At 39.7% G+C, this 208067-nt stretch overlaps 8 protein-coding genes across 24 annotated transcripts in view; 5 read left to right on the top strand and 3 right to left on the bottom strand.

Moving 5' to 3' along the window:
- specc1 (sperm antigen with calponin homology and coiled-coil domains 1) overlaps nt 1-60060 on the top strand; it is a 77684-nt gene extending 17624 nt beyond the window's left edge. For 3 of the 4 annotated variants that reach the window (XM_058627039.1, XM_058627040.1, XM_058627041.1), the window contains 12 exons: nt 17919-19477; nt 21314-21521; nt 22349-22422; nt 24309-24484; nt 28099-28262; nt 29769-29869; nt 29978-30053; nt 30712-30850; nt 33162-33264; nt 50018-50134; nt 52919-52978; nt 59750-60060. In XM_058627039.1, coding sequence (XP_058483022.1) covers nt 17919-19477; nt 21314-21521; nt 22349-22422; nt 24309-24484; nt 28099-28262; nt 29769-29869; nt 29978-30053; nt 30712-30850; nt 33162-33264; nt 50018-50134; nt 52919-52978; nt 59750-59839 — 2867 coding nt within the window. In that variant the 3' untranslated portion in view covers nt 59840-60060. Of the gene's footprint in view, nt 1-7909; nt 8394-17918; nt 19478-21313; nt 21522-22348; nt 22423-24308; nt 24485-28098; nt 28263-29768; nt 29870-29977; nt 30054-30711; nt 30851-33161; nt 33265-50017; nt 50135-52918; nt 52979-59749 lie in introns of those variants that run through there. The other variant, XM_058627042.1, reaches the window with a different exon arrangement.
- Nucleotides 60061-61614: 1554 nt separating this feature from the next.
- On the top strand, nt 61615-95825 carry adora2b (adenosine A2b receptor). Its single transcript, XM_058627557.1, has 3 exons — nt 61615-62092; nt 62203-62675; nt 93347-95825. Exons 2-3 carry the CDS (start codon nt 62353-62355, stop codon nt 94068-94070), a joined length of 1047 nt encoding a protein of 348 aa, XP_058483540.1. The 5' UTR covers nt 61615-62092; nt 62203-62352; the 3' UTR covers nt 94071-95825.
- A 35-nt stretch (nt 95826-95860) lies between these two features.
- On the bottom strand, nt 95861-112289 carry zswim7 (zinc finger, SWIM-type containing 7). Of its 3 annotated transcripts, none has more exons than XM_058627560.1 (5): nt 112147-112289; nt 109572-109593; nt 108551-108653; nt 101781-101885; nt 95861-98375 (listed from the first exon to the last, which is right to left on the bottom strand). In XM_058627560.1, exons 1-5 carry the CDS (start codon nt 112220-112222, stop codon nt 98265-98267), a joined length of 417 nt encoding a protein of 138 aa, XP_058483543.1. In that variant the 5' UTR covers nt 112223-112289; the 3' UTR covers nt 95861-98264. The 3 variants fall into 3 exon arrangements, with proteins under 3 accessions (XP_058483543.1, XP_058483541.1, XP_058483544.1); XM_058627558.1 differs by having other exon boundaries at nt 112117-112289; XM_058627561.1 differs by lacking the exon at nt 112147-112289 and adding an exon at nt 110084-111653.
- Nucleotides 112290-112921: 632 nt separating this feature from the next.
- ncor1 (nuclear receptor corepressor 1) lies at nt 112922-167467 on the bottom strand. Of its 9 annotated transcripts, none has more exons than XM_058628254.1 (46): nt 167325-167467; nt 162476-162671; nt 159173-159267; nt 158730-158928; nt 158251-158433; nt 156938-157051; nt 155002-155058; nt 154834-154886; nt 153259-153325; nt 150532-150704; nt 148883-148973; nt 148514-148692; nt 148294-148348; nt 147738-147839; nt 141951-142081; nt 139924-140210; nt 136741-136806; nt 134529-134665; nt 134346-134439; nt 132477-132924; nt 132256-132385; nt 131450-131627; nt 130593-130760; nt 128086-128252; nt 127571-127685; nt 127122-127207; nt 126163-126331; nt 125955-126080; nt 125780-125863; nt 125443-125693; nt 124333-124636; nt 123801-124028; nt 123295-123495; nt 122721-122870; nt 121403-121612; nt 121156-121291; nt 120202-120683; nt 119925-120041; nt 119170-119321; nt 118842-119056; nt 118607-118747; nt 117700-117845; nt 117452-117505; nt 117210-117374; nt 116934-117110; nt 112922-115277 (listed from the first exon to the last, which is right to left on the bottom strand). In XM_058628254.1, the coding sequence occupies exons 2-46, from the start codon at nt 162584-162586 to the stop codon at nt 115036-115038; spliced, it is 7236 nt and encodes a 2411-aa protein (XP_058484237.1). In that variant the 5' UTR covers nt 162587-162671; nt 167325-167467; the 3' UTR covers nt 112922-115035. The 9 variants fall into 9 exon arrangements, with proteins under 9 accessions (XP_058484237.1, XP_058484243.1, XP_058484236.1 ...); XM_058628260.1 differs by having other exon boundaries at nt 119170-119318; nt 132256-132382; nt 158721-158928; XM_058628253.1 differs by having other exon boundaries at nt 132256-132382; nt 158721-158928.
- A 111-nt stretch (nt 167468-167578) lies between these two features.
- pigl (phosphatidylinositol glycan anchor biosynthesis, class L) lies at nt 167579-181608 on the top strand. The gene is made up of 7 exons (XM_058628263.1): nt 167579-168367; nt 168746-168845; nt 175784-175874; nt 176952-177019; nt 178995-179026; nt 179934-180067; nt 180766-181608. The coding sequence occupies exons 1-7, from the start codon at nt 168091-168093 to the stop codon at nt 180892-180894; spliced, it is 831 nt and encodes a 276-aa protein (XP_058484246.1). The 5' UTR covers nt 167579-168090; the 3' UTR covers nt 180895-181608.
- Nucleotides 181349-183061, bottom strand: cenpv (centromere protein V). Of its 2 annotated transcripts, none has more exons than XM_058628269.1 (5): nt 182929-183061; nt 182479-182571; nt 182263-182332; nt 182063-182177; nt 181349-181756 (listed from the first exon to the last, which is right to left on the bottom strand). In XM_058628269.1, the coding sequence occupies exons 2-5, from the start codon at nt 182568-182570 to the stop codon at nt 181617-181619; spliced, it is 417 nt and encodes a 138-aa protein (XP_058484252.1). In that variant the 5' UTR covers nt 182571; nt 182929-183061; the 3' UTR covers nt 181349-181616. The 2 variants fall into 2 exon arrangements, with proteins under 2 accessions (XP_058484252.1, XP_058484251.1); XM_058628268.1 differs by having other exon boundaries at nt 182907-182985.
- Nucleotides 183062-184837: 1776 nt separating this feature from the next.
- LOC131458911 (polyubiquitin-C) lies at nt 184838-187827 on the top strand. Its single transcript, XM_058628261.1, has 2 exons — nt 184838-184994; nt 185622-187827. Exon 2 carries the CDS (start codon nt 185628-185630, stop codon nt 187683-187685), a length of 2058 nt encoding a protein of 685 aa, XP_058484244.1. The 5' UTR covers nt 184838-184994; nt 185622-185627; the 3' UTR covers nt 187686-187827.
- A 3302-nt stretch (nt 187828-191129) lies between these two features.
- Nucleotides 191130-207667, top strand: LOC131458914 (polyubiquitin-B). 3 transcript variants are annotated; one of them, XM_058628267.1, is made up of 2 exons: nt 191130-191154; nt 206903-207667. In XM_058628267.1, the coding sequence occupies exon 2, from the start codon at nt 206911-206913 to the stop codon at nt 207598-207600; it is 690 nt and encodes a 229-aa protein (XP_058484250.1). In that variant the 5' UTR covers nt 191130-191154; nt 206903-206910; the 3' UTR covers nt 207601-207667. The 3 variants fall into 3 exon arrangements, with proteins under 3 accessions (XP_058484250.1, XP_058484248.1, XP_058484249.1); XM_058628265.1 differs by lacking the exon at nt 191130-191154 and adding an exon at nt 206135-206210; XM_058628266.1 differs by lacking the exon at nt 191130-191154 and adding an exon at nt 206174-206238.
- Nucleotides 207668-208067: the final 400 nt, after the last annotated feature.

Below are 208067 nucleotides of genomic sequence, written 5' to 3' on the forward strand. Positions count from 1 at the left end.
TGCACAATACACCTGCTCAGTCATGTAAACAGCAAAATGTGTATGGATGACAGTATTAATATAAGTATAAAGTAATATACAAAGTACAGAAAATGAAAGAGGTAGTGTTATTGGCTGGTATTTTGACCTTATTTTGCTTCATTGCCTGTTTGCATGCTTGTTTATTATCAGTGAATGCACAGAGAATCTCCTCAAAGCTCTGAATAAAGGAGATTTTGCTGTGACTACAGCTTTGTTAAATCTTATACATGAGTATAAGAGTGTAAGTAAATGTAGTTTTCCTTTGAACAAACCAGTAAAAATCATTACAAATCTGTATTTAGTGTTTATAAAACAGACAAAACAGAACAGAACGTTTAGTTAATTTAGTTAATTTCAATGATAACTGAATGTGTTGCCTGTTTCACTGTGAACATAATGTAATATTTACATATAGCCGATCAATGAGGCATTATTGTGTGGAATTGCCTTCTTTATTGAGACATAATTCACTTTTTATTTCACTTAATCTCATTGTCTGTGTACATCACAATACATACATTTAGTTTTATGGTTGTTTTTTTAAATCCTCTATTACTGCAAAGTTAATTTCTCAATAGTGATGCAGCACGTAGTATGTTTTTTTTCAAAATCCATACAAAATTGATCATTGTCAACTACTTTTAACAGGCGTTTAGAAGACGTTTTTAGTTTCTTGGTAAAATGTCAAGCCACATGAAAAGCTGGGTGTTAAGATGGCTCAGCGTTCTTCCTAATGTTTTGCCATAACCTCTCCTACTTCTTCCTGCCATTACCTTACTTACTGGCGTTCCCAGCTGTGAGATGCCATTTACCTTTCTCTTTGTTTACCTAATTGCCATATCGATCACCCGTGTGAGGCCATCTGTAACTCGATATGACAAGAATTTAGAGAATGTGCCACACCAAGAAGAAAACAATACAAGCTGCATTGTAGAGGCGTATAGATCCTTCTTCTTTGTTTTAAAGCAGTTGGCATCCATAATGTCGCATGTCTCCTTTAGCTTTTATAAATCTGGTGTCAAAGATGTAGATGATGATGGTTAGACATGTATGATACAAGTATATTTTATTGTTATTTAACAACCCCTCTATAGATCTTGTGCTTTGCGGATAAACAGAGCAAATGTAAAAGTAAAGGTTCTTGCTGCTCTAGTTACATATTGAAGAATGGTGGTTGATAATGACAGGGATTTGGTTGCAGTAATTAATGTTGTTCGACGCACACCCTCAGAAAATCCTCTGAGAGCGAGGGCAGTGTTTGTTTGCGGTATCCCATCTCCACCGCGCGTTGATCCCGTGTTCTACTGAAACTCGTCTTCAAAGGTTTGTGGTGCTGAAGCAGAGATAATTGAATTCTATTTGACAAAAGACTCCAGCAGAGCTGAGAAACCCGGGCCAAATGAGGCCCTCGGCTCTTTAACACAATTAAACCATGATCAGCTTTCATTGGGCTGAGCTTTAATTAACCAAACCATTTTTTTTCCCTTTTTTTCACACCAGAGGACAAGAACAGACACCCACTTACTGCTGTTCATGATAAATACATGTCTCTAAACACACTGCATCTGGCCTAGTTTTACTTGTTAATTTCTGGTACCCACACATAGAGCATGCAAACTCCACACAAAACATTCTTGCACTAAGGCTACCATGTCATCTAGAAAATACCCTCTTTTTTACTTTCTATTAGAGGCATATCCTGTCCTTGAGCACACCTGTACACCACAAATGGACATGTTTTTGCACAAAATAATTCACCCTGGGCTGAAACTCAATTTTATACCTATAATATGACCAGATATCATTGTTTTTTGTTATCGTCGTGATGAGATAAGGTATTTGTGATGACTTTTTCTGGTTTTTAAATGCTATTGCATTGATAATCACATTTATTATATTGAGTGCATTTGTGAAATATTATAAATTAAATATTTTCTATACTGATGCACAGAATTGGCAAAGTTAAAAGTCACTTTATACTTTCATTTTAAGTCTAATGGTTTGTGGATATATCAGTTTCAATTTCATTGTTTCTAACTTATGTAAATAGCCCTCATTTAACATAAAAAAGCCAAATAAATACAAACCCTAACCACCAGGTATTATCTGAAATTAAAGGCAATAACTTTATTTTATCATAAACAGTAGACATTTTATTTTGGAGGATATTTGCAGTGTATTGTCACTCTCCTTTGAGAAGCACAAACATCTCAAAAGAAAACCTTTTGATTTAAATTGTGATATATATGGACGGACAGTCAAACAGGTTGCATAGCGCAAAATCAAATCAGACACCTGAGAGAGAGAGAGAGAGAGAGAGAGAGAGAGAGCAGTGATGGTTAACCAGTCCTAGAAGGCAGTAGGTGTCAATCATCATTTAGCCTCCTGCCCTCAATTCTAAGTCACTGTGTCCGCTCGGAAAGTCTATTGAATTATACACGCAGGGGAAATGTCATGATTTGAATTTAGATGAGGGTGATGATCTGTGGTATTTTGAAATGTTTGACATATAATACTGGAACGTGCTCAGTGTTTGTCGTTATCCATGTAGAGGGGAACGGAAATATGAGATGAATTAGTTTTTGTGTGAAGAGAAGGATCAAAAATTCGTGTTGGCATTTTGAGATAAAAATGTTGAGGACTTAGCAGGCTCTGAATTTCACTGAAGCCGAACTGTCATCATACCTGACAGAAAGTAATCAAGGTTTTTTTCCCTGAGTGTCAAGTATTATTTGTGACTAGACTGTGGAAGTATGAGAAGTGAAAACGAAAGGAGTACGAAAAAATTAATAAACTCTTTTCTACAGTGCCGTTTCTTTAGGAACTGCAACTGTAACCACATTCACATTCAGTGAGTCCTTGTTAATTAAATGTGAGGAAGGAGCTGGAGTGGTGAGAGCTGAGGCATCAGTTATTATATTAGAACTAGGTCACATGTTCCCAGGATACTATGCATGCATAAAAAATATCAATAGTCATATTGCAGCACTGTGAGGACATACAGTACGTGCCGTCACGTTTCACAGTTTCTCTTTAGTGTCCTCGTTTATTCTGCCTGAGCTTTGAAAAGGTTTTATGGGACCATCTCATCCTCAATTCCAAATACATGTTCATTATGCAGCTGTGGGCTTTGTACACTAAATGACAGTTTTCACTGTAGTCTCTGTTATTGTGTGATAAAAGAAAGGTTTTTGTCTTTGGAACTAACTACAGTATACTTGCATCATGCGCTTAAGAAAACAGACACTGTAGGGCTAAACAATAAATAGTTTTCAACGCAAGTAGCATATTGCAAAATCTGTAATTTAGTATATTATAGAGCACGTCTGACCCAGACTTTATACTTTGTAGTCAATGAAAGGTCGCATTACTTTCTCATGTACATACATACATACATGTTAGAAGCCATACATACCTTTTAAAAAACTGTATTTGTTGTACAGATATATCATATCATCAGAGATTAAGGAAACGTTCAATTGAAATACTGCAGCCAGTTTATTCACAATTTAACATCAATTTTCTGCTCACAAATTCAGTATGTTTATGTTGTGGGTATAAGTGTAGCTCCTCAGGATTAAATCCTAAAACTATTTGGCGACCTCATGTTTCTGTGGAGATTAGGATTTCAGCATTCGTTTTTAAACTCTAGCCCTCTTTAAGTTGTCTTACATTAGAACTAGGTTAGTACTTTCTCCGTCATGTTTTGAATCTAAAACACAATGAACTTGTCTTTAAAGGTATACCACAAATAAAACCACAATCCCATCATTTAACAAATAAATCTGTTGGTTTTTCCCCCAAATCATTCAGCCATTCAGTAGGTTTTAAGGTGTTAAAACATCAACACGCACACACATACACATATCTGACTAACAGTCTGACTCCACCCATGCCTGCCCACACAGCATGACGCCACACTATGATCCAAAAGTGTTATTTTTGCTAATGGAGTCTCGCCCCAACCCCAGTTGTCATTTTTACCAACTCGTCCGTGCAGTCAGGCAGCGGGTTAGTACCCAGCCTCATCCTGATGACTTATTTAAAACACCTTATCAATAATTCAGTAAAGATTTCTTTCAGAGAGGAGAGACAAAATGAGATGAGACTTGAGGCTTTATAAATAAAAAGCCCAGTCGGGGTGACGGCACATAAACAGCCACTTTATTTACAGGCACTTTTGTTCACCTGTGTTCCCTCGATGCTTTCACGCTGATCATTAATAGTAGAGTTAAGCCTGACATAAAAGTCTGTATTGGATTCACATAAATGACTCAAGACAGTTTAGTCTTCATGAGAGATGGTTCATATTCTATATGTGAATTCATCTCTATCTTTCTATCGATACTTATCCCTGTGTGGTTTTCTGTAACCATGTTTGAAGGTTGTGTCACAGATAGTGTTATTGTTCTAGTGGCTTTAACTCCGACAGTAGATTTGAGATCAGCAGCACTGCCATAACTTATAGGATATTCAAAATGTATATTTATTTTTAAAAATCCTATTGAACGTAGGTTAATGTAGCTCTGTTTCATGTTGTATTCTTATCACATTGTATTTATTTCCTTTTACCTTGATGGTGATGGTTTTGGACACATTTGTTGGCATTCTTGATCCGCATGAATGCAAGCTGGATTAGAGGCCACCTCCTCAGCTGTTGACGTCTGATCAGTGGTAGTTTTGCACTGTTTTAATTTATTTGCAGCCACCCTTAGATTATCACACGATTTGTTTTTTTGTTATGGTCAAAAAGAAATTCAGTGCAATTGATTCACTCAAGCTGCTCTTCTCGATTCTCTCGCTGTCTCACACACACACACACACACACACACACACACACACACACACACACACAGAAGACTGATCTCTACAGTCGGACTCGTTAAAACTCAATTTTGTTCTTGCAACCAGTCAGTTAGTGTGGGAAGAGTGGGATTACCAGATCTGATTATATGTGGTCACAGGGGACTCATTCAGGATGCATTTTAATGCTACATGCGATCAGTCGTCCTTAGTTTAATCTGGCCATGATCAGATCTCTGAGGACAGATGCTAATAACAAGTCTGAGGGGCCATAGTAAACACTGACTGCACTGTGTGTGCCTTCTATGCTGGGAACCAGCTTAGGACGTGGGCACTTACTGATGGTTGCCAACAGACCAGAAAAAAAACTAAGTTTAGCAACCTAATAAAATCTACACCTCTCAACTAATTCTACAATATCATTAGAATGTCTTTGCCACTTGCCATCTTGCTGTTCTTATGCCTTTTTTACTGGAAATTGAACTTTTGAAGCCCTGCACCAAAGCCCATACAGAAAATCTGCCTACATCAGTGACTTTGGTTTGGTTAGATGTTCTTAAGTGACACCAACTTACCAAAGGAGGCAACAGTAGACCAGCAGCTCCTATGTTATGGTAAAAACACTGATTTTCTCTATGGACTGTCTTTGTTAACTTTCTGTCTCTGCTGTACAAGGGGCTTGTTGTCAGAATGTGTTGGAGATAGAGATTCTTCTCTGCCTGTCTGCCATATACAAGGTTTGCTTACAACACTAGATTATTGTCACTTCCCAGTTCAACAGCTCATAAGCCTGCACCAGTTTACTGGAGGAAGAGAAGGGAGATTAATTTTTGATGCAACTGTCAGTGAATGATGAGCAAAAGTATGTCTCCATACTGTTGACTCCAGACACAACAGTATAGTCCCTGCAGGGTCCTGTCTGTGTGTGTCAGTGTTTGGGATGCAGGAGGAGGGAGAAGTATGGTGCGGGAGCTGCTCATATCTGTCAGATGAATTAATCAAACATGCCTCAGTCCAGAGGGACGTTTCAACCTGCATAAGCACTCAGCCATGACAGAAGCTGCACATGGAATATACAGTAAGAAGACACGTGCAGATGGACTCGCAGAAATATGCACGGTCCACAGTTGCCCACACATTTACCTTTCACATCCCACGTACCGCCTGTTCCTGTTCAGTATGATATTGTACTCTTGCGTTTATTATGTCTGCAGCATGAAAAGGATTATGGTAAACTCCTCAATCTGTGCATGGGAAAGGTTGGTTTCAATGGCCAGAACGAACACTGCATCTACAGAGCCTCCATAAAAACACCTGGAATCGATTCATCGACCAGATTTTTGGCATCAAGTCTGAAATTCCTCTCTTGAGAAAATGTGTGACCCTACTCAAGTCCCCATAAAGATGCAGGACAGAGAGAAATGGCCCAGCCTGATCTTTTTAAAGAGGTCTGTTGGACCCACAGAGATGCACGTCCTGTGGTGAGGAGAACATTCTTAGCTGGATTACTGGCGTGTTTGTTTACTAAAGTGAGCGTGCTGCTTCAAGATTAGGAGAGAGGAGAATACTAAAATAAAGGGTAAACAAGCTTTACCAACAATTTATGCAATATTTAAAAGATATCAATGCTTTGAATGTACAGTTCTGTATTAGATGGTTAATACCTCTTGTTAAGATAAACTGACATGAACAGAATCATTACATGTCATTTGGCAGACGGTTTTATATTATATATATATTATATATTTATAATCACACAGCAAGCTACACGTTTAGAGGAATATTTTAAAAGGCTTTATCAGGGCTTTGGAGTGTTTTATACATGATTCTTCTCAGTGAGCGAAAGAAAAATAAGCTGGTGGCTCTAAGCTTGCATAACAGTGTGGATGTGCAAACACCTAAAAATATCAGCGCTTATCTGTGTCAAGCATGGCTTTGAAAAATTGACAGTGCAGTTAAGATGAATTTTAATTTCTGATTTTAGTAATTCATGGTGGTGTTTTTGATCATCACTGCACTGTAACCAATCATGAATCCTCGATAAAATGGTGTAGCATACATTTATTACCTCTGCCTGAGGTAAGGTGGAACATAACATCACTTTAAAGGGATGTAAGTTAAGCCACTGCTATGTTAAACAGTTTAAATGTATAAACTGACATGATTGTAATCCCTGTTTTACCAGTACATACAGTGTGATTGAGGAAGGACATAATATTAAAAGTCAAATATTATCCATATTAGACTCATATACATGTAGGTAGGGCTGGGCAATATGTCGATATTTCATCTATATCTTTTCCTTTAGCTAGGATTGTCTGTTGCCAATCCTAGCTAAAGATATATCCTAAAATATTTATGTATTATTTATAAGCCATATTGCCCGGCTTGCAGAATTTTTTATTAGATTTATATTGCGATATATCAATGTCGAAGTATGTACAAAAGTACATCTTGATAAGATTTTTGCTGTATTGCCCAGCCCTACATGTAGGCACACATATATATATATATATATGTATATATATATATATATATATATATATATATATATATATGTGTATATATATATATATATATATATATATACATATATATAGCCACTATATATACACACACATATGCCGTTGTCCTTTGTTGGGTGTCCTGCAGAGAAGAAGGGACAGAAAGCCTAGCCCATGATCCCCAGCCCATTTATGTGGATATTTGTTTGTTAATGAAAGTTGTAGTTCTGTGTTCTGTGTGCAGTTCTGAGCTGGAGTGAGAGGTCCCAAGCTGCAAGTTTATTTGGGGGGGAGGTAAAAAAACAAGAGCTGTATTGTCATACTCGGCCAAAAATGCAAATAGTGCCTTTCCTTTCCCTGTGCTCATCTTTCCTTCCTTTTTCTCGCCACCCTCCTTTCACTCTCTCCTTCTTGTCCTTTCAGTGCCAGTGTGAGGGACGGTTCATCTCACCATTGTTTAACTGGTACTGGTGAGAGTAAGTTGGCTGACATCAGTGGGAGGAGGTGTGCTAATGTGCATGTGTGTGTGTGCGTTTGGCCTGGGAAGCCACTCCTCCTCTGAGCTGATTCCAGTCATCACAGCAATAATGAAATGAACACGACGCTGCCTGCTCGCCTGTCTGCCTGCCAGCGTGACATACTGTCACCATTTTAGAGGACACACACACACACACACACACACACACACACACACACACACACACACACACATTCACACGCACTCCCTCAGAGTCATTCACTGACAGGACACATAGCCCGCCCTCTCACAAATGCACGCACACACTTGCACAGCCCTGGAGAGGAGTAGAGGAAAGGAAAGAAGACCAGGAGAGGGAGGGGAGGATAAGAGGAATTTTACATCGCATGGTTTCCTTTCTGTGTGGCTGTCCGCTGTTGCTTGTGGGTGCTGAGCAGCGACAACAACCCCAGCACACTCTCCCACTCACGCAGACCTCCCCTGCAGCCACGGATTCTTGGATTAGTCCACACTGCTGCGGAGTGTGGGAGTCGTGGAGTGGACCAATATGGGGAACCAGCCGGGGAGACAGGAGGAAACCGAGTCAGGTCTGCTTCTCTTGTGCTGTGCTGGTCCTCAGCATCACTGACACCTCTTTGTGTCTGTCTTTCTCTGTTGATGTAAAAGGCAATAGATGGGAGCTTAATCTTGTGACATGTCATGTCTGAGTAGATACCTGAGAGGCAAGTCCAGACTAATGAGTATGGAGTGAACACAGCACTGACTGATCAGTCCTGTCAGATTAATATATCCTGGAGTTATAAAAGCTGTTTGAACAGGTTTTAAGTCAGCTGATCTGTTCTCTGCTTCTGCCGTCATTTTGCGTGAATACATCCACACTCTTGTAATGGATTTGGTGTGTTATGTTACATATACGGACTAACATTATGTTTGTCTGTTTGTGTATAGGTTTTACCTGTGTATGTGTATTCGTAGTCAGGTGGGGAAAATGCTGAGTGTGTCTGACAGTAAGTGTAAGGGAACCTGCTCGAGGAGATGGTATCATCCGCCTCAGGCTCACAGCCCTCTGCTGCCCTGGGCTCGCTGCGCCTCCGCAAGATTTCCATTTCAAAGTCCCTCAGAACTGCCCTCGGCAGCGAATTCACACTTATCGTAAATCAACCTTTCTCATCCTAGTAGCCTCTGAATTTCTTAAACAAAATGGGCACGAGTTGTGTATGTATTATTATTATTATATGGAATAAACACAGAGCCTGCACATATGTCTACAAATGATAATGTTTTCACACAGAGCATCATCTCGCTGCCTTTACCTGATTTTGTATGTAAAATCAAATGTCTTGAGCAGTACTCACGACACACACAGACACCAGCAGTGTAGCGCGTTGTTTTTTATGATCAGCAGTGAGTGTCGACCTCCTGAAGCTGCATCATTTCATTGCAGTGGCATGTGTTGCTTGAGTACAGCTGGCTCAGGTTGGATGGTGCTGCTAGCAAGCTGCTGCATGCTTTAAAAGATTAGCTCCCATTTTCTTCTCTACACTTAAAGCTTACAGTACACATACAGAACCAAAGATTGGTGATTGCTGAGTGTTAACACAGGACGTAATACGGCTAATAGTAACTTCTTTGATCTCACACCATATTATGTAATTACTTAATTATGACACTGCACTGATGAGATTAGCACACATACATTATGGGGTATGGGAAGAGTGAAGGGTTAGGGAGTAAACTGTTTGCTATATAGTAAAGAAATGTTCCTCAGGCTTTGGAATGAATTCCATCCATGCAATCACCCTCTCCACCGTATTTCTTCTGTTCTGAACCTTCGTTGTCAAGCCAGGAAATTGATTGGCTGTGAATTCACTCTACTTTCTTAAATGAGCATCTATGATAAATGAGAGTTTGGTAATTAAATGGCTTGACTTTGTATTCTACCCTCTCATCATTTGAATGTGTAGGTGTACGGTATGTGTGTATGAGGGAGGAGGAAGCAGATTCGTCCAGTATGCAATAGTTTAGTGCAGGAGTGTCAAACTCATTTTAGTTCAGGGGCCACATACAACACAATTTGATCTCAAGTGGGATGGACCAGTAAAGTAATAGCATAATAACATATTAACAACAAGAACTCCTTTGTTTTACATTTAATGAAATATCTTTTTACAAAACATATTATGTTATTAACCTGAAATTTCTTGAGAAAAATAAGTGCAATTTCAACAATATTATGCCTAGGTTTGTCATTTACACATGTGCATTACAACGTACACTTCACAGTGGATCTACAAAGGCACAAAACATTTATTCAAGGGTACCTGGAACAGAAAAACATCGTACTTCACATCATGATTAGATTCTAAACCCTAGTCTTATCTCTCTCCTTAGCTAATGAATGAGCTCTTTGGACGTCCATCTCTGTCTGCTTCCACTGAACTCTTTGAACTACCTTCTGTCACACACACATTGTATACAGTACAGGATGTCCTGAACTCGGAGCTGTCCGTAATATAACGCAACGCAATGTAATGTAGACATGTTAACTGGTCATGAATGTGATGAGGGAGTGTTCAAAAGGGTCCGTCTTGTAAACACAGATATTTATTTACAGGGTCTGGTCATTCGGACTAAGAACGACACTCACTCTGCACATCACTACTTAACAATAATATATAATATTTGTTTCCTGATATCATGTGAGGCAGACTTTGCATATTAGACCTTTACGCATACAGACTTTAAGATCCTGCAGCAAAGAAGGGGATCATTCATGCTTTGCATTAATGAACAGCAACATAATGATGGATAAAAGCGATGACTGAACTTCATTCTCCATAACGGCGAGATGGCGAAACAGAGCCAGCTGAGGTCCGTCAGACAGAATTGCTGTTCTATTGCTGGAAAGTAGGGAAGGAAACGTGGGAACAGGAGGAGCTCATTCAGATGTGATTGATGACGTTATCTCTGAAGTGGCAGGTTAAAGGAGTAAGCTGCCTGTTGCTGTGATAAGGAGGTCCTTATCAGCACCAAACTACACCAACGGCAACTACACAGAGCCTTCCTGTCTCCCCACTGGCTCACCAGGAGAGCTGCCAAGACCAGAGCCTGTGGTCAGCTCGTTGTCAGCTGTTGATGAATTGTCAGTAATATATACTGTAATAACAGTGGGTCTATTATTTTGGCTGGGGATAAAACCTGATCGAAAACATGTTTGTGTAGTGAGGTAAAATGGATTGTTGTGGCTTCCATGTAGTCAAAAAAAAGCAAAGTTTCACACACTCATGGTTTCCCCCAGAAGTTTGACGGGGATGCTTGAAGGTGGCTGTAATGGTTGAGGCCACTGCCAAAAACATGGAAAAGAGAAGTGTGTTTTCAAAGTAGGGGATACTATCAATATAGCAGTTGGCGTGTTGTCATTGGAATAACATTGTTCTTTCTCTTCACTCGCTGTTACCAGCAGCACCGCACTGTTATTATTTTTTAATGGGTACTGCCATGGGTGTAGAAACCAAGCTCAGTTAGATTCACGATAAAGAGAGATTTGACAGAAATACATTTTTTTTTCTCCAAGATTTCATGTAAGTGAATAACTAATAATTGCTGAATGAATTCTTCCACTACGGAATGTCATCAAGCTCTGCTTATGTTTTTAAACCCTCTGAACATTCACAGCCCACCAAGGCACCAACACAGGTTGTTTTCACTTTATCTATCAAACGTTATCTATCAAATTCTATTCTCAGGAGAGGTTTGGTGGGTGTGTACAGAGTACTCATTGTACATGATGTGCATAATTGACCTCTCTTCTGCATTGAATCTGTTCGGGTGAGACAACTATTGCCTTTTTAATTGATACATGGATTTTGGTGATCCCCATCCACTTTTTTTGCTGTTTTTCTGACAGATATTCCACTTTGATTTGCAAATCTTTTAAAGGTCTTGTGTGTAAGAATTAGTGACTTTTAATGGTGAGTTTATGCACTCACCCCTCCCTTTCCCACGCATGTCAGGAAACTGCTGTGGCATTTGCTTACCAGGAAGACTGTTGTAATTCTTAGTTTGCATATAAAACTGCCACGTCAAAGTGGCTCCTTGCTCTGATTGGTTGATCCATTCACGCTTGATGTTGCTTATTGTACAGGGATTATACTGTACAAACATCAATACAAACATACTTATGGGTAGTTTATTCAATTTCTGTCATTAAACTAATGTCTGACAAACTAGTGATTCATTTTGCACGGTGACTGCTGCTCCCCAGATCTTACCGTGACACCACAGTGAACAACAAGCCAAAGAATGTGGAAGTGCGTAGATTATTGTGCCATCTTGACACCTTATCAGAGGAAATTGATGATGGGCAGGGATTCAGCATGAGGAAACAAGCGTGTCCAACTTCTGACAGCCTGAACGTGATGAGGAAGTTACCTCAGTCAGACTTTCCATGGCAGTGAGCAGTTGGTACAGTAAACACACCAGCCACTGTTTGCAGAGAAAAGCATGTGCTGGTTAATTATCCTGTTTGTGTCACTGGAAACCATAACCTGAGCATCGAATGAATTTTGATGAACTCCCATGACAATGTCACAGTTCACCTAACAGAATTGCACTTCAACTGCAAGACTTTACTTTGCCTTATTTAGTATTTGAGACTGGATGTTGTATCTTAAGCTGTGCATCAATGGAAAAGAAGCTACAGGACCAATTTGCTGGAGGACAATTTGCTTTTGTCTTTTCTTTCTTTTTTAACATTGGTACAAAACCCTCTCCACTACGCAGCTTAATGTTCCCACAGAATGTGCTTTTATATTCTTTTTTATGGTCAGCACAGGGAAGTAAATCTTGCATTTTCGTTCCTGGACAAAGCAGACATATTTACTCTACAGTAATATTTATTTTAACGGTACACTGCCAGGACAGAAATCATCAGGAGTTTCAGGTTTCATTTCCTAATACTAGTTTCAACCTTTTAGCTATTTCACACAGTTATCTCATGTAAAGTCATGTAAAACTCAATTTACTATGTTAGCCTCATTATTGGATATCACTGAAACGGGCTGAAACAATTACTAAATTAATCATCGACTATTTTGATAATTGGTTTGAGGTTTTTTTTTATTATTAAAACAAGTCATATTAAATATATTTATATTCAATATATTTTATTTGAATATTTTCTGGTTTCTTTGTTCCATGCAACATCATCATTTGGAAAAACTTACATGTGTCAACATTTTCTGACGTTTTATGGACCAAACAGTTACTCATGTAATCGAGAAAACAATCAACAGATGAATTGATTTTGAAAAGAATTGTTAGTTCCTACCTTACTACTTCCTGCCCTACATTTGTTAAAAGTCCATGCCTGACGTGTTAAAAAAATCAATATGTGATTAAAGTAGCTAAGTGGCACTATGTTGCATGGCAGTAGTCATGCTGCTCTTTCCTGTTGGGCTGCAGAGGGGAAGCACTGAGCTGTTTTTACTTTTCAGGCAAAGACGAGCAGCTTAAACACACAGGGAGTCTTGCATACTGTACATCCTTTTTTTAAAGACATTGTGTAAGGTTTGCCAGCTGTCTGTTGACGTGCTGACAAGAGAGATACAGCAGTGTAAGATTGTCACGATACTAAAACTTCAAACAGTCCTCCCACTCTATTTTCATGATCTCCAGCCTTTTCCTAAATATAGCGCTCAGGCCTTGCTTTCAAGTTAACTGCACCAAAGCTCAGAATCTGAAGAAGTGAAGAAAGTGTCCATTAGGGCCACAACTACTATTTTCATCATCCATTAATGTGTCATTATTTTCCTGATTGATTAGTTGTGTTGTCCAAAAAATTCAGAAAGCAGTGTAAAATGTTCATACTGTAGCTGTTTCCCTATCCCTCCCAAAAAATGACACCCTCAAATGTTTAGTTTGTTCCACAAACCACAGATATTAAGCAAAGAAACCAGAACATATTCAATTAAAACAGCTGAATTCACTGACTAACTAATAACTACTACTAACTAATCAAGTAACAAAATAGTCTGTGATGAATGGGGGGTGGAGTGGCTCAGTAGTTAAGACTGTGTGCAAAGACTTCATGGTCGTAAGTTTAACTCCACCCCTGGCAGGTTGTACTCAATTCCCTTGTAAGTCGCTTTGGATAAAAGCGTCTGCTAAATGACATGTGATGTAATGAATTTAGTTATCAATGAACCATTTATTATACTTAACAACATCTTGTATATCACCAAAGAAAGTAATGCTCTCCTGACTTTAATTGTTGAACAACCTCAACACAAATACTGTGAGACTCTTTAGAAAGAGAGTCTTTTAGAAAGTCTTGCCTCAGGTTTGTCTTTTATTCATGAAAGTTTGAACTCGTCTTTTACAGAGAGGAAAATATTCCATGAGCTGCCTTTTAATCAATTCATATTAGTACTTTTGACACAAACCTGCTGGCATAGCAACAGACTAACACAGGTAACACAAGCATAACCTTCTATTCAGAGAGAACCAGTGTTGGTTTAGAGGTTTTCAATGTCACATCGGACTGTTGCGATGCAGTTTACAATGCATCGAGGCTAATCTCTGCTCAGCCACTGTAGCTGTCATGGAGACTCTGTTCTGTCTATCTTCCACTCCAGTAAGAGGAAAGGAATGCCTGTGAGTCAACGCAACAGGCCGATGGGCGCCTGTTGACCTATTTCATGCCCGGACAGTTGGACAACAGGAAGACCAGAGACTGGCTTTTCTGTCCCCTCTCTCCACTTCCACCTGAATGGAAAAAAAATGACCAAACTACATTTTGTGAAAGTAGAAGGAGGAGAAGCAGAGAACAGACCAGAGAAGCAGCGGTGAGAAATTCTGGTTTGTGGTGACAATGCTGTGTGTCGCTTCAGGTGCCAGCTCTCTGACACTTGACTACCTGCAGTCATTAAATCATTGTGACTCCTCAACCATAACCTTCTTGTTCTGTAAATTGAAGACTCGGCCCAGGCTGGCTGCAGTTAATTTGCTGGTGCTGGACAACTTCCAGCCACAAAGCTGCTGCTGCTGCTACTGCTGCTGGGGGTTTGAAAGTGATATCTTCATTAGAGAGAAAGAAGCCAACACTATCAGGACTTTTCATGATATAAATGAAGTCAGTCTGTGTTATACAATTGGTTCATTAGTTATAGACAACAAAACAATGTTCTCTCAGTCTTCCTAGACAGGATACATTAAAACATTATATTTTAAGATCCTTGTTATAACAATTTAGCAATGACTTTCTTTTAGTATGTAAGAAGATGGGGTGTAAAACAGCCCCGAAATAAAAAAAACTTGACAATGATTTTCTTCTAAGCTAGTGATTCACAGTGTTTGCACATTGCTATCAGTAATAGCATACTCATGCAGACTGTACGAGTATTTATTCCCTGCCAGAGGGTAAAAGCTCCTCAGTGAGCCATTTAACTGCCCATTCAACTCCTTTTCACAGATTTAGTGCTTCCTAGAGGTAACTATAAATGATTGTGAGCCTGAGCATGCCTAGCACCAATAAATTAAACTACCTCTTAACCATCTGGGTGTTGGTTATTTTCTATTTGATTAATAAAACCTAGATTTGTTGCCACACACAAATCTCAAAAATAACTTCTTCTCTGTTGAGAAAATGCATGATCAAATCTTCATTTCATTTTAACTGAAGTCATGTTCAATGTGTTTTATTTTGAATAATTTAACATTTGTGGCTGAAATTATTTATTCTTAAGACACAGTGGTGGTTGAGTGGATATGTAATACTTAATCGAAGAAAGATGGATATTTTCTGTGCCTGTGTTGGCCTGCAAAGGCTCTGCATTAAGGTGTTCGTGTCCAATGTGGATCTTCTTTAATTTTCTGACATACTAGTCCAGTGAGTCTCCAGAATCTTGCTGTTGTGCATGTGTTGGCTCCTGGCATCTAGAGTCATTTCACTGTGCACATGGTTCACTGATGTCATGGTTAAAGAGGTGGGCGATCTGAAGATGAGTGAGTTCATGTGCTCCATCTGGGTTATATTCATTAGAAGCTAAGGGGAAAACACAATATGAAAATGCTGCACTACAGTCCCAGTCCTGACATCACTGATCCTCATGGAAATAGACTGGTCTTCATCACATTTGACTTGTATTTCTCTCTCTTTCTTTGAAGGACCCATTGTTGCTCTCTTTGTTGCCACCTTTAATGATAATGACACTTGGAGTCCCTTAGAAATGCATGAGCTGTTCTGCATTTTCTCCCATTTTCTGCATGTGTTTCCTGTAGTAGCACATAGTGAATAATCATTTCACTACGCACTGCTGACTTAGGGTAAAAAATGTCCATATGACAGTGCAGGGTTTAGAAGTGCATGCTGTCCTCAATCTGTCAGTCATGGATTCATCCTCGGTGTAGTAAAGAGAATGAAGACTGAAGATTTTGAACAGGACCTTTGTGATGTACAGGCCTGTGCAGCAGTAAATGTATCTGATTGGAATGAAGTGCTTCCTTTGTTAATGTTAATTGAAATAACATCTCTTCAAATTATGACAGTGGGAATTCTCTTTAAACGTTGCTCTTAACCAGGAGTCTAATCTCAGTAACGTTCAGAGCTGTGGACTTGAGTCTCTGAGTCTTTGTTTTATTGCATCTAGTTTTTTTGGTTTTTTTTTCATTAAAAAGTCAATGTGAGTTTTGTTTTGACTCGGTACAGGTGTGATTTTCCATTTTCACCAGTAATGCTTTTTTTTTCAGCACCTAACTTTCTCGACCACAGCTGCACACTCTGGGAATGTTAAAGGGCTTTGTTCCCCAGAAATAGTGCCAGTGTTGGCAGCTTCTGACACAGTAGCCAGTTTATTCAATAGTGGGAGAGTCTTTGCAAATTGCCCATCAATGGCAGAGTACTTAAAGAAACCCCACACGGGTACAGGATTTCCATTCCAATCTAGGCCATTTGTGCGGGTGTTTGTACTACAAGTGTGTCCACACATTGCTCAGAGTGATATGCTGTCTATCTCCTCACACAGGTCGTCTGTCTAGCCTCTCCACTGTGGGCTTGATTATGATGAGAGAGACAGTGCTGTCTTTGTCTGTGCACCACTCGGGCTGCTCTGTGCATGAACGCGCCACATGCACTGGGACCTTTGTCATCCTTTGAAACAAACCATCCCCTGTGCCAGCATCGCAGTTTGCTGATGATTTGAAAACAAAACAGAAAAAAAAGAAAAGAAATACTCCATATTTTTGAAGCGTCTGGAAAAGGCTTGCACCACGGGCCCACACTGATGCCTTTTGAAATGCCACAATTAAGCTCTGCTGAGACAATGAATGACCACAGACAGTACCAGGCAGGCACTCTGTTGTCCAGAGAATATGTGAATAGGGTACAGTGACCAGCAACATGAAACTGCTGAGTAAGTGTCTGAATGTGACACATTGTCCATTCATTCAGTGTCTTTGTACGATGGGAACAAAATGTATGGTTACAGAACATCTGTACTGTAAACTGATTCTATTAACCTTCCCCTTTACGGTGTCAAGCCTGTTAATGTACTGAGTCGTGAATTTACTGACAGGAAACTGCAATCTGTGTTGAATCAATACTGGCAACACATTTCCAATCCCTGTGGATGGATTTGAATGGAAACAAAAAAAACAATTTTATTCATCCACCTAATTAAGTGCCTTTGTTTAGCTTCAGCTCAGTGTGAGTCTACTTTACTTAGTTGATTTATGGTTGTGTGTGGAGCAGAGAGAGGAGGGAATGGGGAATAGGGAATGTGAAATCATTATTGTATGTGCAATAATGATTCAATAATTCAATAATTAATCTTTCCAACATGCATTAGAAACATTTCTAAAAACAATCTTTACAGAACAGAAAAATAGAAATAAAGCAACCCCACAACCACCAATGTAAACAAACTGATATACATTTGGATTTCATTGAATTTCAAATAGACCTGTCCAGGATGTATCCTGCCTTTCTCCCTATGTCAGCTCGGTTTGGCACTAGCAACCCCATGAACCTCATGGGGAGGATAAAGTGGTAGAAATGGATGGATGGATCTCAAATACCTCCATATTGTTACAATATATTCTTCTGTTTTGCTCAGGTGTTCAAGCAGCCAAGAAGTCTGGTATTCCAGCCCCTAGAGAAATCCCTTCCACCATAACAAGAGACCGCATCTCTCTGAAGGACCAGCTGCGGAGCTCCTCCACAAAGAGAATGGTTTCTAGCACCAGTACTTCCAGCCTCTCTAACCTGTCAAAGACGCGTTCTTTAACTAAGTCCCGTGGAGATGCGGAGGGCCAGGAAAAGGGCCTTCTAGAGTGCCAGGTGAAGGAGCTGCTGGCTGAGGCTAAGGCTAAAGACTTGGAAATCAGCAATCTCAGGATGGAGTTACAGCGCTGCAAAGATAAAGCCTCCTCTGCTTCCTCTTCGCCCTCGTCTCACTCTGTCTCACGCCAAGAAACTGCTGTTGATCGAGAGCAGGAACAGGTGATGGAGGCACTTGTTCTAGTTGGGGAGCTGAGGGAGAAAAACGGGAAGTTTCAGAGAGAGTTGGCGGCACTCAGAGAGGAGAACCAGGTGCTGAAGGAAAAGCTGCTTTGCTTGGAGGCTTCTCCACTCTCTAGTACAAGCCCAAGCTCTCCCTCTAAACCCTTGGTGAATGGCCTGCCCTCAGACTCCAACTCCTCAGCTTCACAACAAGACAGCCCCCCTCCTACTGCCAGCCCACTCAAAACCTCTGTTTCCTCCAGCTCTGATATCACCAAGGACTCACCATCACCTGACTCCTCCGAGTTTGAGAAGATTCCGTCATGTTCAGAATCAGTGAGCAGTGGCGTAAGCGGTGAAATGGTTGCAGCAGCGCCCATTACCAATGCACAGGGACGGGAAGTGCAGAGCCTAACTGAACAGATTCACAAGATGGAGGAAAGCCACCACAGTACAGCAGAGGAGCTGCAGGCAACATTGCAGGAGCTGGCCGACCAGCAGCAGGTGGTACAGGAGCTGACGGCTGAAAACGAGCGTCTGGCTGAGGAAAAGCGTCTCTTGCAGACTTCACTCCAACAGCAAAGGGAACGCGTGGAGGTGCTTGCCCAGAAGAATGAGGCGCTGGCTGTGCGACTCCAGGAGCAAGCCCAATCTCAGGCCAAGAGGGAGGAGGAGCTGGGCGGCCAAGGGCCCAGGCTGGCTGAGCTGGAGCAGAGGTATTCTGAACTGGTGGAGAGCTCACACTTCGAACGGGAGAAACTGGTGGACATCCAGCAGCAACTGACCGGCAGCCTGCGAGTTCTGGAGGAGGAGCACCAGGAGGCCCAGGGCCAGGTGCGCTGCCTCAGAGAGGAGGTGGACAGATTGCAAGCCCAGTTGGACAGGGAGCTGGAAGTTGTAGGTCAGGCAGCACAGGTTGCAGAGGAGCAGAAGGTAACAGCAGAATGTCTCCGATTGGAAAACAGCAGACTGAAGGCACAGGTGGACATTGAGAGACAAAAGGTAGGTGAGCTGAAGGCCATGCAAAGTGCCAGTGACAGCACGGAGCTGCAGAGCCTGCTGAAGACAGCCCACACTGAGAGAGACAGGCTGGAAATGGAGCTGACAGAGCTGAGACAGGAGCTGCTAAAGGCCCAGGCTGATACTGAACATGTGCAAGCCTCAATGTCCAAGGTAGGTCAGATGCAAGGATACAATTCAAGTTTCCATGTTTTTGCTTTTTGAGAAACACAGAAGGCAATTCAGTCAGAATAGCACAGACAGCATCAGTTTGTGTCATGAAATGTAACATGTTTGGAGGCAAAGTGTTTTTAATAAGTATAATTCACATTTACATGGACAGTACTCTGGTTCAAAATGTCTGTGTGCAGTTAAAACATTTCCCCATGGTTGCTTCTATTGTGTTTACTAAGTGTTGTAAAGTAAAACTATGGCTTGAATTATGTGACTAGGTTCAAAAAACATTTTGTTTTCTTTGTGAATTTATTAGATGGACTGTGACAAAGCATTCGGGAATTTCCTGAAGGACGTCCTCAAAATGTAATGCAGACGTTTAAAGGAGAAGCATTGAAATTAAATTTTTGTTTGCTACTTTACCCAGGAATAGTTGATTTGCTATTGAAAGTCTGGCTCAGTCATTATCTATTGAATGTGAATATAAATGTGATATCTTCTTCCACGATGGTTTGGGCACAGCTCCTTCACAGCTGTCATTGGGTACATTTCTTCGTCACCACATTACATGAACTTGGATTCACTCAAATTGTTCTCATATGGTTCTTAGTAGTAACTTTGTTTTTCCCCCTTCAACGCCACACTCACCAGGGAGACTGAGGGAGGGTTGTCACCACCAGCTTTATGCTGTTGTCATTGTTGGAGTATGACTAAAGTGCCAGCAGTAGGGTTGTACACTAGTATGTGACCTTCTGAGTCATTCCTGTCCTCTGCCACGTGGGTGTGAGGGTGAGGCCTCTCCATAACTCCTCTCACAACCACATTATTGTATTAAAGCCACATGGTGTCATTTGGAGAGTGTCCTGCATCAGTTTATCAGAGTATATCATGTATTTATTTTTAATATATTCTGCTTAGAGATATCTGTTTTATGGTGTCATCTCTCAGAGTGACTGCAAACATCATGTCACATTAACATCAGCTCAGTAGTTGGTGCAAACACACAGTGACACATATTACCATGTGACTCCTTACATGGTACTTATTTACGTTTTGGCCTTCTTTTAATTTTATTGTTGGTGGATAATTCATTTTGAAAACAGAACTTTAAAATAATAGTTCAGGACTCTTTGAGGTGTGGTTGTATGAGGTAATGACATCTAGTGAGCACTGACTGTGCTGTGTAAGCCCAGCTTGAGCCACAAATGCTTGTTGTTACTGAAATCCTGGCTCAAGTTAAGGTTGCGTTGTGAACTGCACACTCCCAATACCAAAATCCGTAGAGAAAATCAGTGATTTAAGTTAAATTCAATTCAAATGTCTTATTTTGTCACTTCAGTGTTTAAAACATCTCTTTTGGATTTACCTAAATGACAAACACTTACCCAAAAAAAGAGCAGAAGTAGACCAGCAGCTCCCATTGTGCTGTGAGTTCAAAACACAGATTTTCTATATGGATTCCAGTCAGAAAAGGCTGTCTAATGGCAAGCTAAAGAAAACAACATATTCTTAATAGGTATCATAGACTTATGCAGGTGTACATTTTAATAGTTGAGCCCTTTGTTGGGTGGCTAAAAATATTTTTCTTGTGTTCCCAGCTGCAGCCATGTTTTCAGTGACAAGTGTCTGTGCCTCAAGCTGTTTCCCAGCCACAGTAAAATAACCTGAAGTGACAGTGGTGGAAGCTAAGACGAAAACATGATGGAGTATCAGCTATTCAATGTGCACAGATCCAAACAGTTCATGTTAGTTGACAAAGATCCCCAAATGAATCTTTGTCTAATCCCGCTCTGCTCTAAACCCACTGTAAACTTACAAATGTGCATACATGCACAGGTGGAGGCCAAATGCCAGCAAATTCAGGAGTGGGCTGAGAGGAGAGAGCAGGAGTTCAGCAGCCAGCTGACTTCCCTGGAAGATGCTGCGATCCAGGCTGAGAAGCACGTGAAGGAGCTGAAGGAGACCATCTTTGAACTGGAGGACCAGGTGGAGCAGCAGAGGGCCATTAACTGTCACACCAACCAAGCTGTCCTGGACATGGAGAGTAAGTTCATGTCACTGGAATCTCCAGTCTTAAATATAATGTAAACAAGTCAATCAGTGGTGGGCAAATTATTATAACTAGTTAATGAAGTTGAATCAGTAGCTCTTTAACCCATACAAACAAACTGACATTTATAACCTTCACGAAGGTACAAGGTTCCTATTAAGGTTTTAATAGGCTTCTTTCTTCCATGTTTGTCTTTTGCATTTTATGGCAGTTGTCATCAGTAATGTTACATTACTGCATTCATATTTATCATCCATTACAATCTCCTTCCTCCTCCAAAGTCCATTGGTATAGACCAGGGGTGTCAAACTCATTTTTGTTCAGGGGCTACATAAAGCGCAATTTGATCTCAAGTGGGCCGGACCAGTAAAATAGCATAATGAAACCAGCATAATAACCTATGAACAACAAGAACTCCTTTGTTTTTTCTCCTTTTGTCTTACATTTAATGAAGGATATTTTTACAAACCATAAAATTTCTTGAGAAATATTAGTGCAATTTCAACAATATCATGCCTAAATTTGCTATTTACACAGCACACTGGATCTATAAAGGCACAAACATTTAGTCACAGGTATCTAGAAGTGAAAAATATTGCATTTAGATTGTAATCGTAGTGTGAAATTTTAACAAATTCATCCTGTGGGCCGGATTGGACCCTCTGGCGGGCCGGTTCTGGCCCCTGGGCCGTATGTTTGACACCCCTGGTATAGACTATTATTTTGTGCAATGGAATAAGTCTTTGTGCAGTAGTCTGGATGCTTTGTTATAACCCATAAATGTCTGCCTGACGTCTAAACCATCCATTTTGTCATTGCAGATCTCGCTAAAAAGCTGGAGGAGCAGAAAACTGAAGCAGAGAGACAGCTGAAAGTCTTGAATAGACAGATGAAGGTAAGGAAGCTTCAACAAGCAAAACCCATGAAGCTCCATCATTTTTCAAATGTTACAGGCTGTGCACACAAGTCTGTGGCCATAGTCAGGACTTTTCTTTTTGTTTGAGATGAAAATAAATGTATAAAAGATCTTTTCAAAGGTTTAAATTGGAAATAAACTGCTCAGTCAATTTGGTATTTTGACCAGGCGACATGGGATCCAAGGTCCTTAAAAAAACAATAAGATATAATGATTATATACTGGAGATGATCAACAGCTATGTGGATAATGTTTCAGTAGTGTAGTGAGACAATGCTATGGAAGTTTTAAAGCCTTTTCCTGCCATAACAAATTTGAATCTACTGACTGTGTTCCAGTGAACATGTGATCGGTTTTAATGACCCTCATCCATTCATGGGTGAATTAGAAATACTCAAAGAATGTGTTTTTGGTGGAGTATTACTGTAAGTTAAGGGTGATGTTCTATTGCTTGGTTTTCCCCCATCTTTTTTGCCAAAATGTTCAGCCTGTTCAGAGGATTCTTTCCACCGTGTCTTGTTCCAGTATGACTGTGGAAAAGGCAGGTAGGCTGTCCAGTGTATATTTTTTGGCAACACTCATTTTCTTCATGATATTCTTCCATGAACACCACTTGAGTATGGTGGGGTTTTTTTATTTCACATTATCAAGTGCACCGGATATTTGGGGAGTCCTATAGGATGCTGGAAATGTTAAATTAAAGCTGTAAATTTGAGCTTTGAAACCGAATCTCACAAGAAGTTGGTGTGTCCCATTACAAACCTTAATCCAGCACAAACATTTAATGTCGTAGCGACACCGCCAAAAAACTGATTTACGAGGAACTGATTTTTCCTTTTCAACAGTAAATATAGACTTCCATATATTCCCTGAGTACCAAAAGATATCTCCAGTTCCTTTCAGTTTGTGCTGACTCCCACAAACCAAAGAAGACATGTTGTTCTCCCTCTCCTTTGTGATTCATACTGAATCCAAAGAGTGTTTTACTGCTTTTACCTGTGTTGAGTTGGTTCTTTTTTGCCCTGGGGGGGATTTGATCTCTCTTCTACAATTTTCTGAACATTGCTTTGAAAAACTGTTTTTACTCACACAGATTTCTATTAAAAAAAGGTGCTAACATCATGTGGATTCTGAGATTATTTCTCCAGCCAATATTGAATACTTTTATCCTCTGAGTTAAGTACACAGTTAGCACAATGGCAAGATAGGCTATGAAAATTGTATTATTTACAGATGTCATTCAATGTGCTGTACAGAAATAAAAGAAGCACAAACAAGCTCACTTAATAGTTAAAGAATAAGTGGAGGAAGAGAACATAAACATAATTAGGATGAATATTTAAACGTTTAAAAATGGTTTAAAGAGAAAAAAATGATATCAAGAAAATATTAATTTTGTGACAGACAGGTAATAGTTTAGTACAGGATTATGATAAAGTATAACGATAGAAAACAGAGTTTTTTTTTAACAGATTAGAGTTGGAGAAGATTTAATTTCCATCGGAGCTGGTTCCAGCAGTGGGCAGCATTGAGGCAGAATGTCATTTCAGGTGACTGTGAACTGTGGCACCACTAACTGGCCTCTAAGAGCTCTGTCAGGCTGATGAACTTCAAACTAGGGATGCACAATATTATTGACACAATATCCCTCCTTGACTCCCACCGTTATTTTTTGTTAAAATCTATTTTGCACATTCATATTTACATCTGCTGAGACTTGAGTATGCAAAATATGTACTCCTGATCTTTCAGCATATTGACAAAAGGTCCAGTATCATGCATCCCTACTTCTAACATGCAGTATTTAAGATAGTTGAGCGATACCTCTTTAGTTTACCTGTACATCCATATGCTTGTTTCTTTAGGACGAGAAAGAGGAGTGGCGCCGCTTCCAGGCAGACCTCCAGACGGCAGTAGTGGTGGCCAATGACATCAAGGTGGAGGCTCAGCAGGAGCTGCGCACCCTCCGCAGGCAGCTGCAGGAGGAGCAGGATCGCAGCTCAAAGCTTTCTGCCGACCTAGAAGCCCTGCAGGGAGTCAGGTACCTCCTCCACAATACGCCACCAGTCAGACAGTCAGACCAGGCACCTCTCTGGGCTCCTTTTGTTTAGCATCGGGCTGCAGTTTCTTTCTCTCTCAATCACAATGTGGAGATGAGATACCTGCCAGAGTCTAGCCATACCCTTCATTTAGTGCCCACTTTCCTACTAAAAATGACAATAAAACATCATTTTAACTCTCATGAATCCCTCATTCCAGAGAGTTTTCTCAAATTCCTTTTAAGTCGAATATCATTATTTAGTTCATATCTTGGATTTCACAAGATTAAATCTCTGTTGGTTTAGAGTTTAGCTTCCTGGGATTTGGCAGACTCTGTTGGTAAACGAGCAGTCTCCTGTGGTATTTCCCTCTGTTTACTCTACTCCTCTAAGCTGCTGCCCTCTCTGTCTCCCTCTTCCACACTGACCACTGCGTTCTAGTAACATTCAAACCTCGTACTTCACCTCCAACTTTAAACTTCAACGATACGGGATTGATTAGAGGATGTTTTTATTGTATGAGAAGGCAGATCTGCTCAATGCACAGATATCGCTGCGTTCCAATTATGCAACACTGAAGCCAGTGTAAACGTGTTGTCTCTGTACTCTTCAGTGAAAGCGTCTCAAGCCAATGTATCATGCTCTTAAGACTTTCATAGTGTTGTTGCACTGTGGCCTCTCAGTAGTGTGATTGTGTGTGACTATAATTGTATTTAAGTGTTTGAGCATGCAATGCCATGGTGTTTTTTTCAGTGTTATCCCCTTTTCGTTATCACAACAGGTTACACGTGTACCTGTGGTATAAGTTTGCTCAGATATATGACACTGTAACACTGTCCTTAAAACTGTGTGGCCGTTCATGGTGTATTTTCTTAATGCAAGCAAATTATTTCTGATTTATTTCTGCTTAAAACATTGCCAGTCAGTCTCTTTCTCCTCACAAGTCTGGTGAGAGCAGTTTTAGTGTGTAAAATAAAGTATGATTTGGTTTAAAGCCAAATATTTCTCTTTCAAATATCATATTTTAGTCCTTGCGAATATAGTTGCATTATATATTTACACATATATATATTACTGGTTTTAGTTACCTTGGCTCAGTCAGTAAACTCTCCCCAACATTAGCTGTTACGCTACAGCCGCTCCCCACCTCCAGCAGCTCCCTGTGATGACTCTGTCAAAGATGCCCCTCTGACACGCCTCCCTGTGTAACGTCCAGGTGAGTTCCCTGCCCTGTCAGCCCTCTCTCAGACAGCCTGCCTCTATCCCTGCCCTGTGTGCTGCTGCTGCTGCTGCTGCTGCTGACTGACCTTCCTACCTGTGTTTGGCTTCGTGTTGCTCTCTCAGCCTGTTTGACTCTGTCTGTTATCCCACATGCTGGCTGACTGCACCTTTAGGACCGTCTTTACCCCCTTTATTGATTTGCTTGGCCTGGTTCTTTAAGCCCTCCCTTCACGTGGATGTATCTGGTGCCACCTGCTGTTCTTTCAGTGAATAACCCTCGTATTCTTTTTGGTTTAATAGCAGGATGGTCTGCACGGCATGACTGGAATAAACTCATGCTATGCATCATCTGCTTCAGATAAATTTGCATAGCGTCATCACTGAGTGATGTAATCACACTTGACATAATGGTTGACCTTATTAATCCAATAAGGTATGCATGGAGCAGTTTAAAATAGTCCCAACAGTGTCCAGATGTCTGCATTTCATGACAGCACAGTATAGAAGAAAAGGCCCTTGTTTTGCTGCACAAGTAAAATGCACATGCAAATGTTTGCTATAACCATATACACTTAGTTCAGCTTCATTTTTCTTCTTCTTTTCAGAATAAGCACCGGAGCCACTTTTGAAACCAAGACTGCAGTAGAGGGTCACTAAAGAAGTGACCTCCACTTCAGCGCCGAGTGAAAACAGTGTTATCGCCGCACTTCTTAGCTTTTTATTCAACATGTAACGTTGTGAACAGTCTCGTTGTGAGCCACAGTGAGCAGCCAGATTGCTCCGTGTCTTTTTGGAACCCTTTTTTTCTCTGTTTTTCTTTCTTTATGAATGTACTCTTTATGTTTGTAATTTTCATATGTCGTATTGGAGAAGATGCCATATGCTTGGGATACTCTCCCTTTTTATACTGTGCAAAGTAGCTTTGTGCCTTTTTAAGAGAGTTAAGAAAACACGGTAGAAAGTGCATGAGCTGTGGACGGATATATATGAAAAGAGCACAGCAGCAGAATTAATAAATTGTATTTGATAATACCCAAGATGGCACTTTTATTATTTCTATCTGTCAAATTACTTTAAATTTGACCTTTATAGTTTACTGAAAATATTTATGATTTTAATATAAAAATTCACTTTATTCATAGTCCTGTAGTTAGAGTGAAATTGAATGCAATGCCATATTTAGCCATGAGATGGCACGATGGAACACACATGACTTCCATGTGGATACACTGTCTGGTCTGTTTGTCTATTTAAAGAAATTCTGCAGTAGTGTGTGTGTATAGTAGTATTTCTTGCTGCCAGATACAGTTATCAGAACAATGTTGTGGTAACCCATGCTGGTACTTTCAGAGAACTGTCAAAGTTAAACTTTACAACTGCCATAAACACTGCCAGCTGAACCTCAGTGTCCTCATAGCAAACATACTATGAGGTTGATGGTCCGTTTTCACTCAGAGACCAAGAGGACTGTGCTACAGGTTATTTTAACGTTATTTAAAGCAGATGTGAATTGACAATGACAAATAATAGAAGTACAGATGAAGTTCACTCATCTGAACATCAGAGGTCACTGAAGGCTTCTGACAATGGTAAATATACTTCTTTCCACTAATCACACGTTTGATATATTTCATAATTGAGCCAAATCATTTACAGAATGTTGTGGAATAATGGCATACGATTACAGGATCTCAGGTTTTACTTCAAGTCTTTGATCACAAATATTCAATTTGAGCATTTATTGGAAGCCACATTGTTCACAGTGGTGCTCCGCATCCTCGAGTGCAACATGGAGAAAAAAGACCGGGTGGTAACATCGTGACCTGTCATTCTTAAATGAACAATACAGTGAATGTGCTGTTAATTTATTCTTTGAGGATTTAGAAAGATGTGCAACTGGTGTACATGCCTGTAAAAAAAAAAAAAAAGTATATTGTACATCTGTTTGACTTGTTCATTACATCCATGAATAAATGAAATTACACCAGTCCAACTGGGATTGTGTCTCTGTTTCCATGCTCTATGGGGGAGAGTTGAGTTCAGTGTTAAACACGGACATTCCTCACTTGTGATTAATTTCTCATTCATCACTGATAAAGACAAATCCATCACCGTGAAGCCATAAGTCCAAAGTTCACTAGGGCGGGTCGGTTGGAGGTTTTCTCGATGATTGGATCGCTCAGATTTTGTGTTCAAACCCTTATCTGTCATCTACTGCTCATCACCTATTTACACTTCTTCTATTTAAGCCCTATGCAATATATTGATCAGGCGGTAATCTTGTTAGAAGACAAGCAAAAGGAGAGTTTTGTAAGTCCACTCGCTGGCTCGTAAGTACACATGTCTCTGTCTCGTATATGTGCTGTGCAGCAACCATGTGCATTTTGTCTATTAGGTCCCAAGGTGACGAGGTGAGGGCGTCCGACTCTGACACCAACCGCCACTGGTGTGGTATCTCCATGATCCCGACCACGCCCACCGATGCCATTGGAGATGCCGACTCAGAGCCCGGAGCTACTGTCAAATCCCTCATTAAGTCCTTTGATACAGTTGGACAGAGTGAGCACCTCACCACACACACACACACACACACTTACTAGGAATCCTGTTGCCGCAGTGTAACTATAGAGGAGAACAGCTGGTGAGATTTACAGTGTGGGTAACTGTCATTTATCTGGAGCAAAGTCCTGTACCACTGTGCTGGACTCTTTGACCTTACATGACCTCTAACAGGTCGGGCAGGTTATCCGGGCTTTGATACCGTCACTTGACAAACAGGTGTTGAACTTATCGGGATAATTACATTTTTATTTCAATACCCACACAGATGTTTTATCATATAAGTTGGGTACATATCTTATAATAAAGCATTATATTGTATGACACCACTGTATTATATGGTCCGGTTTGCTTTTGCTGACAATAAAAATGTGCAGTAGTGTATAAAATAAACAAGAGGTCATATAGGTGTATAAGCCCATGGCCAAGAGAAAGGGAATTGGGCTTGTGACTACAGGGTTGCCAGTTAAAATCCTATGTCACCCCTAAGGAAGATATATTAGAAACACCTGCAAACATAATGTCAAAAACAACACTGCTATTGATTATGAATTCATCGAGTAAAACAACTGAATTCAAATCAAGTCACAAGATCACAAACACAGTTTGCCTCGAAGGGCTGTATGTATGTATGACAAGTGACACCCTCTATCCTTAGAGCCTCACATTGAGTCACAAAAAAAACAACCTGGAACAAACCTGGAAACAACCTGGAACAAACCTTAGAAAGAGCCACACAAGAGCCATACAAGGTTTTTGTTTCTTCCAGAACTGTTGTACAGGACTGTATTAAATTGTAAAGCTGTGTTAAAATAGTAATTGATAGTAACTGATAACATTTGATTAGAGGTAGATATCGGCATGGGCTGCGTCACTAAAACTTGATTTTTTTTTCAGCCCAAACTTATTTTATTTGTTGTTTTTGATTCATCCAGTTAATATTTAATTATACATTATTATTTTTTTATTAAGAACAATGCATGTGCTTGCACTGGCAGTGCAGACCTAAAATATAGATTGGAGAGAGAGTGTTAGACATTAGTGTTGTTAAATAATTTAAACAGTCTGCATCAATTATTGGACATCGGTTGCCTTGGTTTCTAAAAATCGGCATCAGCCATAGAAAAACCTGCATTGGTCAACCGCTATGATTCATTGTGAATCTACAAATCTTCCCAGTATTAAAAAGGTTTGATAGCTCTTTCTTTTCTCTAGAGGCTTTTTAAGTACCTCATACTGAAGGCATGATGCAATCAATTTCTACATTTCATTTTCACTGTCAACACTAGAAACAGCAGTTTTACTTGTTTCATTTGTCTTTCTCACTCGAGGAACAGTGGCCTCCTTCTGTAATCTGAACAAAAAGGCTTTTTCACACACTGTTCATCTTCTTCTCATTATCAAGTCTCCGAATGTGTGTGTTGATTATTGACTCGAAAATGATACCTGCGGGCTCCTTAGACGGGGTAATCAATGAGTGCTTGCATATTGCTGTCTTTCTCACAGATGGACCCGGTCACACAGTTCAAATGCATTCCTCACCAAGAAGCCCGCTGAGTGGAATTCCAGTCCGCACCGCCCCTGCTGCTGCCGTCTCTCCTGTCCAGGTATCCACCCACTTATTGTCCTCGTGAATTAAAAAAAAAAAAAAAAAAGTCTGGTTTGTTTGTCTCTGATGTCATGAGCTGCCTTACTCTCTTGTCTGTCCCTTTTAGAGACACTCGTACATACGGCCACTGTCAAAGACTTTGGAAAAAAGAATCAATCAGGGGGAATTCTCTCGTCCTCACGGTATGTAGCACTGAACTCTGCTTCAAGGCCCCAGGTCAAGGCCTGGGGTATCCCTGAGCTAGGCACCCAATCCTCATTGCTCATTGTTAATTGGACACTCTAAATTGACCCCAGCCACAAATGTGGCCCAAATAATTGGGAGGGTTGCATCAGGAAGGGCATCTGCCGACCCCTAGAGAAGGAGCAGCCGGGGGTAAAATAGTACAGTTTTTATGGGGGAAATCATGACCCAGGTCCAAATTGAGCCCCGCTCACTGACCTTTAATGGACAGCCTGCCAAACTACCGCTGTGAGTCTTAGATAAGAGTAGACCTGACGTGTCTAAAGTAATTAGTCACTAGAGAAAGTGAAGTGAAGAGGAAGATGGCGTGGCGTTCATGTTTCGATGACTAGAGGTACATTCAGGACGTCTGGACCAAACAGTGGTATTTCCTTGACGATTTGAAAAAATCTGTAATTTCCCAAGTTAGAATTAGTGTGAATGTCATTTCCTTTTGGTCAAATGAGCTGTCTGTGAACTTTGGTTGCAGTCTGACTGGACTTTTACGCAAGCAGTGTGACCAATGTGCTTAAGAGAGTGCATTTTCAAACCCCTCTGTTTCTGACTCACATTCTCCATGGTGCCTCCCACCATGTTTTGTGTTCTTGGATTCCCCAGATAAGAGCTGTGGTGAAGACATAAAACCCAACAGCCTTATGAGGAAGAGTCCTTCCCTGGAATCTGTTATTAAAACTCCCATCTCCCTCGGCGGCCGCACGGCGTCCTTCAGCTTCAACCGTGGCAACAGCAAACTCAGGTGGGATTATCCTTTAAAATAGTTGAGAAAGGGTTCGTTTTCATCATGTCACGCGCAGAAAATATCCCAAGTGTAGAAAATAAATTACAAATAATATGAAACAAACCAATTTGTAGACATTAAACTTTAACAACCGCTCCATTCTGTAGCATAGATGTTCTTTATTTTATCATTATAAGGCAAATGCAGAAGGAAGTGTGGCCCATTCTCAGTTCAATCTCAATGCACATAATTCACACAACCTATTATTTTCTTGAACATTTATCATTTGTCAACCTCCAGGGAGAGAGGAAGGATTCTTTTTCTTAGTCGAGCAACTAAAGACCTCAGACTTCTCGATGAGTTTGCCAGAACATAAGATTCAGCACAGTAATAATGCTGGATTAAAACGTTATGTACTTAATTCTGAAATGCTTTTTGTCATTTTTTTTCTTCTTCGAATCGAGCCAGGAACTAATTTCAAATTGTGTTCATGCTGCATGAAGAATGACTGTAATCTCTTTAATCCATGGAGAATTGGTGGGATTTACTCATACCTAAAATCTTTCTGTTGCAGTGAGCAAATGATTCCACAGTCGAATTACAGTATTTCACATGTGATTTTTCCACAATAAAATACACAAAAATGACAGAGATAAAAACAAAGAAGGAAGATGGAAAAGCCCAGTGGAAATATTTGAAGCCTCTTCCTGTTTTGATGCTCTGAGTCGGCATCAAAACAAAAACTATAAAGCAGATGATTGCAAAACAGTCACATAAAATAATACCATATTATAGTACAACAATAACACATAAAGGAAAATATATGACATCTAACCCCTAAAATCCAGCATGCAGCTCTATTCTGTATTGAAGTCCGCTATAAGGTTTTGATGTAACTGCTATTTCTAAATAGAGATATACTATTTTTATTAAATTCAGATTTTAATGATGTTAGAAATGTACGATGTTATTATTATTTAACACAGACCAGAGGACTTGGCACTCAGGTGTGCGTTCATGTGTTGTCACAATGAGACACCAAAGTTGTTTCAGGCGATCAGGATATAAGTCCATCACCGAGGACAACACCCTCATCTTCAAGCAGCACACTGTTGATATTAATATAACTTAATAAGCTACTCAAAAACCTGTCTTTCCAGTCTCAACCTCTCATATATTATTGATAGTTGGTGTTTTTCCGTGTTATTCGCCGCTGTAAACTACTGCATTCAGCTGCAGACGTTTGCACTTTTGTGTGTGTATTTGTGAGTTATCAGTGTAAATGTGTGTCTCAAGATTAGCTACTGAAGCGTTTCTATTTCAGGGTTATAGTTTTGTTTTTTTGAAGCTAAACGATGGCGGCTACTCTGCCTCTGCCTCTGCCTGTGCAATAATCGTTAGGACGTGTCGAGCTGCCTCTGACCTCACAGGAACTGAAACAAAGGAGTAATGAATTGAACAGCTACAGACGTTACCTGCCATTCACAGAGCATTACCGTGTCATGTAGGAACTCCCACGCCGTGAGCACAAAGCCCAGAGAGACTATAAATAATTGTGCCTGTAGACGTCGAAACACATGTGTTGAACCGATCCTGTGTTTGCTTTTCTATTTATAACAGAGTGCAGTCAGGTTACTGTTTATGAAACATCTGAGCGTAAGCCAGCGAGGGTAGTGAAGAGAGCTGGGGAGTTAGACGGACACGAGTTAAGGAATTCTGGGAATTCCTCAGTTTCCCCCCTTGGGAATTCCTCCTTTCGTCCATTCAATACTTTACTACAAGGACACGTCTTGGTTTCATCCGTCATGGTACGTGTTAGCTGTCACACAGACTATATAGACATACATTTTCATGTATACTCAGCTCAGTTATAGAGCATCTGGCAGGTTGTGAGTTCCATTCCCGACTCTGCTAGTCTACATGTCTGCACATGTGCTGCACATAGATGCGCTGTATGAATGTGTGAGACGGTACCACAACAATTGTTTGAAGAGGGGCATTTACAGGTTTATTTCTTAATGTCCACGTAATGGAAATTATGAATTCAATTCCTTTATTCCAGTTTATTTATCGCAAGTCTCTCGTCAAAATATCCCACAACCTTCTCACATATTTTCCTAATTTCTCATAACGTACAGGACGTAATGCTGTTAAGAAAGAAATAGAGATTTAACAGGTTAACAGTGTTGTCAAATACTACATTTCTCACACTTTGAATGACTCTCAGAGACATTGCACTCTGCCTTAACTTATCCCGTCTCTCTCTTTTCCCGTCTCTCTCTCTCGCTGTCTCTCTGCATGACTGTGGTCTGTGCCTCCCTGGTGACAGTGTGGAAAGAAAGGACCCCTTGGCTGCTCTGGCGCGGGAGTATGGAGGATCTAAGCGGAACGCTCTACTGAAGTGGTGCCAGAAGAAAACAGAAGGCTATCCGGTAAGGGATCAAAGGCCAGAGACCTCTTTCAAATACTAGGCAGGCTTCATTCATTTACCAACACTAGGTTTCTCTCTTCATCTTTGTGTCCGACAGTTTTATTTCAGTCTCGTGCTTTTCAGGTTTCTCATTTAAAAGTGAGGTGATGGCCCCCGCCTTCCCTTTATGTCGCACACATGCAGCATTGGCCCGTGAATGCCCTCAGGTTCGCGGGTAATTCCATTTATTGTTTCCCCAGCCGTCACTGGGCTATTACACTGTGTTTGCAGACGCACCATTGACCTGGCTGTCGTCTCACTGGAGATATGAATACACTGTGGTGCAGAGGGAATGGAAACACAGACTATAGCAGGATTTATGCACATGTGTATTTATAAATGATAAAGCCCTGTCTTGTTTTAAACGAATGCCCCATTGTTCATGCCCGTGCTTTCATGTCGTTCCCTGTGTCTATGGAGCCAAATGCGGACAATCACCTGGTTTTAGCTCCTCCCCACCTAGTATAAGGAATACAGTGGGATTAGAGGATGGGGACCATCTCGTCCTTGCTCAGTGAACTTAAACTCACCCTCTCGCTGCTCAGTTCGGATGTTTGACGGGCACACGTTGTGTGTGCTGTTCAAACACAAACATCAGATTCTCTGTGATGGAAACATCCAAGCGGATGAGATAATATGGCCGCTGACCTGTAGACTGAGTCAGATTAGATGTTAGTCACGTCTCAGCTGTCATGACTCAAATCCCGACATTGGGCAGCTGGAGTTTGTCCAAAGACGTCGCCTTAGGATACAAGGTCACTGGTGCCGTATTTGTATTTGCCAATGTCCGCCCACAGCTGGGTGCTCATCGTGCTCAACAGTTAGAGACAAAGTGCTGAGGAATAAGCCTGAGGCAGCTGCTCGAGAAAATTACATTGACCGATGCAAGAATTACAACTTTGACACTTTGATTAAAAAATGGAACCAGATCAAAACAATATATACATACATATATATATATATATAATTTTGCTCTGCAGACTCAATTATGTATAATTAAAAAAAGCATTGGCCACTTTATTCGGTACATCTAATAAGGTTGCGGTGTCACAAAGTGGCACCTGTTGTGGTATTCTGCTTCAAAGTGTTGTGTTTTCAGAGAGGATCTTCTTCATACGTTGGCTGTAACGTTTATAGTTATTGGTGCCTCTCTATCATTTTAAACCTGTGATCCACAAAGCATTTTGCTCTCTCCTTTTACGACAAACCTGAGAGATGGTTGTGCATGAAAATCCCAATCGATCTGCAGTTTTTGAAATACTCAACCAATAACCATGACACATGCAGTGTCACTTAAATCACCTTTCTTCCACATTGTAATGCTCGATGCTCACTAAATACTGTACATTGGGCTGCTGCCACATAATGAACAAGTGAGTGGTGAATCCAATTTATTTCTATGGCACATTTGAAGAACAACAGGTTACCAAAGTGCTGCACACCCCAGAAATTATAAATGAATAATAAAAAACATAAAAAGTCATTTAGAAACATTATAAGACACAGTATAAAGCGTTATACTTGATTAAGTGTACCATACTAAGTCAGTCTTCATCACAGCTTAAACTTAAACCCATAAGGGAATTACAAATGGCGGTCTGGGTTTAACGATGGAACCTATGATCCCCTCACAAAGGGTTTAGTACCAGTGTGATTATTCGTGAGTATCAGGAATGCAGTAAGGTGATTTGGCTTCATGGAGAGTTCCAGTCCATGGTATAATCAGTCCCCTGCTGGAGGAACTGCTCCTGATTGGAGCACTCATCCTTGGTGAGTGCAATTGGCCAGTTAACTTTTAAAAAAAAAAAAGCAGATTTTTCAGAACAAATGCCTTCAACTAGACTGTCATAATGGTACATCATATTGATCTGTTTTGGTTAAGAATGAACAAAACAAAGCGAATGTTTTGTTCTTTGTGTCTGTCCACCTGACCCGGTTATCTAGTCATTTCCTCATGTGCACAATATTGAATATAGAATAAATAATAGTAATAATAATAATAATAATAATAATACATTATATTTACATGGCACTTTTCACAAACTCAAATTCACTTTACATTAAAAGCATTAGAATGAATGAGATACTAGTAATTCATGAGAAAAGAAAGAAGACAAACAAAAAAGTTAAAAGCACTTTTCAATACGAGTAGTTATTCTGCACTTGCAATCAGTCAGAGATTTCTTCTTTTTAAAAAACTGTCAGTCTGATATAAAGTACCTTAAAGGGATACTTGAGTAAAAGTACAAGTATCTTACCAGAAAATGACTTTGGTAGAAGTTGAAGTCACTTTTTATAATATTAAAAAGTAAGTAAAATTCTTAAAGTAAAAGACATTTACTGTTGAGGTTAAGCATTAAAAGTCATATGAAATGTACTTGAGTTTTAGAAGTAAAAGTATTTAAAAAGTGAGGAGTAATGATTGAGCCAAGGTGGCTCAGTGGTAGGGCGAGTTGTCTTTCAACTGGAAGGTTGTGGGTTTAATTCCTGGCTCTGCTAGTCTATATGTGTCCTTGAGCGAGACACTGTTGAATGACAGTGTGAATGGGTGAATGTCAAACTAGATTGTAAAGCAGCTCATCAAGACTAGAAAAGCTCGCTATAAATGCAGACCATTACCTACTCTTCTTCTGATGTTATTTGGTAGTAACGAGTAACTCACTGGAAGCTCACTTTCAGACACATCACATAGTGTCAGCGAGACCAACAATAAAGCTTTAGACTTTTACACGGTGCTGTACATCAAGCACAAAAGAAAAGTTAATGAGTTAGATTCTCTTATATATTTATCAAAGGCCCTGAAATCAAGAATCAGAGGGATATGCCAAATAATTTCTACATTTGGCATTGAACTCTCAGCAGATGTTTTTCAAGAATGGTTGTTATTGGCCTCATGAGCTTTCTCATTCTTCCCCTAATTTCCATAGGGATTTCTGTTTTCAAGAAAGCGGGGACATGTGTCCATTTAAACATCCATTTAAACTAAATTAAGCATCCTGCACCAGAAAATTTGTGCCCACAAGGGTCCTCTTAGGTCTTGTGGCAAACAAAAGGAAACGATTACTGTCAGAGGACGTGTTGAGCTTCATGCGTGTGGCGAAAAGGTCACCGTTTTGCGTTATGAAGTGTTATCAACCCTCTGTCCACCGAGTACACGTCTCGGCTGCAGAGACGCTGACAGGCACTGTCACACAGTTTGTAGCTCCGTGACGTCGATGGCACCGGGGGCGTCCGACGTACAACGACGTCCCATCGCTCACTTTTTCCACCCCGCCTCTTCTCTGTCGTGCTCATGTAATACTTTGATAAAGGTTAGTGAGGTTTGCTTTTATCAATACGTCCACATTTACCATGCGGTCCCTCTCTTCTCTGCTGTGAACTAAGGTCACAGAGGTAATGTCTCAACACTAATTGGCCCTTCAGTATAGACTCTCCCAGTTGTAATTTATGTTGGCGTCTTCAGCCTACATAATTAATGGTCACTTTGGAAGGGCAGCTTTGACCACTGCTGTTCACTTTCCATTTAATCTCTTGTTTCCAAACGGTAGAGTCGGGAAACGAGCTCATCTGCCAGCACCGAGCCCCCGAAAAGCTGCTGTGTTGGATGAGAACAAAGCCAACGGGAGGGTCAGCATCGTGCCAGTCGTTATTACAGTCCTATAACAGTACAGTAGGCTAATTAAAGAGGAAACGGTAGCACGTCGAGGGATTATTTGAAATTCAAGTGCAAATGGCTCCCAAGGGCACAGTAAATCTGTGGGATTATAGTCAGTTTACTGTAATCAATGGAATCACAACATGAACCTTTGGTTTATCTTGTCCATTGTTTTATATGAGGTAATGAGGCCCTGCAAATGCACACTTCTCTTTTTGGTGACATTCAAATAATTGACCATGGTCTACGTGCCTTACCTCATGCATCCAGCTGAGCCACTATTGTGTGTGTGTGTGTGTGTGTGTATTGGTGTGATTATGTGTGTGGATGACTCTCGACTGTGACAGCTACCACAGCACATGAGAGGAAAAGCAGGAAAGGGGGAAGAAGGCAAACGACATGCAAGTAAACACACACACACACACAAGAGCAGGACAGCCGTGCGGTCACCATGGAGAAGAGCCCTTGAACCTCAGGGGGAAATGGCAAATGTGCAAAGTGGTGTGTTTAACCAGTTCTTGGAGCAGCTGGATCTGACCTGCGTTAAACTCTCTGGAGGAGGAGACGTGAGCACAGACAGCCGATGCCACACCTCAAATGTCAGATTCTGGGAAGCACAGATCGATCAGTGAAGACCTTAAGCTGGCTACGATTGACTCTGCCCTGTGGGAGAGACTAAAAGGGCCTCTCACCGAAAATTAGCATTCACATGGGATCGTGATGCACGTCAGAGCCGGACTGCTGCCAGATTTGAAACTCAAAACCACACTTTTATCATAAATCCAACTGGACAATTTTGTCCTGTAATATGTCAGTTCCTTATTTGCCATTTTGATATTTAATTGAGACATTTTGAGGTGCTATAAACTCTTATTCTTGTTGTCTTGTGATCACAAGCAGCTGTTGTGTTCCCACTTTTTCAGAACTCACTGAGCAAAGGCTCTCTCAAGTCTCCAGTGTGTTAGTGAAAGACTCAGGCCTCCTCCTGTATATTTATCAGGCTTTTTGATGTCTTAATTTAGGACAGCTCTGGACACTTTTAAACCTTTTTTTTTTTTCCAACCCCTCTCAATTAACCAAAGAACCCAAACAAAAATAAATGCACTGTTTGTTCAAGATGGGAACAATGAGCAAAGGCTCTGAACATGAGGATCAACTGGGCCTGACAGAGCACAGCTTATCCGGCCTTGTCTGGGAAACTCTCTTACAGACATGCGCGTGTGCGCACACACACACACACACACATAAAAGCCATTGAAGAAACAGGAATGGACCTCCAGGCGAGCATGGAATAGGGGTCAGACATCGGGGGGGGGGGAAGAGAGATGAAATTCAAAGAGTAATCGTTACTGTAACTTCTAATGATGTTGCATTAACCATAACTGATCATCAGCTCTCACTGCAGTTGAAAATGACATGTAAACATACACGTTCCCATTTCCAGTAATTTGCCATTCTTAAATGCAGATTCTGACATCTTCATCAGACCTGCATTTAAATCTGCAGAGAACAGAAATTCTTTAAAAAAAACTAAACAAAAAAAAAACATTGAGTGACCTATGACTTTTGGTAAGTGGACGTGCTCAGCAGGACTGGATTATCTAGGCTTGACCGAGACGTGCAGCTAAATGAGTTCCATAGCAAGAAAAGGGAAGCGAAGCTGCACTGTCTAATTGAATGAGCATAGAAATATGTTCATTTGAAGCATGTTGAACAAGAAAGAAGTCTTAATTTCTTGTGGTATTTACAGAGAGGCCACTTTGATGTCACCATCAAACAGAAGACTCCTCCACTCAGCCCTCCTTTTATCTTTCTCTCTTTCTTTACTCCCTGTTTGGGAAGTACAGTGGCCTTCATTATACCAAAGAAGATGTCAGCTCATTCTTTCTTTCTTTCTTTGTGTTTTCTGCTTCTCTTTTCTTGGCCCTCTGTTCAAACACGGCGGTACAAGATGGTGGCCTCAGAAAGCAAGGCCTCTTGCCTTTAAGTACATAGTATAAAAGGTTTATTCTAAGCAATTGTACGCTTATACAAACGTACGCATGCTAGTGAATTCAAGCTCTGCCAATAAACCACCCACACAATTTCAAACTGGACCTGCACTGGTGTCATTAAGATCTGTGCTGATCGACCTGAATGACTCTTCCCTTAATCTTGTCCTGCGTGTGGACTGAATTCATTATATGTTGAGATGCAGTGAATCAATGGAAAACAGCTTTGCTCTGCTCCACTGACGCCGTGACCTTTCCTGCTGCTCCTTTCTTTATCTCCTGTCGGCCTTTTTAAAGAGTTGGTGTCCATCCACGCATTCCTTAGATGTTCCGACGTGTGTAAACATCTCATCCTTGTGATCACAGAACACCTTGAGGGAAAATTCCTCCAAAATTGACTAGAATCCATGGGTCAAAGGTCAAGGTCACAAAAGAGTGATCGCCTCTAGAGAGGACGGGCGGTGTTCAATGCTCAGGTTCGTCATACCAAAGATGACAAATGACTCTCGGATGTGAAAAAATATTTCTTGTGTTCTTTGTGCTCTTTCTCTCTCTAACAGCAGCACCTGCAGTCATACACACTCATAATTTCAATGGAGCTAGTGAATACAAGGCATGGAGCCAGGGCCGGCCAGAGGCATAAGCAACTAAGCAGCTACTTGGGGTCCCCTTGTGGGGTCCCCCAATCTAGTGGGGTTTTTTTTAAACATTAAATAACTTAAACAAGTGACATGATTGAATGAATGAATGAATGAATAATTCAATTCTGAATTAGAGGGGAGCCCCAAAACATTTTTGGCATGTGAGCAAGTCACTATCTCATTAAGTCAAAAAGCGAAAGGCTATGGATCTGAACAAATTTAGGTATTGCCCATCTCCAGCTGGCCATCTCAAAAATGCACCACAATATAGGAAATCACACCTACCAAATTCCGAATTTTCGATTGGTCGGACGGTTGTTTCCTCTTCCTTGTTTCCTCCGACAACAGTTTTCTCTGCTTCTTTAATGTCTAAAATAACGCTATTGCTGCCTTGATCTAATGTGTGTGTGAATGGTTGTTGAATGTCAGCTGAGATTGTCACCATACAAACAATTTCTGCCCAATGAACCCTCCTAAATATGACACCCTTATTAATGATATGATAAAAAGTGTGAAATGAAATGTTAAACATTCAGTGCCATAAGGCATAGGAATTCAAGGCAATGGTTCCAGTTGTTTGTTGTTTATTTCTTACATGTCCTTCCTGGTTCTTTGTCTCGCTGCTGCTGCTGCTTTATTCATTCAGTGGAGGTGTGATTCTCTTAGACTTCATCACTCACTTGTCTTCCTCTCCCAGGCCTGATCCCACCCTGTGTCACCCCTTTAGACTGATGACTTTTTAACAAACCTTGTGTGTGTGTGTGTGTGTGTGAATGTGTGTGTGTCCCTGTTATCCTGCGCACCAAGCAGCACGTCGCATCGTTGCTTGGTGTTTATTACCTTATTGATCTATAAGTAAGAGCTCAATATTGCAATAATGGCTGCTTCCGACCTGCCACTCATGCAGAGAACACACAATGGCTTCTCTTGATTCAGGTGTTAGGTTGCTGTCTGCGACGTGTACAGCAGGGACCGGCTCATTTCCAGCTCATGTGCAAATTCCATTCATAAATGGTTTACCGCGGAGAGGACATTGTCCAGGCAGGAAACAATGTGTCTTTGACCTAGAATGTCCTCTGCAGCTGCAGCCCCATGAACAGCCTGAACAATAGAGTGAATATGTTGGAGATGGTTTTTAGGACCAGACATTTTGATCACTAACTGCACAAGATAGTGTTGAATTATAGAGAGTAGTGCGATGTGGTGTGGGTGCTGCAGCAGTGCGGGTCCAGTTCACAGTTGTTGTCGTTGTGTGGAAGATGTGATGTGTTGGGGCTGGCGGGGGATGAGAGAGAGGGTAAAGTGTTCATTTAGCAAACTCATTGCCTGATGGTACAGGCCTGGATGGACCTGTATCTTCTTCCTGAGGGCGGCAGATCTTAGAATGAATACTTAAGCTGATTTCAGCGTCTCTACTGTACAGATATATCCTTTATGATTTTGGATTTGGGACTGTTAATCAGAAAACAATATTTGCACATCTATTCAGAGATGCTAATAAAAAAACAGAAAGATCCCATCCACTGCCCAACGTGCATGGACTTATCTATTGCTGCAATGTTTCAGTGCTTAGACCTGATCAGGCCAAAAGAAGGGTCTGAGCACCGAAACACTGCGGTGTGGGAACTTTTTTGTTTGTTGTTTTTAGGACAAGAAATTGCCATTGACATACTTTATACACCATATAACAAATCATTTGAAATTATTGTTAGTGGTGCACAGAGGTAGAAAGAGGACTGAAATATTCTACTTAACTCAAAATACCACTATTTTAAACAAAACAAGGTTGGGATTCTTTCTTATGTCGTGCAAAAAGGACAAGGGACACAAATCTCACCTTAATTGTTTTTAATTAAAGGCAAACCTTTACAAATTAAAATATGTAAACACATAATGTATCAGTCAAAATGGGTCAAAGGTCACAAATGCTTTAACTTTCAAATTCACCTGTCCTCATCATTCACCAGTCTTTATTCACCTGTCTTCATCATTCCCCTGTCCTCACCATTCACCTGTCCTCATCAGTCACCTGTCCTCACCATTCACCTGTCCTCATCAGTCACCTGTCCTCATCATTCACATCTCCTCGTCATTCACATGTCCTCATCATTCACATGTCCCCATCATTCACCTGTCCTCTTCAGTCACCTGTCGTCATCATTAACCTGTCCTCATCATTCACATGTCCTCATCAGTCACCTGTCCTCATCAGTCACATGTCCTCATCAGTCACATGTCCTCATCATTCACATGTCCCCATCATTTACCTGTCCTCATCAGTCACCTGTCCCTTAATAGTCACATGTCCTCATCAGTCACCTGTCCTCATCAGTCACATGTCCTCATCATTCACTGCCAAAGTTTCCATTGTGGGAATTCTTTTTTAATTTAAATTCAGGCAAACATTTGTTTCACTCAGTAACAGATGTGATTTAAAACATAGTGAAGTACAGTACTTCCAAAAAAACATACTTAAGTAAAAATAAAAATACACAATTTTAAAAACCTACTCAATTACAGAAACGTGAGTAAATATAATTCATTACTTTCCACCACTGGTGGTAGAGCGAGTCGTCTTTCCACTCGAAGGTTGTGGGTTTGATTCCCAGCTCTGCTAATCTACAGGCATATGTGCCCCTGGGCAAACACACTTAACCCCACGTTGCTCCTGACGGCTGTGTGTGAAGCCTGTGAACGGTTATGAAAGACGAGGGATAGGAAATGATAGATGCACATTGATACAGTACCCTGTATGATAGTCTAAAGCAGCTTTGACTAGAAAATCGCTATATACATTCAAACCATTTAGTTTTGTTTTGTTTACTTTGTAAAATGTGTGAAAAGAATGAAAAGGAAATACATCTACAAAAAAGGACCAACTCTCCACCACTTTTACCTTTTCGAGCAGTTTCTTTCTAAACTAGCTTGATGTTAGATAAATAAATAAGTATCCTTGGTATTTTCTTTTTTTTACATTAAAGGTTCATTGATTCTCATCACTCTTGGTCTAATGCTTCTATCTCATACTCTCTCTCTCCCTCCAAGCCCCAAAAAAAGTGACGGCTCTGCCTTTTGTTGCTGAGCGAGACACTTCCTGTTGCTTGATGCTGTGTTTGCTTTTCTGAGCCGGCTCCCAGAGAGCTGTTGTTGTCCACTGCTGTTTTAGCATTCATGCTTCTCCCCGCTCAAACTTCACCACCTGACCCTCATCCTCTCCCTCCCTGAACTTACCCACAGCTCAAACATACAGTGGTGCTTACATACAGTACATGTACAGAATGTACAATTTTGGTCATATTTGGAAAATCATGCAGAAAATGGCTCTTTTTTTCACAGTGTAGTGGTCAGATTATGTCATTTAATGTCACATAAAAATTTAAATGATAACTGAAATTGCCCAAATCAGCCTAGAATGTTTGGGTTGATGTAGTTTACAAGTTTAAATGGCTGTAAGCTGTTTGATTATGTCTCTCTGTAGCTGTCCCTAAACTTTGGAACCTGCCCCCACCACTGAACATTTTAAATCACTTTTAAACACCCACCTCTTCACTTCAGGATAAAAACAGTCAACCCGGACACTTCTATGTAGTTTTTACCATTTCACTTATTTATTTTATTATATTTATATTATATTTTTATTGATTTTATACCTTTTATGTTGCTGTGCCTTTTACCCTTTAACAGCAAGCGCACTTTGCATTACCATAATTACATGATGGTTTGTGCTATCAAAAAAAGTCCAACAGTTTCTGAAAGTTGCAAATCAAAGCCAACGTGTGTTTATTATGGTAAACATATGTTGGTGCTGTTGCAGGAAGCTGGAGAATCAAGCGTCTTTGTCACCAGAGGAGGGAGTTGGAAAAAATGCATAGTTTCCCTTTTATTGGCCTGGTATTGGACACTGAGTCAAAAACTCAAACAAATCTTATTTTAAATACTGTTATACGGTTCATATTTCAAATTTAACATGCAAAATCTGGTGTTCGTGTACAACTACAGTGTTCTTTCTCCATAAACAATATATTTAAATTGTTAATATACTATTTTAACACGCAGTAAATTGTAAATGACTGCCAGATATTAAAAAGTTATTCTGGAAAAATGGGCAAAAGCATTTTCTGGCACTTTTATGGTTAAAATAAGCAAAAAAAAAAATCCAGATGGACATTTTAAGGCTTAGGTCTATAAAGCACTTTGGTCAACTTTGGTTGTTTTTTTATATGTGCTTAAGAAATAAAGTTGACTTGACTTGACTAAATAGTCTATGAACTACTATACTATAGAAGAGGTAGTTTTAAACTTTATGAATGAAACATTTTTAAACTTTTCCAAAAAATCCAATCAGTTAACATTGGATACAAAACAGTGGAAAATGTGTGGTCCTTTTGATGGCAAGTTATTGCTTTGTGAGTCAAGAAAATCTGGACACAAACTCTCCCACACACACATACATACAAAAACTGCCCTTCATAACCTCAATTATCAGCTTATTTGTCATTGTCTATCTTTGTCCGAGTCTCTGGGGTCAAACTAACCCGCTGTCACTCCCTCTGTGTGCCTGAGTGTTTGTCCATGCGTGCTAATGTGCACATACACCACACAGACACACATCACAGACACGTAGCGGGCGGCGGCGGTGGTGTGTGCGGTGCTGCTGAGCCAGCTAAGAGAGGAAAGGCGGCAGTTATGAGAGGAATGTGAGCTGACATGACCGCACACGTCTGCCCTACAGACATAATAGACAGGAAAGGACTTCTGTCAGATGCATCTGTGTAAATGGAAGGGAAATTGTCCGTCTTTTTCTTCTTCTTTTTTTTTTTTACAGAAGAGCAGTCATTCTTATGCAGATGATTTTGACCAAAATGTAATGTATACTTTATGTAATGAGGGATTATTTTGAAACCTTTGTAAATACACAGCAGTAACAGGTCCTTGAAATCCTTGAAAGTTGGTGAATATGAAAAACGTTACATTGTAATTACTAGCGGTGTTGTGGGCACTCTACACTGTCTCTCTCTCCGCCGCTGACATGAGATTCCATGCAGAACAATGAGCGAGTAACGTCGAGCAAGAGAGAGCAGATTATGTGCTGCCTCGGAAATGCAGATTCCAAGATCTCTGGCTCATTAAAGAAAATGACCAAGATCTCAAGGCCAATCACTCTGCCAGATGCAGAGAGTGCCGCAGATCAATAAAAGAGGTCGTCATGGGCAAAGTGACTTTTACAAGCTGCCTTTAGTCTGAACAAGAGCCTTTTTGTTTGTATGTTCTCCATGTGTGTGCGTGGGTTTTCTCAGGGTTCTCCGGTTTCCTCCCACAGTCCAAAAACATGCAATATGGGGATTAGGTAAATTGGACACTCTAAATTGACCATAAGTGTGATTGTGAGAGTGGGTGTTTGTTTGTCTCTATGTGGCCCTGTGATGGACTAGTGACCTGTTCAGGGTGCATACCGCCTATCGCCCTATGTCAGGTGAGATTAGCACAAACCCCCCCCCCCCCTTGACCCTCAAGTGGAGGATAAAGCAGTAGAATATGGATGGATGCATGGTGTGTGCCTCTCTCACACTAAAATGAGCAGATACCAGGGATTTCTTTTCTTTTTTTACCCCTCTGAGCCTACTAAAAATTGCCAGCGGTTGGTCTGCCAATGCACAAACATTCATGGCTAACGGCTAGGCTAGCATGTGCAAAATGAATGCGCATGGTAGTGTTGCACTGGAATTTGCATCACTTCCCAAAATGAAGGAGACTTAGAGGGAACTATAGCACGTCCTGAGTTCCCACTGATAGCAGTCGGAGCCAAAGTCGATAAAACCCATGTGGACTGCGGAGTCATTCGACCGGAGCGAACAGATACTGATTGAACAAAGTCTAAATGGTCAAAAACCTGTTTAAACCTGGGTTTACTGGGGTAATAGGAGTTCAACATAACCATAGATGGTGTTGTTATTCTATCACCTTTACTCAGTGCAATCAGTTTAAACATTAGTATGGCCAGTTTATTATCTTTTCCAGCGTTCCTCATCCCAGGATTAAAATTTGGCTTCTTTCACATGAGACTGCTGAGATCCCACTGTGACTGTGTGACTTTTGCCTCTTGCTTCAAGTTAGACATTAACAGTTGGTTTAACGTAAACCTTTAAAATGCACGTTATCAGCCACTGAACATATCAGGTTTAGATACATCAAAGTGACAGTGGATAAGTTTGTGGCCAGAGGTCAGAAAAGGTGACGGATCGAGCTCTTGCTGCACATGCATTCAACTCTTTGAAGGAGGTCGATGAGGACATGGTATAGAGGACACTGAGCGAGGATGCCACTTCTGTAAATGGTGGTGGGCTGTCCCAGGAGATAAAAACACTTCTATAAAGAAGAAAAGAGAAGCAAAATGTAATAAAAGACAAAAACAAAAGAAAAACCCAGCAAAATATAGGATACATAAGATTTAATTTAGAATTCAGTCATTTTTTAATACAGTATGTGCAAACGTATTTTTTACTGTGCATATTTCTTCTTTATCTTGTTTTTTTTTTTAACCTACCTATTTATTCGGCACAAATTCCGAGCCACTGAAAAGTAACCTCATTCTTTTGCACACTGTTTGGTTTACAATTTGAACGACGATAATAAAGTCGAAGTCTAAGCTGTGTTTGTGTTGTGCAGTCCGATGGCTAATGGAACAAAGGAGGCGAAGTGCTTAGAGGCCTGTGGTTGGATGAGTCTGTGGCTGAATGTGCGACGGGACGAGGGATGGCTTTCAGCTACTCTCATCCTCTTCTCTGTAGAGATGGGAGGAGATCTGCGGGTCTCAGGACCACTAGACTAAAAAGTAAAGTTTGGCGTGGAACATGTAGGAAAAGATATATTTGCTAGGTTTTTACATCAGCCTAAGGAGGTCACGGTTTTGGTCGCTTTTGTCTTCTTCTTTCTGTCTGTTTGTGAGCATTCTGGAGATGTAGGTTATGGCCCAAGGAAGAAATTATTACATTTTGGTGGTGATTTATACGGAAGCGTAATGCTTTCACCTGAAATAACTTTTAAAAGGCTCTGTTTCTGAATACAAACATTTTTTTTTTTATTCTAAAAGAAATTGACATACAATAATATAATAGACTAGTGTGTCCCTTCTGCCTGAATGCCTGTTAAGGCAAATATTATGTGTCATCACTGGTGTAAATCACATGTCTGTCATGAAAAGAGAGTGTTGTATTTTCTATTAAGTAAAGAAGAAACAAGGCAGCGTCAGTAGGATTTGGGAATTTCTTGCAGTGATGACAAAGCATCATTACAGCTGACAACATGATAAACCGGGGAAAGTCATAATGATAAAATTTCTTGGATGAGCTGTACACACTCAAGCAGATACTTGGGCGTCACAGCAAAAGTATTCTGTCAATGACGGACTATGATATAAGCAGGTTTTGCAATTTTGCAAGCTTAAGCTAAAAGCCGAGAAGCTGAACCATCATTCAGAGGGAGAATTTGTGGAGGAGCTCTGACGCCACTGTGGAGCGGTTTAAACTGGACAAAGGAAGTAGAGTACTGTGGTGACATGTGAATATGTCTCTGAGTGTTAAAAGCTTTTAGGGCAGGACTATTCAATTACAAACTCAGTTGGGCCACTTTGTGTGCAAAAAAAGTGCATTTAAATAATAATAATAAAATAACTAGTCATAAAAATGTTTTGGTCATACCTGTCCTTTGCACCACCACAATATTAGCTGTAACTACTTTTACATTAAAAATAAACATGTTTGTCATCTCAGAGGCAACTCAAAGTGCATAAAATCCCAAAGCTGCACGATGTTAGCATTTGTTGCTCTTTGAAATGAGATAAACGTGTCGTATACGACCCACAAACATCTCAAAGTGCCTTCAACAGAATACAAAAGAACTAACATTGCTACCTCAAACCTCTGCGTGTTGTAAAAATTCTTAAAATTCTTTTCAGAATTTGTTCTTGTTGATGTTATTGTTTTACATCCCTTTGGTATTTGGGAAGAGAAATGGTGTAACGTTATTTTTATGCTGAAAACAGGCTCTGTCAAGCAATACTATCAGACCTGAGGGGACAAGAGGCATTTATTCGGTCAAAATGCTCAACAACTGGGGCTTCTTTGTGTTTTCAGTCGTCTCACTTTACTAGCGCAATGTCACTGTTCCCGCTGTATGAAACAAATCACCTCCTGTGTGCAGAGTGGGAATGTCTGCACGCAGGAAGCTCTAAACACTGAGAACCAGCATTGTGTGTAGTCATCTGATGATGGTTTGAATGTAACAGACATTTGTTTATAGTGAAATCTGAACTTTCATATCAGTGATGTCATGTTAAGATGAGAGAACGGAGGTCCTTAAAAAACTTGAAGTCAATCAGAAATACCATATTTTCGTATTTTCAGTGACGTTTTGCCTTTTTTTTGAATTCCTGCTCTTAGGACCCACAGTCGTGTTGTTTTTCCTTTTCTCTCGGTGACTTAATTACATTCACCTTTTGTCACGTGTGTCGATCTGTCACTGATTAGATTTATGGCTTTAGAGAAACAGTAAACAAACACATGGCATCCAAAGACTTTTTAGTAAATGGCTGGAGCTTATCTTGTGTGTACAAACACACATTCCTGCATTCACTCTACGGCTTTATCCTCCATATGAGGGTCGCTGGAGACAAACCCAAGTGACATAGGGTGAAAGGCAGAGTACGTCATGGACAGGTCGCCAGTCTAACGCAGGGCAACAAACAGAGACGAGCAACCATCCACTCACATATTCACACTTAGGGTCAATTTTGGTTGTGACTGCTGAACCAGGGTTTGGACATCTCTTCTTCATCCTTGAAACTCTCAAAAGGCCAATCGCAGTGTCGTATAATACTTCCTGGGAGAGTGTCTGAACATGTGTGTCATTACCATTACCTTAATGAGACATGGCTTTTCACTCCACCTTCAACTATGATTTGGATCAGATGTAAACACCTCTGATTTGTTACAGCACGTGTAACTTACTAATTCTGTTTGAACATAACCAAACATTAACCTTTCCACTGGTGCCAATGTTAATTATCAGTTATTTAATGAGTGTAATCTTTAAAACCGTTGGATAGATGGACTTGATGGTTTGTGCATGACCCACAGAGGATAGCCTAGCACCTTTGTGGTCCTTGACTTCTTAATATTTGGTGTTATAGTTTAATATAGGAGCTTTAAATTCATTACACTGTGGCAACATAGCCATGCACTTAGCAGACTAACTCCACATGATTAACTTCTGTACCGAATCTATCAAATTTCAAGGTCAACAGGATGATAAAAAATAAAAAAATCATACTGTATATCATAGATACAGGAAAAAAAGGTGTGATATATGAAATTATGTAATCATGACACCGCTGTGATATGACGGGCTGGGTGATATCTTATCACAGTATACTTTTTTATATGATTCTATATCTATATATGTCACGATATAAATCAAATCCATATTTCTGTGACAACAGTTTATGGTCTGTATTACACAAGAATATTTACGTGTTAGAAACAATGGAATTGTCTATACATATGGTCAAATTCTGCTACAATACAAATAATTAGACTTAAGATGACAGAAATGGTATTTATGATGCCTTTATGACTTATTATTATGACATTTTTTAAATATAATTTGGTCAATTCCATGTTTTTTAATCAACATACAGTATCTACATTATATTAGAGACTCAACCCACCTTTTCTTGGCAATAACTATGTAAAATAATAATAATAAATCTTCAGTGGGTGAATGAAATCAATTTATCTGTCAATGATTTTCTGGATTATTTGGTCCATAAAATGTTAGAAAATGTTGTATTCCTAAAGTTCACGAGAGGGCTAACGGGAGGAAGACACTGGAAATAACTTATCTGTCCAGCCAGGAGCCTGCAGCTCCAAACAATGGCCTGGAGGAAGTTGTTCCTCCTGAGCTTTCTTATCATCACCGTAAATATACTGAGTACAGTGTAAGAGGTGACGATTCTCTGTGAGACACATTCACACACAATAACACAGCCGACTGGACGTGCGGCAGTGCATGTTTGTCACTCAGAGGGAAGATAATTGGCGGCTGAGGGGGAATCTAAGAAGAAGATGCAACCAAAGGCAACGCAACCAGGCGTTAATGGACTCTGAAAGGCTCAGAGCTGCATGTCATGACATTACAGTTTAATGGTCACGTTGTCTCTTGTGGTTCTCGGACCTAATTGCTTTTCTCATGACCCGCTCGTGTTGTCAAGAGGATATTAGCTCTCCCACACAACTTCTGAGTACTTTCAACTCATTATCATTATGTGATATTGACTTTGGTCAGTTTGTGATGTGTGTGTGTGTGTTTTTTTTCTTTCATTTTTCTCCATTTGCCCTCGGCCGTCACTGCTTTTTTCCCCTCTGTCCACAGAATATCGACGTGACCAACTTCAGCAGCAGCTGGAGCGACGGCTTGGCTTTCTGTGCCCTCCTGCACACGTATCTTCCTGCCCACATCCCATACCAGGAACTCATCAGTCAAGACAAGGTATAAAGCCACAGGAATTACTGCACACGCACAGACACATTTATACCCTGATGACTATACATGTCTGCATTCAGCGTCAACTGCTGGCTGTGTGTCAACAACATTTCATCAGCAAACTGATCAGAAATCCTCCTCACACTTTAATTTATTATCTGCTCATAACCTCTGACCCCCTGCGTCCAAACGCAGGCCCTCTTACATAGGCACTAGGTCATGTCACATGTAAGCACATCCATATGGGGGAATTCTGTGGTTTCCTGTGGGCTTGTGCCTGTACAGAGGGGCTCACGTGCGCTGCAGAGTGTAGCTGACACAGCTATTGTACGTTCTTGTGCATTAGGGGGAGTTAACACAAAAACTTCATGAGTTCACGAGGATATTTAGCTGCATGTGGGTCCACAAGGGCCTTTCTGCATGGAGTTTGTCCGTGCAAGGGTTTTCTCCAGGTTCTCCGGCTTCCTCCCACAGTCCAAAAACATGCAGAGGTTAAGTGGACACTCCGAATTGCCCGTGGGTGTGTGAGTGAATGGTTGCCTCTATGTGTTTGCCCTGCAATGGACTGGCGACCTGTCCACCGTGGACTCCGCCTTTCACCCTAAGTCAACTGGCACCAGTAGCCCTGTGAACCTCATGTGGAGGATTTTATTTTATTTTATTTTATTTTATTTTATTTTATTTTATTTTATTTTATGAAGTCATAAACATTAATAATGTATGTCATATCTGCAAAATATGAGAGCAAAGGGAAACTATGAATTATGAAAGAAACTTCTATCATGTTTATAGAACATTCCGATCTGTTTACACTTGAAAAGGGACCTTTTTTGAAGCAAATTGTCAATGCCCCATCGTGTCATATAGACCACAAGTTAGATGTTTTAATTATGACGTGGAGACTTATACAAAAAAAAGTTTTATTTTCACGATTACATTTGTGTTCATCAGGTTTAATTGTGTGTATTCATCCATTGTCTACTGCTTTATACTCCACTACAGATTGATAACAAACAGATGGATCTTACTTCCTAATATGATGTGCGAAATCCTAAGAATCCCAAACTTTAGAGTGCTGGGGCCTAATTCTCTTTCGGCCCACCCAAACCTTAATTCACGACTCCGATCCACACATGAGACTAGGATCAATAATTCTCATATATATTATTATTTTCATGTGAAACAATTTGGTGCAGAATCCCCACATGTGTTTCTTATTCTCATATCTCTCTCATATTTATTTATTGATTTGACCTTTCATGAGCCCCTGTAGTATCACACTCTGGGAATCACAGGTCTATATGCTCACCTCTCTTTTTCCTTCACATACCAGAAAGGATCTTATTCTACTTAATTTGCGTAGTAACTTTCAGGCTGCTATAGAAACATGGTGGCAGCTTCTTCAATGCAAGAGTTTTGCCTAAAGTATATATTTTAAGTGATTATACACTTACAGAAACATGCTTATAGGTAGTATATTCAGTTTCTGCCATTATATCCTTAAATCTTACAGACTGGAGCTTTCAGGGAGTATGTTTTTGAAACTGAATCGGTTCAACAGTTGATAATGTTTTTTTTTGTGGCTTCAGAAACGTTGTTTGTGGAAACCTGCAAACAGAGGAAATGTTTGCTTATGCTTATGTACTGCAGGTCTGATGGATGCATGCTTTCCATGAGGAAGAAGAAAGGAAAAAAAAGCCTGTAATGCTTTCAGACCATTTCACCAGGAGTCATTTTTCCACCTTGTTTATGAAGGCCCATACGTTTTACAGGTCTGCTGCATGACCCGTGCAGTCATAAAAGAGAAAAAGGACAAGATGACTTAGGAGCAGAGCATTTGTGTATTCACACTGTAAGTGAACAGGGCGGCAGTAGCTATAGCTCTCTGATGACAGCCCTGTAATATGGACTTGTAGGCGGAATATACAGTAACTTAAGTAACATTAAGGTTTCCCTTTTGGGATTTGAGGCGTTGAACTCTCCTGCAACACCTCTGAACAGGCCTCACACATCTTACAGTGGTCGTGCGGACGTGCACTCGTGGCCGTGTTGGTCGAGAATGAATATAGCGTTAGGATGATGACAGGGACAATGTGCGTCCCATCTGTGAATAATTCAATAGTGTGTTTGCTTTCATAACCAGCTGACTGTGACTTTCCCCTGAGGCACAAACACCCAACTGTTCCCAGTCTAATCTGCCCTTCCTTCCAATAATCCCGTCCGTGGCCGTCTTATTTATCACAGGTGCTTTGAAGAAGAACAACAATGTTGTAGGTTAAAAATCGAATCGGCTCATCCCTCGTTTCACAGAGCAGCCTTCACAGCTAATAATTAAGAATGTATTATTCAGACAGACAGACGGATACGTGATAATCATGTTCACAGTCTGGTAAAACGATGGAGTGGTTGTTCGAGTGGTTAGTTCCTTGTGATTGGTGATTGTGATTGGTTTAATAAAAAAGGACATTAGGCAAACTCTGCAGGGATTTGATTCGTGTGTGGTAAGGTTGAAAGACACGTCCGCTACTACAGAGGGATTTGGTCTTGTGTAGTGTTCCACATATACCAAATAAACACGGGGGCATATTATAACATACAGAAACGCTCGCACAAACAAGCAGCGACTCGAGGAGACGCTTCCCTCGGTCCCCTGGAAGTTTATAAGCCTTTATAGATGTGTTTGTTGGGTTTGTTGTTGTTGTTTGAATCTCCATGTGGTGCTGCAGGATGACGTGGTGCAGGGATTTGAACCGTGTTTCAACACCCGGTGGGTTGTTTGTTTTTTTTCAGGTCCGGAATCTGACCCTGGCTTTCCAGGCCGCCGAGAGCATTGGCATCAAACCCTCCCTGGTGAGCTGAACTGTCACAGACCACACACACACACACACACACACACACACACTAATCAGTGAGCATGTGAGGGTTCAGAACAGAGATGCCCTGCAACCATCCATTTCACTGGGCCATCTTTCCTCCTGACAGTCTTGAGCTTAACGCTATCATATCTCTTACTCTGTGCTTCTAATTTTCCTCGAGTCTATTTTACAACACCGCACGCTGAACATCTTGCAACACTCAAAGAGGGAAAAAACGAACCTCATTCATAATTCAGAGACAATTGGACTTTGATTCACTAGGTTAGTTTGTGAAGACATCGGCCGCTGTCAAGCACACAGACAGAAGACACTCAAGAATAAAGAGAAGACATAAAAGCATAATTGTTTTTTACAACAGCACTAGGTCATAAAAGCATATTAGTGCATTGGAAAGCTGCAAGTAAATGCAAAGTATATCTCTGTGGTTGAAGGACCTAATGCAACAGACACAGTTGGAAAAACTCTGGACACGTTCTTCTCTGTCTGGAATAAACTTAAAACTGTGCCCGATACTTAAACGTTTCTTTTTATTCACTTTTATTCAGATTTTGTAAAGGGAAACCCATGTTTTACCAGCAGCATATATAAAATAGTTTGCTCATTGATTTCCTGTCAAGCAGCGTATTAAGCCTGTGGCGGTAAATCACGAGTAACTCGTCAATGACATCATTTGTCTGATGAGAAATAGATGCCGCTTTCAGGTCCATCCATTAATTATCACGGTAGAGCTGAGATAAGCAATGAGAATCCCACAGCAAATGGTCCTCTCATAACCCCAGATTCACAAAATAGATAGAAGTATTGTATAATGACACTTAAACACTTAAACACACTCAGCGATGAGACTCTAATTTCCCCTCTTAAAGCTTGAGTCTGTAATTTGTATTTTTTATGTTATTTGTTGAAATTTCCATGAAGACAGACAGAAAAAATATAGATATTAAATATCACAGAGACAGAAATGTTAGATACAATTCAACACAAAATGATAAACCCTTAACACTCATAATTACGCGGCAGAAACATTTCTGAAAGCGGAGAAGTTGCAAGTCAAAGGCAACATGTTATTCACTCCAGCCAGTGAATTTGCATCTTTGTCACCTGAGGAGAGAGAGTTGGAAAATATTTACATGGTTTCCATATTTTTGGCTTGTTTTTGCACACGGACAAAAACTCAAACATTTGTTTTATTTTAAATATGTTATTCAAATTTAAAATGTAACACACAAAATCTGGTGTTTGTGTGCAACCTGTTTTCCTTCATTTTAAAATTGTTAATACACTATTTTAACATGCAGTTCATTGTAAATAACTGCCAGATGTTGAAAGTTATTCTGGAAAAAATGGGCAAAAGCACTTTCGGCATTTTCTGGCCCTTTTCTGGTTAAAATAAGCACACACAAAAAGGTCCAAACAGACATGTTGAGGCTTAGGTGTTAAAGGCTTAAAAGAGCATAAAACAAGTATCAAAAGGATAAAAAGAAATAAAAATCATTCATTATTTAAAGGAAAATAGGATTAGGATTAAAAGTAAGTAAAGAAAAGTAAAGAAAATAGAAAAAAAAGTCAAATTAAAAAAGTTGTTGTTGTAAGAGTCTGGAAAAGGTTGCAGTAGCAGGCAACAACTGCAACTGGTTTTCCACCGTCCACCCCCTCCTGTCTGCTCTCTCATCAAATATCTGCACTGAAAACATACTTGGACAAATATTAGAAGTTGTGACAGGAGACAGTGGCGCGATGACAGCTCTGTTGACACTAACTACATATATACAGTAAGTGAGTACTACTATAACCGACAGACACGCACATCAGCGAGGACATCTAACGTTCAGTCACTCACATGTTTCCTGTTTTGCTATTTCATACAAATTCAGGGAAGTAACAAGACCGAGATATAGTCGATTAAATTGCTGCTGATAACACGGCTCGTGGAGCGTTTAGCGGGTCGTCACGTGATAACACGTGGTAACCTGATAATGGCACGAGACAAAAAGGGCAGCTGACGGGATAACAGGTCATCATAAGGGACCGACAAACCCAAAACACTTCAGACTGGTTTGACGATACTGCTTCATCCCACAGCTCATTAATTATATGAAGCTGATTTAGAGTGACGTGACAAACCAAATGAGTCAAGGTTCCTTTTATAACTTTTATGCTCCACATGAAGAATAAATGTGTGTTTCACACTAACCACGCATTAATTCATTTTAAGGCTGAGGACTACTAATAAATAAACTCAAATCATGGTAAAATGAAGTGGAAATAATTAGGGCTGTCAATAGATTAAAAGATTTTTATTCATTAATCTCACATTCCCAATTAATCTATATTAATTAAAGGGTTGCTTTTCCTCTAATGACTAAATAAATGAGTAATCAGACAGTGCGTGCATTTCAGACACCATTGTTTAATTGTGTCAGAACTACACATAGAACTATGTGGTTAGAAAGAGACTCAGGCTTATAAACTCAGGTGCCAACCAGGTCATCTTAAACCTGGATGACTGCCATCCTGTATGCAACAAGAACACATGTTAACATCACAACGACAAAAAAATGTCCTTAGAAACTCTGACGTTTGTTTTATTGATGGTTCCCGTCACTCAGCTTTTTAAAATGAAACCTTCTGCCCAACAATCCCTCACTCAATCGCAATGATGAACGTGTTAACTTTGACAGCCCTAGAAATAATTAAAAGAAACATTTAGAATATTATTAAAGGTTACAAGTCCAATTCCTTTCCTCTTGGCCGTGGGCTGCCACAGGCCATCTGCAATTCACACTCTCTGACTTATGGGAAAGATGATCGGATACAGTAGTGGGTATTTTGGGGGATAGATTCCTAATCATTTGTCCCTAATACAGTCACTGTCTTTCAGTCATAGTTTCTTTCATTCCCATAAAAACACACACATACATAAATGTGTCACTGCCAGTTAAATTCTGACCAAGTCAAGTTAATCACGCAACTTCCAGGAAAAATGTATTTTTAAAAAGGAGTGGATTGAGTGGAATAATCTGCTGGTGGATTACACATCTGTGGGTTCAAGTCTTGTCCATGTTAAACATCTGCGCTTGGCAGATTAAGTGATGTGACGTGAGTCCCCCCCTTCCTTCGTCTTACTAATTCTCCATTATGTGCTGGTACTGACATCATTGGATGCATTCCTGGACCCAAAGTCTCTCCGGCTCTCTGTCAGCCCTCAGTGTTATAGTTTGTATTTAAGTGGGGCCACAAATAATGATTAGGGGGGAGGGGTCAGTTGGTTACTAGAGGACTGGGGGAGACATGGGGAAAGTTGGATGAGTCATTATGGAGTCAGCGTGTTTGTATTGTAAGGTGACCTTAAGTGTCGAGAATAGCGTCAACAAATAAAATGTACTATTATTATTATTGTCAAAAGGACCAGTGAAGCAAGGAGCCAACACACGAGGCACGACAGCCGCAGACCTGGTTGGTATTGGGGAGCTGGGGTACATTGATGGTCAGTGAAAGTTGATTCCTGGCAGCCAAAGTGAGAATGAAGGCCCTGGCTTCTTTCCAAAGCCAATGACAATAAGCACGGGGGGGGGGGGGGGGGGGGGGGGGCGGCATTTAACAGAGAGCTGTCCCTACGTGGAAATATAACAGTAGCCCTCGGTTTAAAACAATGTTCACAGGGATACTCCGAAGTCGTAAAACATGATTCTGATTCATGAAGGTCTGCAGTCTCTGTTGTTAGTAGATGTGTCTCATGAGGGTGATTTATTATAGTTTATAATTTAATTTATGTTCATGTGTGTCTTTATTCTGTTGGCTATTTTAATGTTTACCTTTGACACTAACCATATCATGCACATGTTGCACTTCAGGCTACTTTCTTGTTGACTGTTATATTTGATTCAGGGAGGGTTATTCATTTGTCCTAATACATTTTTAAAATGCCACCTTTTTGCATCTTGCACCTTATTACAAAAAACTAAAACTAATAAAAAACGAAACTTAAACGAAGCATTTACAAAAAACATTTAAAACTAACTAATTTTCACAACTAAACAAAAACTAATGAAAAATCCCAAACTATTATGGCCTTGGTAGTGTTTAAGGAAAACACATAAATGTGATTTAATTAGCCGGTGCCTGTGTTGGAATATTTCCATGACGTGATTCGATCGGCCGACGCTACCACTGCCACACAGTGCAGCCACAACTGAAACTCATGAAACAAAGAAGATCACCATAGGTGGTGGTGAAGGCGAGGAAATGTTAGAACCTTGATTAGTTAGGCCTTCATCTACTCTTGCTCAATAATTCATTCTAAGGAGGACATGAAACACACATTTCTCAGCTTCAAGTTAGAGAGTTAGTTTCCTTTAGTTACTCACAGAATAATCAAAATGTCCAGAAACACAAAATTAAAGCCTCTGCTGCCTGTTCCATGTCAGGAAATAAATGGGTCTAAGTGGCGTCTAAGGACAACAGATGTTGGAGATGTGGTCCTGCCTCTCATTCCACTGCTGATTGTTGATCGGGAACAAACATTCTCCAGACTGTAGTGAGCTCCATTTTCAGGTCCTACATTTGGTAGCCAAGGAAGAACCACGTCGTGAGCCTTTACGATCGCACAGTAATGTGTGATTTGAATAAACAACACACGTGTGACTAATTCAGAGCTGAATTTCAATGCAGCCTCTGTTGTAATAATAAAAATAATGATTTTATTTATATAGCGCCTTTCTTAGCAAATGTCACAACGTGCTTAACAGACCAATCGAGCCTCATCACACACGACGAGCAAGCTCTAGGCGTCGGTGCACAGGGAAAAAAACTCAATTTTAACAGGAAGCTCTGACAGAAACAGAGACCGTATGCCCATCAAGTGTGATGCGATTATGTGGATAAATGATCAGGACCAAAAAAATAATAATTTGTATCACAGGAAGAAACAGTTGAGTTCAGGGACTAACAATAATGAGCTGGTACTCAAACGTTTTACTCACTCAATACAGCCAAACACAAAGGGGGGAGATATGTATAAATATTTGAGCATTTATTTGCACATCATTTGCATGTTTTTTCACATGCTTATTTGCATGTTAATAATAGTTGTTGACACCTGTGCGTCGTTGATGCATTTCTGAGTCTGGGCAGGTATTCCAGAGGTGTGCAAATGTGTTACAGGGACACCACTTAGAGAAGCCTGTGGCCGTGAGACGGTGCTCAAAGGCTTAAAGGGAGAGGACATTTGTCTTTAACGCGTCTGCAATCAATACAGGGAGTGATTTGTCTTTTTTCTTAACAAAGGGAAATAAACTATTCCCAGGGGAGAAGAGGAGGGGACTGAAAACTACACAAGACTCATCTTTATCATGGGTGTTAGATTGAAATGCACACTGGCTGCACTGGAAAAGGAAATGATCATAGGCCTCACTGGAATTGCGTTTTTAGAGTGAGGGGGTGTGAGGTTCCTGGGAGAGTGGAGCCGGTGAACAGCTGCATCAGGCTGCAGGGAGACATGATCTGTCCCCCGGAGCTTGGCGACGCCAGAGCTGACACGAGAGTGGGCACAACGTTAACCCACCTGAATGCTCTGGGATGCTGCGGCTTAGTGGAATGAATGTGAATCTTCCGGGGTTGCTCTGTTCTAGTTGGTGTTTACCTCTTAGCAGGAAGGCGGTTGGGTGAGGAGGAAATATAGAAAGCGAGCAGGTGACTGGATAAACAAGGAAGTCCTTGTCCAAGGAAATCATGTCATGCAAGGAGAGTCAACAAGAGACACAGAAGTTTATCATAAGCTCGAGGAAATTCACTGGAGAATCCAGAACTTAAACGATCCTCAGCCGCTGTGAGGTCACTTTACTACTGAGTGGATGAAGAGCTTGAGTAGTTACACTGCAGGAGAGTGGCTGACGAGGGTCAGGTGCATCTGATCAGCCGACACCACCCACTGAGTGCAGGGGAAGGGAAGTCAAGAAAGACAAGGGAAGAACGAGGCACGAGGAGTAAACTGATTGGGGGGCTCGTTCTGGATGAGGATGGAGGACACGGCGGACAAATACTGTAATGTGTCCTCGCCCCAGACAAAAATGACACAAACAACAACAGAATTCATCAAACATTATACTGCAGCCTGAGCCTAACCACCATCCATAACCAGGAAATGGTAATATCTTCCTCATTTCAGACAAAAGTTCAGCCGGCAATCAAATCCCAACCACATATATATGCAAATCTGTAGACATGGAAATAAGTAAGCTCATAAACATGTGTGGTTAGAGAGAGAGAGAGAGAGAGAGAGACATTTAGAGTGAAAATAACAGGCTTGAAATGATTACAAACTTATTTGTAAAATAGTACAATTCATTTAGAAATTCATGACTCATACACAGAGGCAGACTCCACCCGAGAACGGTCACCAGCGTATCACAGAGCAAACATACACAGACAAACATTCACTCTTATTTAGAAATGAAAAACAATCCCATTTACCTGCCAAGGACATCATTTTTTTTTTTTTATTTGCATTTCCAAAGCACAGAGATCTTCACTTCTCTCACATGACATTTCTGTGGGTGATGCAACTTCAGTGGGTGATGTGTAAAGAATATTACTCATCACTCACCGTGTGATCACACATTGTAAAAACTGAAAAGTGTAAGAGGTTTTAATGAATCAGTTGGTGCCGTGAGTGACGTGAAGGGCTGGCTTTAATGGATCTGATCTGTGAAATGCCATCACTCACCACAAACTTTGTTCCAAACAGGACATCGAGGAGCTGATGAAGACCGACAGGCCGGACTGGCAGAGTGTCATGCAGTACGTCTCTCAGATCTACAAGTACTTTGAAACATGAGCGGTGAGGAGGAGGAGGAGGAGGAGGAGGAGGAGGACCTGTGCCCGCCGACGACTGGAGGCACTGCAGCACTTTTCCACTCAGTCTGTCAAACCCGCGTTCACCTTTCCAGACAAAGCAAGACAAGCAAAACGCTGCCACTTGAATCCTCATGTCGGACACCAGAGACGGGACTGTCTTACTGTCGTGAAGTTGCTGTGTTGTGTGTTAATGCGTCAGCAGATTGTTCAAGTGTTGCTTGAGCATCTGATTTAAAAACAAAGGGAATGGTGATGCCAAATACTATCCAATCCTTCTTTAGCTGTGTGCAGCACAACTGAGAAATGATCAATACTGGTACGGTCTCATTCAAATTCATCCCTTTAGGCTTTTTTTTAAGGTTATTAAAAAAGTGCATAAAAATGAAAAGATGTTTTTTGGCCTCTGGTGTCCTTTAGTCACCTCATGCTGCCAAGACTTATTATTATTATTATTATTATAGCTGTTTATGAATCAGATGCTCGGTGAATTAGGACCGACCTTGGTGCCAAATCTTCTGCCAAAACACAACCTATACAGGAAAGACTGTCTATGCATGGTTTAAGCGTGGTGTTTTCCGTTTCGGTGTGTCTTCCCTTTTCCTTTAACACCACACAGTGGTAAAGAAACGGGTGTGAATCTAACTTTTAGTTTCTGTTTGATGAAAATCACCACACTTCTCATTAGGTTTTAGTTTCCGGGGGAGGAGAGAGTATTTGGCTTTGAGTTGATCTGAAGATTTGCTTTTCCTTTTCTTGTTGTGTCTCGCTTTGGCCAGCTGATATCTCGATCTAATACCAGTAAAGCTGCTGAATAGTTTTGTAGAAACAATTTTAAGGAAACACTTAACACTTGTTTGTGTTGCAATGTGTTACAACATTAAGGATGGACTAAATCTGTTTTTTCTTCTTCTTCTTCTTCACATTTTCCATGAAAAGTCACTACAGTGGTACTGCAGCTGCTCATATTTTTGCATGACAGGTTAAATTATAAAAGGAGATGTGAACTTTTACATATGCGTCTGTCAGTGTGCTGCGGTTCAGGCGAGCCTCCATTTACAGATGCTTTGAAAGATGAAAGTGTTATTTATTTATTTACCAGACATGCAGCCTTGACGAGTGAAACATGTCAACAGAGCTGCACAGTTTTTATATTCACAGATGTCAGATTGGGAGGCTCGTTCTGGATGAATACGACTCAATAAAAAGGATTGTCAAGTTTTATTTTTCAATCACTCCTTCCTTACTTGCGCACATAATGTTTCATCTCTTTTATTCTGCGACTCTATTGTGTGGGTAACACTGTGTGTTTTCCAACGTGCCCATTTCACACTCTGTCAGAGCTGTTGAACATTTGGAATGATGTTGGCTGGCACCTTTTATTCTCAAACACTTTGCAGGGGGCAGTAAGTGCCCATGATGTAATACTCAGACACAACTGTGAATACACTGAAATAAGAAAAGGCTCAAACAAAGGTTTGAATATAAGCTATAACTTATAAAAGTAAATTCTCTTAAGATGGTCTGTTTGATCAGCTTAGTGATCATCTTATAAGCCATGAGATAACCATCCATCTAGACGTGTCCTCCTGGGGGATTTCCCAGATGCAAACATCAATTTCTTCTATGACTTGGTCCCCTGCATTTGCGTCAGTCAGGAGCGGAAGTTCATGCGCAACACAGTCGAGATTTGCACATGCGGTTGCCCAGAAGTTCCTGCTGTAGGGGGTGACAAAAAAAGGGGGGTGGAAAAAAAAAACAATCAGCCTGACTAAAACCAGATGCATGTGTAGTGGGAGTTCTGTGTCTGCTGCTGCTGCTGCTCCTGTTGTTGTCGTGCGTGTTTTTACACACGACACAGCGTTTACATTACACAGAAAACACGTGGTGGCGTCGTTCGATGCTGTTTAATCGGCGCGTAATTACGCACGGTGGACCAGTGACACTCGCCCGGGATTCCACCATTTATCCGCCACTGTCTGTGTGTGTGTGTGTGTGTGTGTGTGTGTGTCTTTGGGGAGTGGCTTATCTGTGAAATCCAGACACCCCCCACCCTTCTGGGGTTTTTTTTCTCTTGTGATTCTCCGTTCACTTGAAAACTGCTGTCGCGTGGAAGTTGTGTGACAGTGTGCCTGTGCTGCAGATCCACACACATACACGCGCGCCCCTGGAACTCTCCACAGATCCGTCTATATCGCTGTGAAAACCTCCAGAAACAATGTGCACGTCTATTAAGGTGAGCGAGAACATTTAGTATCTGCTACTTTTTTTTTACGACAACTCTGTGGTGCAAGAATAATCCGAGTCTGCTTTTGTGCCAAACGTGACTCCGCTTCTCTCCTGCAGATGGCTGGCTGTGCAGCTCACACTTGTGGAATACTGCTGGATTACTGCAGAAAGATTTCTTTACTCCTCTGGGATTAGAGACAGTGTTGCTGCTGAGCGTCTTCTCTGTGAACAGCTGCAGGTTTTAGTCCTTCACCACACTTTGCTGAGATGTTTCCACAGTTCTATATCGTGATTGAAGTGCTGATTGCGATTCTCTCCATATCCGGCAACATACTGGTTTGCTGGGCTGTGGCCATCAACTCCACTTTGAAGAACGCCACCAACTATTTTCTGGTGTCTCTGGCTGTGGCGGATATTCTGGTCGGTTGCCTCGCCATCCCCTTTGCCATTACCATCAGCGTCGGCATAGTTCTGGACTTCTATGGATGTCTCTTCCTGGCCTGTTTTGTCCTGGTTCTGACCCAGAGCTCCATCTTCAGTCTGCTGGCCATTGCCATCGACAGATATTTGGCAGTCAAAATTCCTCTGAGGTGAGTGTGCAGACCAAGACTGTCAAAGTCAATTCGACTGTTATTAAAGTGTAATTATACAATCTGCAAGACTCTTGTTTTGGAACATTTCATCACAGTTCAGAAAACAGTGACCTGACTTTTTAAACCACGTGTTTTCTTTTTCTTTTTTTTTTTTGCATATTATGCAAAAGAAGTTGATTCAAATTTCCTTTCTCCATGTGCATCAACGTGCTCACCAAAATAATTAAATCCTGTCATGTTTTCCATAAGAAATGTTCAAAAATCTTTAGCTGCAACATCAACACCAGCTCTGAATGATTTATTGTTAAGATATTAACCTGTGTAATCTAATGCAAGGATGAGAACTTAAAGATATAAATTGTTTCTAACATTTGTCACATATAGAGAGTATAGAGAGTATCGTATTTTCCCTTTGGCAGGAAACGGAACATTTAAAAACAAATTGTGATGGCAATTTTAAAACAGCGAGTTGTTCGTCTTCTGTTTTCTGAGGACATCAAATGTTTATCAAAAGTCCTAACTTGGTAATCACATGAAACCTGTGGAGTCAGGGGACAGACTTAAACACTTAAGTGTTTGTTATCTAATCATGATTTCATCATCTGAGGGGTTTTGGTAATCTTGGTCATCTTGGTCATCTTATGAGTCAGAATCTCATTTTTGAGGAACTGGTTAAGTTTAGGCCTAACATTTGAATTGTGGTTCGTTTAAGATCGGGGTTAAACTTACTGGTCGTGGCTTGGGTGTCCAAATAATTGGAAATCAATGCAGTTTCCTTAAGAAGAATAGCAGTACAAACTTGTGTGTGTGTGTGTGTGTGTGTGGTGACAATGAAAAAAAATCCTCAACCCACTCCAAAACACAGTAGCCAATCAGCAGACAGCTTCCTAATGGTCCGAATCACAAACAAAAAAACACACAAGAGTCAGAGCAAACAAAATTCCGATCTTTGCAAATAAAAAGTGTATTTTGAAACAAATAAAATTCATTATTTTTTAATGATTCAATTTCCGTATTTTGATCTTGTGGTTCATTTTTGTTTGCTCAATTCATAAGGTGTTGCTTGCTTCGTGACAAGTATTATAAAATATTGACATATATCTAATTCCGTAGTAAATCAAGTGAAAAACAGGTGATTTTTTTCCATTATTTTTGCAAACAGTGGAATAGCCCCCTGGTGTCTGTTCAATATATTATTCTCGTGTTGGATTCAGTGTAAACACCAAGTTTTTGTTCATTTTTTGTTCCTTTTACTACATTAATTACAGCAGCAGATCCCTAAACAAAGTGTGTCTGAGTACTTGAAAGTAAGTAGCTAACTGTAACAGTAACAGCAGGCAGCCTTTAATATGACATCTCCTACAGCTCATTAACCGGTGTGTGTGTGTGTGTGTAATCAATACCTGTGTCACTTCCATTGAGCCTGATGGCAAAGGTCACAGAGCTCCAGCGTGCAGCTGCTGAGCGCGTCCGCCTCAGGAAACAGAGACAGGCGGGCACAGCACGGCGCTGCTTGATGTTTCCGTGAATTGAAGAATTTCAGCTTTATTATCAGATGGGACTCCTGTGTCTCCGGGTCTCCTGTGTTGTTTTTGGCTTTTCATATGATCGGGGAGTTGGCAGTTGGATTTTTTTTTTATTATTATTATTATTGTTTGAAAAGGCAAAATTCAGAGCAGGGAATGTTGTGGGCACTGGATGTGTTTCTGGGGGGGGCTGTTCATGCTTAAGGGCTGTTTGGCTCTGATGTGCTGTCATTTCAATTACGCTCAAACTCGGGCAAAAAAAGTTGGCAAAGACAGTTTTGACACCAGTCAGGGAGCAGGGCTGTCTGCCACCAGCCAAGTGGCTTGTAAAATCCACATTTCCACATGCTTGTTCTTGACTGAGGAATGAACGCCAAATCATAACACCACCTCTTATGCTGTACGTACAAACTTTGTAGAGGAGTTTAAACATCGATGCAACTACTGTTTTCTCTGTAAAAAAAAAAAAAGTATAGTGGCGTCACAGCATCCTGAGCAGATAATGAGGTCACACTCCAGCTGTGTGTGTTGAGATCCAAGCTCCTCTGTTCTTTGTTTTGGTAGATGGTGCAAGAATGCATGCATGTCGGCGCATGTGCACGCTGGTGAACACGCAGGTCCCTCCCTGTGCGGCAGTTGGCCCCTTCTCACGTTAATAACGGTGGTGACAGAGTCCAGTGAAGGTGAAAGTGACCTTTCAGATATTTCGTCCACCTTCTGACGGCAAAGAAGGTCTCAGATGAAAGCGTCTTTCACACACGGGATAAATCGCAAGAACCAACAATTAAAGATAGACTAGGTAGGATTTTTTTTTTTTTAAATGTATTATATTTTCTCCGGGTTCTCTGGTTTCCTCCCACATGTCCACTGGCAACCTGTCCAGGGTGTGACCCCGCCTTTCACCCTATGTCAGCTGGGATTGGCACCAGCAGGCCTGCGACCCTTATGTGCAGGATAAAGCAGTAGATGATGGATAGATGAATGGATGGATGGATGATAGCCTGTCAGCATTAGGTAAATCAAGTGATCTGAGAGAGGACCACACTGGTGCACCTCCTCTGGACTCAGATTACAGCCTGACAACTTAATGTGTAGCTTCACGGGAGGCAATTCAGAGAGAGAGAGAGAGAGAGAGAGTGAGTGCACACTCCTATTCCATTGTTCTACTACACCTACACAGGTCCCTTGGGTGGAATGATGGAATGAAAAAAAAACTGCTTTAAAGAAACTTAAAATGGAAAGAGTCGAAAAGAGTTTTGTACAATAAACACAATAAATGTGTGAGTTTTAAGAGATGGAAAGATCACCTCAGGTCATCTGCTGTGTATTAAATGAAAGTTTGACCGTCTGACATAGATATATGTTTGTGTGTGTGTGTGTGTGTGTGTGTGTGTGCGTGTATGGGAGGTCTCTTGAGTCTCCTCCCGTCTCAGAGAAGCGTGGGAGTTTGATGGTTCTGCCGAGGGTTTCAAGGACTGCACCCAAGATCTCGGATGTTGTTCCTGGAATCTGTTGAAGCCCCATTTTTGGGGGGGGAGGGACAGCCCCTGGTGCTCCTATCACGCTGGGACCACAGTTGTGTTTACTCCCCACATCTTCTCTAGCTCCTCTTTCAGACCTTCGGTATTCCTCTGGCTTGTTGGTGTTTAGGGTCTGAAATATTAACAAGCTGTAAGTGCGTTTACCTCATCCAACGTGTGTATGTGATGCTCAAACCCATCTTGGATAAACCCGACGGTGATGTTCTCGTAACATTCCACGTCCAGTGTTTTCAACAAGTCATTTTCTAGAATCCGTTGAAAGCCCGGCTCCCTAGTGCGTGATTAGTGTGTGTATGTTCAGCTCATATAACAAGTAATAATGTTTGGTGTGTGTTTCTGAGTGTGCGTGGTAGTTGTGGTGGAAAGAGGGGAGGGCTGGTTGGTTGGTGTTTATGCACTAATGTTTTCTGTGGGGACAAAAAAAAAAGTAAGCCATCGCGATATACGTCATCGAGTTTCAAAATGAAGATGCGTTCTAAGGTCCGTGTATATTTAACAGGTGTAGGTCACAGAGGTGGAGAATTAACACATGAGGAGAGATAAGAGACACGGATGGACTGTGAAAACGTCATATATGTTAATTATTAACCCAGAATGTGTATGAGAAAGAGTTTTTGAGCTTTGCTGAAGCCCAATTACTTCCCTATCCAGGGGAGAAGTAGCCACACCAGCAGCACCTCCTCCTCCTCCTCCTCCTCCTCTTTCGGTCATCTTCATTTTTCAAACACACCCTCATCATTCCCCTAATCTTGGTGGAGCTGTGTTTGACAGACTCTTCTGTCAAAGACAGAGACGGTGTGTAGGTCAAAGACCTACACACCGCATCATTTGGTGAAACAGACCAAAACACAAGCATAAACAGAGCTTGTGGGTCGTAACTGTTCCAGCCGTTCTGTGTGGAGTTTGCATGTGTGTGTGTGTGTGCACAGTCCAAAAAAAGGGTTAATTGGACACTCTAAATTACCCGTAGGTGTCAATGTGACAATTGTTCTCCATGTGATGCACTGGCGACCTGTCCAGGGTGTAACCCGGATTGGCACGGCGGAGGATAAAGCAGTAGACAATGGATGGGATGGATGTTTTCTTAATCTCTGATAGCATATAAATGATGTCTCAACAAAATACATTCTTATATAATGCGTCTTCAAACGCTGTCTCCAGGAAATGAGTTTTAGCCAAGATAAGATCCTCCAAAGTCATGGAGTCATGACTGTGTGTGTGAGTGTGGCCCGTCCGCAGCCCTTTGGGGCTCCAAATCTCTCCATGATAAAAGTGTTTTCACAGATGTTTGTGAAAAGGGGAAAGGGCAGAAGCACATGTTTTAAAGCCCATGAGAGGACAGACCAAAACACCCACTCAACACTCTCCTCCAGTGCTTGTACGCCCCGGCTGTTGTTTTCTTTAGGAGCTTTAGGATTTACTGGATCCACATCAGCAGCACTGCCTCGCCGTGTGGCCAGGGCAGTGAGCCTCCTCCTGCCTCAGGCTGCAGATTCAGCACATTAGATCTTATTCATTTAAATGGGCTGGTGTAAGAGTCTTCTTGTCTCTGGTTCAGCACATGCAGGGGCGTGGTTAAGTGCCATGCTTGATGTATATATCTGACATACAGAGAGTGAGATGCATCATCGTGAACAGCAGCCTGAAATTACCCTGCAAGTTGCTGTGGAGACTAAATCACTGTCAGTGCCGTGTGATGTTCATTCAACATGTTTAATATTAACGTCGACATTTCCATCGCAATGTGTTTTGGAGGAAATTTGAAGCTGATTCCGATGAAGAGTCCTTCATCGGAAAACAGGCTCTGGCAAAACTATCAGACCTGCCTGAGGGAGCATTTGTGTGTCGACAGCATAACATGGTGTTGCCAGGTGACACGAGATCCAAACACCACTACAACACAAAAAGAGAAGTGTGCGACTGACAGACTTAATTATCACTGTGTGAACTCGTTGGATCAAGGTTTGAATGTAAAGGCCTTTTATTTGTATTTAAAAGTGGAGCTTATCATAAAGACAGGAAACAAGGGGAGAGCAGGTGAGCCTAGATCTGTTTGAAGATAAATGATAATTAATCTTGTTTGATGCAAACTCGTTGCAGGGATATGATGTTTTCAGTAAGAACAAGTGCCCATGTCTGGTTCCTGGTGCAGGGGGCGCTCACATTACAGTGAACTATCCCTTTAAAGCTGTGGTTTTTAGGATCACTGGAAAATAGTCTGTTGCTTATGGAATTAGATTTGTGTCAACACTTGTCACGATGCAAGCAACACTTTTAAGAAGCAAACAAGACTTTATGAATTTATGAGCAAACAAAAATGAACCACACTATCAAAATACACAAATTGCAAACAAAATACCGATTTAATCATTCAAAAATTGTATTTTATTTGTTTGAAAATAGACTTTTTGTTTGTAAAGATCGGAATTTTGTTTCATCTGACTCTTTTGCGTTTGTGCTCCCTCACTTGTTCTTTGCGCTCCCTGATTTGTTTTTTGTGCCGTGGTATTGTGTTTGCGATTCTAACCATTTGTTTGCGATTTACAAAGTTTCCCCCGTCGACAGCTAACGTTTATAATCTGACAACCGTACAACTGTTTTGTCGGAGGTAGTTCCAGATGGACAGCGACTCCAAGCCTGTGACTACTTGTGGTCCATTGAGCTGTCGCTCCAAAACTCAGTAGCCAATCAGCAGGCAGCTTCCTAAGCCCCACCCATTGTCAGAATCGCAAAACACTACCAAACCCACGTTGATAAAAGTGAATGGAGGAATGAACAACTGTTAAAGGAAACATGATAATTATGTACTTTACAGTGTATAATAACAAACAGAAATGGGTTATATTGCCAAGCAAATAACACACAAAGATTTGTTATTTGTGTCTGGATTTCAGTCGCAAAATCCGTATGGGACTGAAGAAGACGCTGTCGATCAAAAAGTGGTTGTGCCTTTTAGACAGTCCCTCCAATCCTGCATCCACGCCTGGTCACTGGTCTATTTACTCCCTAGAGACACTGAGCTTCCCTGGAAGTGAGGATGTTACCGTGTTTATCCAATCGCAGAGACACTGAGCTTCCCTGGAAGTGACGCAGCACAGTGAAAAAAAGCCATTCTGTGCTCTCTCGTAGAGATTCCACTGGTTTTAATGCTCCGTGCTGCTGCAGGAATGTAGAAACAATCGTGCGCCTTAAGTAATGAAATGTAAACACAGCAGTACATTGTGCATTTATTTTATGACATTTCAGAGGAAATGTCTTAGAGCAATCGCCTCCTGCAAATAGCATTTGAAGTGGATTTAAGGCCAAGCTGCTCTCACACGACGCTCCGCTGGACTATGCAGTAATTGCTTCACAGTGTCAGATGCACTTCTAGGCTGTATATTGTGAACTAAGGTTGGAATTTGAACTTTACCCCAAATTTTAACAGATATCCAAATTTTGGACAAAAAAATATAACCTTTGTCCATGCCCTCATATGCAGCTTGGAATGTGTGGCAGTCTGACGAGCACGACGGCACAGAGAAGTGAATGGGATGTGTGGAGAATGGAAGCATGCAAAACAAATACAGACGCAGTCACACTGCTGTCATACGTGTAATTGGGACGAGCACAGGATGGAGAGAGTCAGGTGGAAGGTGTGGGGACACGACATGGACATGATGAGCTTTGAAGCCTCTGCACACTCACCCATCTCCCATCTTGTGGGCAGCGTGCTGTATTATTTAAGGCCCCCTGGGGCGAGCAGCCACAGGACCAAAGCTGGATTCACACACACACACGGATGAATAATTGACCACTGGGATTTTTATAATTATCAGATCCTATGACTGTGTTTGGTCTCAGAGGCTGACTGATATAATAATGATTAAGCAACCTCGTTGTTCCAGGTTATGTGACTTTCATTCTATTGGCAAATTAATTGCATCTAAAACTACACATGAAAGCTACTTCCTCATAGCCTGCCGTTCGCTGTCATCACCCACCGCCTTTAATAAGTTCATAAATAATGATGGTGTGGATAAGAACTGTTCCTTATTTACTCGATTGCTCGTCACCAAAAACACAGACAAACAGGATCAACAAGGGGGATTTCATGTTTTCACATGTCTGAACAATGAGCCACAGTTCTTTCAGATTTTTTTTTTTAACACATAACAGGAAAAAAACACACTGATGATAAGTGTAGAACTAAAACAATCGTGTGTACATAACAAATGTGATGCTAAATATGATTATTAATTATTCAATTGTAGACGAGTGATGTTGGTTACTTCTCACTAATCACCTACACATCATAATCAGCACAAGGTGAATGTGTCTTCCTGAAGTAGTGTGACCGGTTCCTCTTTTTTTTTTTTTTAATCTTCCTCCTCGGCTATTTGTGGCTCACTGAGAGTCTGTGTTTGTGTCTGCAGTGACCTGCTCTCCTTCTCTATGCACTGCTCGCATTATGTCTGAAAATAGTGCCCTTTATGCAGTGACAAGTGCTTCATCCACACTACTGTGTTTTCTGCTGTGGATACACCTGCCGTCCACTGTACACAGGCATTTCAGAGTGATTTTGTAAAACGCTGCTGGCTCAGTTTTTGGAAACTCTGGGGCAGCAAATTAACCCTTAAACACACCTAGACACATTTTTGTGTTTTTTGGCTTTTAATTTCTAGAATATTTTAACCTTTTTTTCGTGCATATTGTTATTTTTTTTTTACATTTTTACAACGTTAACTAAAATCCTCACACTAACTCACCTACGCACCAACATGTGCACATTGAAATCCATTCAAATCACTATTTTTGATGCATCATGACAAAAACAATTTAATAAATTTTTTATGAGCACATTTTGGTGCTCTAGGTGTGTTAACGTGAACGAATTCTGACATTGCAAAAAAAATAATAGTGCATATAAATAAATGTTTCTTTCACATATACCAGGCTGCAATAATCCAGTTTGCATGAAGTACATTGAAAATAATTCATTTGTTGTGTTTTTTTTAGACCATAACATGAAGGTACAATTTAACAAAAACTTGGGAATTTAAGGGTTAAAAGTTTATAAATTCATTAATATTTGATATGCATGGAAAGGGCTGATGGATTAAAACATTTAAAAAAAATGTATACAATTTTAATAGTGTAATTTTTTATGAATGCATTTTGGTGCTCTGGGTGTGTTCATGTAACGTTTTTGTCTAAGGGTTAATCTGGATGGCTACAAAAGAGACCTTTAAAAATAGTATGTAAACCTGCCACGAGAGTTAGTTTGTAATAATTGAATAACGTCTGCCTTTCCATTTGTATGCTGCCCAATTTACACCAAAATGATACAATTTACTGCTTTTTATGATGAGATAAATTGAATATGAGCAGAATGTTGTTAAGTCCATAGGTCTGGCACACAATATGTTATATTTCTCATGTGGCCAATTTAGAGTGTCCAATTAACAATGAGGGGATTGGGTACCTTGCTTACCTTACCAAGTTCCCTTCCACTGAGCCATGGGCTGCCCCAATCAGTGTGTTTACATAACATTACAAGAAAATGACCCGAGTCACTGCAATACAGTCACTTGACATGGTAATTTCAAGTTAATTTATTGAAAAATAGATAATTTTTTTAGACGACTTTATTGAAAATACAGCGTAGACATTTAATAAACAGATGTATATTATAATATAACAAGTAAAAATGAGTGAATATAAGTAGAAGCTAATAAGTGAGAAACCCTGGTGTTTGTGTTAAGAAGCGAGGTTTACTATACTATAGTATACAATTCAACAAGAAGAAAAAAGAAGAACTGAATGTAGAATGAAGAACTGAATGTTGTTAATGGTGTGTCTGATAAGGTGTGTGTGTGACTCTGTGTGCGCGCGTGTATTCATGAGGCTAGTAGTCGCTTCCTTCTGGACGTAATGATATCTTTTGGTGTTTGCTGTAACCATAAATAAAGGCTAACGAGCCACTTAATGAGAGACTGCAGAGACAGCACGGACGCTCAACCGCTAATTAGACCCAAATGGCACCGGCTTGTGATGGTTTAGTTGACTGAAATGTCCCTGGACGGTTACGCAGAGTTTGTCAGGAGGAGTTGTGTTTGTAAATGCCCGTGTTTTAACCAGCGTGGGTGAACCCAATTTTACGACTAGTTTATAAAGACACGGATGATATTGTAATCTGTAATCTGTAGAGAGGGGAGAGGGCAGGTGGAAGAGAGCCTGGAGATGACGTTTGGTGACGTGCAAGAGGAGGGATAGTGATTATATTGGACAAAGGATGTCAAGGATGGAGCTGCTGCGCTGGAGGTAATGAGGAAGACGACAGAGAAGGTTCATGGATGTTGTGAGGGAGGACATGAGGACAGTTGGTGTAACAGAAGAGGACACAAAGATGGAGGCAAACAATCGCTGAAAAGCCGAAAGACGAATACATTTTACACACATTTTTCTTGCAGGTTGGACTTTTCAAAAGTGAGGGCTATTATGCATCTCCACTGGTCTCATGATTCTTAGATTGGGATTATCATTTCACCAATTCAGTTTAATTGGATTCCACGATCCATGGCATCCCCAATTTTCTATATTAACTACGTTTTCTTCAGTTAGTATAAGCAGCGATGTAGATATGAACGTAAATACGACTTTGAACAACTCTTTATTTATTTTAAGTTCATCGACAAGGATTTGGCAGATGGCTTTGTCGATGACACATGAGCTCAAGCTCTGCTCGTCATTCACTCACACTTTACCGATGACTAAGCAACACTGCAAATTGTTGCTGCATAAGTTGAGCTGCAAAAGCGCGCGTTGTCAGATGAATTATTTGTGGCATCTCCAGCTAAGACTGTCACATGTGCGTGCGCAAGAGCATCAGCCTGTATGTGTGTGTGTGTGTGTGTGTGAGTCATTACCATGCGGTCGCTCGCCTGAGTGACTTTGAGCAAACAGCTTCACTGGCTTCCAGTGCATTTCATGTGATGTGGACAGTCAGGACACTTGTGTGAATCAGCTCAGAATTTCACATTATATTTCTATCAAGCCGTGGCTCTACGGGGATCATCCAGAATCTGTAAAATCCGATACAGCACTAAGTCAAGAGAGAGATTAAAATGAAGAACCCCAGCAGTTTCTGTGTGTTTTCTCCTGAGCTGTGTTTCTTTTGAAAGATTTCTTTATTGGGGGATGCTTGGAATACAGTGCAACATACAAAACATGTACATAGTACAAAGGATCTTCTCAGGTTTACAGTGAGACACAAGCTCAGTAATCCAATCCATTACATAATTACAATGATGGCACATTTGTTTTTTTTTGTGTTGCCTGCTTTCTTTATCACACTGTGTGCATGTGGTCACTGAAACACCACACTAAGCATACATACATGTATATTCACTCACAGGCGATGCAGGATGTGCGTCGTTACAGCGCACACATGAGTTTGCTCAGTGTGTGTTTAATCAGGATTAGTGGCAAAGTAACACCAGCTGATTGTTTAGGTTTTACGGGTCATGTTTCAGAATTATTGAGGCTTATAATTGTACCTTCCGCATCACAAGGTGAGTTGCTGTGCTGAGATCATCAACGGCAACACCATTTCCCCGGAAGTTTATTTATTTTGATTTTTGACTACAAGTCATTCTACAGAGGTGAAAGTGTGCTTATTCAAGAGTTCATGTACTTTTTCACGCCACTATAAGTCACTGCATTAGCTCTTATTGTACAGTATATACAATAACCATGACAACAGCTTATGTAGAATGTCATCACATATAGATTGAGTGAAAAGCTGTTTTTAGAATAGTTAAAATTAACTTTGCTGCAGCTTGCTGCTTACATGTGTATAATCATACCATCAAACCAGTATTCAAAAATAATTTAAAAACTCATTTGTAACTGATTCTTTTTTACAGTGACTTGTTACCAAATGTTGTGGAGTGTTCAAATGTGCTTGTCTTGTAAACACATTTTAAACGCTGCATATTATGTGCAGGGTCTGGCGTTTCCCGCAGAACTCGAATAAAACTGCACGACCAATTTCCAAAACAGAGGACTCAACTCAAATGTATTTATAGAGCACATTTTAAAAAAAAAAACTCACAGAATGACGTCAAAAAAGTCAGTACAAATAGAAAGCATTAAAACATTTCAAAACGATACAGAGCCCCTGGAGTCCAGGGGCCCGTTTCAGAAAGCAGGTTCAACAAACTCTGAGTTAAAACCTTAACTCTAGGTTGACCAACTACGAGTTTTCGGTTTCAGAACAGCTGATCAGCATTAGTACAATCAACTCTGGGTATGTTCACTCTGAGTTAAGCGTAAGCTCTGATACTACGATTCACCATGGCAACGGGTAAACAAAGAGCACAGCCTTCATTTTAATCCGGTTGAGCAGAAATATTAACGCAAGCCAATGACCATGACATTTAGTCAATAAATGAACACTTACATTTTATACAGTGTAATCCATTCATTCATCATTTAACAGACTTTAATTTCATTAATGGATGATAAAAGGCTGCAGTCCTACCATATGTTACATTTGATTTGATATTCATTCATTTATTTATGAGACAGAAACTGAAGATGAGAATATGGATCAAACTGATAAAACGTAGTTTACTTATGGACCTATAATTATAAAGTCCAACTTAAGTGTCGATGTTCAAACTGACTCACTTTTTTTACTATTTTACATTAAAACATCTTAAAACATCTAGTAGCTCAATGCTATTTCATGACTATATTTCGACGTGTAAATATAAACGCAGTCACTGAAATGCTGTCAAAGCACATTAAGATTTCGTCTGCAGCGAGATTCTAAAAGTCACTTCTAAACTACATTGAAGAATTGACTACACAGAATCACAGTGTTGGTGCCAATTACGAGGGAGACATGAGCTCCCCTGCAAACATGATTTGTGAGATTTTGGGGGGAGTCTCTAAAATATTGGCAAAATATTGTTTTTTGATTCATTTGATTCAGATGTGACGTGTGTGTGGAGGTTGAATTCGATATGTAGCTGACTTACGTGCCTATATGTGCTGACTTGCCCTGAAAAGTATTTTTTTTATTATTATTATTTATTTTTTTAATAATCAAATTAATGTGTGTCTGAATTCAATTACTTTTTCAGTATGTTATGATTATATTTCCAGAAAGAATATGGTTATTTTTTGTGAAGCTGAGCTGGATTTTCCATATGTCATTAAACGCATCATAGCTCCGTGGACCTGCTCCAGTAGAATTGCTGGCCTTTCGTTGAAGCTGCCATTTCCTATTTTGTTATAACTTTGACTGACGTGTGTCGTCAGCCAATCAAAAGACCTACATCATTTCCGGTAGTTCGAGTGTTAATGATAAATTTATAAAAAAATTTAGAAGTGGTGAGGACAAAACTGTTGATCATAAATAGCTGACGCCTATGCTTTTGTGGAAGCTTGTTTTTGTGTCATATAATGGCTTGTGAAATTGCCGTTGCTGAGTGAAATAACGGAAGATGTGGTGGTAACGATGCAGTAGCCTATAGATGCGCAGTGGTGTGCGTGTGCGCTGTGATTGTTGCAGATCAACTGTCTCGTGAATATAGTGCATAATAGTGTGTTTTGTATGTGGTTGTGTTTGTGCGTGTTTTTTTTTTTTTTACTAAAAGGCCCTGACTGAAACCCCACGTTATGCTACTGCTTATTTATGACATACTATACTATGACGTTTTTGACATCTTTTGGACGACATACTATACTATGACGTTTTTGACATCTTTTGGACGACATACTATACTATGACGTTTTTGACCGATTTTGGACGACATACTATACTATGACGTTTTTGACCGATTTTGGACGACATACTATACTATGACGTTTTTGACATATTTTGGACGACATACTATACAATGACGTTTTTTGACTGATTTTGGACGACATACTATACTATGACTTTTTTGACTGATTTTGGACGACATACTATACTATGACTTTTTTGACCGATTTTGGACGACATACTATACTATGACTTTTTTGACTGATTTTGGACGACATACTATACTATGATGTTTTTGACTGATTTTGGACGACATACTATACTATAAGTTTTTTTGACTGATTTTGGACGACATACTATACTATGATGTTTTTGACTGATTTTGGACGACATACTATACTATAAGTTTTTTTTACTGATTTTGGACGACATACTATGCTATGATGTTTTTGGGTCATTTTGGACGACATACTATAGTATGACTTTTTTGACTGATTTTGGACGACATACTATACTGTGACTTTTATGGTTGATTTTGGACGACATACTATACTATGACTTTTTTGACCGATTTTGGACGACATACTCTACTGTGACTTTTATGGTTGATTTTGGACGACATACTATACTATGACTTTTTTGACCGATTTTGGACGACATACTATACTATGACGTTTTTGACTGATTTTGGACGACATACTATACTATGACGTTTTTTGACTGATTTTGGATGACATACTATACTATGACTTTTTTGACCGATTTTGGACGACATACTTTTCTATGACGTTTTTGGCACATTTTGGACGACAAACTATACTATGAAGTTTTTGGGTCATCTGGACAACATACTATAGTATGACTTTTTTGACTGATTTTGGACGACATACTATTGGACGACATACTATACTATGACTTTTTTGACCGATTTTGGACGACATACTATAGTATGACTTTTTTGACTGATTTTGGACGACATACTATACTATGACGTTTTTGACCGATTTTGGAAGACATACTATACTATGACATTTTTGACTGATTTTGGACGACATACTATACTATGACGTTTTTGGCTCATTTTGGACGACATACTATAGTATGACTTTTTTGACTGATTTTGGACGACATACTATACTATGACGTTTTTGGGTCATTTTGGACGACATACTATAGTATGACTTTTTTGACTGATTTTGGACTACATACTATACTATGATGTTTTTTGGTGATTTTGGACGACATACTATACTATGACGTTTTTGACTGATTTTGGACGACATACTATACTATGACGTTTTTGGGTCATTTTGGACGACATACTATAGTATGACTTTTTTGACTGATTTTGGACTACATACTATACTATGATGTTTTTTGGTGATTTTGGACGACATACTATACTATGACGTTTTTGGGTCATTTTGGACGACATACTATACTATGACGTTTTTGACTGATTTCGGACATCATACTATACTATGACTTTTTTGACCGATTTTGGACGACATACTATACTATGACTTTTTTGACCGATTTTGGACGACATACTTAACTATGACGTTTTTGACCGATTTTGGACGACATACTATACTATGACGTTTTTGACCGATTTTGGACGACATACTATACTATGACTTTTTTGACGACATACTATACTATGACGTTTTTGACCGATTTTGGACGACTTACTTTACTATGACGTTTTTGGGTCATTTTGGAAGACATATTATACTATGACTTTTTTGACTGATTTTGGACGACATACTATACTATGACGTTTTTGACCGATTTTGGACGACATACTATACTATGACTTTTTTGACCGATTTTGGACGACATACTATACTATGACATTTTTTGGTGATTTTGGACGACATACTATACTATGACTTTTTTGACCGATTTTGGACAACATACTATACTATGACGTTTTTGACCGATTTTGGACGACATACTATACTATAACTTTTTTGACCGATTTTGGACGACATACTATACTGTGACGTTTTTGACCGATTTTGGAAGACATACTATACTATGACTTTTTTGACCGATTTTGGACTACATACTATACTATGACGTTTTTTGGTGATTTTGGACGACATACTATACTATGACGTTTTTGGGTCATTTTGGACGACATACTATACTATGACTTTTTTGACTGATTTTGGACGACATACTATACTATGACGTTTTTGACTGATTTCGGACATCATACTATACTATGAGTTTTTTGACCGATTTTGGACAACATACTGTACTATGACTTTTTTGACCGATTTTGGACGACATATTTAACTATGACGTTTTTGACCGATTTTGGACGACATACTATACTATGACGTTTTTGACTGATTTTGGACGACATACTATACTATGATGTTTTTGACCGATTTTGGACGACATACTATTCTATGACCTTTTTGACCGATTTTGGACGACATACTATACTATGACGTTTTTGGGTGATTTTGGACAACATACTATACTATGACTTTTTGTCGTCATGTTGGACAACATACTGTATAGAGGTACTGCATGTTTGGTGTAGAGGTTAGTGCTTTTGGTTTGCAGCGAAAAGACCCGGGTTCAATCCCTGGTTGTAGCAAGGTCTTTCTGCAATGGTGTGACTTATAGGTATCACTTTGGACAACATACATTTTTGGGTGATATTGGACGACATACTATACTATGACGTTTTTGACCGATTTTGGACGACATACTATACTATGACGTTTTTGACCGATTTTGGACGACATACTATACTATGACTTTTTTGACCGATTTTGGACGACATACTATACTATAACTTTTTTGACCGATTTTGGACGACATACTATACTGTGACGTTTTTGACCGATTTTGGAAGACATACTATACAATGACTTTTTTGACCGATTTTGGACTACATACTATACTATGACGTTTTTGGGTCATTTTGGACGACATACTATACTATGACGTTTTTGGGTCATTTTGGACGACATACTATACTATGACTTTTTTGACTGATTTTTGACGACATACTATACTATGACGTTTTTGACTGATTTCGGACATCATACTATACTATGACTTTTTTGACCAATTTTGGACGACATACTGTACTATGACTTTTTTGACCGATTTTGGACGACATACTTAACTATGACGTTTTTGACCGATTTTGGACGACATACTATACTATGACGTTTTTGACTGATTTTGGACGACATACTTTACTATGACGTTTTTGACCGATTTTGGACAACATACTAAACTATGACTTTTTGTTGTCATGCTGGACAACATACTGCGTAGAGGTACTGCATGTTTGGTGTAGAGGTTAGTGCTTTTGGTTTGCAGCGAAAAGACCCGGGTTCAATCCCTGGTTGGAGCAAGTTCTTTCTGCAATGGTGTGACTTATAGGTATCACTTTGGACAACATACATTTTTGGGTGATATTGGATGACATACTATACTATGACGTTTTTGACCGATTTTGGACGACATACTATACTATGACTTTTTTGACTGATTTTGGAAGACATACTATACTATGACGTTTTTTTGACTGATTTTGGACGACATACTATATGTACTATGACGTTTTTTGGTGATTTGGGACGACATACTATACTATGACGTTTTTGACCGATTTTGGACGACATACTATACTATGACGTTTTTTACCGATTTTGGACGACTTACTATACTATGACGTTTTTGGGTCATTTTGGACGGCATACTATACTATGACTTTTTTGACCGATTTCGGACGACATACTTTTCTATGACGTTTTTGGCTAATTTTGGACAACATACTATACTATGACTTTTTTGGGTGATTTTGGACGACATACTTTACTATGAAGTTTTTGGGTCATCTGGACAACATACTATAGTATGACTTTTTTGACTGATTTTGGACGACATACTATACTATGATGTTTTTGACCGATTTTGTACGACATACTATACTATGACTTTTTTGGGTGATTTTGTACGACATACTATACTATGACTTTTTTGACAGATTTTGGACGACATACTATAGTATGACTTTTTTGACTGATTTTGGACGACATACTATACTATGACGTTTTTGACCGATTTTGGAATACATACTATACTATGACGTTTTTGACTGATTTTGGACGACATACTATACTATGACGTTTTTGGCTCATTTTGGACAACATACTATAGTATGACTTTTTTGACTGATTTTGGACGACATACTATACTATAATGTTTTTGACCGATTTTTGACGACATACTATACTATGACGTTTTTGGGTCATTTTGGACGACATACTATAGTATGACTTTTTTTGACTGATTTTGGACGACATACTATACTATGACGTTTTTGGGTCATTTTGGACGACATACTATAGTATGACTTTTTTGACTGATTTTGGACTACATACTATACTATGATGTTTTTTGGTGATTTTGGACGACATACTATACTATGACGTTTTTGGGTCATTTTGGACGACATACTATACTATGACGTTTTTGACTGATTTCGGACATCATACTATACTATGACTTTTTTGACCGATTTTGGACGACATACTATACTATGACTTTTTTGACCGATTTTGGACGACATACTATACTATGACGTTTTTGGGTCATTTTGGACGACATACTATAGTATGACTTTTTTAACTGATTTTGGACTACATACTATACTATGATGTTTTTTGGTGATTTTGGACGACATACTAAACAATGACTTTTATGGTTGATTTTGGACGACATACTATACTATGACGTTTTTTGACTGATTTTGGATGACATACTATACTATGACTTTTTTGACCGATTTTGGACGACATACTTTACTATGATGTTTTTGACCGATTTTGTACGACATACTATACTATGACTTTTTTGGGTGATTTTGGACGACATACTATACTATGACTTTTTTGACAGATTTTGGACGACATACTATACTATGACTTTTTTGACCGATTTTGGACGACATACTATAGTATGACTTTTTTGACTGATTTTGGACGACATACTATACTATGACGTTTTTGACCGATTTTGGAAGACATACTATACTATGACGTTTTTGACTGATTTTGGACGACATACTATACTATGACGTTTTTGACTCATTTTGGACGACATACTATAGTATGACTTTTTTGACTCATTTTGGACGACATACTATACTATGACGTTTTTGGGTCATTTTGGACGACATACTATAGTATGACTTTTTTGACTGATTTTGGACTACATACTATACTATGATGTTTTTTGGTGATTTTGGACGACATACTATACTATGACGTTTTTGGGTCATTTTGGACGACATACTATACTATGACGTTTTTGACTGATTTCGGACATCATACTATACTATGACTTTTTTGACCGATTTTGGACGACATACTATACTATGACTTTTTTGACCGATTTTGGACGACATACTTAACTATGACGTTTTTGACCGATTTTGGACGACATACTATACTATGACGTTTTTGACCGATTTTGGACGACATACTATACTATGACTTTTTTGACGACATACTATACTATGACGTTTTTGACCGATTTTGGACGACATACTATATTATGACGTTTTTGGGTCATTTTGGACGACGTACTATAGTATGACTTTTTTAACTGATTTTGGACTACATACTATACTATGATGTTTTTTGGTGATTTTGGACGACATACTAAACAATGACTTTTATGGTTGATTTTGGACGACATACTATACTATGACGTTTTTTGACTGATTTTGGATGACATACTATACTATGACTTTTTTGACCGATTTTGGACGACATACTTTACTATGATGTTTTTGACCGATTTTGTACGACATACTATACTATGACTTTTTTGGGTGATTTTGGACGACATACTATACTATGACTTTTATGGGTGATTTTGGACGACATACTATACTATGACTTTTTTGACCGATTTTGGACGACATACTATAGTATGACTTTTTTGACTGATTTTGGACGACATACTATAGTATGACTTTTTTGACTGATTTTGGACGACATACTATACTATAATGTTTTTTACCGATTTTGGACGACATACTATACTATGATGTTTTTGACCGATTTTGGACGACATACTATACTATGACGTTTTTGGGTCATTTTGGACGACATACTATAGTATGACTTTTTTGACTGATTTTGGACGACATACTATACTATGACGTTTTTGACCGATTTTGGAAGACATACTATACTATGACTTTTTTGACCGATTTTGGACTACATACTATACTATGACGTTTTTTGGTGATTTTGGACGACATACTATACTATGACGTTTTTGGGTCATTTTGGACGACATACTATACTATGACTTTTTTGACTGATTTTGGACGACATACTATACTATGACGTTTTTGACTGATTTCGGACATCATACTATACTATGAGTTTTTTGACCGATTTTGGACAACATACTGTACTATGACTTTTTTGACCGATTTTGGACGACATATTTAACTATGACGTTTTTGACCGATTTTGGACGACATACTATACTATGACGTTTTTGACTGATTTTGGACGACATACTATAGTATGACTTTTTTGACTGATTTTGGACGACATACTATACTATGATGTTTTTGAACGATTTTGGACGACATACTATTCTATGACCTTTTTGACCGATTTTGGACGACATACTATACTATGACTTTTTTGACTGATTTTGGACTACATACTATACTATGATGTTTTTTGGTGATTTTGGACGACATACTATACTATGACGTTTTTGGGTCATTTTGGACGACATACTATACTATGACGTTTTTGACTGATTTCGGACATCATACTATACTATGACTTTTTTGACCGATTTTGGACGACATACTATACTATGACTTTTTTGACCGATTTTGGACGACATACTTAACTATGACGTTTTTGACCGATTTTGGACGACATACTATACTATGACGTTTTTGACCGATTTTGGACGACATACTATACTATGACTTTTTTGACGACATACTATACTATGACGTTTTTGACCGATTTTGGACGACATACTATATTATGACGTTTTTGGGTCATTTTGGACGACGTACTATAGTATGACTTTTTTAACTGATTTTGGACTACATACTATACTATGATGTTTTTTGGTGATTTTGGACGACATACTAAACAATGACTTTTATGGTTGATTTTGGACGACATACTATACTATGACGTTTTTTGACTGATTTTGGATGACATACTATACTATGACTTTTTTGACCGATTTTGGACGACATACTTTACTATGATGTTTTTGACCGATTTTGTACGACATACTATACTATGACTTTTTTGGGTGATTTTGGACGACATACTATACTATGACTTTTATGGGTGATTTTGGACGACATACTATACTATGACTTTTTTGACCGATTTTGGACGACATACTATAGTATGACTTTTTTGACTGATTTTGGACGACATACTATAGTATGACTTTTTTGACTGATTTTGGACGACATACTATACTATAATGTTTTTTACCGATTTTGGACGACATACTATACTATGATGTTTTTGACCGATTTTGGACGACATACTATACTATGACGTTTTTGGGTCATTTTGGACGACATACTATAGTATGACGTTTTTGGGTCATTTTGGACGACATACTATACTATGACTTTTTTGACTGATTTTGGACGACATACTATACTATGACGTTTTTGACTGATTTCGGACATCATACTATACTATGAGTTTTTTGACCGATTTTGGACAACATACTGTACTATGACTTTTTTGACCGATTTTGGACGACATATTTAACTATGACGTTTTTGACCGATTTTGGACGACATACTATACTATGACGTTTTTGACTGATTTTGGACGACATACTATAGTATGACTTTTTTGACTGATTTTGGACGACATACTATACTATGATGTTTTTGAACGATTTTGGACGACATACTATTCTATGACCTTTTTGACCGATTTTGGACGACATACTATACTATGACGTTTTTGGGTGATTTTGGACAACATACTATACTATGACTTTTTGTCGTCATGTTGGACAACATACTGTATAGAGGTACTGCATGTTTGGTGTAGAGGTTAGTGCTTTTGGTTTGCAGCGAAAAGACCCGGGTTCAATCCCTGGTTGGAGCAAGGTCTTTCTGCAATGGTGTGACTTATAGGTATAACTTTGGACAACATACATTTTTGGGTGATATTGGACGACATACTATACTATGACGTTTTTGACCGATTTTGGAGGACATACTATACTATGACGTTTTTGACCGATTTTGGACGACATACTATACTATGACTTTTTTGACCGATTTTGGACGACATACTATACTATAACTTTTTTGACCGATTTTGGACGACATACTATACTGTGACGTTTTTGACCGATTTTGGAAGACATACTATACTATGACTTTTTTGACCGATTTTGGACTACATACTATACTATGACGTTTTTGGGTCATTTTGGACGACATACTATACTATGACGTTTTTGGGTCATTTTGGACGACATACTATACTATGACTTTTTTGACTGATTTTTGACGACATACTGTACTATGACTTTTTTGACCGATTTTGGACGACATACTTAACTATGACGTTTTTGACCGATTTTGGACGACATACTATACTATGACGTTTTTGACTGATTTTGGACGACATACTATACTATGACGTTTTTGACCGATTTTGGACAACATACTATACTATGACTTTTTGTTGTCATGTTGGACAACATACTGCGTAGAGGTACTGCATGTTTGGTGTAGAGGTTAGTGCTTTTGGTTTGCAGCGAAAAGACCCGGGTTCAATCCCTGGTTGGAGCAAGTTCTTTCTGCAATGGTGTGACTTATAGGTATCACTTTGGACAACATACATTTTTCGGTGATATTGGATGACATACTATACTATGACGTTTTTGACCGATTTTGGACGACATACTATACTATGACTTTTTTGACTGATTTTGGAAGACATACTATACTATGACGTTTTTGGGTCATTTTGGACGACATACTATACTATGACGTTTTTTGGTGATTTTGGACGACATACTATACTATAACGTTTTTTGACTGATTTTTGACGACATACTATACTATGACGTTTTTGGGTCATTTTGGACGACATACTATACTATGACTTTTTTGACTGATTTTGGACGACATACTATACTATGACGTTTTTGACTGATTTCGGACATCATACTATACTATGGGTTTTTTGACCGATTTTGGACAACATACTGTACTATGACTTTTTTGACCGATTTTGGACGACATACTATACTATGACGTTTTTGACTGATTTTGGACGACATACTATACTATACTATGACGTTTTTGGGTCATTTTGGACGACATACTATAGTATGACTTTTTTGACTGATTTTGGACGACATACTATACTATGACTTTTTTGACCGATTTTGGACGACATACTATACTATGACTTTTTTGACTGATTTTGGACGACATACTATACTATGATGTTTTTGATCGATTTTGGACGACATACTATACTATAACTTTTTTGACTGATTTTGGACGACATACTATACTATGACGTTTTTGGGTCATTTTGGACCTCATACTATACTATGACTTTTTTGGGTGATTTTGGACGACATACTTTACTATGAAGTTTTTGGGTCATCTGGACAACATACTATAGTATGACTTTTTTGACTGATTTTGGACGACATACTATACTATGATGTTTTTGACCGATTTTGTACGACATACTATACTATGACTTTTTTGGGTGATTTTGTACGACATACTATACTATGACTTTTTTGACCGATTTTGGACGACATACTATACTATGACTTTTTTGACCGATTTTGGACGACATACTATAGTATGACTTTTTTGACTGATTTTGGACGACATACTATACTATGACGTTTTTGACCGATTTTGGAAGACATACTATACTATGACGTTTTTGACTGATTTTGGACGACATACTATACTATGACGTTTTTGGCTCATTTTGGACGACATACTATAGTATGACGTTTTTGGCTCATTTTGGACGACATACTATAGTATGACTTTTTTGACTGATTTTGGACGACATACTATACTATAATGTTTTTTACCGATTTTGGACGACATACTATACTATGATGTTTTTGTCCGATTTTGGACGACATACTATACTATGACGTTTTTGGGTCATTTTGGACGACATACTATAGTATGACTTTTTTGACTGATTTTGGACGACATACTATACTATGACGTTTTTGGGTCATTTTGGACGACATACTATACTATGACGTTTTTGACTGATTTCGGACATCATACTATACTATGACTTTTTTGACCGATTTTGGACGACATACTATACTATGACTTTTTTGACCGATTTTGGACGACATACTTAACTATGACGTTTTTGACCGATTTTGGACGACATACTATACTATGACGTTTTTGACCGATTTTGGACGACATACTATACTATGACTTTTTTGACGACATACTATACTATGACGTTTTTGACCGATTTTGGACGACTTACTTTACTATGACGTTTTTGGGTCATTTTGGAAGACATATTATACTATGACTTTTTTGACTGATTTTGGACGACATACTATACTATGACATTTTTGACCGATTTTGGACAACATACTATAGTATGACTTTTTTGACCGATTTTGGACGACATACTATACTATGACATTTTTTGGTGATTTTGGACGACATACTATACTATGACTTTTTTGACCGATTTTGGACAACATACTATACTATGACGTTTTTGACCGATTTTGGACGACATACTATACTATAACTTTTTTGACCGATTTTGGACGACATACTATACTGTGACGTTTTTGACCGATTTTGGAAGACATACTATACTATGACTTTTTTGACCGATTTTGGACTACATACTATACTATGACGTTTTTTGGTGATTTTGGACGACATACTATACTATGACGTTTTTGGGTCATTTTGGACGACATACTATACTATGACTTTTTTGACTGATTTTGGACGACATACTATACTTTGACGTTTTTGACTGATTTCGGACATCATACTATACTATGAGTTTTTTGACCGATTTTGGACAACATACTGTACTATGACTTTTTTGACCGATTTTGGACGACATATTTAACTATGACGTTTTTGACCGATTTTGGACGACATACTATACTAGGACGTTTTTGACTGATTTTGGACGACATACTATAGTATGACTTTTTTGACTGATTTTGGACGACATACTATACTATGATGTTTTTGAATGATTTTGGACGACATACTATTCTATGACCTTTTTGACCGATTTTGGACAACATACTATACTATGACGTTTTTGGGTGATTTTGGACAACATACTATACTATGACTTTTTGTCGTCATGTTGGACAACATACTGCGTAGAGGTACTGCATGTTTGGTGTAGAGGTTAGTGCTTTTGGTTTGCAGCGAAAAGACCCGGGTTCAATCCCTGGTTGTAGCAAGGTCTTTCTGCAATGGTGTGACTTATAGGTATCACTTTGGACAACATACATTTTTGGGTGATATTGGACGACATACTATACTATGACGTTTTTGACCGATTTTGGACGACATACTATACTATGACTTTTTTGACCGATTTTGGACTACATACTATACTATGACGTTTTTGGGTCATTTTGGACGACATACTATACTATGACGTTTTTGGGTCATTTTGGACGACATACTATACTATAACTTTTTTGACCGATTTTGGACGACATACTATACTGTGACGTTTTTGACCGATTTTGGAAGACATACTATACTATGACTTTTTTGACCGATTTTGGACTACATACTATACTATGACGTTTTTGGGTCATTTTGGACGACATACTATACTATGACTTTTTTGACCGTTTTTGGACAACATACTATACTATGACGTTTTTTGACCGATTTTGGACGACATGCTATACTATGACTTTTTTGACCGATTTTGGACAACATACTATACTATGACGTTTTTTGACCGATTTTGGACGACATGCTATACTATGACGTTTTTGGGTCATTATGGACGACATACTATAGTATGACTTTTTTGACTGATTTTGGACGACATACTATACTATGACGTTTTTGACCGATTTTGGACGACATACTATACTATGACGTTTTTGACCGATTTTGGACGACATACTACACTATGACTTTTTTGGGTGATTTAGGACGACATACTATACTATGACGTTTTTGGGGCATTTTGGACAACATACTATACGATGACTTTTTTGACCGATTTTGGACGACATACTATACTATGACTTTTATGGGTGATTTTGGACGACATACTACACTATGACTTTTTTGACCGATTTTGGACGACATACTATAGTATGACTTTTTTGACCGATTTTGGACGACATACTATACTATGACTTTTATGGGTGATTTTGGACGACATACTATATACTATGACGTTTTTGACCGATTTTGGATGACATACTATACTATGACGTTTTTGACCGATTTTGGACGACATACTACACTATGACTTTTTTGGGTGATTTAGGACGACATACTATATACTATGACGTTTTTGGGGCATTTTGGACGACATACTATACTATGACTTTTTTGACCGATTTTGGACGACATACTGTACTATGACGTTTTTGACTGATTTTGGACGACATACTATACTATGACTTTTTTGGGTCATTTTGGACGACATACTATAGTATTACTTTTTTGACCGATTTTGGACAACATACTATACTATGACTTTTTTGGCTCATTTTGGACGACATACTATAGTATGACTTTTTTGACTGATTTTGGACGACATACTATACTATGACGTTTTTGACCGATTTTGAAAGACATACTATACTATGACGTTTTTGACTGATTTTGGACGACATACTATACTATGACGTTTTTGACTGATTTTGGACGACATACTATAGTATGACTTTTTTGACTGATTTTGGACGACATACTATACTATGACGTTTTTGACCGATTTTGAAAGACATACTATACTATGACGTTTTTGACTGATTTTGGACGACATACTATACTATGACGTTTTTGGGTCATTTTGGACGACATACTATACTATGACTTTTTTGACCGATTTTGGACGACATACTATACTATGACGTTTTTGGGTCATTTTGGACGACATACTATACTATGACTTTTTTGACCAGTTTTGGACAACATACTATACTATGACGTTTTTTGACCGATTTTGGACGACATGCTATACTATGACTTTTTTGACCGATTTTGGACAACATACTATACTATGACGTTTTTTGACCGATTTTGGACGACATGCTATACTATGACGTTTTTGACGGATTTTGGACGACATACTATAGTATGACTTTTTTGACTGATTTTGGACGACATACTATACTATGACGTTTTTGACCGATTTTGGACGACATACTATACTATGACGTTTTTGACCGATTTTGGACGACATACTATACTATGACTTTTATGGGTGATTTTGGACGACATACTACACTATGACTTTTTTGACCGATTTTGGACGACATACTATAGTATGACTTTTTTGACCGATTTTGGACGACATACTATACTATGACTTTTATGGGTGATTTTGGACGACATACTATATACTATGACGTTTTTGACCGATTTTGGATGACATACTATACTATGACGTTTTTGACCGATTTTGGACGACATACTACACTATGACTTTTTTGGGTGATTTAGGACGACATACTATATACTATGACGTTTTTGGGGCATTTTGGACGACATACTATACTATGACTTTTTTGACCGATTTTGGACGACATACTGTACTATGACGTTTTTGACTGATTTTGGACGACATACTATACTATGACTTTTTTGGGTCATTTTGGACGACATACTATAGTATTACTTTTTTGACCGATTTTGGACAACATACTATACTATGACTTTTTTGGCTCATTTTGGACGACATACTATAGTATGACTTTTTTGACTGATTTTGGACGACATACTATACTATGACGTTTTTGACCGATTTTGAAAGACATACTATACTATGACGTTTTTGACTGATTTTGGACGACATACTATACTATGACGTTTTTGACTGATTTTGGACGACATACTATAGTATGACTTTTTTGACTGATTTTGGACGACATACTATACTATGACGTTTTTGACCGATTTTGAAAGACATACTATACTATGACGTTTTTGACTGATTTTGGACGACATACTATACTATGACGTTTTTGGGTCATTTTGGACGACATACTATACTATGACTTTTTTGACCGATTTTGGACGACATACTATACTATGACGTTTTTGGGTCATTTTGGACGACATACTATACTATGACTTTTTTGACCAGTTTTGGACAACATACTATACTATGACGTTTTTTGACCGATTTTGGACGACATGCTATACTATGACTTTTTTGACCGATTTTGGACAACATACTATACTATGACGTTTTTTGACCGATTTTGGACGACATGCTATACTATGACGTTTTTGACGGATTTTGGACGACATACTATAGTATGACTTTTTTGACTGATTTTGGACGACATACTATACTATGACGTTTTTGACCGATTTTGGACGACATACTATACTATGACGTTTTTGACCGATTTTGGACGACATACTACACTATGACTTTTTTGGGTGATTTAGGACGACATACTATACTATGACGTTTTTGGGGCATTTTGGACAACATACTATACTATGACTTTTTTGACCGATTTTGGACGACATACTATACTATGACTTTTATGGGTGATTTTGGACGACATACTACACTATGACTTTTTTGACCGATTTTGGACGACATACTATAGTATGACTTTTTTGACCGATTTTGGACGACATACTATACTATGACTTTTATGGGTGATTTTGGACGACATACTATATAATATGACGTTTTTGACCGATTTTGGATGACATACTATACTATGACGTTTTTGACCGATTTTGGACGACATACTACACTATGACTTTTTTGGGTGATTTAGGACGACATACTATATACTATGACGTTTTTGGGGCATTTTGGACGACATACTATACTATGACTTTTTTGACCGATTTTGGACGACATACTATACTATGACGTTTTTGACTGATTTTGGACGACATACTATACTATGACTTTTTTGGGTCATTTTGGACGACATACTATAGTATGACTTTTTTGACCGATTTTGGACAACATACTATACTATGACTTTTTTGGCTCATTTTGGACGACATACTATACTATGACTTTTTTGGCTCATTTTGGACGACATACTATAGTATGACTTTTTTGACTGATTTTGGACGACATACTATACTATGACGTTTTTGACCGATTTTGAAAGACATACTATACTATGACGTTTTTGACTGATTTTGGACGACATACTATACTATGACGTTTTTGACTGATTTTGGACGACATACTATACTATGATGTTTTTGAATGATTTTGGACGACATACTATTCTATGACCTTTTTGACCGATTTTGGACGACATACTATACTATGACTTTTTTGGGTGATTTTGGACGACATACTATACTATGACGTTTTTGGGGCATTTTGGACGACATGCTATACTATGACGTTTTTGGGTCATTTTGGACGACATACTATACTATGACTTTTTTGGCTCATTTTGGACGACATACTATAGTATGACTTTTTTTACTGATTTTGGACAACATACTACACTATGACGTTTTTGACCGATTTTGAAAGACATACTAAACTATGACGTTTTTGACCGATTTTGGACGACATACTATACTATGACTTTTATGGGTGATTTTGGACGACATACTATATACTATGACGTTTTTGACCGATTTTGGATGACATACTATACTATGACGTTTTTTACCGATTTTGGACGACATACTACACTATGACTTTTTTGGGTGATTTAGGACGACATACTATACTATGACGTTTTTGGGGCATTTTGGACGACATACTATACTATGACTTTTTTGACCGATTTTGGACGGCATACTATACTATGACGTTTTTGACTGATTTTGGACGACTTACTATACTATGACTTTTTTGACCGATTTTGGACGACATACTACACTATGACTTTTTTGGGTGATTTAGGACGACATACTATAGTATGACTTTTTTTACTGATTTTGGACGACATACTATACTATGACGTTTTTGACCGATTTTGAAAGACATACTATACTATGACGTTTTTGACTGATTTTGGACGACATACTATACTATGACGTTTTTGGGTCATTTTGGACGACATACTATACTATGACTTTTTTGACCGATTTTGGACGACATACTATACTATGACGTTTTTGACTGATTTTGGACGACATACTATACTATGACTTTTTTGGGTCATTTTGGACGACATACTATATTATGACTTTTTTGACCGATTTTGGGCAACATACTATACTATGAAGTTTTTGGGGCATTTTGGACAACATACTATACTATGACGTTTTTGACCGATTTTGGACGACATACTATACTATGACGTTTTTGACCGATTTTGGACGACATACTATAGTATGACTTTTTTGACCGATTTTGGACGACATACTATACTATGACTTTTATGGGTGATTTTGGACGACATACTATATACTATGACGTTTTTGACCGATTTTGGATGACATACTATACTATGACGTTTTTTACCGATTTTGGACGACATACTACACTATGACTTTTTTGGGTGATTTAGGACGACATACTATACTATGACGTTTTTGGGGCATTTTGGACGACATACTATACTATGACTTTTTTGACCGATTTTGGACGACATACTATACTATGACGTTTTTGACTGATTTTGGACGACATACTATACTATTACTTTTTTGACCGATTTTGGACGACATACTACACTATGACTTTTTTGGGTGATTTAGGACGACATACTATACTATGACGTTTTTGGGGCATTTTGGACGACATACTATACTATGACTTTTTTGACCGATTTTGGACGACATACTATACTATGACGTTTTTGACTGATTTTGGACAACATACTATACTATGACTTTTTTGGGTCATTTTGGACGACATACTATAGTATGACTTTTTTGACCGAGTTTGGACAACATACTATACTATGACTTTTTTGGCTCATTTTGGACGACATACTTTACTATGACGTTTTTGACCGATTTTGGACGACATACTATACTTTGACGTTTTTGACCGATTTTGGACGACATACTATACTATGACGTTTTTGACCGATTTTGGACGACATACTATACTATTACTTTTTTGACCGATTTTGGACGACATACTATACTATGACGTTTTTTGGCTGTTTTTGGAAGACATGATTTTGGAAGACATACTATACTTTGACTTTTTTGACCGATTTGGACGTCATACTATACTATGACTTTTTTGACCGATTTTGGACGACATTATACTATGACTTTTTTGACTGATTTTAAAATGTCATAGTACCTCTAAATAAATAACAATTCTGTGAGATCTCTTTAACAATTTTCTCTAAAACAAAATGTCAGTTTCGCGCAAAAAAAATAGCATTATAGTAATAGGGTGGAGTGCTTTCTCAAGTTTATTCATTTCTTTCTCAGCTATAACAATAAGGAGAACTTACGAAACAAGTCTGACATGATCACATTAATGATGGTTCAGATACAGATATACACTGATGAGCCACAAAATGAGTGCCTGCTGCTCATCCAACATTAAAAACCTCCTTACTGTTTGCACAAAGACAATGACCTCTGCTATGTTTTCTACATAGGTACAAGGAGTTGATGACAGGAAAGACTGCCAGAGAGATCATCACTATTTTATGGATCCTCTCCTTTGTCATTGGCCTCATCCCCTTCTTTGGCTGGAACCTGAAGCAGTCCTTTTGTGCGAAAATCAGGAGAGACAACACGTCAAACACTAGCCTCACGCAGGAACTGAGCGCTGGAGACAACACAATAAGTTGTGAACGCCCGTGTTTTTTCGAGAGTGTTGTGGACATGCACTACATGGTCTACTTTAACTTCTTTGTCTGTGTGCTGGTGCCACTGCTTATCATGCTGGGCATCTACATGAAGATCTTCACTGTGGCCAGGAATCAGCTGAGGCAGATCGAGCTCAAGTGTGTGGGGAACGGGGACAGCCAGAACCACGGGCTGCTGCAGAGGGAGATCCGTGCTGCCAAATCCCTCTCCATTATTGTGGGACTGTTCGCCGTCTGCTGGCTGCCGGTCCACATCCTCAACTGCCTCACACTGTTTTACAAGCAGCTGCATAAGCCGACGGTGGTCATGTACGTGGCCATTTTAATGTCTCATGCCAACTCCGCAGTCAACCCCATCATCTATGCGTACCGCATCCGGGACTTTAGGAACACCTTCCGCAAGATCCTGGCCCAACACTTCCTTTGCCGCAGGGAGGAGCTGTACCTAAGCTCCAACGGCAGCAGACACAACAGAGACCAAATCAACATGACCATCGACCCTCTGCTTTAGTTGTTCCGAGGAAGAACATCAACATCTGTGTCAACTCTGTTGTTTCACTCTTGAATTTTATTATTACTGAGGTTTACAATGTTTACAGAACAAGCGTGTGATGGGCAAAGATGGACTGATGTCAAACGCGACTTGAACGTGGACATTTATTTATGAATTGTGCCAAGTATTCAGGGGTCAAGCGGTGAACTGTTGAATGGTGAGTCTTATATCACTTTGGTATTGTGAAGGATTTGTGTGTTTGTTTTTTTAAATGAAGTAACTGGATTTGTTGGACTGTGAAACAAAACAACCCTCCCTTAAAATGCTACTTATCATTCTGAGTCCACCCTCTTGCAACTTCAAACACTTTACTTTTTCCCCCTGCTATTTTATATTGTCAGCATTCAGAAATGATGTTCAATAGCTTATTTATTACAAGAGCTTGTCTTTAAGAATGTAGAGATTAAAAGACGTTGTGTGGCTAAATCTGTACTCGCGGACCCAGAAAGGTACAACAGTAGTAGTCTACTTATTCCTGACCTTCACAGGCTCTTAATACAGAGAATCTTTTATATGATTATGAAAGGTCATTTGTTGTATTTTCATATGTCTATTCAAAAACTTTGCATGGCAAAGATGCCAGTGATTGCAGTTTTCCCCCCACTGCTGCCTCCTTAAAACTACATGTGCTGTATGTGCAGAGAGACACGGTGCTCCAGAGGGATCAAACATGGCCTTTATCTGAACTAGGGAAAAATTAGATTAATACAAGAATAAGCAAATCCCATGAATCATCTCTCAAAGTCTCAGGGGTCACAAAATGTTCTTGTGACCTCTGTCGCCAAGACGAAACAGTTTTCTGTGACTCCAAGACAAACAGCCATGGTTTTCTCCTTTGTTTTGCACCAACTCACGATTGAAGACTGAAATTTGAGAGCCCAAAACCTCCAGGCTTCTGGTACAAACGTTTATATTTGCTTACATAACTCAAAACAATCATTCAGTTCACTGTTCAACTGTACATGAATGTCATTGCCCCGAGGAGTCCCCTCCCCTCAGAGAGTCTCAGCTGGGATCCCAAGGCTCTTCTCTGGCCTGTTTGTGCAGTCAGTTCTCCCTAAGCTGCTGACATGACTGACTCAACTGAGGCAAGAGAGTTCTGTTGGGAAAACAAGTTTAATTAAGGGCGAAACCTCAAAGACAAACTGCACTGAGGACTCATATGAATCAAACCACTAAAAATGGGATACTCTTCACCCCTCATGTCGAATTGGCTCCAGAAAAGTAGACATTACTTTTAAAGGTCCAGTGTTTAATATTTAGGTGAAACAATCATATAATACTTATATATATATAATGGCTTGGTGCTTGTTGTCGAATAAGTCTTTTACAGTATGTAAAGGCCTTGCTTTATGGAACCACCAAGTTTCTACCAATCAATCTATCTATCAATACTTCTTACAGCACTATGCTCCTCCTCTCCTGCTCCGCTGAGTGCTGCAGCCGTGCTGTCACATGACTCGGCGGCACCGAGCAGGCAGCTACAGTGACAGAGAGAAAGAGGCGAGACGTGTGAAGCCATTGCTCATCTGTGAATGGATAAAATGGCGTGCGAAAAAGCCACTCACTACTGTTGTGACGCAGTCATTTTCGCAGCTCTTCTGAACAGAACATTGTTCTCCGGGAATAATTTTGCGAATAATATTGTGCAAATTTGGGCGATAGGTGATTCACTGCGGCACCGAGAGAGGGACAAGCAGAGAGAGAGAGAGAGAGAGAAAAAAAGTACAAATTCAATTCAATTTAAGTAAATTCAATTCAATTTTATTTGTATAGCGCTGAATCACAACACACATTATCTCAAGAGAGAGCAGAGCAAGAGAGGAAACAAAAAAAATCCTACAGTAGTTGCAAAAATCTGTTTATCATAGTTATGTTGTGATCAAAAGCTTCTTCTTTTAGAAGTAAAAAATATTGATATCAGTATTTGTTATGGGATTGCTTCCACATTCTGCACATCACTCATTTCTTTTACAACAGCCCCGAACAGACAAACCAGCCAGAGCATGGGATTAGCATTTTGAAGTGGAGGCTTACTATGCAAATGGAGAAGGCCACTGTAGGTCCCTGACGCAGAGGAGATATCCGTTTGTTACAGTCTGTAGTCTCACCTTTAGATATCACACTGGACCTTTTAGAGAGAGACGGGTAAAAACATCAGTGTTCTTCATAAGCTGCGAAACGACAGTGTAGGGAGGGAAACACAGCTGCTGCACTGCACTGCTTCCCCTTTTTTGAGGCAGATCTTAAAAGCACCTGATAGTGTCATTCTTCTGTGTGTGTGTGTGTGTGTGTGGGGGGGGGGGTGTTGTGGTGTTGTGGTGTCCACATTGTTCTCATGTTGCTGTCGAGCGTTTGGAAACAAATACAGGGCGAGAGTCGACAGTGATAAAATGGAATCGGAGCAAGGCTGGACTCTTGTTCATCGCGACACTACAGTAATGAGAACACATTGCACTGACATTTTACATTTCTCGTTCCATGTTGATATCATGTCGTGTTGGTGTTGAAACCAGTGTTCTCACATCGGGCTACCTGCTTCATTATCTTCCCTCATGTTGATGTTGTGTCCAGTGCACCACATCTGTGCATCACCACAAGGGCTAAAAACACAGGAGTGTGCCATCATTTCAGTACATTCCAATGGAGACATCTATACTGTAACTGCACTGTAACATTGTATTATATTGTCTGTGTTGAGTAATGTGTCAAAAAAAAAAAGTACTGTAGGTGTCCGGCATTCTATGAGCTATTAATTGATGTCAAAATATTGCCTTCTTTTGTGATTTCCAAAAGGTCAGACGAACAATTACAAGTTGATCAAGTTCAACATTCCTGCCTTTCATTCCCGAAGTACATTTCCTATTATTTGTCAGTGTGCCACTGTATAGTGACGTTACTAATCAGGAAAAAACACCCACTGTGGTCATGTTTTTGTTTTTTTCCATTCAACAAAACTACAACTGCAAACTGATACTGCTATTTAATATGATGCAATCTGTATGTATGGTGAATTATTTTGTTAATAAAGGTAATGTTTATATTGTTGAAGGTCAGCCTTTATTCCAAGAAAAAAAACATTTGAAACCCTATGATAATGTTTATATTTTCAAATGGTTTAGAGAATGCTTCAATCACAAGTACAGAGTTCACACCTGGCATTAAAATGTGCGATCACGTGATCAGATCTCCTATAAGATGCTGACTGTAAGGATGTGTCTTATGTAAATATGCTAATTGCGTGTATTGCTGTGTCTGAGTGAGTGACGAGCAAATCTCTACTCACACTGTTGTAACATGAAAGATTTAAGCTTAAAATTAAATTAAGATTTTAAAGCTGCAGGGTGTAACTTTAGGTGATTTTCAGTTTGGTCTTCATGAACAAAAAACGACGTGTCCTTCAACTGAAAACGGGCTCTGTCGTGAAGCAAAACTATCAGACCCCACTGAGGGAGCGTTTGTGTGTATACAGCAGCAGCTCGGGTGGAAGTGAAGAAGTGTTTATTCCGTCAAACTGCTGAAAGATAGGGTTTTTTTAAGCAGCAGAATTCACTTCTGAAACTTTTCGTGGACACTTCTTTGTGTCGGCAACCCGTTTTGCAGTCGGCTCACTTTACTAGCGCGATGTTGCCGTTGCCTCCGTCTGACTTCACATAAAACAAATCACTTCCTGTGTGCAGGAGTGTGTGAATGTTGCCGGGTGACATGAGACATAGACTTAATCAGCATCACGTGAACTCATTTGACAATGGTTTGAATCTAACTGACAAACTTGATACGAACTATATTTTTTTTTAGCAATTACATAGATAAATAATGCGTTGATCAGTCTAAGGTTCCTAATAAATGAATGTATGGGTGGGTGGGTCAGAGGACTGAGGAATCCGAATGTGGATTTTTGTAACTGGATCTGAGGACATATTCAAGATGCTTTAGGTGCATTCAGGCCTGAATTTAGCGTTGTCCACATGTGGTCAGATTACTCAGGACAAAATGTGAATAACAGGCCTGAATGGGGTCAGAGAGAGACATCTGAGATAGCAGGGACGATGGTCGTGTGCCCGGAAACATGGACTCTCATCCAGGAGTGGGTCCATCCATGCTGTCCCTCCTGGGCCCGGTGTGCTGATGACAGTGAATATACCTGGGTAATCAGGTTGTTGATGTCCCACTTAGCAGCATGGACACCTGCTGGTCTGTCACACTGTCCTGCTGAGTCACACCCATGGCCTGACAGAGGTAGACAGCCAGGATGTGTTTGCACTGGGGAAGAAGAGCACAGACACAGATTTGATGAACGGCCACGGGCAGCAGCGTGATTAATGACTTGGATATGACGCCGCGACAACACAATCACTTAAATGAAAAGATCTGAAAACGTTTTTCCACTGAGTAATCCTCAGTCTGACGTTGTTAACGACAAAGTAAAGGCCAGAACAGTTTCCAGTGTTTATATCAAATTATAAACATTTGTACAAGTGAAAAGTACACGTGATTAAGAGGATTAGAGTGAGTGCCCTTTCTAAATGGAGTCTTTGTGTGATGAATAAGGAGCAAGTTCCAGTGGCCGGTGTGCAGAATGAGAAGTGGCTGTTGTGCATGTGTCACTGAGCACACGCTAAAGCCTCTCTCATCATTATCAACATTAACATGTTAATCATTGACTTCTCACGCCGAGCCTCAGCCTGCATCGCAATTGAGCTCCGCCACAAGCGCCTGTGGATTAGTGTTCTGCATAAACAACAAGCCAGAGTCAATGGTTGTTGACAACATGCTCCCGTCAGCTGTTGTCAAGCTGCTGTTGGTGGTCGAGCGTCTTTATCTGACCTCTCACCTACAAGTCAGTGGCATGGACCTGGTCCGATTTGATCCTGTCATGTTGGAATCTGCACTGAATATAGCAGGGGAGGTTTAGGTCTAGTTTACGACTCCTCAGTATTTAGCCCGGGCAGATGACTTAAAAAAAATCATGTTTTTTAAATGATTTGTTTATCTTCACAAAAATGACAATTTCATCCAGAATTGAACTGGATCAAATAGATTCTGTTGCTTGAATTCGTTTGGTTTGAAAAATAAAAGTGAAACACTGCTGTTGCCTTGAGTAAATGTCCATGAAATAACTATTAACATAGGCTCAAAGAGGAAGTAGTCATTCTCAAAATTGAAATGATGCACAATAATGATTAACAGTATGAAAAGAGAAGTCTCTTTCGAGCATTTTATTCTCACATCTCGCACACGTTTGTGTCTTCGTAACAAGTTGGCGATTAAAGACGAACGATGCCGACATTATCACCAGATGTGGGTTTTTGAAAACACCAATACATTTTGTACAAGATCAGGTAGTTAAGATTGGAAGAAGAAAAAAAACACAGGTTTCGCCTGATGAAGATTTTATGTTTTAGCCCGATAATCGTTTGGTTAGAAAAGAACTGTCCCTACGCCAAACTTACTGCTGACCCCTGCTCTACAGGAATGACACCAGCTGTCAATCACTCCGGTGTCCACTCATGTGCGCCGTGCTTTATCGTTTGTTTTCCTCTAAATCATGTGCTATACTGTATAGCCCCCGTAGTTGGTCATGCAACAGTCAGAATGAAAACAAAAAAGCCAAGCTGGGAAAATCCATACAGATACATTCCATACAACATACTGTATATGCCAGGCAATATGTCAGCGAACGCGTCCCTTCGCCGGCAGTATTCATATACCGTGAAGATGGTGGATAGATGTTGTGATAGCAAAACAGTCAGGGACGAGCAAACGGAGAGAATTTTACTGGATCCACAGAAGTTCCAGAGAGACTGCAGAGTTGGATCACGGCCAAAAAACACACTCTAATGCGAGCATAGAACGCAGAGTGATGGGAATCTGTGGGCAACAGATCCCACTTGTGTTGGGATCACTTCATAGCAGGTACAGAATCCAACAGCTTTAATTTAATTTTTTTTTATTTTACGTAGTTCAATTGCGATGCCTAAGCGTTCTCTGGAGCCAGATGATGGGAAGTTTGTCAGAAAGTTGAAGATGTCGGAATGGTGCAGGTCTGGAATGACGTCCATTCCGGCTGTTTTCGTACTCATGAAAAGCACCACAGGGGTATTTTAAGGGTCAGATATACTTAGTCTGTCAGGTTCTGTGATATATTGCTCGATCTCTGAGGATTTAAACTCAAACCGTCGCTGTTCATTTTGGCGGAAACTTTTCCTGCCGACATGGTGGTGTAAACAAGGAGTCATGCGACGTTGGGAGCTACTCAGAAAAATGTTAACAACACTGTGAATAAGGAGGGAAATGGGATCAACGGGCTTTTGTTCTTCTGCCCCTAGTGGCTAGTCAAATTCTTATTTCCTTGTTGGCTTCAGGAGGAAACTGGAAAACTATATCTATGGTCTAAATGAGCTCTGGGACATAATCTTAAGTCTGACTCATTCCTCTTCAAAACTTCCCTCTGGTCCCACTGGTCCAGTGTGACTCAGAGGGCAATTTCTCTTGATTAAGACCAACCACTCTCTCTATCACGCTTCCCAGTTTTGCTCTGGGCTTCATCCTTTTTGGGGTTTCTCAGACATTTTTAGTACGGATGTTTATCCCAATACTTTGAGCATAATTCCCCTAAAAAACACTAAACAAATGAACGCCTCTACACACCCAGACTTTGTTTGCACTATTCTTCAACCTAAACAACTTATCTTGCTGAATTTGCCGCTCTGCATTCTTACCTTCAAAAGGATGAGGGATGTTTTACATAAACAACTTAAATATTTCCACAACACTACCTTATCATAACTGGTATGCACCTGGGATATATCGTTGTATACTTGTTTGGTTTGACTTTTTTTGAACCATATGAATTGGGGTAAATGTCTATGCCCCTTTCCTTGAGATCAGAAAATGAATATGAATAAAAAAAAAAGAAGAAGAAAGGTTGACATTAAATTTTATCCACCACAAGTCTATTAGTGGTTGGGTTGATAAGCAAATAGATTTATTTCCCTTCATGTTTTCTTCATGGGGAAAGACAGCAGACCAGTGGCGCTGATCGGCTTATTCGGTCTGTTGCAGCTCTCAATTTCTCACACTGATTTTAGCAGCAATCTCCAGGGACACAAATCCCTCTGATACTCGGAGCAGGAGCTGAGGTCGTGTGCTTGTAGATATTTAGGGCAGAAAACAGCCAGTCAGGGCAGAGACGCCCCTCGGTGACCAGACAAAAACACGACAGGACCACAACACATCTGTTACACACATTTCAACACGTGCTTTGTCTCTTTTTTTTTTTTTTTGACTGGGAACAGTTTTTCTTCAGGATACATGCCCGACTGACGAGACACAATGGCTCTGAGACAGACCTCACCTCTGTGTGTGTAAATATGCTTTTGTATACACTGTGTACCACATTTGTGTGTGTGTGTGCTCTTTTTTTCTCAACTTTTCGCTTTCATCTCCAGTGTTTGCACATCTTTTTTGTTCTAGTGCAGAAATGAGTTTCTCCTGATACTATTTTTGACACGGGAGGAATTCAAATGTTTCTTTTTTTAACAAAAACATTACAATCTAAAACTGTCAGATGAAAGAATAAAAAAAAAATCGGACCAAACATTGTGTGTTTGGTTGGTCCAATAAACAGACTGTGGTTCCACTTGCAGCCCACACTACGAGACTCACCAGAAGTCCTTCATTTTTGCGGAGCACGGTGTGGGCGAAGGCCGGACATGGGCAGTAGTGACAGGACACAAAGCAAGTGTACAGACGTCCTGAGCCTCCAGTGACCTGCAACACATTCATCAGAGGACTTTGAATCGCATGGTTATTATTCACACACAACTGCGTGTGTGATAAAGGTCACGCACAGACAAGTGACAGCGGAAAGGGAGCAGGTTCATCATCGATTCAACGTGATTACAAGCCTGGTTATGTTTGGTGCAGCTGAGGGGCAGTGGAAAGAGTAAAAGCATGGAAAAGCAGGGGAGAAAATAAAAAGTCCAGACATGACTAACTTCCCCAGACATTTTCCCATTTATACATAAATCACAAGCTTCTACTTCTTACCACATCCTTCAGCATTCACCCTCTCATCCACCTTTTACATGTTTTATTTATAAATTTGAACTTTTAGCATACACATACACGCTAAAACTACTTGAATTTTGATCCAATCTTGAGTGATGCCATCATCGAGACATGAGGCCAGCAGGCTGCTGCATGTGTGAAACCAAACCACCACCGTTTGTAAGATGGACTGGCGACATGACAGGGGTGTAGCCCACCTTTAGCCCTATGTCAGCTGGGATTGGCTCCAGCCCTCATGGAGGATAAAGCGGTAGACAATGAGTGAATGAATGAATGAACTGATGAGTTGGTCTGTCAGTGGAAAATGTCAACAAAATCATGTCTTCAAATGTCTTGTTTTGTTCACAAACCAAAGATATTCAGTATAATATCATCGAGGAGCAAATCATTTATTTAATGGTTAATTATTTATCGATCAAATCAAATCTGTCATTGTTTCAGTAACACTATAGTAAAATATCAACGAATGTCACCTGACATTTACGTGAATACGTCCTGTTGCTGTGACTGCAGATTCAAACGTGTATCTTTTGAACGTTGACTCAACCATACAGTGTTTATCTTCGTGTGTTTTTTGGGTGGGATGATTCTTCTCAATATTTCACTAAAATGACAGAGCAGTGGTTGAGTTAAAGGTGAAGCTGCCATTTCCCATTAGTTATTTGCAAGTAACGTGGTGGAAGCTATGCATTTTTAAACAACCTATGTGTAATGGCCTCGGCTGGAAGCACCTCCTGCCCATGATGCTGGTGCACGCACACACACACACGCACGCACTGAACTACAGACAGTGATACAAGTCTCGTCCTCAAGCACTTGACACATGAGGACATTAAGTTAGTGAATAAGCTTGACACTTCACAATAACTAATGATTCTTAAGATGGCAGAGCAGGCTTTATTACTTTCCAGAGCTTCCATAAATTACCTTCCCCTGTGGCCCCATTTGTTCAACGTGACACTTCATTATAAATAAGGCACAAGAGACAATTACATAGACTTAAAACTAGAGGTCGACCCATATGGGTTTTTCTGTGGCATAAGCCGATCTTAAGAAACCAAGGCAGCCTATATAGTATATGAGGCCAATTTTTTTCAACTGACATTTAAAGTTGAATAATAACGGATACATAAAATAGCTTGAACACTTCTGATTTGTCTCTCCAATCTGCATTGCATAAATTAAGTACATTTGCAGGATTCAAAAAACAAAACAAGTGTGAATTACATAATAAGTAATAATTGGATGATTCATTTAAGAAACGGCACTGCAGATTAATCAGTCTAACTCTACTTAAAGCACCAGTAACATGCTTAGTAGGATGGGGACAAAATCAGTGAAACAGTGAGGACCAAGCCAAGTGCTGCCACATTTTCTAAAGAGCTCAGTTTATTGAAACCCCACTCACACTCTGGTACCGTTTGTTCTCTGCTGGCATCACAGATCATGAGGCTCTGCAGCCACTCGAACTGCAGAGCTGGCACCACCAACTGTGGGGCTTCCACGGCCTTGCAGATTCATGTTGCCTTTAACAGATACTGGACTTCAAAAATTGCAATTCACAATTTGCTGCAAATGAAAAAGATGAGAGTTAAAGTCTGAGCAACGCTCTGGCTCTATCTCTGTCTGAAATGCTGACTCTCGTGGGAAAACTTCTCTGGCCATCATGAGCCAGTGGGCCAGGAATTGGGACAGCCCCTCCGTCCATGGTTTCACACTATAAACAGGGTTTGCCAGACATTTAAAGCTCCAGGAAGTCATCGACACAACACAGTCCTTGTATCTGAGCTGGGCTGTCACCAGTGACCACATGGTTTTTATTTTCACCTGTGTGTCTTTACTTTTTGGCTGTTTATTTATTAAAAAGCTGCCTCTGCCTTAAAACATGATCCTATGAATGTTTTTTTTAACCGTTTTTACAGAAAAAAAACAACTAAATAAATTAAATAAATTCTCTGTGATCAGGTAAGTCAGAGATGTCAAACAGTAGAATTAAAAAAGTCATACATGTAGCTGCCACACTTTTCAACTGGACTGTTGATGACTGTGAAGAAAGTATTTTAACCAACCATCCGACCAACTGAGCGCAAACCATTTAGGAAAAATATAATTATATTATATAATTTACAGGGTCAGTATTTAGAATGTTTTATTGTCGAGTATTAACATTCAAGTAAATGGCTCCGGATGTGAAGCAATACCACACATGCAATACCATCTAAATGTGTACTTCTGATGCTAAAATGTTCAACATGTATCAAATTTTCGTTTTTTTATTGGCAACAAACCAAAAGTAAAACAATAAATTATAAAAGTTTTGATCAATATACTGTATACAATTAAAATTAATTTCAGTAAGAAGATAATAATAATAATAATAATAATAATAATTTAAATAAATATAAATTGCAGCCTTTGCAATTTAGCCTTTGCTAATCATACTGTTTTATATTATTCAAATTGCCTTTATGTCATTTAAATTACAGTCTAAGACCTTTTTAAATGCAGAATAAAAGAAGTAGTTATTGCGAGTCATCGTGGTTGTCCGCGTATGATACCGATAACTGACCCTCACTTGCAAAAGAGAGTTCAATCGACTTTATGTTCAAATAAAGGTTAAATAATCAACAATGCAGAAAAAAAAGCAACCAAACAGAATATCAAGCATTAAACAGTCAATTAATATGAGTTAACATCAGCAACCCTTACTGGGTTGAGTTTTCAAGTTTATAGGGTTGGAGATTCATTACTACTGAGCATTTGGTAATTACTTCTTTTTCCCAGCAGGCTTTGGTGTACCATTTCCTATGAAAAGGTCACAGAATGTTTAGACTGATAAGATGAAAAGCAGTGAAATGCCAAGATCTCATGAGTTATTCATTCTTCCAGAGGGAAGAGGAAACCAAATATCTACATCAACATGAGACACTCACTTGTGTCCCAAGGAAATATTATTTGACTGGAAATGCCAGAAATTGGGTCAGTCACTGTACCTCCAGTTAACTCAGGACTACATTTAGTCTAAGAATAGAGTTTATTTAATTATTATTTAGAAAACAATTGTGTATGATGCATTGAGGCAGGGAAAAAAAAATTGTATCTTCTCTCTGCCGTACAGAAAACTTGTGATGAAGCTATGAATAACAGCTGAGTGGCTTTATTTTCACAACTAAACACTGTCATCACTCTCTTCTAGGGTTTTATAATCATTGCAAATTAAAGAAATGTACGCCATTCATGTTAGAAACAGTTATTTTCCTTATATTGTCACAGCCTTACATTACAGTATAACAGTAGATCATATTTTGACGTCATCATGTAGTAATGCTCAATCACATTTCAAACCTATGATAGTAAGTATTAAAGTGAAGCTGTACTTTAAAAGTTGTTATCAACCTTTTACTGGTCTCAGCGCCATAACAGCCTCAAGTTCTCTTGAGGCTGTTATGGCGCAGAGGAAGCTGAGGTGTGTCCTGTCAAGTGAAGACCACCCCTTGTACAGCCTTTTTGTACAAAGTGGTGGGAGTCAGGGGCTCCTATTACCCAGTTGCACCACAGAAAGATTCAGGAGGTCCTTTGTTCCTGTTGCAATGAGCTATTTTAACAAGCACTACTCACCCCTGCTGTTAATTTATGATGTTTTTACCTATGGTTATACACTGTGTTATTTAGCTAATTTTATTGCATGTATATTTTTTTGCGTATCTCCTTCATGACCTTTTGATGTTGCACGTTTATGCATGGTGCCATTATTTATTTATTTATTATTGCTGTATGCCGCACACTGTACTGCACTTGCCATGGTCATCGTGTTGCTTCCCTGTTCCTACAATGTTGTGCAACGTTGTCTTGTTGCTGTATGATGTCCACAGCAAACAGGTTTCCTCTTTGGGGAGTAATAACGTTAATTCTATCCTGTCCTGCCTCTGGTATAATTGAAACTGTCAGAAAAATCACAATTACATATTTTCCACATGTTGTTCAGCCCTTTTGTCTTCGATCATGTACATCATATTTATCCGAGAAGAGTTAAAGTGAGTAGAAATGTTAAAAATGTAATCTTTTCTTTCAAGAAGCTTCTTCACTTCAGACGGAAGTGACGGTGAGGAATCCCAGATATTTAACCTCTGTGGAGTCACTATCATTAAACCATTGGTATCTCTGGAAATCATTAGAGCGACTTAAGTCATGTGAGGATGTGTTAACTGCTCTGGTAACACTAAGTACACATGTTCAGAAGAGTGACAACATTACAGAGAGACATCGTCTACACTCTAACTTGTATTTACTGCTGTGATAATATTTAGCTGAAAACTAAATTACAAACTAATATGTCACCTAGTTCTGATTTCAGATAACAAGGTAGAAAGAGCTCGATTTGTCATTTAACAACCCATTTGTCATTTGAAGCACACATTGTGAAACTTCAACGCGGGGAGTCAAAAACCAAGGGCAACCTAAATATTTGTGCCGTGTCTTCAAGACAACTATTTGAACAGACGCTGTGCAAACAGAAGTCTCACTTATGTATCCAAAAGTGTCCAAACATTAAACAGAACCTCCCAGGATCACAGGGGCGGCGTTCGCTACTGTTTATGATGTGACAAAATAAACACAACCGTCAACATAAGTGACAAAAAGGAAGAAGAATATGTAAACGTGTAAATGTAAATGTAAAAAGCGTGGTTGTATGAAGTGCTGACGCATGGTCAGCATTGCTTTATCTCACCACCACTAGACAGCCTTTTATGACTGGGGAACTTAGGTTTGTAAAACTCTCACTCACCCCAAACCAAAGTCCAGAGAAAATCTGCATTTTTACCTCCAAACAAAAGATATCAAACACTAAAGTCATAAAATATGACATTTGAACTTACTAACAACTCCTGGGAGTTGTGATATAAATCGCTGGTTTTAAGCATGGACTAGCAGTTTCCTTACACTTTATGTGAGGACCAATACAACCGTACATTAAGTAACCTGACCCATGACCTATCACTTAAATGTCATCACCTGAGGGTTCACCATCTCACCCAAATTGCACTGTGAATGCCTGAATAATTAATTCAATGTGAACAAGAACAATATTACGATTTGCATATTGCTATTTAAAATGAGTTGTGTTTGTTCCTTTTTGCAGCACAGATAAAGACAAAATCTGACTACATTTTAAGTCAAATGTATCCATAAATGCAGGTCATTTCAAAAGATGCAGTTCCTTCTTTTGCCACTATACAACTGGTAAACAGGATGAACAACCACTTACTACTAAGAGGATCCTATTCATCTTTATCTTTATACCAATTATGAAGCTATAGCCAGTATTTAAGCATGGCATAAAGACCTTTTTTTTTCCAATATATTGAACCACCACAGCTGTGTGTGAGTCAAAATTGAAGGGTTTCAGACCAATAAGTAAATAGAGCAGAGAAAAGGACATCTGTGACCTTCCCACAAGTTCAGACTCAGGCAAAATGGCATGACAAGTAAGACGTTGCATTTCTGATAGAACTGACAATAGAGATCACTGTGGAGGTCTTATACGGGAATTTCTTTTCAAAAGCATGTTTGTGAAGAGAAAATAAAAATGGGGCGAAAAGGTTTTCATTTCCGATACATTTTACTGGACCACAAACTTCAAACAGCTTTAAGAAAAATGGAGTGAAACAATAACGACACCAACAATTGAGCTGAACGTGACCCAAAAGAACCCATGTCTTTGTTTAGCTTACATTGTATTTTGCAGTTCCTTTCATAAAAGTGTTTTTGCAGGACCCTGAAGGAGTTTACAGGAAATTTGGGTCACAATGACCACAACCTCAGTTGACTTGCCTTGTTCTACTACCACAAATTATTATGTATCCCACTGAGATTCACTGCAAACCTTGAGAACAGCATGACTCAGGTCAGTGTTGAAACAAAGCAAATAATGTTTAAATGCACCAGCAGGGTTTTTTTCTAAACCAGGTAACAGGGACACTCTGCCCTCTTACCAAAATGCCACTACATGCAGTCTTGTTAAAATTATGATTTTCCATAAAAAACTGATGCCAGTAAACTATTCACATTTAGTAGAAAATGCATAATGATATACATTAGATATATATATGTTTATACATATATATATGTATATTTATACACATATATACAGTATATATATATATATATATACACACATACAGTATATACATATATGTACTGTATATATGTATATGTACTATATATGTATATTTATACACATATATACATATATATATACATATACATATATATATGTACTGTATATATGTATATGTACTAAAGGATATATACTAAAGGTCACTGTGACGCTAAGTTTTACATGTGGTATGAGATTCACGACTGACCTGGAAGACCTTGCGTCCACTGGGAGATGACAGACAGGTGACTGAACGTTGGTCCACCAGGTCCAAAGCCGGTAACGCACAAGGCCCAAAGATAAACTTCAGCCTGAAAGACACAAGGAAGAAAGTGTAAGGGGTGCATGTAAGACATAAAGACATCTGTAATATTGCATCATTTTGAAATATAAACACATGTCTGTTACTTTTAAACAATTGTCAAATCAGCTCAACATTACTTTCTCTGTTTCCCAGTATAGTTGTGCATCATCATATGCTGCACACAGGAAGTGCTTTAAAAAATGTTGAGTAGGGCTGAACAATTTAACATTTTCAAACCAAAATCGCCATCAGAAAGTATGCAATTAGCAAATAGCACAGCTGATATTTTATCGTTTTATTTTTGATTGTTCTATGTTCTTTGCCAATTTAAAACAATGTAGTGCATACGTAGATATTAAAATCAATTCATACAGAATATTTAAGTTTGTATCCATGCATTAGAATACAGTAGTTAATATTTAGATTCAAAAATCATATTGTCTTAAATCTATGACACAGCAAATATTGAACCTTAACTTGACCTAAAAACGTTCCGGTATTATGTGTAAAAACAAGATCTGCTTATAAATGACCACAGATTATGATGAAGAATGTCTAATTCAGAGTCTATCTTCACAAGACTTATAGAAAGGAAGTGGCCATGTTGACCCAGACCCAGAGCACCGCATCATTCTCAGTAACTCAGGCCATTATGCCAGGAAATGTTTCAGAAAAGACACACAGTAGCATCAGGACCCTGCGTCTAAGAGCAGCTACGTCACTTTGGCAAATACTTCCCACGTTCTCCTTGGTGTAGTTTCTGCACTTTGAACTCACTTACGTTCTGCCATGTGCAATCCTTTTCACTTGGGCCACACAAGACGAGGACAACTTCATGGATGGATCAAGTAAAAAAATAAATGTACTAATAATGAACATCGGTGAATTGATGGAGGTTAATGGAAGTGAGATGATTTACACTTACGCTATGAGCAGGTCATCAGGAACTGCAAAAAAGAAAAAAGAAAGTAATTTCTCAATTTTTGCATTCATGTATTTTTGGAAATCAAGTCATTATCGATTGAGAAATTGCAGAGAAATTATATATAATTCCAAGCTTTTCCGGATTTTTATGAGCCACTGGAGAATATGAGCATGATGTTTTCAATCTATGACATATTTGCCAGATGTTGTACTGTATTTTAAAGGAGAGCACTGAGAGCTGTACGTGTAACTTCATTTTAAAGCTCCAAAATGGTGTTGTTTTAATTATACATACACATACATATATATATACATATATATATAAATATATATATATATATATATATGTGTGTATACATAATGGTTTTCACAGTGTTCTTTTGTTTTACAGAATAAATAACAGATAAAATTGCAAAAAAATACATTATTTGATGGGCATAATTACTAATTGTGGCAGGTTCTTTCTTAACTCACTGGTCATTGCATTATTAGACAATCGAAAAAAACAATTACTGTTCTTGATAAAGAAGTTCTCCTTTTGGTTTCCTGTTTGCTTCATTCTGGATGTTTGGTGGAGAAACCCTTTGCAGTGTTGTTGTTGGGTTGTGTATGTATGATACACACTGATGCTTTTTCACAAATTGAGTTCCTAAGAGATAAATACAATTATGGGAACTGAATTCAAGCTAGTGACACACCAACAGACTGACAGATCAAGAGGAAAGCTGGGTATGATTAATGAATACTCAAACAAATACAGACAATAAAAGCAATGGAAATAACCTTAGTCAAAGCACTGGCACGAGTAGCTCTATATCCACATTTGAAGCTTGCACTACAGTTAAGTTCCTAAGAAAATTACTGCAGTATAAAAAAAATAATGCAGCTCCTTCCTCCTCCTCCCTGAAGACAATGCTAAAAATAGTGAAAGTATTCTTCAGTTTGTTTTTTTAATGTAAATTTATCAAGTAAATATAAACACAACCACTGATTAATGGTAATAAAAGTCCACTGAGGCATAAAGTCCAAGCAGAACTTGGGGTTTAGGGCAAAAACTGTAATGGTATCTGATCCGGGAAGTGATGAAGAGTTAATTATTAAAATAAATGATGATTCATTTCCACTTGAACTACCCAATAAACACATTAGCCCTACTTACAGCACCAGTGTAAATAATCCAAGCAAAGTAGTGAAAATAATTTGAGTTTCCTTACGGTTATGGCTCACTGGGGTATTTGTGTAATTGCTGAGGTCAGTAAAATATCTGAGCATTTCCAGCTATTACAAGTCAAAATGTCTGCTGTAAAAATGGCCCTGGAAGTGGACGACTTGAATTGCTGTAAAATTGATTAAAGTATTACACGAAACATTTAGTGACGCAGCACGCGAGCCAAGTCAAGAGATTGGTCCTTCAGGCGTGTCTTCATGGAAAACACTTTTTCTTAAAAGCACTAAAGTCATTTTGTTTGCAACTGCAATTACACTGTACGCCACAACACTGGCGTGGTGGTTACGCCCAGTTCTAGCAATAGGCACAACATAACAAATGACAGTGTAAGCTTAGGAGGTTTAAGCTTGGACATGGAGGAAGATGTTTTTACAGGTCCATCTAATGGTGAGAATGCAGACTGCATCAAACACAAGACTTGTCCATTCTCCCTTCCTTTTCCTCAGCAAGTCAGAGGCGTATGGTGGCCTGTGCATAACAGAAAGGATATAAACACACTTTCACGTCACCCTATACCATACCATCCACTCTGACTTTTGCCCCCTTCTTTTGTTTATGTGTCCTTCAAAATGCAAAACACATGTCCATTATGACTGCTGCTAAAGGAAGGTACTTGCCTGATGTACATAGGAAAGGCTTATTGCAGAAGTCTCATACTTTTTTCTCACTTAACCGGCCCCCTCCTGACCAGAGTAATTTGTCTGAAACTAAGGTGAATTGCAGCTCTTTAACTTGAATTCTGGTTTGTCATCATTTATTTACATAGTATGTGTTTCTATTATATAAAAATATGTTTGAAAAGTGATTTGAAAAGAGAATTGCCAAAACAATTAGTATTTGCAATAATAACTAATGTCCTATTTGCTTAGACCCAAGGCAAATCAACCTAGTTGGCCAAGAAGCAAAGAAAAGGAGCGAGCATGTCAAGATCTTAACATTATTGTGTCTACTGTGAGTTTATCCTTTGCCTCGCGTGCTTGTCAAAATAAAATGAGGTTAACCGTCTTGTACGGACCAATGCATTATTGTCTACATGCAGAAGTGGTGTGACAGCGCCCTCTACAGCATACTCATTAACCCGCATCGTCATAAAACGCTGGAACGACATGAAGTCAAGCATAATATGCCAGATGCTATATTACCTTTACTTTAAGACTTGTAGTCAAGACAGTTGAAAAAATATATATATATTGTCTTTTTACTCACGAAAGTTTTAAGTTACAATAAGAGTTTCTCGTGGGCACAACTCCCTTTACCAGGCATTGTGATGCTAACCCAACTTAGCATACGAAGCTGCGCAGGGGCTAACGTGGCTCACTTTTAGCTCTGTTTATGACTGTCGCCTTACTCTGAGACGTTTCCTGGTATGTTTTCTGGATATCCCGAAAAAGCTGATCAGCCACGGTTGGTAAGAGTGAATGCATTTCTCAGCACGTTTAACTTTAGAACGTCCACGACAGTGTTCAACCAAAACATTACAACTTCCGTTAGTAAGTCCTTCCTCTTCACCTTTCGTTTTACCGCCACCTTGCGGATTGGAGTGTCGGTTGGGATATATTTTGCTGTTAGAACCAAATACTAATTACTTGGTTTTTTTTATTTTTATAATTTAATTAATTATTCTATTCTGTTTATATTATGTCCTACATCAACTTATGTCAATTATTAATTTGGGGAAGCCATGCTCAACTAAACAGTATGGTCGTTAATATTATTGATGGCATCACATGATAATACTCCATCAAATCAGAATTGCAATATCCATCAGAAATAAATGCAATTAAATAAATATGCTTAATAGATACATGGAAAAATAAAAGTCACAGTTAAACTAGCAAAGCATTGTTAAATTATCACTGACAAGGCAATGACACTTTAAATGAAGCACCTCCAAGACATATAATTCCTTGTCATGTATCTGATACAGCGTTGGTGTCGCAACAGACAGGCCTGTAATATGCAGGGCATTTTAGGTCAGGTCTACATAATAATTAAATAAACAATGCCATGATGCATTTCAACAATTGTTTTTTTCATACTGCGTGTTTAACCTGGCAGCAACAGAAATAGGGATACAGTGCAACATCCCACTCGTCAAAAAGATAAAGACACCTGCCTACACATTTTCAGTGGTGGAGAACTGATCCACTTTATTTGATTGGTCTGAACTCTTGTAATAGCCTACTAAGAGACATTGTGCGATACAAACATTGCATTTCAACATCATAGGATACACGGGTTTTCAAGTCTCAATTTCAAAAAAAGACAAAAAGTCACCACTGTGTGTTTGATAGAGAGCTGAAAAGATGCTCTAATTCTTTTTCGGCTTCATGTCGGATTTCTTTAAGATTCAAGTTTGTAAACGTTTTTGTCATTTCCTTTGTAAACACATAACATCCCACCCAAGCGGGACGAGTAACAAAGATGTTGAAAATTACAGGAAAATAAAAATTATAACATGTGCTATGACAATGATTCAAACAAAATGTCAAGTTTAGAGCAGAACTGATTAGTTTACTTAGCAAAGTTAAGCAAAGTCAAAATATGGTATTTAACATATTAAAAAAATATGACTTGCAAAGGAACATTACTGCCATTTATGATGTTGACCAAGTATAATTCATATTTAAGATCTATGCCTGTTGAATGACACACTGAAAGCAGAGATTAAGTGAGATTAAGCAAATAGTTAACTGTACCATACACTTAAAACTGTAACTGCGATGCAAGTGTCACACTACAAACTCATGTACCAGCTATAAGAAAAGACAGGAAATCAAAACATACAGGTTTTTGTGAGTAGTGGGAGAAACTTAAAGCACATCTGAGTATACGGAGTATACCGGGTACTCCTGTGCTAGGGGATGAATAAGTTACACAGCAGGTAGTATGCTTTTTGTTGTCAAAAGCTACAAAGCAAAAAAGTGCAACAATGGTGCAGACCATTCTTTATGTTTGGTTAGTTTTGTCTTTTTGTGTAATGGAAAGACAATTTACAGAGTTCAGATTTTCAGGATAGTATCAAAAAAAAAGGGGACTAAAGAAATACAAACATCAAACAACATATATCTCTGAGAAAATTACTTAAAGCTGCCTTCTTTCTCAAGTCACATGGCATGGCAAAACTGTCACAAAAAGAAAAGAAATAAAGAAGAGTCTGTGACAGTTGTTTTTTTTTGTTTGTTTTGTTTTTTAACCAGGACAATATTGCAGATTGTTCTGGACAAGCTGGAAGCTGCAGAGAGAAACAGCAACATGTGTCACACTATGGTCAGCTCTAGTGGGAAAAAAAAAACAAAAAAAAAACTCATTGGCTCACTTTTGTTATTCAGACTGGGTCCAGGAGTAGTCATCAGGATATCTTTTCAGGTAAAATTAAGCTTATATCAGACATTTCACCTTCCCACTATGACACCAGTGTTCTCAACTTTTGAAGACATTTCACTGTCTAGAACTGGGTGAGACGTTACACCTACCAATCCTTACACCATCTTCACTGTGTGGTGAAGACAGACATCAGATACCAAAGCTATTTGAAACGTTAGTCTGTGTTTTGCATTTGTCCACGAATGTCCCATGATTTTCAGGCTCTGGTGGTGCTTGATAGGTGGTGCACAGGGGTGCACAGTCTGGTCTCTCTTACTGTCGCTATTGTAAGAATATTAAAACAGGGCTTGGGTGACATGGGGTGGAGATGAACTGGGAGAGACCAACTGTGATAACAAAGTGTATACCCCAACTCTTCCCATTTAAAGTGGATCAATTTAAAAGCGACATTAAAATAGGAAATAATCAAGGTAAGAAAAACACTGCAAAAGGTTACTCTATTTACATACAATGATTTTCTTAAAGACAAAGTATATCTTTACAGAAATCAAACAAAATTCAGAAATAATCTCTTATGTTGTTTCTTTTTACATATTAAGTTCTTCATCTTTACTGTAGCTCATGTCAACCCCTCAGTCGACTTCTGTTGGATTTTTCCAACACGCTGGGTGAGTGCATCCGGACCAAAGCAAGTCTAGTTCTGGAGAGCCCCGCCTGTCACAGGCTGCTGCTTGTACCCTTAGCTAACAGCCAGGGGGCGCCATAGCACCAAAATAAAAATAAAAAGACACCACTCCATCAACATGTCACCCTTGCCAATCAGCAAGGTTAGTTCTGGGAGAGGGGAGGTGAACAGACAAGCCTCAGTGCAGGTGTCTATTGTGGTTAATGGAGCTGTAGCCAGCAGGACTCAGTCATCACTGTCAGACAAGGTCTCATATTGCTCTGACAGCAGAGACTGCCACACACGCTGCTGTGCCATCGGCGCTCCACCTGGAGGCTGTTGCTGCTGCTGCTGCTGCTGCTGCTGCTGCTGCTGCTGCTGCTGCTGCTGCTGCTGCTGGCTCTGAATGGAGGGTGAGGCTATGGAGGTTGGTGGCGTGCTGCTTAGAATGCGCATGGTCAGTGGGTTGTAAGGGAACTGCATGGATCCTGAAGAAAGAAGAAGTGGAGAAATTTATGAACAGTACTACACTTGACAGTATTCGACTGAGAACAGTACGTTTATTTGGTAGGCGGGGTGTGGGCTGTGCCAGCTGACCTCATCAGCGCGATACATAGCGTGACATTGTACCAGTGCGACAACAACTAAACAAATGACGACATCGAACACGACTGTTGAGAGCCGGTCTAGCTCCACCCTTACTGTACGGTAACATTTTACTCTGGTATCCCAAGGGAAAGGTGCCAAAAAAATTGCACGGTTGGGGTTGGTTATTTTTATACTATTCTTAATAAAAATGCAAAAAAAATGTGCGGTACTGTACCAAACTGAACCACTAGGTGGAAACATGGCTCTAGGACAGGGGTATTCAATTCAATTGCTGTGATGATTCGGGTAGATCTGTCATAATGTACTCTCAGCTCGAGTGTTTCGCATGCTCTCAATTCCAACTACTGTGTGGATACGTTTCCTCAAAGGATCCGTGTTTGGTCTCGTAGTGACACTCAACATTCCCGCTTTTGTGCCACGGTTTCACAATATATGAAACCAAGGTTTGGTATTTGCTGTCAGAAGAATAAACATATATTGGTCCATCCATTCACTTTTAAACACCACATCTTCTCATTCCCACGTCTCTCTTGCAGTAAACAATCGATTTGGATGGCTCATTTGAGTGATGCTAGGATCATGGTGAACGATTGCCGTATTTTCTCATTCATTTGTCAGAAGTTGGTCACAGGTCCAGATAGAACTGTAACTTGGTCCATGTCTGGACCGAGGTCTGCCATTTGGTGGTGCCCGCTTTAGGAGATCCAATCACATGTGGACAGCTCTATGTAAATCTGATTAACCTGGTACCAGTGTATGCAAGTGGAGGGGATGAGAATGTAGAAATAGGACAAACCAATTATTCAGACCACCTGAAGAGTGAGAATTATTTTTTAATTACATTTGAGATAAATCAGTGAGAACTCTGTGTATTTCATAATTCTGTATTTGCATTGTTATAAAACAATGAAAGCGCACAGCATCTTCCTAAGTCTCTGGAGGAACACTTGTTCCTGCAGGCTTTTGCCACCTGATTTTTCTACTTACTGATCCTGTACAGTGACCTTGGGTTTTGTGAAAGGCGCTTTAGAGATTGAAGTTATAATTATTATTATTATTATTATTGTATTGTTGTTGATACATTTTAGAATAATTCTTTCTTTATTTCTTTCTACAATCTGCATTGTATTTCAGTTTTAGCTTAAGCTGTAGCCTGGCATCAAAATAGCCAAGCAGCAGAATGTGTCTGTGTATTATTAGGCTATTATTAGTGTGGACTCAGACTAGGCCAGACATGCCAGAGATTAGAGCCCAAGTGACACCCCAGATTTCTTCTTATAAATGCCATTTCACTCTCCAATTAGATTTTTTAAAAGCTGGAATCAATGTTAAGGCAACTGAGGAGTGAAATTGTACTTTGGATTTATCATGAATCTGAAGTAGGCCAGGGTGTGCCAGTTGAGTGAGTGAATTTTAATCACAGGTGATTAAAATTGTGACACATTTGCATTCACACATGCAAAAGAATTTGGCCACATTTGAACGCCCTAACCACTTTTGGAGGTGGTTTGGGTGTGTTCACTGGGGCAGCTCACCTGTAGATGAGGGTCGGTCATCCCAACTCCACTGGGGTTGGGCCTGGGCTTGTCTGTGATAATCTCCCTCAGAGTGGACGGAGGACACTGAAGAGGGACGTTCCCCTCCAGCGTAGGCCTGACCCGGGTTAGGAGATTTGGCTTTACGGCTGTTGGCCTTGCCCTGCTTTTGCTTCCCTGTAGATTTGAACAAATACAATGCATCAGTCTGACGGAAACATAAATATGGTATCATGTCTGCACATGTGTAATGTTGGCAATTCGATTAGTGCATACCCATACTAGGTGATGGATTTGCCTCCTGGCGGCCATCCCCAACACCTCCCTGGTGTTCCTCTGGTCTCTCCTCTAAGTTTCCCATCAAAGCCTTGCGGATGATGTCCTCCAGTCCCAGGTTACTGGCTGGATCACTAAAGGAAGGATTCCTGTGGTTGATGCTGCCTATAAACCAAAACACAACATATCGGTGAGTTTTGATAGATCAATAAAAGTAAAGTGTTATCTTCGCTGCTACTTACTGGAGCTGGTCACAGCGGGCAAGTTAAATATCTCTGTGCCTGGTTGGGCATTCCCTGCAAGAAAAACATTAGCAGCTGAGAAACTGAATGGCTGACAAATGGTGATGCAAAGTGTAAAGTGAGCTTTAAAAAATGGGAGTTAATGTCTTGAACACATGCGTCTCGGAGGCACACATTAACAAGTGCGTTTCATCATCTGATGCATGCATGTTAGTTTGAAGAAGAACGATAAGACATGACCCACTTACCAACATCAGAATCACCAACACCAGAGGTGGAGTTCAACTTACGAAAGATCTCCTGCTTCTTAGATTTCACCATTGGTGAGGTGTTCTCCAGCTTCGTGAAGAAGGATGGCAAATACCCGACACTCCCTGGGGATCTTGAGTCATTCCTTGAACAAGTGTGTAAAGAGTCAAAATAAGCACTCAGAAAGATTGGGAAATTTAAACCCTGCTGCGATGTCAAATAGCTGTTGACAAGGGGGAGCATTCTGCCTACTGGCATCCTTACAGGAAACTGATTCAGCCAGTACAGTCATGCCGTCAAAGGCCACGGTGCTAATAACCTTGTTTATCAATGTGTAGAACAAGTGTGGAAAAACTAGTTATTTGATATAGAACACCTACATTACAGATGGCACAATACACACAAGTTGCACAAAGCCGTTCTCCCTTTGTCTACATTTTATTGTAATTCTATTACTGTAACTAACGTTTATGGCGTCAGTTCCTATAAAAATGTAAATATTAGGGATGTAAGGCTATAATCAATTCTAGAACTGTTGTGGACCTGATGTTGTATTAGTCAATGGGTCTTAATGAAAATATGTGTAACACTTATTTTAAGGACTCACCAGCTTTGTTGTTGGCTGTGGGTTAGCTCTGACATTAGCCCCAGGTGAGTAGTTGCTGGTTGCATTTACTTGCATTTCTCAAATTAATTAATAAAAAAGCAAATCGCACAAGTAACGCAATGCTGTAACTGCTATAATTGCTATTGCCAGCACTCTACAAAAAGCCTCTCAAACAACAGATTGGTGACAAGACAACAAGTCCACAGTATAACAATTATTGCGATATAGTGATAGTGTTACATCCCTATAAATGTAAAAAAAAAAACTGAGAATCCAATCAAACTGGGCAGGACCTGTACCTGATTTCAGATTCAGCCTCTCGCCTCTGAGGAGGAGGCCCAACAGGTTCCGGTTTGTCCATGCCCTGGTAGCTTTGTGGAGGAGAAATGGGTTCATAGTTCTCCATCGGCCTGCCTCCTCGCTCTGGAGACTTACCAGGCCTGGAAAAGAAGGAAACAGATGGACGTTAAGACACATAATGCATAGTAAGTCTTAATGCCATTATGCCAGAGTTAGCAGTCTGGTCCACAACACCTTGCTCTGGGTTTGTCAGAAGCATTTTCTGGTGAAACTCTACTGGAGGGTCTCTGGTGGTGCAGGGCTTGGAGCTGGTTCTCAGGACTGTAGCGGCTGGGCACCTTGGCCCGACCTGAAGAAGACACAGGTGGCACAATGCTCTGGAATGTTGCAGATGAGGAAGAGACTGGGACAGGGTCCTGATTCCGGGCAAAGTCTTGTGTTATGATATGCTGCATGAAAAGAACCACAAAATCAGGTGATGATTAGTTGTGAGAAAAAAAGAAAAGAGTGTAAATTTGTTTCATGGCACAATACTTTTTATATAGTTTTTCACATAACTTACCGAAATGTGGTCTGCTAAGGTCATGGTTTTGTGATGAGTCTTGGACATCTGAGAGTAGCTTTCTGCCTGGGAGGGAGGAGGCTGTTGGGAACTGGTCTGTGGCTCTGCTGATGGCCGATAACGACTCATATCGTAGGCCCGCATGCCAGCTGCTGAAAAAAGACAGTGTCTTTGTTTAGAAAAAAATTTGTTTGAGCTTGGGGGTTTTGAGATTGGAAGGAACATATGGAATATGCTGTGCGCTAACACTAACTGATCTGCATCTTCTTGCAAGTGTCCAGAATAACCTCAAGCGTGTCTGGTGACTACACTTGTGCAGAGGAATCCACCAGTCTCAAATGAAAAGGTCAGTTGGGGCTAAGTCATTCACATTATGCTTATGTTTACGCTACAGCTAAATATAGCCAAATTCTAAGTGTCAAATCAACCTCATGGTTGTTAAGCTGTCATCTTTGAAACAAACTGAAACATTCAATACTCCACTTCCAAGAATTGACACACTTAACACAAAACTTAATTTATTTTCAGACATGAACTCTGAATAGTGTCCAAGGATCTGGTGCAGACATTCTTCAGAGTTTGTTGTTCACATGTTGAACACAGTGAAACACTGTCTGGGTGAGAAAAGTTCACAACATCAGGAAAGTCTGGCACATGAGTTCACTTGGTAATTAATGAAGAAAAAGAGAAAAATGGCAGCTGGCAAGAGAATCTACTAAGTTGAGTGCATGTGTGAAAGCAGCATGTGTTTATACCTGCTGCCTGTTGTTGCACATCTTCTGGTTTGTCCTGCTGGAGTTGGACTGGGGAAGTAGCCGGACTGATCACCTCAATGGCTCCTCCAGCTGTATTGTCATATCGACTAGATGACACTGCAAGGAAAGTATGAACAATGAGTTATTTCCATGAAGCATAGTATTTGTTGTTTAAAAAATATTATTATTATAATAATAATAATAATAATGATGATAATAATATACTTTCATGGTTGAACTAATTTATGTTCTAGTCACAGGTATCTGTCATACTTACAGCTGCTAGAGGAGTCAGAGCTCTGAGAGCCTCGCTCTCGTGAGTCTTTGTCAGAGGCTATCTGCCGTGTGATAATGACGTCGATGAAGCTGGCAGCTGTGATCGTTGTCTTTCCACGGGTTCGAAGCTCCTCTTCAATGCGGGACTTTGAAGTTTGAGGTCCCTTATCTTTAGTCCCAGCGCCAGGGCCTTCGGAGTAAGCTGAATGGGGCTTACCTCCTGGCAGAGACATGGCACCATATGGTGACTGCACAGATCGCCTTTCTGCCTCCTGTTGTTGCTGTTCGGGGATGCTGGAACCTCGCCGCATTGCAGCCGCTGAATGCATGTCGTCATCCCGTTCATGTTTGTTCTCCTTCACCTTGGACACATCCATCTGTGGGGCAGAGGCTGCAGCATCCACCAGCGCAGCCAGAGCATCCGCAGCAGTGCTGTAGCGAGAGCTACTCTGTGCTGTTGATGTTGCTGCTGCAGAATGGGGCCTAAGGAAATGTAGAATGAGAAATATTCACTGAGAGTTGGGTTCAGTTGAAAGATGTCTTTAGGCCATTTCCACTGCAACTGTTCTATCTGTGTGCAAAGGTTAAAAAATTCATACAGAAGCTAACAGCGGAGCTAACAGACACTCCTGCTAAATTGAAACTGATGAGATTATTATGAAAATGTGCCATCACAGTTGGGATTATTTACAGCAAACATGGTTTGTTTAGCTTTGCAAGTTCCACCTCGATGCCGACTGAACTTCCAGAAAGTTCTACCTTCCGAGGGGACTTTTTTGAGGTTAAAAGAAAAAAATAGAGGAAATGTATATACATACTGGTAACAGATCCTGCGCTACACATGTATCTCATGTAATGTTGTGATGTAAATTGCCCAATGATATCCCTATACACACATTTAGACACACAGTGTGTATGCGAGAGGATGGGAAGACAAAGTTAAGAAAATGCTTACATTAGGGAAGTGATGACACTCTTGCCCTGGAAAATACTCGGTCGCTGTTGAACCACCACGTCCTGTGTCCTGAGCGAGGGAGAAGTAGAGTGCAGATAACCTCGACTCCCTGGTCGCCCTGGCTGCTCTACTACACCTGATACAAACACATAAAACATTGTAACAGTGCTTCAAGTGCCTGACACCCTTTATTAAAAAGTATTATTTTAAGAACATGTACTACAGTTACAGCATCAAAATAACTCACCTGCACGTATATATTCATTGCTTCGCTCTCGGTCCCGCTCCCGTTCTCGCTCTCGCATTTCCCGTTCCCTTTCCCGCGCTTCCCTTTCCCTCTCTTTTTCTTGTTGCTCCCGGTCACGCTCTCGGTCACGCTCTCGGTCACGCTCTCGGTCACGCTCCCGGTCACGCTCCCTCTCTGCATTGGCAGCAGCTGCAATGTGGACTGGATGGCCTGAGAACAGACACAGACATGAGCTTTAAACACGTGAAGTTATGTGGTCTCATCGGGATGGATCATGACCGTGCTGACAAGCTCTGAATCGAACAAAGCGTGGTAATATTCTATCCCAGGAATATTGCCATATTTAATTTTATAAAATGAAACCTTGAGTGCATCAGACCAAACAGGACTGTTGCTTTGGTTGCAGATATATTAAAAAAACATTTAATACAATATGGCATTTAATCATTGCAATGTTGGGTTGAAACATAAAAGAGGTTTGGACCAATCACTCATGATTGTATTTTAAGGTTTACATGAAATTTGAGTCAACATGTAAAAGGCCGCTGAGGTAACATGGCCATGAATTACCATGATATTTCGAGGTTAAAACTGCTAACTAATTTCACATTTCATCCCTACATTCACAATGATCTGTTAAGGGGCACACACTCTCTTCTTTCTGTACGAATAACAAAACAAATTATATTACCGTGCAGCAGCCAGTTTGGTGAGAAACCCTTCCCAGTATGACTTTAGTACGGCTACATCCATGCCACCATGTTTTCATTTGAAAAAGACATTTTCAGACTAAACAAATCTGCATCCACATGAACGTTTAAGCTCTGATTCAGCAGCAATTTCTTTGTGGTCTAATGAGGTCAAACTGAAACTAAAATGAAGTGTTAACAGAGCTTTTTCAGAACGGATAGTCGTGGACAAAAACAATCAATCAGGAAGTGAATGTGGGTAAAAGCGCCATCATTTCTGAAGGTCTTTGCTTTTGCCCTGTCAAGACTACTCAGCCAGAGCTAGAAACAAACTAAAACAGAGCTAAAACAGAGCTAGCTGGGTTTTTAACCTTCACAAATTTTGATGCTCTAAAACATCGGGGTAACGGCAGTCATGTCAGAATTCATGCATTTTTAAAATGAAAATGAAGTAGTATGGATGTACCAAAGACTTCAATTTTATGTGTGACTGGAAAGGAAGAACTGACCTTTGACACCTCAGGACAATGCAGGGCTGCCGTCTTATAGAGGTGCGAGGAACATGAAGATCATAGCTAGGTAGATAAGGGTACACGGGGTGTAGGGATAGGGAGGGGAGGGGTCCTCACCTGGCGATATGGAGGTTGGGTTGAAAGCCCTAGGAGGGAAAGGGGACTGAGCTCCAGGGAGGTAGGCGATGTGTTCCAAAGTGGGAGTACCTGTTCCCCCAGGGTGAGGCAACAGGATAGTTGGAGGCATCTGGGCTAGATCAATAATCCCTTTTACAGACAGAAGCAAAGGGCCAGCGGTGAACAACAACAACCAATCCATCAATTTCTGAATGTACGAACACCGTATACATTTAGCTGTAACCCATCACCTTCCCGTTAGTGCTCCCACAAACAGATTGATCAGACTCACAAGAGAGTGGAACAGTGGTTAACCTGTAAGAGGTAACCACTCAGCACAGGGAGAATGGATAACAATAACTACTTGTTAAATTGAACAGTAGTAGTAGTAGCCAAATCAGTTGCAGCCCCCAATATAAAGAGCAAATCAGCAAATTTGATTCCAGGTCATTTGCTTCTGGGCGTCTGGAAAAGGTAGCCACTACTTCACAAGCACACAATCGGCACACAACAGCCCCTACCACCCCTGCCTGATGTGGCAGGTGAGGGAGGATCAGCTAGTGGAGGGCCGTACCTCGTCCTCCAGCAGCGTAAGGCATAGTGACGGTTTGTTCCCGTGGTGATAATCCCCGGGTCATGTCGGGCCGGGGAATGACTTGCATCTGCTGGGAAGTGATATAATCGTTGAGGATGGTCTGCCGTGTGTTCTCCATGGTGTACAGCTGGTAGGTGTTGTGGTAGTTTGATGGGGACGGCTGCCTGGAGAACATAAATGCTGTAGCAGAAGACAAGAGGAACAAAAACAAAACACATGAACAGAAGGCTTACAGATACTGATCGCAATTGTTTGACGTCAATAGATGAAAAAAGATCCTGGACATGTAATGCCTATGAATCAGAGGGCCTCTGTTGCTGTCAGTTTACTCACAACCAAGGCTGTTATTATGATATGATTTGCACATTCATATCTATATGTAACACTTTTTTTTTTTTCCAAGGTCCAAAGACGACCCAATCTACCACGAAGCAGCCCTGTTCTGTTTGGAGTAAGACAGAGTGGAGAGGGTTTACGGACAGTACCTGGGTCCAGCACTCTGTGGAAGGCCAGGGTGGGGTCAAGATGTGGAGGCAGGTGGGCTCGGTATACTTCCCCTGGAACAACAGGCCTGTGGTGGGGGTCGAAGGGACTGTGAGAGGGGACAGGGTCACCACTTGACACTGGGGACTTTGCAGGAACACTTTCCCTCTGCGTTGGGGTCATGTTAGTCTTTCTTTCATGTGCCGCAGATTTCGCTGAGCTCATGCCACCTTTGTAGGAGAGAGAAAACCAAGAGTCATTTAATTTGTTAGAAGTTATTATGTCTTGACGGAACAGCAGTGAAGTGAAAATCAAATCAGGAATTATTTGAGTTCACTCAATTTCCTTGGCAGTGGCTGCATATAGTGGATTTCTCTTAATGTAATGTAAGCAAATAAGACCAAGCAAAGCAAGATTTAGAAGTCAACTTCAATTTCAGCTAACCCTATAATTGGAGGAATAAATATATTAGACTAATAAAGAATTGCTGGCAAACTTCAGGCAAAGGCTTATGAACAAAATGATAATAGATACCCTCTGAAGCACGTCCCAGCATAGGTGAACCTCTGGATGCTGGATTTGTGCTGTAGTTGACGGGTGTCCTGCGAGCATTGGCATCCTCGTACATGCCCGGGCTAAGCTGGGATTTGCTAGCCTCCTGGTGTGTGGAGCGCAGGACAGAGGTAGAGTTGACCACACTGTGGCGCACTGGCTTGCTGTCCTCGTACTTAGCCCGCTCCATAGCCTCGAGCTGGGGCATGTTGTGGGGAAGCTTGGATGGGCTGGTGATGAGGGACTTGACATTGTGCTTGATAGTCGACTGGTTGAGAGGGTGGATCTGGTAGATGGGGGTAAATATAAGGTCAGATACCGGGTGTCATTGGTTACAATGAATGTGTTTGTAGATTTTGCGTGTTTCATTGTAAAATGTTAACAATAAACCAGACCCAGATATCAACAAATGTAATATGTTGACCGAACAGGTCTTGAGCTGCCGAACACATAGCCAATTATGTGAAGCAGCCTGGGGCTCGTAAAAACTTGCTCTTAATGATAATGTCGCTACCAGCAGGGACAGATCTAAAAACAGCCACTTAAAAAGGCACACTTAATAAATTTAATGCCTGCTTAAATCCACGATATATTATGAATATGTTCACCACTTCATCTCACTGTTAGACGACCTTTTCTGGCTAGAAAAACAGTGGGCACAGGAAGTGCTGGCCTACTGCTGCCTTGTTTGATCATTTTGTGTCACAAAGAGGTTTTCAAACATCTAAGTTACAAGATAACACATTTGAATGTACTGATGTAGGCAGTAGATTAAAAACTCCCATTATGTTATTAAATAAAATTGCTGTTTCTCTATGGACTTTGGTGCAGAAAGAGAGCAGTTTACATACATTTTCCAGCCAGAAAAGGCTGTCTTACGGCAAGATAAAGGGGCAAACTTTCTGAAGATATTGACTTAAAAATGTTTTCTCTTCTGTATGGTCAGTAAGAGCGAGTGTCCGGATCCCAGGCTGGTTCAGAGAAATGGCAGCACCCATATTGAAGTCAGTCTTGATAATGAGTTAATATCTCATACAACCCAAACCCTTACAGTAAAACAGTATGGCAAACTCCAAACTCAAGCTGTCCTACCTGAGACATGGCGCCCTCCAAAACTCTCCTGTCTGACATGTCTGGGGTCTTGCAGATGTCTTGGCCAGACTGGTCTTGCCGGGGAATTTCGTGAATCGAGCGTCCCATCTCTTTGATAGTATTCACTCCCTCATAGGGCTTGCCTTTGCTAATACCACCTTCAAACGACCGGATGGGTGGGCTCTCTTGCTTTATCTGCTTCCCATATTTCATGGCATCTTCGTAAGTCTCAGCAGCAGTTCTTGGTGTTCCTGGAAATGTTTTGAAAGCATTTCAGCTTTTCTTCTTGAACAATTTAATAGTGCTATTGAGTGACATGAAATTTGACTAGCCTTACCGTGTATGATGGATCCAGTGATCAGCGGTCTTTCCTTAGGATCTCCATGGATACCATCTCTGGGCAAAGCTCTGCTAAATAACCCTAAGATAAAAACATAGAGACCATTAGCTTCCTAGTATAGGACAAACAAACCAGAAGACATATTGTAGTCCTTATTATACACAAGCAGTACCTTCGAATGCAGCACCTTCCCTGCCAGTGTGTGCCCTGCTCATGGGTCCTTCCATCATGTCGTAAGTGCGTTTCATCTCATGGCCTGTTCTGGGGCTGCGGGTGTTTTCCCTGGGGTTCTTGATAGCTTTTGGAAATAAAATGATTGATCATGTTTGTGTTTGAGGTGAATAAATACATTATGGTTATCTGACATAGCAATAACTTACCGTCAAAAGAGAGGATGTGACCACTCTTTCCTTCATAGATGACATGACCTTTAGCCAGCTGTTCACCTCTTGCCTTGTCTGGTATGTTCATGTCCTCTGTGGCCAGCTTTGTGATTGTGCTCTTCAGAAGGTCAGCAGCAATGCTGGACTGAGGCAGGGCTGGCGTGCTCTATTTTAGAAAAGAGCAAACACAGATAAAACACAGAGTTCTAGCCAAAATGTTTGCATATGACTATTTTGAGCGTGAACATTAAAATGTCACATGGTTGCATGACAATCATTAGGCTGTTTTAGTCCCTGTCCAATAGAGCGACTGTGTCAGCCACTGTGGTCAAAACAGCTATTATTATTCTTCTCTGGCTCAGTTGATGCCTCCCTGTTTTTAGTTTCATCACATAATGCACTGATGTTTAACGGTGTAAAGCAACCCATGCAGCTTATAATTTTTTTTGCCATATTCCACAGATTAAGCAGTCTATATGAATTTTTGTTTAAGGAAAATGAGGAGAGCAAGATGATGATGAGAGCCAAAGATCCAAAAAAAAAAAAAAGGTACTATCAACTGACAAGAGTTTGGAAAATGTTATATGTATTTAAATGTAAGCACTATGTGCATTCTCAGCAATCAGTAGATGCCGTCTCATTGACTTCCTGTTTATCCAGACTAATTTTTTTTTATACGTCGCCTTGTGGTTAGAAGCATTGATGCGCGTCAACCATAAGCGCCTCTATGGCTGCTTGTTGGGCACTCGCAGTCTAAGTGTGATCAAATCATGCATTTTGTCAACTGGTGGCACCAGTGCTACAAAGGTAGAGGAAGAGCTCTGCAGCAAAAAGAGTGACACACATACCTCTAAATAACTAGTAGTAGAAAACGGATTATAAAAACTGTCATTGTTCATGGTTTCTAACATAAAACGACTTTCAAAAAAAAGACAAAGAGAAAAAACTGTCATTACATGAGTATTTGATCCTCTAAAAGCCAGACCCTCGCTCGCTTTTGTGGGGTTGCCTCTACCATCGTGTATAGATGGAATTGCAGCTCCTGGTAGAAAGAGAAAACAAATTAGAAGAGAGTTATTGTTGTGTGACATATCATCTACTGTCGTAGATGTAAAGGCACTGCACTTTTCTTATAAGGTGCTTTTCTACATTAAAGTGCAAAACTCTTATTCATTTGCCTTTCATTCAGCCATTTATGCGACATATGTTCCTCATATTGTGTCAGCTATTGGGTACTTTTGGCCTGAACATTTGACATAATTCAATAGTCAATGCTTAGACAATTATGCAGCTGTTCTCAGCAACACTGGGAATTGGACTGAATCTTACCCATACGGGCTTATGTGGAAATATCAATAGTGTATGTGTCAGTATTTGTGTAGTAATGTGACATCTCCAGTCCTACCAGATTTGCTGGGATCCTGCTGCCGAGGAAGACCCAGAGAGATGGAGCCCACAGTGCTCTTAGTCCCCTCTGGCCCATAGACAGTGTGGGGTGGGAGGTACGTGCCAGGAGTTCCCTGGATTGCAAGAAGAAAGAACAAATTTCAAGGTCAGGTCAGTGCATTCATGAAAATGAGAAAGTGAGTAAAGGAAATGCCCTTTTATAAAAGTTATACTATTCATTCATAAAGTAAATATCCATACAGGGCACAAGATACCTGTACAACATCTATTGAGCTGAGTGACCAAGAAATCTAAGCTCAAGGAATTTCTTATGCACCCAATGCCCAGTTGCATTCATTTACTCTATATGTGCATAGTCTTTTGTAATGTATTGATATTGTGGCCAAAAATGTTATGTTTTTGACGTTCGTTTGGTCTGTTTTTGTTTTGTTGTTGGTGGTGCAGATTCAGAGATGCTGATTTCCACTGGGGCAACCAGTCAATCAATGCCTTCGTGCCCCTCCAGTGTCTTACCTGCAAGATGGAGCCTCCATGGATGAAGGAGGGCTTGTCCGTGGGCTTGGTGGTTGGAATGAGTGGAGGAGGAGAGGGAATGTTGGGAGGTCGGCTGGGTCGACTGAATGTCACACGGCCTCCATCTGGCAAAGTCTGGACCAGCTGGTTGGGGGAAGGGTGGAGGACTGGAGAGAATATTAAAAAAGAAAAAAAGAACAAAAAAAAAACATTAATCAGACACAACTGATCCCCAGCCAACATTTGGCCATTAAATATGTCCGTACACAAGGAAATCGCAAAACAGCTTCTGAATGCCCTGACTTCGCGGCACCAATCTACCCAACATACAGTAAGTGTTCCATTAAGTTTAATTTCATATCAAAGACTGCATGATAAAATATTCAGATTCATTCAAAATGAATCCAGTGAGTAATGAAATAAGTACTAAAGATGTCAGTTAATGGCCTGTTCCTCAGCCTGAAGTAACCTTTGTACAAGCCCGCTGTCTGCTTTCGCTTCTCCTGGGAAAGCAGAGTGGACCAAATGGATCATAACACACAAACACATACTGTAGATAAGACACAGCCCAGGAGTCACCTCCCTGCAGGGACTACGCCTCAGGATTTGCACTCTACTAAATCAAAAATCCCCCAGCAGTTATGGACGTCATCGTTCCTGTTGGCTCATATGAGGGACAAATAAGAAAACAAGCCACTCAGTGACGGATTTATAAATCCCTATTGCAGGGAGTGTGACAAACATGAACATTCATGCTACAGTTCACAAACAGGGACAACAACCTAATTTGCTGGGCATGAGCATTATGTTTGCCCCAAATGTCACATAAGAGAAACTATTGCAGTCCAGCTGTAGTAGAAGTCCAACTGCGAGTCCTACATAGTGAAAGTTTGCACATCAATGTGTTAGAGGTCACCCAATTCTTTACCCTAAACAGTGGCAGGACTTTCCTGCTGTCCCAATTCTGTAAAAATATAGGATATAAATGCAGGCCTGTAAAGAAACAACTTGCCTACAGCTTTGGTCTAATGTCTGTTTAACCAGTACATCAGTTAATTGAAATAAATGAAACTGTCCATCATATGTAGCTTTAATACAGTCTAACCACAACAATAAAGGGTTGTATTTTGAAAGTGAACTGATGTATATTTAAAAACAATAATAATAATAATAATAATGATAAAAATAAATAAATAAATAACACAAAGAAGCAGCGGTGAACAACGGTGAAATAAGAGATAATCCCTAATGTTTATTTGATTTTTTGTTTAAAAAATAGATAATGAATTAGAATCAATTACTGAAGATGTCTGCACTTGAAATATAAAACACTTAGATTATAAAGGTCTCATTATATATCAGAGTGCAATAAGTTCATTCAGCATGTGCTCAATGTTAAGTAATAAACTATAAAATTACAGAAATAAGATTATATATATCACGCCTCTCGGGTATGTGTACAAGAGTCATCTGTTCAATATAATGTTAGTGCGTCACAGTCAGTACTTGGTATATGTACAGTACATGAACCTGGTCTAACACCAAGATACTGGATTTTACAAGTGAAGTAACGTTTAAAATGAGGAAACATTATGTTTTGTTTCAAGCTTATTATCTTGAAACAAAATGGTAGCACAAGGTGCCTTGAAGGCTCAAAGTTACATGCTGGTGTTTTTGTGAACTGGTGGACAGACAAAAAATACTTGCATCATGGGCTGATGTAGTCACTGCAGTTATAAAATCTCCAACCTACTATTGTGCGTGAACCAGAAAGAGCTGGCTCATGCTTGTTTCAGTTCTGCTATATTGGTACACATTTACAAGCACAATGTGGTATTTTACCACATTCAAGTATCCAGGTTCTGCATGGCTTCAAAAACTTGAATCCATAACACACCACTCTGACAAGTGTTGTGTATCAACCAACCAAAACAGAAAAGCCACAACACATACAAAGAAATTGTCTCTTGAGCTCAACCAAAGCTTTACCCTTAATTTTGAGGACGGCACAGAAAAGGACACATGATAAAGCATTGGAGAATATATATTTTTTATGTAAATCTATAATAATTCTGGCTCTGTATTCCTTGAGAGAAAGAAACTCCAGCAAAGGATACAAATGCATTCCACATGTCAGCTAAACATTGATTAAATACAAGCTGTACATGATATTACCTCAATGTTGGCACTGGATACATACACCTTTGGACAAGAGGAAATTCAGACTGATTTTGCTAATGCTCTGGAACACTGCCAAACCCCAACATATGATTAAAATCTCCACAACATACCAGCCTGTAAGAGTGTAAATCGTAGGGACACACAAAACATGTCAAACTGAAATGTAAAAGCGGATAAATCCCGCTGCCAACGGTCAACAAAGTGCCTCCACTGTCAAACACAAAGGACTCGATGGAAGCCGGACAAGGCTAAATTATATCGGCATAGAAAGGCAGGTGGCAAGAAGGGAGAGGAGGGGGGGAAGAGATACAGATGTGTGCTTTTACCTGGTGGCACACTGTAGCGGGAGACATTGGGGGCGTTGGGGTCTGTCTGGAGTGAGGCCTTGCTCAGCTCCCTGGGAGAGAGTCTGTAGGGAGAGCCTGGCCGACCAGAGAGGGCCTCCTGGTCCAGAGCCAGCTTCATGTCATAAGGCATGTAGGATAAGAGCTTACCTGCAGTACACAGGCATAAGGACAAAGGGAAAACAACCACTATTAAAAGAAGAACTCAATGCCAGCAAGCACGGAGCTAACCGAGAGTGGACAGGCCTCTAACAACTAACACCACCACCTGGACACACACCTGCTCAAACCCATGTAACATATATCTTGTTGACAAAGCCCAGCCTTTTACACAGAGATGCTCTGCTCTTCGCAGCACTCCAGCAAAAAGGTGCTGAAGACTTTGCAAAAAAAAACAAGGGCAAAAAAATACAAACCATAATGCAGTTAGCACCCTCCCTTCTGAATCGGATTGGCTAAAACATGTCTGACTACATAGAAGCGTCATATGCTGAAACACTCAAGTCAATAACCTCAGAAAGCACCACAGTCCATTCTGCCACAGGCAACCGAGAAGATGCAGCATTGCCCGCTTTAGATTTAAGTTTGCATCATATGTAAAACAGGGTCAGCAAACGTTCTTGTCCTGGTTGAACCCACTCTACAACAGTCCAGAGCACCTTCAAACGTTTCCTTTTTAGAGAGGACACAAAAATGATGGGGGGCCTGAAAAATGCATTAGCTATGAATAGCTCACTACTAGCAGCAACAGGGAATGAAGCTAACAGAGCAACGAATGGAGAAGAGGCGGGACAAGGACAAAGTAGTAAAATAAAAGCAGAAGTTTTTCAGTTGCTTACCATCTCTGTCGATAACAGTGGGGCTGCGGGTGTTGAAGGCAGATCTACGCTCCAGATCTCCCTGATCCTGCCTCTGCTTCTCTTCCTGGTGAGCAGACTCATGCACCGCTTTGATCTGGTGCTGAAACATTGCAAGTCCACTGATAGGTATGCCACCAGGACTAAAATGACCGGGCAACTAGAAAAGTTAAGGACAGATAAGGCCAGAGTTCAATATAATTCAGAATAAAAAAAAGGTTGAATAAAACCCAGCATATTATAGAAAATGCAGCTTTGAAAAGATGATTGATGAATTTAATAGCTATTAAAACAGACAATTTATATAACGTATAACATTTCACTGAAGACATGGTTGATTATCCAGATTAAATGATTACAACAGCAGCACAGCACAAAGCAGAACCATTGGGTCTGATCTGACAGAATACACAAATATTACAGATGCCAAATGACTGGCCAGGGAGCAGAATTGGCCATTTTTTTTCTTAAGCATGCTGAGCCAGACGATCAGTAGCTCACATTTCTGAGCCAGTCCGTTTAGCTCTTTAACTAGTAAGAAAGGTATATATGTTTGCATTGAAGAAAAGTTGCTGTCAATTCTAGTTCTTAGATGGAAGATCAGAATCAGTTAGTCATTAAAAAAAAAGCCATGAATCGAATAACGGAATCGGGAAAGGAAATTACAATTGGTGCAAGAATAGTTTATCATTTATTCACGCTGCTTTTAATTACAGATGTGTGTATGTTTTCAGACTGCTGCTACCTCCCTGCCAGTCTAAGTGGATCAGTATGAAACTGTGACTCACCATGGGTGGGATGGCAGCTGCCCTCTGCTGCAGCTGCTGGATGGTGAGCTGGTGGGCTGGTTTGGGTGGGGACACCAGCACTGTGCCTGCAGGGCCAATCATTGAAGACTTTTCCATAGAGAATATTCTGCTGTAATAAATAAAAAAAATGTTCAAGTCATGCTTTATGTTCTCTTAAACTGCAATTGTCACGTGATCAAACACATACGACAAAAACACACCTTTGTCTTTCAGGCTCTGCGTCAACATCCTCATCTGCACTGCAGGTGGCACTGGAGTCATTATCTGAATGAAGATCCCTCTGCATCTCACCATGATCTCCCTTTTCTCCTTTCTCCTTCATCTCAGGCTCTACCTTAACCTGAACTTCTCCAGTCTTCATGTCAACATCCTGCGGTTCAGTTTTGGGATGCACCGAGGCTGCATAGGGAGCCATTTTGGCCTTTTCCTCATGTGATCCAGTCTCACTCTCTGGGCTCTTCTCTTCCTTGACACAGAGTTCGCCAAATGAGTGCTCCGGGGCCTTGCCATTACTGGCTTGTCCTTTGTCCTGGTCAGAGCAATGAGCTTCTCCTGCAGCACTGTCTGCCCTCTTGGCGTCAGCAGTCTTTGAGGAGTCAGCCTGAGAGGGGGACGGGGCGCTCTCCGTATCAGAGCTGTTGTCACCACCTGAGGGCATGACATGATAAAATACCACAATGTCAAAGAATGCATGAGACCCATTGCAACTAGACTTTTAAGCAAATTGTATTGTCATTTATGTATAAAAGGAACATTAAAATAAATGTAGACCTGATGCAAAATAACTCCAAGCTGCAGTGATGTAAAGAAAATGTATGTATGCAGTTTACATAATTAGGTTATGAGCTGTTAAGCAGATTGTACTGTTGTAGTACTTATCAAGAGAATGTACTACAAAGTTTAGTGTGTCACTTATGTTATCCGTCAATACCTGCTCTTGGAAAAAGGTGTTTTTGAGACCAGTTTCTGCTTGTGTTATCAGAAATATACACCTTAAACAGATTATGAAACACTTTTTGTTATATCACACAAATATTTGACAGGTCCTACAACAATGTGTATTCGAACAACTTTTGTGAAGTTAATGATCTTGCTTCATGCCTGTGCCAAAATCAAGGCATCTCAAAAGACGCATAATGTCAAACTACACAATAAACTGACAGCAAATTTAACAGGCACATAGTGATCAGTTCATCTGAAATACAAAGCTCCTTATTATGATTTTTACTCCTTAGAAACAGAGTAAAATCTGCCTGCCAGTGCTGGTTTGCGGTTGTTGCCATGGTGATGGAAGTTCAGATGCTATGTCTATGAAAATGAATTTAAAGATGAATTAAATGAATGAATCCTGAAATCAAAGATGCAACATTACTAAACATCTAAACAACAATCATCACAATGTTTCTCAGCACACTTTAATGGAGTTATGGACCTGTATGCCTCAAATTACCCTGGCCTGTACAGAGCAGTTTGTGTTTCCATGAGTCCAGGATCAAAGACGCAGGACCAAATTCATTGTACGACAAAAAAAAAAAAACAGCACTATTCTCTGCCAATCTAAACAGCTACTTCTACGTCTGCTACCTCTGGTGAGGAATGAGACATGTAGACGAGCAGTCTTGCGGGATCAAACAAGAAATCCACTTCTTTGTGTTCAAAGAGAACTGTTATGCAACAAGCGCCCATGTAGTCAGAATTAGTTCATATCTTTTATCTTTACTGCTCCCCCTTTGCTTTTTCTCATTTGATCCTTCCCCCATCTCATTAAAACTGTGCAATGGCAGTGACAGTTCAGAGGGCATTTTGGATCAGGCTTCTAAGCTTTACACTGTCTTAGCTCTAAATATTTTTTCTTATTATTTTCTCCATTGAATACATTGTACAATTCACAATCAAGGACAAAAAAAAAACTGATTAAAAAGGTACATCAGCCTACTGTGTGTCCTTCACCCATGTTGCCGTAACACTTCAGTCAGTTGAATAGGACGAAAAGTGTTCAAGTGAGAGTGTATGTGCTTGTGTGTGTGTTGAATAACTAGCAAATGCTTTCTTTTATCAATCTCTCTGACCTTCACTGTCATCTGCGTTGTCCTCATCATCATCGGGTGATGCTGTGGCTAGACCTTCACCTTGAGACCTATCAGCCCGGGTTCGCCTTGAATCCTGGGAACCGCATAGAGTCGTGCATTCATACATAAGTTACGAGAGTTCAATGACCAACCACAACACAGGGCGTAAGATAAATAGCTTACCTGCTTATGCTGCTGGAGCAGGTTGTCCAGGTTGTGACGTCTCTTGTAATTAAAATAGAAGTTCTTGCACTGTGCCTCACTTTTTGTGCCCACCATTTCGGCAATGGCCGTCCAGTTTCGCCCGTGCTCAACAAGCCCTGGGCCAAGACAAGGATATGAATATTAAAGTACTGAAAATGTGTGTCCAACAATATGATAATTAGGGTTGAATACACTGCCATGTACACAAGCTAATGCTACATTAAGTGTCTGATTTTTGAGTGTCAGATGACAGATAATGTTATGCACCATATTCTACTGTAGGTATTTAAGCCTACATTCAGACTGCAGGCTCAGGTGTTTTTCCCGTGTATAACTCAGTTTTTGTTTTCACTGCGCATTTCCGCTAATGAGTACATGGTCAAGGTTGCATTCATACCAAAATAAAGTTCTGTGCAAGTTCTCCTACTCTATTTCATTAGTGGCAATTTCTTGTCAGGAGTTTGCCCCCATTTCTATGTCCATGTATTGTCTGAGTGTTGGGTTGTACAGGTGTGGGTGCCGGCAGAGCTCCTTGCATAACCTCTCAGGTTAATGTCTTCTTCCTCTTCAACCAAACCAAGCGCACACCAGCAACTGGACTAGAGAGTGCTATACTGTATTACATGGAGTATGCACAGCTGGCATATGCTTTCCATGTTGTGCTCACTTCAATATCAACGTCAATATTCTGGTTTTCTCTCATTTTCAATCACAGGCTGTCATGATTTTGTGTTATCGTTGAGGTTCACCTTTGGCATACCTACAAAAGTATACTGCACTCCTGGGGCCCTGCAGTAGTGCCTGCTTATTGGACTTCCTCATCAAGATTAACACTGCACTTAACACAAAATCAGCTTTTATGGTCTCACTAAACAAGCTGCACTCAACTGGCAGACTGCCATTTACCTTTGACATGAGGGCATCGCCTCTCTAAATCCTGTCACCTCTGTGACACCCCCTTCCTCCCAGCCCCACTGAGATGATGAATACTGGCAGACAAGTGATGAATCACCACAGAGCTAAACAAAATGCTCTGTTACTCCTCCACTTAAATGAGAGAATGAGGACAGTAGGACTAAACAGAGTATCCACATATTTAAACTTTTTAAGACACTGGGTATATCTAATGTTTTTTTCCATTCCTAGATCTGCATAAACACTTTAGAGAAACAACAGTAGTGTAGTATCACCATGGCAACAATCTACCCACATATTTTGTGCAAATTCTCTTGACGAAAGGTTTTCGACAATGCTAAGAAATTAAACTTTCATTGCAAATTCTTGCTATTTTATATTTATTGTAACTATTGTGACTGTCCGTATATTGTGAGATAATGTAACAAAACTCAATAAAAGGCCCTCTTCATTCAACTTGTACCGTTAGATTTGAGAAGATCTGATTAGTATGCTTATGGAGATCAATAGGTTGGCACTTCTATGCGATGCAGCCTGTGAATCTACATAGCATAAAACTGATTTCTGAACCTGCTGTGTCATATAACTACATGAGGTCGAGCAGGTCTCATTCATGCACACTAATCCGGACAAAGCTAGAATACAGGTCTGAATGCCTGAGGAGATCACAGGAGCAACGTATTTTGTCAAGGGGGCGCTAATCTCAAAGCTCCACAAAACAGTCTTAATTAATCCACATTAAATCCCCAGTGTGTGGTTCTTAGAATCCTAAACCAACAAAGCCAGCAAAAAGAGTGACAGAGGATGAGAGAGGGCATACTCTCTGGCATAACGGCTTTACTGCAGCACTCTGTATTCTGAGACCAGTATGCAACATTTTAAAGAATTTCACAACGCCATAGTGATTTTTTTTAGAGGATCGGTCACAACGTTTTAAAGTGAATAAAGATTTATGGATTGCTTTAATAGATCAATTCTGAGAATCGAGCAGAGCAGCAAAGCTAAAAGACAAGAAAGAAATCCTTAAAACCCTTCATGGGTTTCTGACAGCTTCCAGTAAAGCAGCAGCACAAATGTCTGTGTATGTGCACATTCATTCCTGCGTGCATGCAAGGAACGGGCAGGGCGAGGCAACATCAGATAATCACAAAAGAAAAAGAGAAAGACAGGAGAGGAGGGAAACATGAAACGGTCATAAAAAAGTAGAGGCAGCAACAGAGAAACAGAGGAAGAACAGGGAGAAATAAAGCGAAGGAGAAATGAATTGAAATGCTACCTTTTTTGGCAACCTCCATCTCCTCCTCGGTCCAGCGAGAAGTTTCTCCGGTTTCACCAGCACTAGCTAAATCACAAAGAAAAGAAAAAAAGCCCCATAAGCACTAACAGAGAGAGGGAGAGAGAGGGAGAGCAACAGAAAAGGAGGAGGGAGGGAGGAAGACTGAAGGAGAGAGAGGGGGAGAGAGAGAGAGACAGAGCAAGAGAGAGAGCGTGTGACAGCCCTCTCTTCAGCCGCCTTCTTCTCATGGCCAGTAATCTAATAATCTGTTTACATTCAGGGGCTGACGAGACCTGCTCCCTCACTTACACTCTTGTTCTATCTTTCTTTAACTCTTTCGCTCCCTCTCTCTCTTTCCCTACCCCACAGCCTAGTGCAAGCCCTCCTCCTCTGTATAATCTACAAGGGGAGGGCCTTGGTCAGCTGATGTAGCACCAGACAGTGGAGGAGTTGAGAGCCGTGCCTCCCTCTTTGGGAAAGGGCCTTGGATGGAGACAAATAGTCAGATAGGAGAGCCAAACCAAACCACCCACCCCCTCAACTGTAACACTGGGCATCTCATACACACTCCTCCTCCTTGCCTTGGTTTTGACTACACCCCCCCCCCCCCCACACACACACACACACACACGCACAAAATTCACAGAACTGCATGGTTGGTGTGGAGGCAGAGTGAACTCTAGCCCACTCTCCTCCATGGCACCCACTGTGACTGTGTAAACATTTGGACTAATATAGCAGCAGATGTACCCTTGACATTATCAGAAGTCTTGCCCACCACCCAACTCCAAGATGAGGAGATCAATTCCCACTGTTTAGGACCTGATCATACTTTCCACGTTGTACAATTTGCTGCTTTGATGTACGTGGCTAAAGTTCGCTTCATACTAAAAATGCCTCAGTTCAGTGTACCACACATGCAAACTTGATCCCATGTCACATTTCAGTGGCGGCAGTTCATTGCCAGGTGTTTCCCCCTATTTTTATGTTCTTGTATTATCTGAGCAAAGGGCTGTGTGGGTACTGGTGGACTAGTTATAACTGGCAGTTATCGACTCTTTTGCTGTACTTTTCTGACCTAAAGTCTCTGCACGTATGATCTGGGTAGTCACAAAACGTAAGGGCGCTCACGTACATCCACATAGAGTCCGTGCACACCACACAGCTATAAGCGGGACCATAGTGGATCTCTCCGAGTATGATTCTAGCCTTAAGCAGCTCGTACCTCTAGTCTGCTTTCTGTCTCCATGTCGGCAAAACTAACAACTTACTATGAGAGGTTAGGCAGCTTTATGGTGATTAAGGTGAAATGTGTGATCGTGAATCTCCAGTAAATGAAAACAGGCTAGGTCTCTGTCTAAAGAGTCTCACCTAATGACAAATTCACACATTATTCAGCAATTTCCTTTGCACCATTTCAACAGGACAGACCGTCAGATGGCTACTGTTCAGCACGTAACCCACTGATTACTAAGAATATTACAGCGGCAGGGGTTACAAGAGTGCAAACAAACAGTTGATACAGGCCTACGTAAACCATGATATGGTCAGAAAGGAGCCAGAAAGGTCAGAGGGTTGACAGTATAGAAAAGACACACTGCACATTGCAGAGCAGAACTTGCAGAACTTCAGACTGCTGATTAAAATAGAGCCCAAAAGACAGTAGTGGGAGCAGGTGATGTAGAAAAACTCTTACTAAACAGATAATGATGCTTAACACTTAACACTGGGCGCTGGATACCTGCAAACCAAAGCAGGCACTGTCAGAGAGACAGACCTCAAAGTGAGGAAGAAAACCATGACAACAGCTAAACCAGAGCTGTGGATTGTAATGGTGATGGACAGACTACAGAAAGAATCCTGAGTGACGTGGATTGCAGGACAGAGAACAATCTGAGCTTTAGCTTGACATGTCTCTAAAATTGTAGATGTAAATCTAACATGTGCTCTTGCATTCCTCGGGCTCATAACACAAGAAGTGAGCAGACTGACAAATGTGGCCCCATTCAGATCTGGTATCAACACCCATCCTTCAAGATATGACTGCAAGTGGACAGCACAGAGTAAGACTGTTCACAGCTGGGATTAACACATGTTCTGGATCTCACTTCCCAAAAGCTGTATGCTAATACCCACAAAGTAGTTTCTGTTCACAAGGAAAAAAAATTGACTGAGAATGTCTGCTGTCAGTGGGTCTGTCCCGTGTATGACAGGTAGAGAGGGAAAAGTTTTGTGTTGAGCTGTGTTAATATTGTAACGGTGGGTATAATCAATGTATGGTCCATGAGAAGTGTAAAAATACTGTGAAACTGCAGCGATCAGAGGACGCTAACATCCGTCAGGATGATGTGACGAATGTGTAGGTTGCTGTGTGCATTGTGGTACGTAATGACTGTGTTAAAGTGACCACATGAAAATGTGACATCCAAAATGAATGGAGTAAAAGGCACAGACATCTAGAAAGGGTACATAGCCAAAAACTGTAATACTAGATTGGCTGTTGTTGTAACTTGATAGTAAGTTTTGCATAGTTCTCTATAACACATTCTCCTTTTCTTCACATATTATGTGAGGAATTTTTTCAGTATCAGATTTGTTATTTCATGAGTAACAATGTTAGCTGAAAGGAAAATTTGACATCGGAGTACTTATTTGAAGGGTAACATCTAATTTGTGAAGAGGTTGTTAAGCCTTGGACTAAAAGGCAACATAAATTACATCAGTTCAAACCTGGCTAAAGTATTTGTTACTGGGGAAAAAAAAAGTTTGTTTGTGGTATCGCTGGTGTCTAAGAACCTCTGAAAAAATATATTCAAATTGTGCAAATACGATCTAGCTTGTTTATGATTTCTTATCATGTTAGTGTGATAAAATAATTATCAAGCTAAAAAATAAGCAACATGTCAAGTATGACAAATGTGTACGTCCTATCTGGTCACCTGTGGCCAGATGGGTTCTTTACTATTCACATTGATAGTATCTATTCATGATACAATCAACTGTAATATTATGTACATGTATGTATTGTATATGATTGAGTTATCATTCTTTCACTGTAGTCATTTTTGCTGTTTGTCATTTCTGTTACGTTTTCAAAAAACATATCAAAGAATAAAGTAAAAGAGTATTTAACATACAGAAAACCACATTTAATGTACAGAGAACAAGCCCAAGACAAATCACCTTTGTTGGCATCCATGGCAGACAGTGGGGTTTTTGAAGGGTCCTTCATGGCCTTCTGTGCTGGATCAGCTTTAGGGAGATGCGTTGGATCTGGCAAGGTAGACTCAGGGGCAGGGGGAGGTGCTTCCTCAGCCGCCACAGTTGCAGCCTCATTGGCCATAGAGCGTGTGGTGATCCTTCCCTTGCGGCGGCCCTGGCTGTTGGCAGTTTTCCTGCGTGGTGTGTTTTGCTGCTTTCCGTCCTCGTCCTCCCCACCGTCACACTTTTCTTTGTCCTTGCCAATTTCCCTGTGGTTTTGGAGAGCGAACGCACAGCTTTAGAGACCGTTAGTAAGGCAAATATCACCTCCCTTCTTACTCAGCAATAACAGAGCCTTTTTGTAATCTACTCGCTTTATCCATTACTGAACGCAGGAGAAAAGTATTTGAGAATTTGTCTAAACACAAGCTGAGCAGTCTTTTAACGAGTTAGCAAGTTTAGTCTAAAAAGAGCAAAACAGATACTGCTTTGCCATTTCAGTCTTGTCTAGACCACAAAAACACACATCACTCTGCCAAGCGCCTGACTCTGTAAAATCGTATCATAATGTGCGACACTATGAAACAAACTAAATTTAAGCAGCAAAATAAAATAATTTTATGTGAAGCCAACACTGTGAACCTTAACTCTTGTTCTCAGATCCATTCAAGGTCAACAAGTTACAGCCAGAGTAAGGTTGCTGTGGTAGTCTGTGTTACTGCTGATACACGTGGGACACGGTGTTCATGCCCGAAGTACTTACATAACTTGCCCAGTGGTCGCAACATCTGCTTCATTTTTTTATGGATGCAAAACGATTTAGCTAATTTCACTTTCTGAGTAAACTTGGTATACAGAGGTTTATAATGAAACAATGGCCCAAAACATTAAAGCTGCCAGCTGTAACTTTTGGTGATGTTATTCTGCTAGGGCTGTTGTGATAAAGACATTTTCACCATGGCAATTTATCGCATACCACAATAGTCACACACTACAGTGGAGCTGCACAATGTATCATAAATCTATCGTCATCGCGAAATATGCACAATATAGGTATTGCAAACAACCACTTGAACTGTGATAAATGTTTCCCCCACATTCAATAAACAGGGGCGCACTCCTGCTCCGAGTGCCAGGCTGTGCGCCCCCAAAGCGGACAGCATGCAACGTGGGCTCAGTATTTCCTCCATTATTCAATTGGAGCAATGTTCATTTTATTTCACATAAGTTTGTTCCTCATTCATATCAGTTATCTCCTTTCTTCCTGCCCAGTTCTGTATCTCGTACGTGAGCATGGACACGTGATGAATTCTCAAAATGTAAAAAACAGGCTGAAATACCGGCAAATGTAAACACCCTGGCCTTCTAAAAAAACAACTTCCTGCTTTCATCTTCATCTCATCATTTACTGTACATCAACACACAACAAAACAAATGCTTTTACTTGTATAAATTAATGTATCTATTTAATCTATTAGCGATATCGTCATTGCAATGTTCAGCAATCTTATCGCATGATTTCCTGATATCGTGCAGCCCTACACACTACAGCTTTAAGTCAGAGATCAGTTACAATATGAGAAGTGTGAAAAATTTGGATCATTGTGAAACTGTGGTGAGACAAATTAAAATGTCATTAAATGCAGAAGAGCAAGGCTTCTCACAGAAAAGTAAAAGATCTGCAGATACTAAGGGGAAATGACCAAAATGTCCAGTAATAGCTGTGCAGTCACAAGTTAACTGCCTGGTAGAAAATAAACCAGAATACATGCTCCAGTCCCCACTCTTCTTTATAGTTTGAAAGCATATTGTCAATATACACTGGGTCACTGAAACAACCAGCTTTTAAACTCAATCAGCTACAATTAACTGATATGTTAGAATATAAACAAACAGAATCCCTTCTAGTAATTGTTGCATACGGACCAAATGCTGAAACTGAGCGGCTTTACCTGCGGGGCCTACAGGGAGTAGAATATCACCAGGACAAACAACTATTCATAACTCACCTAGAATCCTCCTTTTCATCTTTCTCTTCCTCGTCCTTCTTTTCCTCGTCCTCTTTTTTCTCAGCCTTCTCAGATTTGTCCTCCTCGTTTTTGTCGTCTGACTTCTCTTCTTGTGAGGGACGTGTAATGTGCTGGAGACACAACACAAAAGGGAAAATAGTGAGCCGTTTCTCCTTGAAACATTAAGAAAAAGGTCAATGTGTACACACTTCTGTATACCTTAAAAAAGTAATTCAACAAGCATTTGAGAATTATATGACATGGTGTTATGCGCTAATGAACAGTGATGCAGAATATACCACATATCTGCTAAAAACTTTCTGCAATACCCTGATTTTTAATTCCTCCTGGCTGAGGTTTGTATATGCTAACAAGCAATAGCCATCTTTTAGCAGCAGTGCCTGCAATGGCCCTGTGAGCCCAGAGGACCAAGCTTAAACTGTACAGCACAATAAAAGTCTCAGTAACCTGTTTAAATATTAATAAAGAAAAACATACTAAAACTAAGTAATCGGACTGAGTGAAGTAAACAGCAGATATGTATTCTGCCACCTTACGAACAGCCTTTCAAATGGTTTTCAGGTTTACCAAATGATACAAATGCTGAAATTACAGCAACTAGACCAAAGGTAAAGCATCTAGTTGTAAATACCCTATGCTGATAGTTTACGGCTATGCAAACACCACACTAAATACAGTAGTGCCTTAATAAGAAAATGATGTGATTTGGATTGTTATTTCATAAGCTGGGGTTCTAAGACATTTACTTTAAATCCCTGAGAAAATGAGAAGAGGGTTTTTTTGGTATTTCTCTATGAATTTCATAACCCAATGCAACAAATTAAAAAAGGGACTCTTAAAAAGAAGTGAAGATGAGTTTGCAATTTCAAAATGAGTGGAGGTTGAGTTCAGATCAATATCACTGCCAACGAGAGCAGAGTTACACCATTCAAAACTGGATTTTATAAAAGCAGGTCCAACAGACTGATTGAGGGCAGAGCAACATTTTTTTATCATCACCGCTGACGCGGTACACCACAGAATGCTTCCTCCTGCCTGCTCCATGAAAGTGCTGTGCTGGAACAAGTCTGGCTATGCCAAGCCAAACATCCCATGCTGGTACCAGATGGGGTCAAGGAATGTGCTTCACTCAAAGCAAAGGCAAATGAAATGGACTGAGGCAAAGAGATGGAAGAGAGGGCTACAACATTTCTTCTCTCTCTTTTTTTTTTTTTGTTAAAGTAGAATTGTGGCCCGTCTATTTACAACAACATAGATCTGCACATGAAAAGACGGTCTGCCAGATCAAACTCTTTCTACAAACAGACAGTCTCAGCAGTTAATTATTTGATCAGAGTCAGACTCAATTGCTCGGACTGTAGCCATTTTCAAGAGTGTGTCTCCTGACTCTCACCAGCTCTAATCAGGGACAGCCTTTTAGAGGTGGAGTGATTAACAAAATCAAATCTAATACATTTAAAAGAAAACTGCATGCCATGTAATATTAAGTTTGCCCCACATTTTATCAGGCTGGTCAGTTCACAGCATTCCCTTCATGTCCTTTAATCAATTGTAGGCAAAACTGGAAAATCTGATTTGTAGTTGATGTCCTTGCTGTTGACTGTTTATTTGTCAAGACTGTTGCTTTCAGGCTACCTTTGCTTGAATCCTTGGATCGTGCATGCTGCTGGTATTCAGTATTCATAAGCATTCTGTAGGTGGTATGATGTTCCTCTTTCTCAGATACTTCAAGTTAAAATGGACGAGATACTCATTTGAAAGAGTATCGATACAAAAATGCTGTGGTCTGTAACATTTAGAGAGTGTTGCCGAACAGGTAAATAATGCAATTATTTGTGTCCGACAGTGTCTATTTTCTCAAAATCTCAGACTGAATTTAAGACACCGACCAGCAACAAAACAAACAGTAGCAGCGTACCACATTAAAGGTAAGTGCCAGGTCACGAGAAACACAGAAAATAAACAGATACAGGCAATGAGACTGTATTTTTTTTGAGTTGTCACTGATGTATCTATGTATGTAGGTATTGAGTATTTTTTGGTGGATGAAAACCCTACACTTCAGGAAAGCATGATGATGTAAGATGAACGGTGTAGCTCTATAAGGAAAGTCCTACAGATCCAGGGTTCAGATTGCACATTAATGTACACAGACAAGACCACGTGAAAGGGAATTGGGACTTAAATTTTTGAATCATTCCCTGTCTGCAACAGTCAGCAAAGAATGTCTTGGCACTCAACTCAATTCAGAGGCAGTTTTGCGGAGGAGAGTAGTCTGATTTAGGGTGATTATTCTCCCTATCCATGTCCTTCACTGAGCTGCTGTTCTGGTTGGGTATGGCAGTGCTCGTGTTTGCTTTGGAGGTGGTCAGGGAGCCATGGAATTCCTGCCTCTTCTCCCACACTGCGTAAAGAGCCTCCACACAGATGTTCTCCAAAAGTCAATGAGGCCCTGTGGTTCTGTGGCTTTTTAGAGTTTTAAATGAAGCTCTTTCCTGACCTGGCTCAAATATTTGGAGAGTTTTAATTTCTTTTGCTGATTCACAAGTCCTGTTTGATTTAGGAAATAGCAGAGCCACAAGTCAATCTTCCCTTTCCTACCACAGAATGCCAGCCACCAGAGGAATCTCTTACTCTTGCTCCATGCAGTTTCACAGCAGGAGAAATAAATGAAAAAATATACATTATTAACATTAGAAATAATAATAAATATGTGCCACTTTCATATGCACCATTCAGTGCAATAATCAATCCAATGATAATAAGTCAGAAATAATAAAATAAATAAAACGTGAAAAATCGTTTGAATCAAGCACAAACAGGGAAAGTTTAAAATACTGACATATAACAGGAGGGTTTTAATCTATGTGCAAGTTCATCCCTGTTCTGTTCCTCTGACCAAACTGACTGCTTTTTTGATATATTAGATGAGATCCAACTTGAGGGATTGCTGCGGTAGAACATTTTCAGGATTTTTATGCAAGTTAAATGTTGTGTCATACCCATAGTTTGCGGGGCTTAGTTTCAAATTTATCTTTGTTTCTCCTGAGGAGCTGAATAATACGGACATATTTATCAGGATATGCAGTTTAACACTGCATAATACTGTAAATGCAATATTCCAAAAACTGATAATAACCACAGGTCTAAAATATACTGCACATGTTCCAGACAACAACCAAATAATGCTGTGTGAACTGTCCATTAGTGGAAGGCCATTAAATTATTGTGAAGGAAAAGGCATCAAGGTAAAGCACAATCTCATTAGGCTAAAGATAAATGTTACAGTGATTAAAAAAAGTATTTTCAAGACCATAAAAGGTCAAACTGTATTACAGCCGGTCTTAATTCAATTAGCCAGAGGTTCATCGAGTCTGTTTAAATTAACTAGAATGAGCATGGAGACCCTCAGATGCGAGAAGCATGCATTTCATTTGAAATGGTTGCAGCAATAGAGGGAAATGTAGCTTGTTCAGGCTTCTGCGAGAGTGTGTAGGGTAAATACTGAACTGATGTTTGTTTTCGTGTGCGTGAACACGCTCACATGCATGTTTGTGTGTGTGTGTACATGTGTTCACACAAGCAGGTCAAAACATTCATGTACATGAGACATATCCAGCTGACATGGGGCACATACAATTACTCAATGAATGTTTAATGCGACACCAAAGTGGCTAATTCCTAACATCTAACAAATGCTTTATTTTAAAATTCAATATTAAAAACTACATTCTACCTTGACATTCTTGTCAAAACAATTCACAGCTCAGAGTATAAACAAATATGCACAGCAATAACCACAGAGCCTTCGCTTGACCGTTAAATCAAAAACCGTGTCTGCACACGTCCTAGAGAAAAACAACCCTAAAATAGCCGAGGGTGACTGACTACAACAACCTGCCCAAGCACAAGAGCAACAGAACAAAAAAAAAAGATAGCACAAAAAAAGCATGTGTCAAGTAAAAAAAAAATATTCTGTGGTTTTAAAACTACAGACATACCTGCAAGCTTTTGCTGCTCATAAAAACCCCTCGCTCTGCTGTGAGCCACAGCTTACTGGTGTTGCAAATATGAGTTTAGCCTCCAGTAGTTCCATAGCGGTGGTAACGATAGCAGTGGAGGGGCAGGACAGCACCATAGCAGAGCTCCTTAGAAGGGCTGCCGGGCCACGGCACTGCCGCACATATTCCAGGAAAGCGTGTCATCAGGCCGCTTAAGCCGCCCAAAGAATTGTCCATCTCACATGCACACACTAATCTATGCAGGGTCACTCAAGGTAATCCCTGCCGTGCACTCCTCTTTGATTGGCACTCACAGCAGCACAGTGAGTTTTTTGGGCCTGTCAGATGGCTGGGCTGTACCAATTTTGATGTTTCAGAGAGGGGTGACTTTTTCCTCTCTCTCTTTCTCTCTGTGTCTGTCTGTCTCTCCCTCAGATGAAGAGAAAAGGAAATGGAAAATGAAAAAAAAAAAAAACAACAGCACACACTAAATCAGATAAGCTGCCAGCACTGACTCTGTCTCACTGAGGTTTTTTTTTCAGTGTTTCTCTCACTCACCCTACATTCCATCGCTCTTGCTTTTCCTCACTCTGTACTCTGCCTTCCCTCTCTAATGACTCACATTATATTCTCTAAAACTGCAGTTGTGAAGTCACACCAGTAGTTTAGAGATTCACTAAACCCAGATTTGAACATTTCCAAACAGCAGAGAAAAAAATATATAATGTAGTTGTGGGAAGAGAAACATTTTCCAAGAGAAACATTTAGTTTTTATGATTCAATCATAAAAAATTCAAAAAATGCACTAACAGTATTACATGAACAATGTCTTGACATTTGGAAAAATGACAAAAGCATTGCACGTAATGATGATGCAGCATATGAAAAAAAACATGAACTCCATAAACAGACAAAACAGACTTCACAGTTACCACTTCACAAAACTAGTGCTCATGAATTCCTGGGCTCTCTGCCTCCTCCAGTGGAAAGAAACACCATTCCATCTTTTATAGTCATTTTTGTAATTTGTCCAAAAAACACTTAAAGTCCAATATGACATTCTCTAATTGTTGTCTGCCTTTTTTCTTTAATCTAAAACAACTAAAATACGTTTAAAACATTTGCCAATTATGTTTCTGTGTATTTACAAATCTATTGATTCCTCTTTCATTAAGATAAAAACTGAGGGGTGGCATCGCTTTTTCTAATCCTGACCAGGTTTTTACATAAATAAAAGAATTAAGTTTAAAAAAAAACAAAAAAACAATGTGACGTCTTTGTGTGGATAAATGAAACAAGTGGCAAAAGAATCAGATACATTGAAAGTTGCCAGCTAAGCTTGAGAGCAATGGCATCTTAGCCACCTTAGAGTTATTCCCACAACAAACTTTGTGGGCTGTGTCTGATGGCCAGTAGCATGATGTCATAGTGCTGTGACGACATCAAACGCGACACAACAAACAACAACGGCGGAGGACATCCAGCAGCTCTTTTTTCCCTGCCCGGTTTGTGGCTCAACAAGACGTCAAGCTTTGTATGACATATTTACACCGATCACAAGGGACTGACATTTTTCTGTCGCGCAATCAGGTGACTGTTGTGGGTGGAGCCACCCTGACTGTACCATTTTACTCTGGTACCCCAAGGGAAGGGTACCAAAAAATGGAACGGTTGGGGGCGGTTATTTTGGTACTATTCCTTTTGGAAACATACTGTATCGAACTGAACCGTTCCACTTGGTGGAAACACAGCGATATACTCTTACCTGGTTCCTTCCTCTCCGTCTTCCATAATTCCGCCTCACCAGTGTCTTATAGTTGTGGTTCTTCTTGGTTAAATAGTAGTATAAGACGCAGTCCTCAACACACTGAAAGAAAAGGTGGCCACGCATTCATGCATCAGTTTGTTTGTTATTTATATGCGTTCAGAAATTTCAGAGGGATCCACTACTTTTTCCCAGAGATTTAACTGAATTAATGGAATAAATAAACTATGCCCTGGAGAGAGGGGTATCTTAGAAGTCTGAAAAGTAGATTAATATTTACATGTGTTTTCTGAAAATTCAGTTTTAAAATGTAGGTTCTCTTACATTTCAGGATGGATGCAACTCATTAGAACAGATAGAACAGATATTCCAGCATAATAGGGAGTTGCATGGTGGGCTTTTTCAAGCATTTCTATTTTATAGTTCCAATATATTTTCTTTTCGTACAGTGTAAAATAATGTCAGAACACAGAGTTCACTTATTTGTTGTCATTTTTTTCCACTTTAATCTTACTAATGTGATACGACAGATGAGAAAATACAAGCAGAAGTTTACCTTTCTCTCTAGGTAGGAGGCAATCAGGCCAAAATTCTTGGGGTGTTGGAAATACCTGCAAAGAGTTGCCGTCTGTTACTCATGTGCCACAGCCAAAAATATATTAGTGCAAGTGCGAGACGGGCTGAAGGTCCATATACCATTGCAGCACTACAGATTTACGAGGACAAACTGTGACCCGGGAATACTGTGCCACCTACAAAACTAAAAAAAGACTCACTTGTCCTTGAATATTTCCTTTTCATGTTCGGTCCAGACATTCAGTAACTGCCGGGATTTGTACACTTTCATTGGGTCTTCCATCAGGCCGTTCATGTTGATAAACTTGACTCGCCTCTGCTCCGTGTCATACATCATAGGAGGGATGACTGAGAGCTGTCTCATTTGTTTCTCATTGTTCTGTGGAAAAGAGGAGGAAAACTGTTACACAGAGACATCTGCCCTCACCTTTCACACCTTCATTTCAAATAAACAAAATTGCGTCACTGCCCAATGACTCAGACTACATTCTCAGAAAGATCATCATAAAAACCTCCACAGAGATCCTCACCTAAATAAGTTTTGTACATGGAAAACATTTAGGACTCACCTCCTGCTCAGAAAGGCCATCAATGATTTCAGAAATTTCATGCTCGCTTCTTGCGATTGTTGCAGAAAGGCCTGTTCCACGCTGTCCAACCCTGTGGAAAAAGGAAATATTGGGTTACAAATGTTAAATATATATTAACTGTTGCATTTTATTTGCATGCTGTGCAAAGACATCACCCGTTATGTTTAATTATTTTGAGAGGAAATGAGGTTTACAGGCTTTCATTTTTAGTTAGGCTTATAATTTACTTTCCCAGTCAAACCCTGGTTGAATTGTACTTGGAAGCTCCATTAACAAATAGAATCACTGCAGTCATTACTAATGAGCAAAACAATAATGCATGTTTCATTCTAACAGTCTGAATGAACAGCGCTGTCGTGCTAACTCTAACTTTGACATTACAATGAAAGCACAAAGCATCAGCTCCAGCAGGAACTAGACACAGGATGCTGACCCCCGCCCGCCTTCCCAGACAGCCCCCTGACCAAAGTAGGCCACCAAACACCACCTAATGCCCTCTGTTTACCTGATAGCTGAACAGATAGCCTAACAATGGAAGATACTAGTTTATGTCTGGGTACATGCAATTATTTTCAGTAGTTTTAATGCATCAAAGGAGTGAACATTAATATTATTGTGATGTGACTGCAGTCACATTTTGCACAGTTACTCCAGTTACTTGACTTATAAAGCTATAAGAAACTATAAGAACAAATAATACTTTTTCTCCATAAGTAAAACAGACATATAAACTTAAAACCTTTACACTACAGAACACACATTGCAGAAGATTCACAGAGAAACAGTTTTGATCTGTGATTTTGGTGTGTACAGGAAATTGCACTGGGCATTCTTTACAATTTTAAAACCAAATAAATTATACTGTAAAGGTTATTAGAAAACAGTTAAACCCAGGCCAGGTAAAAAATATAGTAGTTAGTTACAGACTTTGTCTGGACAGCCACTTTCAAGGTGCCCCTTCACACAAGCCATCGAGCAGAGTCAATAGCAGAAAATGTTTATCTGGGACCTTTTGGAGGATAGGATGTTACCTAACTTCAAGTTTAATAAAAAAAAAAGAAAAAAAAAAAGAAACCTTTTCAGTCAACAAAGTTCAACCAATACACATGAGTGAGCTGAATTGTATCACTGTGTTCCGAGTAAAGATTCAGTAATGTCCAATCAATAATTGTTGTGACAGTACACAAAAGCCATGTTTCCACGTGGTGGGACGGCTCGGTTTGGTACAGTATGTTACACATTTTTTTGCGAAAAGTACCAAAATAACAAGCCCCAACTGCTACATTCTGTGGCACCCTTCACGCTAGACCGGCTCCACCCACGACAGTCAGCTGATTCTTCAACGCCTGCGGTTTATTCTCACACAAAGCTTGATGTCTTGTTGAGACTAACAACCACAAACCAAGCAGGGAAATAATTTGATTCATTGTTGTTGTCTGTTGTGTTGTGTGCAATGACGTACAAATTTATGTGGCCGTCAGGCGAAGCCCACACCCCACCTACCAAGTAAAGGTACTGTTCTCAGTCTAACTGCAAGCCTGACCCAGGGTTTTACCATTCCAAACCGTACCATTATGGAACCACAGCATAAGAAGCTGTGAAGCGCAGTCTTAAGTAAACACTGTTACCTGTGGAAGCGCTCCTGCTGCTCTCTCTGCTTGCGGATCTCAGGGAATTGTCTTTCATAGTACTCCCGTGTCCGGCTCTCCTTGGCTTTGCGTCTAGGATTGTTCTCCATTCGTTCTACCTTCTTCTCCCAAGCTTCCATCAGCTGGTCGTAGCGCTGGCAGATCTTTTGTTCCTGTGAAAAATGCACAACTGTATCAATATTCATGCAAATACAGGGATAGTGTTTTCAAAGTCAGTGCTGATATTCCAAACAAAATCTGTCAACAACTACACTGATTATATTTAACTACTAACTGAAGTGTAGACTAAATGTTAATGCTGTCATTTTACCCCCATGACTTATATCAGCAAGTTTTTTTTCTCTGCATTTCAACCAAAAAAAGTACAACAGATCAGCACAGTTTATAGATTATCTGGTTGCAAAATTCTGAATTAAGAATGAAATGAACAGAGTTCAGTTTGCTTGATTCAGTTATTCTAACATGCTCCTGGCTCTTGCTGTGTCAGCAATATAGATGCAAAAAATGGCAGCACCGTATGTAAAACCCAACCATTGAGTTAATTATCAACTATGTCTGTTATATTTCTCTTTCCTACAGGCTGAATAGGTGAAAACATGCTTTTATGTATGTCACACATGTTAAGGGAACATGAAAACAAGAGAAAATAACTACAGCCTGCAGAGACTTGATGAAAGAGTACAGGGGTGACGAGCGAGGATGTTGAACAGGAACTGGCTGTGTTTGTTGCGAGTTTGTGTGCGTCTTCGAAACTGCCTGATTCAATGTCCTGACCGTGGCACAGTTTGTTCTGATGCACCTATTGTTTATAAATAGCTTTCATTAACGCAATGTCACATTGTTCCAGATGCTATTTTTTTTTGCATTATGCAGCTCTGAATAAAATAACAATACCACTGCAAAGAGAACAGAGAACACTGTTGTTTTAGTATGTAAACTACAGCTAAAACTAATTGCAGAATAAAATAAATCAACGTGAATGGTCAGTCAACTTCTTTCAGTGGCAAGTCAGTTATTCACCCTCTGCCTGTAGCTTTTGGCGCATTTCCACTGGCTCTACTCGTCACGCCACGCCACGCCACGGTTTAAGTAGCGTTTCCACTAGCATAGTACCTGGTGAGGCGAGGTTCCTAAAGCATGCTGAGTAGGTACTATGCGATGATTGGTCAGACTGCCGGCCACTGAATGGCCAGAGTGCCGTCACAGGAAGAGACGTCCCACACACAAATCAAGCCGAACAGTGCCGAACTGTAGATCACTTAAAACTACTTAACAATCCTAAAAACGTGGGTTAATGTCCAACAACTACCAGGGAAATCTCTATATTTAACAGAGGAGTCTGGTGTATTTAGGGACAGCGCCGGCGATCGCGAGCCCTGCCGATTTAGTCTGTGGTGTAGGAGGCTGTGCTCCGGAGACGTGTGGACAGAAATCAAGCCAAACAGTGCCGAATTGTAGATAAGTTAAAACTACTTAACAATTCTAAAAAGGTGGGTTAATCTCCAACAACTACAGGAGTCTGGTGTAAAGTCACTAGTCACTCGTGTGTGTGTGTGTATTTCGCAGGTAAACGAAGTCACCGCAGTTTCACTCAGCCAATGACTCCGCCCAAATTAAGTAGGTACTTTTTTGTAGCGGATATGCAACCTAATCGTGCCGTGTCGCGTCGTGCCGTGGCGAATAGAGCCGGTGGAAATACGCCATTAATGTATTTTCTTTGAAAGCTCATGTTTGATGGACTGCATGTGAATAGTATTCATCTTGTCTTACGCACTCAAAGAAGGATACACTACGATACTTGATACTTCACCTAATTCATTCATTAAGAAGCTGTGACTTTCATTATATATTTGTCAGCTTTTCATCACACAAGTTGTTCATGTAATCATCTCAATCAATTTAAATGAAATTATATGCGCCTATGCTAGAATTCAACAGACTTTTTTGGTTGTGAGAGTGTTTTGAACAATAATTTAAGTCATCTTCCTAATACTTTATTCTTTCCTGTGCTGAGCAAAAAAAACACATATTTCCAGTGGTGGAAGAGTTCAAATGTTCAGTGAAAATATAAAAAGACGCCAGCATTAGGAAGACAATACACCCTTGTTTCCACTCTGCAACAGCAGACAAACAATTCACCTTCCTCTTGGCACGGGGCCACATGCACTCTGCCACTGTTCAAAGTTCAAAAATGTCAATTTCACTCTGGCAAGGAACAGCCAGACAAAGGTGGGACCATCCGAGCCATTGCATTACAAACAACAGTGGGGTGACTCTGGACTATTTCCCACTTACAGATAAGAGGAACAGAAAGACAATCGTTGGCCAGTGCAATGGTCAATTCTGCTCTTTGATGTGACAATATTTGTTATTCTAACGCATACATGTATGAGAGCATTTATTGGCTCACAAAACACTTAAATAAACAAGGGAAATCTATGTGTTTCACACTTGGTAGAAAACTTTAACATACCCTCGATGTACCCAATTTAACTTTTTAGCAGTTGTTGCACAAGGGAGATTTTATGTATTAAAAATGTTATTGTCCTAGTAACTTCCTCTGTTTAGCTGACATCACCTAAGTGCACAAGGGTCAGGTCTGAATGCAACAGTGACCATGTAAAACTGAAGAGCCACTAATGTGTCCCGGGTGAGTACAGTCAGGTGTACCTAGGAATTTGTTTTCTTAACAGAAGGAAAACTTACCCTTTGTTTACGAGCATGATTCCTCCTCTTAAAAAACAAAATCAGCTTCTTCCTCATGACTTGGTTGCTGGAACACAACAGAAATACAATTTATTGTGGCATCTACCAGAAAATAAAGAAAACTGCATGTTGCATTAAAAATACCATTGTAGAAGTCTCATATTTCACCAGGGAATGCAAAGCTTAACCAAAAGTACCTATACACTTTTAAAACCCTATGTGTGGTAGTTATTATTACCAGAGCATCTCAGTGATTTTAGTCTTGTCAAAATTACCAGACAATGTCATTAAAGATTACAATGACTTTTACCTAGAGTAATAACGTCAAGAAAAATTACCCAAGGTAATACTAAGACCAGCATTGAATATGTGTGCAAATATTCCATCATATTCTGTTTACACATAGTTTTTCCAAACATTAAGGCACTTGAAGAAGCATTCAGTTTCGCACTAGGTGGTCGAACAAACCTTGGGTGTTTTAGCATACAACACACACCATTCCAATCCTATAGTTACGCAAGCACCTCACTATGGTCTAGGCTGTGTGGCTAATAAAATTGACCAGTAGGCTAGTCATTTAATATGAATTCGACAGTACCTAACTGTTGTGTGGGCAATTTCAGCCTTATGGATGTGACAGAACATGACCAAGCATAGTATTTTTGTGTACACTTTTCTCTACACCTTCTTTCCAGGTAGCCTCTCTCTTTTAGTTTTTCCCAGTCCCGAAAATACTGAATAATTTATCTACAACTATTTGATACATCTCTTCCAAAATGGTGTGGTTAGGTACCATGGTCTCAAACTGCCTCTGAAACCGACATTCTCCCCAAACTGAAATTAAACACAGTGTTTCCTCATGCAGTTTTGTGTTTTAGGCATTTTAGCTTTTCTCTGCACCATGTTGATGTGCGAGTTTTACTGAGATTTCTTATCCTGTGCAAATTGGCCAATAATATTACAGATGTCCTATGGTAAAATGACATTACTCCATCTACCCATGTAAAACTAATCACATCCAAATAGTGCTTGAGAGGAATATGCTCATTTTGGTTCCCATGACCAGTGCATAAAATATATTGTTTATTTGTAATGAGGCAGTTACAAAATACTGGTGGCACTTCTGTTTACTCATGATTGGGAATGTGAGAGAGCTGACCCTGCAAGTGTGGACTATACAGCAGATTCACACAGACGGGTCGACCGTCTTGATAAAAGACTGAGCCAGATGGGTCGCTCCCACAGTACACACTGATAAGGTTTTTATCCTAGCTGACATGACCTTCAACCCCCAAGACAACCCAACTTTACACACCTAGTACAGACCCATGTACAATCTTTCATTTCCATTTTCAGTCTCTCTCCAATGGCGTCAGTGGGGCAACTCAATCAGGTGACTCAACAATGAGATTAGAATTATAGGCTGGGTTTATCTTGTTGAGGTCAGCATTGCCTTCAACACTTTGCTCACATCAGATGTGGTGTGCGTCGTGTCTGCTGCAATGTTCTTGCACATTACAAACCAACAGACCAGCAAATAAAAAAAGAACCTGCAGAACAAATGAAGATACTCACGTTTTGATGTTGTCATGGTACACCTTTGTGTCTGAGGGCTGATTGTACAGAGGCTAAAAAAAAAAAAAAAAAAAAACATGGATGTGGATCATTTCTCAACAATTATTGAACAAGGAGGCTAAGAAAAGAATATAATGACGGAAAAAAAACAACATTAAAATCACCTACCAGCTCAACTTTGGGACCAAGACCTTCCAGTATTTTATGGGCCTCTTCTGCTTTTTTCTAGAAAAGAAAAGTAACAAGGTTTACAAAAAGGAAAAACTGCACTCTGCACTGTCAATGAAAAAACATTTTCACCTAAAACATACAAACAAAAATATCTGAGAATCAAGCTTAAAAATTATATATTGAGTTTCGGATATGCTTTATACTTCAGACCATTTTATTATCTTGCTAATTTAAAACCACTACAATACAGTGTGGCTCTTTATTTTCAAATCTCAGAAGCGACATAATAACACAAGCAACCCTGGCTGCCAGACTAACTGCCTGTGTACAGAGCATTTCAGAGTCTAAATGGCTAACTGAGAGGTGGTGTCTCATACCACAATCATTTCTGACATAAATGAACAACAGTGGCCTCCACAAACACTCTCTTTCTCATTCTTCATTTGAATAAAGATAATAACTCAACAGTTTGACGTACTGTAGACCGGGGCTGCAACTAGGACTGAGTGTTAATTTTAAAACAATATTTATAGCAATGTCATTTTCTTCAAAAACAATATAACAACACTTTAATATGTATCAATACAATGTTAATGCATTGCACAAATACACTTTAATATAAGGTACATAATTGCTTTGAATTATTTTTTAATGTGTGAAAATTTTCTTTGTGTTGTTCATAAAGCTCATAAAGACTTATAAACCCACAATTAACTGGCTGACATATTTAGCATGCTAATGCCTTTGGCAGTTGATGCATCAATTTGTTATTTTCTTGATTAACTGATAGATTACTAGGTTTATAAAACAGAATTATCTGACAACCCAAAAAACTTTGCTCTATTCATTGCAGCTCTGTGGTTTATTCTTGACCGATTAAAAAAAGGAAAACAAATATATATTTAATAATTTTATAAAATAAAAAAAGAATGTTCTCTTTTCAACAGCAGTGGGGATATACTGCACACATGGAGCCGAGTCATGAACAACAAAGACAAATCTTGTCCATTTTTACAGGTGAATAGCACCACTTAACTACACTAACTCACAATTTTTTTTCTCTCATTTATCGCAGATGGGTCTGCCATTTTTAGACTTTTTTTCCATCTAGGATCATTGGTTGTATGTCATGATAGCTCATTTCATTTTTTAATTCCCATTTTGATTGTCTACATGGTGTCATGAGTGATATAAAGTCCACCATTTGTTTGCAATGTACCACACTAAAGCCTTATTGTCAAATGTACATCATTTATTAACAATATGAATGTAACAATAACTCGTCAATTGGAAACTAACTGTAAAAAAATGAGAAGTCATATTGAGTCATGTCACTCTGTGTTGCTCTGAAGGTCCAGCAATCTGTTGTTAAGGCGTCTAAATACGTACTGCTCAGACCTCCCAATAACTTTTTCTATTGGACACCATCATACATGGAAGGCAACATCTTTGTTATAAGATGCGACCTGCTTGGGGTTACATAGTGTGGTTCCAGGGTTTTCCACCACTGAATAAGGTTGCATGTCTGATGCTGCAAATACGTCGATATCGCTAATTATCACTTTAGCGCGAGTTCAATTTTGAGAAAGTTTTGCTCTAAATGAGGATGGAAAAGTTGCCGGTGTTAATGGGGTTGTTTTTCGTTTTCTGTGTTTTTGATGATTTGCTGTGAAAGAGGCGACTGCCACGGGTTGACCATGGTCACGGTGGTTATCCCCTGATATGATATACACAGCAGAAACACGTCATCTTGCTTGACAGTGCAATTTAAGGATTAATGAGGCCAAAGGAAAAACAAAACAATGTGGGTGGAGAGATAATAGCTTGAGTAATAACTGTGACTCTTAAGAGGGTCAACAAAATGAAGAAAGACACTGAAGAGAACAAAAGCTTGTTGATGTAGTGACATGTTTGCAGAAGACAGACGACTAACCCTGTTCTCATCGTAAATGATCTGGACTATGCTGCGGTGCTTGTGCTCCACTGGCGGAGGGGTCACTGGCTTTTCTGGCTCCATCGGCTTTGCTGCTTCCTCCTCCAGTTGTTGCTAAGAGGCATTACAAATATACAACATTTGAACATATAGCACACAATTAAAAACAGAAAAACACATAAAAAGGGAAATACGGGAAGCAACTTGGGACAGCAACAAACGGTGGAAAACAAACATGTATCTACAGTTTTAAACTGATCTTAGCTTGTAATGTTTGAGGCCTGTGTAGGCATGATTGGATTATGAGATTTTTTTAAGAAAACTACTGTAGGTTTCTACCATTGAAGCCCTGCAGATACTGTCAGACAAGCTGATCGAACGTCTGGTAGGTCAATGTTTGCCAGTTAAAGGTTATGTAAACTACCAGGTTACCGGTGCAAGATTGGGAGTCCCTGAAATACTTCAAATAAACAAATAAAACTCTAAAAAACACAAAACTGTGAGCTAGCACAGGTCAGTTTATTTTCCTATCCAAAAAGAAAAAGAAAAGTAATATGGCCACAAACTAGTTTAAAAACAAACAGTGATGTTTTCTAAAACAACAACCTTGAAGCTTTGAATATACGTTTTCTTCAGAACACTTAAATGGTGAAAAAGGCAGGCACAAGCACTAATGATGGAGAGAAAAGCATAACTTGTGTGTCACTGAGAAAACAAGCTGGTTAGTAGGAAACTCCTCATAAACACTGGGTAAAGCCTATTAACATTATCTGCTTTTACACGGCCGGTTAAAATAGGGAATGTGGCACCTTTATTCTGCCTCATCCTTCTGTTAACACACAAATGAGGAGGGAGGGTGGTTTTACACCAATGGTAATTACAGAGCCTGTGTAAATGAGCAAAAGCTAAATAATTAAGGTAATTTTTAACAGATGATTAGCAGCAGCTTTGTGTGAAAGGAAATACTAACACTATATTTTATTGAGAAAGGAAAAAAGTACCAAAACTACCACAATGAATTGTTTAATTTGTAAGCACCATCTCTATCCAACTAAAGGCTGAAATGTACATCTGGTATGTACCGTAACACTGAACATAAATCAAATTTAAAACCCTTACAACTTCCTTCATGCGTCTTACTGTATAACTGCACATTACTAAAGCAGAAATTCATACATATTTTTCCACATCAGCTCTGTGTTCAACGGGCTATTGTTTAATTTAAAGGCTGTTATTTGTGCCAAGTTTTCTTACACAATACCTATTGTGTTCGAAGAATGTTCATAGGCAAAAGATCTCACTGGGTAACCGACCTGTTTTTTCTTCAGCTTGAATATCTGCTGCTCCACTTTAGCAATCTCTCTGTCCACACGGTCCATACTCTGGATCAGCTCCTCTTTGGAAAGTTTGGAAGGAGACGCGTCCTGATCTTCCCCCATGTGGAGTGTGGGTCCTCCTGAGGACTGTGACTCCCCTTTGACACCAAACTGAGACTCCTAGCAAAAAACAGAACTGGTCAGAGAGTAAAGCACAGAATCTGTACAAGCCGAAATAGTCATATTATACAAACATCAAAAATCAAAAAGCAGTCACTGGTGTGGTGTTAGAGAAAAAGGTCCTGTCTGGCTACATCTCACTAATATAAACACATGCAGACACTGAAAATCAGAAATACTTCATATTTGTAAAGCACATGTGTTGATACATGTGTATCAACACACATTCATTTTCAGTTTCACCTTGTCTAAAGATTCTCTATAAGAGCACACCAACTGAGACCAACCTTTTTTACCTCCACAGTGGCCCTTAGGCCGTCCTGTACTGTATGGGACATGGGCAAAATAATACCCCCAGCAGAGGAAGATGTGCGGGTGATGTGGCCCTCAGATATAGTCTCCATGCGAGGTCGCTTGGCCTCCAGCGCCTCATGCTCAGGCTGGGCTGAGATGGAGTGATACTGCTGTTCGTAACCATGGCGTCTCTCTGGGGGCCTGAATAACAGAATAAACAGGAAGTTTACAGAAGGATCAGTGGCTCAATTTGTCTGTCTACATGTGCAACTCCCTCACTGTAAAATAGGGATATCTGTGGCATCCTTTTGAAGAGCAAGGGGTGACATTTTTTTAATAAAAACAGATATCAGATATCAAAATAAGAAAATATTTTAAGAAAAACAAAACAAAAATTTCTGTCATATAATTAGGAAACAGGCAATATTTGAAATGAAGCACTTACCTTTCAGTTCCAGGGTGGAATTCAGACAATAACGAGGGTCTTCTCCGACCCTGTGGATCCTGCATATGAGTCCGATAGTCTGGCATGGCGAAATCCTAAAAGTGAAACAATGTATAAAGAAATCTGAATCCCGTCATGAGTTCCTGCACATTGTTCTACTATCAGAAATTACTTCACAGATGGAGGGATTATCTCTTCTGCATAGTTGGCAGTGCATTTGTTCAAAATACACGTTTTAATTGACTGCCATGGACTATAGTATGTGGTTTAACAGAATTGCATCAGTTTTGATAGGAACATCTGTCTGCGCCTGAATGCCATGTAGTGGCGACAATGAAAGACATCAAACGCGACACAGTGGACAACAATGGAGGACATCCATCAGTTCTTTTTTTCCTCATGTGGCTGTTTGTCTCAACTTTGTATGAGAATAGACAGCGGGCATTTGCCTCAGCGACCATGGGATATCTACACCGATCGCAAGGGAGTGGTGTCGTCGCCCAATCAGTGGATTGTCGTGGATGGTCTAAATGTACCATACCATTTTACTTTGGTAACCAAAAGGGGAAGGGTGCCAAAAAATGGAACGGTTGGGGCTGGTAAATTTGGTACTATTCTTAATGAAAACGCAACCAAATAAGTACTGTACTGTGCCAAACCGAACCGTTCCACTCAGTGGAAACACGGCTTTACACCCACAGAGTGGATGATCCAATCTAAGCAACATACTAAAATAAATCAAAAGCAAGACCCATGCATCCAATGTGACTAAAGGTTATGAACATGTGCTTAAAATATCAAGGATTATTTCTCAACAAGCACAGGAGGAAGGAAGTTCCCATGTAGTTCAGAACAGAATAATACTGCTATATCAAGCGTTCTAAAAAGAGGAGAGACCAACTCCCCATCCCATCAAAGATCTCTTCAGTGATTTACACACTGCAATGACTAAGAAAAAGTCACATCTGGCAAAATAGGTTGAATTGAGGTTGATGTCAAGTAAATTAATATAATCTTAAATAGACAAAAGCCTTAAATCAATAACCTGCTGGTTAAATCTAATATGAATGTTATCAGCACACTGTGACCTCCAAACAAACCTGGGCAAGCTAAATCACTAACAGGAAATATTTACAAACTCCAGTTTTGCCCCAGATTTAAGCAAACAATCCAAATGCTCAGAAGTGTACCACAGACAGTTTTCAGTGAAAATAGAATTCTAAGAAATTTGGCAACTAAAAACAGGAAACAAATATCACCCAATATTCGTACATTAGTTAAATGAACATGCACCTGGAAAATGTCCTGGAAATAAATATTCTACTAACCTTTAAGAGCTACAAAAGACTGTTAATATCGTAATAATCATTCATCTTAATTACAATTTAGCTTGACAAACAAAATAGGAAACAAGCCTCAATTGGACAAATATTAAGATGAACATCTTCACAGTAACTGGGTCTCATATAATAACTGAAACACTAGTAAAAACCCTGTTTCCACAAATAAAGATACCATCACAAGAAGCAAGTAAATCATAACAAGTTAGTCATATTTTACTTGCAGGCTACGTACGATGTAAACATTCTGTTGGTGCTGCAGCTTTTAAGTAACCAAGATTTTTAACATTACTTTCTGTGTGAAGCTGCAAATTCTTTGCACAACTGACAAGAGACACACACACATCGCCTACTCAGATGAATGGTCAGCATAGGTTTTGAGTTTACCCTGAAGACCTTATTTTAACAAATATCTCGACTGAGACTCACAGCCCTGCAACAACTTCATGGAAATATAAAACTCCAACCTTCTATTTCAACATGTCAGGCTCATAGCCAAGTCCGCAGCTAACCTTGCTGATCTTTTTGTTCCATCTCACTGAAGCCCAAATCATAGCTTAAAACCAAATAAACTGGACTAAATAATCCATTTATCATTGCAGCACAAGTGTGCATTGTTGAAGAGTCGACCAATTTATTTCTTGTTTCTTTTTTCTCATATAGACTAAGTTTGCATGTTTCCCATTGTTTAGACATGAAAGACTGTCTCTCCTGCTGTGTTTCACACAGTGTTATGAGCCAGTGTTAACTCAGCTCAGCACTTGTAGTTTCCTCTTTACTAGGGCCGGATATTGCTGCTGAAATCCTGAATGGATTTTGAATCCGATTCACAAGGTCCCGGTTCGATTCAATATTGATTCATTTAGAGATATTTCACTTTCCATACCAATCGTGCTTCATTACAAAAGAGATTTTCACTGAACTACAAATTGTATAAAATGTGGATCTCTGTAACCTGGTGTATCATTAAACATATTAATATTTATATTAAAAATGACCTACTACTTACTTAAAGTATTTACATTAATGCACCTTTTATGTAATATGACCACTGAATATCCAACCTACAATCGACAACAGGCATATTAAAGTAATTAATAAGAGGGTGCTGTGAGCACAGCTTGGCCTGTATCTATACCCTCTTTACCAATCAGAAGAAGGCAACAGTAAATTAAACACATTTGTTGATTGTGATGATGGTAAGAAATACAATCATACATTATGAATGCATATAAATGTAATAACAATGGAGGACATCCATTGTTGTCGTCAAGCAACGTCAGACATCAAGCTTTGTATGAGAATAGACAGTGCACGATTAACTAGACTTTCATGAGATACAAACACCAATCGTAAGAGAGTTATGTTTTTCTGTCGCCAAATCACGGACTGTCGTGGATGGAGGCGGTCTAACCGTACCGTAACATTTTACTCTGGTTGCCCAAGGGAAGGGTACCAAAAAAAGGAGTGGTTGCTGCCGGTTATTTTGGTACTATTCCCAACGGAAAAGCAAACAAAATATGTACCATACTGTACCAAACCCTTCCACTCGGTGGAAACGGGCTATAGCTCACTTTTTACCCCACCCTCAATGTCACTCAGGTTACATACAGACAGCAACTGTCACAATGAAAGGTTCTCGACAACAATGATTGGCTTCTGCAATCTCACCCCACGTTTTATTTTTTTTTTACTTAATTTAACATTTAAACTGGAGCAACTGAAGTAAAAAAAATGTGGGTTTCATATCTTTGTGGGATTTGCGTTGCATGGGCAACTGCCGAAATGTCTTTGCAATGACTTATGGCAACGTAATTGACTTGTATGTTTCATTGCCTGAAAAATGTGTATGTCGAATTAGAACTACTTGCATTGAGAGCACTAGCCAAATTTAGAAAAACACATATGTTGGCTGAAACACAACGATTATGTAAAAAACAACAAAGCAGCGGGAAGTTTTTACCTGTTGGTGCCGTGTGCCAGAAAAAGTGTACTGGACAGAATGCGATGGATATCTGCTCTGCTCACTGCTGAAGCTCCCCTGGCTGGGGGGGTAGCCCGAGCTACTCGACATCCTGGCTCAGTGCGACTGAGCTGCTGCTGCTGCGGCTTCACAAATCAGAGACTTTAGCTAGACCATGTTTGGAGACACAAACCACCTGCCCCAAGACAGAGACATGAATATGTTTAGTTAGATTTTGATCATCACAATGCATATGTCAATATGTGAAATAAAAAAAAAAATAAAAAAAAAAATATATATATATATACATACACACACACACACACACACACACACATACATATATATACATATATACACACACACACACATACATACATATGTATGTATATATACACACATACATATACATACACACATAAATAAATAATAAATAAAAACACGAGTTGGACTGACACTATTGAGCAGTTGTTACTGTAACTGTAGCATCAGTAGTAAAAATTGCAGAGGAGCATCACTATGGTATTTAAATATACAGGTATGGACTAACAGTACAATCAATGGCATTCCAGAAACCACATTACAGCATATTTACTAAAATCACGTCACCATTTTTTACGGGTTACGGGTCTTTGCAGGTGAGTATAAGCTCTCATGTGGGTAAATGCTTCTGCATACCAAGTGTGATGTGCAGTCAATGTGATCTTTCTCATCAGCAATGGCATTACGATATTGTGGCTTCAACTTTTTCAGTCAATTTTTATTCAAATATTTGCTTCCGATGGATACACATTCAGAATGAGTAATGTCAATGAAATCACTCCTCTCTTCTTCAGGGCTGGCAAGTGATCATCGTCTATATCCGTTTATCAAGTCAAATGATTGAGCTCATCATCACAAGACGTGAACTCCACCATTCCTGTGACCCAAATTTACTGCAGTTTATGTGGTTACAATTGATGACATAGGTCTTCACGAGGTTTGAATTAAATTCAATATATACTCCCCTATGCTCCAAGTTTAACATGAAGGGATGTAAATTTAACTGATTGCCTACAAAACTAAAGCATAGGAACAATCTCTGAACAACTAATGTAGGGCTGCAACAATTATATCGATTACCAAATTAATCGTCAAATATTTTGATAATCAAGTGTTATTTCAATAATTATTAGAACACGTTTCACGATTTTTCAGCTTCTTAAATGTGAATACTCTCTGGTTCATTTGCTCCATATAACAAAGAAGCCATTAAAACTGAATCATTTTGGTTTGTGGACAAAAGAAGACATTTGAGAACATCATCATTTCCAGGTTTGGTAAACACTGATCAACATTTTTCAACATTTTTTGACATTTTCTGACAGTAGACAAGTACTCAACTAATCTAGAAAGTAATCGATAGATTAATCAATTATGAAAATAATTGTTAGTTAGAGTCCGAAACTGATTATTAAAAATATTGGGCCATGTTGTAAGTTCAGCTCTAACAAATATCCAATCAGCATGTGTTAACTTAAGTTTACTGTTGATGGGTTTGTTATTACAGAGGGTGAGCAGTGTAGGTCAAAATATTGGCAGCATTTCTTTCAGAAAATTGTTTACGATTAACATAGATAGACATTTTCAATATAAACATCAGCGAATAAGTTGCTGGTAAGTATGCAGATGCATTCAATTACTTTAATTAAATGGAGAAACAGCAGTGCTTTGAGCTTATTCGAATGTAAATAAAGTCATAGGATAGGAGGCAAGATGATGCTTCTCAAAGGGAAAATGTACTGCAGGCTGTTGAGCAATTACTTATTAGCAGCAATTATTTCAGAGACAGACACAGGTTTAGTTGGACAAGTAAAATCTATATTTATACAAAATAGTTAAATGCCTGTACATAACTGCATTAACTGCTCAAATTCTATGATTGTGTTATTAAGCCCAAAGAATTATTAAGGTATTTATACTCATATTGTTTATTTATTGTAAATGTTATCATATTTAGTACATTAAACATTAAAGCTAATTATTCAAATTCAAATTCAAATCAAATCAGATGGTCTGTATTAATTTAAAGGAATGGGCATGGTGCATTATTTCATGGGTATAAGTATCTGCGGGTTTAATGAATTGTTGTGCAGCATTAATCATGGTTTCAGCTTCTCTCTCATACTGGCACTACTTCAGGACATCAATGCTAAAGATTAACAAATCAATCCCTCTTGATTGGCTCAGTTAAGTAATGTACGAAGAATGGGACACAAGAGAAAGCCGGAAAGCAGCAACTCAGGCAACAAAATCATACTGCCAAAGACACACAGGAAACTTTTACATTAACCGGATTTATCTTGTTCTTTCTGTCATTCTTCAAAGGAATCTATCTTAAGAATTTTGTGTTCTGCTGGATGTGTCATTCTTATTCTGGGCCTACAAGATTTATAGCATGACCACCATGCCAAGACATTACGATGCTTACTTCAGGATTGGAAAAGCTACAACCACTGCCACCATAGCCAGGGAGGGAAGATGTTGGGGTTTTTTTTTCTCCTTTCAGTCCGCAGACCACAGCATTTGGTGGGTCCCACAATTAAAATCACTTTCACTATTTTAAAAAAAATCTAAAAATATCAACATCTTGACAATGTGGCAAGTAACTAACCAGCAGGTAGCCATGTTTTCAGCACGAGCAAGCATTTGTGTCTCAACCTGGTTCCCGGTGCAGGGAAAACATAAAGTGCAGTCAGCACTGACTATCTGGCAGGTACCTCATACAAACACACATGAAAAAAAGTATTTTCATTATTTTATTGCCGATGATAAATGGCAAAAAGAAATTACTATAGAAGTTTAACAAATAATTATCATGACACATGTCAAATAATTAAAGATTGACTTTGAGTGAAAGTTGACAAACGAGTTCAGGAGAATCTGCCAAAGTTTTTTTAGTTGAATTGGCTTTTTATCCACATGAAATGTTTGTGTGTCTTTCAACCAATACACGATTTGGGAAAACAATGATGTCATAATCTCACATCTCTCTTGTACAAAAGAGGATTGGGACCACACGTGAAGCCAGAATTCTTAGATTAAAGTCAGAATTGTGACTATAAACTCGAGATGAAAGAATTCTGAACTGTCACGTGTTCATAATGCTCTTCCGTACTTTTGATCTTGCATTGGCTAGTGCTCTTTCTGTAGCCATCTTCCTCTTCTTGTGTTTTTCAGACAATGTTCGGTTTATTGACTTTATGATAACTTTTCTTTCCTTAGTCGCCCTGGCTTGGTTCGTTCTGTCTCCGTCTGTCAGCATTTCTTCTCGTTCTGATTGTATAAACTGTAATGTATAGTTATTATAAGTTACGTTTGTTGATTTGATTTGAGGTGACATGTAATGTAATGAGGTTTAACACATATATGCAAACCACTAATTTTTTTAATAAAACTTGGTGGAAGGGTTCGCTTCGGTCAAAGAGTAAACAACACAGTTTGAAAATATTACTTAATTACTGGTGGTGATCAACTGAGGTTTGCAAGTGCTTCATCAAGTTTGTATGTCTGTTTGTGAGTATCAAAAGGAACAAGTGGATTTTTTTGGTTAAATTATGTGGAGATGTAGGTGATGGGCCAAAGCAGAAAATATTAGATTGTGTTAGAGATCAGGACACAGCTCTAGATTCAGGATATTTTTTAAACAGCTGTTAACCTTGTGAGATAAGGGTGTGTACTGACACTGTGGGAAACTGAGCGTCCTTGGTAGAGGTTGCTTTCTCTAGTTTTCACACGTGGTTGATAATCATTGATTCTGGAAAAAAAAAACAGTCGACTAGAAGGATATAGTCGTCTTTAAAGTGGTGTTGCTTAAATTTCAAATCTACAGTTTTTCCCAAATATTAAAAGCACTTTTAATTGCAAGAGAAGCAAGACAAGACCTGCTGGGCTAAAGCCTGTCACAGTACCCTTCATGTTTAACAAGAGTTAACACTCATCATCATCATTGTTAATAATAATAATAATAATAAAGTAACTGAAGAGGTGGAATTAAGATATTTGAATACTTATCATCTACATAAGCAGCTGCTGTGCCTGATAGTGATCTAAATGTGTGTTGTTTAGTGTTAGCTTACATAGACATCCAACATTTAATTGCACACATTCAACACCAGTTTGTGAAAAAACTCATCCCATCCATTCAATCTCATTCCCTTTATAAGAACATACTGAACGTAGATAATATAAATTATGAGCAATAAATCAGCTCCTTTGTGTTTTCCTTAATCCATCATTCCCATTTCGATACCTTACATTATATGTGCCGATGTGATTACGGTATTATGAGCTACACGCATGCAGTGCACACTGCTCCGGTCAGTTTTTGTTGTTCCCACAAAAGCTCTTATTTAAGTTATTTTTAAGGCATTTAAAGTGTTTCTAGTAATTTGAGAGAAATCCCAGCCGTCGTGGTGAACCTCGTTTCGCCATGCACTCTCTGAACGAGAGAAATACTGTCGCTGAGCCTTATTATTGTTATCTTTACCAGTTCTGTAAACGCATTTGGTTTTATATCCTATCTTGGGGGATGGGTCCACAACAGAGAGCTGTCCCGGAAATGCACCAAAACACGCTCAAATAAATACACCACCTTAAAAGTGCATGCTACTTTTCCACTTTGGTATTAAATCGTGACGTTCCAATTGTTGTTGTTGTTGTTGTCCCTTGCTAGCTAACTTAGCCTGTAATTCACCTTAGAATTCTCCACCACGTCGCCATCTTGCAAGGCAGATTTTAGCGTAGACCGGGGCGCTTAAAATGACACTAGGACATGTTGCTTTGGTTCACATTAATGATTTGTACTCACCTCATGTTTAGAAAATATACCGATAGGAGAGGAAGTTACCCCTGGATAGAGATATGTGTCAATAGTTGATTGTAAATCCGCGGGTTGTGGTCTGTGGACGACTGTGCAGACTGAAGGCTGCGCCGCATTTGTCGGTCGACGTCCTGATAGGGTAAAATAAATTATCTATACTCGCCCGACTCATATGATGCTGACATCACTTAACAGATAAATATACACGGTGCAATTTATAATATTACAATTTCTTAAGTTGGTGGCCTATTGTATCACTTGTCTTTGATCAATACTTAAAATAATATTTTAGAGTTTTATATACCTGTAAGGATATTGTGGTGTTACAACCAAATCGCCCCGTCAACTATGCTATCGTCTGTGGTGTTTGTAGTTTTCACTTTTCAAAAATACAAAGCGTATTATGTGCATACAACTCCTTTCTGTAGTTGATGGGTCGCATTTCCTTAAATACGCTAGACAATTATTTTTAAACAAAGTCAATACTTTGTTTCCCCTCATGCGTTTATTTAATCTCAAATTAACAGAGGACGCCTCAGTGACTTCGTGCGAACAAAACACTTATCGCCTGGCTGTAATTGCGCAATTGTGCGTTGTTTAATTCGGTTCTGATAACTTGTGCGTACTGTAAATAACAGGTGACCTAAAATGTACTCTGCAAACTTCCAGAGGAGATGATGATGAAGTAAACCGCGTACTTGTATTACAGCACGCGGAACTACCAGTGAGTGTGTTGTCTCTACACGGACTGTTTATGGTTGCGGTCAAAATAATGAGCGTTTACTTGGTTTTCGTCATTGTTTTCTTGTATCTAGTTTGGATAAAATGCATTTATTATCAACATCGGCGAACTTTGGCGAAGTCGTTGAAACGTATAATGGACGTTGTGTCAGGCAGAGAAACAGACGGCGCTGACGTCAGAGCCCTGATTGTCACTGCACACCCGGATGATGAATGCATGTTCTTCGCGCCAACGATTATACGACTTGTTGAGTTAAATGCCAGCGTGCATCTGCTGTGTTTGTCTGAAGGTATGGTGACAGCACAGTCATGTTTGTTTGTATGATATTGTCATGGGTTTTTGTTATCTAGCTTTAGCCTGTCATGGTTACGTGTTGCTCACGTGATTAATTAGGAAACTGTAAAACAAAAGTAAACTTGCATTCCAGTGAAAGTAGAATTGTACCTCTTCCACATCACTGGGTGTAAACCTCACACACATCTGTGTTGTGGGAATTGTTTTGTCCATCGTCAAAACAATAACAGCAAATAGAATAGTTATATAGTGATTATTGACATTTTTCACACAACATACAGGTAGTAGACAGAATGTATATACATTATTCAGACTTGTGATATTTTTCTTTTACCTTAAGTTTAGTCTGATGTGTCCTTCAAATGTCAAACAGGCAACTACTACAGTCAAGGAGCTCAGCGTAAGCAAGAACTTCTCAACAGCTGTGCCGTGTTGGGGATACCAGCATCCAGAATCACCATAGTTGACCACAAGTGAGCAGCCTTCAACATACAAATGATGAATATTTCCTGATTTGGCGTTGGAAGAATCTGAGATTGCTTTGATGTATATCATTGATTCTTTTGACGTGTGAGTGTTTGTACATGTCCACTGGTGTGACAGTAGCTCGGTGGGAGAGCAAGTGGTCTTTCAACTGGAAGGTTGTGGGTTCCCAGCTCCACAAGTCTACATGCCAATGTGTCCTTAGGCAAGACACTTAACCCCAAATTGATCCAGATGGCTGCTGTGCCAGCATTGTTTGAATGGATATGAAAGATTTTTGGTAGAAAATGCACGGCACATGGAATGCACTGTGTGAAAGTGTGAGTGAATTGTTATGAATGGAAAAACTGTAGTGTAAAGCAGCTTTGAGTGGTCATCAAGATGATAAATGTGCTGTATAAATACAGTCCATTTGCTGAATCTGAATATAGTTCACAAATGTAATTATCTGATGAACGAACCATGTTGTTGCAGATTTTAAGCAATTAGCAGCCCTGAAACAGGAATGAAGAAATGTAGTTTGGGTTTTATGTGGTAAATATCTCTTTGAACTATTAATTTGAGAAAATTATGGAAAATATTTACCAGAATGTATATTTTATTTCCAGTTATTATTGCTGAGTATCCACATGTTTCTCTGAGCTGTTGGTCCTACAGAGCCTCCTAAAAAGCTTTAAAATGTGATGAACAAATCTGTTCTCACTTACTTAACTAGTACATATTGGTACTACCCAAATGTCATCCCCCATTCCTTAATGTCTAACAGACAAATTTGTCATGTTAATTTTTGTCTTAGTGTCAGTGCAAGGTTTTCTGGACATTAACTCTTGTGGAAAAATCTTTGACCTGAGCACCTGTTGTGAATTAGTGATTAAGACGTTCATGAAGTACCATCAATCATATATAGAAACATATTGAGATTGTCAATGTGACGGTTAAGGCCTCTAAGTTATAAATTGCCATAATTCATAACCATTGACATGTCATGTTAACAGTGGTGAGCAGAACTTGGAGACAGAACTTCAAACTGTGTTGTTGTCCAAATTCTTGTGGATCGCTTGTGTTTCCTTCTATATTATGTTTTGTTGTTGATCCAGCTGTAGGACTTTCAGTCCCCCTGGCTCTTGCTGTTGGCAAGGTTGAGTTTCAGAGAAAATAGTTTCTGAAGGTGAAGTTGAAATGGGGATTTTTTTTGTTTTTTGGCTGTGAATCAACCCTGCAGCTTCCCTTGAAAATGTTTGCAGCTTCTAGGAACCTCTAGGCAAGCCTACATGTAAGAGTCTATGTTGTATCAGGAGCACTGTATGAACTTTCCACCAACCTGGAACGCACAGTAATAAGCTGGCAGTGTGCCGAGGTTCTCTGCCCCAACGAACATTGTTGCTGTGTGTGTGTGTGTGTGTCTGTGACTTCACAGCTTTATCGGCTTGTGCACACAGAATATAGTTGAACTTTGATCTCAGTGCTGTCTGCACTTCTGTTGAACTGGAGTGTTGCCCGTTTTCCCTTTCTGTGTATTCTGTTGTTTGCCTGAAGCACACACCTGATCAGAACTTTGAGAGTCCCAGCCCCTCTCACTCACAACCAAGCTCTCTCTCTGTTACTCTCTCTCTCTCCCTCGCGCTCTCTCTCTCTCTCTCTCTCTCTCTCTCTCTCTCTCTCTCTCTCTCTCTCTCTCTCTCTCTCTCTCTCTCTCTCTCTCTCACTCTCTCTCTCTCTCGCTCTCTCTCAGTGCCCTCCCTCTGTCCCACCCTCCCCTCCTCCTGTCCCATGTCTGCTGAAGCCAACTGCCAAGGTCTGTGGGATACATTTTGGCAGCACTTTGAACCCGGCTAATGTAGGTCATTGCAGACTGTTTTTCTCTTTGTGTGTCTTTTACATGGTTAGCGAGGCTCTGGCTTTGCTCTTTAACTCCCCTCTGTCCAAATATGCGCACATGTACATACTTAACATGACCTTTTCCTGTTTTTTCTTTCTGATAATTTTATTGAGCAGAAATGGGAGGGGGGGGTGGTAGAAGTGCAATCACTGTTGGCCAGTTAAACACCGTACAAAATAATTACAATGGCACATGGTATTATTACCATATAATAACCAAGTATTTAAGAGGCTGTCATTGAAGTCATCCAAGGTAATGTCGAGTGTAAAACAAAAAAAATGAAAGTCTTAGCACGTAGCAAGTAGGAATCTTTTTTTTTCTTGCAAAGAAAGGTTTAATTTTTTACATAAATGCAAACACTGAACAAAACACATGCTGTATATTGGAAAGGCTGCCATGTTTGTTTCACTGTAGTCTGGTGAAGCATCCATCTTAATAAGGCCGTGTCACCTGAGATCTGGTCTTGGTTTGAGTTCATTTAACTTTAATTTACTAATGAATGGTTTAAACTGCTTTAAACAAACTCCTAAACTTTACCATAGTCTTTGGTTTCTAAAAAAGTTTTTTTTATTTAGTTTTGAAAATGAGGTTTTTTGAGTTTTCTAGTAGTTGAGTCTTCGTTTGTTTTGTGTCCATAAGCTTTCAGATGTGCATACATACAGACAAATTAACTAATGTTCCAAAAAACATTTCCTACGAGTGCTAAAATGTTACTTATGTCATGAAAAACACATTTTAAATGTTACTAATGTTGCAAGAACATGTTACTAGTTACCCAAAAACATGTTTTTGCATTAAAGATAGGATACATATTTTTTTAAAAGCTCTCACTTGTTGCACTTCAAAATAAACCACTATGTCTGTATGTTGGCAAAATAAACTGCATTTACAAGCAACTTAAGTGAAATATTAAAGATATTTTCATGTCTGATCGTCACAATAATGAAAATTCTCCACAATTAACTTACTGTGGATGTTTTTTTTGTCACATTGTACAATAAAATCATATATCATTCCATCTTCAGCGAAAATATTGTCCATCATGGAGAAGCTGTTTTAAAACACTGTAGTCGTCAACACCAAGCTACATTATGGCTGTGTCTTTGTACTGTCGTCTCATTCATCACAGTAATGTGATGCACTGACTCCACTAGTCTTTTGTTTTCAAGTTGAGATCTCAGCTTCACAGCTGAAGTGTAGGGTGCAGTGTGGGTCATATCTCTTCCCGACAGATCTGGGTGAAACAGCCCAGTTTCCCAAGATGATGCAAACAACACATGGATTCCGCTTTAAAATGGGATATTTTCCTCTAATGCTCACTGAATAGGACAGCTTTGTTGACAGTATCTGGGGCTCCAGTGCATGTTGGGGCTTTTGTGATCAAGCTTGATGTAAGCACGCTCTGCTGACTCTCCACTTGCACTAGCTTGACCTCCGTCTGCTCCCAGGACTCCATTATTATAGCTACTCTCGACACAAATCCAACCAATCCACTTCTTCATCGGTCTCTATCTCACCCACACCACATCTCCTTCTAACTCTGTCACTGACGATAACATTCCTCACCATTACTTTGCTTGAACTAAATCCCAATCTGAAAGCTATTGTTTTTGATTGGATTATTATAAATCCCTGTGTGAATGTAAACACAGAGCTCAGCACAAGTTTCTGAAAAGGGAAAGCCACTTTCACCGCAGTTACACTCTACTCTCACACATGGTTTAAATATGCATTGAACGGTGAGTAAAAATAGACTTGGCTGAGATACACGCACATGGTAGAGTGAGGTAAATTGTGAAGAGAGATGTTCCAGCCCTGCCATTAACCTCTTGCTGTGCTTTTATACTAGAAACATTTGTCACCCTCACACGTCGGCCTCTGCCTTGTACTACAGTTGTCATTTTATCACATCAGATTTGTTTCTGTAAAGTTTACCTTTTAAAATAAACCTAACAGCGTTAATTCAATGGTTGCTTGTATGAGAGCTTATTTCCTTTTACCCACAGTCCTCAAAGTCCCTAGGAACACCCCTGGTAAAACCTCCTTCAGCCACTGTAAATCATTGTGAAAAGCTTTTTACATGCTTCATTATTACGCTTAGAAATGGTGGGTGTGCTGTAAGCATTTAGTGGCATCGCAGCCATTTCCAGCAGGACATTTAATCTGACTGTGTGGACAGAAGTCTGGCAGTTTTACAGGACTGTGGTCCATGTGACCAGTCTAAACAAGCGCTCTCTCTCTCTCCTCTCTCTCACACACACACACACACACACTCACACAGACACAGAATCCCCTTACTGGGCTAAAGTTCAACAGCTGCACATAGATGCCTGCAAGCAATAAGACATCCATATGCAAAGTTACAAAAGTGAGCTGGGGAGGTTACTTTAGGACGTTTGTACTGTTGCCATGGCAAAGCTGACAATCAGCCCGCATCCTGCTTGAGAAAGGTCAGGTTTCTTGTATCTTTTGTTCATTTTTCTTACCCCCCCCCCCCCCCCCCCCCCCCCCCGCAGACTTGTGCTTGGTTACGGTTGTCAAGCTGTAAGACATAATAATAAATAATTAAATTTGAAAAAATACACCAGTGCAAACAAATGGAACGTCAAGACCCGGGCCTACAGTGACACCACGGTTTTTTAACTTAGTTGTATGTCTGTATAATTAAGTGTATTACTTCATTAGATGAGATAATCCACAGGGGTGTCCAAATTAAAAATAAAAATATTATATTTATAATATGTAGGTCACTGGTATCAAAGTGTCACAGCAGCACATTCACACAATGACGGACAGTTTTGAACTATCACTGAACCCCTGACTCTCCGCCCCCTAATCCCTTGGACATTGCCATAGGTGCCCAACACCCCCACTCCGCTGCCCCTGACCCTCACATCACTGCCAGCCAATAGATTTGTCTCCTAATCCATCACTTCCCTCTGCAAGCTCAACTGTCCTGGCTCATTGTTTGTGACACAGGGGAGGGGAACAACTGTTGACACACACACACACATTCCATGGTATAACCCCCCCCCCCCCCCGACTTTATACATGTATTTGTGTGTATAGATGCACACCGTCACCCATGTGCCACCCTGAGGTGTGACATGTCACAACATTGATCTTTCTCTATACTTTGTCAAACCAGTTCCTGCACAACTTAATGCTGCCATGCAGTCATGTCAGGTTCCTCTGTATTTCAGCAACCTAATGCAGAGACTTATTCCATCTACTTATTTTTTCCTTTTCTTTTACTCAGTATATTTGTTGTTCAACATAATAAAATCAAACAATTCTTGACACAGGGCTACACATTCATCCACATTCATAAGATAAAGACAATTCAAATAAACAATCAGAATGGTATGTACTCCCATATGCAGTCAATTAATTAAACTAATTGCCAGTACATCAGGGTTTTTTCTAGAATAAAAGACTATGAGGGTAACGCTAATGGCAAAAGTGGGCATTTGAAGGCCTCTAAAGGGGGAAATTATTGTTCCTCCTTGTATTTTGTATTCTTAAATAGCAAAGAACACAACATCGGGACAACAGAGTTCCCGTGAATTCAAAGCATCATCTGACTGCTTATTTACCACGATGCTGGTATTTTCGATTGTTTTAAGCAAGACTGCATGTAGTGTAAAGTAGCATAATGAATAGCATCCAACATGCACACAACAATAAAGCATTATGTTAATTTCAAAACCGATGATGTCATAAAAAGATGTCTGTCCTCAACGTTTTTTGGAAAAAAGGCTGAGAGTTTGGCTCAGACAGGTGTGACGTGTCCCCGTCTTGACCTGATCCCATGCAAACAGTACGGCTGTCCACACCTACCATTAAAATGTGTTCTGGATGAGTCTCCTGTGATCACATGGAATCAGACCTGCCATCCACACCCTTCATTCAAATATACACCGACGTAATACGATATCTCTTTGCAAGAACAAAGTGATGTACAAATGAGTCTGCTGTCGGTGTGTTTGAGTGTGTGTGCGCAGGGTTAGAATTGGGTTTAGGTTAGGGCTAGGTATTTAGTTGTGATGGTTAAAGTTAGGGTAAGGTGCTCAGAGGCCAGTGAACTTCTAGTCTGGTCAGGATCGGGCCCAGCAGCTGGTCCAGTGAAAAAAGTTTGGGGGAAAATGAAGTGTTTAGTGAATCATATTTTGATAATCCATTATAATGTTACAATTAAAAAATATTAAGAATGATATTGCACACCATTTCAAAGTAAAAGTCTTTTGGTGTAAAGGTCACAACAAAAAACATGTATGATGCAAAATGAATATGTAAATAACAAAAACAAATAGAATCAAAACATTAGATCGAAAATAAAATAGATAAAAACACTAGATAAACTTATATATAATTAAATGTTTAATTTAATAATGTGATAAATACAAACCCCTGGGCTAGGGAATACATTATGTCTCTCATTATGAGTGAGTGAGCAAAGCTGCCCTGCTGTAACATGAAATAAATATAGGTATGACCCATTAGAAAAGAAATGATGTGACAATTAGTGTTAATATTATGGTGTAGGCTGCAACGTAATATATATTAGCACTGGTTAGTGCAAAAAAATAAAAGCGAAACTGCTGTGGATCCGACAAAGGCAGGTGAGGAGGCAGTCTCTAATGTAAACTGAGGATGGCTTGCATTCATGCATGCACAGGAATGTGCTCACATGCATCCACAAACCTCCGATTGCTTGGTGTGATCTGGATGTGATTAGATCACTCAGGAGGGATGTTAAAGCCAGGTCTTAACAGATGAGGAGGATACTAGGGTCATCTGACATTTAACCCCGGGACTCCCCTTCCACCCTCCTTCCTGTTTTCGTTCAAACAAGCAGCATATCTTCAATCGCCAAGTTCAAGTTTCTCTGTACAAAAATCTGGTGTTTGTTTTATGCCGGAATGAGACTGTTTAGGCTGAGGAACAGTTTACACTGAGTTGATTTCCTCTGACTTCAGTTTTAGTGAAGTTAGAAACACGGACACGTTGCTTCTCCGTATAACAAGAGTCCTTTTCTTTGCTTTCCAGGAAACTTCCAGACGATCCTAAAGCGGAATGGAGCGTCTCTTTGATCTCCTCGGTGATTGTGAAGCATGTAAGAGGCCACTCCTTCAACGTGGTATGTTCAGCTTTGTGTTACATTTTTTTGCCTTTCAAAGCTCGTCATTTCCTGTTTGACTTCAACTCCGTTTCCCGGCCGTTTCTTTCAGAAACCCCATGTATTGTTTTGTTTGTAACCACGTTTAGGCACCACAGCTTCCGAACCCATTATCCCAGTTCCACTGTGGTCTGGGTAACAATCCTGTCAGCCACCGTCTCATTTTGTCCCAGTGCACACTGTATTTTGAGCCTCCCTCACGACAAGGGGAAGTTGCCCCTGCTGTAATAGAAAGTTCAGACTTGATCTGTGTTTGCACAGAGATCGTTATCGGCCCCGCTGCAGTTCTGCACTATTTGCTAATGGGAATTTGGCACTTTTAGAATCAAAATATTTCATCTCAGCAGGGGCAAAAATAGTCACACTCCCGAAGAGACAGAAAGTACTGCAGGAAAAAAAACAAGTTATTTACGGGTAGATGATGAAGCACAGCTGTGGTCTTCTTACCTTCATTTGCTGATCTCTTTTTAGTCATCAAAGACAACAACAAACAAATTCAGTCTCGTCCCATCCTGTCAAGCTCAGAGAAAATAGTGCCTGGGGACATTCTTAGATTTGGAGAATCATGTCAATCACTCAAATATCTTCTCTTATGCATATTGACAGGGGAAACATCCAACAAGATCTGAAAAGTAGTTTGTTTCCCTCTATTAAATTCAATCATTTGAGTACCACAACATTCTCTTGCGTTTCCATTGGAACTTATCAAGAACTTGCACTCGGTTGCTAAGACAGCGTCATGGCAGAATATGCCTAAGCATAGCAAATGCCAAGTCTTTAGTCAAGCACTTTATTTTTCCCTTTGACTTGATTTTTCTTCTCTTGCTTCCTTAAGTGTGTAAGCATGCGCACAGGAACAGGCTTTTTAAATATCAGTTGTCAGCTGCCAAGCAGCTCCACAGTCAGACACATAAAGCCTTCCACTAACCCAACCAAAATCTGCTCTCACTGTTTTTGCCATAGTTTATGTATATTCACCGGAATAGATACCCGGAATCTGGTTTTTCACCCACACAATGAGATATTTTGTTGTTTCAGGTGCTGACCTTCGATGGAAGAGGAGTGAGTGGCCATGCCAATCACACTGCCATCCATAAAGCTGTCAGGTACAGCCCCCGAAACATTGGATTGTTCGGGTTTCTTTGAGGTGTTGTTGTATTAGGCATTGATGCAAAGTCAGGTCTGTGTGTTCCTCTTGTGCTAAGAACCAGCTTGAGACACTTGCTCTCATGGAAAACATGTTTGCCTGCAGGGACACCGATTTTGGCTACTTGACAAAAGGCTCACCCAATAAAATCGAGTTGTTTTCAGTATGTTTCGCCACTTTATCTCACCATTAGACAGCCTTTTCCAATTCAAACCTACGTTTGTGCCACTTTCTGAACCGCTCTCTCTCCCACAACAAAGACACACAACAGCTGTGATGTAAAATCTGCGATTTAAGCATAGCAATGGCCGTGATGTAAAATCGCAGATTTTACATCAGAGCTTGCAGTGATGAGTTGTTGATCGTCTGCTGCCACTATCACTAAGTTCATAAGGGTTATTTTGAGACTTTGGTGTTTGAAATCCTGTGTTTGGGTTCATCGTGGTGACACAAACTTACCAAATGAGGCAGCAGTAGACCAGCAGTTACTGTGTCGCCACAAGCTACAAACACCGAGTGTCTCTATATTTGGTGTGGGAGAGTGAGCAGTTTACAAATGTAGGTTTTCAGTCAGAAAAGGCTGTCTAATGGTGAGATGAACTGGTGAACTTTTGGTATAAAATACCATGGATTTATGCAGATGTAGATGAATATATCAGTGACTAAAATCTGTAAAAATCGGTCAATCTCTCCCCGCTGACAGCTATATTTTCAGTGACAGCAAGCGTTCACGTCTCAAGCTGCTTCCCAGCACTAACTCTACATCTGTACCTCATACAAACTAAGCTTAAGAAAGAAAGAAAGAAAGAAACTATCAATTTAAAGGTGTTACTATGAGAAAATACAAATTTTCTTTTCTTAAAATGCCGTCTTCGGGGACATTTTGTGGCTTACACACGCACACAGAAACCGACCCACCCCACTGTCATAAAACACTGTCCAGGAAAAGGCAGAACATTTAGACTCGGATCAACATCCATCTCTCCCCACAAAGACGTGTGCACACACACATACACACACACGCGCACGCACACACACACACACACACCATGTTTTTCAGAATTGGTCTCTTACATAGCTGAGAGGTCATCCAAACAGTCCTCCGAGCCACTTGGCTGTGCTCCCAGAGAGCAGCAGTAAATCCAGTCCCTGAAGTGGTGAGGTGGTAGAGCAGCTCTGGTTTGGTGGGGCCAACCAAGCAAGTTGCATCAGACTGCTGGCTTAAAAAAAAAGTGTTTAGCTCTGTGAAGTGTACACTGCTGTCCCCATATTGTGCTGATTTTCCCTCAGTGAGCTTATACATGGCTTTACTGGTCTGTGGACCTCATCTGCTCGTAATATGGGAGCTCTTAACATTATACATCATTACTGGCACTAGGCTGGAACTCAGGGAGCCGTGCGCTCATTTCACAGTACTCTAAATGTCAAACAAACATGTCTGTATTTTAAGAAACAATTACATATACATTATAGATGTGTGAGTGTATATATTGACTTGGGAAAAGGATTTTTCACTGAAGAGAAACCACTACTAAGGCCACACAGTGGAATAGTGGTTAGCAGTTTTGCCTTGCAGCAGGTCTGCAACCCTGGTCCAAGCATTATCCCTACGATGGACTGGCGACCTGACCAGGGTGCACCCTGCCTTTTGCCCAATGTCAGCTGGGATTGGCTCCAGCTCCCCGTGACACTCATGAGGAGGATAAAGTGGTAGACAATGAATGAATGAATAAAGAAACCCCCACCAATCAAAACAGCATGACCACATACACAGAGCATTAGGTTCACTGCAGTGGCTCGTCTACACCGCAGTGACGGCAGGGTCCTTGCACTTGAAAAAAGACAGTTGCTGTTTTATGCACCAGTTGCCATGAAGACATAATTATCTATCTTTGACAGCAATATGTAATTTTTTTTTTTCTTTCCACCTACAGCCATCTTGCTTCCACTGGACAAGTGCCTCATGGTAGGTTTCACACATAACTGTGAGCTCAGTGACAGCAACACAGTGTCTATAAACAACAAAGTTGTTGTCTATAAAAGTAAACAACTAAATATGTGAAGTGCAATGACTGTGTTTGTGTGTGTGCCCATAACTGTACAGCTTCAGCATTTGAAATTAAATCTGCTTCACAATCGCATGATCTACCCTGTGCTGTAAACGGACTGTTTTGTTAATGTACGGCGCCCTCTTCTGTTCAAAAATATTTGCACGCGTCTTAACATTTTGGTCTGCTGGTGGCAGTCGGAGGCCGAATGGATTTTGGGGAACACTGTCCTACTGAAATTTGCAAGTCAGTAGGACAGTGAAGGGGACACATGTTACAACAGGATGAGTTGTTTCTGTGGTAAATATTCAGGCCCGCAGAGCACACCCACAGTTTGAGTAGGTGTGGGCCAGGGTACAGCAGTTAATCATATTTGCGATCTAAACTGTTGCACCAGCTTGTCGAATGACATTATCCTCCAAGTCCTGCGGCCACAGCAAACACACATGTATGTAGGATAAGATGACTTTTGTCTGCCTTGACCTCTGTACTGGCAGTGAGCAATCTTAAAAACATGCACACTGGTTACATATTACCAGATGTTTCCACCTCACTTGTTGAACTGATCTTACTGTGACCTGTAAGCGAGAGGCAAGTGGGAGTGAATTAGGCCCAAGGTGAAAGTAATAAGCTTCTTCATCTGGCCGTACAGCAAGACCACTTTCTCATTCCTCGGAAATTCAGTATCATGTGATATTCTTCTGCTGGTTTATACGATTTTTGATTTTAAAAATGTCTACACACAAAGAAATGATTGATGAACTGGCAATGAAGTAATTGTTTAACTACATTAACAGCTAACTGGGTCTCTGTCTGTTGTCCCAGACTGCTGTTTGCTTTCCCTGGTGACTGTTGGCCTCTTCAGGAAGTATGTGTCCTTATTGGATCTTCCCCTCAGCTGGTTGCTGACCTCCAGTCTCTGCTGCGCTGTCACCTCACAGGGCTACAGACAAGCCAAAGTAAGACGGTCTGCTGACAAGACATGTCTAAGACTAGTGTGAGAGGGTACGCGGGTTTTAAGCAGATATGTACAATATTAGTGGTGAAAAGGCAAGGATAGAAGTACAGTTTGTGTAAAGTAAGGAATTGTAGGTTTAAATTGTGTCTCATTAATAGAAAAACAAAGTGTGACCCCATTTTGTCCTCCCTCCACTGGCTTCCTTTCCAGTTCAGGATTGATTTAAAAATGTTATTGCTTGTTTTTAAGGTTTTAAATGGGCTGGCCCCAGACTCCTGTCAGTGTAACGAGATCATCCAACCAGTTGCTCCTGGATGTTCCTAGAACAAGCTGCTATGGAATAGTTTACCTTCTCATCTAAGAGCAGCCCACACTCTAAGAACTTTTAAGCCCCTACTGAAAACACACCTCTTCTCTTTGGCATTCAGTTCAGGAAGAGACAAGTTTGCCTTTATTATTGCACTGCTTCTTTCTTATTTTATTATATTATATATTTCTATATTTATTTTGTTGTTTGCTTTTTTTGATTAGTTTTACCTGTTTCTTCCGTGTATTTGTTGTGCCTGTGCAGCACTTTGGTCAACTTCAGTTATTTTAAATGTGCTATATAAATAAAGTTGACATTAATAACATAAAAATAATGTAGTTTTACACTGTCACCTCCTCTGAAAGGTTACATTTTGTCTCTCTTCTCATCAGGCAGCAATGCTTTGCCATCGCTCCCAGCTCCTGTGGTTTCGATATCTGTACATCACCTTCTCACGGTACATGTTCATAAACACATTCCGGATGATTCCACAAGGACCAAAGAACCTGAAGATCTATTAAAAGATTGTTTTACTTCCAAGGATCTGATTGTGACACTGTTGCACATCCCGCTGCCCGACTACCCATGTTGGGGGTGAGTCCATTACTTGTTTACAGATCTGATGAGCTGTTTTGCTCACAGTGAATACAGATGTGTTTCACAGTTTGTTTCAGGGGGTGTCAATCTCAAGTGACATGGGGGCCAATGAGCTTCTAGTCTGGTCAATAAAGTGGGGGGAAAAAAACAACTGATCAGTAGTGGGGTGAGCCATATGAGTTTAAAATTATGACAATATCGCAATAAAGATATATAGCAAAAGTGCTTGTTTTGATATGGAATGACGCATACTTACAAATCACAATAATAACATTTACGATTATGAAATCGAGTAATATCAAAAACGGAGACATAAATCTAAAACTAAGTAAATAATAATGTGGACAAACTGTAATTAAAGCACCAAACAAGCAAATATATGTTATTTAATGTTTAATGTAATACATTTAATAATGTGATCATTTCAGCCAACTCACTGGTGGTTTCCATAAATAAAGCTGACCTTTATTAGTAGCAACAGTATAAACAACCTCTGAAGAGAGATTGACAAAGAAATGTCTTTCTATGTTTTTTTTTAGTCATTACACTGTGTAAATAAAAAAAAACATTTTTGTGGGTAAAGTACTTTACAGGAATTCTGGTGTAGCACTGATTAAAACTGTTTGATTGTTGTATCACAGCTGTGTCATTTTGTGTCTGATGCAGATTTAGACATGTCTCTGATGCTCCCGTGAGCTAGTATGCTTTCCTCCCACTTTTCCCCACAACAATTCTTCACTGTGACACTGTGCACAGAACCTGGATCCAGACAGTGCGGAGCGATGCCTGGGGAGAAAAGGATAAACAAAGGGGTCTTTCATTTGTTTGTGTAAAGGTAACACACAGTCCATCATCTCTGGCTTGTTTCGGTGACATCTTCCTAAACCCTTTGTTGCTGTTTCACCTTTAAACTCAAACAGAAATGTGAAAATAACATTTGTGTTTGATGCACAACTAACATAAAAGTGGAGTTCTGAAGAGTTGACAGGACAGTTTGGAGTAAACACAACAGAACTAGTTTGGAGTGAACACAGCATGATGAGGAAGTAAGTTTCCAACACACAAGGGTGGTGTGAGAGTCAAGTGTCATACCATATCCATCAGGGTTGGAGCGTGGCGTGTAGAAACTCTGAACTCCACAGGTTTTACAGAAGGTGTGTTGAGCAACATGATTGTTAAACGTGTACGTGGTAAGATTATCCAACCCCTGAGAAGAAAACATAGACATTCACGATTTATGTGATTGATAGTGTATGATTTTAGAATTACACTGAGAGGAGATAATCTCTTACCTTTAAGAGTGTGAAGTGACTCTTTGGAACCATGAAATGGTGGTTTTGTTTCTTCATGCAGATGCTACAGCTTGAAAACAAACACACGTCACTAAACGCTGATTTGCTGTGATTGCTTTGAAGCAACAACACGTTTTGTTTTGGTTTTCATTTTCATTTAAGATTTCAAATGAATTTGTCTTGATTCTCTCTTGTGATTATAAAACATATCCTTACTTGCAATGGAAAACATGGAGGTCTGGGGAAGTCAGGACCTCAAATCTAACAGCCCCACAGTGGCAGCCACCTGTATGTTTGACAAGGTCCATTCTGTACAATTAAAAAAAACAAACCATCATGTAAAAAACGTATATACATGCAGTATTTCAGTATAATGGGATAGTGAGCCTTACTTCGGTCACTTTGCTGTTACTAAGTAAACAAACGGGAACATAAAGTATTTTCCCGTCAACAACTTCGGATAAGTGTTCAAACCGGTTTAACATGTTTGTTATGAAACTTGCTGACGTGGAACTGGGTGTTCCAACAAAATCAACCACCCAGGTGAAGAAAACACAATTGCCCTAATCAAGATCAATCATTCATAAGAGTCACATTTGCATTTCAGGATCTAATTAAATTTAATGAAATCTAAAAGTGGGTACCTCTGAGAAGAGCTAGCCTTACCCCACATGCTGAAAGTTTCAGGTTCCACAGTGCTCAGTTATACTTCTACTTCCTTTAAGGTTGTTTTTCCAGCAACACGTAGCCCATAATCATTCCAAATGGGGCAGGGCAGACAATGGGCCAAACACGTGAGTCAGACTGAAACAAGATCAGGCAGACACTCGGCTCTGTGAAAGGGCCCAGGGCGGTGCCTCATGTGATGGGTGTCATATGACGGGGCAAGGGAATGTCGTGACCCAAATACATACATTAGGACTCTTATAACTGTTTGTTTTTATGACCCAAAAGCTAGGATCTTAGCTGTTGCTCTTTTGGTTGCATTTAGTTTACAGTGTGAGCTAAAAATGATAAATCAGTTCTTGAAGCTGCCTGTGAATTAGGATTCTTTGTTGGTTCCAACAACTCACTGACCTAAGACACTGACCTAAATATCAGACTCTCAGTATGTTTCATCAGTTGGGTCACATCCCTAGGGGACCATATCACATTAAAAAAATCTCAGCACACTGAATGGAGACACCTTGAAGTTCCTGTCTTCTATTTCCCAGAATCACCTGGACTCTGACATCAGGCCTTCGAGAATTTCCCGGTAACTTCAGCAATACAACTACCACTCCTTCTTCTGTGAAATGCTTACCAGGGAAGGTAAAAGGAAAACTGGACTCGTGGTCTTAGATTATCCAACCCCTGAGATAATCTCAAACCATAAAGATAATAAAACGCCAACAAGGCTCCAGATAATCTTATCACATTCTGTGAGCCATGAGGAAACAGTGTGCTGAGAGGCTTTAAGTGAGTGTGAGAGCTGCATTCATCATTGGTTAACACGTCACAGGACTCGTGACTTGACAGCCTGCTCTCTGTACTGTACATGCATCAGAGGCAGAATGAACCCTTCCCCAGAGCCGCTCACGGCCTTTACTCTGCAGTAACTTGACACTCATTCCACCATATGTGCATGTTATCAGTAGAGATGCTCACATTTAAACATAATAGGTTACCGTACTGCTTTGACAAATAAATATTGTCTAGCACATTATAGATCTCAGATATCCCTTGTTCCAAATATTAAGGTCATGTCCGTGCAGTTTATAGTTATGACTAATCGTCACTTGCGAGATATCCATATCAGAAATGTGTTCTTACTAAATTACATATTGGGCAGTGCTGGTCTGGTTGGCTGTAAGTCATGGATGAATTATTAATGTTGATAGTCAGTGCAATGTAAAACCTGATATGAATTGCAACAGTAAATTAAATATTATGGACAAAGGAGGTCATTTAGCTTTATAATCTTTCTTTGCCCCAAATATTTGCTGTCCACAACAGCTGGTTAGCACATGTTTCCATCTGTTGCCAACCATGGAGAGCAGGGGAATTTGTCTGTGCACATGTCCCTCTTGTGTAAAAGTCGTGAACAGGCAAACGTTTTTATTTGTTCAAAGTTTTTAAAGCAATTATGGGTACAGCTTTTTTATTCTAGAAGGAAGAAGAAAGATTTAGTCCTAATCAATACAATAGGTCATAGGTCACACTGTAATGGACTTATCTGTGTCAATTTAGGTCTTGCATGATTATAAAAAAGGCTCTGTGTTATAATAATCATACAGTCATGGTCTTAAGAATGACATTCATCAAACATTACGTACTGTAACACAGCAACCAATCGCCAGTCAAACAAACAACTGTGCCATCCAATCAGACGTACGGGCAAAGTCCCTGTTGCTGTGTTTCTAGCAAATTCTGGAGCCAGAACCGGAGTGCTGTAGAGAATTATTCCGCCGCAACGATTTGAAAACGCCATTTTAAAACGTAATATGTTTGAATAATTATTGTTTTTTGTCATTTAGTGTGTTGGTGTATACAAATTATACTATTAAAACCTTTATTTGTGTTACAGTCGCAATTGAAGACAGGGGGAACTACTTTTGACTGCGGACGGATATTGACAGATGACGTGCGCAGACTCGTGTATATATACAAGTGCTTGAGTTGACTGCAGTAGAATCTTAACCAAGCGCGGAAGAAACCACGTTTTGACGAGTGAATTGCTTCGTCCTTTCAACGTAAGTAAGAATTTAAAGTGTGATATGTTTTGTATTATGGTGATAGTTATTAGAATATCACAATGTGGATGATTTATCAAGCGTTAAGATTAAATGTCATGTTATTACAGCTTCGCTCAAGTGAAACGGTTTCAGATGACGTCGTTTAATTTCGTTGTCTTTAAACGTCATATTTTTCAACCACGATCATCACTATGGACATGTTGCGAATTAGTAGTTTTACATCTATACATCAAGTCTGAGTTAGCGAATTGTCTGGGCAATCCTTAGGTACTGCAGTGACTCGACAGTTTCAGTATCGTCCATTAGCCCGTGTCGTGTACTGAACAAAAGGAGCGTCAGCGTAATCTCAAAATGGCGCTCGGTCTCGAATGGCCGCTGAACTGCCTTTTCGTCTGGGATTGTTGAACAATATTTTTTTTCTAATGTTTAACTGTAGATTTTGTTTCAATCTGGCCTACAACCATAGTAACATACATAACAACATTTTGTCGATAATGTTACATTATGGTGTTATGTAAATTATAACTGTAACACTTGTAATTTGTTCTTCATAGTAATGCACATTTTTATTATTTTTACTGCTTATTTTGTATTATTGATTTTTTTTTTTTTTTTTTTTTACAGTTAAAAATGCAGATCTTTGTGAAGACGCTCACTGGCAAGACTATCACCCTAGAGGTTGAGCCAAGTGACACCATTGAAAATGTCAAGGCCAAGATCCAGGACAAGGAAGGCATTCCCCCAGATCAGCAGAGGCTGATCTTTGCTGGCAAGCAGCTAGAAGATGGCCGCACCCTCTCTGACTACAACATCCAGAAAGAATCCACCCTCCATCTTGTCCTGCGTCTGAGGGGAGGCATGCAGATCTTCGTCAAGACCCTCACTGGTAAAACCATCACCCTCGAGGTTGAGCCAAGTGACACCATTGAGAACGTCAAGGCTAAAATCCAGGACAAGGAAGGCATTCCCCCAGATCAGCAGAGGCTCATCTTTGCAGGCAAACAGCTGGAAGATGGCCGCACCCTCTCAGACTACAATATCCAGAAAGAATCCACCCTCCATCTTGTCCTGCGTCTGAGGGGAGGCATGCAGATCTTCGTCAAGACCCTCACCGGCAAAACAATCACCCTTGAGGTTGAGCCAAGTGACACCATTGAGAATGTCAAAGCCAAAATCCAGGACAAGGAAGGCATTCCCCCAGATCAGCAGAGGCTCATCTTTGCTGGCAAACAGCTGGAAGATGGCCGCACCCTCTCTGACTACAACATCCAGAAAGAATCCACCCTCCATCTTGTCCTGCGTCTGAGGGGAGGCATGCAGATCTTCGTCAAGACCCTCACAGGTAAAACCATCACCCTCGAGGTTGAGCCAAGTGACACCATTGAGAATGTCAAGGCCAAAATCCAGGACAAGGAAGGCATTCCCCCAGATCAGCAGAGGCTCATCTTTGCCGGCAAACAGCTGGAAGATGGCCGCACCCTCTCTGACTACAATATCCAGAAAGAATCCACCCTCCATCTTGTCCTGCGTCTGAGGGGAGGCATGCAGATCTTCGTCAAGACCCTCACAGGTAAAACCATCACCCTCGAGGTTGAGCCTAGTGACACCATTGAGAACGTCAAGGCCAAAATCCAGGACAAGGAAGGCATTCCCCCAGATCAGCAGAGGCTCATCTTTGCCGGCAAACAGCTGGAAGATGGCCGCACCCTCTCAGACTACAATATCCAGAAAGAATCCACCCTCCATCTTGTCCTGCGTCTGAGGGGAGGCATGCAGATCTTCGTCAAGACCCTCACCGGCAAAACAATCACCCTTGAGGTTGAGCCAAGTGACACCATTGAGAATGTCAAAGCCAAAATCCAGGACAAGGAAGGCATTCCCCCAGATCAGCAGAGGCTCATCTTTGCTGGCAAACAGCTGGAAGATGGCCGCACCCTCTCTGACTACAACATCCAGAAAGAATCCACCCTCCATCTTGTCCTGCGTCTGAGGGGAGGCATGCAGATCTTCGTCAAGACCCTCACAGGTAAAACCATCACCCTCGAGGTTGAGCCAAGTGACACCATTGAGAATGTCAAGGCCAAAATCCAGGACAAGGAAGGCATTCCCCCAGATCAGCAGAGGCTCATCTTTGCCGGCAAACAGCTGGAAGATGGCCGCACCCTCTCTGACTACAACATCCAGAAAGAATCCACCCTCCATCTTGTCCTGCGTCTGAGGGGAGGCATGCAGATCTTCGTCAAGACCCTCACTGGTAAAACCATCACCCTCGAGGTTGAGCCTAGTGACACCATTGAGAATGTGAAGGCCAAAATCCAGGACAAGGAAGGCATTCCCCCAGATCAGCAGAGGCTCATCTTTGCCGGCAAACAGCTGGAAGATGGCCGCACCCTCTCTGACTACAACATCCAGAAAGAATCCACCCTCCATCTTGTCCTGCGTCTGAGGGGAGGCATGCAGATCTTCGTCAAGACCCTCACTGGTAAAACCATCACCCTCGAGGTTGAGCCTAGTGACACCATTGAGAACGTCAAGGCCAAAATCCAGGACAAGGAAGGCATTCCCCCAGATCAGCAGAGGCTCATCTTTGCCGGCAAACAGCTGGAAGATGGCCGCACCCTCTCTGACTACAACATCCAGAAAGAATCAACCCTCCATCTTGTCCTGCGTCTCAGGGGTGGGCAGTAAACTGCTTATCAATTCAATGTCATTTAACAATGTTACCTGAATTTCATGTGCTATAAGGCATACTATATTTCAAATTACACATGGTGAAGTTTTACCTGATGACCAAATGTTTGCACATTACTGAAATAAAGAGTTAAACTTACTTTCCTGGTGTTCCTTCTTGATGAAAATTCTCTTAATCTATGTAAAAAAAAACCTTCTACATACAATACTGAAATACCTCTGGTATTGAGATTATAGTATAACAGCAATATATTTTCTAGATGTCTTGGTACAAATGTGAACTTGGAATTTGAGTACTGCACTACATACACAAAGAAAATATACTGCTGACTCAAACTATTACATTGCAATAAATTTTAAACGATAATTTAAACTTTAACATATTTACTGCTTATGAGCCTACATTTGCAGATACATGCTATTATGAGGAAACCTGTACTGTCTAGTCTTAAAACAAATGTAACATTGAAAAGCCTCCAATCCTTAAGATCAAACTTTCTACAGTTTGCCATTAAATTATGTTAATAAAGCAACTTAAAATGTCACTAGCCTTTATTCTACATTGCATTAAATGCCATTCTGTTTTTAATGCTGATTCATCTAGGAGACGGCTGACCAGTAAACCCAGTTATCTTTCTGAGTAGGTGCATGAAAACCCCACTTAATCCTTGGTGAGGGACTATAGTGCTTGTGAGTGAACAGAACTGAGATGGTAGAAGTCAATTTTATTTCTGGGGTTGTGGCGCCATCTAATGTTGAGAATGGTAATGGAAGGGATGTAGACCGAACATGAGTGAAGATGGAGGAAAGAGCTCAAAAGCACTGGCATGTTTGAAACGAAATGCAATTTCCACTGCCTGGAGGCTGAATGTCATAATACAGGCTAGAGTTTGCTCTCGGCTCAGTCAAATTGTGTGCAACAAAGTGAATCTTTAAGAGATTAACCTTTTTAAGATGAGTCAACAGGTATGTTATTAATTAAGCCGTAAAAATGCATACAAGAGTTTGTTAAGTTCAAATGTACAAACGTACTGTCCTGTAGATTTTCGGGTAGCAGAAAAGTTCAATTTATGTCCTGAAGACAGCAGTCAGAATCAGCAGCACAAATAGTAATGACTTCAGAGCCGGCCCTGGGCATAGGCAGTATAGGCAAATGCTAGGGGCGCCGTCATCCGCAGGGGGCGCCGAAAACGGAGGGAAAAAAATAAAATAAAAAAAATATTATTTTTTTTTAATTATAAATACTTTTTTTTTTTTTTTTTTTTTTTACCAGTGCCATTATTACTATTATTTCGAAATATTATATAAGCCCACAGCGACATAAAGTCATAGCAAAGATTATTAAATAATGCATCGTAGTTACCGTCGTTGGATGTTGGAGCAGAGTGTTAGCTTGCTAGCTTACTTCAGACGATAGCAACATTGTTTAATAATCAATAAATAGCTGAGTCGACGTGTGTTAATGTTACTCCACCTTAAATTCATCAGGGACGTTTGGAAACTTAACATTAGGCCTGTTCAGGTGTTATTTTACAGGTGTCTTTCCTGCTTGTATGTCAGTTAAAATGCTTTAAGTTTGGTGTGATATTTTTTACTCAAAGAAATAAAATCTTGAATACACACATGCAGTTTCTGTGTGATTGTATGAAAGTTGATTGTGAAATTGACTGCTGCGATGCAAGGGGGCGCCAACTAAAATCTTGCCTAGGGCACCAAATTACTCAGGGCCGGCACTGGGTGGAGCTGCTCCTGCACAAACACACACTGATTTAAAAGCCTTTATGTAGTTTCCGTGACTTGGTACATTCCACTCCCCCCCTCTGTGTCGATCTATTTGGAATGTTCCACTTCCTTTGTCGGAGGCGGAGCTTCTTCTGCGCAGAGACAGAAACGAGAAGCAGCGGGAACTAACATGTGGACAATCATGTGAACAAACGTGGTAACTGCTGTTTAAAATGATCCACACATTTCTTTGATTCTCTGTTGACGCTCTGTTCACATCCGACCACAGGTGTTCAGGTTACAGCTGCTAATGCTAACGTGACGTCACTGCTCCGCAGCAAACACACGTGTGTTGTCAATGTGACAGTATGTCGTCAGAGCTGTCCAAATATGTCGTTTCCGAGTGTAGTATGTCCTCAAAAACGTTTAAATTTAAGTTTAAATTGTCCACATATGTCAAAGAATGTCCTCAACACAAACTGTCAATAGACAATTAAAACTGAATGAGTATCTAGTCTGGCCAGTAGCAGGTTAGCTGCTGCTAATGTGACGTCCTGCTCCGCAGTAAACACACGTACATGTTTTCAAAAAAGTGACTCAGTGTCAGATATGTCATTATGTAGTATGACGTCATACTGTCAACAACTGTCCAAAATGTCCTTATATAATATGCAGAGGTGGGTAGAGAAGCCAAATAAATGACTCAAGTAAAAGTACTGTTACTGTAAGATAATAATTACTCAAGTAGAAGTAAAAATAAAATAAAAATACTCTAAGAGTAAAAAGACGACTCAAGTACTGAGTTTCTCCGGATTTATTTTTGAAATATTCAGCGCAACACAAATAGTACAAAATAGACACAACATAATATAAAACAACAATGTTCAAATGTTAAATAATAATATTCTAAATAAAACAATAAATACAGCCTTTAAAATAGGAAGAGAAATAGATCGCGCATGTAATAAAAAAAGATTTTTAAAAAATTACGTAACGACCGTCACTTTGCCAAATGGAACGGCGTAAAAGTAACGTTCTTTCTTCAAATATATACTCAAGAAAAAGTAAAAGTACGTTAAAAAAAAAATACAAAAAGATCCAAAAAGTTACTCATGTATTTATAGTGGTGTAAAGGTTAAACTATGAACTGTCTAAAAGTGTCCTAGTATAGTATGTCCTAAAAAAATATCTTCATTATTAGTAAACTGTCAAAAATGTCCAAATATAGTACATCAACAAAAAAAATTCACTATACCATTAAAACTGTTTAGAATGAGTATCTAGTCTGGCCAGTAGGGGGCAGATTAAGTAAAAAAAACTGTTGACGAGCAGTGGTTTAGCAGAATTTCAAAATAAAAGTGTCCTTGTTGATATGGATCAATATATAGTTGACAATAAAAAGGTTTTTCTGTGTTTTCCTCACATTTCTTCACTCATTTACTGCAGTGAGCACATTTGAACACTTTAAAGTGGACACTGCTTTGTCTCATCATGTCCTTTGACTGAAGACCTGCAAACAGCTGCCGTTAAAGGCACAGTTCATGTGTTTTCAAGTGATTCCATTCACAGCCGTCACTAAATACGTCAGAATCCTCTGTTAAATATTGAGATTTTACAAATGTTTTCATGATTTTTAAAGTCTTTGTAACTGATCTACAACTTTGTTTGGAACAGGACCAGGACCAGGAGCCGGAGCCAGGATCAGGACCAGGACCAGGAGGAGGACGAGGAGCAGCGGGGACAGGTGTGTGGTAACTGCTGCTTAAAAATGATCCGCACATTTCTTAGATGTTCTGTTGACGCTCTGTTCACACCTGCTGTTAACATCTGACCTGAGGGATCCGATCACAGGTGTTCAGATTACACCTGCTAATGCTAATGTGACGTCACTGCTCCACATGTAAACACACACACCTTTCATTTCACTTTCTTTATTAAAAGGAACAAAGAAACCGGAAAATGTTCAACATTTGTAATAAAACAAAAAACAATTCATCGATTATTAAAGGTATTTGACAATTAATTTAGTAATGGTTTAATTATGCAGTAATCGTTGCATCTCTACTTGTTTTATATTTTTTTAAATAATCATCACAGACACCATGAGATATACTTAGACAACAGCGCTCGTGAAAGTGAGCACTTGGCAGCACCTAGTGGACTGAAATGTTCATTTATTTAATTAAAATAATTTTTAATGACGTTTATTTGTAACATCATTAAAAAAAAACTATACACTAAAAAAAAGAATACGCCATATTTCACTGTATTAGTTTTTCTACTAATAATTCTCTCAAACAGCGTCACATCCTGTGTGTAACCGTAGCAACCACAACAACATTAGCTGGAAAAGTCGCACTATTGTATCGACGCAGTTTCACATCAGACACTGGAGACGCATCAGAGACTCGTCGCATTTAAACTTGTGTTTAGCACACTTTCTGGAGCAAACCATCACTCTTTCACCTGTGATTTCATCCCCCCACACGGACGTTAACAGCACTTGTCAACAGAGCCTCTGTTTAATGCATGGGTGTCAAACTCTGGCCCGCGGGCCAAATTTGGCCCGCCGTGTAATTTCATTTGGCCCTTGAGGCAATATCAAATTAACATTAGAGCTGGCCCGCCGGTATTATACAGCGGCACCGCATTCACCGCTAATACTACAAATCCCATAATGCTCTGCTGTTGTTTTGGCGCGCCAGCCATGCTCTCTCCTCTGTGTCAGGCCTGAATGGTTGATTTATTCATTGGTATTTTATTTTCAAATTTATTAGCATGTGGAAAAAGTGAATGTTGATATTTACCTCAGAAGGCTGCAAATAGAAAAGAGGCATTCAATTTTTTATCTAAATTTTATTTAATATGCCATTGATGTTTTTTCGTTTGTTTTTTGAAAGTTGATTTTGCACTGTTAAGTGATATAAGCGTTGCTTGTTCCATATTCAGTGTTAAAACAAATCAGTGTAGCAAACTGAGCAATAATTAACGTTTTATTCATGCACTTTCTCTTGCTACTTCAAGGCTTGAATGTTTGATTCATTCATTATTGTTATTTTATTTTCAAATGTATTATTAGCCTGTGGAAAAAGTTTATTTTGATATTTACCTCAGAAGGCTGCAAATAGAAAAGAGGCATTCAATTTTTATCCATCCATTATCTACCGCTTATCCTGTATTTAGGGTGCATTAAATTTTTATTTAAATTTTATTTGATATGCCATTGATATTTTTTAATTATTATTATTATTTGAAACTCAATTTTGCATGTCACTATAAAGTTATATAAGCCTTGCTTGTTCAATATTCAATGCAAAACTTGTTTGGGTCCCTATTAAAAGGTTAATTTGTTCAACCTTGGCCCGCGGCTTTGTTCAGTTTTAAATTTTGGCCCACTCTGTATTTGAGTTTGACACCCCTGGTTTAATGTGTTCACATTATTTTTTACATTGTTAACCAGTGAATACTGTGGACGAGTCAAAGTGGCAACATTCAATCAATAAATACACTATTAAATAATGATGTGTGTCATTCTATATGTTGTTTTTACATCAAATGAATTTGGTATTTGAATGAATGAATGAATGACACATTTAATAATGAGACATTTATGTATTTAATTCCAATGTGAATGAATGAACGTGAGACACATTTTATTGATTTATTGATTTAATGTTGCCACTTTGACTCGTCCAGTTTTCACTTGTTAACAATGTAAAAATGATGTGAACACGTTAATCACACAGAAGTCTCATTCATGTGCTCATCATTTTTAAGCACCAGTTACTGGACACCTGGACCCAACTGTGTGGTCAACAGTCAAGGGAGTGAACCCCTATCATTATTATAATTTTTTTGTCATTTTTTTGGCCAAAAATGTGAAATAAAATGGTATAACCCCCTGCTGTCATCTGTGCGGGGGGCCAGGGGAGCACAGCCCAGCCCCGGCCCCAGTCAGACCCCGGCGCCGGGGCCAAGTGTTCGCAGCGTGCTGGATTTGAACCAGCCACAGCCGGACTGGCACAACCTTGCGGTTGCGAACCAATCCACCACGCCACGAACCCTTTTGAGATTTGGGAAGGAGCTCCGGGCGTTTTTGAGTTTTAACTTTGGCTGTGGAACCTTAAACCTTGACCTATAAAGGAATTGAACCGTCAACATCAGGACTGAAAGGCTACTCTCTAACCAGCTGAGCTAACTGTCCACGTTTCCTCTGGTTTTCTCACACCTATTCACTCTCTGTGTAGAATATTGGACTTAAAAAGTTGCTTCATCTAAGATTTGAACCTCTGACCTCAGGAACTCCAGTCTTTGTCTGAACCACGTGAGCTATTTGTACTCACACACTTCTTCTTCAACGTTGGACGACTTTCAATAACAGATGAGCACAAACATGACTTCAGAAAGACCTCAGACTAATGAGGTATTTAACGATACATGTCCTCCTTAATAGCCCAAACAGTTGGTGCAGTGGTTAGTGCTCTTGCCTTTGAAACAAGAAGACCTGGGTTCCAGACCCAGTTGGAACAACGATCTTTGTGGAGTTTTTCATGTTCTCCCCGTGTGAGAATGTGGCTTTTCTACACATTGTCGGGCTTCCTCCCACAGTCCATCAATCATCTACCACTGTGTCGTGGGGGCTGCTGTGCCAAGCTCAACTGTCATAGGGTGATAGGCTGTGTTCACCCTGGACTGTTGGCCAGTCCATTCAAAACATGCAATACACTGATGAGGTAAATTTCCACTTCAGGTAAGATTCGAACCCCTGACCATAGGAACGACATGTGAACATGAACATGACATGTCCAAACCATGTGAGCTAGTTGTCCTTGTATGCTTTTTTTGTCCAATTTGGAAGTCTTTCAATAATAGAACTCATGACTTCACAGACCTCAGCCTTATGAAATATTTAACAACATCTGTCCCTCATCATGGACAGCGTGGTTGGTGTAGTGGTTAGTGCTCTTGCCTTTGAAACAAGAAGACCTCGGTTCGAGACCCATATGGAACAAGCATCTTTCTGGAGTTTTTCATGTTCTCCTTGTGTGTGCGCAGCTTTTCTCCGGGTTCTCTGGCCTCCTCCCACAGTCCATCAATCATCTACCACTTTGTCCTCCACTGGAGGGTCGTGGGGGCTGCTGTGCCAAGCTCAGCTGTCATAGGGTCATAGGCGGGGTTCACCCTGGACTGTTCGCCAGTCCATTCAAAACACGCATTACAGTGATGAGGTAAATTTCCGCTTAAACAATGACTTCATGTAAGATTCGAACCCCTGACCACAGGAGCGCCAGCCCAAGTCTGAAACGTGTGAGCTATTGGTCTTTGCAAGCTTTTCGCACAATTTGGAAGTCTTTCAATAATAAAGTCCATGACTTCAAAAAATGTCAGACTGATGAAATATTTCAGAACGTTTGTCAACTTTATTGTCATTGCAATGCAATTCAGTCTAACCAGAGTGCAAAAACCAGTAAAGTGCAGTGAAATGAATATATATGTATATATAGCCTATGAATGATATGGGAAAGCTAAGGTATGTAATATTAACAGTAATACACTTTAACTGCACTTTAACACTGATGTAAACTTTAACAAACATAAACTGTGACACATAAAACCAAAGGCTTACAACCACCCTATTACAAAGGGGATGGACAACTTAAAGCATTTTAACTGACATACAAGCAGGAAAGACACCTGTAAAATAACACCTGAACAGGCCTAATGTTAAGTTTCCAAACGTCCCTGATGAATTTAAGGTGGAGTAACATTAACACACGTCGACTCAGCTATTTATTGATTATTAAACAATGTTGCTATCGTCTGAAGTAAGCTAGCAAGCTAACACTCTGCTCCAACATCCAACAACGGTAACTACGATGCATTATTTAATAATCTTTGCTATGACTTTATGTCGCTGTGGGCTTATATAATATTTCGAAATAATAGTAATAATGGCACTGGTAAAATAAAAATAAAAAAGTATTTATAATTAAAAAATAATAATATTTTTTTTTTTTCATCCGTTTTCGGCGCCCCCTGCGGATGACGGCGCCCCTAGCATTTGCCTATACTGCCTATGCCCAGGGCCGGCTCTGAGCGAGGACATGAACGTTGATTAATCACAGGTGGAGCTGCTCCTGCGCAAAGACACACTGATTTAAAAGCCTTTGTGTACTTTCCGTGACTTGGTACATTCCACTCCTCCCCTCTGTGTCGAGCTATGTGGAATGTTCCACTTCCCTTGTCGGAGCTTCTTCCAAGCCGAGACAGAAACAGGAAGAGGACGAGGAGCAGCGGGAATAAACACATGGTAACTGCTGCTTAAATGTGAGCCACACATGTCTTAGATTCTCTGTTGACGCTCTGTTCAAACCTGCTGTTAACATCCGACCTGAGCGATCCGATCACACGTGTTCAGATTACACCTGCTACTGCTGCTAATGTGACGTCACTGCTCCTCAGTAAACACACGATCACCGTCTAACCATGTACGTGTGTGTTTTCAAAAAACTGACTTTGTGTCAAATATGTCATGATACAGTATGATGTCAACAACTGCCTCTTCATACTGTCCATAATGTCCAATAATATGTCAACAAAAAGTTAAAATATGAACTGTTTATGTAAATATAACTGAGTATATCGATTATTTAGTAAACTGTCCAAAATGTCAAACAATGTCCTCAACAAAAAATGTCAACATACCATTTAAACTGTTGAGTATCTAGTATCTAGAATATCTTAAAAAAAAAACCCTGTTCAGGAGCAGTGGTTTCGTAGAATAAATAAAAGTGCCCGTGTTGATATGGACCAATATATAGTTGACAATAAAAACCTTTTAATGTATTTTACTCACATTTCTTCACTCATTTACTGCAATGAACACATTTGGACACTCTAAACTGGATACTACTTTGTCTCATCATGTCCCATGACTGAACACCTACAAACAGCTGCAGTTAAAGACACAGTTCATGTGTTTTCAAGCATCGTTGAATGAGGTCATTATCATCAGAATTTAGGGCAATAAGAGAAAAAAAACCCAAGCCATGACTTTACAGTGAAGAGTAAGAAGAGGCTTTCACCAGTGCTGTCACTAAATACATCAGAATCCTTAAATGTTGAGATTTTAGAAATGTTTTTAGGATTTTTAAAGTCCTTTACAGTGTAACTCATCTACAGCATTGTTTGCAGCAGGTGCAGGAGGACCTGGCTGACCTGGAGGAGGACGAGGACGAGGACGAGGAGCAGCACGGACAAATGTGTGGTAACTGATGCTTAAAAATGATCCACACATTTATTAGATGTTCTGTTGATGCTCTGTTCACACCTGCTGTTAACATCTGATCCGAGTCATCCGATCATAGTTGTTCAGATTACACCTGCTACTGCTATTGCTAATATCACGTCAAATGATGATTCTCAAATGTCTTTTTTTATCCACCAACCAAAAATTATTCAGTTTTAATTCCTTCTTTGTTACAAGGAACAATGAAACCGGAAAATGTTCAACATTTATAATAAAAAACAAACAATTAATCCATTATTAAAGTATTTGACAATTCATTTAGTGATCGTTTAATAATGCTGTAATCGTTGCATCCCTACTTTATATATTTTTTTTTTTTAAATCATCAGAGACATCATATGATTTATTGCGATACTTGCAAAATCATACATTGTGATACACTGACACAACAGTGCCAGTGAAAGTGACCACTTGGCACCATCTAGTGGACTGAAAGGTTCATTTATTTTGTTTATTTGTAATGCTAATCCACAAAAAAGTTTGACGTTTATTCATAACATCAGTTCAAAACATTGTTATGGAACAAACCATGACTCTTTCACCTGTCATTTCATCACCTCACACGGACGACGTTAACAGCACTTGTCAACAGAGAGTTTAATGTGTGCACATCATTTTTACATTGTTAACAGGTGAAAACTAGGGACCACTCAAAGTCACAAAATTCTATCAATAAATACACCATTCAATAATGACTACAATGTGCCATTCATTCATTGATTCAAATTGGAATGAAATACATACACGTCTTATTAAATGTGACATTCATTCATTCATTCAAATACCAATTAATTTGATGTAAAAAACAACATATAGAATGACTTGACTGTTGAATGAATGATTTCATGGTCCTGTGTTGCAGTGCATCATCAGTTGATTTGATGCTGATGGGTGACTTTGACACGTTAAATCAATTCATGATGCACTGCAACACAGGACCATGACATCATTCATGTCAAAGTCAAGTCATTAGATATGTTTTGTGGTATTTGAATGAATGAATGCCACATTTAATAAGACGTGTGTGTATTTCATTCCAATTTGAATCAATGAATAAATGTCACATTGTAGTCCTTTTTGAACGGTGTAATTATTTATTGAGTGAATTTTGTAACTTTGAGCGCTCCCTAGTTTTCACCTGTTAACAATGTAAAAATGATGTGCACACATTAATCCCACAGAAGTCTAATTGATGTGCTGATCATTTTTAAGCATCAGTTGCTGGACACCGGTACCCCGACTGTGTGGTCAACAGTCCAGAGAGTGGACCCCTGTCATTTTGTTTTTGTGATTTTATGGGATTTCTTGGGAATTTTCTGGGGAAAAAATGTGAAATAAAATGGCATAACCCCCTGTTGTTACCAGTGTGGGGAGCCGGGGGAGCACAGCCCAGCCCCGGCCCCAGTTTGGCCCCGGCGCCGGGGGCAAGTGTTCGGAGCATGCTGGATTTGAACCAGCCACAGCCGGACTGGCACAACCTCCTCGCGGTTGCGAACCAACCCACCACGCCACAAACCCTTTGGAGGTTTGGGATGGAGCTCCGGGCGTTTTTCACTCTTCACTTTGGCTGTGGAACCTTAAACGTTGAAGTATAAAGGAACTGAACTCTCCACGTCAGGACTGAAAGGCAGCTCTCTAACCAGTTGAGCTAACTGTCCACACTCTTCCTTAGGTTTTCTCAGACTTATTTACACTCTGCGTTGAATTGAATAGCATGCCTAAAAATTCACTTCATCCAAGTTTCGAACCCCTGACCTGAGGAACTCCAGTCTTTCTCTTAACCTTGTGAGCTATTTGTCCTCACATGGTGTGTGCCAACCTTTGGAAGTCTTTCAATAATACAACCCATGGCTTCAAAAAAATGTCAGACTGATGAAATATTGAAGAACGTTTGTCCCCGTATATGGACATCGTGGTTGGTATAGTGGTTAGTGCTCTTACCTTTGAAGCGAGAGCGTCCTAGTTCAAGCCCAGCTTGCAACAAGAGTCTTTGTGCATGGAGTTTTAGAGACTAACAACCTTTCAACACATTTACAAGTGTTTCAATAGCAGATTCACAGAACTCAATTGGTCAATTTAGAGTGACCAATTAACCTCATCGCCATGTTGTTGGGAGGAAGCCAGAGAACCCGGCGAAAAGCCACGCACACATGGGGAGAACATGAAAAACTCCACGCATTAGGACACTTGTTCAAACTGGGTCTCGAACCCTGTAAGTCTTGTTTCAAAGGCAAGAGCACTAACCACTACACCAACCACGCTGTCTAATTTTGGGGACAAACGTTCTTCAATATTTCATCAGTCTGACATTTTTTTGAAGCCATGGGTTGTATTATTGAAAGACTTCCAAATTGACTGAAAAAGCATGCAAAGACAAATAGCTCACACGGTTCAGATGTGGACTGGCGTTCCTATGGTCAGGGGTTCGAATCTTACATGAAGTCAATGTTTAAGCAGAAATTTACCTCATCACCGTACTGCATGTTTTGAATGGACTGTCGAACAGTGCAGGGTGAATCACGCCTATCACCCTATGACAGCTGAGCTTGGCACAGCACTCCCCGCAACCCTCCAGTGTAGGACAAAGCGGTAGATGATTGATGGACTGTAGGAGGAAGCCAGAGAAACGGGAGAAAAGCCACGCACACACAAGGAGAACATGAAAAACTCCAGAAAGACACTTGTTCCAAATGGGTCTTGAATCCTGAAAGTCTTGTTTCAAAGGCAAGAGCACTAACCACTACACCAACAACGTTGTCCATTTTTGGGGACAAACGTTCTAAAATATTTCATCAGTCTGATTTTTTTCTGAAGTCATGGGTTCTATTATTGAAAGACTTCCAAAGGTTGGCACACACCATGTGAGGACAAATAGCTCACAAGGTTAAGAGAAAGACTGGAGTTCCTCAGGTCAGGGGTTCGAAACTTGGATGAAGTGAATTTTCAGGCATGCTATTCAACGCAGAGTGTAAATAAGTCTGAGAAAACCTAAGGAAGAGTGTGGACAGTTAGCTCAACTGGTTAGAAAGCTGCCTTTCAGTCCTGACGTGGAGAGTTCAGTTCCTTTATACTTCAACGTTTAAGGTTCCACAGCCAAAGTGAAGAGTGAAAAACGCCCGGAGCTCCATCCCAAACCTCCAAAGGGTTTGTGGCGTGGTGGGTTGGTTCGCAACCGCGAGGAGGTTGTGCCAGTCCGGCTGTGGCTGGTTCAAATCCAGCATGCTCCGAACACTTGGCCCCGGCGCCGGGGCCAAACTGGGGCCGGGGCTGGGCTGTGCTCCCCCGGCTCCCCACAGTGGTAACAACAGGGGGTTATGCCATTTTATTTCACATTTTTTCCCCCAGAAAATTCCCAAGAAATCCCATAAAATCACAAAAACAAAATGACAGGGGTCCACTCTCTGGACTGTTGACCACACAGTCGGGGTACCGGTGTCCAGCAACTGATGCTTAAAAATGATCAGCACATCAATTAGACTTCTGTGGGATTAATGTGTGCACATCATTTTTACATTGTTAACAGGTGAAAACTAGGGAGCGCTCAAAGTTACAAAATTCACTCAAAAAATAAAATAATTACACCGTTCAATAAGGACTACAATGTGACATTTATTCATTGATTCAAATTGGAATGAAATACATACACGTCTTATTAAATGTGACATTCATTCATTCAAATACCACAAAACATATCTAATGACTTGACTTTGACATGAATGATGTCATGGTCCTGTGTTGCAGTGCATCATGAATTGATTTAACGTGTCAAAGTCACCCATCAGCATCAAATCAACTGATGATGCACTGCAACACAGGACCATGAAATCATTCATTCAACAGTCAAGTCATTCTATATGTTGTTTTTTACATCAAATGAATTGGTATTTGAATGAATGAATGAATGTCACATTTAATAAGACGTGTATGTATTTCATTCCAATTTGAATCAATGAATGAATGGCACATTGTAGTCATTATTGAATGGTGTATTTATTGATAGAATTTTGTGACTTTGAGTGGTCCCTAGTTTTCACCTGTTAACAATGTAAAAATGATGTGCACACATTAAACTCTCTGTTGACAAGTGCTGTTAACGTCGTCCGTGTGACGTGATGAAATGACAGGTGAAAGAGTCATGGTTTGTTCCATAACAATGTTTTGAACTGATGTTATGAATAAACGTCAAACTTTTTTGTGGATTAGCATTACAAATAAACAAAATAAATGAACCTTTCAGTCCACTAGATGGTGCCAAGTGGTCACTTTCACTGGCACTGTTGTGTCAGTGTATCACAATGTATGATTTTGCAAGTATCGCAATAAATCATATGATGTCTCTGATGATTTTAAAAGAAAATATATATAAAGTAGGGATGCAACGATTACAGCATTATTAAACGATCACTAAATGAATTGTCAAATACTTTAATAATGGATTAATTGTTTGTTTTTTATTATAAATGTTGAACATTTTCCGGTTTCATTGTTCCTTGTAACAAAGAAGGAATTAAAACTGAATAATTTTTGGTTGGTGGATAAAAAAAGACATTTGAGAATCATCATTTGACGTGATATTAGCAATAGCAGTAGCAGGTGTAATCTGAACAACTATGATCGGATGACTCGGATCAGATGTTAACAGCAGGTGTGAACAGAGCATCAACAGAACATCTAATAAATGTGTGGATCATTTTTAAGCATCAGTTACCACACATTTGTCCGTGCTGCTCCTCGTCCTCGTCCTCGTCCTCCTCCAGGTCAGCCAGGTCCTCCTGCACCTGCTGCAAACAATGCTGTAGATGAGTTACACTGTAAAGGACTTTAAAAATCCTAAAAACATTTCTAAAATCTCAACATTTAAGGATTCTGATGTATTTAGTGACAGCACTGGTGAAAGCCTCTTCTTACTCTTCACTGTAAAGTCATGGCTTGGGTTTTTTTTCTCTTATTGCCCTAAATTCTGATGATAATGACCTCATTCAACGATGCTTGAAAACACATGAACTGTGTCTTTAACTGCAGCTGTTTGTAGGTGTTCAGTCATGGGACATGATGAGACAAAGTAGTATCCAGTTTAGAGTGTCCAAATGTGTTCATTGCAGTAAATGAGTGAAGAAATGTGAGTAAAATACATTAAAAGGTTTTTATTGTCAACTATATATTGGTCCATATCAACACGGGCACTTTTATTTATTCTACGAAACCACTGCTCCTGAACAGGGTTTTTTTTTAAAGATATTCTAGATACTAGATACTCAACAGTTTAAATGGTATGTTGACATTTTTTGTTGAGGACATTGTTTGACATTTTGGACAGTTTACTAAATAATCGATATACTCAGTTATATTTACATAAACAGTTCATATTTTAACTTTTTGTTGACATATTATTGGACATTATGGACAGTATGAAGAGGCAGTTGTTGACATCATACTGTATCATGACATATTTGACACAAAGTCAGTTTTTTGAAAACACACACGTACATGGTTAGACGGTGATCGTGTGTTTACTGAGGAGCAGTGACGTCACATTAGCAGCAGTAGCAGGTGTAATCTGAACACGTGTGATCGGATCGCTCAGGTCGGATGTTAACAGCAGGTTTGAACAGAGCGTCAACAGAGAATCTAAGACATGTGTGGCTCACATTTAAGCAGCAGTTACCATGTGTTTAATCCCGCTGCTCCTCGTCCTCTTCCTGTTTCTGTCTCGGCTTGGAAGAAGCTCCGACAAGGGAAGTGGAACATTCCACATAGCTCGACACAGAGGGGAGGAGTGGAATGTACCAAGTCACGGAAAGTACACAAAGGCTTTTAAATCAGTGTGTCTTTGCGCAGGAGCAGCTCCACCTGTGATTAATCAACGTTCATGTCCTCGCTCAGAGCCGGCCCTGGGCATAGGCAGTATAGGCAAATGCTAGGGGCGCCGTCATCCGCAGGGGGCGCCGAAAACGGATGAAAAAAAAAATATATTATTTCTTTTTAATTATAAATACTTTTTTTTTTTTTTTTTTTTACCAGTGCCATTATTACTATTATTTCGAAATATTATATAAACCCACAGCGACATAAAGTCATAGCAAAGATTATTAAATAATGCATCGTAGTTACCGTTGTTGGATGTTGGAGCAGAGTGTTAGCTTGCTAGCTTACCCAGTGGTCACCAACGTGGTGCCCGCGGGCACTTGGTAGCCCGCGAGCAGCCAACGAGGTGCCCGTGGGCTCATTTCACTTCACCTCATGTATCCATATGATCACTGAGTAAAATGTCCTGATATTGTTTATAAAAACTGTGATAATCATTAGGAGTAAGCACTGGATTTAATGTGTATGCAATTAAATGCAGAATATTAATCATTTAAATGGTAAATTGCATAAAATGTTAATATGGTAGCCCTCCATATTATTCTCTACCCTTCAGGTAGCTCTCGGTCTCAAAAAGGTTGGTGACCCCTGCTTCAGACGATAGCAACATTGTTTAATAATCAATAAATAGCTGAGTCGACGTGTGTTAATGTTACTCCACCTTAAATTCATCAGGGACGTTTGGAAACTTAACATTAGGCCTGTTCAGGTGTTATTTTACAGGTGTCTTTCCTGCTTGTATGTCAGTTAAAATGCTTTAAGTTGTCCATCCCCTTTGTAATAGGGTGGTTGTAAGCCTTTGGTTTTATGTGTCACAGTTTATGTTTGTTAAAGTTTACATCAGTGTTAAAGTGTAGTTAAAGTGTATTACTGTTAATATTTCATACCTTAGCTTTCCCATATCATTCATAGGCTATATATACATATATATTCATTTCACTGCACTTTACTGGTTTTTGCACTCTGGTTAGACTGAATTGCATTGCAATGACAATAAAGTTGAATGAATCTCATCACATTTTCATTATTAGTCTATATTAGTCTCATGTATAGCACACCAAGCATCTGTTTTTTTATTAATGTAACATGCAGTCGTCACATATACTTCTCTTCTCTCTTCAGATGCACTTTTAAAATATTTCAGTACCACCCCCAGTGACACAGCATCAGGTGCTGCTGTCCCATCTACCTCTGCACAGCCCAGTGACACTTTTTAATTTTATCACTTGTTTCTTTCTTTAGTTTTTATTTGGTGTGATATTTTTTACTCAAAGAAATAAAATCTTGAATACACACATGCAGTTTCTGTGTGATTGTATGAAAGTTGATTGTGAAATTGACTGCTGCGATGCAAGGGGGCGCCAACTAAAATCTTGCCTAGGGCACCAAATTACTCAGGGCCGGCACTGAATGACTTGATAAGATTTAGGAATCATACCTACATTTAAATCACTGGTGGATAAACTTCTGTACTTTCTCGACTTAGATACATCATTTTTATTTAGCTGAATTAAGGCTAGAATATCTTGTTTTGATCCCCATGGGAGGGGTTATTTGTGTTATACAGCAACAAGAGAATAATAAAGAGACAAAAATAGATGTTAAATACAAGATGAAATGTAATGACAGTTACAGAGAGCTACTGTTACTTCACAAATAGAGGTTTTACATAACCCTTGATAACTGTATAATACTGCACATTGTTAAAGATTTAACTATTTGTCACCACCGTTTTTGGCTTGTGACCACTCAGTGAAAAATAAGTTAAATATCGGGGTGTCCCTTGTCATGTTTTTGATGTCTGAATTGCAGTTTTACATTTGAAGTAAAGTTTTTACCACATTGATTTATCTCATGACTTCTTGTGTGACCCTTTAGAGGGGGCCCTATTTCTAGATTGGTACCTGGTTAAACACAGTGAGCCACATTTGACTGTTCTGTGTTATGGGTTCTATTATCAGGTGCTGCATTATGCATGTATTCTTACATTTTTTTCAATGTGTTTTAGAGCAAGTGCAGTATTAACTTTGTGTTATATATATTCTGGGATTTACATAATCTTGTAGGATGTTTGTTGTCTGCTGTGGATGTCACAGTTCTTTTGGCCAAGACAAATTTCTGCGTCGGAACAACAAAGTATAATTGATTTGATTTGACAACAGTTAAAACTAGTCCCTCCTTAACTGGTAAACTGTTACTTAATGCACTGATGCATAAATATTAAAAATCTTGTAATATCACACATAGCAGTCACAAAGACGGTTGTTTTTCTGCAAAAGTGGTTAGTTATACTGTTTTATGATTTGTGGTTTGCTTTTGAAAAGCGATGCTTTTAAATGTCATAGTCCAAAGGTTCAAAGATCTTTATTGTCAATGTTAAAAAAGGTATATTCGCCCATTTTTCTTTGTGTATTCATTGTGTCACAGGGGTAAATTGCAGTGAGGGAGCGTTGAGAGGTAATTGAGGAGTATTATGGCTTGTGGTTTTCCATCCCATCACTGATCTGAAACCATAATAAAAGCACTGGTTATGGCTGGTACTATATGCAGTGCGGATTATAGGTAGCACAGGGATCGTGCTGTGGTATTTACCATCTAATCCACAGATCACCTAGCTCACCACTATTATATGGAAAATCTAGTGTCATCCGTTTGTACTGCAGAATGCATTTATCTCATAGTAATGATTTGACAATCTGGTTTTAGTTTGGGCATCAAGATCAGGATCATATTTGAGAAGCACACTACTTATCAAACAAAACCTGGGTTGATTTATATTTTTAAGGGTGGGCACTACCATATAAGGCTCAAACTTGTGGCCTGCGGGCCACAGGCAGCCCTCCCAAAAAAAATTTGAAACGTCTGTGAATTACCGTCACTAATGTCATTAATGCCATATAATTATGGAACATGGTGATATTTATCGTATTGTCCACCCTTATTGAACAGCTGTTTGTCCAAAACGTTGGCTGGCCCCCGGGTCATGTGGTTTTGAGACCCCTGCTCTACACTGTCAACCAAACTAAATATCAGGTACTTCACCTGTTAAGCCAGTCACTCCCAAACACGTAATAAAACAGTCATAGCTTTATTAAACTCGTATCGGTATGAGGTATTGTTTGGCATTTCTACACACTACCTATTTAGAATGGGAATAATGTGGCCATGCTGTTGCTACAAACAAACAAAGGTTACTTGGTGACAGACACATTTCACTCTCCTGACTGACTCATGTGTCATGACTGAATAATGGCTGCATGTCAGTGACACAGTTAAAAATACACCCACGTTGAGCTCCTTATTACCTCAACTAATTTTCGGATTATACATCTGTGATTAAATATATTCACCTTATTCCACATGTTCCTTTCATTTAAGTCGTATAACAAATAATGTGGTTGTTAATTTCCATGGCAATTGACGTTAATATTATTAATTAATGTGTATACTACGACGAAAGTGTGTTGTATTTTTACATTTTAAAGCGATAAGCTCAAATTGTTAACTAGGTCATAATAGAAACGGGAACTATTTTCAGTCGCGGATGAATACCAGTCGATGACGTATGTCCAGTATAAATCATGCTGTACCCTTGGCAACCGCAGTTCGAGGCAGCAGAGTATCCGGTAAGTGGACCCGTCACCAAAAGTACCTGTAAGTACAGTCGTCTGTTTTTGAAACAAAATGTTCATAGAAACGTTTTTTATGACTACTACTGAAATAGTTTGGCTATTCATCCGTCAGTTTATCGTTTTCCCCTGGCTATTTTAGGTGCTTTCCTATCATTTTGACAACTTACCGCTTCTTAGTGTTTACCTCAAAAAGACACGTTCAAAAAAACAATATATTTACTCTACCTTATTAAAACTATGCTAGGGTTCACTTGAGTTAGCCAAACCAACCGGAACAATGTCGTGAAAGACAAATGACAATGTAACAAAGTGACAATGGTTAAACATTTCTAGCTGTATCCTCCATTAGCGGGTAACGTCATAGGAACAAAACGAGACCAAACAACAATAGCTTACTTCAAAATGGCGCTGCTGCTCGAAACACCGGCTTCTTACTAGTATGTTCATGTGATACAGTTAGTCTTAAATCACTTTTTACTTAACTGAAAGAGTGTAATTTTCTAAACGCCAATCATGTATATTTAATGTATACCTGTGGGTGGAGTCAGTAGATGTAAGATGCCTCAATATTAGGGAAGCACTTTCATCTTAAATTGGTCAGATTTATTTAACACTTTTTGGTTGTTAAGCATACAAGGTCATTTTTGTAACATTAAAGTCTAACAGGAAGTCTTCATTCCTCACAGGTGCAGACATGCAGATCTTCGTCAAGACCCTCACTGGCAAGACCATCACCCTTGAGGTTGAGCCCAGTGACACCATTGAGAATGTGAAGGCAAAGATCCAGGACAAGGAAGGCATTCCCCCAGATCAGCAGAGGCTCATCTTTGCCGGCAAACAGCTGGAAGATGGCCGCACCCTCTCTGACTACAACATCCAGAAAGAGTCTACCCTTCACCTTGTCCTGCGTCTCAGGGGTGGTATGCAGATCTTTGTCAAAACCCTCACTGGTAAGACCATCACCCTTGAGGTTGAGCCCAGTGACACCATTGAGAACGTGAAGGCAAAGATCCAGGACAAGGAGGGCATTCCCCCAGATCAGCAGAGGCTCATCTTTGCCGGCAAGCAGCTGGAAGATGGCCGCACCCTCTCTGACTACAACATCCAGAAGGAGTCCACTCTCCATCTTGTCCTGCGTCTGAGGGGAGGCATGCAGATCTTCGTCAAGACCCTCACTGGTAAAACCATCACTCTCGAGGTTGAGCCAAGTGACACCATTGAAAATGTCAAGGCCAAAATCCAGGACAAGGAGGGCATTCCCCCAGATCAGCAGAGGCTCATCTTTGCCGGCAAACAGCTGGAAGATGGCCGCACCCTCTCTGACTACAACATCCAGAAGGAGTCCACCCTCCATCTTGTCCTGCGTCTCAGGGGTGGTCAATAAAATATTCAATGCCTTAAATTGAATTACCTGACAACCTAATTAAAATAAAGCATAAGAGATTAAATAACATGGTGTTTGTTTTCTCTCCCCACACACATTTATTTAGATTGTGTGTTCTTTCTTTTAAAATCCAGTTTATCACGTTCAGTAATTGATTTCTAAAAGATTTTTGATTTAATGAAAGTATTCAAAAGTTTAAACTTGAATGAACTAGTGTTACTGAATGTAATGTATTTTATGACTTAAGTTAACACAACTTAATATGTACACAATACTGCCAGTTGGTTACTCAAGAAAAACTGGGTGATGTGACTGCATCACATATGGCCTCTTCAGTATGTAGTAGAGAATTAAGTTTGGCTTCATGTTAGGTGAAATATTTTCTCTTAATTTCTTAAGGAAAGGTAATCAGTTATTATGATGCATTTGGTCAAGTCAAATCATTGCCCTGTTTAATCTGAATCTTA

This window comes from Solea solea, chromosome 4 (genome assembly GCF_958295425.1).
Source record: "Solea solea chromosome 4, fSolSol10.1, whole genome shotgun sequence".
In the NCBI taxonomy this organism is placed as follows: Eukaryota; Metazoa; Chordata; class Actinopteri; order Pleuronectiformes; family Soleidae; genus Solea; species Solea solea.

Bases quoted from the DNA above. Each gene is read 5' to 3' on its own strand.
- LOC131458911 (XM_058628261.1), top strand. From the start codon at position 185,628: ATGCAGATCTTTGTGAAGACGCTCACTGGCAAGACTATCACCCTAGAG.
- adora2b (XM_058627557.1), top strand. From the start codon at position 62,353: ATGTTTCCACAGTTCTATATCGTGATTGAAGTGCTGATTGCGATTCTC. The intron at 62,676-93,346 runs GTGAGTGTGCAG...TTTTCTACATAG, and splicing joins GCAGTCAAAATTCCTCTGAG to GTACAAGGAGTTGATGACAG.
- LOC131458914 (XM_058628265.1), top strand. From the start codon at position 206,150: ATGTCCAGTATAAATCATGCTGTACCCTTGGCAACCGCAGTTCGAGGC. The intron at 206,211-206,902 runs GTAAGTGGACCC...CATTCCTCACAG, and splicing joins TCGAGGCAGCAGAGTATCCG to GTGCAGACATGCAGATCTTC.
- zswim7 (XM_058627558.1), bottom strand. From the start codon at position 112,222: ATGCATTCACTCTTACCAACCGTGGCTGATCAGCTTTTTCGGGATATC. The intron at 109,594-112,116 runs GTGAGCCACGTT...TCTTTTTTGCAG, and splicing joins AGTCATAAACAGAGCTAAAA to TTCCTGATGACCTGCTCATA. The intron at 101,886-108,550 runs GTCAGTCGTGAA...AATGTGTTGCAG, and splicing joins GTGGACGCAAGGTCTTCCAG to GTCACTGGAGGCTCAGGACG.
- cenpv (XM_058628268.1), bottom strand. From the start codon at position 182,935: ATGTGGGGTAAGGCTAGCTCTTCTCAGAG. The intron at 182,572-182,906 runs GTACCCACTTTT...TTAATTGTACAG, and splicing joins AAGGCTAGCTCTTCTCAGAG to AATGGACCTTGTCAAACATA. The intron at 182,178-182,262 runs GTAAGAGATTAT...TTTTCTTCTCAG, and splicing joins GTCACTTCACACTCTTAAAG to GGGTTGGATAATCTTACCAC.
- ncor1 (XM_058628251.1), bottom strand. From the start codon at position 162,586: ATGTCGAGTAGCTCGGGCTACCCCCCCAGCCAGGGGAGCTTCAGCAGT. The intron at 150,705-153,258 runs GTAAGTTTTCCT...CATTTTTCACAG, and splicing joins ATCATGCTCGTAAACAAAGG to GAACAAAAGATCTGCCAGCG. The intron at 148,349-148,513 runs GTGAGTCTTTTT...AACTCTTTGCAG, and splicing joins AAGGAAATATTCAAGGACAA to GTATTTCCAACACCCCAAGA.
- pigl (XM_058628263.1), top strand. From the start codon at position 168,091: ATGGTTGCGGTCAAAATAATGAGCGTTTACTTGGTTTTCGTCATTGTT. The intron at 168,368-168,745 runs GTATGGTGACAG...AATGTCAAACAG, and splicing joins TCTGCTGTGTTTGTCTGAAG to GCAACTACTACAGTCAAGGA. The intron at 175,875-176,951 runs GTATGTTCAGCT...TTGTTGTTTCAG, and splicing joins GAGGCCACTCCTTCAACGTG to GTGCTGACCTTCGATGGAAG.